Raw genomic sequence first — 219441 nt, forward strand, 5'->3', positions numbered from 1 at the left:
CTACAAATTACTTGTTTTTTTCCCAACATCCTACCAAAAAAATTTCATGCTTAGTGAGCAAAATCAACAAGTAACTAATAAAGATTTACGCCAGGCACTGTTTTGAAGATATGCTCTGCCCAAAGACTTGTCCTTGACACAGACTTATGCCCATTCAGGTTATTTAAGTCTTGTTGCCGTTTACAATTCTACTAATTTATTTTTGTTTCATGGAAAACAACGAAAAATCCAGGGGAAATAGTAACATTATTACACGTTATAACAGGATATGCGGCTAACATTACAGAGCTTTCTTCACTAAACAGTAACAAGTAGGCAAAAATGAAAAATACAAGCACAAATATTGTACAGCGGACACTTTCACATCTTTCTGTTTTTAGAACTATCGTCCTCTTTAACAAACTGGTGTCTGTACTAAACTAACAATACGCGTGACTGTTTAATCTCAATCATTCTTGCCAGATAACAAAATACGAAGTTTTTGTAAAACTGATTATCACTTAAAATTAGTCATTTTCTCAGTTAGCAGTTTCACATGCATCAATCCAGTCGTTATAAACGTCTATGGGTTCTGATAAGCAATTTATCGACGTCTGAAAATCCTCGAGGCAAACACGACACGTTATTCGCGCCGTATTTCTTCCTTTGTCCCTGTAAATGACAAAAAAAGCTTCGTGTTAAAATAAACATTTTCTTCGAAGTTATTTCACTGTATGTGCCACATAGTAGAGTTTATTATTCACAAGCCCGAGCGAGACTACGGAATAAAACCCATTACGGGGCACTGGTGGAACAATGTTTGTTTCTGTGACGCAACATCAAAAAAACTTTACCTTGATGAATTTCGTTTACCCAAGTACATACATAATAAATAAATTCTAAAAACAAAAAGAAGACGTTTATGAAAAAGAATGCAGTTACATACATTTTAACGTCGCATGACTTTTCATGATTACAGAAAGGGCAATTAAATTGCAGATCCAAAGGTTCGATCGCCTTTCTCTTCGGCGGAGGTTTCCTTTTGCTTTTTCGTCGGCCCATGTTCCTTTAAATACAACAATGACAATTACAGCAGAATAATTTTTAATAGGTACGGGGACACTTTCCACGGTATCACTCCATTACTCTTCGCGGCAGAGTTTACTCACTCACTGTGTTGCGTTGTATACAAACAGTCAGTTCAGATAATCGAACTAAATTGTATATTTGGAGAGGTGAAGATATTCCATAATAATGACTGTCATTGGATGGGCGACGCTTTACAGTAATAATTCCGATGTACGAATCTACGGAAAATATTAGTTATGTTGTAGAAGCAGTAAAATCGGAAAAATGTCTCAGAAAATAAAGATTTTTGTTAAAATAAAGTGAAAAAGTTAATATATATTAAGTGTATGATGAATTCTAATTCTGATTACGAAATTAAAAATTGCAATTGTTGTCCACAATATAAATATATATTTGTAAGAAAATGATTCTTTCTTCACTGTAGCTGTGTTAGCTATTTGATCTTTCGATAAATGTCAGTGACATGACATGTGTTGTCGCGTGGGCGTGTGGTGATTACGTGTTGGTGAATAGAACAATATTATGACAGAAATCTGTTAATGTATAGTAAGTACCGTGCCACTAATTAACCATTCAGAAAATCACTGTGTAATTTGGTGTAAATGCCGTTGAAAAGGCAGTCTGTTCCCGACGTTTTTGGATTATTATGAAATACACAAGCGGAACGGATATGTTATTGTGTTAAAAACTCGTATTTACATACAGCATACAGCATGAGAGACTGTCGTCGTACTTGCGGTAGGTCTCTTGAAAAAAAGATGTGTGCGTACAGTTCAAAATGTAATACTTGTGATTACTATATACTGGCATTCAAACTATTTTGAAATGTTAGCTTTTGTGGAGCATTTGATACTAAAAGTTTTAAAGTGACATTCCACAAAATAATATCCTCTTCCAAAATGACGTGAGTTAGATCGCTCATCGTTTGTGTAATCGCATAGGACGAGTTTATCAATCCAGTCAGTAACTTCCCAACTTGCCAATGCAGTTGCTTTTGCAGTTGCAAATTCCACCATATATTTCTGTCTAATATAGGCCATAAGTTGCCTGTAGATCACATAACAGCGTTCAGTAATAATCCACACTGATAATTGATTGGAATAAGTTTTTCCAGTAAGTATGTGTATCAACAATTGTGTGCAGTTGTGGTTGACAGTGAACAGCACATACCAACGAATTCTGTGGTGAGTAAAGTTGGTGATTTCAGTGATGACAACCCACTTCCATGACAAGCAAACGCTTCAATTATGTTGCATTTATATAGCATAAATTTCCAAAAAGTTAGTACCGGTATTAAAAACTACTGTTGCTATGCTCCTGATGACCATTAGAAGTGTCAGACATTACAAAATGATTAACTGTATGTCTATTGCAGCCATGATTTGTTTTGCAGTGGCTCAAATTATTGACTTTTGCCTATTTAATGCTGTAGGTTAAAACTATTTGCTAGACCAAAACTCAAGCTCAGAACCTTCCCTTCGTCAGGTTATACTGTTACAGGTGAGCTACTCAGGCACAACTGAGAACCAATTCTCACAACTTCGCATCTGCCAGTACCTCTTCCCTGCTTTCCAAAATCACAAAAGCTCTCCTCCATATTTTACTGGACTAGCACCCATGAATGAAAGAATAATGTGAAGCTTCACAAACTAGGGAATGCATGAAATCCATAGTATATTCAGTGTAAACCATAGTAAGAATTGCTATGTCATCCTCTGTTGATCTTTGAGATGCCATATACAGGTGCACAGTTCATCACACATTTCTCCTGGCCATTGTTAGGTTAGCGGACTTTGTGCGACTACTTTTCAGCCAGTCAGCTCCTCAGTTGGTTTCATGAGGCTCAGCAGCGTGCTCCAGTCATCCCACCATGGAAAAATCTGTGAAAGTGTTGGGAATTGAACCTGAGTATCTCACATGAGAGTCAGCTGTAAGGACCACTCAGCTGTGTAGGTGGACACAGATGGTCATTATAGTTTTTAATTATTCAATTTACTTATAACAGTGTGTCTCATTTCTATGTCAGTCAAACATTGGGGTGCTTGTACACTGATGTTTAAATACATTTTAAAACATGGAATTTAATATTTCTGCTCTATGTGTGGGTGTTGTCAGTTTTAACATCAAACTGACCCATGAAAGACTGAGTGGAAGTTGTCTCTCTTCATCTTTTTGGTGACCTTTCTGCCTTGGTGACATCGCTCCTGAAAAAGCATCATGATAGCTAATCCCATGAAACCCAAAAAAACATCAGGTTTGTTTGTTGACAAGAGGCCTACAACATTTATTTTGTGTATGAGCTGTTACAGTAATTGTTTGAGGCACTTGCCTGACAATGTATACAATCAAAATACGAGACATAATTGTTGGTCAATACTCACTGTCACGAGGCAAAATATTTAGTACTTCCAGCAGACATATAAAACAGTACTCTCTGATAGATTATGATACTATTAGTTACTTCCTCATGCTGTGGAAAGGGATAGGGTAGGGAGGATTGAAAAGGAAGGGCGGATCACTCGGATCCCAAGATGAGAGTAACCCATCTGTAGTGAAGATGAGGATAGACAAGACTCCTGGGAACAAAGCAGCTGGGGAGTACCCCATTGTAGTGGAATTGAATCAGCCCATTAGTTATAGTAAATGTATGGTAACATGCAGAGAGAACACACATTGACACTGCAGAGCTTCAGGAAGATCAGGCAGGTGAAGGGATGACAGGTAAATGGTTCTTTGGGAAAAAGAGCTAGCGTAACATTTCACTCGCCAGTTTTCCTAGATAATATTAAACTTGGATTTAATAGGTCTAAAATAGGACTTTACAAGTCCCAAGAAGTATTTAAGAGAGAAATTTGGACACAAGACTGTTGGGTCTAAAGGTTTGGAGTTTGAAGGAAATGCATTATGCCAAATTTGTGTAAGTAATGCATGATCCTATTTTGTTGTCTGTGATAATTTTTTGAGAAGTCATGTAATGTGGACCTGGAAGAAAAGAAAATCTGAGATCTTTAGGTGGCATTAGTCACAGGCATCAGCATTCTATCCCATTTCTTGCCCCTGCTGAGGTGAAAATATTCGTAAATCAACTGTGAAAAGACTATTTCTGCTGAGCAGGTCATAGACCCGCTAGATACTGACTATATTACATAAAAATCACATTTTCTCCCTGTGGAGAGCATGATACTTCTCTTTATTTTAGACACAATCACAGGATGTGGTTCTAATCATTACTGGATTTGACTATGTTTGAACATCCTCAGAATATATATGTCATTGGTGGCACTTGCCAAAGAAAGCATTTGCAACACGCCATTGACACTTTGTCCACTATATGCTGCCTACGACTTATTGAGTCTCCAAATGGCCATTGTATGGTTGAGACCACTTACCTTTCCCTTACTGCAGATGGTTGTCACGACAGCAGGCATTACGAGATCTGACAATATCTCGTTCACATGATACACTGGGCTAATCCATTTCCAAGTCAAAGTATGACCTCTGCAATATAGAAGCTATTCATAATTCAGTTGCTCATGAGTCTAGTTTTGCTACTATTGAGAAGAACTTATCAAATTTAGTGGCCATTGATTTGAGTATTTGATCTGTGACGTAACTGCTGCCATCTGGAATTTGAATATCATTTGCTGTACAGTGTTAATTTGTGATAAAATTCTCTCAAGCTTCCAGCTGCATCAGATGGATTAAAAGTCTATGAACTCTCGGCTGAGTACTCCTTGGTCATTGTCAAGTGGTGACTGCCTGCTATAGTCCTTATGCAGCCGCACTTGCTTCTGTGACATCACTGGTGATCATTCCAGTGTCATATAAGGTAATGTTTTTGTTCTATACCTGATTCAATCTCCCAATGGCAGGATTCCAAACCTTGCTTAGCTGCAGGGCACCATTTTTGTTGAGGGTGTTGTCACAAATTTTTATTAAGACAAAAATGGAATTACAGATTTGCTGAAAGTGGGAAATGATAGAAATTTATAGGGAAAGTTGAAAATTTGTACCAGATCAGTATTTGGACCCGGGTCTCCTGCTTACTAGGCAGATGCTATGATCACTGAGCTATCCAGACTCAGTGGCCATTGCAACTGCATGGACCCCCCTAGCACGACTCCCATCAGACCCAAATTCTCAACTTCTTTTTTGAGTCATCAGTCTTCTGACTAGTTTGATGCAGCCTGCCGCGAATTCCTCTCCTGTGCCAAACTCTTCTACTCAGAATAGCACACACAACCTATGTCAGTTATTACTTATTCCAACCTTTGTCTCCCTCTACAGTTTGTATCCTGTACAGCTCCCTCTAGTACCATGGATGTTATTCTCTGATGTCTTAACACATGTCCTATCACCATTTCCCTTTTCCTTGTCAGTGTTTTTCTCATGTCCCTTTCCTCTCCAATTCTGTGCACAACCTCCTCGTTCTTACCTCATCAGACCACTTAAGTTCAACATTCGCCTGCAGCACCACATGCGTCAAATGCTTCAAATCTCTTCTGTTAAGATTTTCCACTGCCATACAATGCTGTGCTCCAAACGTACATTCTCAGAAATTTCTTCCTCAAATTAAGGCCTATGTTTGATACTAGCAGACTTCTCTTGGCCAGAAATGCCCTTTTTGCCATTGCTAGTTTGCTTTTTATATCACCCTTGCTCCATCCATCATTGGTTATTTTGCTGCCTAACTAGAATTCTGTAACTTCATATAATTCATGACCATCAATCCTGATGTTAAGTTTCTCACTGTTCTTATTTCCGCTGCTTCTCCTTAGTATTGTCTTTCTTCAATTTACTCTTCTTCACTTTCACTGGGGATAGCAGTGTCACCAGTTAATTGTATCATTGATATCCTTTCACCCTGAATTTTAATTCCATTCTTGAACCTTCCTTTTATTTTCATCATTGCTTCTTCAACGTTTAGATTGACAGTAGAGACGAAAGACTACACCCCTGTCTTACACCCTTTTTAAGACGAGCACTTCATTCTTGGTCTTCTATTCTTATTATTCCCTCCAGGCTCATGTACATGTTGTATGTTACCCATCTCTCCCTGCAGCTTACCCCTATTTTCCTCGGAATTTCGAACATCTTGCACCATTTGACATTGCCAAATGCTTTTTGTAGGATGACAAATCCTGTGAACATGTCTTGATTTTCCTTTTGTCTTGCTTCCATTATCAACTGCAACATCAGAATTGCCTCTCTGGTGTCTTTACCTTTCCAAAAGCCAGACTGATTGCTATCCAACAATCTCCAATTTTTTCTTCCATTCATCTGTGTACTATTCATGTTAGCAACTAATGCACGCATGTTAAGCTGATCATGCAATGATTCCTGCACTTGTTAGCTCTTGCAGTCTTTGGAATTGTGTAGATGATTTTCCATAAGTCAGATTGCCTGTCCCATACATTCTACAAACCAATGTGAAAAGTATTAGTATTCACTAATACTAACTGAAATTTATTATCCTTTTGTTGGTTATTCAGTCTTTTTCTTGGCAGTCCCTTTCTGGAGATCCAAATGGGGGTCTGTTCTGGAATCTTTTGCCAATGGAGAGATCATCGTGACACTTCCTCAATTACAGGCCACATATCCTGTGGATACACATTATGTGTCTTTAATGCTATGGTTTTCATTGTCTTCTGCATCCTCATTCTGTTGATCATTATGATTCTTTCACCTTTAGAGACAGTTTCCCACCTCAAGGTCAAGAGAGTGCCATGAACCTCTGTCCGCGCCTCTGCCCTCTTTGACAAGGCCGTTGGCAGAGTGAGGGTGGCTTCTTATGCCGGAAGTCTTCGGCCACCAATGCTGATTACTATTCAAAATTTGAGAGGCAGGTTCGAACCTGCGACCAAAGACATTTTGCTTACTAAACAAGGACACTACCTCTAGACCACTGGTGCATATTATGCACACATTATCCTACTATTGTCCATTATCCTCATTTCTTGCAGCATTATGCCACGTCCCATAAGAGTTTGAGCCTGATGTGCATCTGCAGAGAAGATATCGTTGGCCACCTTGCCTGCAGTTGCAGTGACCACTGTATTGATGACTCAGTGGTCAGAGCATCTGTCAAGTAAACAGGAGAACTTTTCCCATTGATTTCACACAGTGCCTGCTCGTAGACCAAAAGCAGTAATTTCTTTGTGTCTGCTGGATCAAAATGATAAACAAATAAAAACACACACACACACACACACACACACACACACACAATTTTATATTTATCATTTCTTTTATGATGCTATCCCATAAACTACTAGTCTGTGTAATAACAGATGCCAGTTTTCTGGAGGATGCTCTGATATTACTGATTTCTCAGGGTACTGTAGGCAAAAACATCTCTTGTGTTCTACACAGTGCTGTTCAGTAGTATGCACAGTCTGTCCTACATAAAACTGTCTACACCCACATGGTATATAATATACTCATGGCATTCTGAGTTCATTTTGGATTTGTACTTGAATATATACAAATTTTTGAAAATGGGTCCATCATTTAGAATAACCCTGTATACTGTCCAATTGTAAACTTCCTTGAGGATTAAAAAATAAATTAATGAATACCTCATTTTCTCAGTAGTGTTACACCACAATGGCAAAATGGGTCTAATAGTTGCAAAGCCATTGGAGCTACCCATCCATATATCTGGACTTAAAATGGCATAGGTGGGTGTCGTGATCAATACCCTAAAAGTTATGATGCATGAAGGTTCCGCTTACAGCTTGTTTTTAAACTGATTTGTGTGGGTGAACTATGTCAGTTTACTGTCAGAGAGGTGGCCCAAATACTGGGACAGTGCAACTACCTACGTCTACATCTACGCTAATACTCTAATCAGTGTGAAATGCATGGTAAAGGGCACATCCCTTTGAACCAGTTATTAGGGTTTCTTCCTGTTTCATTCATGTATGATTATTTGAATGCCTCTGTGTGTGTGTGCAGCAATTATTCTGATCTTATCCTCACAATCCCTGTATGAGTGATACATACGGGATTGTAATATATCCTTAGAGTAATCATTTAAAGCTGATTTGTGAAACTTTGTTAATTGACTTTTTCAGGATAGTTTACATCTATCTTCAAGAGTCTGGCTCTTCACTTCTTTCAACATCTGAGACACACTATACCACAGGTCAAACAAATTTGTGACCATTCACGCTGTTAAGTCCCATAGTGCTCAGAGCCATTTGAACCAGCCACTATTCACGCTACCCTTCTCTATACATGTTCAGTATCCCTTGTTAGTCCTATTTGGTATGGGTACCACACACTTCGGAGCAGTATATTAGAATCTGCCAAACAAGTGATTTGTAAGCTGTCTCCTTTGTAGACTGATTGCATTTCCCTAGTATTCTAACAATAAACCAACATTTACTACCTACTTTACCCACAACTAAGCCTATGTGTCCATTCTATTTCATATCCATACAATTTACTGCACCCAGGTAATTTTATGAGTTTGCTGATTGCACTTGTGACTCATTGGTAGTATAGTCATAGGATACTGCATTTTTCCATTTTCCAAAATGTACAATTTTACTTTTCTGAACATTTAAAGCAAGTTGTTGAACTTTGCACTATGTTGAAACCTTATCGAGATTTGACATAATATTTATGCTGCCGCTTTTCGATGATACTTCATTATAGATAACTGCATTATCTGCAAAACGTCAGAGGTTACTATTAATATTGTATGCAAGGTCATTAATATACAACATGGAACAGTAAGGATCCCAACACTCTTCCCTGTTGCACACCTGAAGTTACTTCTACATCTGACAATGACTCTCCATCCAAGGTAACATGCTACCTAAAAATTCTCTGTAGAGTCAAAAATTTCACGTGATACACCGTATGATCATACTTTTGACAATAAGTGTAGGTGCGGTACTGAGTCAAATGCTTTTATGGAAATAAAGAAATAATGCATCTTCCTGTCCGTCTGGATCCAAAGCTTTTGTTATGTCATGTGTGGATTTTGCACGATTTATGTATTCAGAATCTGCACTGGTTTTCATGGAGGAAGTCATTCTGTTCAAGATACCTCATTATGTTTGACCTCAGACTATGTTCTAAGATTCTACAAGACATCAATGCCAAGGATACTGGGCAGTGCTTTTGTGGATCACTACTACGACCCTTCTTGTGAATGGGTGTGACCTGTGCATTCTTCTAACTACTGGGCGCAATTTTTTGTTTGAGGGATCTTTGATATATTGTCATTAGAAGAGAGGTTAAATCAGCTGTAAATTCAGTATAAAATCTGTTAGGGCCCTGGAGCTTTATTCAATTTTAATAATTTTAGCTGTTTCTCACATCACTGACACTAACGCTTATTTTGCTGATCTTTTCAGTGGAATGGGGATTAAATTCTTGTGCATATTCCTTTGCAAAGGAACATTTGAAAACTGAGTTACACATTGTTGTTTCTGCTTTGCTATCCTCAATTTTAATCCCTGTCTCATTCATGAATGACTGACCTCTAACCTTGGTGCCGCTAGCAGCCTTTACATATGACCAGAATTGGTTTGGGTTTTGTGAAAGATCATTTGATGATATTTTGGTGCGGTACTCGTTAAAAGCTTCATGCATTGCTCTCTTGACAGTCAAACACATCCCATTTAGCATCTCTAAATTTTTTATAGCCCTATGCTTTGTTTTACACCTGTTATGCTGTAGTCTCTGTTTTTTTAGAAGTTTCTTTAAAGTGACTGTACCTCATGGAGGGTCCCTCCCATTATGAATTGTTGTACTGGGTATCTATCTATCCAGTGCATGGTCAGCTTTTCTTTTAAACTTGAGCCAAAGTTCCTCTACATACTTTTGCCCAGTGTTGAAAGTTCCAGATTTCTCATTTGGATGCGACATTACTGTCTTTTTATCTAGTTTACTGAACATGTGTACATTTCTACTTGTTTCAGTTGCCCTTTTTTGCTTTGGTAATTGTTGTTGCCACAACCACATCTTGGTCACTGAACCCAAGAGGTCAGGTCTATTTGTTGGCATTAAATCCAATATATTTCCTTCATGAGTGGGTTTCCTAACTATCTGTTCTAGGTAGTTTTCAGAGAAGGCATTTAGTGGTGTTTCACAGGATATCTTGTCATGCTTGCTGCTAACAAAACAAAAAACATTTGTTTCCCATATACGACTCTGGGAGTGGACTGATTGTGGTGGGGTGACAAAACTGCATGACTCTTGAAGAAAATTGGAAGCCATGGTAGGGGGCTCAGGAAGGGGCTGTCTGTATAGCTATTTGGAATTGAGACTCAGATAAGATCACAGACTATAACCTACACCAAATGAAAGTCATCACCATAAAGCAGCACTTAACACTGAGCCCTGAGGGGAGCTATCCTCGTGGACCTACGCGAATTGAATGATGCACTGACTCTAACCTGAAACAGTTAAAATGACAAGAAGTTAAAAACAAAAACCAGTAAAGTATCTCAATAACCTTAATCATGGAGTTTGTTCAAGACTTGGTGACACCAGGTGCTATAAACTTTGTTGTTGTTGTTGTTGTTGTTGTGGTCTTCAGTCCTGAGACTGGTTTGATGCAGCTCTCCATGATACTATATCCTGTGCAAGCTTTTTCATCTCCCAGTACCTACTGCAACCTACATCCCTTTGAATCTGCTTAGTGTATTCATCTCTTGGTCTCCCTCTACGATTTTTACCCTCCACACTGCCCTCCAATACTAAATTGGTGATCCCTTGATGCCTCAGAACATGTCCTACCAACAGATCCCTTCTTCTAGTCAAGTTGTGCCACAAACTTCTCTTCTCCCCAATCCTATTCAATACCTCCTCATTAGTAATGTGATCTACCCATCTAATCTTCAGCATTCTTCTGTAGCACCACATTTTGAAAGCTTCTATTCTCTTCTTGTCCAACCTATTTATCGTCCATGATTCACTTCCATACATGGCTACACTCCATACAAATACTTTCAGAAACGACTTCCTGACACTATAAACTTTATGCTTTGAAATGTACTACGAATAGGTGTTTGGGATTGGTGAATACCTGCCAGATGGCTCTTTCTCGTGACTTGACGATCAGTTGTGGACATGCCCTCCTGGAAGCTGGAAGTAACATGGCCACTTGGGCAAAAGGCCTTGTTGGTTCAAGGTTCCAGCACAACTGATTGGTTACCATCCTTAAAATAATTTGCATAGCACATTTTTGAGAATGATTGGTCTGTAGATGTGAACCAAAAGTGTATATTTGCTATGGTTAGGGATTGAGATTGTGGTACTGTCCTGCCACCATGAGGATAATTTGCCCCTAAGCCAGGTGCATTGGAATATCTTGAGCAGGTAGTGCTTTGATCCCGATTCAGTTGTTGAATCATTTGATTCCGAATCAAGTCAGGCCCTGGGACTGTGTTTGCAGGTTGTGTCAAGGACTTTAAGAAAATACCTTTCATTAAATGGCTGTGTGAACTGGGTCAGTTTACAGTAAAAGGTAGACAACTGTTTGTGTGCTTGGAAGGTGGGAGAATAAGAAGTAGATTATGGCACTTCTGCAAAACGGACTGCAAAGCATTTGACAGTGTTACATGGTTTAAGCAAGAGATTAGTAAGATGGTTTAAGCAAGAGATTAGTAACTATTGTCGGGTACCTGTGGCGTTATAGTTTGTGCAGCAACCCACACCTGAATGGAAGATATATGGCTTGCTAAGGAGGAGACACAGTGTTCCCTGTCTCCTTCCTTTCTTTTCATAATTAAAAAACTAACACTTCCTGATTGAAGTCACAATTTATTGAGATCACCATGAGACCAACTGATAGTGGCGAGAGATTGTAGAAATCAGAACCATTGTTTCAGCAGCCTGTATTATCACAGCAGAGATGTCTCTGAGTATAGCAACGTGCTTTTTGGTGGAAAGGCTGTAGAGTGATGTTGGAGGTGCAGGTCTGCCAGATCAGCCTCTGATATGCCCAGCATGGCCAGTCTGATGAATGGTGGCATGGAAGTGATGGGACAGCTGGAAACATGTCATTGTCACAGAATTGTTGTGTACAGATTAATTTATTGAGGTAACAAGTTTGGAATAGGAATTTATGAAGTAATGATTCCACTGTAGAGATAACATAAGTCAAAATCAAAAAGTAGCTGGTATATCATGAGAGCTGTTCCAGACTGCTTGAAGCACATTGAATTCTCTGAGCAGGAGGAAGGGATTATCTTGGAATACAATATATACCTGTCACATGATGGATAAAAATTATAGATGGGATGTCAGTGGTGTGGTGTTTATTTGGCTGTTGTTTTTCTTACTGCTAATGTTCTTGACCATGACATCTTGTAAGGCTTTTTTCAGACTATAATAAGTCAGTTTGTATTAATAACCCATATATTGACATGACATTTATACATCATAAAGAGCTTCCATTTCTGTTAACTGCAATCTCGGATTCCCAACATTAAATGGACATTCCATTTGTTCTTTACCCTCATTGTCAAAAGTATCTATATATCAAACAACGCTAGGAATTTTGCAATTCTTCAAAGCATGTCAGTGATCCCCAGAACTTCTGTTGTCTTGTACAAGCAGGTATTTTCTTGTGCAGAGTTTCTGCAGTCGCTGCCCAACCTTGGAGATGCATACTGCCCCTTGAGATTATTAACTACCTGCAAATAAAATAATAATATTGCGCACTGCCTGTACTTTTACCTATGGCACCTCATTTTATATTTTTCATTCGCAAATATCGTTCATCGGTAAGAAGAAGTAAAGATATGCATAATTCCTCTGGAATTGTATCTATCACCACAGTGGTCATCTGACTCAGCTCACCAGTCACTCTAATGCAGTGTGAAATGCTCCTGTTCGCTATGAAATGTGTGGGAGTGTGTGTACAGATACCTCCTGATACCCTCTCACAGTTGGCACTGTTTTTAATGTTTGAGGATTAGAAAATGATTGCCAGAGAATAATCTAAGTATAGGGCTAAGCAGACTGCCGAGTGAGATGACAATAATTGTTACAGTTCAGAGAGGTTGCAGCAATATCCATTCCATTCCATTGGATGATCAGTCTGTGAGTGCCTTACAGGGGAATGATGGGTCTAGAATGTTAGGTCATGTCCGAGATTCGCCCTTTGGTACAGGTCTTTCCATCTGTGTACTTTAGTTTGTGCCAAGGAGTGTCGGAACTGGAATCTGGAACTGATAAGGGGCATATCACTTTGCATACCTTTGGCTCTTCACACTGCGCCTCATCATTAGATGTGTGTCTTGTTTTGTTTAGAGTCACAGTGCTTTTCTATGTCAAATGGGGAATGGGTGGTCTGCTTCAGATAGTTGATTTTCTGTCCTTATATTTTCAGCTATAGTTGGGGAGAATTCAATGATTTTACTGTCCAGTGATTTCAATTTAAAATAATATATAATATATCTCACAGATACTACTCAGGGAACTGAATATCATTTGCCTTACCAAATTTTGTTGTTTTCAAGTCTATAAATGCATTCAGAAATGCTCATTTGTGCACAGTGCATGGTTTCTGCTTTTTTGTTGTCATTGAGAAGTATTTACAAATGTGGCATAGTACACAAGAAGTCTTGATGAAACTGAATCATATGCATTGAGCAAAGTTCTGTCTTTCTGGTGCAAGATGTTCTGATCCCAGATGTTAGTCAACATTCATCTTGTTTCTTTTTTTGTCAGTGGTGCCTGATCCATTCCATCCTTTTCATCTGACAGTAATATAAAACAGGTGCACCTGCCAATCATTTAAATAAGGATTAAATTAAAAAGAAGATGTAACACAAATTTTCAGCTTCCAGAACTTAAAATAGTTCCTTTACTGGACGGAAAAACATGCAAGAGGCAGGAAAAGGTAACTGAGGTAAAGTGTACAGGAGGAGACAGAAATCACTTGAAAACTACAGTTATTGAGGTGGAAGCCATCATAAATATCAAATGAGGATGAGGAAGCGGAAGCGGAGGAGGAGGATGAACAGCAGTTGTTCAGGGAAATGGAAATAACAAATTGCTTAAGCTGGTCAAGCAGGTGTAACATTTCAGTTTTACCGTTTTTCAAAATGAAGAAAATGTTAAATTTTTCAAAACCAACTGAATATTCTCCCCAGATAATGCACTTTCTCTTACCCTTTTTTATATTTCTATTCCTTTCAGTGACTTTATTCAGCCTCTCACACAGCTCTAACTTGTCAACTGTTCCTTTAATCAGTTCAAAATGTCACTCCTCATGAGGAAATGCTGATTACATTTTTCGGACAGGCAGAAAGGAAGAAACAGAGATGTACGTAAGGCGTGGCAACATGGCCATTATCATGAAATAGTCTGTGAATGTATGTGGTATGTGCAATGTGCGGAGAAGACTAAATCTCTAATAAGAAATACTACTACTACTACTACTACTACTACTACTAATAATAATAATAATAATAATAATAATAATAATAATAATAATATGAACACGCATAAATATCACATTTGTGGAAGTTGTTTTCCTTCAAAGTTCTGTCAAATGTGTAAATATAGAGTGTCAGGAGTAGCTCAGCAGAGGGGGGTCATCATACGTGTGTATGACTGATGTGTCACCGTTCAAACAGTCACACTAGATACAGCGTGGTCTACATCTGAATGTTTCAGAGAGAGGATACTTGCACAGCCACTGTCTGTCCAACCTCTTTGACTTGCAGTATTCTTACTTTTTTTTAGGGCTATTTTTCTGAAATACAGAGCTGCCAAATAACTACCCACTTGCTACAGTGGAGAAATAAGAAATGGTTGCTGTAAGCAGTACTTCATTAGCAGATTTGGAAACAAAGTATCACTACTTTTACACTACTTATAGTCTGCAGGACATAAACAACAAATATTTTTAACTTCAGTAAGCATTTAATGAGTGTACTGATAAGAGTCAATAAAAATAAATAAAATGTAAATGTATGTCGAGATTTCAGTATTGATTTTATCTTGGCTATTACTGATTGAGGGCACGCAGCGTTACAGATGTCCAGCTTTGATTTGTTCCTCATTGTAACATTGCCAAAAAGAATAGATGACATAGTGTTTAACTGCTGCTTATGGTACTATTTGGAAGGAGGGCCTTCTGTACAAGCTGATTATTGTAGTTTTGTGCTGCATAATAGTGAGGTTAATCAGCAGCATAATACCAGACAAGTGTACAAAACAACGAGATAAATAAACAGAGAAAGCTGGGCAATGGGTTACTGCATGGAGATATTCTGGCTCCCAGTTTATTCAGTCTTTATATCTCTTTATATGTCTTAACCAAGCTGCAAAGAAACTAGGTTTGCTGATTGAAATTACTTGTTAGTTGAAGTGTGTTACTTGCTGCCACGGTTCTGCTGCATCGGCTTCTGCTAGTTTGAAGGTGACACACAATCACAGCTGGTCACTTTACAGGTGCGGGGTGCTGTTACATGTAATACAAAACAGTGTTGAAAGTGGCTGCTGTGGGTATTATGGGAACACTGTCCACAGCTGATTTTCAGTGACCGATGACTGAACTGCAGTAGGTGACACATCACATTTTGTAGCCCTGAATTTATACTCATGTCCTAACTTAACTACAACCTCATGCTGTGCAGTGAATCTGAGAAAATGGCAATCAACAACTGGCAGCAGACCTATTAATCATGCTCTCTATGTTCATTGATATTAAAGATGACTTCTGAAAACAAACTCAAGACAGCTATATGGTTCCATAGATGTTTTCAAGACCCAAATATCTATGATGAATATATGCAGATTGAAATTATGGATGAAACTTTGTACCAAGGCTGAGATTTGAACCAGGTTCTCCTGCTCACTAGACAGGTACGCTCATCACTGTACCACCCTGGCACAGTAGCTTTGCACTACTGCATGGAGTACCCTAGCATGCATCCCTCATCAGTCCAAATTCTAATTCATGCCTCAATCCACTTAGTATTCCCCCTAAACTCAAACAAGATAGCAGAGGTTCTCCAACTGTGTTGAACAACTGTAATGATTTTGGAGGGAGGTGCACTAGGATATTCCATGCAGTTGTGAAAAAGCCACTGTGACAGAGTGGCATAGTGCTGAGCACATCTGCCTATTGAGCAGGAGACAAGTGTTGGGACAACCGACAGTTTTTAACAATCTATTGGTCGGTCGATTGTTTTTTTGTTCAGTCTCTGCGGCTGTGTCAGTGTTTTCACTCATTCATTGGGTTTAAGTGGTTTCACTCTATGCGAGACAACTGACTGAAGCAAATCTCCGCCGGTTGCGGCCGTTATATGAACGTTTCACTCACTCACTGGGTTTGAGTAGTTTCATTCAATGTGGGAGAACCGAGTAACACAAGTCTCTGTTGACTCCAGCTGTTATGTGAGAGTTTCGACTCAGTCTCTGGGTTTCAGTGGTTTTATTTACACGCTTTTTCAGCTATACATGAACCACGTGTAGGGTTGACAACTTTTTTTTACAAACAAATGACGTATGAGTATTTTATCTCAAGGAGATGTGAATAAAATGTATATTTCTAAAAATAAGTATTTTCAAAATGTAAGCTGTGCAACCGTGGCCAAGGGTAGCGTTTTTGATTAATCAAAATGTCCTTGGTCCCGGGTTTGAAACCTGCCACAGCGTAATTGTTGATTAATAATCAGCCTTGGCAGCCAAAGACTTCTGGCATAAGAAGTCACCCTCATTCTGCCAACAGCCTTGTCAAAGTGGGCGGAGGAGCGGACAGAGGTTCAGGGCACTCTGTTGTTCTTGGGGTGGGAAACTGCCCCTATAGGCGGAAGAATCAGCAATTAGCAATGAGCAATGGCATGAGGATGCAGAAGGCGCTGGAAATCACGTCATTAGAGACACATACTGTGGACCCAAAGGACATGTGGCCTGTAACTGAAAACGTGTCGTGATAATCTCTCCATTGGCAAAAGATTCCAGAATAGTCCTCCATTTGGATCTCCAGGAGGGGACTGCTAGGGGGGAGGTGATCATGAGAAAAAGATTGAATAATGAATGAAAGGATTATATTCTATGCTAAGCCATAAGCTTGAATGTGGTAGGGAAGCTAGAAAAATCTGAAAAGGGAAATGCAAAGGCTCAATCTAGCTAGATATAGTAGGTGTCAGTGAAGTTAAAATTGAAAGAAGACAAGGATTTTTGTTCAGATGAGTGTACGGTAATATCAAAAGCACCAGAATATAGTAAAATGGGAGTAGCATTTGTTATGAATATGAAGGTAGGGTGGAGAGTGTGTTACAGTGAACAGTTCAGTGATAGGGTTGTTCTTATCAGAATCGACAGCAAACTAACGGTGACAACGATAGTTCAGTTATACATGCCGATGTCACAACCTGAAGATGAAGAGATAGAGAAAGAATACGAGGATATTGAAAGGATCATTTAGTATGTAAAGGGAGATGAAAATCTAATAGTCATGGGGGACTGGAATGCAGTTGTAGGGGAAGGAGCAGAAGAAAAGGTTCATGATAATATAGGCTTGGGACAAGGAATGAACAAGGAGAAAGACTAATTAAGTTCTGTAATAAATTTTAGCTAGTAATAGCGAATACTCTTTCAAGAATCACAAGAGGAGAAGGTATACTTGGAAAAGATCAGGTGATATGGAATGATTTCTGTTAGATTACATCATCCTCATGTAGAGATTCTGAAATCAGATACTGGATTGTAAGGCATGTCCAGGAGCAGATATAGACTCAGATCACAATGTGGTAATGTTGAAGAGTAGGCTGAACTTAGAGATTAGTCTGGCAGAATCAATATGCAATGAAGTGGGATACGGAAGTACTATGGAAAGACGAGATACACCTGAAGTCCTCTAAGGCTATAGATACAGCAATAAGGAATAACTCTATATGCAGTTCAGTATGGACATCTCTAAGAAGGGCAATCACAGAAGCTGAAAAGAAAAACATAGACACAAAGCAGGTAACTACGAAGAAACCATAGATAACAGGAGAAATACTTCAGCTGATCGACAAAAGAAAAAAGTACAAAAATGTTCTGGGAAATTCAAGAAAACAGACATACAAGTTGCTGAGTAATGAAATAAATACGAAGGAGAACTAAGACAAAATGGCTGCATGAAAAAGGCGGTGAAATCGAAAAAGAAATGATTTTCAGGAGGACTAACTCAGCATATAGGAAAGTTAACCTTCAGTGGAATTAAAAGCAAGAGTGGTTACATTGGGAGTGCAATGGGAATTTCAATATTAACTGCAGAGAAGAGAGCAAATAGGTGGAAAGAGTACATTAAGGGCCTTTATGAAGGGAAAATTTTGTCTGATGATGTGACATAAGAAGAAACAGGAGTCGATTTAGAAGAGATAGGGTATCCAGGATTAGAATCAGAATTTAAGAGAGCTTTGGAGGACTTAAGATCAAATAAGGCAGAAGGGATAGATAACATTCCATCAGAATCTCTAAAATTGTTGGGGGAAGTCGCAACAAAACAACTTTTAACGTTGGTGTGTAGAATGTATGAGTTTGGCGACATACCATGCGTCTTTTGGAAAAATGTCATCCACACAATTCCAAAGACTGCAAGAGCTGACAAGTGCGAGAATTATCACACAGACAGCTTAACAGCTCATGCATCCAAGTTGCTGACAATAATAGTATACAGAAGAATGGAAAAAAATTGAGAATGTGTTAGATGATCAGTTTGGCTTTAGGAAAGGTAAGGGCACCAGAGAGGCAAATCTGATGTTGCGGTTGATGATGGAAGCAAGACTAAAGAAAAATCAAGATAGTTTCATAGGATTTCTGAAAAAAAGTGTTCAACAATGTAAAATGCTGCAAGATGTTTGAAATTAGGAGAAAAATGGGAGTAAGTTACAGGGGAAGACGACTAATATACAATATGTACAAGAGCCAAGAGGGAATAAGAAGAGTGAACAACCAAGAACGAAGTGCTTGAATTAAAAAGGGTGTAAGACAGGGATGTAGTCTTTCACCCCTACTCCTCAATCTGTACATTGGAGAAGCAATGATGGAAATAAAAGAAAGATTCAGGAGTGGAATTAAAATTCAAGGTGAAAGGATATCGATATGATTCGCTGATGATATTGCTATCCTGAGTGAAAGGGAAGAAGAATTACATGATCTGAATGGAGTAAGCAGTCTAATGAGCACAGAATACAGACTGAAAATAAATTGAAAGAAGATGAAAGTAATGAGAAGTAGCATAAATGAGAAAAATGTGAAACTTAATATCAGGATTATTGGCCACAAAGTAGATGAATTCTACTACCTAGGCATTACAATAACCAATGATGGACAGAGCAAGGAGGATGTCAAAAGCAGACCAGTACTGGCAAAAAGTGCATTCCTTGCCAAGAGAAGTCTACTAGTATCAAAACTAGGCCTTGATTTGAGGAAGAAATTTCTGAGAATGTACATTTGGAGTGCAGCATCGTATGGTAGTGAAACATGAACTGTGGGAAAACCAGAAAGAAGATAATCAAAGCATTTAAGATGTGGTTCTATAGATGAATGTTGAAAACTAGGTGGACTGATAAGTTAAGGAATGAGAAAGTTCTGCAAAGAGTCAGAGATGAAAGAAATACGTGGGAAACACTGATAAGGAGAAAGGACAAGATGATATGACATCTGCTAAGACATCAGGGAATGACTTCCATGGTACTAGTGGGAGCTGTAGAGGGCAAAAACTGATGAAGGATGGGAGACATCAAAGACACCAACCACTTTCTCAAACGCCTGGAATCCTTACCCAGTCTGTTACCCCCGGAAACCATCCTCGTAACCATTGACGCCTCTTCCTTATACACAAATATTCCGCACGTCCAGGGCCTCGCTGCGATGGAGCACTTCCTTTCACGCCGATCACCTGCCACCCTATCTAAAACCTCTTTCCTCATTACCTTAGCCAGCTTCATCCTGTCCCACAACTTCTTCACATTTGAAGGCCAGACATACCAACAATTGAAGGGAACAGCCATGGGTACCAGGATGGCCCCCTCATACGCCAACCTATTCATGGGTCGCTTAGAGGAAGCCTTCTTGGTTACCCAGGCCTGCCAACCCAAAGTTTGGTACAGATTTATTGATGACATCTTCATGATCTGGACTCACAGTGAAGAAGAACTCCAGTATTTCCTCTCCAACCTCAACTCCTTTGGTTCCATCAGATTCACCTGATCCTACTCCAAATCCCATGCCACTTTCCTTGACGTTGATCTCCATCTGTCCAATGGCCAGCTTCACACGTCCATCCACATCAAACCCACCAACAAGCAACAGTACCTCCATTATGATAGCTGCCACCCATTCCACATCAAACGGTCCCTTCCCTACAGCCATGGTATTTGTGGCAAACGAATCTGCTCCAGTCCAGAATCCCTGAACCATTACACCAACAATCTGAAAACAGCTTTCGCATCCCGCAACTACCCTCCCGACCTGGTACAGAAGCAAATAACCAGAGCCACTTCCTCATCCCCTCAAACCCAGAACCTCCCACAGAAGAACTCCAAAAGTGCCCCACTTGTGACAGGATACTTTCCGGGACTGGATCAGACTCTGAATGTGGCTCTCCAGCAGGGATACGACTTCCTCAAATCCTGCCCTGAAATGCGATCCATCCTTCATGAAATCCTCCCCACTCCACCAAGAGTGTCCTTCCGCCGTCCACCTAACCTTCGTAACCTCTTAGTTCATCACTATGAAATCCCCAAACCACCTTCCCTACCCTCTGGCTCCTACCCTTGTAACTGCCCCCAGTGTAAAACCTGTCCCATGCACCCTCCCACCACCACCTACTCCAGTCCTGCAACCCGGAAGGTGTACACGATCAAAGGCAGAGCCACGTGTGAAAGCACCCACGTGATTTACCAACTGACCTGCCTACACTGTGAAGCTTTCTATGTGGGAATGACCAGCAACGAACTGTCCATTCGTCAGTTCGTTGCTGGTCATTCCCACATAGAAAGCTTCACAGTGTAGGCAGGTCAGTTGGTAAATCACGTGGGTGCTCTCACACGTGGCTCTGCCTTTGATCGTGTACACCTTCCGGGTTGCAGGACTGGAGTAGGTGGTGGTGGGAGGGACACAGGCAGACAGTGTTTGTTGGTAATGAGGATCACCCTGTGGCTAAACATGCCTTGGTGCACGGCCAGCACATCTTGGCACAGTGTTACACCATCCGGGTTATCTGGATACTTCCCACTAACACCAACCTGTCAGAACTCCAGAGATGGGAACTTGCCCTTTAGTATATCCTCTCTTCTCGTTACCCGCCAGGCCTCAATCTCTGCTAATTTCAATTTTCCGCCGCTCATACCACACCTGTCTTTCAACAACATCTTTGCCTCTGTACTTCTGCCTCGACTGACATCTCTGCCTAACCTCTTTGCCTTTACAAATGTCTGCTTGTGTCTGTGTATGTGCGGTTGGATATGGGTGTGTGTGCGAGTGTATACCTGTCCTTTTTCCCCCCCTAAGGTAAGTATTGGAATGACTCCTTACCCTCTCCCTTAAAACCCACATCCTTTCGTCTTTCCCTCTCCTTTCCTCTTTCCTGATGAAGCAACCGTTTGTTGCGAAAGCTTGAATTTTGTGTGTATGTTTGTGTGTCTATCGACCTGCCAGCATTTTCGTTTGGTAAGTCACATCATCTTGTGTGTGTGTGTGTGTGTGTGTGTGTGTGTGTGTGAACAATCATGTGTGAACAATCACTTTCTTATTCGGTCGGTTTCCTGTCTGTTCGTTCAGTAAAAATTTTGCAGTTGGTTTTAAGCTAACTTCCCAATAAGCTACACACTTGAATCTTTCAACATAGCCAGTAAAGGAATGACACTGCAATATTAACTAACTTTTGAGTCTGCTGTGTGACAGATGGTACTTTATTTTTGAATCTGCCTGTCTGCTTGGTACAGATTTTGCAACTGTTTTTAAATTGACTTCCCAATAAGCTAAAGACTTGAAACTTTTAGCTTAGATTAGATTAGATTAATACTAGTTCCATGGATCGTGAATACGATATTTCGTAATGATGTGGAACGAGTCGAATTTTCCAATACATGACATAATTAGGTTAATTTAACAACATACTTAAGTTAATAAAACAATTTTTTTTGTTTTTCTTTATTTTTTATTTTTATTTTTTTAAATTTTTTTTAATAGTTTTGTTTTTTTCTTTTTTTTCTTAATTTATATCTAAAAATTCCTCTATGGAGTAGGAGGAGTTGTCATTCAGAAATTCTTTTAATTTCTTCTTAAATACTTGTTGGTTATCTGTCAGACTTTTGATACTATTTGGTAAGTGACCAAAGACTTTAGTGCCAGTATAATTCACCCCTTTCTGTGCCAAAGTTAGATTTAATCTTGAATAGTGAAGATCGTCCTTTCTCCTAGTATTGTAGTTATGCACACTGCTATTACTTTTGAATTGGGTTTGGTTGTTAATAACAAATTTCATAAGAGAGTATATATACTGAGAAGCTACTGTGAATATCCCTAGATCCTTAAATAAATGTCTGCAGGATGATCTTGGGTGGACTCCAGCTATTATTCTGATTACACGCTTTTGTGCAATAAATACTTTATTCCTCAGTGATGAATTACCCCAAAATATGATGCCATATGAAAGCAATGACTGAAAATAGGCGTAGTAAGCTAATGTACTAAGATGTTTATCACCAAAATTTGCAATTACCCTTATTGCATAAGTAGCTGAACTCAAACGTTTCAGCAGATCATCAATGTGTTTCTTCCAATTTAATCTCTCATCAATGGACATACCTAAAAATTTGGAATATTCTACCTTAGCTATATGCTTCTGATTAAGGTCTATATTTATTAATGGCATCATACCATTCACTGTACGGAACTGTATGTGCTGTGTCTTATCAAAATTCAGTGAGAGTCCGTTTACAAGGAACCACTTAGTAATTTTCTGAAAGACAGTATTGACAATTTCATCAGTTAATTCTTGTTTCTCAGGTGTGATTACTATACTTGTATCATCAGCGAAGAGAACTAACTTTGCCTCTTCATGAATATAGAATGGCAAGTCATTAATATATAATAAGAACAACAAAGGACCCAAGACTGACCCTAGTGGAATCCCATTCTTGATAGTTCCCCAGTTTGAGGAATGTGCTGATCTTTGCATGTTACGAGAACTACTTATTTCAACTTTCTGCACTCTTCCAGTTAGGTACGAATTAAACCATTTGTGCACTGTCCCACTCATGCCACAATACTTGAGCTTGTCTAGCAGAATTTCATGATTTACACAATCAAAAGCCTTTGAGAGATCACAAAAAATCCCAATGGGTGTGTTCGGTTATTCAGATCATTCAGAATTTGACTGGTGAAAGCATATATGGCATTTTCTGTTGAAAAACCTTTCTGGAAACCAAACTGACATTTTGTTAGTACTTCATTTTTACAGATATGTGAAGCTACTCTTGAATACATTACTTTCTCAAAAATTTTGGATAAAGCTGTTAGAAGGGAGATTGGACGGTAATTGTTGACATCAGATCTATCCCCCTTTTTATGCAAAGGTATAACAATAGCATATTTCAGTCTATCAGGGAAAATGCCCTGTTCCAGAGAGCTATTACACAGGTGGCTGAGAATCTTACTTATCTGTTGAGAACAAGCTTTTAGTAGCTCAGACTTGGATGACAATGCAACATTAGCCCGCTCTCTTTCTTGTGTGTGATGGGAGAGTACTTGGTGTACCATTGCTATTTTCCTGTTTTCCTATTCCAGTCACAGATATTTCGCAGTTGAGAATGATTGCTTCAAATGATATGAACTGTTCTGCAAAAAAATACTTCCCACAAGTGGCAGTACATGTCACAAAATTTTCAGGACTACTTGTATGGTGTTAGTAATCTGAGCTGTGTGAGCTCGATTATCTGTAATTTTTACATTTGCGGCCTTTTCGTGGGATATAATATGCAGGATGAAGCAATAAATCACTTGACCCAGTTGAAGAAAAAGAAGTAAACAAGAAATTTGCTACATCTCTCTGCTGTAATCTCATCAGAATGTTTGAAATCAATTGAAGAATAGCACACACACAAGACTAAAAAGCAGAAAATAACTATATAAATAAAAAAACTCTTTAATGTAACACTTTCTGAAAGTGGAATAAAAAGTATTAACTAGTCTCTCCTAGCCACATACAGATTACTAACACCATACAAGTAGTCCTGAAAATTTTGTGACATGTACTGCCACTTGTGGGAAGTATTTTTTTGCAGAACAGTTCATATCATTTGAAGCAATAAACTTTTTAGTGACGTAGGTGAACTATTCATACGTCAGTTCCTATTGCATGCATCACGTATTTTTCATTTTAAATTTTGCAAGTATTTTCATAACTATTAAAAATTCACAAGCACCAATTTTCAGGACTATCTGTATGGTGTCAGGAATCTGTATGTGGCTAGGAGAAATTATTTGATACATTTTAGTCCATTTTAAAAATGTGTGATATGAAAAAGTTTTTTCACTTAAGTAATTATATTTAATTAAATTTATTGTAGTTCTATTTACATCTACATATGTACTCTACAAACCAGTGTGAGGAGGGTACATCCTATTGTACCAGTTATTAGGGTTTCTTCCTGTTCCATTCATGTATGAAGTGTGGGAAGAGTGATTGTTTGAATGTCTCTGTGTGTGCAGCAATTATTCTAATCTTATCCTAACAATCCCCATGTGAGCGATATGTAGGTGGTTGTAGTATATCCCCAGAATAATCATTTAAAGGCAGTTCTTGAAACTTTGTTAATACACTTTTTTGGGATAGTTTATGCCTATCTTCAAGAGTCTTATAGTTCAGTTCCGTCAGTATCTCTATGACACTCTCCCATGGGTTAAACAAACCTGTGGCCATTCCTGCTGTATCATTCAGTATTCCCTGTTAGTCCTATCTGGTATGGATCCCACACACTTGAGCAACATTTAATAGGATGGTTTGGATGAGTGGTTTGTAAGCAGTCTCTTTTGTAGACTTATTGCATGTCCTCAGTGTTCTGCCAGTTAACCAAAATTTGCTACCTACTTTACCCATGAAGGAGTCTATGTGATCATTTTATTTCCTATACATACAATGTGTTACACTCAGGTTGATTTCAACTGTGAGTCATTGATAGTATAGTCATATGATACTACATTTTTTTGTTTTCTGAAGTGCACAGTTTTACATTTCTGTACATTTAAAGCAAATTGGCAATCTTTGCACCACTTCGAAATCTTATCAAGATATGATTGAATATTTATGCAGCTTCTTTTCAACAGTACTTCATTATAGATAACTGCATCATCTGCAAAACATCGGAGGTTTCTGTTAATATTTTATGCAAGGTCATTAATATACAACATGAACAGCAAGGGTCCCAACACATTTCCATGTGGCACACCTGAAGTTACTTCTACCTCTGATGATGGCTCTCCACCCAAGATAACATGCCGTGTCCTACCCTACCAAAAATTCCTCAATCCAGTGATAAATTTCACTTGATACCCCCATATGATCATTCTTTTGACAAGCGTAAGTGCGGTATTGAGTCAAAAGCTTTTCAGAAATCAAGAAATACTGCATCTACCTGGTTGCCTTGATCCAAAACTTCCAGTATGTCATAAGAGAAAAGTGCAAATTGGGTTCCACATGATTGATGTTTTCGAAATCCATGCTGGTTGTCATTGAGAAAGTCATTCTGTTCAAGATACCTCATTACATTTGAGTTCAGAATATGTACAAAAATTCTACAACAAATCGATGTCAAGGGTGTCTGAAAGTAGTTTTGTGGATCACTTCTACTACCCTTCTTATAGACGGAAGTGACCTGTGCCTTTTTCCAATAACTATGCTGGGTTCTTTATTTGTGGTATTTACGATAGGTTATGGTTGGAAGAGGGCCTGACTCAGCCAAAAATTCAGTATAGAATCCGACAGGGATTCCATCCGGGCCCTGAGCTTTATTTAATTTTAACGATTTCAGCTGTTTCTCAACCCCACTGACACTAACACATATTTCATTCATCTTTTCAGAGGCACAAGGATTAAATTGGGGTGGTTCTTCTGGGTTTTCCTTTGTAAAGGAACATTTGAGAATGGAGTTGAGAATTTCAGCTTTTACTTTGCTACCCTTCATTTCAGCTCCAGTCTTATTCGCTAGGGACAGAACTAACTTTGGTGCCACTAACAGACTGTACGTACAACGAGAAGTTCTTTTGGTTCTGTGAAATATCACTTAACAATATTCTGTTACGGTAGTCATTGAAGGCATCGCTCATTGTTCTCATGAGTGCCAAACGTGTTTCATTCAGCATCTGTCTGTCTATAGCCCTACACTTTGTTTTACACCTGTAATGCAGTAATCTCTGTTTCCTAAGATGTTTCTTTATAGTGACTGTATACCATGGAGGGTCCCTCTTGTTATGAACTGTTCTACTGGGTACATATCTATCCAGTGCATGGTCAACTATTCTTTTAAACTTGAGCCCGAGCTCCTCTACATACTTCTGACCTGTACTGAAAGTTTCAAGTTCCTCATTGAGATATGACACTACTGATATTTTATCTAGGTTACTGAACATATATATCTTTGTGCTTGTTTTAATTGTCATTTGTACTTTGGTTATCATTGTTTCCACAGCCGCATTGTGGTCACTGATACCAGTTTCAATGTGGACAGCCTCAAAGAGCTTAGGTCTGTTTGTTGCCATTAGATCCAATATATTTCCATCATAAGTGGGGTTCCTAACCATCTGTTGTAGGTAGTTTTCAGAGAAGGCATTTAGTACAGTTTCAAAGGATGTCATATCACACCTACCACTAACAAGACTGTAATTTTCCCAGTTGACTGTTGGATGATTAAAGTCCCCACTGTTGTTTGCAGTGTGATTGGTGAACTTACGTACAAGTGAAATGAGGTTTTCTCTGAAGTTTTTTGGTTATATCAGGAGATGAGTCTGGTGTGCGATAGAAGGATCCAATAATCATTTTATGCCCACCCATGATACTGAGTCTTGCCCAAACAGTCTCACATGCAACTTCAGTTTCTGCCCTGGTGGATTTGAGTTTCTTGTCTCCTGCGACAAATCCACCATTCCATTTCCCATTTGCCTAGATTTCTTCGACATACACTTAAATTTTCACCAAAAATCTCGCTGCCATCAATTTCAAGTTTCAACAAGCTTTCTGTACCTAGTATTATGTCAGTTTCACTGTTTTTCATGAGCGCTTCAAACTCTGGCACTTTGTTGCGATTGTTTCAGCAGTTTATCATTAGGATTTTGATACCTACACCTGTGGGAGGCACTTCTTTCGATCTTGCACTGATACTTCTGGGTTTCCTGCAACTATTGTTATCTGAATTGGATGGAGAGTCGCCTAATCTAAAAAGACCATTATGTGCACCACACACACACACACACACACACACACACACACACACACAAAAATCAGTTTTTGAGGGACTCTACAGTTCCCAAACCTATGGCGCAAGTACAGGAAGTCGCAGCCTAGCCTGTCACAGACCTGTCTAAGTTTCTGGTTCAATCCCTCTGCTTGATTCAGAACCATAGGGCCACGATCAGTTTTTGGGGCAATGCTGTGAAGCGAGAGTTTCGTTGAAACTCGAAATGCGAGGCTGGTTTTCTCAATCTTCTCTGCCCGTCGCTGGAGCGACCCAAGAATGACTTCAGAACCCAGACAACAGGCATCATCCTTTTGCGTTGCCTCTTCCTGACACTGGACAAAACAGATTTCCTCACAACAGGTGAAGTGAGTCTAACTGGGTGATTTTCAGTTTCAGTGAAAGACAGCACCTCAAACTTGGTGGTTAGGGTGTGTGGTACAGCACCCTGAGACCTCCCTGGTCCCCGTCCACAATGTACAGGATCGCTAGATCTACCATTGACACGCCACTTGCAGTCAGGAGGATGGTTAATGATAGATCCTCTATTTTCTGCAGAGGAGACAGGATCCACAGGAAAAGATAGTACTCAAGGTACGTCTGGATTCAGGTATCACAGGTATATGACTCTCCGGAGCTCTTCCTACACACCAGTTCACAACAAATGTCAATCTTTTGACAGTAGTCATGACGATCTGCTTACAAACATCAACCAACTCATCCCGGGTTTGAGAACAGCATTCACAGTGGGTCTGTATTTTGACTGGTGCAATATATTACAAGGCAGTGAACAAAGGACTTTAAATTAAATCTGCTGGTTGTTTTAATCTGTAGAGCTAAAGAGTTGCTAATTCCCTATAAGAATTGAAGCAGATAAACAAAATATGATTTCTATGAAGGCAACACAAAAATCTGTGATAAAAATTGCGAGTTTCCTAATACGTTTTGACGTTAATTATAGTTGTTAGCAAACTCCAAAACTGAGTTAACGTATGATAAATGCATATAATGCATACAATTAATGGAAAACAAGATATAACACAAAATGTTAGTTCGAAAATCTGTTAAGTAACTAAACCACAAACCCTGATTTGTTACAAATTGCTCGTAGATTATACAAAGATCTCAAAAATGCATGTTGATTTGCGTTGATATACAATGGAATTCAGGGGTGATGTATACTTTGGCTGAACTGTGATTTGCTACAAATTAAATTGTTGTTGTTGTTGTGGTCTTCAGTCCTGAGACTGGTTTGATGCAGCTCTCCATGCTACTCTATCCTGTGCAAGCTTTTTCATCTCCCAGTACCTACTGCAACCTACATCCTTCTGAATCTGCTTAGTGTATTCATCTCTTGGTCTCCCTCTACGATTTTTACCCTCCATGCTGCCCTCCAGTATTAAATTGGTGATCCCTTGATGCCTCAGAACATGTCCTACCAACCGATCCCTTCTTCTGGTCAAGTTGTGCCACAACCTTCTCTTCTCCCCAATCCTATTCAGTACTTCCTCATTAGTAATGTGATCTACCCATCTAATCTTCAGCATTCTTCTGTAGCACCACATTTCGATAGCTTCTATTCTCTTCTTGTCCAAACTATTTGTCGTCCATGTTTCACTTCCATACATGGCTACACTCCATACAAATACTTTCAGAAATGACTTCCTAACACTTAAATCTATACTCGATGTTAACAAATTTCTCTTCTTCAGAAACGCTTTCCTTGCCATTGCCAGTCTACATTTTATACCCTCTCTACTTTGACCATATCAGTTATTTTGCTCCCCAAATAGCAAAACTCATTTACTACTTTAAGTGTCTCATTTCCTAATCTAATTCCCTCAGCATCACCCGACTTAATCCGACGACATTCCATTATCCTCGTTTTGCTTTTGTTGGTGTTCATCTTATATCCTCCTTTCAAGACACTGTCCATTCCATTCAACTGCTCTTCCAAGTCCTTTGCTGTCTCTGACAGAATTACAATGTCATCGGTGAACCTCAAAGTTTTTATTTCTTCTCCATGAATTTTAATACCTACTCCGAATTTTTCTTTTGTTTCCTTTACTGCCTGCTCAATATACAGATTGAATAACATCAGGGAGAGGCCCTGTCTTACTCCCCTCCCAACCACTGCTTCCCTTTCATGTCCCTCCACTCTCATAACTGCCATCTGGTCTCCGTACAAATTGTAAATAGCCTTTTGCTCCCTGTATTTTACCCCTGCCACCTTTAGAATTTGAAAGAGAGCATTCCAGTCAACACTGTCAAAAGCTTTCTCTAAGTCTACATATGCTAGAAACGTAGGTTTGCCTTTCCTTAATCTTTCTTCTAAGATAAGTCGTAAGGTCAGTATTGCCTCACGTGTTGCAGAATTTCTACGGAATCCAAACTGATCTTTACCGAGGTCGGCCTCTACTAGTCCTTCCATTCGTCTGTAAAGAATTCGTGTTAATATTTTGCAGCTGTGGCTTATTAAACTGATTGTTCGGTAATTTTCACATCTGTCAACACCTTCTTTCTTTGGGATTGGAATTATTATATTCTTCTTGAAGTCTGAGGGTATTTCGCCTGTTTCGTACATCTTGCTCAGCAGATGGTAGAGTTTTGCCAGGACTGGCTCTCCCAAGGCAGTCAGCAGTTCCAATGGAATGTTGTCTACTCCGGGGGCCTTGTTTCGACTCAGGTCTTTCTATGCTCTGTCAAACTCTTCACGCAGTATCGTATCTCCCATTTCATCTTCATCTACATCCTCTTCCATTTCCATAATATTGTCCTCAAGTACATCGCCCTTGTATAGACCCTCTATATACTCCTTCCACCTTTCTGCTTTCCCTTCTTTGCTTAGAACTGGGTTTCCATCTGAGCTCTTGATGTTCATAAAAGTGGTTCTCTTATCTCCAAAGGTATCTTTAATTTTCCTGTAGGCTGTATCTATCTTACCCCTCGTGAGATAAGCCTCTACATCCTTACGTTTGTCCTCTAGCCATCCCTGCTTAGCCATTTTGCACTTCCTGTCGATCTCATTTTTGAGATGTTTGTATTCCTTTTTGCCTGCTTCATTTACTGCATTTTTATATTTTCTCCTTTCATCAATTAAGTTCAATATTTCTTCTGTTACCCAAGGATTTCTGCTAGCCCTCATCTTTTTACCTACTTGATCCTCTGCTGCCTTCACTACTTCATCCCTCAAAGCTACCCATTCTTCTTCTACTGTATTTCTTTCCCCCATTCCTGTCAATTGTTCCCTTATGCTCTCCCTGAAACTCTGTACAACCTCTGGTTCTTTCAGTTTATCCAGGTCCCATCTCCTTAAATTCCCACCTTTTTGCAGTTTCTTCAGTTTTAATCTACAGGTCATAACCAATAGATTGTGGTCAGAGTCCACATCTGCCCCTGGAAATGTCTTACAATTTAAAACCTGGTTCCTAAATCTCTGTCTTACCATTATATAATCTATCTGATACCTTTTAGTATCTCCAGGGTTCTTCCATGTATACAACCTTCTTTCATGATTCTTAAACCAAGTGTTAGCTATGATTAAGTTGTGCTCTGTGCAAAATTCTACCAGGCGGCTTCCTCTTTCATTTCTTAGCCCCAAACCATATTCACCTACTATGTTTCCTTCTCTCCATTTTCCTACTACCGAATTCCAGTCACCCATGACTATTAAATTTTTGTCACCCTTCACTATCTGAATAATTTCTTTTATTTCATCATACATTTCTTCAATTTCTTCGTCATCTGCAGAGCTAGTTGGCATATAAACTTGTACTACTGTAGTAGGTGTGGGCTTCGTATCTATCTTGGCCACAATAATGCGTTCACTATGCTGTTTGTAGTAGCTTACCCGCATTCCTATTTTCCTATTCATTATTAAACCTACTTCTGCATTACCCCTATTTGATTTTGTGTTTATAACCCTGTAGTCACCTGACCAGAAGTGTTGTTCCTCCTGCCACCGAACTTCACTAATTCCCACTATATCTAACTTTAACCTATCCATTTCCCTTTTTAAATTTTCTAACCTACCTGCCCGATTAAGTGATCTGACATTCCACGCTCCGATCCGTAGAATGCCAGTTTTCTTTCTCCCGATAATGACATCCTCTTGAGTAGGCCCCGCCCGGAGATCCGAATGGGGGACTACTTTACCTCCGAAATATTTTACCCAAGAGGACGCCATCATCATTTAATCATACAGTAAAGCTGCATGCCCTCGGGAAAAATTACGGCCGTAGTTTCCCCTTGCTTTCAGCCGTTCGCAGTACCAGCACAGCAAGGCCGTTTTGGGTATTGTTACAAGGCCAGATCAGTCAATCATCCAGACTGTTGCTCTTGCAACTACTGAAAAGGCTGCTGCCCCTCTTCAGGAACCACACGTTTGTCTGGCCTCTCAACAGATACCCCTCCGTTGTTGTTGCACCTACGGTACAGCTATCTGTATCACTGAGGCACGCAAGCCTCCCCACCAACGGCAAGGTCCATGGTTCATGGGGGGGGGGGAATTAAATTACGTATCCAAAATACTCATACCAGTAGCTTATGAAAATATAGTGTTGTGAGTGTCCAAAAATTCTGAAACTAACCTATTTATCTTGTAATTGTACAGTAAAATTAGAGAAAGATTGTTCCGACAAGGATTGGCCTACTGTCCTTAAAAATGTATGTGTCTGGGAAAATAATCCAATTTGACCCAGATGGCCGGGGTCTTTGAAGTTTTTGTGTGAGGTCAGTAATTTAAATGTCAGGCCTACTCCAGCAATATGTGAGCTTAATTAATTACATGTTAATGGCACTTGGAACAACTAAATCCAAAACCATACATGAATCAGTTTTAAATGATGAAAAGAAAAATTACTCCATTCAGTATATAATTAAATCAACATGTATAATGATTATTTTAATTTTGACGTACCTCCAAAGATGTCTTCACTTACCCTTGAGGGTAGGGCTACCCTTTGGCGATATAATGTAGCACTGCTTTACTGCAGCCAATGAAAGTCTGCAGGCGAATTTCAACTCAGAAGACTTAATGGATAGCTCAGTCAACTAATAAAACACTAAATAATGGTTTCAGCTGAAAGAATGAAACATAGTTCAACCAATAGAAAAACTACTGACTGTTTTCACTTGAAAAGAAAGAATGAATTCTTCAGTCATCACGTAAAGCAAACAATGGTATCAAATGTTTTCATTCGACTGCGCTCACAGACTGCTTTCACAAGAAAAAAATTAATGAGTAATAATACAACCAATGTGTAAAACTACATCTGACTGAAACAACTGTTTGTGTTCAGTTGTTTCCATGGACTGTGATTTCATTAAAAAGAGTGAATCAATTATTTTCATTCGGTTGTTCCCATCACTACAAGAGACCCTGGTTCGAAACTGGGCCTTGTTACAAATTTTCATTCGTTGCCTCAGCCTGCAGATATACATCATAGCTGTTTGAAACTGGAAAACGTCTCTGGAACCATATAATTTCAATTGCTTAAAGCAGTTACCCTGGGTTTCAGGCAGGATCCCTCATTTAGTTCGATGCTGAGGTGCTATCTCAATACAATTGGAGAGCATCTACAATACTGTTCAAGTTTAGGGGGAATAGTAAGTGGGTCGAGGTATTAATGGGAATTTGGATTGAGAAGGCAGGCTAGGGTAATTAATGCAGTTATGCAAAATCACTTTGCCAGGGTGGCCTAGTGGTGAGCACATATATGTTGTGAGGAGAAATAAATTCAGTTTCAGCATTTAAAGTGAACTGTAATTTCTCACTTTCATACATCACCTGAAATACTCTTTACATGGGCTACATGAGCTGTTACAATACCAACCACTGACCAGTCCTGATTGGCTTTCAATTACAGTTTATGGGCAACACTGGTAGATTCCAAACAAAAAAGAGTGACAGGAAGAAGAAACAAGCAAATAAAAATTTCAGTATGATGATGGAAATGATGTGGCAAAGGATTAAAAATTAAAATTACATTTAAAGCAATTAAATAAAGGAAAAAAATAATCAAAGTCATTCTGGTAAAGATTTGAAAATTAAAAAAATTATCACCTGTTCAGATTCGAACCATGACTTTCTGTGTGTCAGGACTGTAACTTAATTGCTATGCTACACCACTATTTGTTGTTATTGCATTATACATATTCCTATACAGAACCAGTCACAACAATGATTAGCTTCCCTCAAAAAGTTTGGTCTCGTGTAATGTTGTATGAAGCTTATCTACTGTAGGCCAATCTCTGTAGCAAGAACAAGTGTATACTTGACGCTGACTCCCGTCTTGTGTGAAAGGACCCAGAAGTGATTGGCTAGTGCTGTGTGTGAAACCATCATTGTGCATGTGTGTCGATTTTGATGGGGTAGCATGTCTGTGAAATGAGAAATAAAAAAGGCCAGAAACATAATTCAAGATCCAAACACAGCAAGAATGGAAGCCATACAAGGAATTGGAAATGAACTGACCACTTTTTGCGGCAGTTTGGTAATGGTGAACAATTCAGGCATGATTTTGAGCACTCTGATTAAAGGAAACCAGTAAGCCAGCTTCAGTGCATGAAGTGTCTACTAATAAGTAACTTTAATCCGACTACAGTTACTTTCACTTGAGTAACAGAGATGTAGATTGCCAACTGATAATCTTTTTGGCAATAACACAGTGTTTTGTAAATAACACATTGTGTCAATAACACACCCTAAATATATAGGCGTGACTTTATACAGAATCTTATCATTCAGACAACATATTAAACATGCTACCTCCAATGTAAGGATGTTTAACATTATCAAGAGCTCAGTTGCTTTAAATGGGGTGCTTAGGCAAACATATTATGAACCACTGCACTAAGATGGGTATACTCTGTATCTGAGTACTGTGCACCAGTGTGGTTGAATAGTGCTCTGTCCAAAATGATAGAAGTCTGTTTACACACAACAATGAAGATGGTTACTGGGTGCATCAAGTCTACTCTTCTAAATTGGCTTCCAGTATTCAGCCATATAGTTCACCCCATCTGCAGAGAAAAGAAGCAATCATAAAGAATTGAAGAAAAATCATTAAGTATCCATCTACGAAGATACACGCTGGCTGGCAAGAAATCGCCTATGTCCTTAAATCCAGTCTTTCTTTTTGTTTGACAGACCATTGGTGACAGCTTCAATCCCAATGCCAAATGGTTGGAATTGTGAAATGAAAATACTTCCTAGTATCTATGTGGCATAAAAGATCAACCAGAAGTGACCAATGTTTCTGATCTACCTCGGCACAGGGGGGAAAATTTAAACATAATTCACACAGCTCATGGTATTTGTACAGAAAACAACATATTATAAATACTGCCTCCAATATAAGGATGTGTAACAACATTATCAAGAGATTATTTGCACTAAATGGGGTGCTTAAGCAAACATATTATGAACTTCTGCACTAAGACTGGTATACTCTGTAGCTGATTACTGTGCATCAGTCTGGCTGAATAGGCACTAACACCAAACTGTGACTGGGGAGCACCAAGACAATCAGTCTGCCACCTTGTGAAAACCGAGCGAGATGGAGCAGTGGTTAGCACATTGGACTCGCATTTGGGAGGACGTTGGTTCAATCCCGCGTCCGGCCATCCTGATTTAGGTGTTCTGTGATATCCCTGAATTGCTCCAGGCAAATGCTTGGATGGTTCCTTTGAAAGGGCACAGCCGACATCCTTCCCCATCCTTCGCTAATCTGATGAGACCGATGATCTCACTGTTTGGTCTCTTTCCCCAAACAACCCAACCTTGTGAAAGGATGTGAGATGAGGTCATACCCTGGTGATTCATTTTCATCTTCATGTAAACACCCATGTGCTTCGAGTGGATAGCTGGAACTAATCTTTGTGTATAAAATTTATATTTTGTGTGTTTATCTTTCTTTAAATGTCTTGTAATACCATGTGTGCCATACACTACATAAATAAATAAATAAGCAATCGAAAATTTATTTCTTAATTCAACTGTCTATCATGAAAAAGATGAGAGTCCTATAATAAATGGCAGCAATAAAGAGTTTTAACTAAGGTAAATGAACAGTTTCACATAGTCATAAATGCTGACTCAGTTACACTATTAGTGGAAAATTTACAGGATGAAATTGTGGAGAAATTTACCAAGGACATATTGTAAGTGAGAAATTTAATTCTTTACTAAAAATATTCTTTGAACACTATGAATCTAATTTGTCTCAACAATGGAGCAGGAAAAATTATAGTGACAGTGAAAAGAAAGTGTGATTAACATTTGGGATCAGAGTATCTTGTCCCAAGGAGAGAGCTTAATTTAATCTAGAGGACCAGCTCTAACTGTGAGAAAGGGAGAGTGCAAAACTGTATTGGAAAATTCTCCAGGGTGCATATACTATGCAGCAAAAAAACTCATGATTTTTAAAAACAAACAAATGCTATTTGAAAAATTATTAGGCTTGAAATGAGTAATCACAGCAAAAGATAGTCAATTCCATGATGAAAATAGCAGTGGGCCAAATCATATTAAACTCAAGTCAGTAGCGACTGCATTCAATGAACTTTACATACAGTAACTGAAAAAACAAGGAGAAAGTTGGACCATTGAAAGTAACCAAAATACACACCGCCAAACGACAGTTTTCCCAAATAATCTGTTAGAAACATCACAAAAATTTTTAGTTAACAGAAAAACACAGTGGTATCGTTTTGGTTTTTAACTAAGCAAAGGAAGAAAGAATGCTGGGAACACAATTGTATCTGCTCTTTGGGAAGACATGCATCTTCTCCCAACTGTCATCTACAGAAGTTCCTGGTTCCTTACTTAATGTCAGTCCTCTCACATTTTAAAAAAGTAAATGGCAAGTGGAAGATGGCTGCCATATAAACTGCCCTAGTTTATACAACTAGCCCCTTAACACTATGAGGTCCAGCCAGTCAGAAAAATTTCAGGTCTAGAAAACCAGTCATTTATGCCTTTATTTAAAATATTACTGGCACATTTGTGTTTAATATACCTTAGAAAAAACTCCAAGCTTCAAGATTTATTTTTCATATTTATTTTACTTCTTTGATAGATCATAAATTTTAAAATAATGAAGACTAATTATAATTATTCTTTTAAAAAAGGGGAGGTGAGTTCTTGAGCAATTCCACATGACGTCTTTATGGAAAAGTCTGAAGTGTTTTGGCAAGGAGAGGGGTATGTTGCAATCAGGACAATACCAGTTTGTTTCTTTCCTGCTTGTTTTACGAGTAAATTCTCTCATCTTTTCCAAACAAAACTTGGAAACCTCTGTTGGTCGCTGCTTCAACATGAGATTCATCTGTGAAATTATAGTACGGTAAATGAAACAGTAAATTATAATTGCAGCAGCAGTATCTGTAGCAACAACATCAGTGATGAAAAAATTGTAACAGACTGTAGTTTATCTGAATATGAATCTTCTTCAGACTGTTTCCTCTCAGATATTCCTCCCTGTGATGCATTATCATTTAATTCTTTCTCTTGAGCATCCAGAATTTTTTGCTCACCCAACAAATATGGCATATTTGTAGCAGAATTACAGCAAACTGTGAAACTACAACATTGACTCAGACAGTCACAACATCTGCTCTTATGTATGTGTATCTAGGGTTGGTGGGAGGATGAGTGGCTGGAAGGGACAGACAATAAGCTCTGCCGCGTAAAGCCCACAATGCGGCTGTGGCATACCTTCATCCAGCCATGTCGACAGGACAAGGTCCTCCTTACTCATCTTTGCATAGCCCACAGCCCTATGACGTTTGGCTTCTTGCTCCTGTGAGAGGCTCCTCCAGTGCGTGGTGCTTGTAGCGTACAGATCACTGTGCACCACATTTTATTGGACTGTGTTTTATTTTCTGACCAGTGGGCCACGGAGGATTTGCCGATGGATCTGCCCTCTATTTTAGGTAACATTCAAACCAAAATAGAGCTTTAAAATTTTTTGAGTTGTCCAGCATTTTTCCCAAGATTTTAGGGAGATGATTTTAATGTGCTGATGGAGTCACTGGCTCACCCATGTTTTTTATAAATGGTCAGCCAGTGATGTTTCCTTATGTCTTTCTGTTACCTCCTTTACTTCTATTTTAATTTTCTTCATTTATACTTTTACTCTTTCTCCATTGGTTTAGCAAATGTTATATACAGTTACCCATGAACCATGGACCTTGCCGTTCGTGGGGAGGCTTGCATGCCTCAGTGATACAGTTACCCGTACCGTAGGTGCAACAACAACGGAGGGGTATCTGTTGAGAGGCCAGGCAAACGTGTGGTTCCTGAAGAGGGGCAGCAACCTTTTCAGTAGTTGCAGGAGCAACGGTCTGGATGATCGAATGATCTGGCCTTGTAACACTAACCAAAACAGCCTTGCTGTGCTGGTACTGCGAACGGCTGAAAGCAAGGGGAAACAACAGCTGTAATTTTTCCGTAGGGCATGCAGCTTTACTGTATGGTTAAATGATGATGGTGTCCTCTTGGGTAAAATATTCCAGAGATAAAATAGTCCTCCATTCTGATCTCTGGGCAGGGAATACTCAGGAGGACGTTGTTATCAGGAGAAAGAAAACTGGCATTCTACAGATCGGAGTGTGGAATGTCAGATCCCTTAATCGGGCAGGTAGGTTAGAAAATTTAAAAAGGGAAATAGATAGGTTAAAGTTAGATATAGTGTGAATGAGTGAAGTTCGGTGGCAGGAGGAACAAGACTTCTGGTCAGGTGAATACAGGGCTATAAATACAAAATCAAATAGGGGTAATGCAGGAGTAGGTTTAATAATGAATAGGAAAATAGGAATGCGGGTAAGCTACTACAAACAGCATAGTGAACGCATTATTGTGGCCAAGATAGATAAGAAGCCCACGCATACCACAGGAGTACAAGTTTATATGCCAACTAGCTCTGCAGGTGACGAAGAGATTGATGAAATGTATGATGAAATAAAAGAAATTATTCAGATAGTGAAGGGAGATGAAAATTTAATAGTCATGGGTGACTGGAACTCGATAATAGGAAAAGGAAGAGCAGGAAAGTAATAGGTGAATATGGAATGGGAGTAAGGAATGAAAGAGGAAGCCGCCTGGTAGAATTTTGCACAGAGCGTAACTTAATCATAGCTAACGCTTGGTTCAAGAATCATAAAAGAAGGTTGTATACATGGAAGAATCCTGGAGATACTGGAAGGTCTCAGATAAATTATATTATGGTAAGACAGAGATTCAGGAACCAGGTTTTAAATTGTAAGACATTTCAAGGGGCAGATGTGGACTCTGACCACAATATGTTGCTTATGAACTGTAGATTAAAGCTGAAGAAACTGCAAAAAGGTGGGAATTTAAGGAGATGGTACCTGGATAAACTGCCTGAACCAGAGGTTGTAGAGAGCTTCATGGAGAGCATTAGGGATCAATCGACAAGAATGGGGGAAAGAAATACAGTAGAAGAAGAATGGGTAGCTTTGAGAGACTAAATAGTGAAGGTAGCAGAGGATCAAGGTGAAAAGACAAGGGCTAAGAGAAATCATTGGCTAACAGAAGAGATATTGAATTTAACTGATGAAGGGAGGAAATATAAAAATGCAGTAAATGAAGCAGGCAAAAAGGAATACAAATGTGTCAAAAATGAGATTGACAGGAAGTGCAAAATGGCTAAGCGGGGATGGATAGAGGAAAAATGTAAGAATGTGGAGGTGCATATCACTAGGGGGTAAGATAGATACTGCCTACAGGAAAATTAAAGAGATCTTTGGATAAAAGAGAACCACTTGCATGAATATCAAGAGTTCAGAGGGAAACCCAGTTCTAAGCAAAGAAGGGAAAGCAGAAAGGTGGAAGGAGTATACAGAGGGTCTAAACAAGGGTGATGTTCTTGAGGACAATATTATAGAAATAGAAGAGAATGAAGATGAAGATGAAATAGGAGATATGATCATGTGTGAAGAGTTTGACAGAGCACTGAAAGACTTTAGTCAAAACAAGGCCCCGGGAGTAGACAACATTCCATTAGAACTATTGACAGCCTTGGGGGAGCCAGGCTTATTCAAACTCTACCATCTAGTGAGCAAGATGTATGACACAGGCGAAATACCCTCAAACTTCAAGAAGAATATAATAATTCCAAACCCAAAGAAAGCAAGTGAACGGAGTGGACAGTGTCTTGAAAGGAGGATATAAGATGAACATCAACAAAAGCAAAACGAGGATAATGGAATGTATTCGAATTAAATTGGGTGACGCTGCAGAGTTAGATTAGGATATGAGACACTTAAAGTAGTAAATGAGTTTTGCTATTAGGGGAGCAAAATAACTGATGATGGTCAAAGTAGAGAGGATATAAAATGTAGACTGGCAATGGCAAGGAAAGCGTTTCTGAAGAAGAGAAATTTGTTAACATCGAGTATTGATTTAAGTGTCAGGAAGTCGTTTCTGAAAGTATTTGTATGGAGTGTAGCCATGTATGGAAGTGAAACGTGGATGATAAATAGTTTAGACAAGAAGAGAAAAGAAGCTTTTGAAATGTGGTGCTCCAGGAGAATGCTGAAGATTAAATGGGTAGATCACATAACTAATGAGGAGGTATAGAATAGAATCGGAGAGAAGAGAAATTTGTGGCACACCTTGACTAGAAGAAGGGATCGGTTGGTAGGACATATTCTGAGCCCTCAAGGGATCACCAATTTAGTATTGGAGGGCAGTGTGGAGGGTAAAAATCATAGAAGGAGACCAAGAGATGAATACATTAAGCAGATTCAGAAGGATGTATGTTGCAGTAGGTACTGGGAGATGAAGAACCTTGCACAGGATAAAGCAGCATGGAGAGCTGCATCAAACCAGTCTCTGGACTGAAGACCACAATAACAAGAACAACAACATATAGAGTGATTGTGTGGTCAGTTTGAGTGCATGTGTGTGCAACAATTTTAGAGATTTTTATTCACATTCGTTTGTTTTAATGAGTGTAAGGCTGCTAATAATGTCACCGTTGAGCATCCACAAGCTCCAGACATGCACACACCTCTTATGTTTGCTTCTGTTTCTTTCAAAGTAATACTAGAAATTGGCAACAGAACGCAGCACCGGTCAGTGGACTGGTAGTGAGAGTCTGTACATGGTTCTCGTATAAATTGAGTCCATTTTTCGAGTGATAGGTAGATTACATGTAAAGAAGTTATGGCCCGAGATATTCTTGGGTGTGGTCTTAAGAATAAAACATTGTGGCCCAAGTTATTCACCATCTTGGTTACCAAAGTGTTAAGGAATGGTATTTGCCTAGAACTCTTGGGCTGTCACACAACATGAGTACAGGGCCTGACTTGATTCAAAATCAAATGATTCAACACGTGATCCTCTCGGGGGCTAAAATCCTTTTCGTGAATAAGTGCATGGTGAGACTGATACCCCAAACCACTGCAATTCACCCTCTCTCTGTATGATTGCATCAGTGACATTGTGTAAGACATCTCTAACATGTTCATCCACTCTGCTGGAAATAATGCTCCCTTTTCTACAGGCCCTCCTCCATCACCAGCCAATGCCATTGTGGACCAAAGACATTGAAACACCTGTTCTGAACAGTTGAGAGGCCTTATAATTTCTCAAATTACACCCTTCACAGACCACCCTTCCCTCTTTTGATCAGCTTTGTGCTAAGGCTCGCTGTCTGATTAAATGCAGTAAGAAGGAATGTTTGGAGCTCTACATTTCCTCTTTGGGAACTTATGCTCCTTCATCCCAGTTATGAACTGAATTCCTTAGTCTTCTGGACTGCCAAAGATCAACGACTGTTTTGGGGTCTCCTCCTTCATGGTGGCATTTCTACTGAAATGTTGGTTCTCACTGAATGCCTTGCGATCCTCTTTGCGACAGTTTTGGCCACCTCTTGCCTGCAGCTTTTGAAAACATGAAAGACAAATTGAAGATTTATCCCTATCCTTTATCCCCCATTATGATGATATATAATGGCCCTTTCACTGATTGGAAAGTGCTTTAGGCTCTTGACTCGTCACATGATAGGGCCTCAGGCCATAATGCCATTCTTAATCAGATGATCCAACAGCTGAATGTTACTCAAAGTGTCCATCTATTCATGGTGTTGAAATGTATTTTCCTTCCATAATGGTGAGATAATATCTTCATTTTAATCCTTAAACCTGACAAAATCATAATGTCATCAACACCTATTAACCAGTTAGTCTCACCAATGTGCTCTGCAAACTGCTTGGAAGGATACTAGCCTGAGGATTATGGTATGCTCTTGAATCGCAGGGCGTTTTGACCGTCCTGTCAGTGTGGTTTCCAGGAGGCACAATCCACAATTGGGTTGGAAACAGCAATCCAACAGCATTTTTGTGAAGACCAGCACCTAATGACCATGTTTTTTGATCTATGTAAGGCATAAAACGCCACTTGGTGGTACCATATTTTATTCGTTCTCCAGGACTGGGGCTTTTGAGACTGCCAAACAATTTTTTGTGTCAGTTTTTATCCAATCACTTGTTAAGCTGCAGAGTTGCTACACCCCTCAGCTCCCCACAGATCCAAGAAAATGACATCCTGTAGGGCTCTGTGCTGAGTGTTCCACTTTTCCTTATCATCATAAGTGAGCTAGTGACTTTTGTTGGACCAACAGTCTCTGGTGCACTGTTTGTCAATGACTGTTGCATTTGGTAGAACCCCCAATTTGTTGCCTGGGCTGAATGCCAGCACCAGGCCATCATCTGAAAGACCTATACTTGGATCGTTTCCCTGGCTTCTAATTCTCTCCCACAAAAATGTGAGTCATGCGTTACTGTCATACTTCACTCTATCCTAACCCAGAACTCTAACTTGAGTTCCCAGCACTTGGGCATTGTTGCACAATCTCAATTTTTGGGACTTAATGATAAAAAGCTGACACAGCTGCCCATATATGTCAACTTAGGACTAGCTGCAAGAAAGTTGAATACACTCTGCTTCCTTTCCTAACCTCTTGAAGGGGTGGATTCTTCTTCTTCTTCTTCTTCTCCTCTCTGCCTGTATTAGACATTTGCCTGTTTCACCCTTTGTGTTGAAATTATTGATTTTTACGCATTTTCCTCAGCCTTCCTAAAGATCTTCTACCCACTGGGTAATGATTCATCATTAATTTTAGTATTCTATCATTTTTGTTCTTGTGACATTGCCCTTCTAGTTGTTCATCTATACCAAAATCTGCTCTTTTAAGCTTTTCACTCCCAGTACTTCTCTGATGTCAGCATTCTTCCTCCTATCAGGTTATGTGTACCCAGCTACTCTTCTTAAGAATCACATGTCCAGCACTTGATTTCTTTGTTCCTTTTGTTGTTACATTTCTTGACTCACTACTGTATGCCATGTTTGATACTGATAGTTTTGTGGACCTTAAGTACATTTTACTACCAAAGTTTAGTTCTGAGACACTTTTCTGTGAGGAAAGTGCCCCCCCCCCTCCCTCCCCCAAATTGTAAAGCATTGAAATATGTCATAAAGTCCTTCACCTGTCTCCTCTTGAGTGTACTCACAGAATGACTGGACATGATTTCTGCCGGGCTATACCCAGATTACTGGTACAGGTAATCCAATTCCAAGAACCTTTTTTGCAACAGCTTCCTCTCATTTCTCTGAGAATGCCAATGTATGGAAGTATTTTGTACTGATGGCTTTAAAGATGCAGGAAAGATGGGATATGCGTTTATGCCTGCTGAAGCACAGGAATGCCACACTTCACCACAGGCCTGCAATGCCTTGATGGAGAAAATGGCGACTATTGTCACAGTCCTTGATTCATCAAGAAGAAAACTCACTCTTTCCTGCTATGCTGTGTGACACTGAGTAGTCTGGAAGTATCCACCCATGCTACTCTAACAGCCCCCCCATTCCCCTTCCTCCCTCCCTCTCTCTCTCTCTCTCTCTCTCTCTCTCTCTCTCTCTCCATTGTGTCTGCTATCAGTTGCTTTCTTTATGATCCCAGCTGTACTGCATTTACACCATCTAGGAGACTGGTGCTGTGTACATTTACTCTGTCCATTTGTCACAGAAAGACACTACTGTTTTATGCTAGCTTTGTATTCATCATACCAGTCTGACTCACGGTGTTTTCCTGTGCAGTGAGACACTTCCCAAAGTGACTGTGGCACTTCACTGATGGTGTCTCACATTCTTATAGCATTCCATCCTTACTGCTCTTTGATGAACACGAGTTTTAAAGTGTCTTACCCAAAATATTGACAATGCCACAAAAATATAGTCACAAAAGCTTCACACTTTTTCTGGGGGGTGGGGGGGGGGGGGGGGCGTGAGCAGTTGTGAGAAGGGTGTTTCTCACAGCAAGCAAGCACATGGGAGCCTGCCTCATTTGCTGGTCAGATTGTTGCCTTGTGCCGTGCTTTTATCATCTGACATGTCTCTTTTTGTTATTTGCTTCACTCTTAGTTCCAAAAGTCTTTTTACTTACATTTGTCTCCATCAAAAGGAGTTGTTTGCTTTATATGGTACTCACATTTATTGACAGTCACATGTTTGCAGGGAGAGGGTCAGAGTAGCAGCCACTTGCTGTGGAGGATGAGTCCGAGGTCCACTCCCCCCCAAACCCCTCCCCCGACATCTGCATCTGCGACACACATACATGTTTGCCTGAATTTGTGCATCTTTTTGTATTATTTGAAATCACTGTTAACTCCTAACATTGCCTTTGTTGTCAATATATTGTCCTTATTTTTCCTTTCATCTTTTTAAAAATTGTTATTTGCCATATCATGGTCTCACTCATATTTAAGGTTGACGGTGGGTTGCGGGTTGTAACAGTGTGTGTATTTAGGTGAGCTAATCAGCTGCTCAGAACTGCTGAACACTAGTGTACCCATGGCTCAGGACAGACCACCGCAGCTGTTCTAGGAAAGCCAGGTACTTCAGCAAAAGACCTGATGTGAGTTAATCCCACTACGGGAAATTTTGGCACCAGATGGTCTCTTAGGAAGACAGACAATGCTCTAAGAAATGCCAGAGTGCTAGACAATCTTAAAGGTGGCTAAGTTACAGCTCTCTAAACTTTGACAATGAATCACAGTTACATATTAACGCAAATCTGAATACATCGGCGATCTCAGTTAAATGAGATGCATCCAGTGACACAACAATACTTCAGTATCTTTAAAACTACAGAAGTTAATATTTCACAGTGAATAAACATTTACTCAGTGCACCTCCAAATCAACAATTTTTAACTGATTCCTGCGATTTCAGCAAACGGTATCTCAGGTGATAGCATTCCACTATAGCTATGCCCTCAAAGCTATTATATGTATCTATTTTACTTTTTGATTGATGATGTCTTTTATATCTTTTACATTATACAAATGTTTGTCAGAACATCGTATTCTCCACATTTACACAGCTAATGAATACAGCAGGAATACCTCACATACTGTCACAGTTGTATATTTACTTAATGAATAGTTTACGAATTTGCAAGTAACTTTATTTAAGTGTTGAATGTAAGCGCTATTAAAAAACTTTTGTTATATAAAAGTGTGTCAGTCACATTTGTTAGTGAATGACACAATTGAAAAGAGAACCAAAAGATGCTTCTGTCAGAAGGGCATAAACAACTGTTTAAACTAAATTTATCAAAGATTTATTGTCACTTGACATGAGTACACTTCCACAAGAATAATAGCTTATTTATTTATGAACAAATCTTTATTTGTAATTCTTGTGAATGATTTGAGTGTGACTGTATATTTATAACATTTCTGTATTTAAATATTGTTGTAATATATTAGTTTAGTCTGGAAAGTGGTCATGATGAGTCATATCATGTTTGTAGAATATAAGAATGATGAATTTTTGGTGGGGATGGCCTTCAGCCAGTGGAAAAGCAGACAGTAGTGAAACACTAGCGGAGTCAACTGGAGACTGGGACTTAAGAGTGAAAAGCGATTGTGGACACTTTTACACGAATTCTGGAAGGAGGCAGACCTGCCCATGGTAATGACTAGTATTCAATTGTGGAGATGTTTGATTCTGGGCAGTGAACGGCTGCTACCATACTTTATCTTCAGAAAGAATGTTATGTCTGGAGAGGTCTGAAAGTGCTCCAGATAGGACTCCAACTATTTCTCCTTGATTTACGGAACTGAGTATGAGTTACTATTCTTTGTATTGTGTGTATTAATTTGTGAATCATCATGTTGAACTCTGAAATATTTTGTGCTGGTGAATAATTTGTGTATTGTGTTCACAAAATGGACTTCGTTTTCTCATATCTTTGATGGCTATTTAGTCTGGGGAATTTGCTACCACTCTCGTAATGCTCTCAACGTGACATTTCTGCATTTCATAAGGGGGTATTTGTCTGTTTTTTAACTAAATATTGTAGGACCACCACTCATTTATTTGAGATGTCCTTTCTTGAATAAACAAAATATTCAACATAATTCTCTGTCGTTTCCATCGGTTCCAGACATTAGACTAGAACTATTATTATTAGATTATTCATTTAACTTATATTTTGTATTTATGTGTATTTTATTAATTGCAATTCTTGCCAGTGGATAGACAATTTGACTGCAGGATCACAGCGATTGGTTATTATTTGCAGCAAATTAGCTGCGGGGCATGAAAGCAAGACATATGCAGCTCGACCCTGTGACTACATCGAGCTATTCTTTTTAAACAGAGCGAAGCATAGCCCACATATGTAAGGTATGAGCAATATTAGGCAAGTCACAACTGGTTTGCTCATATGGGATGCTGTTTGGGCACTGTCACAGGATAGAGAAAAGGGTGGGGTGCCTCTCAACACAAATATGTCCTGAGGGATCTCAATTTGCCTCAGGCATACACACCTACCCAATTTTTGGCCCCTTTATACATTTCATAGTGTTGATTTTATTTCTTAACACTGTCATTGTTCTGTATGTGTCTTTCTTGCTATTTTCCATATGGCATGGTACACACTTGTATGAATGGAGTTTCATCTTACAGCAGAGAACAAAGGTTCATCTTAACAGCAGAGAACAAAGGTTCGCATTAACACGGCGGTGATAATACTAAATATGGAGTGGGTAACCATTAAATTTGGTGCCCAGCAAGTTTTGGCACTTGACCCACTTACTCATTCATACCAGGCACAGCCAGAAGAATGAGGAACAGGTTTACACAGAATCACAACAAACAGCTGAACCCAATCATGCAACACATAAGAATGACTTGCAGGTCTCAGAAGTAGAGGTCAGTGGGCACACACTGAATGGGGCATCCAGTTGGATAACAAACTAGTTACTCTATGATGTTGATGAGTCAACCAAAAAGCTCAGTTCTGCCAGTGTTGCATTTAAAAGTCTTCCCACTGTGTTGACTTGCAGATAGGATTTCAAGCATACATTGTATACTTTCACTCAAAACTGTCCTGTAACAAAACATTCTCAGAAAATCTGGCCAAGGTCAAAAAATTATTTATTCTACAGAAATTTATAGTAAGAATATTGTGAAATATTGATAACCAAACCTCTTCAGGTGCCTACGGATTCTTGCTATTGCATGCCAATAAATTGACTCCCACGTGATGAATTTACTATGCACTGTGTAACTACGTAATCCTTTTGGCCAACGGATTTTGGCCATCATCATTTCAAGTCCATTTATGTAGCCATAAAACATATGAGCTGACCATCTTTAGTGAGAAGCAGGTTATTGCCAAGTATGCCAATAATGTTGCCAGAACCTTTACTGCCCAGTCATTGACCAGTATTTGTGTCATCATGTAACATCATCTGCACTTTGAAAAACTCAAACCACATCCTTCATCAACACTTTGGCTGCCTCTCATTTTGCCTTATGGTTAGAGATATCCTACCCAAAATCCTGCCACCATCACCCAAATATTGTTCCATTGTCCACAAAATCTTTGAAGTTGGCCCTATCCTAGTTCATCCTTAGGCTAACATTGTAACCCAGGTGCAAGATCAGTCTTGTAGATCCAGTCAGTCACAAGCATTGCCTGTTCTATAGAACATAGGGCCATGTATGAAAACAGCCATGTTACATATCGGCTGTGCTGCAAACGTTGCAGAATTGTGTATTGGGATGTCTGCCAATTGCCCAACAGCAAACTGTGGTGACCCATAAACTTAACCACCAAGTTTTACTACAACACACGCCAAGTCATGGCGGCATTACGACTCTTCCTTCCAGTCATGATGGCATTACAACTCTTCCTTCCAGTACCAGCTCATCTTAACTACATGAATGAGATCAAACAATGGAAAATCCAGGATGGACTGTAACAATATAGTGAAAAGGATAGTTGTCACTCACCATATAGTGGAGATGATGAGTCACATATAGGCACAACAAAAAGTCCGTCAGAAAGTGAGCTTTTGGCCAACAAGGCCTTCGTCAGAAATAGTCAACACAGCCAGAGACTGTGGTCATGTGTGTATGAGTTGCATTTGCGTTCGCATGTGTGTGTGTTTCTTTTTTTTTGTCTGTTTCTTTTTGTTGTACCTATCTACGACTCAGCATCTCCACTATATGGTGAGTAGCTACATGGGTGAGACCTATTCCACCATCATATCCTATGTCTTGCAGTTCCCCTCTCCATCTGTTAGTCGCCTTCCCGTGCATTCACTTTTACTTTTCTGTCATTTTTCACACCACTCATCCCATATCCAGACACTGCACCTACTTTTCTGCCCCCCCCCCCCCCCCCACAACCAACCTTTTCTACCCATAACATCCACTTTCTCAGTCTGTCTCCTCTCTCTGCTTAGTGAATATCTAAATCCAAAAAGAATAAGTACGTTACTATATGCCTTTATCAATCATCAACCTATGAGCAATTTTGCTCTTCACATTTTTGTTTATATTAAATTCTTAAATATAATAATGGAAAAAATGGGAACTGTCTAAATTAAAAATTTCTTTTATTATGTTGGTGGCAACTGGTTTTGGTTGTCACAACTATAATCTGACTGAATGGTGGCCAATATCATATATTGATCTGGTGCTTGGATCAACAGTATGCTCCCAAAAGATGGCCACCCAGCAGTGATGGCTGTCTTTTGGTAGTACATATTTGTTCATAGCACTGGCTCATAATTTGGTCTGTGGAAATCAATTTTGTTCAGATAATGGTTACGATAACCAGGACCAGTCACCACCAGTAGAAAGAAAAGAAATTGTGACTGACCATTATTGTTTATTCTTACACAAGAAAAAAATTGCTAAAATTCCAATATGATGACAATATTTCTTAAATATAATGGTTATATTGATAGTAACTAGTTACAGTAAAAACACAAAAAAATACCTGGGTGTAGAGGGAAAAGAGCAGCAACAGACCCTGTGGGAGAGAACATGGAAATGAGGAAAGAGATTGGTTAGTGTAAGTTGAGACCAAATAAAAATGGGTACGTATTGGAGAGCCAGTCCCACTTTCAAAATTTAGAAGCACTTATTTTGGGAAACGAGACTTAAACAACTCAAGCTGTGAGACAGGTTCTTGCAGTTATTCCTTCAGTGTCATAAAAACAATGTCTGCAACTGGGTATGTCCTCTTTAAGGACCTTCAACATATTTCCATTTGTAGTTGCAGTGTATGGCGGGTCGTGGCCCATCGAACACAAGCCGGTGTGAGGTGGAGGTTACACCATTAAGTTAAGTAACGGTTTAGACTTTGTACATATGTACTGTTTGTGTTTCCCTTTTTTCGTTTATAAATGTATAGCCATGATGTTCTTTTAATAATTGACAAAGGTCTTTTTAGGCACTTGTGGGTTTTATTGTTCTGAAGAAGGTGTAGTTATCTACTCCGAAACCTAGGTAAACACTAGGTGCTTTTTTCGCAGTCGAGGCGGGTTTCTAGTTTTTTAATATATGTCCTCTTTTGTCTTGAATAGAATCAATAATTTTTTCTTTCATTTTTTAATATAATCTTTTTTCACATTTTCTTTCTATTAGTGTATTTAAATGACAAATATTTCCATTGTATATGATGTATCATAAGTCTGAACTAATATGTATATCACATATCATGTTGTAGCAAAATTTTGGTAGATTGTAAATACTTTTTAATTAAAGGAGACCACTCACTGAAAAGCAGAAGCATTGAGTTGTTGAAATACAAAGAGAAAGAAAACTTGCTAGCTTTTAGAGTAATCCCGTTATGAGCTAGAGTAAAACAAATGTGCACGCACAACCCCCCCCCCCCCCCCCCCCCCCCCTCCGACACACACACACACACACACATATATATATCTATGATGCCCCTACATGGTGCTGTGTGTGTGTGTTTTCTGGGTGTATTTTACTCTCACTTGTGAAAGATATTAGTGAAAGCTAGCAGGTTTTCTTTCTTTTTGTGTGTGCTCATCAACAATTCAACATTCTGCTTTTTGGTGAGTGATCTCTTTTATTCCAGAAGTATTTACACATCATATATTACTCATTTATGCATATGAATTGTCTACAACTTTCAAATCTGCTTTTTTACAGTGGAAATATATCTCTTTCTAGGAAGATGACATAAACTCAGCCAGTAACAAGTCCTTGAAACATGGTGTCAACTGAAGTAAACACTGAACAGAATACTATAAATGTTGACTGGGAAAGATTTGGTTTGGGAGATAACACACAGAGAAATAATGCTACTGAAAGAAGCAGAGGTCAAGGGACTAGTCAAAGAACATATGATACAGAATATCAGTTTGGTCCAGGAGGTCATCAAGCATCTAATGCAAATGAGCTGTTTGCTGAAGAACAAGTAATTCATATTAATGTTTGAAAATATAATGTAACTGGATAGATAAAAAATCTACTAACCAAGTGGAAAACGTATTAAGTTTGCAAGCTTTCACAGCCAGTGGCTCCTTCTTCTGGCAGGAGGGTTGAAGGGGAAGGAAGAAGGATGAAGGGAAAGGACTGGTGAGGTTTAGGAAAAGGGGTAGAATTCAGAAAAGTCACCAAGAAGACTGGGTCAGGGGAGACTTACTGGATGGGATTGGAAGGAAAGACTGATTGTTGGGGGCTGCACTGGATGAGATTTGAAATATTTATCCAGTAAGTCTCCCCTGACCTGGGGCTCTGGGTGACATTTTCAGATTCCACCCCTTTTCCTAAATCTTGTCAGTCCTTTTCCTTCACTTCTTCTAAGAAGAATCACCAGCTGATTACCCACCTGCACAGGAAGTGCCCAGTGGATTGAGCACAAACTGGAAGACATGGAGGATGCTGAATAGATTAAGGACAGGGGTGGTCTCAGTGAAGACAAATATGATTAGGTGGAGTCTTGGAACCATGGATGATAAGTGTGACTGTGGCACTGTGCAGGATATGGAGCATCTGCTCGCCTGCCAAAACTGCCCTTACAGGTGCAATCCTGATGATTTATAGCTGGTAGTTTCTGGACATGAATAAGTAAAGCAAGTTCATTCACCCCTCTTCCTTCCCCTTCGACCCTTCTGCTGGAAGAAGGAGTCACTGGTTATGGAAGCTTGCAAACTTTAATACCTTTTATATGTGTATTTTTTTGCTGTTGCTTGGTGAGTAGATGTCCTATCCATTCTACTACAATATATTTTCAAAAACTGATTATTTTCATATTAATGTTTGTTATTTTATTTATTTTGTGTTTAATCTTGATGTAGACTCCCTCATAAAGAAAACAAGTAGCTGTAAAAATAAAGTGAAAAAAATGTGTTATATTCTTTGAATTGATTATGATAATATAATGTTTAATTTTGTAATAAACTTACTGAAACAGCATTGCGCTTATGAGGCACAGTTATGTCTGAAAATCACTTGTAACAGTATTATGAAAAGGAAAGTTGCCATTCACCATATAGCAGATATGCTGAGTTGCAGATTTCACAAATAAAGCATTCGGCCAGTAAGGCCTTCGTCAAAAATAGACGAAACACACACACACACACACACACACACACACACACACACACACACACACACACACACACACAAAATGTGTGTGTGAGCTGCGTTTGTATGAGTGTGTGTCTGTGTGTCGTCTATTTTTGATGAAGCCCGAAAGCTTTATTTGTGACAGTTCCTTTTGTTGTCCTATATGGTGAGTGGCAACTTTCCTTTACATGATAATGTTTCATTCTATCCTGAATTTTCCATTGTTTGATCTTTTTAGTTGTGATATATTGGTCTTGCTTTCCTTCATACTGCATTGGAAGATGATGATAGGAAAATAAAGACTAATGTTACACTTCCCCTCTGATAAAATTGTGTTCAGTATCTATTAATAAAAAAGCAAAAACTGGTTTTGTGGTTGTAAACCACTTTCCAAACATCAAGGATCTGATTCATTAAGATAACTTTGCTGTTATTAGTAGGCACTTTAAAAGTGCTTCTGATGGTGATTTTAGCTCACATATCTTCCACCTGTTTTTAAATTTTGTTGTTTTTATACTTTCCTTCACAGATTAATTATGTGGTAGCTCTTTCCTTCTCACTGTATGTAAATTCTGTGTTATTCTTCTTTCATGGTTGCTTTTAAAACTGTCTTCAGGTATGACCAATATGTTTTCATAATGTCTTTTACAGATTGACAGATACATTTAAATACAGTTTATTTAGCCCCATAAAATGATTTCATCACCAAGAAGTAACTTATTTGACAGCATAGCATGCAATATATCAAGTGTTACATACTGGTAGGACTCTGAGAACGTAATATCTTGATGGCATTCCGTTTGTGGATATTACAGTGGCCTCTCATTCATTTGGAATAAAGTTATAAAGTTTTCCTCTTCATTCCAAAGTGTTTATTCATTGTAATTTACACTTTTGTCCAGCCTCACAGTCACAATGTGACAGGTGCAACTTACCATTAAAAGACTAGATGAATGTGCATAAAATACAGTTTCTATTTTCTTCTTAATAAATGATACTTAAATTTGGACCTTTCATGACATTATTTTAACCAATCAGAGCTCTAAATAGGGGCACTATTTTACATTTAAATGAATCTACATAATTTCTGGGACTTGTTTTGTGAGAAATTAAATTGGTTACCTCATCTGAAACACACAATAACAAGTTGCATATAATCACCAAGCATTTGTAAAATATTACTTTGTTGATAGTCTGTGTAGACCAGCATAGGTCTCCTGTCACAAGATGATAGTTACTACACATCTGGGCAACAGGTGGTCAACAGACACGTATAGGACCAGCCCAGTTCTAATCGTAATTAACCAGGACCCAGGGAACCATTGTTTAATGAACATGGTGGTACCTCCTGATGGAGTTAAAACCCTGAAACACTAGCAGCATTGCTACATTTATTGACTTGTGATGTATTTGAGTGATTGACCTTATAAATTTTGATATGTTCAGAAATAGGGCAGGTGTGACCATAGCATTCAGTATGGAGGCTACACAATATATCATGGAACTGTATCTTCAGAGATCCAAAGTTATTTTGAGCTTGAAGATTATGCAAGAAACTTGGGTGTCCCTTTCTTTTGTGTGTGTTTATGTGTATGTCAACTTGACTGTAACCCTGTGAGTAGGAAACACTGTGTCAGATCAGTCAGTGCGATGTGATCTAAGATACCTTTGATTATTCTTCTTCCAGTATGTTCGCTGTTTTGTTTTGTTCTTGTTGTCGGGCTATTCCTTATCCTGGCTGTATGTGCACTTATTCCCTTTGACTTTGTCTCCAGGAAGGGTGATGCTGCAAGGGAGTGTGTCACTTCTTCCACCTACTGAATGACGAAAATGTTGTCAATGATAATCTTCTGTGGTACATCAATTGTGAAGACATATCAAATTATCAATAACTCATAAATTCGGATACCTTGATCAATATGTCTGGCCCATCTAACTCGACTTAAGATCTAAGATTTACAGTGATCTAAGATTTACAGTCTTCATTTGTCTTGATAATCTACATTCTAGTATGTCTGTTCCCTCTGAGATGTTTGACACTCTCAAGGGGTGTCACAGAGGCATAAATGTCCACACCCAGCAAGTGCCACTGTGCTCACCATTCCGCGACTTGCCCCTGCTGTGTTATGTCACTGCATATGCACCATTTGTACAAATCACTGATCACGGCGCACACCATGTATGTTTCATGCTACATAAAATGTTTATAAGAGATACAACCATCTTTCGCCAGCATGAGTGTCCTCAGGGGAACAAAGGTCATTATCATGAATAATCCATGTTACACTACAAAACACTCCAGACTATATGTTTAGAAGTGTGCTCATATTCTGCAAGGCCACTTGTAACTGTGCTATTACGCTGTAATACCACCATCACCATTTGTGGTTTATTGATTTACAAGGGCTTTGTAGGAAGATAAATTGGTGAGTGCAAACCAGGAATGCATATGTGCCTATGCAGACTCATTGATCTGAGATCTTGTGCAAATAATTGGCTCCCAGTTGGGAAATTTGAGATAGGGTTTTGAAACTCAGTGATCCACTTCTTGTTGCAATTCCAGACGTTTCAGATAGTTCAAGCAGCTAGTCAACATTTTTAGGAAAGAGCACACACAGCAATAACAAAAACACTGCCCTACATTGAGCAGCTCAGATTTCTAAGCCAGTTTATGACTGTCCTTGACATTTTGTACCACCATCATCCTCTTCACTAGGGTCTACTCGCCTAATAAGATCAGCATGGCATGTTTGATATGTGTTACTGTTGTGTGCAAATAGTCTGAGATATTGAGCACATTGCTAAGATACAGGTGCATCTTTAAGAAGTGCATGTTGCAAGGGTTTGTCTTAACCAAACTAATTGACCGTATAACTTTTTATGGTATCAGCCCGTTCTTCTCTCCTCACTGTGGAAAGAACTAGCAGTTCTGAAAACTAGGAATGTGTTGTGTACTTCTGTATGGTTTTATTGGTGGTACAAAATATTTTCTCTCACGTCCAGCAATTCTGTCACATAATTTTATGGTTTTCTTAAGCGAGTTTGCCTTTTGACACAATTATTATTAACTTTCTGAGTTTCTGATTCCTGTATTGCCCTATACAGACATCTAAAGAAACTTCTGAGTGCCTGTACAATTTTCTCTCGTGCTCAAAAGGTTGAGAAACTGCTGTAGTAATTGGTGAACAAAATAATAAAGAAGAAAATTTTTTCTGTTGCTTCATATAAATATGGTCAGTGTCTGTTCATGCATATGTTCTTCATACTATCAGTGATGTTAATGTACATAAATCATGTAAATCCAAAGTGAGAAAGATATATGAGCCATTTACATAGTATAGGGTATGTATGATAAATGTTAACTGGTGTATTGAATTACTCTTTCATTCCTTGTGTTTCAGGGTGATAAACCATGGTGGAAATCAAACTTTTTCATATCTGAGCCTGTGCTGTTTGGTCAGTGGGATGGAGTTTTCACTTCGTGCCTAATAAATATATTTGGTGTCATTGTATTTTTACGATCAGGATGGATTGTAGCACAAGCTGGCGTTCTGAATGCAGTCCTTATTGTCTTAGCTACTGGTATGTAATCTAATGAATGACCACCCATTCCAAAAATTGATATTTTCGTAATGTGCAAAGAAAATATATTAAAAGCAATAATGTAAAAGATTAGAAATGCAATCCAATCATTTCAGTCAAGTTGTTACTTGAAAATTTGTATTGAACATCATCACCAAAAATGAATTGTGCAGGTCTTTATTGGTGTTTGACGCAGTGTCTGACTACAGACTGTTAACAAATGTCTGAGCATATGGAATAGGTTCTCGGAAATATCAGTGGCTGGAAGACTTCTTAAGTAATAGAACCAAGTGCTTTGTTGTGTACATCACATCAGAGATGAGGCTACTGTCGGGAACACTCCAGGGAAGCGTGACAGGACTGCTATTGTTATATATATATACATAAATGATCTGACAGATAGGATGAACTTCAGTCTGCAGTTTTTTGTTGATGACATTGTAGTGTATAGGACAGTTTTGTCATTGAGTGATTGTAGGATGATGCAGGATGACGTACAAGGAGGCAACCGAGCAGTTGGATTTTATGTAATTCTTTGTACTTATGGTACATGAAGTACATGAATGCAAATATCATTCCCAGAGCAGTTTGACGTAACTCTCAAAAATTCTTGAGAAAATTGACTTCAAAGATTTTCAAGAAACTGTAATTCACTAAGATTAGGTGATTTTTGTGCCTGCCCGGATGTTTCACACAGTAGCTTTGGAGATTACAATCAGATAATCGACAGAGTGCTGGTTTGGATCTTATTTTTTTGTGCTTTTTTCAGTTCTAATACCTGTATCAATTAAATATAAAATTCATCATATACAGGGTGGACCATTTTAATCCATAATGGAGAATAACACAGGATAGAGATGAAATACAGCAAAATGTTTTAGATAAAAGTAGTAGGTGGCAAAGAGATTCATGTGTTATTACTAATGTCCGTGACATTGAATGTGATTTTCAGAGTGATTTGTAGGTTAAAGTTTATTTTATTTTATTTTATTTTATTTTATTTTTTAAATGCGAACCCTAATATTTGATTTAAAATTTGAAAAGAGTGGCAAATTTTATGTATAAAACACAGTATTATTCAAGGTTGTGGCAAGGTTCAGTGAAGGTTAATTAAGCAAATACGTTTTTAGTTCTTGTAGTGATTAACTCAGAATAGAGGACGGATACAGCAAAATGCAATGTTAGATACAAATTGGAATGGCACCCAGAGGAATGAGAAATGAGGGCCTCACTTAGTGACTTGTAAATCAATGATCTACATTTTATTTATGTTTGTTCTGTCTTGCAAATGTCAAAATAGCATTTATATGTTGTAATGTTTTATTTTTGCCAAAAAATACGTTAATTAAAACAAAGCTCGAATCTCTCTTCGCTCTTTTCAAATCCGTCATCAAAAATAGGTGTTTGCATGAAACAAAACTCAGTCTTCGAATGATGTTTGATAACTAACTTAAAGATCATGGTTATTGGTAATGATACATGACCCATTATGCCCCTTCCAATTTGTATATAACATTGTATATTGCTGTATCCCTTCTTTGTGCCAGGTTAATCACTACTAGAACTAAAAGCATATTTGCTTATTGAACCTTGCCATGACCTTGAATATAGCATCATTTTACATGTAAAATTTGCTGCTCTTTTCAAATCTTCAATCAAATATTAAGGTTCACATCTAAAAAAACTCATTTTAACCTCCAAAGCACCTTGAAAATCATGTTCAAAGTCACGGCCATTAGTTGCAATGTATGCCCCTCTTTACCACCTACCACTTTTGCTTAAAACTTTACACTGTATCTCACCTCTGTGCTGAGGTATTCCCCATTATGGATTAAAATTGTCCACCCTATATATAATGTGAGAGTTTGATCAACATGTGTGTTATGAATAACCTATATGTGTGCTCTGTATTCATCATCAAACTTCCGACTAGATGAAATATTCTTAAATCTTGGTTCAATGTTTACAACATCAGTAATCCTACAACTTTGGAGTTGAAATCAGAATTTATGATACATTGACTATACATTAGACAAGAGATTAGTCATTATCATGTATATTTATGTGAAGCTGATATTCAGTTCAGAGTCAGATATTCAACCAACTGCACTAAATGCTATTTCAGAAAGATTCAGTATACATTGGCATTGTTTCAGTATATCATGTTAGAGTCATTGGTAGTCCTTGGAGCCAAATTCAGTGCAGGAATTCTTTGCTGTTCTTTTTATAATGTCAAGCACAGTCCTACAGCTCTCATCACCACACAAAGCCCATAAGCAATATATCAGACAAATAAATTGAACAACTGCAATAGACTGTGCTCTGTAATAAATTTTCATAGATGATAAACCCTCGAAATTTTGCCGAATCACACAGCTATGTACACATGTTCATTTTTACATCAACCTAATGTGGGATTTTTTTTTATTAATCAAACAGTGTTTTTAAATTGGAGTTCTTACCAATAAAACAGCGAAAAATCTCATACCCTCTCACCTGCCACCCCATATAAATGAACAAGCATCAGACTACTTAACCAAATTTAATACTTCAATTATTTACATTACCACTGTTAGCTTGTTATCCAGAATATCTTTTTTTAACTTTATGACTTTTAATTACACTAGCGTACACCACATTTTTTTTCCAAACCAGCATAAGGCAATACGTTTTACATACAAAAATTTGTATGTGTGTAAGTTGCTTTATCATCACAGCATGTTGCAAAAGGGACCAAGTAGATAGTTAAGAAAGCAAGTAAAACAGATAGCTTGTCTGTCTCATATAGCAATTTGATATGGTATTTTAGAATATGCTTGTCATATTTGTTTTTGAGAGATTTATAATCATTGTTAAAGTGTTTTGCGCCAGTCTGAGAATTCTTGCATTTAAAACTAATACAATAAATCAATGTGTTCTTTCCAATCTTATTACAGTATGGACTCGTACCCATAGTAGTTAGCAATTAAAAATTACACTACTAGGGTCTGAAACCTTCTAGGACTGCCCTACCTTATGCTTGTCTTGTTATAACACGTTATATTGAATGGATATAAGGAAGGGTTCGTGCGATGGAACTTTAGCATATGGACAGAGGGAGGAAAGACCTTGTACCCCAATAGGGGAAGAAAGAAAGGAAAAGGAAGAACTAAGAGTGAAGGTCCTAAGAAAGACAGAAGATAGATGCCCTAAGAAAGACAGAAGATAGATGCCCTAAGAAAGACAGAAGATACATGCCCTAAGAAAGACAGAAGATACATGCAAAAGGCTGGTATCCTCCCCAACCCCCACCCCGATCTCCCTTCTTGGGGGGGAATCTTTGTCAATCCTACAGAATAGACACCACCAGCTTCACCCCCTTTAGGCCCATCAAGTGGTTCTTACCCCCTACTATGGAATTGCAACAGAAACTTTAGTGCAGTTTCCTAGCTTGACTTCTGAAGAGAAACAGAAGAAAAGGAAACTTAAGACTATGGTAACTTACTATGATCATATACCCAATTATTCAAAGGTTTCAGAGATAATTGGCCCTTTCTATAAAATTGGAATGATTTCTACTTAACAGCTAAGTACAACTATTCTCCCTTAAAAAATTCATACAACTTGTGCCATTCCATTCCAGCATACCAACGAAAAGACAAGGCACAATATCTTTCCCTATATAACATATTCAAACTACAGTTTCCTTCTCACAGAAAAGATAGAAGCCCTTCCCAGGCATGTTTAGGAGATCCCCTGTAAAACACAATTTCATGATTTAAAAATAACTGAATCAATAAATAAAATCGAGGGTTGACTGAAAAGTAATGCTTCCATCTTTGAAGCTCTTCAACAGTTGGCAGCATTGGTATGTGGCAGGTGTGGGCTTGTTCCATAGCCTCTTCTCTACAGCTCCAGTTTTCCGGAAGCTTTAGCTTTGAACAGTTGTGTTGTTACAGTGTAAAGTATGGAACCCTGCACAGACAGTCGGTCAGTGCAATTTAAGGAACGTGCAGTCATTGAATTCTTGGCAGCAGAAGGTGTCAGCCCAAAGAAGATTCATCAGAAAATGAAAGCAGTTTATGGTGATTGTGTTGATGTGAGTACTGTGCGTCTTCATTCTCATAACGTGAGAGGAGTTCCTGGCAAATTTTAAGTCTGTGTGCTTTCATTTCAGGAGTCAGCATCCAGGGTACCCATCATGCACAGATCTTCCGATAACCAAGCAAAGCAATAATGTGACCCACACATTCTTGTGAAATGCCAACTGTTAGCAGTTTCTCTTCGAGTGATACGACAATCGTCTTGAATCAGTCTGTCAACATTTTGCTTGTGAAACTGGGTAATGCTGTCGCAGGACATCCAACTCTTTGTTTGTCACGCAGGTCAGATGTTCCTGCCTCAACATCTTTAAACTTACTTGCCCAATGACGCACTGTACTCACATCAACGCAATCACCATAAACTGCTTTCATTCTCTGATGAATCTCCTTTGGGGTGACATCTTCTGCTGTCAAGAATTCAATGACTGCACGTTACTTAAATTGCCTCGACTTAACACTGTAACAACACAATTGTTCAATGCTAAGGCTTCCCACCAAGTGGAGCTGTAGAGAAGAGGCTACAGAACAAGCCAGTACCTGCTGCATACCAATGCTGCCAGCTGTTGAAGAGTTACAAAGGTGGAGGTATTACTTTTCAGTCAACCCTCGTAGTATGAGTGCATATAGGACTCGTACACTGAGGGTTCTGTAAGGGCTTCATTATGCAAATAGACAGTTCACTCATTCCAGGAATCGAGGACCTCTACTATTTTTACTTGCTATTAACATTGATATTGGCAAGGTATCAGTCTCAGGGACTCCAAGACCTTCGAGAATGTTTTAATTTCAAGTCTGGAATTGCATAACAAATGACAAAAGAATTTTTTTTTTTCATGTTGATATATTACAAATTAACAATTTTCTGAATTTTTCCCTTTACTTGTACAGTGAACTCTTTCTTCTTGCCAAATTTAATGAATCTACATCAAAGGGAAGTGCCCTATAGGTTTTAATGAGTGAGTTAGTATCAAAATATATGACGTAAATGGCCATATCTGATTGCATTGAATTAGAAACTTCAGGAACTTTGTCCACAAAATTTTTCTGGCTTACCTTTTACCTATTGTGCGTGGTTTTATTTGAAATACTCACCTCCACAAGTGATACACCGTTCCCAATGCCATTTCAGCTTCCAGAGCAGTCTTGATACACCTCTTGCTGGATCGCGCGAAGTGCTGTCTGTGAATTTTCTTTTATCTCATCTATCATTGCAAATATCCATCCTTTCAACAGGGTTTTCAACTTTAGTACGAAGGAAGAAGCAGCACAGTGATTTCATTTTTTGTGCAACAGTCATACACCAACAGAGATGAATGTAGTGGGGCATTATCATGATGCACGAGCTGCAAATTGTCTCGCCACATTTCAGGTCATTTCCTTCTCACATTTTTTTGCATGCATCGCAACACATCCCAAAAGGACCATCAATTAACAGACCATCCCTGTGTCACGAATTCATGATGAATTAATCCTTCAAAGTCAAAGAAGACTGTCAGCATGGCTTTGACATTTGGCCTGACCTGACCTTGTGGCAAAGCAAGCTGGGATAATTTTAATTCCCCTCTTGTTTTGCCATCTGCCTCCTTATAATTCATTTTTTTTTCAATTTTAACTAATTGCCATTAACACATGTGAATATTATCTGCATTTTATAAAAGAGAAAGATTGGCCCTCAGTTTAAAAGAAATGCCTACTGAGATTTCATTATTACAGTATCTATAGCGTCGGAGAACTTCAAGCATATCTCATCATTTTGTAGTACTTCCCTCTCTCGCTTATTTGCAAATTGATTCTTCCTTACTAGTCTCTTAAACTTGAACTTACTCTTCATCATTACTCAGGTGTGATCTGAATCTATATCTACATCTGGGTATGGCTTACAATCCAGTGTTTTATTTCAGAATCTCTGTCTGACCACAATGCAATCTAACTGAAATCTTCCCCCTGGCCTTGTCCAAGTATATCTCCATGTCTTGTGATTCTGGAACAGAGTATACACTATTACAAGCTGAAATTTATTGCAGAACTCAGTTAATCTATCTCCTCTCTCATTCCTATTACCAAGCCTATGTTATGCAGTAACCCTTTTGTCTGTTCCTTCTCCTCAAATGATATTCCAGTCCCACATGACTGTTAGACCTTTAAGTACCGAATATCCCATTCAGCATCTTTATATACTTTCTCTATCGCTTCATCTTCTGCTTGCAATGCTGTCATGTACAGTTAAACTATCATTGTTGGTGTTGGTTTGCTGTTGATTCTATTGATGACAGACCTATTACTGAACTGCTCAAAGTAACTCACTCCCCACCCTATCTTCCGATTCATAACAAATTCTACTCCCATTATAACATTTTCAGCTGCTGCTGATACTGTCCAGTACTCATCTCAGCAGAAGTGCTTGTCTTTCTTGCATTTCACTTCATGGACCCCCACTATATCTAGATCAAACCATAGCATTTACTTTTGAGATTTTCTAGCTTCCCAGCCATGTTCAGACTTCTAACAGTCCGTGCCCCGACTCATTTTGTTTGTTATTCAGTCTTTTTCTCATGGTCATTTTCACCTTGGTAATCCCCTCCCGGAGATGCGATTGGGGGACTAGTCAGAAATATTTTGCCAGGGAGAGATCATCATGACACTTTTTCAGTTACAGGACAAATGTCCTATGGATACATATTATCTGTCTTTAATGCGGGGGTCCATTGCTTTCTGCATCTTCATGCCATTGGTCATTACTGTTTCTGTCACCTTTTAGAGAAAGTTTCACACAACGAGGGCAAGAGAGTGCCCTGAACCTCTGTTCACTTCTCCACCTGCTTTGACAAGGCTTTTGCCAGAATGGTAGTGATTTCTTATGGCGGAAGTCTTCAGCCGCCGTTTCTGATGATTGTTATTTAAAATTTAAGCAGTGGTGAGGTTTGAATCAGGGACTGCGGACTGTTTGATTACCAGTCAAAGACAGTGCTATTAGGCCACAAATATGAGTTACAATCCCAATACATGTGCAAAAGTACGTGAATCGTACCATTGCTGTGGCTGTTTGCTGGGGGGCATCAATAATTTTGACTTGACTGCCCACTGTTGTTTGATAGACCAAATACCACATGAAATTCACTGAAATTATGGTAACTATCAGCTACTCCCATGCTCCACATATGTTTCAAATTGCTCACACAGTTATCTATTTTTTGTTTTGTTTTTTGGAATGCAATGTTGAGAAAACATGTTTGAATTGGCAATAAAAACAATGGGATGCAATGCTCAGGTTGCTCTAAAGTCCTGAAACTTACGTGTACCAATACTGGTATGTTTGTTGTTGGACTTAGCATGTTGTTGTTGTCTTCAGTCCTGAGACTGGTTTGATGCAGCCCTCCATGTTACTCTATCCTGTGCAAGCTTCTTCATCTCCCAGTACTTACTACAACCTACATCCTTCTGAATCTGCTTAGTGTATTCATCTCTTGGTCTCCCTCTACGATTTTTACCCACCACGCTGCCCTCCGATGCTAAATTTGTGATCCCTTGATGCATCAGAACATGTCCTACCAACCAGTCCCTTCTTCTAGTGAAGTTGTGCCACAAACTCCTCTTCTCCCGAATTCTATTCAATACGTCCTCATTAGTTACGTGATCTACCCATCTAATCTTGTGACATATCTCTGGTACCGTATTACTTAGTTTTTCTTCTAGCATACATTCATCTAAAGCTGGTTTCTGCATTTATTCAGATTTAGCCACCAGGTCCATGCATTGTTCGTGTATACCAGCTACCATTTTATGATGTGAACAATCACTATTTATTGCTGTGATCTCCACTCTGTATTGATTGATTTTACCTTCAACCTGATTAAGTGTAGTTTTATTGTGTATACCATCTTCGTCTTTTGTAGATTATAATATGTCAACTTCTGATTTGAGCTGGGATTGTTCCATCATAATTTTGTTACATAATTCATTCTGTTTCGCTGCGAACATATCATGAATGACTTTTATTATGGTTAATGAATTTTTTTTGCATTCTTTTTGACATGATCCCCCAGTTAATTGCATTTAACACCATTAGTTTGCCATTTAATATCATTATTCATTGCCTTGATAATCTCAAAGAAGTGACTTAGTCCAACCATTACCGGTTCATGACTAACTGTTGGTATAGTAACCTTCACTGTTATAAACTGAATACCAGTTTCCCGAATTTGTTATTATCACAATGTATGTTATTTAACGAAATTCACAAATAATTTTCAGAAACATCATTCACAGTTAAATTGTTCTGCATACTTGTGTCTCTTACAGTTACGGTAATATCTTCAGTGTTAGCGCTCATTGTTAAGGGTAGCATCTGGCCTGTTGTTTCCTAAAGATACATGTATTCACAGCGTATAGTTCACGTAGTAGCACTCGTTTCTGACACCGTTTTTAGCAAAAACATATGAATTCACCATTTAGTGTAGTTCTGCTGCATTTGCCATTTCCTAAGATTGTGATGAAGTCATTGTCTGACACACGTATTGCCAGTTGTGAGATTCCTCTTTGTTAATGGTTACTCCTCTCCATGTTCATGATGGATTGTTCCATCATTAGTATTATTTGATAATCGTTTAGATGGAGTTGATTGAGCACAGTAGTTTGAGATGTCACTATTAATTTATTATACCCTATTTCAAAATGTCTTGTTTAATTATTGTGGCAAAATTATGGCAGAACATTTGAAGGAAGAAGGAAGGAAGATTGGGTTTACCATCCCATCGACATCGAGGTCATTAGAAGAGGAGCACAAGTTCGCTTTTGTGTCGAGGATGGGGAGGGAAATAGGCCCTGCCCTTTTCAAAGGAACCATTCCAACATTTCCCTGGAGCAATTTAGGGAAACCGAAACCTGAATGGCCAGATGCAAGTTTGAACCATTGGCCTCCCGAATGCACTGCACAACTCACTCAGTCACAAGATTCAAATAAAACTTAAACGTCCATGAATGCTTCGGTCTTGGATGACATTCCTATTTATGAATTGTCTGACATGACTCTAACATTCAGTACACTAGTTGGCTTTTTCTTTTAATACTTTATCCAGCAGAGTGTTCAAAACTCACCACATCTGTAGACTCCGCATAATTATTGCTGCAATGGCATGACCAATCATAAAACTCATTATTGATCACAGAGACACTTAACTACACTTTGTTGCATCTCACAGAGGTTGTATTTGTTCTCATATCAATCAAGATGCAGAAACATCAGGTAACTATGGAAAATACAAAAAGATCAATGAATTGTAAGCAGCATTTAAAGTCTACAGTAAGATTATTGGTAAGAGGCTCAAGATAATAACTGATGTCATTTAATCATGGTTTTAGAAAAGTACAATTCTGTGCTTTCTTGTACAATCTGAAAGGCTGTAGCCTATTTACAGCTGAAAAAATGAAATCATCACGTAGGTGCTAACTATATGTCTATATTACCAACTGGTTCATGATTCACGTTGCATGACACCATTTGCATGTTGCCTATTTAATGGCTAAGGGCAACAAAAATTTGATTTTCAATGTTTCATATGATTATTGTTCAAATTTTAAAATTTAAAATGCTGTTCTTGAGGCAGCATAATTCTTGGCACACAAATACCCAGACTGTATGTATCCATTATTTGAGAATGAGAGCAGTTTGTGAGTTGCAACCAACTTTATTCATAATTTCTAGCTGTTAAAAAACTTTTCTTGGTGCAGTGTCACACAAAATGATAAAAGGAAAAAATTTAACTTATTAAATGTTCACTGTTCATGTAGTTAAATTGATCAACATGCGTGACATTTTAATTTGTTGCTTCTTTAGGACTAATTTATTCACAATACATTTTGCTGACAGTGTTCACATATACTGTTGAATGTACCAGCAAAATTGTCACATGTGACACGTGGGGTATATGACATCATAAACATGGAGATGCTTGGAAAACTAATTTTCACTTAAAATGGAGCACTCATCCAGTGTTTCATAATGACAGCACATAGTGACTTCTAACAAATTTTAAACATAATTTCAGAACTTTTCTAAACTTTTTCTTAGTTACTTGCTTAATGTGAAATATGCAACACATTAACTCATTTGTAAAGTAATTAAAAGTTTGAAGCTGTTTTGTACATGGGAGTTTGATTCTTTACAGAATCAAGGGTTTACCGTTACTTTGGTTGTTAAAATACAGTAGTGTAGAAAAAACTGAAACATGATGGCCTCCCTAAACAAAGCTAATGCAATATTATCCAATGGGGAAGAAAATCTGATGAGACCACATACAAGATGTACGAGGGAAGAACAAATAGTGGTTAAGGGACCTCAAATGCTGTCTATTCTTTCTTTTTCTTAACATGTGACTGGTAGTTTATCCAGACCTGATAACTTTTAATTTTTTTTATCTTTATTTTGTCTTCTTGACATAACACACTTTTGATACACAACATCATTGTACTCATAGCATAATTTTTTTTCTCTGTTGTCTCCTCCTCCTCCTCCCTCCCCCCTCAATAAAAATGTTTGATCCATTTTGGGGAGTTATTTTTCAAATACTCTGCAGTGTGGGATGTGGAAAAGGTAGTTAAACGTAGCTGTTTGCATAATCAGGTAGTTGGGTATGTATTTCTTTATAAGCCCACTTTTAAACTAACTCAGTCATCTCTTCTCTTTAACACATCTTGCTTAGTCTGTAGTGTTGGTTACCTTACAATTACAGATTTACAGCTAGCGGTGTAATCTATTTTACTGTGTTTGTTCCAGTGGCTGTTGCACTTGTGTCAGTTCTCTCTGCTGTTGGAATTTGTGAACGATGTCGCATGGAAAGTGGTGGAGTGTATTTTCTGGTTGCACATGTCCTTGGTTCACAGTATGGAGGAGCTCTGGGGCTACTGTATGTCTTTGGCCAGGTTTGTTCATTTCACCAAAATGGTTTTAGTATCAATAGTAAGATGGTGATGGTTAAGTAAACCACACATGTAATTGGTAACCATGTGTAGAAATTGCAAAAAATATATACAGTAGGAAAAAAGAGCACAGTATAACAAAATAAACTGTAAATATAGAGAAGTGAGAGTTTGCTTTTATTCTGTTATACAAATGATCCACTAAATATTATTCATAAAATTGCCAACAAGTCTTTTTTTTTTTTATAGGCAGTGGGATGTGCCTTGAATGTGTTGGGATTTGGTGAATCCATAGCTGGCCTATTTAGTCTGACAGATACACCTTGGGCTACTCGAGGTTTTGCTAGTGCCGCTGTTCTTCTCTTAGGAATCATTAATGTAGCAGGTGTCAAGTGGGTCGTGAAACTACAATTCCTACTACTCATTATTCTTCTCCTCGCTGGTCTGGACTTTGCTGTGGGCAGCTTTGTACATACAGATGCTGGTGAGTGCAAGTTTCACTTACAGGTGAATTTGTGATAGAAATATCTGTTCTGGAGGAACTTATACAGTTAAGTGGTCGATTCTCTTACAACTAAAATATATTGAAAACTAATAACTCATTTGTTTTTGTTGCTTTCAACTTTTTTTAGGCCTCTTGTTTTTCTGTACTTTTTATTATTTTGTATCTGATAAAATCTATTCTGAAGAATAGTACAAATTCTACACAAGAACTTGTTGAATAACAGTGAACGAACTGAGTTCCGCCATCCCTTGCTCATCTCAGTCCTGTCTCTCTTTCTCCTCTTACCTATATCCCTCACTCTATTTACAGTTTCAAGGTAGCCTATTTTAGCCATGTATAGTTTTTTAACCCAGACAAACCTAACCAACTGAACCAGGTATTGGTCTGATGTTACTAGTACCTGAACTGTAAAACCTGTGAATGTTTCTGTTTCTGCAGTTACCATAGTGTGCAGTAATGGAACATTGTGGTTTTTGATGAGAGCATGTTTCATTCAACTTCAGGTTGAGTAACCTCCAGAGAAAATGCACTACTTGGACACTCTACCTGCTGTTGCAATCACACTAAACCACTCTCAACTAAATACCACTTCCAACTAAATGAAAGGCTGTGTGATAGAGGTAGCAAATTTGATGTATATCATAACTGTTTTCACAAATGGTCATGCTTCTAAGGAAGGGGTGGGGGGGTGGGGGGTGTTAAGAGTGGCAATTATAAGATTATAATAGGATGTGCTGCATGGATATACCAGTTCTTGCATGCTTTTTGTGCTCGCTAGTATGTGGCCCTGGTGCAGTGGCATAGGAATTGACCAAGTTATTCCATAGGTTGTTCAGGTGTTGGAAAACCACATTCAGATATTTGAGATGGAATCTGGGTAGGATATTTCTCATCTCAGAACATTATGAAACTATAAGACAGAACCCAAACTGAGGATGTGGTGCAGCTTGTTCATTACGGGTGATGCTGTGTGATGAGGTGGTGCTCCTTTGTGGCTAATATGTAGGTGTGGATGCAGTTCTTGGATTGCGAACGAGGTTTTAGGGGTACTTCTTATCTGTTACGAGCTTCATAAGACACTCAGCATGTTGGTGAACAAATTTCTTATCCCTGCAAAATCTGCAACCTGCAGGTGCAGGTGACAACACGTTACAAGAGAGTCTTATGTTTCAGTGTTGGAAAATATGATCAGAACGCCAAAATCAACAAAAGGTATGTGAAAGGGTATGATTGTTAATAGACTAGCAGCATAACACTAGGTCTAAAGTTTATGAAAATTTATATATTCCTGACATGGTCAGTCTGGGGGCAACCTGCAGTGTATGGTAACAAAACTTCAAAAGTCAAGATCTCTAAAAAAAGTGTTTCATTGATGTCCAATTGTGACAGAGCTATGCTGTCATTATCGGATCCTATGCTTGTAAATTTTTTACCGCATATTATACTTCAGTGTTACAAGTCGCTTCACATTGAATATGTACATATGAAGATCACTACATATTGGTATTTAAGATTTAAGAGTATTATGTACAGATACAACTATATTGTGCCAATTACAAGTATTGTAGGGTGTACATATGCAGTGTGAAGTGACTCGTAACACTAGTGCATAATATGTGGTAAAAATTCAAAAGCATAATATGCGCCGATAAAAATGTAGCACTGTCGAAACCAGTAATCCAATAAAATGCTTTTTAGCAATCTTGGATTGTGAAGTTTTCTTCAGTTCCCATTTATGAAAATATACAGGACAAAGAAGTACATAATGATTTTTTAGGCTGCTGCAACTGTAATTACAGTAAGGATGTTATAACATACCATGACAGGCTGAAGGGTAAAGTTTGTCTCGTTTGATTATCCACTGCTGATACAGTGATGTGGAAGTGAATTTATTAGTATCTCTGATATGCCAGTCATTCATTATCACTTCAGTGTTCTGCTAGTGCCAGGCAAATTTTGGAGATGGCAACTGAACTGCCTAAGTAGATGTAAGAACGTGCTCATTCTTGGATGTTTTTGTACATTGCTTTAGGAGCAAACAGTTCAAGGTACTCAATCTTGTTCATTGAATGAACAAACATTCAAATACTTAAGGCCATAAAATGTGTATGTAATAATGTGTATTTAATACAAACCCAAAAAATGCTGCAGACGTTAAAATTGTCTGCTTCTTCAGTTTTATATTCCATTGCTGTTAATACTATTAAAAAAGCTGCTTCGAAAATTGATGCTTCAACATAAAACTCACTGTGAGAATATGCGTCATAGATGCCTGAATACCACAATAATTCTTGCTCTTGTCAGTAGTGTCTACAATTCCCAAAGAAAATTGTTTCCAGAGAGTACTTGATTGAGGATTTATTGTTGGTTTCCATTTTTGGCTCTACTTGGCTTGGAGCTAATAGTAAATACAGTTATGTGGGAGTATTAAATTGCATTCTCTGCTGCTGTTTTACCACTAGTGTGTTGTTCCAAATCACACCCCACTTTCAAAATTAATAACTCCTGTATGAATTATGTAAAGTTTTACTTTCGTTGCATATATATTGTACTACTTCTGAGAGTATTATCCTATTTATTGCTGTATTTGTTAACACTGAGTAAGTGCAAAGGGGATGTAAAGTGCCCATAGGCATGGTAACCTTGTCCAACAAAGCACATAATTCATGTAAACTATTTGCTCATTGTCACAGTGCATACTATTTCTTGTTGCACTTTGTTGTTGTGAAATAGTCATTGATGGTGCATATGATACCTCATGTACCTGGTCATGAAAGTAGTTAAACATCACATTGTTATTGTGCTACCACTGAGTGAAGTGCCACGATTTTAAGACAATAGACTTGTGTTTGGGAGGGATGACTGTTCAAATCTTATCTAGTGATCCAGAAATAGTGTTTCCGTAGTGTCCCTGAATCAATTAAAGTGAATGCTGGGATGGCTGATTTCTTTTCCTGTCTTTTCACAACCTCAGCTTGTGCATTGTCTCGAATGATATCGTCATTGACAGGACATTAAACACTAATATTCCTTCATTCATATTATTATGCTTCAAGTGTTATTTAGTACACTTAATGATTTCATTAAACATGTGCAGTTTCAGAGTAGCCATTGGCATACTTTTACTCATTTAGTCAAATGTCTCCAAAATGAATACTGAACATATTGGATGAATTTTCCATGGAACAAGGAGACACAGACAATAGAGAATCTGGTCAAGAGAAAGAAATAGTTAATGAGATATATCCACCACTGCAGGTGTGGGAAGCCATTCTTTTGTTCAGTGTTATGCAGGCATTCCAGATTTGCTGGTGGTTGAGGAGGACAGTATCCAGTTATCAAATTGTGAGTAGCTGTGTTAAACTCTTTTGTTAATAAAAGGACATTCAGTACGTACCCCATGTCCTGCGACAACAGTCTGGCATTGACCATAGTCCACACAAAAGGAATGGTGATCATGTCAATACAGCTTGAGAACCCAGGTAGCAGTGCTAGACTGTTGTCCTACACAGCATTACATCAGATGCAACTGCTATTGACTTGGCAGCATGTGGTCATCGCCACAGTTTGTACACTGTATTGCAATCTGTGATCATAGTGCCGGAATCATCTGTGAGCTGGGGTGGCAGGACTTTGATGTACAAGTGGTACTAGATGATCATAAGATGGCTGTCCAATGCGTGCCAAATGGATGAATGATGCAAGTTCTGGTTGCTGGATGGGAGCGAATAAATAGCACCTTCATGACTGTTTCGGGATTGTTGGGGACAAATTCATGTACTGGTGATTTTCACAGTTGATTCAGTGCCGTGTGATGGTTTGTTGCAGTGCCATTGCGATACTGGTGGTGTCAGTAGCTGAGAGGAAAAGATTTCAAAAGTATATTGTTCTTTTGCACTGCTACAAGAAAGATCTACATGACGCTGATTCACGACTACATTGTTCAACTGATGAAAATGAGATGTCATTAGATCAGAATTTTTATGAGTACTTTTTTGGAAGGGGTAATGTATGTACTTTAGTTAGCACACCACTATTTTTTAAGAACCAAAAAGCATGGTTACAGACATAAACATTGTGAAACTAACAACTGGTTTGTAATGTACTGTTACGGACAACAGTAATGAAAGTTAGTGAATATTGTTTTGGAGAGGAACCATTTGCTTCAGGTACTAAATCACGTATTCATTGTTATATTATATTCATTGTTATATTAAAACGGATGAAGCAAAGTCTTTAGATGACATTAAAAGTGGTTTGAAGTTTATGTTTGGATCAATGGTGTATTTAATGTACAGAAGTGTCAGAGTTGTAAGATGGCTTTTGTATACACTGTGTGATCAAAAGTATCTGGACACCCCCAGAAACATACATATTTCATATTAGGTGCATTGTCCTGCCACCTACTGCCAGATACTCCACATCAGTGACCTCAATAGTCATTAGACATCGTGAGAGCGCAGAATGGGGCGCTCTGTGGAACTCACGGACTTCAAAAGTTGTCAGGTGATCCTAAACATCCCTAGGTCCAGTTTTTCCGACGTGACAGTGAATTGGAAACGTGAAGGGACACGTACAGCGCAAAAGTGTACAGGCCGATCTCATGTGTTGACTGACAGAGACTGCCGACAGTTGAAGAGGTAATGTGTAATAGGCATACATATCCAGACCATCACACAGGAATTCCAAACAGCATCAGGATCCGCTGCAAGTGCTACGACAGTTAGGCAGAAGGTGAGAAAACATGTATTTCGTGGTCGAGCAGCTGCTCATAAGCCACACATCATGTTGGTAAATGCCAAATGACGACTCACTTGGTGTAAGGAGCGCAAATGTCGGAAGATCGAACAGTAAAAATGTTGTGTGGAGCGACAAATCTCGGTACATAATGTGGCGTACCGATGGCAGGGTGTGGGTATGGCGAATGTCATCTGCCAGTGTGTGTAGTGCAAACAGTAAAATTCGGAGGTGGAGGTATTATGGTGTGGTCGTGTTTTTCATGAAGGGAGCTTGCACCCCCTGCCCTTGTTGTTTTGCGTGGCACTATTGCAGCACAGACCTACATTGATGTTTTAAGTACCTTCTTGCGTTTCACTGTTGAAGAGCAATATGGGGATGGCAATTGCATCTTTCAACAAGATCAAGCATCTGTTCATAATGCATGGCCTGTGACGGAGAGGTTACATGGCAATAATATCCCTGTAATGGACTGACTTGCACAAAGTCCTGACCTGAATCCTATCGAACACTTTGGGATGTTTTGGAACACCGACTTCGTGCCAGGCCTCACCGACCGACATCAGTACCTCTCCTCAGTGCAGCACTCCATGAAGAATGGGCTGTCATTCCCCAAGAAACCTTCCAGCACCTGATTGAACATATGCCTATGAGAGGGGAAGCTGCCATCAAGACTAAGGGTGGGCCAACACCATATTGAATTCCAGCATTACCGATGGAGGGCGCCACGTACTTGTAAGTAATTTTCAGCCAGGTGTCTGGATATTTTTTTTAATCCCATAGTGGATGTAACTAGAAGTGACACGTTGTATATAATGAATTATAATGAGTCGTCATTATCATTTAATGTTAGATTACGAAGGGGAGCTACTAGTTGGTCTGTAGTGTATTGTTAGGTACCACAGTAACGAAATTCCTATCCTTCATATAATACTAGATAATGGTGTAGTGGATGACATTCTTGCACGTACTAACAGCTATCCTTGAAAAGGACGTGTTGTAATGCAATATTCCCATGATATTCGTGCCAAAGAACCATCAGAAACAGAAATACATTCCCTTACTTGGTTACTTGTATCATACATGCACAAAGAAAGGTACTTGAACAAATATAATTGAACTATGGAATTCAGATGAGGCAAGTATAGGTATTTTCAGAATGTATTTGAGCTACTAGTGTTTCATGTTTTTGCATTGAGCTTTACACTTTGACCAAAGAATTAAGAGCAGTGAGAACAAAAACTGATAAGTTATTGGCTGTGCATCTATTTTTAGGACATCTTACCCAGTTAACTGTGGTGATATGTATCATTTAGGTACTTCTGTTACCTTCAGTGAACAAAACCGATATTTTCAGAGGAATATTTTATGTTCATACTGTTTATGTCAAGCAAGGTTGTGAAGTATAGGTTAATTTGTTTGTGTTATGTGATGTCAAGACCTTTTATACAAGAAATATTTAAATGTTCCATAGAAAGCAGGACAACAGGTCTAACTATCAAACTGAGCAAAGAGAGCGGTTCTGGCAGAAGTGAAGCTGTTGGAATGTGTCATGAATCATGCCTGGATAGCTTCATTCATAAGTGCATTTCTCACAAAAGGTAGAAAATAGTTTTAACTGGTCAGAAGCTTTAAACCATGGTACATTGCATTGCAGAGTGAAAAATTCATTCTTGAAACCAAGCAACAGTATAAAACGTGATTTGTGATGTAAGTACTTTAAGATTAAACGATACTATTTGTCAGAAAAGAATAAGTGTTGAGTCATCCATAGGCAGTCCGCGACCATAGCTGAGTGGTCAGTGCACCTGAATGCCACCCAAGGAGTCCAGGTTCAATTTCTGGCTGGGTTGAAGATTTTCTCCACTCGGGAACTGCATGTTTTGTTTGTCTTCATCATCATTTCATCCTCCTTGACATGCAAGTCACCAAAAAGGCATCAAATAAAAAGGCTTGCACCAGTTGTTTGGTCTACCAGATGGGAGGCCCTAGTCACATGCACATTCCATTTCATCAATAGGCACACACAAAATGAAAGAAAACTTGCTAGCTTTCAGAGTAACCCAACACACACACACACACACACACACACACACACACACACACACACACACACCTATGTCCCTATATGGTGCCGGCTGACGCACAGTGCCAGTGCTGTATTTCGACAGGTAGACTAAATTGTGGAGGTAGAGTGGGATGGGCAAAGGGAGAGAGAGGTGGGAGGTAGGGAGACAGATTGGGGGTGGTTGGCTAGCAGCTTGGAGGGAGGCAATTGGTTTGTTGGCTAGGAATGCAGGAGGGAAGGATGGCAGTTGTACAGGCTGGGCATGTGATACATGGTTGTCAGAGCCAGTGGGCATCAGTGGCATGCTGAAAGTAACGGGGGTGTGGTGTGTCAATTGGGAGGGGTTGACAGGATGGAGGAAGGGGAAACTTGGATGAACTTGGATGGAGGGTGTGAGGACAGTAAGTTAATGGAGATTGAGGCCAGAATTATTATGGGAGTGAAACATGTGGTGCAAGGATCACTCCCATCTGTGTAGTTGAGAGAAGCTGGTGATGGATGGAAGAATCCAAATGTCCCAGGTTGTGAAGCAGTCTGTAATGTTGAGCATGTTATGGTCAGCTGTGTGTTGTGTCATTGCATGGTCAATTTTGTTCTTGGCAACAGTTTAGTGGTGGCCATTCATCCTGGTTGATACCTGCTTAGTAGACATAACAACATAAAAAGCTGTGCAGTGTTGCAACAGAGTTGGTATGTGACTTGGCTACTTTCACAGGTGGCCTAGCATCTGATATGGTAGATATGCCTGTGACAACAGAACTGGTGTAGGAAGTGCTGGGTAAGTGAATTGGGAAGGTCTTGCACATTGGTCTTCCACAGGGATAGATCCCTGTGGAAAGTGGTTCGGAGTGGGAGTGGCATAGGGGTAAATTAGGATGTTGTGTAGGTTGGATGGGTGGCGCAAAACCACTTTAGGTGAGGTGGGAAGGATATTGAGTAAGGTGTGAAGAGAGATCACCAAAGCTGTGATGAAGATATGGTTCAGTTGTTCCAGTCTAGGGTGATATTGGGTGACAAGGTGGGGCCCTGCTTTGTAGTTGATTCTTGGTGGTGGTTGGAGGATCGGAGGTGTGCGAGAATACAGCATGGGAAATCTGTTTGTGGACTTGGTTTGGATTGGTGTGTGTGTGTGTGGGGGGGGGGGGGGGGGGGAAGTTAGCTCATCTCTATGAAGGCCTTCATGAGAGCTTAAGCATACTAGGCAAGGGAGTTCTCATCACTGCAAATACATCATTCACGGGTGGCTAGGCTGTATGGGAGGGTTTTTTTGCTATGGAAGGTATGGCAACTGTCAAAATGCAGATACTGTTGATGGTTGTGGGTTTAATGTGGGCAGAGGTGTGGATGGTGCCTTCAGAGAGGTGGACATCAGCATGCAGAAAAGTGGGTTGGGAGCTTTGGGAAGGTTTCCTCTAGATGGCCCATAAACAGGTTGGCATAGGAAGGTCCTCTGCAGCTGCCCATGGATGTGCGACAGATTTGTTTGTATACCTTCCTTTCAGAGGAAATACAGTTGTATGTCGGGATATGTCAGTAAGATGCATAAGAAATGAGGTAGAGGTTTTGGAGTCTGAAAGACATTGGGGGAGGTAGTGTTCCATAGAGGCAAGGCTGTGGGAATGAGCGGTGTTGGTGTATAGGGAGGCGGCATCAACAGTGATGAGTAGGTAAAATGGTGGGGATGGTGGAGGGTTGATGAAGGAAGTGGCTAGTAGCTAGTAGCTTCCATGTGGGAGTCTAGCTTTTGAGCAATTGGTTGGAGCTGTTGGTCAACAAGAGCAGACAGTCTGTCAGTGGGATCACAGTAGATAGCTACAATGAAGTGTCCACAATTGTTGGATTTGTGGGAGCATATAGAAGGTAAGTGTGCAAGTGTCATTGGGGAGAGGAGATAGATGGACTGCGGGGTGGGGTGGGGGGTGGGTGGGTGGGTGGCGGGGGGGGGAGGAGGACAAGGAAGGGCCTATGGATTTCAGTTGGGTTTGGAGGTTATGTTGGACTTCTGAGTTGAGATCACTATGGTGGAGCTCGTAAATGGAGGAGTCTGACAGTTGACGGATGCCTTCTGTCAGGTGGAAATGGTGACTCATCATAACAGTGGTGGAGCCTTTGTCTGCAGGGACATGGTTAGATCAGGATCTGTTTTCAGGTTGTGTATGGCTGTCTTGTCTTCTGATGAAAGGTTAGTGTTCTTTGGAAGGATCCTAAGGAAGTATGGTGGGGCCATGTTGGAGGTAAGGAATTCCTGGAAGGTGACCATGGTGTGGTTAGATGGGAGTGGGTGGGTCACGGTTCGGTTTGGACTGGGAGGGCAGGGTTCAGTGGTTGGATTTTGGTGGCAAAGAAGTGTTTCTTCTGTAGGAATCGGGAGAAGGAGAGTAGGTCTTTGACGAGTCCAACATGGCTAAACTTGGGTGTGTGGCTGAAGGTGAGGTCTTTGGATAGAACAAAAATTTCTGTGGGACTTATGTTTTTGGTGGGAAGGTTAACAACAGTATTTTGGGTTTGCTTGGGTTCTGGATTTTCTGGACTGGTGAGAGTGAGTTTTGGAGGATGTGGTGAACTGAAAAGATCAGCGAGGCAGGGTGTGACTGCTATGAGGGGTCGACAAAGGGGTTCACTGTGAGTAGGTAGGTTAGGTATTTATGGAGTATGGAGTAGGATGTTAACAGATCAAAAAATTCATGGTGGTGATGTCTGGAATGCTCTTCCAGGTGTTGGAGTGCAAGGGTTTCAATTTCAGAAATGTAGTGTACGTAGTAAGGATTGCACAGCAACAGTATTTTGTGGAGGGAGCAAAGGTGCTTGTGCCATGGAGAACTGTTTCTGCAGTACTATCTTTGTGAGGGATAGGGACTGATGGAATCTTAGAAGGTGAAGATTGTTTTGAAAGGCAGGGTGGGATCCAGGTACTGTATTTTTTTGGTTATGCCATTGAAGGAATTTCATAGCTTAGGCAGTATTCAAGAAACAGAATGTGGGACTGGGTTTTAGCCAGTGAAAGGGATACTTTTCTGTACTGATGCACATAGATGAAGCAGGGGTACACTGTAGCAGGGGTGCTTTTAGGGGAGCAGGAAGTGATGCAGGAAGTGGCTGACTGAAAGCGTTAGGTGGTTATAACGGGAATAACAGAGTGTGAGTTCACGCATTGAAACGGACAGAAGAAATTGTGCTGAGGGTAACAGGATAGTTTTGTCACATGAGGTGTGCAGGAAAGAAGAAGGAAGTTGTAAAATTCTGATATAGGAGCAATTAGTAAGCAGGGATGGGTGGATACGGAAGTGAAAGTTAGTGCTTGGATGCTGGAAAGTGCTATAACTGTGCTCCCGTGGATGGGTAGTATGTAGAACAGCGTGTGTTTTTGTCATTGTGGCCACAACCTATGCTACAGTGTGTCACAAAAGTTGTGCTTCTCAAAGGTGTGATGTGTGTGAGGGAATACGTAGGAAAAGATACGGATAGACAATACCCGAGAGACAAAGTAGTTGTAGATTACAAAACAGTAACAATGGATGGGCTACTGTCATGTAATCCCCACTGCACTCCCCTTTTTACTTTATATGCAGTTTGTTGTTGTGGTCTTCAGTCCAGAGACTGGTTTGATGCAGCTCTCCATGCTACTCTATCCTGTGCAAGCTTCTTCATCTCCCAGTACCTACTGCAACCTATGCAGTTTATATGGCATAACATTTTAATTAATTTTATATTGCTTATTGTTGCGAGCACGACTGATAAAATACAATTCTCACTATTAGTTTCTGCAGTTGAAAATATTTCAACTTTATGCACTTTGACCTATTACGTGGGGATACGCACAACACTAAAAGATTCCCTGCTGTGGACATACAATCTATAATTTGCAAACTATTTTTTTATATCACTGATCTGGCTTGTTAGATACGGAACATGGTATCATTACTGTAACTAATTATGGAATAAAAAAATGCCCTTCAGTACTTTCATCTCTTGACTGCACAGAAAATTACCCTTATTACCTGTACAGAAGTTACAGTATGTTATGTAACTAACAGTATGTTATTATGTTATGTTTTTAAATATGTGAACATTATTAACTGTCATAACTAACATGAGAGCATGAAATTAAAAAAAAAAATGAAATTTGATTATTATGTTATTAGCCAGAACAGGTTTTCCACAGCAGTCTTTGATCACACACAAGTAAAATTATATCACTCATGAATTATTTACGTAACTGATAACATAATAGCAGCTGCCCATGTCCACCTGAAAATGACGTAATAAAATCCACAATTTCCCTCTGAAGTCTCCAGGAAGCTGAAAGAGATAATTTTAATGTACTGTTACCTGCCCACTATATTGCGGGAAAACTGCTTTCATTCAGTTCAATTTGAATTTGTCGCGTCAGCGGCTTCCGCGATTGCTGCACGGCTCTGCGTCATGAAAAATTCTTTATATGCTGAAAACTGCTAAGAATATGGAATGAAATCTTGGGCAAGCTAGCAATAAATTATTACAGGTAATAATTTTAACAATTTCTATATTCAAAAATCAACATAAATTCAAAGTACACACCTTTTACAAATATCAACCTCCAGTGGCGTCTTTCTCAATCAAAGGACAAACGAAGGCTACCTACGCATTCAAGCGAGCGTCACAGGCTCTTACAACTTTAACAGCTACAAGAAGACAGAGAGAGTAATGTTTTAACCTACACTATTTATAGGCAATTTAATAAGCATCTTTGTAATTATTTTACATTATCTGCTATGATACATACATTCGCTGACCACAGACATTATTTGTGAAATACAGATAATAAATATTGCACAAACATAAAAATGAAAAATTGTTGTTTCCTTTTATACATAATCTACAACCATTCATCCAGTAATGAAATAATGATAATAATAATAATAATAATAATAATAATAATAATACAGATAAATATTTATTTTTATTATTTTTTTATATATTATAAAGATTTTATAAATGTCTTGCCAGGAGACATCACACTACACGAGGTTTAAGATGAATTTGTAATGTTGGAGGTTCAAACAGAAAAAGCACATTTGCCAATTAGTATGCTAGTTATCCTCTAGCAGTGGATCTCCTTGAGAAGAATCTTGCCTACACCGGCACTATGAGAAAAAGATAAGTGAACATGCTGTGGAAATTTCAGGCTAATGGAAGCCAGCAAGTGGACCCCATAGTATTTGGATTCCATTGTCCTATGTTCCGAAGAACAATTAATCAGCAATGAAAAGTGAATTGGTGATATTCTTGTCTGCAGTGCATGACACCCCATAATACATTGAAAAAACTCAAATTATTACTGATTACAGGATGACTAAAGGAGAAGATCATGCTGTGGATCAGATATGTACAGTGTACAGTGTCACTCATCGTACAAGACACTGACTATGTTTTATGCAATGTTGAACATAGCAGGCATTAATGCTTGAGTACCATGTTTGTCAGAGAAACTTAATACAAATCAGCCTTGAGATCTGTTTTTGAAAAATTTGACATTGTCCTTAATATCTTTAAGAAAGGGCGAAATATAAAGTCCCTCCCATCTGATTTTCAGGCATGTCTGTCCAAGTTCCGTTGCTCCTCGCAGATATATGGCAAACCTACAAACATATTCAAGAGCATGAAGCGTAACAGTTGGCTTTTTCTCCCTCTCCTGTGCCAAGAGGTCCCTTCTATAGTGACTTGCTCTTCATTTAACAAGGTTGCCTCTAAACAATATTAAAGGGTGTTAGAGATATTTCAGTGTGTGTGTGTGTGGGGGGGGGGGGGGGGGGGGGGGGAGGGGAAGGGATTAAGAAAGAGACATGGGGCAGTGAGGGAGAGGGATAGCAGAGAAGGGGTGAGGGAATTTGCTGGTGCTGCCTGCAGGAATCCGGTGGGACAGGGACGCCAGCTTTTCTGAATTTTGCTTGTGGGGGCTCTCCCTACAACGTATTCTTCATTCCCATAACCCACTGGCTTCAACGTTTGCTAGTCACTGCCCTCCACCTACTTATCCCCTTATGTGCTCCCACTCCAGTACACATACATACTATCCCACCAATACACCAACATAGTCTGTTGCACCTAGCAGCTCTATCCCTGTCCGTACAACATCCATCCATGCTCCCACAGGCAGCACTATCCTCCCCCCCCCCCCCCCCCCCTAACATTCTGGCCCTCCCCCTCCCCAATTCATACATCTTTTGTACCACCCCTACTCACCCTAGCTATTTTGGTGCTCACCTGAGGTCCATTCCCAGTCGGACCTTAATACCCATAGAAAATAGCCATGCGTGTGAACTGTTGTTGTGTGAATGTGTGTATGTTTTCTAAAGGATTTCGCCCAAAAGCTGGAATATTTGTAGCATTCTTTTTCATTGCACCTGTCTGCTACTCAATTCCTCCTCTAGATGGTGAGTGTAGTCTCTTCTTTCCATATTGTTGTCATTTCATCCTGGACTTCCCATTCTTTGATTTTACCTACATGTGGAGTACATATGGCAACAGTAGATAAACTTCATCAGTGCATGGATTTGAATGTCCTTTGAATTTCAGAATTTTATTTGTACACTGAGTTGTATCTATGAATAGTCTCCTCACAGAATGCAGGAAGATGGTAATTGAATAACGTTAATGGAAAACTACATGTGTGTATTCATTTCTTGGTATCATGCAATTCATAACCAACAATTTACCTGCCGTTGTTGTAAGCTTTAGCTATTATTAGAGACAATAATTTAATTGTAATCCCATGAAAGTTGAATGGGTCATGGAACACCCTGTGTGCCTACGTTAAGAAATTTGGCACAACTCCTATGGAATTAAATCTTATCATTTGAAATGGATTGGATTCTACACAGTGTGTTTGAAAACTTTACAACATAAAAGTTGCTTCATTATCTCAAACAACTTAACAGGAAACAGCACTTTTAAAACTAAAAATGATAAGAACTGATAAATCAAAAACTAAACCTGATAACAAAGAGTGTAATACCCTATGAATAGAAAACAAAAGAAAAAGCTAACTTACAGATTTCCTATACCAGCCTGTTGTTTGTATGAGTGCCCCAGAAAAGACTTCAGGTCTGTTTACACACCAGTGGGGGCTTACTCCTCTTGATAGTAACAGAGATCACATCTGTCATTCCACCAAATCAGTGCAATTCCAGAGTAATTTCTATCACACCACCAAGATTCAGAATATCCTGCACTCAACAGAACTTGTATTTTGCAAGTAAACTAAGCTGCTATAACACACGAAAAATATTACATTGCAGTCCACCGCTTAGCATTCATGCAAACAGTAAACATAGAAATGGTCATGTTATTGTGGATGAGTTGGTGAATGTGAGACTCTAATGCAATGTATTGCAACTTCCAGTCTTGCTACAAGTAGGCCTTCGCTAATACCACCACCACTTGCATAACTCTCACTTTCACTGACACCTATTCCATTAGTGTAGGATGCACAGTCATATTTTGTGAATTTCTGTGATAGCTACAAAGTACAAGATATTTTACATATGACACAACAGTTACATCTATCTTTTGTGGCAATCAATACAGGTGAGGCAGGTGCCAATCTTCATATATGCTCTGGTCCATTCCTGGGACTATGTCAGGTTGTATAACAGTTTTGGACAAACTAAATGATTTGGAATTGGCCGTGGAAAAATATTTGCAGAAATTTTTGTGCCAGACTGCTGTGTCAGTAGCATCCAATTTCAGAGCTGTGCAGAAACTCAAACTGAAACTTACAAAGCAACGGTAGTGCAATGATTGACCAATTCATGTACTCTTGCACAGCATCGGTGCTGCAATAGTTTATTACAGTCTCTGGTGGATGGCGAGATTGATCATAAAAGCCTTTCTTTGTGACCTAGCATGGCCAGGTTACATGAACTTGCTGAACAATTGGCAGTGGAGTTTTCAAAATCCTTACAGTTACGTCAAGAGTTTCTCCATGTTGTGAGAAGTGGAATGTGGTGTACAGCTAGAGCAAAATGAGTTATTGGGCCAATATTTTTCCATAAAACCATCATTCCACGTAGGAAAAATATATCTAAAAACAAAGATGATGTGACTTACCAAATGAAAGTGCTGGCAGGTCGACAGACACACAAACAAACACAAACATACACACAAAATTCAAGCTTTCGCAACAAACTGTTGCCTCATCAGGAAAGAGGGAAGGAGAGGGAAAGACGGAAGGAAGTGGGTTTTAAGGGTGAGGGTAAGGAGTCATTCCAATCCCGGGAGCGGAAAGACTTACCTTAGGGGGAAAAAAGGACAGGTATACACTCGCACACACACACATATCCATCCACACATACAGACACAAGCCACATATATATATATATATATATATATATATGAATATAATAGAGGGAAACATTCCACGTGGGAAAAATATATCTAAAAAGAAAGATGATGAAACTTACCAAACAAAAGCGCTGGCAGGTCGATAGACACACAAACAAACACAAACATACACACAAAATTCTAGCTTTCGCAACCAATGGTTGCCTCGTCAGGAAAGAGGGAAGGAGAAGGAAAGACAAAAGGATATGGGTTTTAAAGGAGAGGGTAAGGAGTCATTCCAATCCCGGGAGCGGAAAGACTTACCTTAGGGGGAAAAAAAGGACAGGTATACACTCGCACACACACACATATCCATCCACACATACACAGACACAAGCAGACATTTGTAAAGGCAAAGAGTTTGGGCAGAGATGTCCAAACTCTTTGCCTTTACAAATGTCTGCTTGTGTCTGTGTATGTGTGGATGGATATGTGTGTGTGTGCGAGTGTATACCTGTCCTTTTTTTCCCCCTAAGGTAAGTCTTTCCGCTCCCGGGATTGGAATGACTCCTTACCCTCTCCCTTAAAACCCATATCCTTTTGTCTTTCCTTCTCCTTCCCTCTTTCCTGACGAGGCAACCATTGGTTGCGAAAGCTAGAATTTTGTGTGTATGTTTGTGTTTGTTTGTGTGTCTATCGACCTGCCAGCGCTTTTGTTTGGTAAGTTTCATCATCTTTCCTTTTATATATATATATATATATATATATATATATATATATATATATATATATATATGTGTGTGTGTGTGTGTGTGTGTGTGTGTGTGAGCAACACACTGTAACTCTTCTCAGGGAATTAACTGCTAACAAAAGACATACAGTTATTTCATGCAGAAGAATGAAAAAGAACACTCAGCCAATGAGTCCATGACAGAATTACAAGGATAGTTTCTATCATCAAAAACATCTCCTGAGTAAAATTTGTGGGAAACAATTGGAGTAAAGTATTAAAGAGCAGTAATATCTTGTCCCCAGGTTCAGAAATCAAACTACCATACTGATGTACCGTTTCAGGACTTGTGATGTGACTTGACTTTTTCTTTCAATTTTTCTGTAAAATTCAAGAAAAATGTCTTCCTGCTTGGTTTAAGTGTTTATACTGTAGTGTTAGTAAGCCATTTGTTGGGTATCTGTTCTTGTAGCTTTTGAGTCACTTTACTTTGTACACACTGTAGGCTACTTACCTTTTCCCAATTTTCTCTTGCAATTCATTTTTCCAAATGTTTCTTGCATTCATTGTGATAATTTATTAGGATTTTTTAGGTATTAATGATATTAATGCAGCAGCCAAAATTGTGGAGGTTCTTTTTAAACGTCTCTTGGTTTTTGATTAGACAAATAATGGCGCATAATAATAAATGGTTGATTAATATCCTGTGCTACATAATCTAGATTTTGACACAGTGTATTGAAGTAGCACGTGTATTTTTACTTTTCTCTTTGAACATCACTCCACTCACAATAAGTTGCCAGTTCATATATGAGTGATAGCATTATTCTACTTAATATGCAATACATTTATTAATTTCTTGTTTCAAAACTGATTAATTGATTTTATGCAAACATAATGACTTCACTGTTTAAATACACTCCAATACAGTCTATCCATAAGTGTCTTTTTTTCACTACTGTAACACTATGTAATAGCTGTAGTGAATTGATGTCATTAAAATTGTATCACTATTAAGAGTTTAACATGTTTCCTTGTTGCCAAAATACAACAGTGAACCAGTTACATAATTCGTTTTTGTGTTGCAACAAATTGAAAAATAATAATAGTTGGCTTAAAAGCTGAGCTGCTGCAAATCTATGACTGTATGGTAGCATAACATTTCCTGGGAAATTCTGTAGATTACTCAATTTCCTGTCTGTTGTCCCCATTAATTACTTTCATATGATAGACCCGTAATAAAAATTATTTGGTTCTGCTTAACATGTTATACAAAATGAATACATATTTGGACCAAAATATTTGTTTATTCTGTGCAGTAACACAATAAAAATAGGCAAATGTGTTGCATTCTTTAGTGGAAGCAATGATAAAATTAGTAATAATAAACTGTTTTCTTTCACTTTCTCTTTTTTTCCATGCATTCTCCTATTGCAATCAGGAGGCCAGGTATTTACTTAGGTTTTTTCTTTGTTATTATGATAGTCTTTTGTTACTTTTCTGTGTGTTTTAGCCACAGAAAATTTAAACTATCTCCCTGATGAAAGAACACCCATATCAAATATCCAGGTTAAATTACATGACATATTTAAGTGGTTTAGTGCGACTTTCTCTCACTTATATTCCGCATGTAATACTGAAGTCCGTAGCTGGTGTTCTTCTGATTGTTTACCGATTTTCATTTATATGTGCTTTTTCCATTTTTTCTTTAATTTTATTTGTGTAAGATATAACTGGCATAAATAGAAACCTAAATTCATGTTCTATAATGTACAATACTTTTTCTTAATTTATAACATGAAGTGTACTTAATCATTGAATTGTTCAGACTGTAATAAGAATGTTATTGGTCCTTAGCGTCTTTCATGGTGGCATACTTCAATAAAATCTTCTTGGGTTACAGGCTATGTTGCTTTGAATAAAAGACTTGAGCTTTCATTAGCTGTCTCTGCCATTATCATTAGGAGTTAAAATCACTACCTGCTTGGGCTGGCACAGTGTTCTGCTTATATAGATGTAACGCCAGTGTATAGAACCTTCCAGAGGGGGCCAGAGCAACACGTATACATGGAAGGCAAGTTAGGCAGCTCCTAGCAGGTTAGTCTCACCATGGGACTGAGTGATACCAGGTGGCACTAGGGGCCGATGCCACGTTTGAATTGTTGCTGTATACTCTAATTTCAGTCACTTCTTTTATAACAGAATCCCAGTATGATGGTGTTTGAGCCAAAACTCTAGTCTTTCTGAATTTTATTTTATGCCCAGTTTCTAGGCAGTGTTTGGCCATGGCCGACTTCTAAAGTTTCCTTTGTTTGATATGTCATAAAATGTTCTGCACAGTGCTCAGGAGCAGGGAAAATAGTTTGACCTATATAAATGTTATTCACAGGGGTTGCCCTACACACTAGGAACATGAAGACCTAAGTTGTCTTTAACAGGATGTAACATATCTCTTATCTTGGAGGCTGGTTGGAACACGAGTCTCAGTCCATGTCTCTTAAGGAAGCATCTCATCTTGCTAGTAGTTACTCCACAGTGTGGAAGGAATGAAACTGTCTTGGACTCTTCTACCGATTCATGAGGCATCTTTCGTCATTAGCACACGAAAGCTTTTGCAATTTTTCCGTACTATAACCATTTTTTCTGAACATGCATTTCAAATGCTGATATTCAGACTCTAGATAGTTGTCATCAGATATAACTTTGCCCTCAGTACTAACTTTCTTGTGTACAGAATGGTAAAAACTGTTGGCGTACAAGTACTGGTCACTGTGTGTAGATTTCCTGTACACTGTATGACCAACCGAGCATTGTGGTTTCCGTTTTACTAAAACATCCAAGAACTGAATGTTGCTATCCCTCTCCAGCTCGACAGTTAATTGAATGTTGGGATGTAGGAGCAGCCCGACTTGACTTCCATGCATGTGTCTGGAGCCCTCTTTGGAAGGCTCCAGACACTCATATTACATCTACACAAGCAGAACACTTCTAGCCCTGGCAGTCAGTGATTTTTAACTCCTGATGATGATGGCAGAGATGGTCGTTGAAAGCTCGTGTGTTTTATTCAAAGTGACGTGGCTTGTAAACCGAGAAGATTTTATTGAAGAATATTGTGTATTAAATATTTAGTGATAGGTATCTTCTTTTGCTGCTGTGATGTGTGCCCTTTGATAATTGGATTAGTCATTGCGTGACTTATGAGTGTTGCACATTTCTCAAATTGAATATTCTAATGAAATACAGATGTCTCAAATTTGTCCATATAGTACAGTCCATTGAGCCTGTTATGAAATTTTTCTATCTCATAATGTTTATTGCTTTTTGTCACAATAATTTTTAGTGAATTATATCGTACCTGGCCATTGCAGGAACTAACTTGGTCACATGACTGAGTGCAGTCATGTTCCAGTTCAAAGTCAAACATGTTGTTACCTTGTAGTGCGAGAATGAAAAGTGATTATCTCAAATACCTTCGTGGGCAGCTATGACAGTTTGCTGTTAATCTCAGTAAAATTACTGGCAGTGGCAACAGGAGAGGTATGATAGTGTTGACAGACAGTAAGTGCTAGCGATTGTTGACAACCAAGTGTTGACAAGCAAAACTGAACTAAATCAATGGTGTGTGAACTGTGAACAGAGGGACATGATGCTGAGTGGAGCAGTATTCAAGTTTCTCGCCCACAAGCAGAATAACTAAAGTGTACTCTACAATTATTTCATTAAGAAATAGATGAATGTGTTATTAGACTGCAATTTCTGTGATATTATGAAGAAAAGAAGGCAATACCATCTTTCCCAATATAAATATCGTGGGTTTCCTGCCTCATAAGATTGCAATGTGTGCACAACATTTCAGAAAAGCTATTGTCTCTTTTCGTCTTCTTGTGAAGTGCAGGTGTAACACAGTCTGTCTTCTTATGTAAGTATCAGCAGCAGGCATTTAAATCTCACAGTGGCTACTCCACAACTGTTTAACATAGCTTGCAACTCATGTGCACCATTGCCTGTGTGTGCAGAATGATGCATCCCATATTATTGCTTGAAAGGCTGGTTTCTGAGCTGTGCTGGGGGCAAAACCCGTATCTCAGATAACACAATTTATCAACGCTCATATCTCAATTGCATCTATAATTTTGCTGTACCTGAAACCATTAACTGAGAAGATGACAGTCTTTGACCAGAAGCTAATGTAAAATGTCTTTTTGTTGTGTCTGTCTGCAACTCAAGTATGTCACCTTTATGAGAGAGTAGCAATCTATCTTTTTCATGTATTGTTGAAATTCCAACCTGGGGTTACCATTGTTTGATTTAGTTTTATAATTCCCTGCTTCCAGGCTTTTGGGAAGGTGCTGGAGGTTAGGGACTGGGTTAAGATGTCTGTTACTTTAGGCAGTAGTGATCAACAATCAATTTGATCATTTGAACTATAACATCATGTGCTGCAGTGCTGAATAAATCAACAAAATTCATTTCCTGTGAGTATAATACTCACCTGTAATATACCTATAATAGGTTTCTTTTGGGGAATTAATTGTTTGTGACCTTATATGTTGGTCAGAAAAGACATTGGCATGGTGAATTACTTATTTAGATCCTAAGTAGAAACTGGAGATTCAGCCGTAGATTTGGGTTTGCCTGTTACTAAACCTCATAGATTTTCCCACAAGATGGCAGGCCTGTGGATGTCCTCAGTTAATAAGTGAGTGTACCTGAGTTTTACATACCTCACTGACTGACCAACTTGTTTGCATAGCTGCTTGTAGACAAAATGGTAATCAGAGTCAGTTGTCTTTCATATGTCTTGTGTGCTGCATCTTTGATACTCATAAGCTGTTCAAAGAGATCTGTAAGCCATTGGAAGATTTTCTTTTTACTCTTACAGTTTTTAGATGATTGTGTTTATCATATAAATTATTGATTCTCTTAGTAAAATTTAATATTTTTTGATATATATTGATGTTATTCTCTACTGTTGCCTGCCAGGAAATTTCATAAGGATCAGATATAAGCTCAGGCTTAATTATATGTGTAACATCTATGAAAGTTACCATTTGTGGCTTGTTCTTGTGGTCTTGGGAACGAGTAAGTCATAAATGTTACATCATGAGCAGATGTGACAGGTACAAAAATCTGATCAGTATTATTTATTCTGTTTGGAGACTTCATTACAAAATTTAGTGCTAAACATTCATTGCATGATGTGTTGGCCGAAATGAAAGCAGTAAAATATATGGCAGGAAAGTATATGCATGAATTTCCGTTGGTTACAAAATTTATTTAATCTTCAGCCAAAATTATGTGTGTGTGTGTGTGTGTGTGTGTGTTTTTTTTTTTTTTTTTTTTTTTTTTTTTTTTTTTTTTACGAAGGTTCAAGACCTGAGATTGTAGATTTTAAAGCTAGACACATGTCTATATTTGGGTGGTTTGTATATGTCACAGATAGTGCCTAAGGCACTTCCTGTTGAGGGCTTTAATTGTCTTCACTGTTGGACATAAACACAGCATTGGGGAACAAGTTTGAGTGTATATATGCTGCCACATTGTCTACCATGTATCAGAGAAACTTAGCCATCAAGATCTAACAGAGCTGCAAAGGGTGCTTGGCTTCAGCCATATCTCTGACAATAGTAGTACTTGAAAACTGCAGCGCTGGCAAGGACTGTACATTGGTGTTACAAGGTTTTATTGTAAAGCTATCACAGTTTACTTCTGAAAAAAGCTAGCAGATATAAGAGAGAAAGTTGGCCATAGGTCACTTGCTTCTCCCAAAACAAGCATAGTCTGGCGATGTAGACGGTGGTCGTGTAGGTGATGGACAGATGCACGAAGTTGAAACAGGCTCACGGAATGGTGGAGAAAAGAGATGAGCATTCAGGTACATATGCTGTAAGAGAGAGTGGGTCATAGCTGAAGGTAGACTAGTTATGCAGAGAGCATTTTGATGATAACAATGAATACACCTTTGTTTTTTTTAGTGGATAGTTTAACAAAAGTGTAACAATGTGCTAATAACAATAATAATTATCTGGCAACAACAAAAATAGCATTGTAAAAAGAAAACAGTAAGAACAATAGAGAAACAGTATATCTAATACTATGTAACTTTTCAGTTATTGGAGCCATGAGCAAGAATTACACAAATGCATAGCAGCTTTCACACTTGGACTAAAGTAGCATCCATAGTGCCCCCTGCCGAAAGCTGTAGAGAGGTCTTCCATGTATGCTCAAAGAGCAAGTACAATGCTGCTGGATAACACTGTGGTTAAAAGCAGAATTGAGTCTGCAGTGCTCAGTGTCCAGTCAGAAATATGAAGTTGTAGTTTCCTCCCATTATAATTCAATGGCAGTCAGTGCTAGATGCAGGCAGTGTTTAGCTAAAATGCCACATCGCTGTTGATAAGATTGCCTGCGATATGGATGTGTATGGACTGCTTAATATAATACATTACCATAAGGATAATGCTTGCCATTAAAATTTAAAGAACCCTAATGAGACATGCCATTAACTGCATTTACATCCACTAACAAAAACTGAGGAATTTGTTATGTTCGGTCACAGATGGTCGTGGCCTTAGAAAACATGGTGTTTATGGGATAGCATGCCAGTGTGTGAAATTGTATGTTAAGCGGACATGCTGCCCCATGTGAGAGCATTATGTTGAGCTCCATCAACACACATTCCTGTGCCAAGCACTGCTTGACTGTGGGGCATTGCACATCATATGGCATCATTCTGAGATGTATTATGTAGGAGGCTATACTCACCCTTACAACAGACAGTGTTGTCAACAGAAATGTGAGATTTCAATGAAGCTCTTGCATGGAATCCAGTACTGGCACTGTTAAATTAAAAAGAGAGAAACAAGAACTTCAAGAACTTCTGATTTCCAATCTGATGCAGCACATTGCATGGAGTTAATTCAGCTTTTAACCACAGCAGCATTTGCAGTACAGTCACTGCTCTCTGCGCATGCAAGGGAGGCCTTTCTTTGGCTCATGGCAAGGGGAAACTATGAACACTACTTTCATTCAACTTTTAGTGCTTCTCCAAGCATGCCTAAAGGCCAATTCACACTGGCCATCATGGCACCATCCCATCATGGCACCATAAGGTCAAGGGATATTCACACTGTCCGGCACGTCAAGTCAATTCAAGTCACGTAATCTCAACTCATATGGCTGCCCTCAACTTTTTTTTCGTGGGAATTGCAATCTGCAAAAGATGATATCCAACTGTTTTTACTTGCAAAGTGCATATATGCAGTGTGGTAGCTTATATATGTGAATGCTGGAGTACGAAACTGACATTTATTGTACTCAAATGGTTAGTAGCTTGCAGGGATAGCTTGTATATTAGAGAAAGAAGACAGAAGTGCAAAACAACTCAAAAAAGAGTGTAGGTTCAAAAAAGTCATGTCATGGCATGAATGGGAATTTCACATACTATACGAGGAGTTTGAGGAAAAGTAATCTGCATTTTATATTTTCGGAAGTCAAAGTACCAATTTTTTCATTTGTTAAGTTAAGTTGCACTCAGAAGTACTAAATTAGGAAACACAGTGTTACAAGCTGCTATCACATCTGATGAAAAATTGGTTTAAAGTTAAGTTTAGTTGTTAGCTCTAAGCATTTTTGTGCAATAGTAATCTCTCTCTCGATACCTTTCCCTTCAAGATTTACAGGTTTTCTTTAAATCTTGTATTTGGCCTCAACTGTCTCAATTGTACAGGGGTTACATCTACATCTACATTTATATTCCGCAAGCCACCCAACGGTGTGTGGTGGAGGGCACTTTACATGCCACTATCATTACCTTCCTTTCCTGTTCCAGTCGCGTATGGTTCGCGGGAAGAACGACTGCCGGAAAGCCTCCGTGCACGCTCGAATCTCTCTAATTTTACATTTGTGATCTCCTTGGGAGGTATAAGTAGGGGGAAGCAATATATTCGATACCTCATCCAGAAACGCACCCTCTCGGAACCTGGACAGCAAGCTACACCGCGATGCAGAGCGCCTCTCTTACAGAGTCTGCAACTTGAGTTTGCTAAACATCTCTGTAACGCTGTCACGCTTACCAAATAACCCTGTGACGAAACGCGCCACTCTTCTTTGGAGATCCTCTCTGTCTCCTCCATCAACCCGACCTGGTATGGATCCCACACTGATGAGCAATACTTGAGTATAGGTCAAACAAGTGTTTTGTAAGCCACCTCCTTTGTTGATGGACTACATTTTCTAAGGACTCTCCAATGAATCTCAACCTGGTACCCGCCTTACCAACAATTAATTTTATGTGATCATTCCACTTCAAATCGTTCCGCACGTACACTCCCAGATATTTTACAGAAGTAACTGCTACCAGTGTTTGTTCCGCTATCATATAACCATACAATAAAGGATCCTTCTTTCTATGTATTCACAATACAGTACATTTGTGTATGTTAAGGGTCAGTTGCCACTCCCTGCACCAAGTGCCTGTCCGCTGCAGATCTTCCTGCATTTCACTGCAATTTTCTAATGCTGCAACTTCTCTTTGTACTACAGCATCATCCGCGAAAAGCCGCATGGAACTTCCGACACTATCTACCAGGTCATTTATATATATTGTGAAAAGCAATGGTCCCATAACACTCCCCTGTGACCCGCCAGAGGTTACTTTAACGTCTGTAGATATCTCTCCATTGAGGACAACATGCTGTGTTCTGTTTGCTAAAAACTCTTCAATCCAGCCAGTCTGATATTCCGTAGGCTCTTACTTTATCAGGCGACAGTGCGGAACTGTATCGAACGCCTTCCGGAAGTCAAGGAAAATAGCATCTACCTGGGAGCCTGTATCTAATATTTTCTGGGTCTCATGAACAAATAAAGCGAGTTTGGTCTCTCACAATCGCTGTTTCCGGAATCCATGTTGATTCATACAGAGTAGGTTCTGGGTTTCCAGAAACGACATGATACGCGAGCAAAAAACATGTTCACAAATTCTACAACAGATCGACGTCAAAGATGTAGGTCTATAGTTTTGCGTATTGGGAGGAAATGAGGTTGGGGGTCATGTGATCAACAATGGGCGGATGACGTCAGCTGTCAATCTTTTTCCCTGCGAAACCTTGATGGTGCCGTGATGGGATGGGACGGGATGAGACGGGATGGACAAAGTGGACACTGCCATTTGAAATGCACTGCAGAATGTTTTGACGGGACGGGATGTGACATGTGATGGCCAGTGTGGATTGGCCTTAATAACTGCTTATGGTGCCAATATGTTTTGACGCCATTACGTGAACATCACCCATCTTGTCTTGCAGCAGTGGTGATAGCAAGTACCACCACTGAAATATTGTGGGACTTGGAAAATGTTATAAAGTTGAAAATCCTAGAAGTTTATTTCTATTTAAGACCTATGTGTCTTGAAGAGCCGGCCGCGGTGATCTAGCGGTTGTAGGCGCTCAGTCCGGAGCCGTGCGACTGCTACGGTCTCAGGTTCGAATCCTGCCTCGGGCATGGATGTGTGTGATGTCCTTAGGTTAGTTAGGTTTAAGTAGTTCTAAGTCCATGAACCATGGACCTTGCCGTTGGTGGGGAGGCTTGCGTGCCTCAGCGATACAGATAGCCGTACCGTAGGTGCAACCACAACCGAGGGGTATCTGTTGAGAGGCCAGACAAACGTGTGGTTCCTGAAGAGGGGCAGCAGCCTTTTCAGTAGTTGCAAGGGCAACAGTCTGGATGATTGACTGATCTGGCCTTGTAACAATAACCAAAACGGCCTTGCTGTGCTGGTACTGCGAACGGCTGAAAGCAAGGGGAAACTACGGCCGTAATTTTTCCCGAGGGCATGCAGCTTTATTGTATGATTAAATGATGATGGTGTCCTCTTGGGTAAAATATTCCGGAGGTAAAATAGTCCCCCATTCGGATCTCCGGGCGGGGACTACTCAAGAGGATGTCGTTATCAGGAGAAAGAAAACTGGCGTTCTACAGATCGGAGCGTGGAATGTCAGATCCCTTAATTGGGCAGGTAGGTTAGAAAATTTAAAAAGGGAAATGGATAGGTTGAAGTTAGATATAGTGGGAATTAGTGAAGTTCGGTGGCAGGAGGAACAAGACTTCTGGTCAGGTGACTACAGGGTTATAAACACAAAATCAAATAGGGGTAATGCAGGAGTAGGTTTAATAATAAATAGGAAAATAGGAATGCGGGTAAGCTACTACAAACAGCATAGTGAACGCATTATTGTGGCCAGGATAGATACGAAGCCCACACCTACTACAGTAGTACAAGTTTATATGCCAACTAGCTCTGCAGATGACGAAGAAATTGAAGAAATGTATGATGAAATAAAAGAAATTATTCAGGTAGTGAAGGGAGACGAAAATTTAATAGTCATGGGTGACTGGAATTCGAGTGTAGGAAAAGGGAGAGAAGGAAACATAGTAGGTGAATATGGATTGGGGCTAAGAAATGAAAGAGGAAGCCGCCTGGTAGAATTTTGCACAGAGCACAACATAATCATAACTAACACTTGGTTTAAGAATCATGAAAGAAGGTTGTATACATGGAAGAACCCTGGAGATACTAAAAGGTATCAGATAGATTATATAATGGTAAGACAGAGATTTAGGAACCAGGTTTTAAATTGTAAGACATTTCCAGGGGCAGATGTGGACTCTGACCACAATCTATTGGTTATGACCTGTAGATTAAAACTGAACAAACTGCAAAAAGGTGGGAATTTAAGGAGATGGGACCTGGATAAACTGAAAGAACCAGAGGTTGTACAGAGTTTCAGGGAGAGCATAAGGGAACAATTGACAGGAATGGGGGAAAGAAATACAGTAGAAGAAGAATGGGTAGCTTTGAGGGATGAAGTAGCGAAGGCAGCAGAGGATCAAGTAGGTAAAAAGACGAGGGCTAGTAGAAATCCTTGGGTAACAGAAGAAATATTGAATTTAATTGATGAAAGGAGAAAATATAAAAATGCAGTAAATGAAGCAGGCAAAAAGGAATACAAACGTCTCAAAAATGATATTGACAGGAAGTGCAAAATGGCTAAGCAGGGATGGCTAGAGGACAAATGTAAGGATGTAGAGGCCTATCTCACTAGGGGTAAGATAGATACTGCCTACAGGAAAATTAAAGAGACCTTTGGAGATAAGAGAACGACTTGTATGAATATCAAGAGCTCAGATGGAAACCCAGTTCTAAGCAAAGAAGGGAAAGCAGAGAGGTGGAAGGAGTATATAGAGGGTCTATACAAGGGCGATGTACTTGAGGACAATATTATGGAAATGGAAGAGGATGTAGATGAAGATGAAATGGGAGATACGATACTGCGTGAAGAGTTTGACAGAGCACTGAAAGACCTGAGTCGAAACAAGGCCCCCGGAGTAGACAACATTCCATTGGAACTACTGATAGCCTTGGGGGAGCCAGTCCGGACAAAACTCTACCATCTGGTGAGCAAGATGTATGAAACAGGCGAAATACCCACAGACTTCAAGAAGAATATAATAATTCCAATGCCAAAGAAAGCAGGTGTTGACAGATGTGAAAATTACCGAACAATCAGTTTAATAAGCCACAGCTGCAAAATATTAACACGAATTCTTTACAGACGAATGGAAGGACTAGTAGAGGCCGACCTCGGGGAAGATCAGTTTGGATTCCATAGAAATGTTGGAACACTTGAGGCAATACTGACCCTACAACTTGTCTTAGAAGAAAGATTAATGAAAGGCAAACCTACGTTTCTAGCATTTGTAGACTTAGAGAAAGCTTTTGACAATGTTGACTGGAATACTCTCTTTCAAATTCTGAACGTGGCAGGGGTAAAATACAGGGAGCGAAAGGCTATTTACAATTTGTACAGAAACCAGATGGCAGTTATAAGAGTCGAGGGACATGAAAGGGAAGCAGTGGTTGGGAAGGGAGTAAGACAGGGTTGTAGCCTCTCCCCGATGTTGTTCAATCTGTATATTGAGCAAGCAGTAAAGGAAACAAAAGAAAAATTCGGAGTAGGTATTAAAATTCATGGAGAAGAAATAAAAACTTTGAGATTCACCGATGACATTGTAATTCTGTCAGAGACAGCAAAGGACTTGGAAGAGCAGTTGAATGGAATGGACAGTGTCTTGAAAGGAGGATATAAGATGAACATCAACAAAAGCAAAACAAGGATAATGGAATGTAGTCTAATTAAGTCGGGTGATGCTGAGGGAATTAGATTAGGAAATGAGGCACTTAAAGTAGTAAAGGAGTTTTGCTATTTGGGGAGCAAAATAACTGATGATGGTCGAAGTAGAGAGGATATAAAATGTAGGCTGGCAATGGCAATTAAAGCGTTTCTGAAGAAGAGAAATTTGTTAACATCCAGTATTGATTTAAGTGTCAGGAAGTCATTTCTGAAAGTATTCGTATTGAGTGTAGCCATGTATGGAAGTGAAAATGGACGATAAATAGTTTGGACAAGAAGAGAATAGAAGCTTTCGAAATGTGGTGCTACAGAAGAATGCTGAAGATTAGATGGGTAGATCACATAACTAATGAGGAGGTACTGAATAGGATTGGGGAGAAGAGGAGTTTGTGGCACAACTTGACCAGAGGAAGGGATCGGTTGGTAGGACATGTTCTGAGGCATTAAGGGATCACCAATTTAGTATTGGAGGGCAGCGTGGAGGGTAAAAATCGTAGAGGGAGACCAAGAGATGAATACACTAAGCAGATTCAGAAGGATGTAGGTTGCAGTAGGTACTGGGAGATGAAAAAGCTTGCACAGGATAGAGTAGCATGGAGAGCTGCATCAAACCAGTCTCAGGACTGAAGACCACAACAACAACAACAACAACAACAACAACAAGTTCTAGGGGACTGATGACCATAGATTTTAAGTCCCATAGTGCTCAGAGCCATTTGAGCCATTTTTTGTCTTGAAGACTGTATTAGTAATAAATAAAACAAAAACTAACTGTAAATTAATAATTAGGAGGTAAATATAGAAGAAATGATGAGAAAATAGTGAATTTAAGACAATATTAACATTGAAAGTCCGATTGTTGAATGCCATGTTAATAATGAGGAGTAAAAGTAATTCCAGACAATAAGACGATAAACAAAAGAAAAGCTTTTAGGAAAAATGATACAAAATAAAAGAACATCAACATCATTTTGAACTCACTGACCTTATTTTTTTAAGTTCGGTGTCACTGCTGACTGATTTCTTTTCTCCTGCTATCTTTGGAATTGTGTTATTTCACTGGTCCCTACATTTTGCTCCCCAAACAGGGAGATGACACTGTTCAATATTTTTGCCCTTTCATATGTAAGATCCTGTCATGTAGTGACTTCTTCTTTTTGTACTTCTGGCTGGCCCTATTTAAGCCTCTCCATTTTTTCGTATCCTCTCACCATTTTGCCCTCTCCGTCCCATCCCTGCCTTGTCTCTTCTTCTTCTTCTTCTTCTTCTTCTTCTTCTTCTTCTTCACACATTTCTTCACTCCAATGATACATCTGTGTCTTGGTCTTTCTCTAGGTCTCTTGCCTGCTGTTGTCATTTCATGAGATTGACTTGGTATTTAGCTGATACTTGTTCTTTTAACAAGCCCATACCATATCAATCTTGATTTTTTTCTATGGACTTTTGCATGAGCTTCTCTTTCACTATATCTCTCATGGTGTCATTCCTCATTCTTCCCATTCCAGGATCTCCTATCCTACTTCGCTGAAATTTCATCTTGCATGCCTAAGTCCTGCTCATATGCTTTTTCTTCATTACCATTGTTTCCAATGCAAACATGAATACTGGAGCATAATATGCTCACAATAATGCTTGTTTGCTTTCTGGTGGTACATCCTTACTCCAGCCGAGGCTCCTTACTCTCTGCAAGAATCCATATGTTTCGCTTCCCCTGTCACTATTATCCTTCCCACAGTCTTCAATTCTGCTCCCCACATAGTTGAAGCTTTCCACTTTCTTTAGTACTTGACCTCTAGTACTTATATCCATTGCTGCTCATATCTAATTCCATCTTGTTGTCATCATTTCATACTCTTTTACATAAAATTTTGATCAATACTGTACCGCCAGAGTGTACCATAAATTTAGCCTTTTGTACAAACAACTTGTCCTTCCTTGATACATATCCTTTATTTCTTCTCATAGTCAGTCTTCCAATTCCCCTTTTCTGAAGTGTTTCCCAGATCTGGTTTCTTTTCACGCAGCCATGTGCCTTCTCAGTGTCCAGGAACACTGTTACTAAATCCTTACAGTACTTGTGGTGTCACTCATGATTTTGTGAAATAATTCTTCTCCCAAAAAACTGAATGTTTTCAAAATCTACTGATTTTAGATCTAGGTTGTGGAATTTAGCTTTCTGGGTCTCATTTTTGGTTCCTGTCTGTATCACATTCCAAAACTTTTATGCCTAACTTTTTACAGGCAAGTTTGATGAACATTCACATTCTTCCAAGTAGTCCAAACACTCTTAGACCATTATGTTTTTGGTGGTGTTCTAGTTCATGTGATCTCAAAATTATCTCTTGTTTCAGTGCATATTGTACTCCCTCATTGATTTCAGCAAAGGATTTCTATAGCGTGGTAACGATGTGGTTTATAGAGATTAAAAAAACAATGGCACTACTTCAGACTTGGTATAAACTAGCTAGCTGCACAGAGTGCAGTCACTTGCTAACTGCCACAATGCTTCTCCAAATTATTTTCATTTATCTTGATTTAGTTGTTTAATCAACTACAACCAGTATCCACCATCCACATTTTTTCTTAAACCTTTCTGTTTCCTCCTTGACCACTGTTGTTGTTGTTGTTGTGGTCTTCAGTCCTGAGACTGGTTTGATGCAGCTCTCCATGCTACTCTATCCTGTGCAAGCTTTTTCATCTCCCAGTACCTACTGCAACCTACATCCTTCTGAATCTGCTTAGTGTATTCATCTCTTGGTCTCCCTCTACGATTTTTACCCTCCACGCTGCCCTCCAATACTAAATTGGTGATCCCTTGATGCCTCAGCCTTTTGCTCCCTGTATTTTACCCCTGCCACCTATGTGTTCCTATTTTCCATTCTGATCCTCATATTTATACCCTACCTCCAATCCTTAATTGCTCTTCCACCTCTCTGGCAGCCGTAAAAATGGCCATGTGTGTTCTGCCTGCCCCTCTGATTTTGAAAAGAAAGCAATTATCGTAATACTAAAACTCAAGTCCAACTTTTCATTTTCTCCAGTTCAGAGGACCTTAGTTTATCTTGAGTTGTACCTAGAAACGAAACCACCCACAGTGTGTCTTCTGTTGGTTAGCAATCAAACTGTTTGTCAGCAGTTGTGCCTAGGTGGTCCTAGCTTAAACACCCTTTTTTTGGAAACCAGCCCTGAGAAATCTTGTAGTATCAGACACTCAAGAGAGAAAAAACTTCACCAATTCCCAGTGGTGAAAGCATCAGAATCTCATTAAGGTGATGCCAGTGAAGTATCCACACAGTGAACATGGATCCAAGATCCAAGTTGGTCCACTCTGCCCACTGTCAAATGCACCTTCTCAACCATTTTCATAGCATTTGATGAGTCACTAACATTGACATTTATGCATTACCACACATTCAAACCACCAATGCATGTTTTTTAAGCAGTCAGTAAGCCACAAAACAACTTTGAGAGTATATGCCATGTGGTATGCCAGAGCCTTAGGCATAGCCTCGAAGTGACCTCTGACACTAGCAAAAGCTGACACCAAAAAGGGGTGCCCCATAGTATACCGGTGCCTCTGTTATGATCGTTTTTGTGAGATTTCTCTTACCACGTTTCATGAGTCACTAATGAGGATGCATGCACATTACCTCTAGCACATAGCTCTTCTGGACTGCATGCCAGTTGTACATATGAATGGCATGAGGAAGATCAAAGACAGTTTCAGTGCTGAATGCCTTTAGGTCTGACCAGGGGATTCATTATGGCCCAGAGAGTGTATCAGGTTCTAGAAAGTCCCACATCATGTGTGGCGTAGCTTGTCAAATGGTGACTGCAGTATGCAACTCAATACCAACACTCATTCTGCTTAAATTGTATAATTCAGCATTCATGATTTCCTTTGAGCTGAGTGATGAATAAGTACTTTTTGATATTGTTGTGAGGCCATATTTGTGCATGCTTGCATGTGTATGTGTGTGTGTGTGTGTGTGTGGATCCATTGCATATGTGCTCTTATGAAGCATAAAAGAATAATAGCAGAGCTGTGATACTAAACTTTTTTTCATGTGCCTATCTGTTGCTCTTCAACTTGTCTCTGCAGTGAGTTGGTGTCTTTCCAAATACTATTGTTTTTTCATCAAGTTTTTACATTAATTTAAATTCTGTAATTATTTTGCTTTTTTCTGCAGTTTTAATAACATATCTCTCCTTAAACCAAAACTCTTGGGGAGGAGATTGTGATGACACAATTACTTGACCGCTCCCCTACAGCCTGATTGCTTACCACCTTCAACTGGGTAATGTGTGAATGTGTTCCTTTTTCGGTTTACCACCAGATTTTTTACAAACCAGGAACATAACTGGGGAAAGGCCCTTTGTCACTTTGTAGGAACACAAAAAATGTAGCATCAGTTTAGATGTGAATTTATCAATGCCCTTACTCTGTGCCCAAAAATTTTTCCAGGAAACCTGACTGCCAACGTGCAGAGTGATGGGACACCTACACTTGTTGTAGCACACAGCCTCCCTTCTATGTGCACGCAGGATATTATTCCTGGTGGCTTGCCAGTTCTTCCTTACAGTTTCAGGGCTGCCAGCAGTGGGCAATATATCGTTGATAGACAATATATTAGATAATGGTGAATTAACAGGTAAGTCAAACAGGAGACTAGCATGTATAGATTGATGGACCTCCTGCTGCACAGTATTCAATGCTAAGGTCAACCACCCTATTGACTGGTCCCACCAAGTCTGAGCATCCAAATGAAATATGATAAGGGCAGATTTCAAATTGAGATTCATGCATTCTGCAAGTGATGGCTGTGGTTAGTATGGTATAGTAGTTACATTGCAAATGGCATTGCCAAAACAAGACTTCTTAAACTCTCTAAAAAGGCATGAGCATCATCACTTACTTGCACCCTAGGTGCCCCAAAAACAGAGAAAACCGTATACAAATGTTGAATCATGGCTCGAGCTGTACTTGGAGACAAACAAACAAATTGAGAGAACGCATTTACCAAACCAATAAGTAATTATTTCCCTGTTGAGTGTGTGGGAAGGGGCCCTATGTAGCCAATAAAAAACTTTCCCATGGTATGTTCTGCCCTGTAAGAACTTAATGCACCTTTCTTGAAATTAGGATTAGGATTAGCTCTAAGTCACCCGTGGCATTGGCTAACCAACTGCCTTACCTCCTTATTTAGGTTCAGCCACATCAAGTTCTTCTTAGTTTTCATTAGAGTCTTAAAGATGCTTATGAGCCGCCCCCCCCCCCCCCCCCCCCCTGCCCCCGCCACAAGGGGATTCATGAGAACACTCAAATATGGCAGGATACAAATCATGTTGCAGAAAAATCTTGGGTTTTCAGTTGTGATGGGTAATATAACATATGATCTCCTTCTTCAGTACATACCTGGGAACCACCTCTCGTGCTTTTCAGTGGCCCTTAATTGCACCTGACTGTGGGTCATTGACTTGTTAGTGCCCAGATCATTAAATAGGTCAGGTACTTCACCCAGTACAACACACATTTCATTAGATTCTTCAGGCCCCAACTTTGCCGGTTCCTGCTCAGGTTGAAACATCTGGCTCAGTCATCAGCTACCTGACTATAAGTTCCCCTCATGTGTCAGACCTCAAAACAGAAAGCCAATATTCACACTGCCCACGTAGCAAGCCTTCGCATCTTACATGGATGAGCCAACACCCAGGACAATGCTTGGTTGTCAGTTTCCAATAAAAATTGTCTATGTTAGAGACAGAATTAAAAATTTTCAAGGCCAAACAATACAGCCAATTGTAATTTGTAAGCAGTGCCCCCCCCCCCCCCCCTCCCCCCTCCCATTAATGCCTGGGAGGCATAAGTTGTAGGCTTCCGTTCTCCACTAACTTCCTGAAGCAGAATAGCAGCAATACCAGTCTGCAGTGTAAATTGGCAATTAAAATCAGGTACCCCCAAAACAGATGCAATGACTAAACCCATTTTTACGTGTCCAAAGTTGTCTGCTGGGATGTTGCCCGAATAAAAGGTCCCCCTTTCTGCTTTAACCAGTTAAGAAGTGCAGCCAGTTGTGCAAAATGAGATCAACTTACGAAAAAATTCACCATACCAATGAACTTGTTGATGTCCTTCTTGCTCTCGGGCCTTGGAAATTTCTGTACCACTAGAGTACATTGCTGATCAGTATGATTGATATGGACTCTTTCAGCAGGAAGTGTGTGCCCAAAAAGGAGATCTCCTTATGCCCTAAATTGACCTTAGAAGGTGTAACTGAGAGATCAGCCTCACGCAACCTTTCCAGGGCCTGGGCAGTATGCAAGAAATGTTGTAGTGTCCTGTGGTCAGCAGAAAGAACTATAATTAAAGAAGACACCTTCTTGGCAAACACTAACTGTCAAATGCAAGAACAACAAGAAAACCCCACAATTCTTGTGGTGACAAAACCTGATAAGAAAACAAGACAATGAAATAAAATAATGACCAAAATCTACTCTACCACTCCTTTTGCTTGTGGTGTCAACTATTTTCCCTTCTTCTCCGATTCTTGTTACAGTCACATACAAAATTACCCTTGTTCATTACACCGAAAACACTTATAACTGTTTCCTAAAAAGACGTGTTTCTTCCTCTGAGCCTCAGCGCAGTCATGTGCAAAATGTCCTTTTCAATGACATCAGAAACACTATATCACTTTTAAATTAAAAAATAGGCTGAGTTTGCTCACTTGTGAGAGCTTGCATGTGGTTGTTATGGAGCTATATTTCCCCATCCTTACATTTCACATCACTAAAACAAAACTGCTTACTGTGCAATACTAATTGATCTAATTCAGCAAATATCTATGGATTAGTGCAAAATGTTGCCCTTGATCTGTCTTCCACCTGAAAGCTCTCAGTTATACTTTCGACTGCATTATTCTCTGGGATTTCTATACACAGACCTGACAATGCTTCTAGGGTTTCCTCAATATATTGAGCCAAATTGTCTGAAATACATTGCACACAATATATACACATAAGCATTTATAAGCTCATTTTGTGCTCACTCCAGGAGCTGATTTTGCAAGACTCTTTTTCCTAAAATTACTTAACAATAGATTTTCATTAGTGGCTTCAGTAATTACTATTTTAAGTTTTCCTACAGCATGGGGAAACATCATATGTAACCCTTCTGCGTCAGGCACTTGCGGTGTTTCAGTCAAATTTTGTAACCACCCTGTGATCCATAGTAACCACACAACTTGTTCATTAGTATCTATTTCAAAGCCTGATGCATTTCGAAAAAGATAAAAAAAGGCTTGGGTACTTTACTATGCATCTTCCAACCCACTGTACCATTGCCCACTCTACTGCAATCACTGACTATTTCAGTTGCCTGACCAAAATCATGCATGCCTTCCCTCCCTTCATTACATTGCCAGCTTAGCAAACTACTTTGCAACTGTACTTTTATTATTTTATTACGTAAATCCTGAATAACCACTTTCTGTGTAGAATCAGCAAATAAATGTTCAATATCCCGAATATTTGGAATACCTGCATGTGGATAGGAACACTACCCTTCAGTAAGTCTGTACTAGCTTGCACACTTTCCGAGAGACTACTATAACCCCAAAGGGGACACTCACCTAACCTACTGTTTCTGTATTGACAACAAGGCAGTGTCCCAGCACTCCACACAGTCACTGCCCTAATTCCGCCATGCTACCATCAACCTTGTGTGCTCATATCCCAACTCAGATTTGGTTAGATAAGATATCCGCAGCACATTCCTCGCTTCCATAGTAAGTCCAGGGTAACCTGCAATGTAAGGAGAAATATCTTAAGGGCATTCACAAGTAGTTTAATGGGAAACAAAGTCCTAAGAAGTGCAGACTCAGAACCCCATCACCTTCTCATTGTGCTCTGCTACCATTGTGGTAAGTTGCTGGGCTAACATTAATTCAGACATGTTTTTAAAGCAAATTTATTAACAAAGTATTCCTACTCAACATTTACCAAAAAACACATATTGCCAAAAGTTTCAGCAGAAACTAAGTAACTGCTTGACATTAAAATTTAAATCCCCCAACCTATCATAAAAATGCATATAGTAAACCCTTAAACAAAATTTATGATGATAAACTGACATCAATTTCAAAACCATCTTTAGGTAAAATCAGTTTAGCAACAGAACTTAAAATACCTAATAACAATTACAGTGGCACCCCTACCCACAAGTTCACACCCACCAGTTCCATTCATGGCACAATTTAAGATTTACTCAAGTACTGTACAGAAGTACCAGACAATTTCCAAGCAAGCTTAGGTGCAGAGCACCTTCAAATGAACACTAAATATGGAGATGCGAATTGTTCAGTTACAGAAGATGATTACTTAACCAAAGATTGATCTGCAGCATTAGAACCTGTACAAAGTGCTCAATACATTGCAGGTGTCAGTCGTGGTCAGAACAGTTTTCTGTGTAATAAAATTCAAAATGAGAAACTTTGAGTGTTCTGTGTAGTTGTGAGTGCATTAAGCCACAGATTAGTACCTTCAAATGTAGGCATGTTGTTTGTGATTAAATGGTGGATGCTTCTGTAACCAGAGTAACTAAAGTGCTTGGTGTTTCAAGAGGCACCGTATCAAAGATTTATGTTGCGTACAGAAAAACAACATCTGTTATGTCACAAAATGGACCAAAGGCATCACCTGTCATATGACAAAATGGATGAAACGGTGTGTTGAGTGATTGTGACAGACAGTTGTTGAAAAGGATTGTGACGAAAAATAAGAGAATGACAGGTGAAAATCTCGTCACAGAACTGAATGTCACAGTTGCGGACCATGTCAGCACCAAAAGAACCCAAAGGGAGCTCCTTAAGCGGGGAATTGCCAGGCTAGCTGATATTGCAAAATCACTCCTCAGTGATGCGAAAGTCTTAACAGGAAAACATGGTGCTGAAGCCTTAAAACCTGGACTATGGAACAATGCAAGAAAGTCATTTGGTTGGATAAGTGTTTTTTCACACTGTTTCCAACTTTTGGCTGAGGTTACGTCCAAAGAATAAAACATGGTGTGGCTCAGTGGTGTTTGAACAGCCATGTTATGCTATTCCGTGATTTGTTCCTCACAAGTGATGCTGTGTTCCAAAACAACAGGGCCCCTGTTCAAATAGCCCATGTCATCCTGGACTGGATGGCAATGAATTGTGTTTTTGGTGATTCCATATTTTTGTACATTCCCTGCAGCAACAGCATACACTTATGTATGGTTTGTGGATGTTTTCCAGAGCTATGACGAGGATTTCCAGAACTATGACCAGCCCTGAATTATCACAGCAGTCAGCCTTGTAAACACAAATTGCTTTTGACTAAATACCTGTTGCTGCCATTGGGTGGATGGAGATTCACAAAATATGGCATGCAGCTGAATAGGAGGGGACAGATTAACTGAGTATCTTCTAGAAAGTGTAAGGGGGGCCCACAAGCACACAGGGCAAATCCCTGTGCTTACTGGAGTTAGAGAGACTCATATTTTAGGCTAGTCATGCTAGAGGCAGAGAGTATTGAAAGAAATTATATCACAAAAGGGCCATTTTGTGTAGATCAGAACTTAGGAGCATGCGGTGTGTGTTGTTAGTGCAGATTACTTTCCTTGTAGTTTGTAACAGTCTACAGATTACCTCTAAGAAACTTCCACCTATTTATGAGAAATCTAGATGTGTTGTTGGGCTACCTTTCATTCACACAAGGAGAAACAGTTGTTTTTGGAGATTTCAGTGTAATTTCTTAAAATATATGAACAGCAAAAATGAACTGGAATCATTGTTTGGATGTTTCAGTCTCTTTTCAGTGGTTGATTTTCCAGTTCATGTGCAGGAAAGCATTAGGACCATTCTTACAGACAGTGCTCAGGTTGAAATAGTTATTGTGTAACCAGTAGTTAATGGACTCTCTGATCATGGTGCACAAGTAATGGAAATAAACAATACACCTTCACACCTGAAGCAGGACATAGACAGAAGTGTGGTTTATTAATGAGAACAAGATGCAGTATTTTAAGAATAAATTAAAAGAGGTGGTATGGGATGAGATGTATATAGAAAGAGATGCTAATGTCAAAAGCAATTTATTCCATAGCAGATTTATGTCAGTATTTGAAAGCAACTTTCCTGAAAGGATATCCAGAAAATTCATTAAAAAAAAAAAGCAAGAAAGCCATGACTAACCAAGGAAATTAAAATCTTATGTGCGAGGAAGAGGGAAACTTATACAAAGACTAGAATAAGTCAGTCTTTAATTTTGTCATCTCAGCATCCCTACTTAGCATTTTGCACTTCTGTCAGTCTCATTTTTAAATGTTTTGTTCTCTTTAGCCTGCTTTATTTACTATTTTTTTATGTTTTCTCCTTTCGTCAGTTAACTTCGATATTTACTGTGATATCCAAGGATTTCTCTTAGAGCTTGTCTTTTTAATTATTTGATCTTCTGCTGCTTTCACCATTTCATGTCTCGAAGCTATCCATCCATCTCCTACTGTATTCCTTTCCCTGTTGTAATCAGTCATTGCCTAGTGCTCCCTCTCAGCAACCTCCTTGTCCAGGTCCCATCTCCTTAATTTCCTACCTTTTTGGAATTTATTGAGTTTTGATCTACAACTCATAACCAATAAATTATGGTTGGAGTCCAAATCTGCCCCTGGAAATATCTTATAATTTAAAACCTGGTTCCAAAATATCTGTCTTACCATTACATAATCAATCTGAAATCTTTCAGAGTCTCCAGTTCTCTTTCATGTATACAGATTTCATTCATGATTCTCAAATCAAGTGTTACCGATGATCAGATTGTGCTTTGTGCAAAATTTTTCCAGGTGGCTTCCCGTTTCATTCCTTCTCCGCAGTCCATGTTCACCTACTATTTTTCCTTCTCTTCTTTTCCCTACTACCAAATTCCAGTCCCCCATCACAGTTAAATTTTCGTCTTCCTTAACTACCTGAGTATTTATACATTTCTTCAGTCCCTTCATCATCTGTGGAGCTATGAGTAGTTGATATACAAACTTTTACAACTGTGATGGATGTTGACTTCGAGTCTGTCTTGGCTATGATAATGCTTTCGGTATGCTGTTTGTAGCAGCCTACCCATGATCATATTTTCTTATTCATTATTAGATCTAATCCTGCATTATCCCTATTTGATTTTGTATTTATAACTCTGTAATTACCTAATGAGGAATGCCATTCATCCTGCGACCTATCCATTTCTCTTTTTAAATTTTCTAACCTACCTGCCTGATTAAGGGATCTAACATACCACGCTCTAATCCCATCCTCTTCCCCACCCCCCACCCCTCCTGCCCTCCTCTTCTGATGACAACGTTTTGCTGAGAAGTCCCCACCTAGAGATCTGATTGGGGGGCTGTTTTACCTCTGGAATATTTTACCCAAAAGGATGCTCTCAACATTTAATAATCTAATAGAGCTGCATGCCATCAGGAAAAAGTATGACTATTCCTTTCAGCTGTTAGTAGTACCAGCACAGCAAGCCTGTGTTTGCTAATGTTACAACACCATATCAGTCAGTCATAGAGACTGTTGCCCCTGCAACTACTGAAAAGGCTGCTGCCCCACTTCAGGAACCACACATCTGTCTGGCCTCCCAACAGATACCCGTCCAGTATGGCTGTCTGTATTGTTGAGGCATTCAAGCCAATCCACCACGGTTAATATTCACTTCAAAATGAATTTTTGTCTATAATGCAGAACATATTAAAATATATCCACTTGCATCTTTTCTGTAGGAGCATTTTGGGGTTAAACAATTCATAGCTAGTAAATATCCTAAAAAAACTGTCACGAGATTGAGGTAGATGTCTTCTGTGAAAATGCCAATGTTCTTTCGTACCAGTGGAACAGATGTTTCATTAAGTATGATAGCTGTTTTGAAAAGTAAAGTGTACCACAGTGTGTCACATTACCTAAAAATAAATTGCCCTTAAAAGATTGTGTTGGCGTACTTTTGGAATTACCATCATACATCTATAATTATTTCCAGACAAGCATTGAATATTTGAAACCAATAGTAATTAAGTAATTTTAGCGTTCTTCCAGCATATGTCAATGGTTGTTGGCAGTTTGAAATGAACTATTTAAAGGTAATATATCAGTTTATTTATGTTATTTTTAAATTGTGTTTAATTTATTTCTGTATTCTTTTTTGTCTCTTTAAATGAATTTTGATCGTTTTTAAGATGTTTGTATGCTTTTCAACACAGAATTGTTACCTTTGAGATTGCTAAAATATTTTTTTTCTATTTCTTCAAGCTGATATTAGTGTGCTTATAGCTTAAATGTAAGTGTAGACTTCTGCACCCATTATCACTGTCAATAAAATTCTTCAGGATATTTGACCACGTTGTGTATGTGTAATGTTCTTTGAAGTTTTCGCCACTGTTGCAAATTTTCTTCCTTGAGCTGTTTTGCTGATTGCTTATAGCTTGTTATGAGGATTTATGAGTTGCCTGGCTATTGATGGTGTTTTTATGATGTCTGTTGACAACTGTTACACATATTAATTAAGAAAATAGTAATGTGTACTACTATATTTCACATATTTTCATGAATAAAACCAATCATTTCACTGTTATTGTATTCTGAAATTTTTACTACTGGCAGTTAACATTGCTCTGTACTGTGTATAGCCCCCATTTCATAACTGATCCATTATTACCCCCTTTCACACCTTTCTATTAGGTCTCATAGACTTCAAATTATCAAGTAAAAAAAATTAATATTGATTTTTTTTTAGGTACTGGAAACACTTGTGGCAGCAGAATATATAATATTTGTACATATAAATACATCAAAGAAGAACATTTTTAAATGTTTTCATATTTCTTTCTTCTTGCAGCAAGTGGTTTTACTGGTTGGATGACAGGGCGACTGACAGATAATACGTTTCCTGATTACCATGATGGCTACAGCTGGTTCACAGTGTTTGGCGTTTTCTTTCCCACTGTAACTGGGGTAATGGCAGGCATCAATATGAGTGGAGATCTTCGTTACCCTTCACGGGATATCCCAAATGGAACTCTTGCTGCAATGGGTACTGGGTGAGTGTAGTTGCATAGATAAGTATGCATGAGAGGACTGCTGCTGACTCAGTTAATCTCAGTATATACCAGTAGGGGACGTGTTCTTTTGAACACAAAAATGGAAAATAAAATAGAACTGGTTAAAAAACTCCCACACTGTACTTCACAAACCTATCTAGATGATGTATCACCATTAGTAGCAGCAACAGCTACAAGAAGCACTTTACATCCACTGCTGGAGAAAGCCACCTCTAGGTTTCTTCATAGATTGCTGTAAACACTCATCTTGCTTGTGCACTTTTTCTTATGCAACTGTTCATGCATTAGGTTGCCATTTCTTATCTCTTAAGTAGTTAGTGAAACTGTCATCAGTCTGAAGATTTATTTGAACACCACAGAGCTTTAATAGGCATGATCCTGTTGGAGGTCATAGGCTGTACCTTCCTCCAATCTTTGAACCGACTCACCCAGTCAGTTATTGGGTGACCTACAGTTTAACATAGACTCCAAAACTTGGCACAATTTGGCATTCTTCACGTTAACAGACATTACCAGAGGTGAGAGAAGTGATGGGCGACGGATAAAAATCCTAGGTAGTCCCTTAAAGGACTTCTTCCTTGGTCCATACAACGTTGACACATCTGGTGCATGTCTTGTACATCATCATTTTTTTTTTATTACTGTTGTAATTATGTCTTCCACTCTAGTCTATTCTGCAATCCATTTTGTTTATCTGGTAATTCTGAAAATGTATCTCTTGGTTTGCTCACTGTGTAGGTCACAGTTTTTGAATGGTTTTCACATTAAAAGTCCTTGTTCCACTGTTGTAAGACAAAAGTGTTAACTCTGCTATTTAACAGAAAAACAAATATTCCAGGTAATTTTTATTCTTACATTTACCTTTCATAATTGAGGTGTTTCCACAAGAGTGGCAAAGACCTTACACAGAGATAGTGAATACCTGACAACGTTCTGTCTGCTGTCTGAAAATCCTGTACAAGATCTAAGACAAGCAGAAACTCAGCAGCTGAACTAACTGTGTCCTCATCAGCTTAACTGAGTGTCTGTTTCAGATTTGTGGTTCAACAGATAATTTGACACAACCACTTTGCAGCTCAGTATAATAACTCTATAATTCTTTCAATGGATCCACTGTCCTTGAGTTCTGTGCCCTCAGTCCCCCAGACCCCTTACTCTATGGAACTACAGGCTACCATAGCTACATAATAGTATAAATTTAGTCTCTCTTAAATCTTAAATATAAGATTAAAAATAATCACAATATAAAGTTTCTTACAGAGGAAAGTCTTCTCAGAGTGGAAACCAGTAAAAAATGAAATAGTTTCAGGTGTAAGTCACTTAAATGTCCACAAGAAGCAGATCTACATCTACATCTACATTGATACTCTGCAAGCCACCCAACGGTGTGTGGCGGAGGGCACTTTACGTGCCACTGTCATTACTTCCCTTTCCTGTTCCAGTCGCGTATGGTTCGCAGGAAGAACAGCTGTCTGAAAGCCTCCGTGCGCGCTCTAATCTCTCTAATTTTACATTCGTGATCTCCTCGGGAGGTATAAGTAGGGGGAAGCAATATATTCGATACCTCATCCAGAAACGCACCCTCTCGAAACCTGGCGAGCAAGCTACACCGCGGTGCAGAGCGCCTCTCTTACAGAGTCTGCCACTTGAGTTTATTAAACATCTCCGTAACGCTATCACGGTTACCAAATAACCCTGTGACGAAACGCGCCTTTGTTGATGGACTACATTTTCTAAGCACTCTCCCAATGAATCTCAACCTGGTACCCGCCTTACCAACAATTAATTTTATATGATCATTCCACTTCAAATCGTTCCGCACGTATACTCCCAGATATTTTACAGAAGTAACTGCTACCAGTGTTTGTTCCACTATCATATAATCATACAATAAAGGATCCTTCTTTCTGTGTATTTGCATTACATTACATTTGTCTATGTTAAGGGTCAGTTGCCACTCCCTGCACCAAGTGCCTATCCGCTGCAGATCTTCCTGCATTTCGCTACAATTTTCTAATGCTGCAACTTCTCTGTATACTACAGCATCATCCACAAAAAGCCGCATGGAACTTCCGACACTATCTACTAGGTCATTTATATATATTGTGAAAAGCAATGGTCCCATAACACTCCCCTGTGACACGCCAGAGGTTACTTTAACGTCTGTAGACGTCTCTCCATTGATAACAACATGCTGTGTTCTGTTTGCTAAAAACTCTTCAATCCAGCCACACAGCTGGTCTGATATTCCGTAGGCTCTTACTTTGTTTATCAGGCGACAGTGCGGAACTGTATCGAACGCCTTCCGGAAGTCAAGAAAAATAGCATCTACCTGGGAGCCGGTATCTAATATTTTCTGGGTCTCATGAACAAATAAAGCGAGTTGGGTCTCACACAATCACTGTTTCCGGAATCCATGTTGATTCCTACATAGTAGATTCTGGGTTTCCAGAAATGACATGATACGCGAGCAAAAAACATGTTCTAAAATTCTACAAGAGATCGACGTCAGAGATATAGGTCTATAGTTTTGCGCATCTGCTCGACGATCCTTCTTGAAGACTGGGACTACCTGTGCTCTTTTCCAATCATTTGGAACCCTCCGTTCCTCTAGAGACTTGCGGTACACGGCTGTTAGAAGGGGGGTAAGTTCTTTCGCGTACTCTGTGTAGAATCGAATTGGTATCCCATCAGGTCCAGTGGACTTTCCTCTATTGAGTGATTCCAGTTGCTTTTCTATTTTTTGGACACTTATTTCGATGTCAGCCATTTTTTCGTTTGTGCGAGGATTTAGAGAAGGAATTGCAGTGCGGTCTTCCTCTGTGAAACAGCTTTGGAAAAAGGTGTTTAGTATTTCAGCTTTGCGCGTGTCATCCTCTGTTTCAATGCCATCATCATCCCGGAGTGTCTGGATATGCTGTTTCGAGCCACTTACTGATTTAACGTAAGACCAGAACTTCCTAGGATTTTCTGTCAAGTCGGTACATAGAATTTTACTTTCGAATTCAATGAACGCTTCACGTATAGCCTTCCTTACGCTAAATTTGACATCGTTTGGCTTCTGTTTGTCTGAGAGGTTTTGGCTGCGTTTAAACTTGGAGTGGAGCTCTCTTTGCTTTCGCAGTAGTTTCCTAACTTTGTTGTTGTACCACGGTGGGTTTTTCCCGTCCCTCACAGTTTTACTCGGCACGTACCTGTCTAAAACGCATTTTACGATTGCCTTGAACTTTTTCCATAAACACTCAACATTGTCAGTGTCGGAACAGAAATTTTCGTTTTGATCTGTTAGGTAGTCTGAAATCTGCCTTCCATTACTCTTGCTAAACAGATAAACCTTCCTCCCTTTTTTTATATTCCTATTAACTTCCATATTCAGGGATGCTGCAACGGCCTTATGATCACTGATTCCCTGTTCTGTACATACAGAGTCGAAAAGTTCTGGTCTGTTTGTTATCAGTAGGTCCAAGATGTTATCTCCACGAGTCAGTTCTCTGTTTAATTGCTCGAGGTAATTTTCGGATAGTGCACTCAGTATAACGTCACTCGATGCTCTGTCGCTACCACCCGTCCTAAACATCTGAGTGTCCCAGTCTATATCTGGTAAATTGGAATCTCCACCTAAGACTATAACATGCTGAGAAAATTTATGTGAAATGTATTCCAAATTTTCTCTCAGTTGTTCTGCCACTAATGTTGCTGAGTCGGGAGGTCGGTAAAAGGAGCCAATTATTAACCTAGTTCGGTTGTTTAGTGTAACCTCCACCCATAATAATTCACAGGAACTATCCACTTCTACTTCACTACAGGATAACTTACTACTAACAGCGATGAACACTCCACCACCGGTTGCATGCACTCTATCCTTTCTAAACACCGTCTGTACCTTTGTAAAAATTTCGGCAGAATTTATCTCTGGCTTAAGCCAGCTTTCTGTACCTATAACGATTTCAGCTTCGGTGCTTTCTATCAGTGCTTGAAGTTCCGGTACTTTACCAACGCAGCTTCGACAGTTGACAATTACAATACCGATTGCTGCTTGGTCCCCGCATGTCCTGACTTTGCCCCGCACCCGTTGAGGCTGTTGCCCTTTCTGTACTTGCCCAAGGCCATCTAACCTAAAAAACCGCCCAGCCCACGCCACACAACCCCTGCTACTCGTGTAGCCGCTTGTTGCGTGTAGTGGACTCCTGACCTATCCAGCGGAACCCGAAACCCCACCACCCTATGGCGCAAGTCGAGGAATCTGCAGCCCACACGGTCGCAGAACCGTCTCAGCCTCTGATTCAGACCCTCCACTCGGCTCTGTACCAAAGGTCCGCAGTCAGTCCTGTCGACGATGCTGCAGATGGTGAGCTCTGCTTTCATCCCGTTAGCGAGACTGGCAGTCTTCACCAAATCAGATAGCCGCCGGAAGCCAGAGAGGATTTCCTCCGATCCATAGCGACACACATCATTGGTGCCGACATGAGCGACCACCTGCAGATGGGTGCACCCTGTACCCTTCATGGCATCCGGAAGGACCCTTTCCACATCTGGAATGACTCCCCCCGGTATGCACACGGAGTGCACATTGGTTTTCTTCCCCTCTCTTGCTGCCATTTCCCTAAGGGGCCCCATTACGCGCCTGACGTTGGAGCTCCCAACTACCAGTAAGCCCACCCTCTGCAACTGCCCGGATCTTGCAGACTAAGGGGCAACCTCTGGAACAGGACAAGCAGCCATGTCAGGCCGAAGATCAGTATCAGCCTGAGACAGAGCCTGAAACCGGTTCGTCAGACAAACTGGAGAGGCTTTCCGTTCAGCCCTCCGGAATGTCTTTCGCCCCCTGCCACCCTTGAAACGACCTCCCACTCTACCACAGGTGAGGGATTAGCCTCAATGCGGGCAGTATCCCGGGCAACCACAGTCGTAGTCCGATCAGGGGATGCGTGGGACGAGCTGGCCGTCCCCGACAAACCCCCATCCGGACCCCCACAGTGATGCCCATTGGCAACAGCCTCAAGCTGTGTGACCGAAGCCAACACTGCCTGAAGCTGGGAGCGAAGGGATGCCAACTCAGCCTGCATCCGAACACAGCAGTTGCAGTCCCTATCCATGCTAAAAACTGTTTTGCAAAAAACGTCTGAACTAATCTACAGAGAGCGCAAACAAATCGACAAAATTTAAACGGTTATTAAAATACAAGATTGCCTAGTAAATGCAGTAATGCTGCTACTTGCGCACTGCTGACACTGCTCGGCGGCGGAAGGAGACTAAGCGAAATCACACTATTCAGGTACTAAAACGCGATGCTACACTCTCAAATACTATAATACGCCCGAAATTTATGAATTAAACAATGCAAGTACCAAAAACAGGCAAAGAAATTAAGAGTTAAACTATGTAACAAACGAGTGAGCTAGGAGTATACGACTTGCTGCTCAGCTGCTTATCCAACGGCGGCAGGGAGCACACTGACTGTGACCAACCGACACTGGCCGTTCAAAAACAAAAACAGTAGACAAACGACTACGCGAATTTACACTATTCAGGCACTAAAACGCGATGCTACAACTCTCAAATACTATAATACGCCCGAAATTTATGAATTAAACAATGCAAGTACCAAAAACACGCAAAGAAATTAAGAATTAAACTATGTAACAAACGAGTGAGCTAGGAGTATACGACTTGCTGCTCAGCTGCTTATCCAACGGCGGCAGGGAGCACACTGACTGTGACCAACCGACACTGGCCGTTCAAAAACAAAAACAGTAGACAAACGACTACGCGAATTTACACTATTCAGGCACTAAAACGCGATGCTACAACTCTCAAATACTATAATACGCCCGAAATTTATGAATTAATATTGAATTGGTGATGGTCATCTGCAGACGTGATCCACAAGTAGCAAACTCATCACTTTCAATTGCAAGTGTATGCTAAACTGCTGAAACATATGGAGAAAAGATATCATAACAGTATAGAAAATACTTTTTTCAAGCTCTTAAAGTGTACCTAAATGGCATCTCTTAAGAGGATAATGAGAGATATCAAGATATTGATCTGTGTGTCTGAGCATACGTCCAAATTTTTAAATGCACACCAGAACTGTTTTATTACTAGCTACATTACAATACAGGATTTTCATTACAAGGCAGCCACTGTGTTTCAGTTAGGCAATATGCCTAGTCTCTATAAATCGAGAAACTTTTTGAAAAGTCTGTAGCCCTGAGCAGATGACATATTGCCTGCAGTGTTTTATAGTGCAACTCTACAATGCCACAACTAATGTTATTTCTGCTATGTCTTGTATTATGATGGTGTGTTAAAAAGTAAGGTCTCCAAATTATTTTGTTCTGTTCTCGGTAACAGTTGACCAAGCGAGGTTGTGCAGTGGTTAGCACACCAGACTTGCATTCAGGAGGATGACATTTCAAACTCGCGTCCGTCCATCATGAATTAGGTTTTCCGTGATTTCCCGAAATCGCTTTCAAAGGATGTTTCCTTTGAAAGTGCAGGGCTGACTTCCTTTCCAATCCTTCTCTACTCTGATGGGACTGATGACCTCACTGTTTGGTCCCCTTCCCCCAACCAACCAACTAATAACTGTCGAGGTATTACATGTCATGCATATTATTCAGTTGACTTTTCTGCTTCACTGATGCACGTAGCAACCCTCTATTACTAGAGGGCTCCAAATTGTAGTGTGTAACATGATGGTGTGTAATGTAGCTATGTCACTGCATGAGAAACAACATGCTGTAATCGAAATCATGAAATTGAAGAGTTCATCCACACATGGAGCACCCTGTCCTTCAGCATGACAATTGTTGCAGCACATGTGTGCTGCAACAATTAAACGCCTTGTGTTCACTGCCATTGACCATCTTCCATACACGCCCAACTTGGTCCCATCCAATTTTCGTCTGTTTCCAAAACTTAAAGAACACCTTTGAGGACTTCACTCTGATAGACATGAAGCAGTGCCAGCAGAGGTGGGAGTGTGGCTCCATCAACAAAGTTAGACATTTTACAGTGCCAGTATCAACAAACTGTTCTCTCATTGGGTGAAATGTGTTCACCACTAGGGTGACTATGTTGAGAAATAAATAAAACAATGGAAAATCCAGGATGGAATGTAACGATACCAGAGAAGGAAAGTTGCTACTCACCTTATAGCGGAGACGCTGAGTCGCGATAGGCACAACAAAAAGTTTCACACAAGTATAGCTTTCAGCCATTAAGGCCTTTGTCAGCAGTAGACACACACACACACACACACACACACACACACACACACTTTGCGCAGTGTGTGCAGTCTTAGAGAACTGAAACCACACTGCGAGCAGCAGCACCAATGCATGATGGGAGTGGCGACTGGGTGGGGGTAAGGAGTAGGCTGGGGCAGGGAGGGAGAGGGATAGTATGGTGGGAGTGGCAGACAGTGAAGTGTTGCAGTTTAGACGGAGGACATGGGAGAAGGTGTGGAGGGGGGAGGGGGGCAAGTAGCTGAAAGGAAAGAACTAAAAAGAAATTGCTATGGCCCAGTCACTAGTATAAGCAAATTTCTTACAAACTGTTTCTGACATATCAGCAATGTAAAGCTTAAAGAGCAGTAGGGCTAATACTGAGTCTTGATGTACGTAATTTTGGAGGAATTGTTTGAGATGAATTGTCATTCTTTGAAATGGCACCATTCAATAGAATGGTGAGGTAGCCAGTGTATATTGTGTTACACTGACACTATTACAATCTTGGATTTGATGCAAGTTATGGGATAATCTTATTTTTGTCAGCAACTAAATGCATTAGTGAACACAACTGAAAATAATGGAGAAGATCACTGAATTTAGGTTAGAAGCCGATGTATGACTACAGACTTAGCATATGAAACTAGTATATTGCTGAATGTTAGTGGCATAAATTTCCCCTTAAATTCTACTATGGCAGATGTCATTTCTGAATAATGATCACGGTACAAGAACAGTTTATGTTTTCAGTGTTTCTATCATGATTATCACTGTAAAAATTTTAAATTGTAGCATAATAAATAAATTTGTTTTTCATCCCTTAGTCATATGCTTTTTAACCAACGTAATGAAGGTGGTTATCAGTTGTTAGTCAAATGTTAAAACAGAGAAAGAATAAAGAAAAATGTGTAAAAAAAATTGCTTTATCCAGGTAGCAACCCCATGTCTCTCAACATACTAGTGTGGCCCCATACTCACTGTGGTATCATTCTGTTTTGAAAACTGAGGCCATTTTAATGGATGGTAAGTAAATCCACCTCATGCATTTTCTGAAGAGCCACTAGAGTGAACAGCTGTTGGGTAAGATAGGTTGCATTTTAAACTATGTCATCATTCTGTTTGTTCTCAGATACTCATCCCCATCCTCGATGCCCACACCCTCTCCTTGTTAGAGTTTATTTGATTGTTTTAAAGTCCAATTCTGTACAATGTATACTGCAAAGTTGTTTTGAAGTTGGTATTTCCTAATATTGTTCGAACAGTATCTCAGAAATCACTGCCTAATAGCACATCCACCTTGCACCATTTCTCTTTGGGGTATCAATGTTCCTTATATGTTTGAATTACTGGTGATTAGTAGACTCCTCCCCTTCTGCATCTGTTTTGACCTTATGTGGATTGTACATGGCTTTTCAACAGTAGAGGTGAATCACACTGTCTCTTGGCTCAGGTTCACTGTTAGTTTCAAATGAACAGTATATCTGTTGATAAAAGGCAGAGATGCTATCCCCTAGGTACTCCCCTTACATAATTTCCCCTCTAGAGATTATATAGTTCCATCAGTGACAGCCTAGTGAATACTTGCAATGGTTCCCATTTCTTCAACCACAGTTAAAGGAGCCTGCCATGTAATTTATTTCCAGACTGAATACAAGATTTCATTTATATGCGCTTTGGGTTTCTGTCAGCATTATGTTCCTAATTACATGGGCATTATTGCTGATGACACATTAGACTGATTTTGACCACTGTAAGTACCTTCAGGTAACTAATACTGTACTAACATTTCCCGCTTGTGCCTTAAGAGGATGAATGTTCATATTTGTACTTAATGTGGCTGATCTACCTCTCTCTCTGAATACATCTTGAATTGATCACTGGATCTATGGAGGGGATTTCCTTAATGCAGAACAACCATATTTCTGTGCCACATATACTCTGGTAATGTACATCTGACATATTAAGGTGGGGCCCCTACAATTTTCAACTCACCAGGATAGTACAAAAAACCACATTTAAGATTGCTTTTGAATGTTCTGAGAATCTGGTTTAAGCCATCCATTTGGCTCCAAACTGTTAGTAATGGGAACAATGCTCCAAGTCCAGAAGCATATTTCTGCATTACTTGAGGGGATAGCTGTCTTAACTTATTTAGCTAGCCATTGAAAGGAGCCGAGGATAACCTTTGAACCCATGTGCCAAGCATCTTTTATACCAACATGAGCTGCAATTTTTCAGCCATCAGCATTCATCGTGCTCAGGAGCTGCTGGCAGAACATCCTCCACATTGAGGACAAGACCTTTCCAAGCAAACATACTGATTGCTCACTGGCCTTATTTTGTAAATTTCCAGCTATTTTCTTGAGGGGCTTCATTACAAGTGTAGTGTTGGAGCTCCCAGTGACCAACATAACCAAACTCTCTGACAACCTGGATTTTTAAGGAAATTAGATCCAGTTCTAAGAGGCGTAGTTACCCAAGCTGTATCCCATGTAATCTCAGCAATGAGCGGCACCTTGTGCTAAGGTGCAAGACTGCCTTGCAGCATGTACTCACATCCATCTCCTGCCATAGTATTACAAGCCTGCCATTGTCTGCCATTCATCCTCAGGTGAGAAGGAACCACCAGTTCTGCGGCATTGGATGGGTCTGACTGCAAAAGTAAGCACTTGAGAAAAACATGCTTCTGTGGAAGATAAGAGCAAGGAGTCTACTAGGGGGTCGAGCTTGTATGATAAAAGAAAAGTAAAATGCTTTGGCCCAGATAAACAGATTATGGATCCATTGAAACTGATACTGCTATTAATTAAGCAGGAGATCATTCTGTTCAAATGTTTGATGATACTGCATTTCTTGCTCTTTCTGGTGCTTGTCCTGCTGTGGCATAAGTTGATATTGTGGCAGCTGTCACAATTTGTAATACTACTGCCAGCACTAGATCCATTTCTTTGTGTCACACACAGAGAGAATGTGAGGCCTTATTGTCAGTTTCATAACTGTGTCTGCAGACATTTATTTGACACACACAAATAATAGAACAGATCACAGGAAATTAGTTTGTGGGGCTATTTTTCACTCTACACATTCCCAACTCCACTCACACTCTCCAGTTACTTATCTGTATAAATCCATGTGACATCCAGCAATATCTTGTAAAAGTGTAAATACCATTGCTTGCACTACTTGTACTCTAAAGAGTGTTTGCAAAAAGTTTCTAAAGAGTAAGATCTGCCGTATTGAGTTTCAGCCAGCTTAGCACTGAATATATCATAGGCAATATAGCAACAAAACTATGGCTGATGTACCATATGCTGTATCCTTTATGTGAAGTAAGTTGTAAGGGGTTAACTTGCATAACCACTGTTATTTAGTCCTATTAGCAGTGAAGTGTATGTTGCAGAAGTGCCCAGTGGATTTGTGCAGCTTCTGTGGGCTCTTCTTCTGCCTAATTATCCTTCTCCAAAGGTGTAGCACATTGGACAGTGTTAACATTGTGACCTGATATGGAACATTTCATCCCATTAATGGGCTAGTAATTAAACATGCAGTAAATTCTCCTAGTGGGTGCAGGGAATATACCACATGATGTGTGAATGTACAACATGATGGTGTAGCAATAATACTTCATTTGCACAGCATCATAAAACACACCCATATGGTCACAAGTTCTAAACCAAACTGTCTTGTCTCTCATCCACACAATTATTCCCTTCTGTCCCTTGAGTTTTCTGAGCAGAGACTTTGATGATGCTGGTGTGCCCACAAATATTAAATATATTGAATAAACACACACACAAACACACACACACACACACACACACACACACACACACACACACACACACAGCATTCCGTAGCCTAAATTCACAGATATTGAAATACAATCTGATTACATACCGGTAGTTCCAGTTAGCAGATCACCTGCAAACAGTAGAGCAGATATCATTCTAGTCACCAAAAACCAAAGCCAGTGTATTACTAGCCTCCACAGGCTGCTTGCGCCACATTGGTCTCTTAGAATGATGGCAGGAGTACACACATCACATGGGATTTTAAGTTTTATTTATATTGGTTTTATGCACCTGGTGTCTATCAGATCTTACAATATGCCCTTTGGTATGTTATCTGGCCTGGCTGGTTCAAAATTCATGCTACATTTTGACAAGCATCTTTCAGTTGTACTCAATGTTATTATGACAGTCCACCAATGTGGTTTGACTCTTAAATTGGACAACTTCCCCAAAGCTGGAGCTCTGTAACTGTCCATCTGCAGTATGGAAATGTAGCTATTATAAAGCTCAAGATTCGTCTATATTGATGTGAAACCAATGGTTATGAATAAAGCTCCTTCATGCAGCTATGTGGCTTTTGGATTTTTATAATTGTCATAATTTTTATGATAATTTGAATGGTTATCGAGTGTTGTGTGCTATTACTGTTATTTACGATGTCTCTGAGTTATGGTTGGCCTCCTCACAAAGTTGCTTGTAAAACTGGAATGCTGGAATATAACATTTATGCAGGTCCCTACTGAAGCTAATAAACCTATAACAGGAAGTTGTATACATGCATTCAAGGACAGCAATGGGCTTTGCAAAAGGGCAGAAAATGTTTGACACACACAGCATTCTGACAACATTTGTTTTCTGTGTGAAATTTTTCGTAATGTGGTCTGCAAACAATTACTTTCATAAGGCTGTAAATTATTTTTTAATTTCATAGTTGTTTCAGTTTGTAACAGTGTCACGAGATCTTATTTCAGAGTTGGTCATATTAGTTCACCTGGTTTTTTGTTACATTGTGGAGTATAATAGTAAATGGAATTAACATTGTCATTCTGAAATTAGCTGTATTGCATAATTAAAAATTTGTTAACTTGATGAATGACAATATGTGAATGGTAGTAATACGACATTACAGTACTCGCATCCGTGTATCATATAGTACATTAAAAATGGGTATTGTATTCTATATTGTGTGTTTATTGTCTGTTATATTACAGTACACACACTGTAATGTTGCAGTTGATGCACCGTATCTAACTTGTTAAATAATTATTTAGAAGGCAGTCATATAAATGAATACCTGTCTTATTATTATATCCTTTTGCGCTATGAAAGTGTTCTTCCCTAAAGTTGAGATATTCCAGGATTTAATTCCATAAGCTGTTATTTAATGGAAAGAAGCAAAGTATTTAACTTGCTGATTTGTTTCTGTCAATGCTCGCAATTGCACAGAGTGCAAGAGTGGCAGAACAGAGTTGTGTAACAAGCTCCAGTTTTTCCCCCAGTTTAAACTCCCGTCGACATTCACACCCATAATTTTGAAACTGTTGCTTTACTTATTAATTATTTTTCCATACTTTAATAATCGTTCATTTGTGTTGTACACTTTCATGTTCAGAATTGAATATACCTGTTTTATGGAAACTTGCATGTATTTTTTATTTATTTAAATTGTAGATGATAATGTGTCCATTATTAACTAATATTTTTCATTTGCCTACAGGACACTTCTCTATCTGATTTTTGTGCTGTTCCTGGGATCAACATGTCAACGCTATGTTTTACTCACAGACTTCATGATTGCCTCTAAAGTTTCTGTTGTTAGTAAGTAAAATTTTTAAGCCCAGTTCATTTCTTAAATATTATTTCTAAATCCTTGCTGCAAATTTCTACATCTACAGCCCCTATAACTATGTTGGTATGAGATTGTGCACTGTGGAACTTTTGCTTAGGGGTACTATGATTCTCTGCTTCAACTAACCAATGGAGCTGGCCACTACAGACTCGTAAGCTACTGACTTGATTCTTTCTATGCAAGCGAATGTCTGTTATTTTAATATAATTGTAACTGGTTGTTTCAAAAATATAAAGTTTCACTTTGATACAGATGCTGGAATAATGAAAAGTGTGTAAACATATAATGAACATGTCTTAAGGATGGAATTAATGATTTCTTGTGTGCTAAAGGGTAATGGAAAGCAGCATGTGTCAGGTGCCTCATCAATTTCCTGTAATACTTAAGTGAGAAAGTAATTCTCGCATACACCAAACCATTATTTTTGCCCCCTTGTTGTTGTTGTTATTGTTGTTGTGGTCTTCAGTTGACAAACTAGTTCAATGGAGCCCTCCATGCTACTCTACCCTATGCAAGTTCCTTCATCTCTGAGTAATTGCTGCAACTTAAATTCTTCTGAATCTGCTTAGTGTATTCATCTCTTGGTCGCCCTCAACGATTTTTACTCTTCACGCTTCCCTCCAGTACTAAATTGGTGATCCCTTGATGCCTCAGAACGCGTCCTACCATCCGATTCCTTCTTCTGGTCAAGTTGTACCATAAATTCCTCTTCTCCCCAATTCTATTCAGTACCAACTCTTTAGTTATGTAATGTATCCATCTAATCATCAGCATTCTTCTGTAGCACCAAATTTCAAAAGTTTGTATTCTCTTCTTATCTAAACTATTTATCGCCCATGTTTCACATCCATACATGGCTGCATTCCATACAGACACTTTCAGAAAGGACTTCCTGACACTTAAGTGTATACTCAATGTTAGCAAATTTTTCTCCTTCAGAAACGCTTTCCTTGCCATAGCCAGTCTACATTTTATATCCTCTCTACTTCTACCATCATCACTTATTTTGCTCCTCAAATATCAAAACGCATTTATTACTTTAAGTGTCTCATTTCCCCGTCTAATTCTGTCAGCATCACCTTGTTTAATTTGACTACATTCCATTATCATCATTTTATTCCTGTTGATATTCATCTTATATTCTCCTTTCAAGACACTGTCCATTCTGTTCAACTGCTCTTCCAAGTCCTTTGCTGTCTCTGACAGAATTACAATGTCATTGGCAAACCTCAAAGTTTTTATTTCTTCTCCATTGACTTTAATCCCTACTCCAAACTTTTCTTTTGTTTTCTTTACTGCTTGCTCAATGTACAGATTGAATAACACCAGGGATAGACTACTCACTGCCTTTCCAACCACTGCTTCCCTTTCCTGCACCTCGACTCTTATAACTGCCATCCGGTTTCTGTACAAATTGTAAATAGCTTTTCACTCCCTGTATTTTACCCATACCACTTTCAGAATTTGAAAGAGAGTATTTCAGTCAACATTGTCAAAAGCTTTCTCTAAATCTACAAATGCTAGAAATGTAGATTTGTCTTTCCTTAATCTGGCTTCTAAGATAAGTTGTAGGGTCAGTATTGCCTCGCATATTTCAACATTTCTATGGAATCCAAACTGATCTTCCCGGAGGTCGGCTTCTACCAGTTTTTCCATTCATCTGTAAAGAATTTGTGTTAGTATTTTGCAGCCATGACTTACTAAACTGATAGTTCAGTAATTTTCACACCTGTCAACACCTGCTTTTTTTAGGATTGGAATTATTATATTATTCTGGAAGTCTGAGGGTACTTTGCCTGTCTCATACATCTTTCTCACCAGATGGTAGAGGTCTGTCATGACTGGCTCTCCCAAGGCTATCAGCAGTTGTAATGGAATGTTGTTTACTCCTGGGGCCTTGTTTCAACTTGAGTCTTAGGTGGACCTCACTCACTATTGCTCACCATAATTGTTTGTTTTGTTATTAAATTATTTTTGCCAAATAGAAGAGTTTGACTGAAGAATGAAGAAATACTGGGCCCTAAGAAAAGAACAACACCCAAAGAAATGATTGATCCAGCTTACCCCAAAGAGGGTGAAATGAAAGAAGAAGAAAGAAGAGTTTGACTATGGATGCTAGCAGCTACAGCAACTCGCTGATATTTGGCAGTAATTGCCAGTGTAAGGGTGTTACATAAGCTAAGAACCCTTTGACCTTAAAGCCTGTGAAGCCATTCTTTGGATTGTAGTATTGGTTAAATTGCATGCCTGTGAAGTATCGTCTCAGTTGTGCAACTGGATTCATGATTTCCTGTTAGAAAGCTCACAGTTCACAGTAATTTATGGAAAGTCATCAAGTCAAACAGAAGTGATATTTGGTGTTACCGAGGGAAGTGTTACAGGCCCTCTGCTGTTTGTAATTATATAAATGAAAAGGAAAGATTGCTACTCACCATATAGAGAAGATGTTGAGTCGCAGACAGACACAACAAAAAGGCTGCCATACATGTCGAACTTTTGGCCAAAAGGCCTTTTTCTAAAATAGACAATACACATACCTTCACAAGGACAACTCACCCACACATAATCATTGTCTCTGCCTGCAACTAAACAGTAACTGGATGTACACATCATGATACAAGCTCACATTACAGATGTAATAAAAGGCAGAAACATGGATTAAAAAAAAAAAAAAATCAAATCCAAGCCATAGCTTTAATAAATACTATCTTAAACAACATTGATTGATTTTGGAAGCACATAACAATGCTGGCACAACCAATCTTAAAACTGTTCATATTATCACTTTTTCATAACTCTTTTGAGTGAATTAGACAGTAAAGTAATGGTAAATACACTGGTGCCCAAAATTAAAGCAACAAACTGCTATTTCTCCATCCTGTGTCCTCATGATATAATCATACAAACTATCAACAGATGTCGTGACAGTCATGTTCTACATGGTAGATGGCATTGCAATCAACGGACAACCACTCCAGCAATGATGTTAGGGCACATATCAAACAGGGTAGTGTTTGCAGGGTAGTCTCAAATAAACAATCACTGTGTATACAGTCACAGATGGTGCATTATGGCACAGAGAAGAAGCCTACATACTCTCTGCTGTGGAGGGCCATATGAAGATGGAAGCAGGAGAATTGCAAACTGATGGGACCCGATGGCTTAATGTGAATTATTCTGTCGTTTCTCCAATGAGTTGACAGTTTATAGAGACCGAAACTGTATCTGAGGACCAAGACAGGGCATGACGGTACCACCTTATTACTGCACTACAACTGGCATCTGACCTCGCAACATCGCGTGGACGTGTTGTATGGAGACAAATGGTGTACAGAAGGCTCCTGCAGAGTGGCCTGTATTGTTAGAGAGCTGCTGTATGTTTCTCTCTGGCATGACTTCACAGAAGGGAACATCTAGAGTGGAGCTGTCAACATGCCACCTGAACGGTCGAGCAGTGGGCCAATGTTCTTTTCACAGATGAGTCCCGATTTGGTCTGGAGAGTGATTCTCAACAGATTCTCATTTGGAGCGCATGTGGAACATGATTTCGGGACACAAATATTGTGCAAAGGGACCGATACCGAGGAGGATCCCTAATGGTGTGGCCAGGGATTATGTTGACCACTCAGACACTTCTTCATGAAATTGTATGGGTAAATCAGCAAGATTTAACTGCTGTGAGATACCTTGAGGAGATCTTGGGATCCCATGTGATTGATTTTTTTTGGGAAACATGGCATGGCCTGCTCACTCTACCAATTTGAATACTGTAGAGCGTGTCTGGGATGCACTAGGGAGGCATATTGCATCACGTCAGCATCCACCAACCACTCTCCAAGACTTGGGAGTTGGTCTGCAGGAAGAATGGGCAGTATTGCATCAACATGAGACTGATGACATCATTCACAGCATGTCCCATCGTTGTCAGGTCTGTATTGATGCCAGAGGTGGTCACACCCCATACTGAACACATTAACCAGTTGTCAGAATGTTTGTGCAAATCCATTAAGTTGAAAAAAAATAAAATAAGTAAATAAAAATAAAAACGAAGAACATTTTTGTCTACCGTTATGCATGTTGCAGTTGATGACATTCTGTGTTCTTTACATTGTTTCTACTTTATTATCTCCTGTTTACACTGTTTTGTTCTAAAATTTCCATTTGTTACTCTAATTTCGGACACTAGCATAGTTTGTCTGTCCCCCCCCAAACAGTAAGAAGTAACCATGCATAGTTAGGTTTAGGGTGTTTTTAATTCTGTTGGAGAATTCCTATATGATACACAAGAGCAACTTATGTGTCAAAATTAGACTCACAAGAAAGAGGTGACAATCATTTTTTATTATGTTTTTATTAGGTAGCTTTCTTGTCTGTTTCTCTGCTCAGTACAAATTTTGCAGTTGATTTTAAACTAACTTACCAATGCACTAGTAGAGCCTTGAAACTTTCACCATAGCTCATAACTGTATGACAGTGCTATATCAACTCGCTTTCTTGTCTGGTGTGTGGTAGAGAGTATTGTGTGTACCACTGCCATTTCCCCCTTTTTCTGTTCCAGTTGTGAATGGTTCACAGTATGACTGATTACTGGTAGTCCTACATGTGAGCTCAACTCTCTAATTTTTACTTTCACAGTCTTTTTACAAGATTAACCTGGGAGGAAGCAGTATAATGGTTGACACAGATGAAGAGAAAAAACCTGAAATTTACCTCATGTCTTAGATGTAAAATCATCAAAATGTTTTACTTTAAATTGATTGAAAAATTTCTTATACACAAGATTAGAAATCAGAAAATAATTACTTAAATAAAAATGAATTTTTAGTATATCACATTTTTAAATTGGACTAATAAATATAAAGGAATTTCTTCTAGCCCCATTCAGATTCCTGACCCAATCCAGATAGTTCTGAAAATTTGTGAATTTTCAATAACTATGAAAATACTTGTAAGATTTAAAATTAAAGTTGTGGAGCGCAAGCATTATGTAATTGATGCATGAGTACTTCACCTCCCTACTGTTATCTATTACATGTGCCCCACATTTTTCATTTTAAAACCTACAAGTTATTTCATAGCTATTAAAAATGCACAGTCCCATATATTCAGGACTTTTTTTATATGGTTAGGAATCATGGGGCTAGGATAAACTGTTTTGTACTTCTTAGACCAATTTAAAAACATATACGAGGGCGGTTCAGAAAGTAACCTCCGATTGGTCACAGTGCGGGTTGTGGGGGGAGTAGCGACGCCATCTGTGCGTTCACGCACTCAACAGGTCAGCCGGCATCAAGCCGTGGTCGAGTGAACGTCGTACCTGCGCTAGTTTAGTTTTTGTGGCAGTTTGAAATGTGTGCTGCAATAGAAAACCCCGCCAAATGTGAAGTGCGTGCTGTCATAAGGTTTTTTACAGCCAAAGGATATTCTGCAGCAGCTATTCATCGTGAGCTTTGTGCCGTGTACGGACCAAGAGTTATGAGTGAAGGAGTTGTCCGTGAATGGGTACGTTTATTTAAAAGTGGACAAGAAAACGTTCATGATGAAGAGAGGAGTGGTAGACCATCATTGGTGACTGACGAACTCGTTCAGACAGTTGATGCAAAAGTTCGTGAAAATCGACGTTTCTCAATGTCAGAGTTGTCTACTGGTTTTCCACAGATTTCTAAGACTCTCTTGTATGAGATAGTGACAGCAAGATTGGGTTACCGTAAGTTCTGTGCACGATGGGTGCCCAAAATTCTTACCGACCACCACAAAACTCAAAGAATGGCCTCTGCATTAGACTTTCTGTCACGTTATGAGGACGAAGGAGAACCATTGTTAAACAGAATCGTGACCGGTGACGAAACCTGGATTAAGTACGTGAACCCTGAGACAAAAGAACAATCAAAGATGTGGGCACATTCAAATTCGCCTACCAAACCAAGAAAAGCCTCGCAAGATTTTTCTGCCAGAAAACTGATGTCAACGGTGTTTTGGGATGCCAAAGGGGTGTTGTTGGTTGAATTCATGGAACGTGGTACGACCATTAATCAAGACGTGTACTGTGAAACAATAAAAAAGTTACGACGGGCTATACAGAACAAACGCCGTGGTATGCTGACTTCCGGTATCGTTTTTTTGCACGATAACGCCCGTCCTCACTCTGCTCGCAGAACAACGGCCCTTCTTGAGTCCTTCAAGTGGGACGTTATCAACCATCCACCTTACAGCCCAGACCTGGCACCAAGTGATCATCACCTCTTCATGCATTTGAAGAAATGGCTCGGGTCACAGCGGTTTGATGACGACGAAGAGCTCAAAGATGCGGTCACAGGCTGGCTCCAGGCACAAGCGGGTGATTTTTATGCAGAAGGAATTTCAAAGCTTGTGAAGAGATACGATAAGTGCCTCAATCGCTATGGAGACCATGTAGAAAAATAGTGCAAAGATGTAGTTGTAAGATGTATATATTAAAATATTTTTATTTAACTTGGTGTATTTTTTTAAATCAACCGGAGGTTACTTTCTGAACGGCCCTCGTATATTAAAAAGAATTTTTATTTAACTAATAATTCCCCTTTTAGTATTGCATTTATGATATTTCTATAACTCTCAAATCACAAATCATCCAAAAGCTATGTCAAGCAACCTGGGGAACATTGCCATGCACTCTACATTCTTCTACTCTGGGTCTTGGCTTCTCAACCAATGAATGGTCATCCTCAGTGTGGTTAAACAGCCCACACATACAAAAAAATAGATGCAGCTAAATAACATCATGAGAATGATTGCTGATGTCATCAAATCAACCCTTAGGGAACAGTTAATAGTACTGAATCCATCCCCTCAACTACAACACACGAATACTGTCATGAATGAGTACAAACAGATTATGGATGGTAAAAATCTTATAACTCAGCAAGATATCGGTGATGCAAATCATAACTGATTCTGCTCATGTAACGACCAACAAAAATAGTAGGGGCACTGTGGATGATGATGAGACATACAAGCACACTGACTCAAGAATGAACAGAACAACAGAATAATAATATGCCATGCGACACTCAAAAATCACTGTGATTTGACTTGCCCTGCAAAACTTGGTCACAGCTAAACAGAGGAGGGGCAGTGTCTTGGGCTGGTAAACCTCCCTGATGTAGTGTAGCTGTTCAGAATGCCCTGAAAAAGTAGGAGGTGAGATCACGTGTTATAGGCAATGTTGCATCAAACCATCGCACTTCACTTGGCATTTGTCTGCTATGCTGCTCAACAATACAGTGTGCTGACTGTTTTCACCATGGCGTTGTTAAATACATATGCAGCCATCACTGTAGGACAAGTTGAAGCCACTCAGCATGCCATGTCGGTGTTCACACACCCATTGCACTCTGCGGCATTGGTGGGTTCTGGTCAATGGAAGCCAAAGCAATGACATGCTTGCCACAATTTCAGCCTGCAGAAGATGCCATTGAACCATCGACGCCGACAGGTTGCAGTGCTCCAATGTTGCGCCAACACTGTGGTGGAAGATGTTCTGTCCATTACAGTCAAGCAGACAAGATGGCAGTCATCTTATGCTGTGGTCACATTGTGTCATCCAGTAGCCTGTTGATGCAGTGCTGTCTTCTTCTCTCCATTGGTTCCAGATACGCCGTGCTATTGAAGCAGCATGTTGTGCATGAGCTGCAGTGTCACAGAATGACAGACATGTCTCCCAGATGACAATCATTCTGCCCTCTTCAAAAGCTCTCACATGCCGAGATTCAAACCTGTGATGGATGTGAGGCATAGTGGCACTTGGTTACTCATTTCCATTTTGTATGATAACTCCACACTGACTGAGCATTGCATGACACAGACCCGTCTGGTCACACAAAAAAGGGCACTATTGGACCTACATGCACATCACCAATCTGCTAGTTAAATCACTTATTATGGTTTGCCGTTCTACACATCCTCTTATCATGGCATGTTGCAGACCATTGATTCTGAGTGTTTCACTTTTTACAAACAGTAATGTACTGAATTCATTGCGCTCCTATGGTCTAGGGATAGCCTCTTTGATTGGTAATCAAAATGTCCTCTGTCCTGGGTTCAAACCCCATCACTGCTTAAATTTTGAATAAAGATCATCAGCAATGACAGCCGAAGACTTCCGACATGAGAAGTCGCACTCAGTCTGCCAGCCACCATGTCAAAGAGGGCTGAGGAGTAGACAGAGGTTCAGGCACTCCCTTGCCCTTGGCGTGGGAAACTGGCCTAAAAAGTGGAAGAATCAGCGATGATCAAAGGCATGAGGATGCAGAAGGCAATGGAAACCACTGAATTAAAGAGAAATATAGCGTATATCCACAGGATGTGGCCCGTAATTGAAAGTGTCATGATAATCTCCCCATCAGCAAAAGATTTCAGTCCAGTCCTCCGTTGCGTTTGCAGGAGAGGGCTGCCAGGGGGGAGGTGACCATGAGTAAAAGATTGAATAACCAATGAAAGGATAATGTTCTAAAAGTCGGGGCATGGAATGGCAGAATTTAAACATGGTAGGGAATCAAGAAAATCTGTAATGATTATTCACATTGGTGTGTAGAATTTATGAGACGGGCGATATACCATCACACTTTCAGAAAAACATCATCCAAACAATTCTCAAGATAGCAAGAGCCGAGAAGCGCAAGAATTATCGCACATTCTGCTTAACAGCTCATTCAGCCATGTTGCTGACAAGAATAATATTCAAAAGAATGTAAAAGAAAATTGAGGATCTGTTAGACGAAGATCAGTTTGCCTTTAGGAAAGGTAAAGGCACCAGAGAGGCAGTTTGATATTGCGGTTCATACTGGAAGCAAGACTGAAGAAGAATCAAGACACTTTCGTAAGATTTGTTGGCATGGAAAAAGTGTTAGACATTGAATGATGCAAGATGTTTGAAATCCTGTGAAAAAGAAGTGTAAGCTATAGAGAAAGACAAGAGATATACATGTACAAGAACCAAGTGGGAATATTAGAAGTGGAAGACCAAGAATGGAGAGCACAGATTAAAAAAGGTGTGAGACAGGGATGTAGTTTTTCACCCCTGCCGTTCAATCCATACTTCGAAGAAGCTATGATGGAAATAAAAGAGTGGGATTAAATTCAAGGTGAAAGTATATCATTGTTAATATAAACTGATGACATTCCTGTCCTCAGTAAAAGTGAAGAATTACAGGACTTGTTGAATGGAATGAACAGTCTAATGTGTACAGAATATGGGGCTGAGAGTAAACTGTAGAAAGATGAAGGTTACGAAAAGTAGCAGAAATGAGAACAGGGACATAACGTTATATTTGATGATCACGAAGTGTGTGAAGTTGAGGAATTCTGCTACCTAGATGACAAAATAACACATGATGGATGGAGCAAGGAGGACATGAAAAGCAGACTAGCACTGGCAGAAAATGTTATTTCTGGCCATTAGAATTCTACTACTATCAAACATAGGTCTTAGAGGAAGAAATTTCTCAGAAAGTATGTTTGGAGCACAGAATTGTATAGCAGTGAGACATAGACTGTGGGAAAGCTGAAACAGAAAAGAATAGATGTGTTTGAGATGTGATTCTACTGGAGAATGTTGAAAATTAGGTGTACTGATTAGATGAGTAATGAGGAGGTACTGCACAGAATTGATGAGGAAAGGAATATGTGGAAAACACTTACAAGAAGGGACATGATGATTGGACATCTGTTAAGACATAGAGATTGGGATGTATCCAGCAAATAATTGCGAACATAGGTTGCAAGTGCTACTCTGAGGTAAAAAAGCTGGCACAGGAGAGGAATTCATGGTAGGCCACATAAAACCAGTGATAATACTTACGACAAAAACTTTTCTAGAGTCTACGTATTTTTTTCCAATGTGTCAGACAGCTGTGCAGTGAGTAAATGCAGTGGATTTTGATGACAAATTTCCTAAGTAACTGAATGTACTGTGGAGCTATGGTTAATATTCCCAGGTGCCTATACAGACGCCTGAAAAATCTAAATTTATGAACATCAAATGTAAGTCTGTTTAGTTTAATTACTGAAGTTTTGTCTGTAAACACTGCTACTGCTAGAACTTCAAAACCAAATCAGTTTACTTTCTTTTGTGGAATGAATGCTTTTTGCCTTACTGAAGAGTCCAGGTATTATCTTGTAGGACAGTAATGAATGAAAATACGTGAAGCATGAGTAATACTTAATTTCTGTTTCCATATAGTTGGCAATTATTCTGATGGCAAAAGTAGCTGATCCTAAACTCTGTGTTAAGAGGAGACAACATATTTGTGACATTATTAAACTGAATGAGCTATGTTTTTTGAAGTTTAAAGCTATTTCATTTGTGCAATACCAATTAATGAATTAGAAATAAATAAATAACAAATTTCAGTGATTGCCATGTTCTCCTTTACAAAAAATTGTATTACATACTGTTGTATGGTGGTAGATCAACAATTTTCTGCCATATTTCTTTAAAGTGCTTTGCATTTGTGCCTGACACAGCATTTCAGATGTTCAGCATTCATTAGCACAGAAGGTACATTGTCAGGCATTTCTGTATTGTTCTGTTTATTTAGTTTTTCTTTCTTTTAAAATGGCTTGGTCTTCTTTGATCAGTATTTGCTAGTATGTGTTACATTTGTGTGCTTGACCATAAGGTATTATCATTTACACTTCTGACAATGAATGAAATTGTTACAGGTGTTTTATTGCTAGCTGGTTTGTACGTGTCTTCAATGTCCAGCTGCCTGGGGGCAATGTACGGTACACCACGTGTCCTACAGTCAGTTGCCAATGAGAATGTTATACCTATCATACAAATATTAGGACGAGGGGTAAGTGGAAACAGCTATGTGAAATTTTTATTATATCAGTGACAGCTACAAAGTTGGCCAAAAGTCATGAAGTGTAATTAACATTTTTATTTATCAATAATTTCCATGTATATTTCATAGACTCAAGGATGGTCAATCATCTTCTGCCATACTTTGAAAGATAAGGAAGGAGAAAAGAATGAATAAAAAAGTTACGTGCAGTTATAACTCTTTTGCCCCTTTGTGACTTTCGGCCAATCCTGTATATTCAAGCATGTTTGTTTCTGTACGTCACTTCTACTCTGTTGTTGGAAATTATCTATGCATTTCACAAACTTTTGGTATGGTCTCTTCACTGAATATTGTGGAGAACTTCTGAAAATATATATCTCACACTTCTGTGCTGAAATGGAGAAAAAAACGGCTTTGTTATGTTGATGAGGTGCAGTTTCCTTCATGGACAAAGAAATTGAAGAAAAAGTGGTAGGTGGCTATCATATAATTTAATCTACAAATTATGTTGTAAATTTTGGGTTTGTCAAATAAGACATGCAAAGCAGTCAGCAGGCAGCTAAAGAAAAAGTAGATAATTGCTGAACTCCAGGTCAAAGCCCTTTATCAGAGTTAACAAACATGCACAATCGCCTTTGTCTCCCAATGCTGTTACCTCACTCAGAGTGGTGAATATGGTTCTATTGTTAACTACACTCCGTGCAAATCTCATGATGCACATGAATTCCCATTTCAGAAGTTGTTCTTATTGTCTACCTGCCATCTGAACAAATAGTAATTCCTCCCAAATCCACAACCAGTGATACAAAAACCTACATGTGTGTGAGAGCAACGTCTGCTGTGCATGGTCTATGAGGACAACATTCAGTAGGTAAGTTGCTAATGGTCAGGTTTCTTGCATGTGCTTTTGAGGCCATTGTGTTCTGTGAACTCCTTATCTTGCAAAGGCACAGGCTCCCATATGTTATGGTGGAAATTTAGTGTGGATACTTGAGGGCAACTATTTGATGTTGATATAGGAATAAAACACACAGAGAAATATTGTGGTTATGTTGTTACAAAATTATATGGGAACATAATAACAGTTTCTCTACCTTTCATTTAATTAAATCTCATTGAGAATCTAATCAGAGCTCTTAATATGATGAAGCGGTGAATGTTCTCTCCAGGTATGTCATGATCTGGAATCATGTTTGCACAATCCCATAAGTAGGACAGCATAACCTTCCCCGCATGTGATTATATTTGAAACTTGTTCATTTTTGACAAAGATAGGTACTTCCATTCCTCACTTTCTGTTGCTTCCCAGTTGGTGGTAGCAGACCCAGCTGCCATCCTAGTTTAAGAATTATGCAAGCTCCAAACAAAAGTTGTTCATGAATATCCATAGCAATCATTTAATTTCAGGAATCACCTGGGATGGTAGTGACTTAACGAATTCTTGTGAGCCTGTTAGATAAAGCATATGTCATCTGCTGAAACATGACCATCAAAATGTCTTACACAAGACATCAGTCACTTTGATGCCAATTCCTATCCAGGTACAATATTGCAGTGCCTGTGTATGATATTGCAGTGCTTATGTTATTCTGATTACGATTTAAAGTTCCTTTGGACATGCATGTGTATCCAAAGGAGTAGGCACTGCTGTGACTACACTCACTATGCAGTAAGCGTATGGTTGATGACATGTGGAAGTTTGGGTGTGGCTGTGAGTCGTTCACAGATAACCAAATGGTAAGGCGACCACTCATGATAAGCGGGAAATCTGGGTTCGAGTCCTGGTCTGCCACAAATTTTTGTAGTCGTCATTCCATAGTCGTCATTCCATTCTACAGCTGATGTTTGTCCTTATTTGCAATTTTGAATACATTTGATGTATCCTGTTTGGATACAAACAAATTTTCTATTGGTCATATGTCAGCTGTATTGAAATGTGGGCAATTAAGTGGATCAATAAATATATGTGGAGAAAGTAGGATCCAAGTGTTCATTAGAAAATGAAAAGCTGTACATAGAAGAGGAAATACCTATCCAATCTGATAAAGTTGAAATTCTACCCATCTCTCCTTTTGAAGGAAAATAATAAACTCACTCAAAAGTAAAAGCCCACATTTAATTTTTGGCATCTCTGACAAAGTACTGAAAGCTTGTTCCCAAGAGACAAGTCGGAGGCTCAGCCAAATTCGTAAAAACTCACTGAAACAGGGCATTTTTCCTGATAGATTGAAATATGATGTCATTAAACCATTGCATAAAAAGGGGGATAGGTCTGATGCCGACAACTACTGCCCAGTCTCACTTCTGACGGCTTTCTTTAAATTTCGTGGCAGAGTAATGTATTCAAAGTAACTTCATATATTTGTAAAAATAAAATACTAACAAAATACCAGTTTGGTTTTCAGAAAGGCTTTTAAGCAGAAAATACTATGCAGGGTGAAAAGTATTTAAACCAACAAACTCTGGGAAGTTGTAGGGGACATCAAAACAAACATTTTTCCCTAATGTCATTTTTTCTTATGAGGATTATTTAAACCGGTGGAGGCTGTATTACGCTCTTCAATTGTAGGCAACTGCTGTCCACCAGTATAATAGTGCATTGTCTGTTTAGTAATGGAGCGATACAACTGGAGTGAGCACGCCGATATGGTTGGCGCGAACTACGTAGCGCACCACAACAGACGAGCTGCACAGCGGCTTTATCAACAACAATACCCTAATCGCCATATCCTGCATCATACGATCTTTGCCGCTGTGTACCAACGTCTGCGTGAGACCGGGTCATGTAGCAGATTACCTGGAAAGGTAGGCCTTCGCACATTAAGAACGCTGCAATTTGAGGAAGCTGTCTTGCAGCATGTGGAGCGGGATCCTTCAATCAGCACTTGTGCAATTGCACATAACATGGGACAACAAATGTAAGAACAGTCCTTCGAGAGCAATTGTTACGTCCATTTCACTTACAGCGTGTCCACAACCTGGAACCAGTTGATTATCCATCCAGAGCACAGTTTTCGCAGTGGTACCTGGAACAGTGTGAAATGCGTCCTACATCTCCATCCTCTGTGTTGTTTACCAATGAAGCAATGTTTGGGCATGATGGAGTCTTCAACACACACATTTCGCATGTTTGGAGTAAGGCTAGTCCACATGCCACAGTTACTAGCGCTCATCAAGTGCGGTTCTTCGTTAATGTGTGGGTTGGTGTTGGGGACTGTTTAATTTGGCCGTTTCTGCTACCTAGGCCATTAAATGGCAGGTACTATTACAATTTTCTCGCCAGAGAATTGCCAGAATTGCTGGAAGACGTCTCACTCCCTACAAGACAACGCATATGGTTCCAACATGATGGGGCGCCGGTACATTTCAGTCGTTGTGTGCGTCGATTCCTGGACCGACGGTTCCCAGAAACGTGGATTGGCAGAGGTGGTCCTGTACCATGGCCTGCTCGATCCCCAGATATGTCCCCTCTGGACTTTTTTGTGTGGGGGGAGACACGCAACCTTGTTTACGCAACTCCTGTTGCATCAGAAGAGGATCTGGTTCCCCGGATAGTAGCAGCAACAGGAACAATTCAGGATACTCCTGGGGTTGTTGCCCATGTCAGAGAGAACATGATCCGACGGTGTAACCTTTGTTTATGTGTCAACGGAGGCATTTTTGAAAATCTACTGTAACTGAAATTGGGTTGTGTTAATGTGATGTCTCTTGGTCATAAAAAAATGGAAAAGTGTTTGTTGGTTTAATTAATTTGCCGCCAGAGAAATCTTCCTCTACCGGTTTAAATACTCCTCATAGGAAAAAAATGACATTAGGGAAAAATATTTGTTTTGATGTCCCCTACAACTCTGTAAAGTTTGGAAGGTAGGAGACGAGATACTGGCAGAAGTAAAGCTGTGGGTACCGGGCATGAGTCGTGCTTTGGTAGCTCAGACGGTAGAGCACTTGCCTGCGAAAGGCAAAGGTCCTGAGTTCGAGTCTCGGTCGGGCACACAGTTTTAATCCGCCAGGAAGTTCCCAGAGTTTGTCGGTTTAAATACTTTTCACCCTGTATATGCATTCACTGATCAAATATTAAATTCTCTGAATAACTGAACGTCATCAATTGAAATTTTCTGTGACCTCTAATATGCTTCTGATTGTGCAAATCATGGAATTCTTCTAGATAAGCTTAAGTATGAGTAGGTATGAGTGGGACAGCGCACAAATTGTTTAATTCATATTTATCTGGAGGAGTACAGAAGTTTGAAATGAATAGTTCACATAATGTGAAAAAATCAGCAGAGTCCTCTAACTGGGGAGGTATCAAGAATGGTGTCCCACAGGGTTCAACCTTGGGTCTCTTATTGTTCTTAATATATATTAATGATTGCCACTCTATATTCACGAAGATGTGAAGTTAGTTCTTTTTGCTGATGATACAGGTATAGTAATCACACCCAGCAAACAAGAATTAGCTGAGAAAATTGTAAATAATGTCTTTCAGAAAATTATTAAGTGTTTCCTGCAAATGGATTCTCATTAAATTTTGATAAAACACAGTATATACAGTTCTGTACAGGAAATGAAACAACACCATTAATAAACGTAGAGTTTGATCAGAAGTCTGTAGCTAAGGCAGAGTATTCCAAATTTTTGGGTTGTGCATTGATGAGAGATTAAGCTGAAGGAAAGACATTGCCGATCTGCTGAAATGTTTGAGTTTAGCTATCTATGCTAGTAGTGTTATTGCAAGTTTTGGCAGTAAACATGTAAGTACATTAGCTTACTAAGCCTACTTTCATTCACTGCTTTCATTGTTGTTGTTGTTGTTGTTGTGGTCTTCAGTCCTGAGACTGGTTTGATGCAGCTCTCCATGCTACTCTATCCTGTGCAAGCTTCTTCATCTCCAAGTACCTACTGCAGCCTACGTCCTTCTGAATCTGCTTAGTGTATTCATCTCTTGGTCTCCCTCTACGATTTTTACCCTCCACGCTGCCCTCCAATGCTAAATTTGTGATCCCTTGATGCCTCAGAATATGTCCTACCAACCGGTCCCTTCTTTTTGTCATGTTGTGCCACAAACTTCTCTTCTCCCCAATCCTATTCAATACCTCCTCATTAGTTATGTGATCTACCCATCTAATCTTCAGTATTCTTCTGTAGCACCACATTTCGAAAGCTTCTATTCTCTTCTTGTCTAAACTATTTATCGTCTATGTTTCACTTCCATACATGGCTACACTCTAAACGAACACTTTCAGAAACAACTTCCTGACACTTAATTCAATACTCGACGTTAACAAATTTATCTTCTCCAGAAACGCTTTCCTTGCCATTGTCAGTCTACATTTTATATCCCCTCTACTTCGACCATCATCAGTTATTTTGCTCCCCAAATAGCAAAACTCCTTTACTACTTTAAGTGTCTCATTTCCTAATCTAATTCCCTCAGCATCACCTGACTTAATTCGACTACATTCCATTATCCTTGTTTTGCCTTTGTTGATGTTCATCTTATACCCTCCTTTCAAGACACTGTCCATTCCGTTCAACTGCTCTTCCAAGTCCTTTGCTGTCTCTGACAGAATTACAATGTCATCGGCAAACCTCAAAGTTTTTATTTCTTCTCCATGGATTTTAATACCTACTCCGAACTTTTCTTTTGTTTCCTTTATTGCTTGCTCAATATACAGATTGAACAGCATCGGGGAGAGGCTACAACCCTGTCTCACTCCCTTCCCAACCACTGCTTCCCTTTCATGTCCCTCGACTCTTATAACTGCCATCTGGTTTCTGTACAAATTGTAAATAGCCTTTGCTCCCTGTATTTTACCCCTGCCACGTTCAGAATTTGAAAGAGAGTATTCCAGTCAACATTGTCAAAAGCTTTCTCTAAGTCTACAAATGCTAGAAACGTAGGTTTGCCTTTTCTTAATCTTTCTTCTGAGACAAGTCGTAGGGTCAGTATTGCCTCACGTGTTCCAACATTTCTATGGAATCCAAACTGATCTTCCCCGAGGTCGGCTTCTACCAGTTTTTCCATTCGTCTCTAAAGAATTCGAGTTAGTATTTTGCAGCCGTGACTTATTAAACTGATAGTTCGGTAATTTTCACATCTGTCAACACCTGCTTTCTTTGGGATTGGAATGATTATATTCTTCTTGAAGTCTGAGGGAATTTCACCTGTCTCATACATCTTGCTCACCAGATGGTAGAGTTTTGTCAGGACTGGCTCTTCCAAGGCTATCAGTAGTTCTAATGGAATGTTGTCTACTCCCGGGGCCTTGTTTCGACTTAGGTCCTTCAATGCTCTGTCTAACTCTTCATGCAGTATCATATCTCCCATTTCATCTTCATCTACATCCTCTTCCATTTCCATAATATTGTCCTCAAGAACATCGCCCCTGTATAGACCCTCTATATACTCCTTCCACCTTTCTGCTTTCCCTTCTTCGCTTAGAACTGGGTTTCCATCTGAGCTCTTGATATTCATGCAAGTGGTTCTCTTTTCTCCAAAGGTCTCTTTAATTTTCCTGTAGGCAGTATCTATCTTACACCTCATGAGATAAGCCTCTACATCCTTACATTTGTCCTCTAGCCATCCCTGCTTAGCCATTTTGTACTTCCTGTCGATCTCATTTTTGAGACGTTTGTATACCTTTTTGCCTGCTTCATTTACTGCATTTTTATATTTTCTCCTTTCATCAATTAAATTCGGTACCTCTTCTGTTACCCATGGATTTCTACTAGCCCTCGTATTTTTACGTAGTTGATCCTCTGCTGCCTTCACTATTTCATCCCTCAAAGCTACCCATTCTTCTTCTACTGTATTTCTTACCCCCATTCCTGTCATTTGTTCCCTTATGTTCACCGAGCGAGGTGGCGCAGTGGTTAGACACTGGACTCACATTCGGGAGGACGACGGTTCAATCCCGCGTCCGGCCATCCTGATTTAGGTTTTCCGTGATTTCCCTAAATCACTCCAGGCAAATGCCGTGATGGTTCCTCTGAAAGGGCACGGCCGACTTCCTTCCCCATCCTTCCCTAATCCGATGAGACCGATGACCACGCTGTCTGGTCTCCTTCCCCAAAACAACCAACCATCCCTTATGTTCTTTTAGTTTACCCAGGTCCCATCTCCTTAAATTCCCACCTTTTTGTAGTTTCTTCAGTTTTAATCTACAGTTCATAACCAATAGATTGTGGCCAGAGTCCACATCTGCCCCTGGAAATGTCTTACAATTTAAAACCTGGTTCCTAAATCTTTTTCTTACCATAATATAAACTATCTGAAACCTTCTAATATCTCCAGGATTCTTCCATGTATACAACCTTCTTTCATGATTCTTGAACCAACTGTTAGCTATGATTAAGTTATACTCTGTGCAAAATTCTACCAGGCGGCTTCCTCTTTCATTTCTTAGCCCCAATCCGTATTCACCTACTACATTTCCTTCTCTTCCTTTTCCTACTGTCGAATTCCAGTCATCCATGACTATTAAATTTTCGTCTCCCTTCACTAGCTGAACAATTTCTTTTATCTCATCATACATTTCATCAATTTCTTCATCATCTGCAGAGCTAGTTGGCATATAAACTTGTACTACTGTAGTAGGTGTGGGCTTTGTGTCTATCTTGGCCACAATAATGCGTTTACTATGCTGTTTGTAGTAGCTTACCCGCACTCTTATTTTCGTATTCATCATTAAAGTTACCCCTGCATTACCCCTATTTGATTTTGCTTTCATATGGCATCATATTTTCATGTAATCTATCATCAAGGAAAAAGTATTCAGTGCACGAGACTGTATAATCAAAGTAATAGCTGGTACCCAGCCAAGATCACCTTTTGGACATTTATTTAAGGAACAAGGGATATTAATAGTAGTTTTGCTATATATGTATATATTATGAGAAGGAAAGTAGAGATGTTGAGTCACAGATAGGCGCAACCAAAAAAACTCTCACAATTTAAGCTTTTGGCCATATGGCAACACCGGTGACACCAGTCGTGCTTCCATATCAACCTCAGGCATCAGCTCTGGTGATGGTGCTCGTGGTGTTGATGATACTGGTATCAGCGGGTGCTCAGTAATGGGTGATGGAATCCCTGATGATTGTGTCAGAAGCAGTTGAGGAACTGCTGGTTTGGCCAACAAGGAGGGATGCCCTCACGTGTATGGAAGGGGAGAACTGGCAGCAGCAGATGATGTGACACCTGATGTGGGCAGGCTTGGAGGTGATGGTGTGATAGTAGGCCCCAGCCATCCACGCAAAGATGAAGCTGATCACAATGCCTCAAGCAGAGGCCTTCCACCATGCAGATGTCACAGAGACGCTGCCTCTGGCATCTGGCAGTGAAAGCTGGAATGCATTTAGGCTGATGTCCAAAACCGTGCACACAGTCAACCACACCTGGCAAAAAGAGGCATGGCAGCTGTTCGGGTTGATGTTCAAGTGGAGGATGCAGGAGGCGTAGCAGTGTCCTTGGCTAGCACCCACAAAGTAGCTCCGGTGGGCTCTTCTCGCTGAATGGCATGAAATATTACAAGGAGAAAAACTGATCTAAGGCAACAGCGGGCGAAGAGTTGGCAATTTTTTTTTTTTTTTTTTTTTCATGCGAGTTTTGAATATTCGCGCTAGCTGTTCCATTTCACCATTAGATTGTGGATGGAACAGTGGGGCAAGGATGTGACAGGTACCATGGGCATCTCAAATGCTGCAAACTCTTGCAATGAAAATTATGGACCATTATCAAACACTAACATCATGTGCAAGCCTTCAGGTGAAAAATTTTGGGCAAGGCTGCAACAGTGGCAGTTGTGGATGTTAAAACGCAATGAACGACATCCAGAAAACAAGAATATGCGTCAGTGACCAATAGCCAATAAGCACTGAGAAAGAGGCCAGTGAAATCCACATGTATACGGTCCCGTGCATGTGATAGTGGTTTCAATCTTGATAAATCATGGAATCCGGCACTTGCTGCAGTAAACTCACAAAGACGTTGTCACAGTGCAGCTCGCAATGATACATCGATATGTCAACGCAGATCGACTGCAGAGTCATAGATACAACCCGCGCATTATGCACGTCTCTGCCGCCGACCTACGTCTCTGGCGCATTTGCATCTGTGGCCGCATGTGCAGTCGCGTGGTACACGAGTATAAAGGGACGAAGCGAGCACTGGAGCGGCTGTCCTGCGGCTCACTCTGAAGATGGCTCAATGTTATACGGCCAAAATATTAGAAGAAGAAGGAGGTTTCTTGCGGCTGCACACCCGAAGCGTAATGGAACAATCTGTAACACTGATTACAAAATTTCAGGTGTGATCATGTTAGTGGATTTATTGCATCATTTGTATGCCTTGACCAAATATTAACCAAATATGTTTTTGAAAATATGTTTATTGTGGAGGTTCTGCAAAAGGAATTATTCAACTAGACTTACAGCACTGGCTCTTTATTTAAAAGCTTGTGACTGAACCAAAACCATCTTCGCCTCTTCAGGTTGATAACTTATTTTGCAGTGATGCTAACTGAGATGCGAAATTTATAACTCTTTGACTGCATGTTGTGCTATGTTGCACCCTATAGGCGTCAAAAAGGTTTCAATTTATGGGGAGACTTTGAAATTTCACATCATATTTCTCTTTTCTAGTGCAGAACATGACAATTTTTTCTTTCCAAATTTGCATTTGGATCCACAGATGAGAACACCTGTCTTATAATATGGCCATTTTTTCCTTCCAGGGACTGCTTTAGTTCTTCTGCCATAATGGAAATTCTTGGATGGAGCAATACGTAAAATAAGAGGAAGGCAAGCACTCACGTATAGTGGATTGGTGCCTAGAGTAGAGAAACAAATAATAGAAAACAGCATTCATGCTAGCTTTCAGGTACTAGTTTTTTTCTAGCAAAACACACACACACATACACACACACACACACACACACACACACACACACACACACACACACAAATATGCTCACTCCTATGGCCCTGAACAGACTTGCTGAACTTGGATTAGACATCTGACCAGCACTTTTCTGTAACTATGTAAGAGCTGTATGGGTGGACAAATTGGCGACTCTATTTTGGCAATGTTTCATAAAGTTTTGCATTCTCTTTGACTGTATGGTAGTGCCAAAAGTGCTGTTGTGCCAAGGAAATGGAATATTTCCAGTAATCTGTATGACAACTTAATAAACTTAAATTGTGTAGAGACTGCATTTTCCTTGATGCTCAGCAGTGCCAAACGTTAATTTGTCATTATTCTGAAGTGAATAGAAACTCTGTACCCTATAGCCCAACAGTGCCCCCTCCTGTCCCACGTTGCATACACCTATCCCTTAGAGAGGTTGGCCAGTCTTGGCTGAGTACGTATGGTTCCTGATCTGTGATGTTAAGGTAGCCTGAAGCGAGTTATGGACAGAAGGTGTTGGTCAAGATAGAAAGAAAAATAAAACAGGCATTTTCTCTCTCTCTCTCTCTCTCTCTCTCTCTCTAACTAGCCCACATTTTGAAGTCAAAACATTGAGTCAGCACATTTTTGGAATTATTAATACTTCATTATCAGTTTGGCTCTCAATTGGATGTGTGTTCATTGTGGTGCAGGAGGTAGTATTATTATTTTTACGTTTCCCATTATGTTCATAACTGTATCCTTCATGAATAATGTGAAAATGAGAATAATTACTTTTGTGTAGTGATTAAATTTAACATTTTGCAGCGGGGTCCCAATAAAGTGCCACTGTATTCATTGGCAGTGGTTGCAGTCGTTACGCTGACTTTCATCCTAGTTGGACAGATAAATACACTTGCACCTGTTGTCACCATGCCTTTCCTGATTACATATGCCTCTATTGATTACGCATACTTTGCATTGGCACAGACACATGATATTCACCAGAGACGTGAAGACAGATTTAGGTGAGTAACCTGCATAGTTTTTTGTGACTAAAAAGTAATGTTACGCAGACAAGCATTTACATATTAATTTTATACACTCTTAGACTGTACTATATACAGGTTGTGCCAGGAGGAATGATCAGTATACGAGGGTATGACAGGAATCATCATTCAAAGTGAAAAAGTTGAGTAAACATGGGCTCGAACATACATACTTAAGGGGTTTGAGCAGATCATCATCTTCGAGGCTGTGAAACAAATCTTTTCTGCTGCTTACTCTTTTAATTCCATATTTTTGGAGAAAGCAGTATGGGCCAAAACCAATTGTTTAGTAGACAAGGGCTCTAACATGCATACCTTAAGAGCTAAGAGCACTTGTTCAGTAGACGTACTTATTTTACATTAATAAAGATAAACAAGTTCTCATAACTCTTAATGTTTGGAATTTACAGTTCATGTGTACTATACTGTCTTGCTTTGAATTATTCTTCCCGTCAAATCCTGAATATTGACCATTCCTGCTGGGACACCCCATTTACGGAACAATCTTCAGCAGTTCTGGAAATTATTTTGTCACATGCATGAGTACTTAATATGGGAGCATAATGGTTTTATGGATGTATTGAACCTAAATGAGAATTACACTAGAATAATGCTAAACAGGGAGGGTATATTAAAAATGCTGTAAGAACCAAAAATTTATGGAGAAAAAATTTTAAAATTTGAATGGTGTAGACAAAATAACAAATCAATGAAATAATCCCCAATGAGATATTCAGTAGCATCAAAAATGCAAAAGAAAATTCTTCACAGCTAGGAAGGAATACTTGTCATCCAGCCATAACATGGAAAAAAGTAACTAAGCCTGATACAAATTACTCTAAAAGTGTCCAGGCCTTAAAATCATATCCAAACAGTTGTTAAAGATGCACCCGTATACTGAGCAAGAGGAGAAAACCCAGAGAGTCTTTCCTGCAGAGTAACCTTGTGTTGCTCAAATTTCCAAGTTGAAGCAGAGCTTTAGAAACAAGATAATAAGAGTGACAGAAGACAGGGAATGTTTCACCACTATTGAGAAAGGCTATGACTTAATGTGAGCCAAAGTTGAGGTAGCAGATATTCACCTTCTCTTTGCTTCCTCACATTAGCGTCCTCGTGCATTATCTCTGATCTACATAGAATATTCAGCAATGGGAAATCAAGGGTCTGACAACATTATAAAAAGGATAGTTGGTACTCACCATATAGCAGAGATGCTAAGCCGCATACAGGCGCAACAAAAAGACCGCTAAACAAGTAAGCTTTAGGCCAAAAGGCCTTCTTCTGTATTAGACAAAACACACACACTATATATATAATAGAGGGAAACATTCCACATGGGAAAAATATATCTAAAAACACAGATGATGTGACTTACCGAACGAAAGTGCTGGCAGGTCGATAGACACACAAATAAGCACAAACATACACATGAAATTCAAGCTTTCACAACAAACGGTTGCCTCATCAGGAAAGAGGGAAGGAGAGGGAAAGACGAAAGGATGTGGGTTTTAAGGGAGAGGGTAAGGAGTCATTCCAATCCCGGGAGCGGAAAGACTTACCTTAGGGGGAAAAAAGGACAGGTATACACTCGCGCACACACACACATATCCATCCGCACATACACAGACACGAGCAGAAATTTGTAAAGGCAAAGAGTTTGGGCAGAGATGTCAGTTGAGGCAGAAGTACAGAGGCAAAGATGTTGTTGAGTGACAAGTGATGTACGAGTGGCGGCAGTTTGAAATTAGCGGAGATTGAGGCCTGGTGGGTAACGGGAAGAGAGGATATATTGAAGGGCAAGTTCCCATCACCGGAGTTCTGATAGGTTGGTGTCAGTGGGAAGTATCCAGATAACCCGGACGGTGCAACATTGTGCCAAGATGTGCTGGCCGTGCACCAAGGCATGTTTAGCCAGAGGGTGATCCTCATTACCAACAAACACTGACTGCCTGTGTCCGTTCATGCGAATGTACAGTTCGTTGCTGGTCATTCGAACATAGAAGGCTTCACAGTGTAGGCAGGTCAGTTGGTAAATCATGTGGGTGCTTTCACACGTGGCTCTGCCTCTGAATCACATCCCCTGCCAGGACTACCTCTCATTTTGCCCTGATATGAGGAATGTCCTACCCACTATCCTTCCCACACCTCCAGCAGTGGTATTTCAGTGTCCACCGAATCTACACAATATCCTCATCTGCCCCTACACAACCCCTGCTCCCAACTCCTTGCCTCTTGGCTTATATTCCTGTAGTAGACTGTCCCATACATACTCCCACCACCACCTACTTCAGTCCAGTTACAAGCATCACCTATCCCATCAAAGGCAGGGCTACCTGTGAAACCAGTCATGTAATCTACCAGCTAAGCTGCAACCACTGTGCTGCATTCTGTGTGAGCATCACAACCAACAAGCTGTCTGTCTATGTGAATGGCCACTGACAAACTGTTGCCAACAAACAGCTGGATCACCTAGTTGCTGAGCACACTACCCAATGCAACAATCTTCATTTCAGTGACTGCTTCCCAGCCTATGCCACCTGAATCCTTCCTACCAATTCCAGCTTTTCTGCATTGTGCAACTGGGAACTCTTCCTGCAATATATCCTGTGTCCTCAGAACCCCCCTGGCCTCAGCCTTCGTTAGACACAGCCCTTCACCCACCTATCCCTTTCCCTGTTCCCACACCGGTACTACACAGCCCTCTGTTCCACCAATGCTCCCACTGTTTTATCACTTCTCCCTCCCCCCCCCCCCCCTCCCCCCTTTTCTCCCGCCAAATCTCCACTCGAAACTATCAACTGCACCTAGCTGGCAACTTTCTTCCCACCTCGTCTCTGTATACTGCTACAAGCAGCACTTTATCATCCCCCAGCCCTACCTTGCTATCCCTCCCCCTCCTTGCCCCAGCCTGCTCTTTACTCCACCATGCAGATTGCTTCTCCCATCTTATACTGTTGCACACAGTCTGGGCTGTGCAGCCAGAGACAGTGGCCAAGTGTGTGCGAATTCCATTTGTATTAATGTGTATGTATGTTGTGTAACTCAGATTGAGGCCTATTGGCTGAAAGCTTACTTGTTTAACAGTCTTTTTGTTATGCCTGTCTGTTACTCAACATCTCTACTATGTCGTGAATGACAATCTATTGTTTTCATAATATTGTCATCAAATAGATAACTATTGTGTTGATAGATATGGCCAACTAATTGATCTCTTTATTTTTGTGCTGTTGATAGAGAAGATTTTTCTTTACCTATACTACTAAGACCTTATCGTTTGTGAGCATTGATATCCACAAGACCTCTTCCATCTTCTTTCAGTGCGACACATCTCTTTTTGCATGCACCAATATTTCAGATTTATGAAACATACAAGCTTCACTGCAGTCAAAGATAATAATAATTCTCTTTTTGGTCATCACATTTAGTTTCCTTAATGTAAGCAAAACTTTTTTCTTTTATTAGTCTGAACTTAGGCCATCTGAGGTGCTTTTACCTCCTTGTCTGAGTGGTATATCAGAAAGCACAATGAATACTGTAATATTTTGACAATTGTGTAGCCCAATTTGGTCTTATTCATGTTAATTTTTATGTTTTACTTCTCTTTCAACATCTTTCTGTTTTCTTTCTAAAATTTCTTATGTTTTTCTCATTGATTCTGTGGTATCAGCAAATCTAATCTTTTGAGACTCCACACCATTAAATTTTACTCCTTCCACATCCTCTTTACATTCTTCAGTGCTTCCCTCCATATATGTTTGAAAAATATTGGTCGCAAGTTACTGCCAAGCAATAGTTCTTTCTGTGTCTAAGCCCCTTGTACTTGACTGCTTTTGTGTATGATATCTTCTCGGTTTTTATACGATTCACTGACTGTTCATCTTCCTCTGAAATCTTGACTAACGCTAGACAATCTTCATTAACTTATTCCATCTTACACTATTTGTAGCATTTTCTAGATCTATGAATGCAATAATGGTTGTCTTGTGTCCATAATTTTGTCTATAAACTGTTGTAATGTTATTGTAAGTATGCTGGACAAGACAGGATGCTAATACCTAGTATCACCACCTCTAGCATTGATGGTGTCTTCAATTTGGTGAGAGGAAGACAGTCCACAAGTTTCTTCAGTTCCCAGCTGAAGCAAATACAAATGATGATTAGATCCTGTAGTGCCACCATATGTGGTGCAAGAGATATTGATTGCTAAATTTCACCTACTGTCCCAAATAGTCCCAGACATTTTCAGTGGGGTTAAGATTGGGATGACTTAGCGGGCCATTCGAGGTGTGATAGGTTGCTTGTGTGTTTATCAAAGTAGCAGCTCAGTGAACACGCTGTTGTTAGCTTGGAAGACCAAGTTGGTTTTCGGAGAGTAAAGTGACTAAAGAAGATGCAAGTGTCTGTTGAGTAGTCATCAGGAGCATGTAGAGGGAAGGGCAACACTTGGGTCACCAAGAATTTTGAAATAAACATACTTGTTCATGTTCACGGAGATGTGAATGAGTGGACTCAGGACATAGTATGAAAAGCACCCCCAAAACGCAACAGAACCAACTCGAGCCGCAACTACATCCTTCACCACATACTGTGAGTTATATGCCATATTGGGCCATCAGTACACTCAGCACCTTGCATCATTTAAGAAAAGGCAGAATTGTGACTCATCAGACCACCCTACACCTCTCCAGTCAGTTACTGTCCACTATTCCTTAAAGACGCTTGAGATGGTCCTCATTGATACATCAGTAAATAGGATAATTTATTCTATGGTGTGATTATGGGCAAGTCCAAACACAACAGCTTTTCTTTGCCATTCTATCATGTCTTTGCATTGTCGTATCTTACTACACTGATTCCATATGATTTATTGGCTTAGGCATATGAATTAACTGCCACGACATCAGTGGTGGGGGGCCACATGGCCGCCTATTACAAGTTCTTCACCTTGTACAGTGTTCCAGAGCGAGAAGTGTGCCCTTTAGGGGGTGGTGTATGTACAGGGTGTTCCAAGATTAATGGTCATAATCAGGAATGTGACAGGAATGCTCATTTGAAGCAAAGAACTGCTTATGGTTATATGCTGTATTCTGAATGGTTTCTTAGATAGAACACATTTCATGTACAGTGCTATTTATTTTGTGTGTTATTCAAAACATTGTCAGGTTTACACATGTACAACAGTTAATAATCATCAACAAGTGTTTCGTAAAGCATCACTTGAAAAATACATATTTTCAACACAGTCACCTCTAAGCATTAACGTACACATCTCATTAGAGCTGTTGTACAGTTCACAATAAATGTTTGATTAACCAACAGTCAACTTCAGTGTTGGGTGAGTGCTTCTGCAAGTTCCCTAATGAGGGCAGCAACATCCATGATGTGACCAAGCACTTCATCTGGTGTACTCACATTTTGTTTGTATGCTTTGGACTTCATCCAAACCTATAAATGAGAATCTAATGGTGGAAGGTCTGGCAGTCTTGTTGACAAGTTAATTATACTACCATGACCAAGCCAATGATTAGGGTAAGTGCAGCTGAAATGTTACCTCACACAACTGGTAAAATGTGGAGGGGCTCTGTCAAGTTGGAAGTACACTGCAGTCCACATGCCCAAAGGACTCATTCATTCTTCTAAAATGATTGAACCTATCAATGTGTTACCAATCAAGCCACGTCAAACAATGATTGAATAATGAACTTGGAAATTGGTTTCCATTGTAGCATGTGGATTTTCTTGTGACCATTAATGACTGTTATGTGTGTTGTTGATTCCACTCTGTGTGAACATGGCTTCATCAGTGAAAAATGTTAATGGAAGCACATAATGATTATCACTTAACCAGTAACAAAATTCAAGTTGTGTGTCATTAACACTTGTGTGAAGATTCTGGGTACACCATAAGTAAAATGGGTACAAACTTTTTGCATGTCATGTTCATCATACACATGCTCATGGGACACTGGTATGTATAAAAAGACACCATGTGCTGGTAGTACGGATCCACTGCACCATTTCAGCAGTGTGTTACTGTTCTTGGAGAGGCTGTTGAACTACACATTCAGGAGAAAAATGATTACTTATAAGAGTACATATTTCATGCAATATGCTGAAAAGTCTAGTAAACTCATTATGATCAGGAATTCAATATGTCAAAAAGAACTGACGGTATTCTTTTGATAGCAACTGGTGAATACCATCGCAGCAGCTGTAGACAAACACTATATCTGCATATTCTTCATTACTGTAAATGGGTGGCATTATAGCCAGTGCATACACAAACGCAGTTAACTGCTGCTTCTGTCGGGCACACTCTCAGTTCCTCACACGACTTCGCTCATAACACACTATGGACAGCTGTGTTTTCTGTGGTTAAGTTTAATGGAAGAATGACATCCTGAGCTAAGAGGTTGCAAGCAATGAGGTGGGTTGGGCTAGAATAAAGGTTAAAGAAACTGGGTGGGTAAGGCGCATGTGTACGTGCCACTGACCCAAAAACAAATGTAAATTAAATCTGATTTATCTGGGAAACCATTGGGAAGAAAACACATATCCACATGAAGCTTATTCAATTGAGCATTCCTGTGATATCCCAGAATACTGATCTTTTTATCCTGGGACACCTTGCATTATCTGGTGAGCATAGTTTCCCTTATACTTCCATTCTGTTTAAATTCAAACTGGTGGTCACCTAAATTTGGTTCATTTTTATTCTTAATGGGAGAAATCATGAAGGGAGTCACACAGTAATAAGATATCTCGGGCAAATTATCTCATCCATGCAGTCCAGCACAAGTTTCAAAAATTTAGTCATACAAACCCCAATTTGTGCTTTTCTCACATGATGTTCTGAAAGCCATCGATTCAGACAATCAGGTAAATGCATTATTTCTTTACTTCCAAAAAAACATTTGTCTTGGTAAGACATTAACACTTATTGATGAAAATTCTGCCATGCAGCGTCTCGTATGAAATGTGTGACTGTCTTGAGGATTTCTTGGTAGGGAGGAGGCAGCATATTATCTTGGATGGAGAGTCATTGACAGATGTAGAAGTAACTCCAGGAGTAACCCAGGAAAATCTGTTGGGATCCTTACTGTTCATGAAGAATTTTGATAATCTAACAGAAAAGATTAATAAACCATAGATGTTTTGTAGATAACCAGTTACTTGCATTATGTGCTATACTAAATATGCTACTGGAATAGTCAGTCAGACCTTGATAAGATTTCTAAACTGTGATAACATTAGTAATATGCTTTAAATGTTCAGAAATGTAAAATGGTGTACTTCATAGAACACAAAATATAATATGGTATGTGTTCTGTTCTACTCAGTGTATGACACAGTGAATGACGGAACAACTGTCTGTTCTGAGTGGTTGTTAGCAACTAAGATTGCAAAGTGAGCAGCTGATTGGAGACAGTGTCCAAAACACACGGAGATCGCCATAAGCATATATGAGCAATCCTGAGTGAATGCCAAAAGAGAGAAAGCCTTAAAAGAAGCGGTAGTCAAACTTTTTAATAAAAGAATCAGTCTGAAGGCTTCAGATGATAACAGGCAAGTGGCAGTATGTGACTGTGCATCCTTATTTAAGTACAGAACTCTGCCTGTTGTACTGTCTGCTTTTGTCAGCTGTGGAACTAGAAGGAGCTGTCTCTGCTTGCCACAGTAGCTCAGACTCCACATTGGTATTGCAGCTCAGCAGGGAATCCAAATGTTTGCTGGATACAAGAATATGAAAATAATATCAATGAGCTACAATTGGAATCAACAAATCATACAAACATCTGAGTATAACAGTTTGTAGGGATATGAAATGATGACATAGGCTCATTGTAGATAAAGCAGATGTTAGACATGGTTTCATTTGTAGTATACTGAGAAAATGCAATTGTCTACAGATGAGATTGTTTATAAATACTTACATTCTAGAAATTTTTCACAACCAGTGTTAAGTGGGTAATGTGGGAATATACTACAACCCACTACATATTGCTCTGAAAGGAGCTGTAAAGACGATGCTAGATTTATTACAGTACACACAGAGATAGTTAAACTGACAATCTCCGTGTGTTCCATATGCAAACAGATTGGGAAGAAACCCAGATATGTGTGGTGCCACACGAAGTACTCTCTCCTGTATTCTTGGGAGTGATTTGCAGAGTACAGATGTAAATATAGCACCTCTCCCTTATGCATGGCTATGACCTTCTGTTGAACATTCATAGTTAGAATTAGTAGTGATATGTAGTTAACAGTACAGGTAGCATGTCCAAGAACAAGAGCAAAATGGAAATTAAATAAATATTTTACAAAATCAGAGAATCTAGGTAAGAACATTGTACAAACACAGTATCAGAATTCCCACCAATGAAACTTTATTCTGCTTTCGCATGAAGGGATACACTGAAACACTGAATGAATGAATGAAGTAGGAATCAGTGTAATAACTCTTAACCATTAAAGAACAGTCTAACAGGGGAGCATACAATCTTCTCGTAAACATTTATCTACCCAAGAGCCCTGCACACCGTCTCACACGAGACTGCTTTGTACACATTGCAATGCTTTCTGCGCCATCCGTGCCCATGCAAGGTTACCTCTTTAGGCTAGCCATGGAGGTGCATGCTGTTTGTTTATGTGCAGTCACTCTATGGAGTTATAAAACTCCTTCTGCCATGAATAAAAGTTTTCACTTTGGAGGTGGCCTTGCCTTCATTGGATAGGGATGACTACTGGAGCAGCTGTCATGCTGTCACAGGAGAATATGGTTTGAAGTGACACAGGTGTGGACAGGCATGGTGCCCACTCCCCTGTGAGAGATCATAAAGGAGCACTGGTAATGGAAGTGCTGCATCAGTGTTCATATTTGGGCAGGCACTTGGCGATGGAGGCAGCAGAGGAGACAGCAGCAGCCAGGGCAACGGGCTGCAGAGTTGGTTGTGGCATGACCCAGACTACTCCCCCCATTGATGGCGGCAGCCAGAATGAGGAGGGCACAGGAACTGGAGGGGGCGAGGACCGCACTGTGGGGGCCAGTGCAGATGGTGGAGGCAGCTACTGGGGCAGAGCTCCGGCACTTGTTCAGTCATGCGTGGGGAGAGGTGGTCATAGTGTCATGACATCAAGGCATTGGAGTTGCACATGATAGAGACGGTGGCCTTGGTGGTGGTGGACTGCCACTTGTATCCACTTAGAGTGCCAGCCAAACATTTGGACTGATATGGCTGAGTCTGGCTGGAATCATTGCAAGGTGGGCACCAGTACATGGCCGGATGCCTACCGGAGCAGTTGGAACAGTGTATGGCGCTGACACTGTGAAGCAGCTCCGGGGGTCTATGGTCACTGACGGGAGTGAACCACTATGAACTCAAGGCCCTATCAAAGACTCCCCAGGAGAAGACTGAGTGATATATTTTTTCATCTACATTTTGAATGTATGGACCAGCCACTCCACTCCACCATCAGACTGGGGATGAAAGGGAGGGGCTGTAACATGCTGAATGTGCAAAAATTTTCAAAATCTTGAGACACAAATTGTGGGCCATGACTGTAGCTGCCGTGAATGTGGACAGGCAACAAACTACATAAGGAAATTTTGAGAAAGCATAAACTACTACAAGCCAAAATGAGTTGAGGAACTGACTCGCAAAATCAGCATGAGTACTCTCCCAGGGGCACTGGTGGTCGAGCCACAGCGAAAGAGAGTCCCAAGGTACCACTCAATGGGCAGTGCAGTGGGTGCAGGCTGTCGTAGTGTGCTTGATCTCAATGTCAATATCCTGCCAAAACATGTGGCAGTGGGGCCAGCAGTTTTGTACAGGAAACACCCCAATGGTCCAAGTGGAGAAGGTGCATGATGTCCCGCCGCAATGTGGGGGGGCATGAAAACTGTGGGTGCCGACTGTTCAGTGGCCAACAGTAACGTGCCATAAAGTACTGAGAGATGGTGGTGGAGATCAAAATAATCACGCAAAGGATTTGATGACACTTGGCCCAGTGTTCTATCGTGACAGGTGTGGTGGACAAATTGAACAACCCAACATAAAACACGATTGGCCATGACAGCTGCCAAAATCCAAGAACTGTTAATGAGAAAACCATCCACAGTGTTTTGAACTTCCACGTCTAAATAGGAACACAACAGTTCATCCTGAAAACATGCTGGATTGGGGATAATGAGCAATTGAGAAAGAGCATCCTCATTAGTGTGTTGCATTTTGGGTTGGAAATGAATCTCATAACATAGCGTGACAAAAACAGAGCCCAGCATTGCAGTGGATGTTCTGCTTTGTCTGGTAAAGATGCTTAAGGGGTGAAAAGAGAAACCATAGGTTTATGATCAGTAATCGAATGGAAGTCAGAGCCGTATAGGAAAAAATGAAATTTTTTGAATGTGTACACAATAGCAAGATCTTCTTTTTCTATGCGCAAGTAGTACTGTTGTGCCTGATTCAGAGTTTTGGAAGAGCATGCAATTGGGCATTCGGAACCGTCTGCATATTTGTGCATGAGAATGACCCCAAGACCATATTGGGAGATGTTTGTAGCCAAAACAATATGTAGCCTTGTTGGAAGGTAACCAAGCAAGGTGCTGAGTGTAACTGTGACTTTAATAGGGTAAAACCATACTGGTAGGTGGGTGACCAATGAACAGGAACATCTTTATGTAAGAGAGCATGAAGTGGCTGTGTCAGTGTGGCTGCAACAGCAATAAATTTACGGTAGTATGCAATCTTTACAAGAAAGACTTGCAACTCTTTGATGTTGGTAGGGTGCAAAAAAGCTGTAAGATCCTCGGTTATTGAGGCCAGCATGCAAGACTTCAAAACCGAAATAGACAATAGATGGATGAAAAAATTGTGATTTGTTCATGTTTCATTTCAAACTTGCAGCCTGTAGCACTTTGAGAGAGGCATGAAGGTGCCGCAAATGTTAATCTGATGAAGAACCTGAGACAACAGTATCATGCAGATAGTTAATGCACATGAGTTGGTCCAAAAACTGTTGGAAAATGTTAGTAGGAGTGCTAGCCACACCGAATGGCAGGTGCTGGTATTGGTATTAAACCAAAGGGGTTATTCATTATGAGCAAATGCTTGGAATCATCATCCAGAGCCAGCAGCAAGTTAGTTTCTGATGAGTCTATTTCGGAAAAATACTTGCCCCTGGATAGCCGTGCTAATAGGTCATTCTGACAGGGTAAGGGACAGGTGTCAATAATAGACTGTAAATTTACCAGCTTTTTAAAATAGCCACAGGGCTGAAGGTTGTTGTTAGGTTTTGCTACAGTTACTGGAGTAGACCATTCACTAGAGGAGATAGGTGTGATAACAACAAAGACATAACTTGATGTAGTTCCAGGCTGACGTGCTCCTGTAAAGCTATTGGGATTGGGCAGGCATGAAAAACACTGGGACAGACCGTTAGTTGCATTGCGAAGTAAGGCTTGAAATCAGTTGCCCACCCTAAACCTTTTGAACACAGGGAGAATTCTCTGCAGAGTGCATTTTGTTGGTATGGAACTTGATCCGATACCATATGCACTTCATCAGAAACAAAGGACCCAAAAATTTTGAAGGTGTCTAACCCAAATAAGTTACTAGAAAGGTCAAGACCTGAACAACTATTTTGTATGCTATGGAAGTAGGAAACTGTCCAAATATAGGTATTTGTTGTTTGTTGTAGCTCACCAACTGAGGAGAGACAGGAGACAATGCCTGTGATCCAGACAATGCCTGTGATCCATAACCCTTGTAGATTTGGGAATTTAAGATCACTGCTGCACTCATGTCCACTTGCATTTTTAACATCTTGTCCATCACAAGTACTTCTTGGTAGAGCTCGTTTGGGGCTAGTGTCACTTGGGAAACACTGTTCACTTCCTTGTTCATGCCTGGTGAAGGAGGTTGTGAGTTGCACACAGACACAATATGCCACTCCCCCCCTCCCCCCCCTTTTTTTTTTACAATGGTTGCTCATCATCCAATGCCATGGGCACGTGGCCTGCTCCTGTTGAACAAAACAGTAATGTTACGACAGGAGAGGAGCACATGGCAACTGGTGTGATGCCAGCTGTTGCTGCTGCTGAGCACAGTGCTGCCCCATGTGGCGTGCAGACCATAGTTGCGCAGTCACCCTATCCTCCCTTTTTCCCTCCCATGAACGGACTGACAGTGGCTGAGAACGAGAAGAAGCAACATCGGCTACTTCACACCTTGTTTCTATCTGATTTCCTGCTGCCCTAGATACTTTAGAGGATTTGGAAATGTTCAAAATACCTGTGAGAGAGGGTTTTTCACATTGTAAAGCATGTTCATGAGCTTCCCCATCAGGGGCCAGCCGTATTACAGCATCATGAACCGTTGAATTGGCATATGAGTCCCACTGAGCTTCAGTAACAAACTGGCAATGATGGCTGAGCATGTCAAGTTCTGCTGCCTAAGCTGTGCACAACTGTTGCTGCTTTTGACAATAGTAGAACTCAGTGCAAATAACAACAACATGAGTATGTTTGCCATGATAATTAGAGAGCAACTGACACATTTCATCAAACTGGCAGGTTCCTGAAGAGGAGCTAGCTGACACAAAAGGTGAGGAGAAATCCATTACAGAAAGAGAGGCTTGCACCTGTTGGGGTCAGTGACTTTAAAAGGTTGAATATGTTTCCAAAGGTGTTTTTCATACGTATCCCATTTTGGCACAGAATCATCATGTAGAAGAGATAGTGGGGGTTACGTCAACAGCAGTGAACCCTGTCATGAATTGTGATGGTGCCAAATTGTTTAGAGAGAGCCTGCTGCTACTTGGTGAAAGCTCACTGCTGTTCAGCAAGAGATTGTAAAGAATTTCTTCTACTATCGTACTGGTCATAGCAAACTAAGAAATGAAACACCCAGAGCAAAATATGCATCCACCACCAAAAAATGTGGTAATGTTTTACAAACACAATATCAGAATTCCACTAACCAAACTTTATTCCACTGCCATATGAAGGGATACATCAAGACACTGAATGAAGTAGGATTCGGTATAACAACTCTTAACCATTAAAGCACAGTCTAACATGTGACGTACATTCATCATGTAAACATTAGTCTGCCCAAGGGTCTGGCGCACTGGTTTATATAACACTGTTTTGCACATGGTGCAAGAATTTCTTCTACTATCGTATTGGCCATAGCAAACTAAGAAATGAAACACCCAGAGCAAAATATGCATTCACCACCAAAAAATGTGGTAATGTTTTACAAACACAATATCAGAATTCCACTAACCAAACTTTATTCCACTGCCATATGTAGGGATACATCAAGACACTGAATGAAGTAGGATTCGGTATAACAACTCTTAACCATTAAAGCACAGTCTAACATGTGACGTACATTCATCATGTAAACGTTAGTCTGCCCAAGGGTCTGGCGCACTGGTTTATATAACACTGTTTTGCACATGGTGCAACACTTGCTGTGCCATCTGTGCTGATGCGAGATGACCTGTTCAGGTCGGTGATGGAGGTACGTGCTGTTTGATTATGTGCGTTACAACAAGAACATTTTGTGTAACTTTGCACGTGGTTGGTGCTCAAATGTGACAGATTGACTGGTTGTTTGGGTTATTGATCCGGAGAGTGGACCAAGAATGTGCAGTACAAACTGTAACACTATGTATTTGAATCATAAGAAAATGCAACAAAAATGAGTAGAAGGGAACTGAAATAGAACCATAACCTTTACATGGTGAACATATTGAAACTCACAGCTTTTCCACCACTTCATTGAATTTGATGCAAGTGCCACAATTGGATTAATTGGTAGTGGGGAGGGAGTACAGCCAGTAAAAATGAAACAAAAGGATGTCTCCTAGCTGTAATGATTTTCCATTGCTCTCTAAAATTTTGTGAAATTTGAGAGACTAATAAAAGAAATGTACCAATGACGTACCATGACATAAGAAACCATACAATGGCAGTCTGTCTGCTGCTTTGGACATATTACATATGAATCTTTTTATTATACAGGGTGTTTCAAAAATGACTTTACAACTTTTAAAGTTCATATACATTAATTCATAATGTCTACAGAGGTGATTGTAGTGACAATTTGTAGGGAAATACATCAAGTTTTGTCTCACATAGTTTGCTTGTGCCGAACCACACCGTAAGGAGGCGCTAGTAGCAGTTATGTTAAAGATGGCTGCCTTCACTGGACCAGAGCGTGCTAGCTGTGTGTTTTGGTTTGAAGAATCCAAGTTGGCGACAACAGTTCAGCGTAATTTCCATACCAAGTGTGCTAAAGATCCTCCTAGTAGGCCTACAATTTATGAGTGGCCTAAATGTTTTGTAGAAATGGGGTGCTCAGTAAGACATGGGAAATCATCAGGTCATCCAAGCAATTCTGATGTCATTGAGCAAGTGAGACAATGTTTTGTCAACAGTCCTACAAAATTGACCCAGCGTGCATCTTGGAAACTGCGAGTCCCACATGGGACTGTTTGGCGTGTGTAGAGAAACTGTTTGCATTTGAAACCTCACAGATCGACATTTGTACAAGCAATAAAAGACAATGATAAAATCTGATGGGATGTGTACAAGATAACCAAAGGAGTCTACATACATCTCTAGTTTAAGGTAAAAAAAAATTGATGTGTTTCCCTACAAAATAACACTAAACTTATCTCTACATCTTCTTTCAATAAATTTATATTAATTTTTAAAGTTGTAAAGTCCTTTTTCTAACACCCTGTATTATATACAACTGATGACTATGGAGCATGGTATAAGACTTGTTGTTGTTGTTGTTGTTGTTGTTGTTGTTGTTGCTGTTGTTGTCGTTGTGGTCTTCAGTCCAGAGACTGGTTTGATGCACCTCTCCATGCTACTCTATCCTTTGCAAGCTTCTTCATCTCCAAGTACCTACTGCAAACTACATCCTTCTGAAACTGCTTAGTGTATTCATCTCTTTGTCTCCCTCTACAATTTTTATATTCCACACTGCCCTCCAATACTAAATTGGTGATCCCTTGATGCCTCAGAATATGTCCTACCAAGCGATCCCCAAGTTGGAGTAAAACAACAAAATATCTGATGTGTTTGAACACTGGTCAACTGAAACAGTAATTATGAATCTGACTTTGACACAGACGCTGGAATAATGAAAAGTGTGTAAACATATAATGAACATGTCTTAAGGATGGAATTAATGATTTCTTGTGAGCTAAAGGGTAATGGAAAGCAGCATGTGTCAGGTGCCTCATCAATTTCCTGTAATACTTAATTGAGAAAGTAATTCTCACGTACACCAAACCATTATTTTTGCCCACTTGTTGTTGTTGTGGTGGTCTTCAGTTGACAAACTAGTTCGATGCAGCTCTCCATGCTACTCTACCCTATGCAAGCTTCTTCATCTCTGAGTAATTGCTGCAACCTACATTCTTCTGAATCTGCTTAGTGTATTCGTCTCTTGGTCTCCCTCTATGATTTTTACCCTTCACACTTCCCTCCAGTACTGAATTGGTGATCCGTTGATCCCTCAGAACGCATCCTACCAACCGATCCCTTCTTTTTATCAAGTTTGCCACAAATTCCTCTTCTCCCCAATTGCAATCAGTACCACCTCATTAGTTGCGTGATGTACCCATCTAATCTTCAGAATTCCTCTGTAACACCACATTTCGGAAGCTTGTATTATCTTCTTATCTGAACTATTTATTGTCCATGTTTCACTTCCATACATTGCTACACTCCATACAAATACTTTCAGAAAAGACTTCCTAACACTTAAATCTATACTTGATATTGACAAACTTCTCTTCTTCAGAAACGCTTTCCTTGCCGTTTCCAGTCTACATTTTAAATCCTCTCTACTTTGACCATCATCAGTTATTTTGCTCCCCAAATGGCAAAACTAATTTATACTTTAAGTGTCTCATTTCCTAACCTAATTCTGTTCGCATCACCTGATTTAATTCGACTACATTCCATTATCCTTGTTTTGCTTCTGTTGATGTTCATCTTATACTGTCCTTTCAAGGCACTGTCCATTCTGTTCAGCTGCTCTTCCAGGTCCTTTGCTGTATCTGACAGAATTACAATGTCATCGGCAAACCTCAAAGTTTTTATTTTTTCTCCATGGATTTTAATACCTACTCCAAATTTTTCTTTTGTTTCCTTTACTGCTTGCGCAATATAAAGATTGAATAACATTGGGGATAGGCTGCAACCCTGTCTTACTCCCTTCCTAACCACTGATTCCATTTCATGCCTCTGAACTCTTATAACTGCCATCTGGTTTCTGTACAAGTTATAAATAGCCTTTAGCTCCCTGTATTTGACCCCTGCCACCATCAGAATTTGAAAGAGAGTATTTCAGTCAACTTTGTCAAAAGCTTTCTCTAAGTCTACAAATGCTAGAAATGTAGATTTGCCTTTCCTTAATCTATCTTCTAGGATAAGTTGTAGGGTCAGTATTGCTTCACGTGTTCCCACATTTCTACGGAATCCAAACTGATCTTCCCAGAGGTCAGCTTCTAAAAGTTCCTCCATTCGTCTGTAAAGAATTTGTGTTAGTATTTTGCAGCCATGACTTATTAAACTGATAGTTCAGTAATTTTCACACCTGTCAACACCTGCTTTCTTTGGGATTGGAATTATTATATTCTTCTTGAAGTTTGAGGGTATTTACCTGTCTCATACATCTTGCTCAACAGATGGTAGAGTTCTGTTGTGGCTGGCTCTCACTAGGCTATCAGTAGTTCTAATGGAATGTTGTCTACTCCCGGGGCCTTGTTTCGACTTAGGTGTTTCAGTGCTCTGTCAGACACTTCACACAGTATCATATCTCCCATTTCATCTTCATCTACAAGCTGTTCCATCTCCATAATATTGCGCTCAAGTATATCACCCTTGTATAGACCCTCCATATACTCCTTCCACCTTTCTGCCTTGCCTTCTTTGCTTAGAACTGGTTTTCCATCTGAGCTCTTGATATTCATACAAGCAGTTCTCTTTTCTCCATAGGTATCTTTAATTATCCTGTAGGCAGTATCTACACTCGTTCTCATAAATTAAGGATAATGTTGATACATGGTGAGACAATGCTCTGGTGGGCGGTTTGCGGGTTTAAATCACTTCGGGGTAAGACCGTGCAGTGCTTTTGACCTGCGGCCGTCGCATGGGGGTCTGGCATCAGTCCAGATACGCAGAGGTGTGTTGATGCATGTCAGAGTACGGTGCAGCGAGTAAGTGTGCAGACATTTTCAGACATACTAATGGTGACTGTGTGTTGAAAATGGCTCAAAGAACACATATTGATGACGTTATGAGGGGTAGGATAGTAAGGTGACTGGAGGCTGGTCAAACACAGCAGGTCGTAGCACGGGCCCTCCGTGTTCCACAAAGTGTGATCTCAAGATTATGGCAACAATTCCAGCAGACAGGAAACGTGTCCAGGCACTACAGCATGGGACATCCGCAGTGTACAACACCACAAGAAGACCGATATCTCCCCATCAGTGCCCACAGATGGCCACGGACTACTGCAGGTAGCCTTGCTCGGGACCTTACCACAGCCACTGGAACAGTTATATCGAGACACACAGTCTACAAACGACTGAACAGACATGGTTTATTCGCCCGGAGACCTGCAAGGTGCATTCCACTGATCACTGGTCCCAGGTTATGTTCATGGACGAGTCCAGGTAAAGTCTGAACAGTGATTCTTTGGGAACCAGATACCAACCCCTTAATGTCCTTGAAAGGGACCTGTATGGAGGTCGTGATTTGATGTTGTGGGGTGGCATTATTATTGGTGCACGTACACCCCTGCATGTCTTTGACAGAGGAACCGTAACAGGTCAGGTGTATCGGGACGTCATTTTGCACCCCCTTCAGGGGTGCAGTGGGTCCACCTTCCCCCTGATGGATAATAACACACGGCTCCACTGAGCTGCCATCGTGGAGGAGTACCTTGAAACAGATGATATCTGGCAAATGGAGTGGCCTGCCTGTTTTCCAGGCCTAAACCCCATTGAGCAGGTCTGGGAATCTCTCGGTCGACATATCGCTGCACATCTTCAAACCCCTATGACACTTCAGGAGCTCCAACAGGCACTGGTGCAAGAATGAGAGGCTATACCCCAGCAGCTGCTCAACCACCTCATCCAGAGTATGCCAACCAGTTGTGTGGCTTGTGTACACGTGCATGGTGATCATATCCCATATTGATGTCGGGGTACATGCGCAGGAAACAGTGGCGTTTTGTAGCACATGTGTTTCGGGATTGTTTTTCTCAACTTATCACCAATACTGTGCACTTCCAGATCTGTGTCGCGTGTGTTCACTACATGCCTATGCTTAGCGCCAGTTTTGTGTAGTGCCACGTTGTGTGGCACCACGAGTGTATCTTACATTTGTCCTCTAGCCATCCCTGCTTAGCTATTGTGCAGTTTCTATATATCTCATATTTGAGACATTTGTATTCCTTTTTGCCTGCTTCATTTACTACATTTTTATATTTTCTCCTTTCATCAATCACATTCACTATATCTTCTGTTACCCAAGGATTTCCACTAGCCCTCACCTTTTTACCTATTTGATCCTCTGGTACCATCACTATTTCATCTCTCAAAGCTACCCATTCTTCTTCTGCTGTATTTCTTTCCCCCATTCTTGTCATTCGTTCCCTAATGCTTTATATGAAACACTCTAAAACCTCTGGTTCTTTCAGTTTATCCAGGTCCCATCCCCTTAAATTCCCACATTTTCGCAGTTTCTTCAGTTTTAATCTACAGTTCATAACCAATAGATTGTGGTCAGAGTGCACATCTGCCCCTGGAAATATCTTACAAAGACCATAATATCCAATATTAAGGGCTCACTTTTCTTGCAGAGAAGTCTGTTCATCTTTTGGTTTCTAATACCTATTGTGAGAACTTTCCTGATTCTAGCTTTGAACACAACAACCCTTTATATTCAAATATGCACACATTTATTTATTTATTTATTCATTTATTTAGCATACTCTCTCCAAAGTGCAGTACTGTATAAAGAACTCTCTGTAACATTAGTTTAACGAAAAGAGACCTATTATAGATTGTTGTATATTTAAGTTTATAATCTTACTCAAACTCAGTTTGAAACAGCAACAACAAACAAACTAAAGAAGAACATATTTTGTTTGGATCTTCACAGAGCACAAGAATTTATTACTGGTTCGTCTGATGGTGTAAGACATTATGGAGGTACTATAGAACGATCCGAAGATCAGTTTTCATCTGGCGATCTGGACACTTTGTTCCCTGAAAGGCTGCAACATAGGAAGGAAATGGTATTGTATAATTATTAAATATGTTCTGTTAACTGTTTTTATGGTGAAAAAGAAATCAGCTTCTTTATCAGTGTAGACATTTATGAAATTTCACTGTGTAGTGCTGTTATTGTGAAAGTTTAAGTGTAACTTGTATAAGCAATAAGTTAATGGCTCCAACCAGGTGTTGTATGTGTGAGGTATTGCTGAATTAAGGGGGGGGGGGGGGGGGGGAAAAAAACAGTGTTAATTTGGTACATGATATAGTGGTTGAGGAAGAATCAATTTATGCAGAATGATATTTCTCTTTCAGAGCTACATTATTTTGTGCTGCCTTGTTGCAGAATAGAATAAAATTGTTGAGGCCTTTAATTACTGTTGAATTGCCAAGAATCACTGATCAGAAATGAAATATCATATCACTTATTTAACTTTCACTGCAAATCAGTTTATTGTTAGCATGATACAAAAAGGTGACTACAACAAAATATTGTTATATATCAAGAGGCCACTTGCAATTTTTACTACAGTGGAGTAGCCTCTAATCTCTGTGTTGTTGCTTTGATATTTCACATCTCATGAAAAGAACTGAATCGTTCATAGAATGATTCTTAAATAGTTTCCTGTTTTGATCTGCCAAGAAAGATAACAGACTATAACTCTAAGCAAGAAAGTTATTCAAAGATATATTTTTAAAATTTTAATAATCTCAAGATCAATATGTAGCACTGAATCAGCACTCCGCCTCTCAATCATGTAAGTGTTTCAACTCCTCCTAGACTCTACAATCTTCTAGGTGTTCCTCTTGATATGCTGAACAGTAACATTCGTATATTGTTGAGATAACTTACTCTTTGCAACATCATAAGGTGAACCACTTTACTGAACTGGAAAAGCATATTATATGATCAGTTTTGTTCTTTTCTGTGAATAGTAAGATAAGTATTGAATAAATTCACACATAATATGCAGTCTCAGTGCTTATGGGTTGTAAATAACTTAGGACCAATACAAGAAGAAGTTGCAGTTTTTGAATGCACAGTGTTCAGAATGCTTTAATGTGAACACAGTTCCGATAGCCTATACAGGTCCAACGTATGAAGCAAGGCCAAGTCCAAGATTCAAACACAATTCATCCTGAACGTTACCACAAATAAATACGATAGTGAAGTGAGAGAGAGCCCACTCTGCTACAAGGCTATATAAAGTTCCTTTGTTGCTTATTGTCTTGAAATGGTGTTGCCCAACATTGGTATGCAAAGGCCCTGATGTGATGCTGCCTTCTGACATGCGACCATGCCTTAGCGATGGTCTGCACCTGCACCTGCACCTGCACCTCACTAAATGTTGTGGTAGCCATGGCAATTTTGCCAGTACAAAACAAGAGGTAACATGGTGGGTTACCACAGAACTCTTCTGTGGGGGAGAGAGGGGTTGAGTTGGTGAAACCCTGGCATCTCTACTTGGGCTGCCCTGTGATATAGAAGAAGACAACACCCATGGTCTCCTGGGCATTGGGGACCACTGCCCGTGGTGTGGATAACAGCTTCCTGTCATCCGCTACTGCAGCAGTGAGCCTGGTGATGCTGAGGCTGCTGTGGGTGGATGCTATGTGGTGTGATGCTAGCTGCTGGGGATGCTGATGCAGGGTCAGGAGTTCTGTGGACTTCCGGCTCCCAGAGGGTTGTAGGCAAGGGGGAGCACAGTGCAAGAGGATGGACCAAGAAAAGAAGAGGCACCTGGAGAGGTGGCAGTGAGAACGGAAAACTAAGTTCTGATAGATGGATTGATACAGGGAGTGAACATGGGGGCAGCAGAGGCCAGCCCCACACATAATCATAATTGATTGTGATTGTGCACCACCAGCATGTCACCTATCTGCTGCTTGAAGAGTCTCCAACCAGGCTGATAGTGGACAACCACTGGAATCCAATGATCAAAGTGACCAAACACATATGGCCAGGGGGAGTCAGAGGCCCATAATATGGCTACTAACAGTGTATGTAAAATGGGAGCAAGCTGCAATGACGAGCAATCAAAATTCGTTCAAGATGGGGCCCATGAAGTCCAGGTGTATGCATTCCCAATGCAGCATGGGTGCCAGCCACATAGGTAACATTGGCACAGTGTGGTCTGGTGACCTTTACACTTGGGATAGGCGGCAACTGAGTAATCAATTTCCCAGTTGCCACTGGGTCAGTAGACGTAGTGGCGAGCAGGCATTTTCACCCTTGATGACCCCAGGTGGCTGTGACATGAGAGTCAAAGGATGTCCACTGAAGGGAAGCTGGAATAACCACCCGGAATACAGTGTGTTCTAGCGTCAACAAGATAGTCCTATTGACGAAAGTCAGTCTGTGGTGCAGCATAAAACAATCAAAGAAAGGGTCCAATACATGGGCCAAAGTTCAGTCAGGCCACCCCCTTTAGACATGTTGCCGCACCTGGCAGAGAACATTTGGGACATGCACCAACAAAGTATTCTGTTTTCCCATTGATACCTAGCTAGTAGACATAGTGGCAAACAAGCATCTTCACCTTCGATGACCCCCCAGTGGCTAATAGTGTGAACAATACAACAGCTTGTAATAGGAAAGCCTTCTGCTACCTTCCGAGCTTCCACATCAAGATAAAAGCAAGATTTCCTCCTGGTCAAAACTGGTGTGGGGCGTTATAGGCAGAAGCAAGAAAGTGTCCACAATGGAGTGCTGAGCTGTCATGCAAAAGTGAATCTCTAATGGTGGTGACTGAGAACAGACTCCACTGCTCCGGTCTGTTGGCAGTGTTGCATCTGTGCTGCTGGGACAAAGACAGAGACTAAAGGTTTGTAATCCCTGACATGATGAAACTTAGCACCATATAAAAACACATGAAACTTCCTTATTGCATGAATAATAGCGAGGGTCTCCTCCTCGTTTTGGAAATAATTCTGTGGACCACATCAAGCAACTTTGAAGCAATTGCAGTTGGCTGCTCCGAATTGTCAGGGTTGCACAGGGCCAGCAATGAAGGCTATTCTTCAATGCCAGAAATGCTTCATCACATGCAGTCGTTCAGAAAAACTGTGCCCCTTTTTTCAGTAATGGTTAGGAGGATGCACAGTGGTAGCCACTCTTAGGGTGAATTTATGATAACGCCTAACTTTACCTAAAAAAAAGAATTGAGCTCCTCGTTAGTGGGTCAAGGAAGAGCGTCAATAGCAGCAATGTGACTGTTCTGCCTGGAGATAATGTGTTGGAGGTATTTAATAGAAAGTTGTCAAAAGTGAAATTTATCCAGAGTGCACTTGAGGCCCCTGCATCTTGCTCAGTTTGAAACGGAAGCTGAAGGTTTCACAGATGCTCCTCAGTGGAGGTAACCATGACCACAATATTGTCAAGATAGTTGATACAATGGGGAATACATTATGTGAGTTACTCCAACTAATGTTGAAAAAGTACCAGAGCACTTGCTATCCCCAATCTTTTATACGTGTGGAGACCAGGGGTGTTGTTGATGGCAAATAAGTTCTGTAGTTTTTTGTTGAGTGGCAGCCTGCAGATATACCTCCAATAACTCCACCTTTAAAAACAATGTCCTCTCACCTGTTTTGTCACAAATTCCTCTGGACATGGGATGGAATATGTGTCAGCCACAGCCTGTGTATTGATCATCACCTTAAAATCAATACATAGACAGAGTTTGCTGGGTGATTTCTTTATGATTACAAGCATTGTAGCTTACTGGCTGAACAAAATAGGTTCGGTTACCTCTAAAGCTGCCCACCTGTCAAGTTACTTCTTATCTTGATCACAAAATGACAGTGGCACCAGCCGCGTCTGAAAAAAAAATGAGGTTGTGCCATCGCTTTAATCCTGCAAAGCCCCGGAAAAAAATATCCAAACAACTGTTGTAAAGTTCATCAAGTTCCTGGTACAGTGCATGCTCAGATACCTGATTAATCAAATCGATAACTGTGAATCGAAATGCAGTGAAAGCATCCAAGCCAAACAAGTTTTCCAATATGTCCACCATCAATTGTCTGATAATGGGGATATTTTGTCTGTTGTAGGTAATAAGATGATGTGTTGCTGGAGACAATACGTGAGAATTGATAAGAAATGCTGAGACACATTGATTTGCAACTGAAACAACTTTCCATTGATTTGCACATTGATGAACATCTTGTTAGGAATCACCACAGTGTTATCACATGTAGGTCTGATGACATTAATATCCATTGATTGGTGGTGATGAGTGTGCAGCACCAGCAGACAACACTTGACATACTGCTGCAATGTGTCCTTTCTTCTGACAGTGGTGGCAGGAACACAAACACTTGAGGTAGTCTGGCCAGTCATGGTGAACAAAACAATCAAGGCACAACAGAAGGGGGTTGCAATAATCAGCATGCCATGGACATATTTGTGCGGCATGTGGTGTACAAGTGGGCTGCATTGCTATGCTTCCTGCCTCAGAGCATGCACCCAAACCTGAGTGCCTGCTGCTGTCCAATTTGACAGTGGCCATTTCTGCCCAGGAATCCACTTGGCAGCCAGCCACATGAGCAAATTAAAATGATTGAACAGTAGAAATGACCTTGTCCAAGGAGGGATCTTCAAACTGTAGTGGCCCCTGGTGGACCTCTTTATCATGGACCGACCTAATGAGTGCATCTTGGACCATAATGTCAGTGTACAACTCCTTATGTGGAGAGATAACAAAGCAGCTTTTCCGACTGACACCCTGCAATTCTGCAGACCAAGTGCGATATGATTGATGAGGTTGTTTCCTTCACTGATATTTATTCCAGTCTCACGGAAATAACATACATATATAATAAGATGACAAGTGACAAATTTTGTCAAAAGAGAGGGAAGCAGGTTCCTGAAGCGAGGCCAACTTTCCTAACAAGTGACACGTTGGGAGGGGGGCGATCCAAGAGAGAAAACAAGCCTTAATGCTAGTGGCATCCATTACCTGGAAGACAGTGAAGTGTTGCCATAAGGGCTTCTCATATGCCTCCCAGTAGCTTACAGATTCATCATAGGTGGGGAAGAGAGGTTGATGGTCTGGCAGTTGCTGTGGCTTTGCCAATAATTTTGAGTTAACACCCTGTTCAACAATACTGTGTGTTTCTGCTGTTGCAATTCCAATTGTTGTTGGCTTTCCAGCTGCTGCTGCAGCAAGCTTTGAAGCACCACCTTAAAGGACATGCTGGACATCATCGTCAAATGAATAAGAGACACACATGAAAAGTGCAGTCGCTCTTGTCAACTGAAACTGTAGTCACCCTTGTCAACAATCATGTTGCAATTCCACACACAAATAAGAATCTTGCACAAAATGATTCAAAAGAAAGCCTTTTAGAAATAAAATGTAATATATAAAGTGAATGTGAAAGCAGTAATGTTATATACATGGTGGTCCGTTGATCGTGACCAGGCCAAATATCTCATGAAATAAGTGTCAGATGATAGACCTATAAAGAACGAGCGTCAAACGAAAGAACTATAAAGAACGAAACTTGTCTAGCTCGAAGGAGGAAACCAGATGGCGCTATGGTTGGCCCACTAGATGGCGCTGTCATAGGTCAAACGGATATCAACTGCATTTTTAAAATAGGAACCCCCATTTTTTATTACATATTCATGTAGTAGGTAAAGAAATATGAATGTTTTAGTTGGACCATTTTTTTCACTTCGTGATAGATGGTGCTGTAATAGTCACAAACATATGGCTCACATTTTTAGACAAACAATTGGTAACAGGTAGGTTTTTTAAATTAAAATACAGAATGTAGGTACATTTGAACATTGTATTTCGATTGTTCCAATGTGATACATGTACCTTTGAGAACTTGTCATTTCTGAGAACGCATGGTGTTACAGTGTGATTACCTGTAAATACCACATTAATGCAATAAATGCTCAAAATGATGTCCGTCAACCTCAATGCATTTGGCAATACATGTAACGACATTCCTCTCAACATCAAGTAGTTCGCCATCTGTGATGTTCGTACATGCATTGACAATGTGCTGACGCATGTTGTCAGGTGTTGTAAGTGGATCAAGATAGCAAATATCCTTCAACTTTCCCCACGTAAAGAAATCTGGGGACATCAGATCCAGTGAACGTGCGGGCCATGGTATGGTGCTTCGACGACCAATCCACCTGTCATGAAATATGCTATTCAGTACCACTTCAACTGCACGCGAGCTATGTGCCACACATCCATCATGTTGGAAGTACATCGCCATTCTGTCATGCAGTGAAACATCTTGTAGTAACATCAGTAGAACATTACGTAGGAAATCAGCATGCATTGCACCATTTATACTGCCATCAATAAAATGGGGGCCAATTATCCTTCCTCCCACAATGCTGCACCATACATTAACCTGCCAATGTCGCTGATGTTCCACTTGTTGCAGCCATTGTGGATTTTCCGTTGCCCAATAGTGCATATTATGCCAGTTTATGTTACTGCTGTTGGTGAATGATGCTTCGTCGCTAAATAGAACGCGTGAAAAAAATCTGTCATCATCCCGTAATTTCTCTTGTGCCCAGTGATAGAACTGTACACGACATTCAAAGTCATCACCATGCAATTCCTGGTGCATAGAAATATGGTATGGGTGCAATCTATGTTGATGTAGCATTCGCAACAACGACGTTTTTGAGATTCCCGATTCTCATGCAATTTTTTTGCTACTGATGTGCGGATTTGCCGTGACAGCAGCTAAAACACCTACTTGGGCATCATCATTTGTTGCAGGTCGTGGTTGACGTTTCATATGTGGCTGAACACTTCCTGTTTTCTTAAATAATGTAACTATCCGGCGAACGGTCCAGACGCGTGGATGATGTCATCCAGGATACTGAGCAGCATACATAGCACACTCCCGTTGGGCATTTTGACCACAATAGCCATACATCAACACGATATCGACCTTTTCCGCAATTGGTAAACGGTCCATTTTAACAGGGGCAATGTATCACGAAGCAAATACCATCTGCACTGGTGGAATGTTACGTGATACCACGTACTTATACGTTTGTGACTATTACAGCGCCATTTATCACAAAGTGAAAAAAGTGGCCCAACTAAAACATTCATATTTCTTAATGTACTATACGAATATGTAATAAAAAATGGTGGTTCCTATTTTAAAAAACGCTGTTGATATCTGTTTGACCTAAGGCAGCCATCTGGTTTCCCCCTTCAGTCTAGACGAGTTTCGTTCTTTGTAGTTTTTTCATTTGATGCTTATTTCATGAGATATTTGGCCCGGTCACTATCAATGGACCACCCTGTATACAAAAAATGATGTATGTAACACTAATGGAAATTCCTGGATGGAGTGATACATAAAATAAGGGGAAGGCAGCCACTCACGTGTAGTGGATTGATGAGCACTAGCTCTTTTTCCAGCAACAGTAAAATCACACACACACACACACACACACACACACACACACACACACACACACATTCCCATGGCCACAGTCCACTTGCCATGGCCACAGAAATGTGCATTTGGGTGTCTGCAATGATAAATGTGAATGTGTGTATGTTTGCTGGAAAAAGAGCTAGTGCTCGTTTCCATTAAGCGTTACTGAGTCCCTTTTATTAGACAAACAATAAAAAATTCTTCTCTTTCTTTAAAGGTGACCGTTTCTGTTGCAGCAAGAGGGCAGACACAGAGTGCTGTTTAAGACTTTCCTGACATGGTAACTGCTTCATTGGTTCATGGGATCACATCAAATAATGTTGTGGAAGCTGCACAATATTTTGACAAGACAGCTACCTGTCATCTTCAGTAAGCACCTGAAGATGACAAGCAACTGCCTCATCAAAATACTGTGCAGCTTCCCCATCATTAACCGATGCTGCGCCTGTGAACCAATGGAGAAACAGTGTAATTATAAATAAACAGTAGTTTATTCCTGACTGTTTATACTATGCAGTACAAACTCCAGTTTCTTTCCACGCTACGATGAACTGCAGGTATCGGTTTCACTCTTCTGTGGCCAGGATATTTTTTTTTTTATTTTTCCATCTCCTGTGAGTACGCTGCTCTACAGTTTACTTTCTCCAAATGACACCATAAATCCTACACACGAATTTTTTTATGAAATTGTTGACCAACATTTTTGCCTAGTTCTCATATCATCAGTTAACCAATAGTCATAAAAGAAGAGTTACATAATGCAATTGGCAGAGAACAAATGCTGTTGGCTTTCCAGCTGCTGCTGCAGCAAGCTTTGAAGCACCACCTTACAGCACACACTTGACATCACCGTCAAATCAACAAGAATAATTATGTCTCCTTACACATATTCTTCATATTGGTTATAGAGTATTTTGCTGTGTTATAGTCAACATGCAGTCACAAATATTTGATTTTTTTGTTCTCTGTTTGTTTGTTTATTTATGTACTGTGTCAGCCCTTTGGACACTGACTGAGTCAGTACTTGCGTAGGTCACAACTGCTTTGTATTAGAAGAGTGGTATGGGGAGGGGGGGATGGACTCTGCATGTTTGTACTCCAAAACATCAATTCAATTCCTTCAATTTTTTTTCAAAATTTGTCAGAAATGAAATATATGTTGCTCAAGTGTATGTACTAGAAAAGCTTTTCAGTCATATGCTGTATTCAAATCATCCAGTCCTCTTTTATCTATGCTGTGGGGTGATGCAGTGTATTGTTAAACTTAAGATAATACTTATTTTTTTATGTAAGTTTCACCTCTCGCACTTAACTGTACCTAACTGTGATCTCCATGGTGTCTCCCAGCTTATAATACTGGAACCTGGTAAAAAAACCTCATGTTGTGATTGTACAATCTTTCTCCCAACTAGTAAGCACTCCATTTGCAAACACGTCTTGATTCTTAACTTCAGCGTTTGTTGCATTACTGTAAATTATACAGGCATCTGAAAATGCTCCTGGTTATTTGTTACAACTAGACTCAGCATCACTTCATTCACTATAGAAGTATAGAAAAGCTTAAAAAGAAACTCGCAGAGTCACTAATACTCTCCATTCTTTATAATGGTGAACCTATTTTCCAGGGACTTTCTTATGAGTGCTCGCATTGGTCGGAACTGGCGATGAATGCTTGAGTGCAATATATGTGCGATATCTGTTATTTCGACCATATCGCTCCTGCCTTTGAACAATTATCATGACTATGTGGCAATAAATGTAGAGATTATCATACCCGGTGTTTGCTGTATTGTCTTCTCAACCAGTGCATTTCTTCCTATTTGTCTTCAACCCTTCACAATTATTGGAACAACACGGCTGAAATACTCATTCTCAACAAAGTAAAATCCCCTCTGCACCACTGCACAACACTGCCATGTTCTCTAAATCATTCTCTGTCTCAGGCATCAAACTTTAGAATGATATTTCTAAAAATATTAGAGGAATTAAAATCCTTTCAAACTTCAGAAGACAGCTGATGACCCACCTTCTATCACAATAACTATGTCTTCTGCAGCTCACTCCCAATAACCCACCCTCCACCACTACTTTCCCCTCCCCTTGTCTACAGAGCACTCTATTGAAAGTCACTTCTTTCCTAACAGCCATTGTCAATTTCGTTTCAATCTTCTCCTCTTTCATTATCCTTTCCACTAGTAATACCAAACAAGGCCTCAAAAGTGTTAAACTAACCAACATTATTCTTAATGCTTCCATTATTATTGTTGTTATTGCCAGTTATTATTTTTCATTGATAATGCTAATTATCATTATTGCAAATTATTTGTAATTTGACTCTGATGTAATATTTTTTGTATGTGTTGTTCCTGGTCAGACATAAGAGAGGGCCTTAAGGTTCTAATATGGTCAGGCTAAATAAGCAGTAAATAAATAAGCAGTAAATATGTGAACAGAAAGGGACTTCAGAAAGGCTTCATCGTACCACCTAGCCCAACATACGAGGGGGGACCCAAAAGTAACCGGAATCATAATCCTGCACATCGTGTACTTGTAGTAGCAGGTTGTGCCGCCAGAGGGTTGTAGTAGGAGCTCTGCTGAGTCATTCTGCCACGCGGCATCACCAACAGTGAGAAGTGTGGTTTCTGTGAGTGTGCGTACAGTGCAGACGTGACACCAGGAAATGGCTAGTTCTTACGAACAACGTGCGGGCAGTGAAGTTTTGTTTCTTGCTCGGCAAGAACGCAGCAGAAACTGTTGTGATGATTCAGACAGCCTACAAAGACCATGCTCTTAGTAAAACACAAGTGTTCGAATGTTTTTCTCGGTTTAAAAAGGGAGAAATGGTGGTTGAAGATCAGCCCTGTTCCGTTTGACCTTCAACTGCTTGAAGCGAAGACAGTATCGACAAAATCCGTAATCTCCTCAGTAAAGATTGACGCAGGACAATCAACCAACTTGAGAACTTGTTCGGGTTGTCCTGGAGCTCAATTCAGCGCATCTTGACCATCGATTTGGGGATGCGAAGAGTGGCAGCAAAATTCGTGCCGAAGCTTCTTACCGGAGATCAAAGGGATCGTCGCGTTCAAGCCTGTCACAAAATGAAGGATGTTGTCAAAGATGATCCACATTTTTTCAAGAAAATCATTACAGGTGATGAGTCATGGGACTATGAGTACAATCCAGAAAGTAAACAACAGTCATCACAATGGATGTCACCTGGCTCACCTCGACCAGAAAAAGCTTGACAAGTGAAATCGAATGTGAAAACGATGTTGATTTGTTTTTTTACATCAAAGGGATCATACACTCTGAATTTGTCCTTGAAAACCAGACAGTAAACCAGGAATTCTATTTGGAGGTTATGAAACGGCTTCGCAGAAGTTCGTCCCGAAAACGTTCGGCTTTGTGGGATTCTGATGTGTGGTTCCTGCATCACGACAACGCTCCCGTGCACACAGGTCTCAGCATTCGCCAGTTTTTGGCCTCAACGAAGACAACTACCTTGACTCACGCGCCCTATTCGCCGGATTTAGCACACTTGGACTTCTTCCTATTCCCGAGGGTGAAAAGAGACTTGAGAGGGAAGCGTTTTGTGGATGTGGAAGATGTAAAACGCAATGTCATTAAAGTGCTAGCAGGTATCAAAGAGGATGAATTTAAAAGGTGCTTCGAACACTGGAATGAACATTTGGACAAGTGTATTAATGCTAATGGAGAGTACTTGGAAGGAGATTAAGGTTGTATTTGAAAACAATAAAGTATATGCTTTCTAGAAAGAAATTCTGGTTATTTTTGTGTCCCCCCTCGTACACACTTATTACTAAAGAACTTACATACATCTGAAAACAACAGAAACCTAGAAAACTCAATGGAACTAGTGGAGAGAATCAAGAATGTAGACATATGAGACACAGCAAGCCTCATATCATTTGATGTCACGCAATGTACACTAGTCTAATATTCCAATAAATGAAACAACATCACCATACAAAGACTAAAACAACAAGGAAACATCCCAGTTTCACACATTAATGAAATAGCAACAATACTCAAGACCATAACAGCACAAAATTACTTTATGTTAAATAAATAATTTTGTTCCCAACATGAAGTGCTGCCAATGGGATCAACAATTAGGGGTATCGGGACAGACATGTCAGCACAGAAAAACCTCAGAACACAGGAAACACTCACAGATAAATTCAACAGATCAGGATCATATGCTCCCATGTGCAACACTTGTCAATCACTATACATAGGACAAACATGGAGGGACTTTAAGGTACTGAGAACAGCTCAGAGGCCTAAAAAGTAACAGCACCCATAGCACATTTGCTGACCACCTAATAGCCATAATCACAACCAAACTATAATAGCAACAGATTTAAAAATACTGAACACTGATGGTGTGAAGAAACACAACAACATAGTGCTCACCATGCTTTGCAAAGTAAAAAGACATTTATAAAAAATTAAATTAACAAAGTATATTAATATGTGTGTGCAGTGTCCTCAGAATACAAGGGGAGGAGAATTAATCACAACGAAACAGAGTGGTAACAAATATGTATGCAAAACATTTTGACACGTCAAAACCACGTTTTTCAAAAATCAAGGAAAGTATTAACTCACCTATGACATCCACATTTACGTAATTTGGTTTGCAGATGACAAGCTATCAGCACAGGACACCATACAGTTGGTCCTGCAAAACCATGTAATGTAAAATCACAGTAAGAAGTGAAGCTTTCTTTAAGCCTCACTTTGTTAGTTCAGTTACAATCTAAAATATGTTCACTTTTTGCAGTTTTCAGTAAACAAAAACCCACTTATGATGGCACAGAGGTGCTGAAACATGTTTGAGTAAGAAGATAAAACAGTGTCTTTGCAAAAAGGCAGAACCTGTATCTTATTACTTCTGCTTGTTATATATTATTTCATAAGATCATTAACATATATGAGAAATAATAGTTGGCCTAGGTTGAGTCCTTTGGAACCCCAAAAGTGATTTCTACCCAGTTAAAAGAATTTCCCCTGCTTATGTTGTTTGAATTACTAAATACAACTGTCTGCCATCTTTTGGTCAGATATGACATTATTCTTTTGTTGGCTGTACCATCAGTACCATAAAACCTCAGTTTACCTTGAAGAATATTGTGATTCACACAGTAAAATTCATCAGATAAGTAACAGCAAATACAGTCTGGTACATCTTTTATTTAATGTTTGTAAACTTTGGTGAGTGAACATGTAACTGACATTCTCAGTAGAGCAACTCTTCTGAAATCCAAACTTTGATTTACTAAGGAAATGTTGTTGTTCAGGTAGGATACAAACCTAGAGGACATCACCTCCTCAAAAACTTTGGAAAATGATGTCACCAGTGAAACCGGTTAATAGCTATTAATGTATCTCCTATCCTCTCTCTTGTGGAGGAGTTTAACACCAGCATATTTCAATCTCTCTGGAAAAATGCTCCAAGTCAATGATGCAATATGCATTTCAGAAAAGACAATAGGTCAATTTATTACATTGGAACAATTCATTAGTACTTTGTTGAAATCACTATCAAATTCAAATTAGCTTTTATATTTGAGATAATATGTAATTTTTTTTTTTTTAATTTTAGGGGGAGAAATGGGTGAAACATCCATATGACTGAATTTCAAGTGAGTTTCTTTTTCAGCATGCTGCTCCAATTTTTCACCCTGAATTGCTTGTCCCTATATTTTCTACTGTATTTCAGAGATGATACCTGCTGCACTGTGACCAATCATTGATAGTCTACAGCTACATTTATCACACCTTGCTACACAGATTTAATGCTTAAAAATGTAACTAAACCACTTAACACAGTTCACATGACACAAATTATCACTGTTTAGGAGCTACAAAAATGTGGTCTGCAGATTGGCACTTTTTAAGTGTATGTTAGAATGCAAAAATTTAGCTATTTCTCTGTAAAAGCGAGAACTTAGCACTCACTGAACTGCAGTAAATGTTACTTAACTTATTCACAGTTATATGCAACTTTTAAACACTCCTTATCATGAATATTACTTGATATTTGACAGAGTTTACTATTGACAAAATACATCCTACTTTTCATCATACGTTAAATGCTAAACCTCAGAACACGAAATATTCAATTACCCATGTAAAGGAGATATATATAAAGGAACATACTTACATTTGCAGTATTAAGATAGGCACATATCATGTAGCAGAGATGCAGAGTCACAGATAGGTGCTACAAAAAGACCATCACAAAATAAGCTTTCGGCCAACACACAAAACTCGCACACACGACCACAGAATCCGGTGTGTGTGTGTGTGTGTGTGTGTGTGTGTGTGTGTGTGTGTTTTTGTCTACTTTCAACGAAGGCTTTGTTGGCCAAAAGCTCATTTTGTGACAGTCTTTTTGTTGTGCCTATTTCTGACCCAGCATCTCTGCTGTCTGGTGAATAGCAACTATCCTTTTCATAATATTGTTACATTCCATCCTGGATATCTGTTGTTTGATACATATTAAATGTGCTTCACTTTTCCCTGCAAAAATTGCCTCTTCTTCACTAGTATCACAGATGCCGCTACAGAGGTATCAGTTCTACGAACAAAAGAATAATGTTATGTTATGGGTTCACCATTGAGAGTATTCAGAACCTCATCACTTTCCACATTTCCAGTATTTACTTTGTGTCATACATCTCCATACACTTCTACTGCAACCATTTTATATACTGCAAAACCTTTAAGATGATGATCATGTGTAGTTCACACATATATTTATTTTTACTGCTTTCTAGTGTAGTCATTCTAGGCATGGTCATAGTTCCAACCATATTGTGATCATATTATTAATGTATGTATTTTACATGCCATATTTTATTTTTGCATTATTAGTTTGGATGTTAAAGAAAGATGACATTTTAAAACTATGGAATGGAAATAACTGAGCAGGCTGATTATCAAAGACGGACAAATTTTTTTTTTTACTTAACTTAGATTTTAACTAACTCCAGTAGTTCTCGAAGTTAAATGTAATCATAATCTTTTCAAGTTTGAAAAAAACTGATTGAAAGCTGTTCAAAATGAATGCAAATTGTGACCTGCAGAACAAAATTTGGACAACCCTATTACATTGCTACTTCATATGTGGCCAACTTCAGCAGCAGCCAATAAGATGACAGGAACGGTTCTTTGGTGCTCCTATACCACAAAGCACTTCCAGTGTGATGGAACCTCTTCTGCTGTAAGAAATAATGGATGGTTTATTAACTCTTTCGTTAAATGTGCAGAAAAATTTCTATCTACCCAGACTGCCTATTACAGCTACCAGCTCTACTGTTATAATTTGTCAGTTATGACTGGGTCTTCATAATAACAAAACAGTACCCCTCAATTCATGGTGTTGGTGTGAACATGAAATGCAGAAACCTTCAAATCAGTTACTGCTGTACGTGATAATCTTTGTGAACAATTTCAAAATGAGGAATTTCATTTCACAGATACTATTCATCTTATTTACAGATGATTCAAATGGCTCTGAGCACTATGGGACTCAACATCTGAGGTCATCAGTCCCCTAGAACTTAGAACTACTTAAACCTAACTAACCTAAGGACATCACACACATCCATGCCCGAGGCAGGATTCGAACCTGCGACTGTAGCAGTCACGCAGTTCCGGACTGAAGCGCCCAGAACAGCACGGCCACCTCGGCCGGCTACAGATGATTCCTCAGAACAGAACAAATATCAGTGCTTTCATGATGCATTGTTTCTGGCTCATTAAATGTTGTTGTTGTTGTTGTTGTTGTGGTCTTCAGTCCTGAGACTGGTATGATGCAGCTCTCCATGCCACTCTATCCTGTGCAAGCTTCTTCATCTCCCAGTACCTACTGCAGCCTACATCCTTCTGAATCTGCTTAGTGTATTCATCTCTTGGTCTCCCTCTATGATTTTAATCTCCACGCTGCCCTCCTGTACTAAATTGGTGATCCTCAGAACATGTCCTACCAACCGATCCCTTCTTCTAGTCAAGTTGTGCCACAAACTCCTCTTCTCCCCAATTCTATTTAATACCTCCTCATAGTTATATGATCTACCCATCTAATCTTCATCATTCTTCTGTAGCACCACATTTCGAAAGCTTCTATTCTCTTCTTGTCCAAACTAGTTATCGTCCATGTTTCACTTCTCTACGTGGCTACACTCCATACAAATACTTTCAGAAACGACTTCCTGACACTTAAATCAATACTTGATGTTAACAAATTTCTCTTCTTCAATAACGCTTTCCTTGCCATTGCCAGTCTACATTTTATATCCTCTCTACTTCGACCATCATCAGTTATTTTGCTCCTCAAATAGCAAAACTCCTTTACTACTTTAAGTGTCTCATTTCCTAATCTGATTCCCTTAGCATCACCTGACTTAATTCGTTTACATTCCATTATCCTCGTTTTGCTTTTGTTTATGTTTATCTTATATCCTCCTTTCAAGACACTGTCCATTCTTTTCAGCTGCTCTTCCAAGTCCCTTGCTGTCTCTGACAGAATTACAATGTCATCAGCGAACCTCAAAGTTTTTATTTCTTCTCCATGGATTTTAATACCTACTCCGAACTTTTCCTTTATTGCTTGCTCAATATACAGATTGAATAGCATCGGGGAGAGATACAAACCTGTCTCACTCCCTTCCCAACCACTGCTTCCCTTTCATGCCCCTCGACTCTTATAACTGCCATCAGGTTTCTGTACAAATTGTAAATAGCCTTTCACTCCCTGTATTTTACCCCTGCCACCTTCAGAATTCGAAAGAGAGTATTCCAGTCAACATTGTCAAAAGCTTTCTCTAAGTCTACAAATGCTAGAAACATAGGTTTGCCTTTCCTTAATTTTTCTTCGAAGATTAGTCGTAGGGTCAATATTGCCTCACGTGTTCCAACATTTCTATGGAATCCAAACTGATCTTCCCCGAGGTCAGCTTCTACCAGTTTTTCCATTCGTCTGTAAAGAATTCGCGTTAGTATTTTGCAGCTGTGACTTATTAAACTGATAGTTCGGTAATTTTCACATCTGTCAACACCTGCTTTCTTTGGGATTGGAATGATTATATTCTTCTTGAAGTCTGAGGGAATTTCGCCTGTCTCATGCATCTTGCTCACCAAATGGTAGAGTTTTGTCAGGACTGGCTCTCCCAAGGCTGTCAGTAGTTCTAATGGAAAGTTGTCTACTCCAGGGGCCTTGTTTCGACTTAGGTCTTTCAGTGCTCTGTCAAACTCTTCATGCAGTATCATATCTCCCATTTCATCTTCATCTACCTCCTCTTCCATTTCCATAATATTGTCCTCAAGAACATCGCCCCTGTGTAGACCCTCTATATACTCCTTCCACTTTTCTGCTTTCCCTTCTTTGCTTAGAACTTTAAACGTGCTCCAAGGAATATAAAATCTCTCAAACTAATTTTTCCTCTTAATGGCCACTCTTTCCTTACCTGAGACAGAATATTTGACATACTGGTAAAAAATATTAGAAGGAAAAATATAATTTTTAACATAAGATTACCATGAAATATATGCCAAACATGGGACATTGAAGATATATGGAAAAGACTGGATTGCATGTAATTGGAGAGAGCAAGCAAAAGCAGCAGTAATATCACCCCAAACTTGAATTTTTGGCTGTCAGAGTTTGAACCATTGCTTCATAATGTGGTCAAAAACCAGAAGAAATATTCTTGTCAAAGGAGAGCTGAATTACTTCAATGACTTTAGAACTTCTCTTTCTATAATAGGATGTTTAAATCATTTCTGCATGATAACCACATACTGGTTCCAGAGTGCAGCAAAATCAACCCTCAGAAAGTTAACATTATCAAAAAGCTGTTGATCAAACTCTATGTAGCAAAGTGGCTAGACATTCAGATGTTACAGTGACATGAAACATACTTAGGAAAAATTCAGCAGAATGTCAGAATGAAGTTGAATTTGATGTCCATATTGAAAGTTAGGTACTGATCATTAAGAAATTGTAATTGTGAACATTAAGTAGTTAATCAGCGTCACAAGAATATTTATTTTTGCAAACTTGTTTTATGTTTGTGAAAAGTTTATGTGTAATAGAAGAAGATTAAGAATATAATATCTCACTGTGTCTTTGCTCTATGTAATTAGAGGTTTGGTACTATGGGCTATTTACTTATACTGATTGAGTTTTATTACTATCAAGGAAGGTGATAAAATCAATTTTCTTTATACAGTGTCAACCTCACAAATTTCAAAATTGCATAGAGAAGTTAAAAATGTCTGCCATCAGAATCAAACTTGAACAAATCCTCACACCTGTAAAAAGGAGGAGGGGAAAAAAAAAAAACCTCCAGAGGGCTCCTAAATTTATTCACAAATTTCTTCTTTTTTATTCATTCTACATCAAAAAGTGAACTGAAATTTATTTTTCAGGGGTCATAAGTCACCTGAAAAATATTCAGTACTCTATGCAATGCAGATCTCTGTATATTAGGTTTTGGCCGCTCCTGTAAAAAGTTGAAAAGTGGAGTTGTCCATCTTACAATGATCTCATCAATTAAGTATTTTGAGTACTTCCATTTTGCGGCATGATTGGTTTGGAAGGAAATAGGTACATTTTAAATATATAATTCATGTAAACATACTGTGGAGGATCATTGTTAGCTACATGGCATCAGAATCTGTGATGTCTGTTGGTATACAACTATTGCCTTTATTTCTAATAAAAATCTGAATTTGTATTTATTTAAAAAATTTCCTCTTTCAGATTTTACAACGTTCTTCAAGTCTGGTGTCATCTCCAGAAGAACAGACTACATCTCAAGCAGGAAATCATCAACCAGCTGTCCAGAATGCACACATTCATTCGAAACTGAAAAACTGGTACTCACCATTCTGCAACAGGTGGCTGTCACTTGGAGGTGTTAGTATTCCCAAACTTAATGATGTTAATGTGGCAGATGATAGTTAATTCAGAGGAGGTTATGTTTCAGTACAGCAAAGAAAGGCCTTTTATCAATATTAACATAAAGTCATTACATTACCTTACGAGTATTTCAACCTTCCACGTTTCAACAAAAAGATTCACACAATTATAGCTTTCGGCCATTAAGGCCTTTGTCAGCAGTAGACACACATACACACACGCTCACACACACACACACACACACACACACACACACACACACACACACACACACACACACACACTCATGCATACGCAACTTGCACACTCATCTGCAGTCTGAGCTGAAACTACATTGTGGGTAGCAGCACCAGTGCATGATGGGAGTGGCAACTGGGTGGGGGTAAGGAGGAGGCTGGGGCGGGGAGGGGGAGGGATAGTATGGTGGGAGTGCTGGACAGTGAAGTGTTGCAGGTGAGGGGACAGGTTCAGATTCATTGACAACATCTTTGCTATCTGGATTGAAGGTGAGGACACCTTATTCACATTTGTCCAGAGCCTCAACAACTTCTCCACCATTTGCTTCACCTGGTCCTACTCAACCCAACAAGCCACCTTCCTACATGTTGACCTTCACCTCAGAGACGGCTACATTAGTACCTCCATCCATGTCAGACCTACTAACCACCAGCAATACCTCCACTTTGACAGCTACCACCCATTCCATACCAAGAAGTCCCTTCCATACAGCTTAGCCACCCGTGGTCGTCACATCTGCAGTGACGAGCAGTCCCTCTCAAAATATACTGAGGGTCTCACTGAAGCCTTCACTGACTGTATTTATCCTCCCATCCTTGCACAAAAACAAATCTCCCATGCCTTATCTTTCCAGTCTCCCACCACCTCCTAAAGTCTCACAGTCCGGCCAGAGAGGAGCATTCCCCTCGTAACCCAGTACCATCCAGGACTGGAGCAACTGAATTACAGTCTCTGACAGGGTTTCAATTACCTCTTGTTGTGCCCTGAAATGAGAAATGTCCTGCCCTCTATCCTTCCCACCCCTCCTACAATGGTATTCCGCCATCCACTGAACCTACACAATATACTCGTCCATCCTTACACAACACCTGCTCCCAATCCCTTACCTCATGGCTCATACCTCTGTAATATACCTAGATGCAGCATCTGTCCCATACATCCTCCTACCACCACCTACTCCAGTCCAGTCACTAACATCACCTATCTCATCAAAGGCAGGGCTATCTGTGAAACCAGTCATGTGATTTACAAGCTAAGCTGCAACCACTCTGCTGCATTCTATGTAGGCATGACAACCAACAAGCTGTCTGTCCACATGAACGGCCACCGACAAACTGTGGCCAAAAAACAAGTGGACCACCCTGTTGGTGAACATGCTGCAAAACATGATATCCCTCATCTCAATGACTGCTTCACAGCCTGTGCCATATGGATTCTTCCCACCAACACCAGCTTTTCTGAATTGCACAGGTAGAAACTTTCCCTGAAATACATCCTACGTTCCTGTTACCCTCCTGGCCTCAACCTTCGTTAGTCACTGTCCTCACCTATCCAGCCCCCACCCTGTTCCCATTCCAGCACTGCACAGCCGTCATTTCACTGCTAAACCCAGACTTTTAATTTATTTTTATTTTATTTCTCTCCTTTCCACTACTTATCCCCCCCTCTGCACCTTCTCTCCTGCTCTCCGTCTAAACTGCAACACTTCACTGTCCACCACTCCCAACATACTATCCCTTCCCCTCCCTGCCCCAGCCTCCTCCTTACCCCCACCCAGTCGCCACTCCCATCATGCACTGGTGCTGCTGCTCACAGTGTGGTTTCAGTTCTCTGAGACTGCAGACATGTGTGCAAGTTGTGTGTGTGTGTGTGTGTGTGTGTGTGTGTGTCTACTGCTGACAAAGGCCTTAATGGCCGAAAGCTATAATTGTGTGAATCTTTTTGTTTTGCCTATCACGACTCAGCATCTTTGTTATATGGTGAGCGGTGACTTTCCTTCTCTGGCATTGTTACATTCCATCATGGAATTTCCATTGTTTGATTTTAACCTTCCATGTTTCCTACACATGACTGACAACATTGTGCCACTTGTCAAGTTTCAATGTGTGTGTGTGTGTGTGTGTGTTAGAGATAGATAGATAGAGAGAGAGAGAGAGAGAGAGAGAGAGAGAGAGAAGAGATTGGGAAACCAACATCACAACATGTCATTATACCATGGGTCATAGTAAGTCTTTAAAATTATTATAGATCTCTGGGTTTAAAGTAATGTGCTGCTAATGACTAATTACCCTTCCAGTAAGTAGCCAAGAAAAGTTAATCTGTTTTGCCTAATATAATGCTAAAAGGATGGCAGTGTTTACTTGTAATATCAATAATTTTGATATAATTTTCATATAAATAAATTTGTGACTATTAATGGGTCTTCTGTAATTTAACTTAATGACACAAGTACTGGTAAGCCTCAGTATGTGTGCTTTCATTATCTGCATTTTTGCTTACAAATGAGTCAGTTTATTCATAATTTGAATTTGTTGCTCTTGTGTAATCCATGTTTGTAGTTAAAATTATTGGATATATGGTCTTTCTGTTGTGCAAAAAACACTGTTTTGCATGACAGGCAGAACTTATATCCAAAGATTCATGTTTTAATGTATAACATAGCATCACAATCACGTCATTAGCTGTCATTAAGCAAAGGCAATAACATTGTACATTTACACATTTTGCACTCCCATATCACTGCAGTAAACCTGTAACAGTGAATGTGTGAGGTGTTTTGGTTTTTTAAGTAACAGAGAATAAAATGTAAGTGGGTCTGCAGGAGATGAAGATGCAGATATGAAAATTATGTTTATTAGAAAAGAGGTCAAAAGTTTTGGATCACTATGAGAAAGGTTGCCATATTGTTCATATTCAGTGCATTGTGGGTCTTGATGAATCCACAGTGAGAACTAAATGTGAACTGTGAAAATTTAAACAATGGCTTAATCTTCAGCGGAACTTATGATAATGAATGTAAGGATGGAAAAGATGTTAAACCATTGGTTTCAGCTTGGCAGTAACTACCATATGCCTGTTCTGCAGTTATATCTAGAGTTAAAGCTGAGTCTATTTGCAGGTCTCACTAGAGAATAGACCCTTCTTTACCTGTTTGAATTGGTTCAGTTGTAAAACTGATTGAGCACACCATTATGACAAATGAAATCTCAGCATGTAAGATTGAAGCAAATTATGACAGACAAATATAATCCACTAAGACTGACTTGTAATCTTTATGAAATGAGTATGCTGTAGGAATGAATAAGTGGCCATAAATTCATTTTTATGTAATAATAGACTGTTCCTGGTTTTAAGACTGCGAAGGATTGATGTGCCCAAGGCAGGGAGACGGACTGGGACTGGGATGGGTGGCTAGTGGTTTAGAGGAAAAGAGCCAGTTTGTCAGCTAGGAATGTGGGAGGGAGGTGTGGAAAGTATATGGACTGGCACGTTTGTAGCAGTTGGTGCGAAGCGTAATGTGCTGAATGGGACATGGGGACATGAAATGGGAGAGGGTGATAGGAGAGAGGAAGAGAAACTGTTGGGTGGAAGGTGTGCTGGTAGTGGATTACCTGAGATTGCAACCAAGACAATTATGGGAGCAGGGGTTGTCTCCACCCCCGTCCCCACCCCAATAACATCCTGCACATCCATATTCTACAAGCTCCCCAAAATCCACAAATCCAACAATCCTGGATGCCCCAATGTAGCTGGCTACTGTGCTCCCACTGAAAGAATTTCTGCTCTTGTTGACAAACCATTTGCTCGAAACCTAGCCTCCCACATCGAAGGTACTAATCATTTCCATCACTGACTTTCTACCATTCCCACTCCTTTACCTCTGGATTCCTACTCATCACTGTTGATGGCACCTTCCTTTACAGTTATGTCCGTCATGCCTGAGGTTTACAAACAAATATCTGTCACAACTACAGGCACCTGCAAGGCACACTCCTATGCCAACCTGTTTATGGGCCATCTAGAGGAAACTTTCTTAGCCTCCCAAAACTCCAACCTTTAGTCTGGTTCAGGTTCACTGATAATATCTTCATGATGTGGACTCAGGGCCAAGACACCCTACCCTAATTCCTTCACAGCCTCAACACCTTTTCTCCCATCGACTTCACATTTTACTCTTCTACCCAGTGCACAATATTCTTCTACCCTGCCCTCCACCTTGCTGATGGCTCCATCCACACCTCTGTCCACATTAAACACACTAACCTCCAACAGTACCTGCATTTCAACAGCTGACATCCTTCCACACCAAAAAACTCCTCCCATATAGCCTAGCCCTAGCCACCCGTGGATGATGTATCTCTATAGTGACGAGAATTCACTTGCCTGTTATAGTGAAGACCTCACAAAGACCTTCACAGGCAGGCAATACCCCCCAAATCTAGTTCCAAATGGATTTCCAGTACCATATGCTCACACACTTCCAATCCTTCCACCACCCAAGAGTCAGCTTCAAGGGGGTGCCTTGTCACCCAGTATCACCTTGGACTGGAACAACTGAATCATATCCTCTGTCAGGACTGTATGTCTTGTCTTGCCCTGAAATGAGGGACATCATATCAAGATCCTTCCTATCCCTCCAAAACTGGTTTTCTGTCACCCACCTAACCTTCATACCATTCTAGTTCATCCCTATTCCACTCCCACTCCCAACCCTTTGCTACAGGGCTCATATCTCTGTGGCAGACCAAGGTGCTGGACTGTGCAATCCACCCAACCAGCACCTCGTACTCCAACCTTGTCACAGGCTTATCTTATCACATCAGAGGCTGCACCACCTGTGGAAGAAGCCTTGTCATATACCAACTCTGCTGCAGACACTGCCCAGCCTTTTATGTTGGTATGACTACCAATCAGCTGTCCATCAAGATTAATGGCCACTGCTAATCTGTTGTCAAGAACAAAGTTGACCACCTGGTGGTACAACATGCAGCTGAGGAAACTATGCTCTATTTCGATGGTCACAACCTGAGCCATCAGGGTATTTTCCTCCACCAACAACTTCTGTGAACTACACAAATTACAGATAAACTGTAATTGAGAAGTGTAATAAAAAGTGATAGAATTAAAATTACTTTTAGACCTTACTCCATGCATAATGAGAATAGGGAGAAGAGAGAGGTGAGTTAACAATATTGAATGTGGAAGAAGCAGAGGCTCCTGTAAGCATATTTTCCTTTTTGGGTTTTCTTCAAAATATTGTTTGTTTATTCAGGACAGTACTACTACATGGTTGAAATTTTAATAATTACTCAAGTATATCTTTTTGAGGTATTATATATAAAAACAAAGATGAGGTGACTTACCGAACAAAAGCGCTGGCAGGTCGATAGACACACAAACAAACACAAGCATACACACAAAATTCAAGCTTTCGCAACAAACTGTTGCCTCATCAGGAAAGAGGGAAGGAGAGGGGAAGACGAAAGGAAGTGGGTTTTAAGGGAGAGGGTAAGGAGTCATTCCAATCCCGGGAGCGGAAAGACTTACCTTAGGGGGAAAAAAGGACAGGTATACACTCGCACACACGCACATATCCATCCACACATACAGACACAAGCAGACATATTTAGAGATGGTCTCTAAATATGTCTGCTTGTGTCTGTATGTGTGGATGGATATGTGCGTGTGTGCGAGTGTATACCTGTCCTTTTTTCCCCCTAAGGTAAGTCTTTCCGCTCCCGGGATTGGAATGACTCCTTACCCTCTCCCTTAAAACCCACTTCCTTTCGTCTTCCCCTCTCCTTCCCTCTTTCCTGATGAGGCAACAGTTTGTTGCGAAAGCTTGAATTTTGTGTGTATGCTTGTGTTTGTTTGTGTGTCTATCGACCTGCCAGCGCTTTTGTTCGGTAAGTCACCTCATCTTTGTTTTTATATATAATTTTTCCCACGTGGAATGTTTCCTTCCATTATATTGATATCATTTTTTGAGATATTAGATTCTTTGCCAAAAGACTGAGAAACTTGTGTATGGAGACAGCTCAGGGTTATCCATAAGTATCTCTAGGGTTTTAAAAGACAGCATTCTGAAAACTACAAGACATACAGAAGAGTATCAGTTGAAAGAGCATCTCTCCAGATTTGTAACTTGCATTACAAATTTTCTATATGGGCACTGTTTGTAATGTGGCAAACATAGTCCTGTATGCACACACCGACACAAATTGCCCAGTAGGGTGTGACAGCAGTCCACTTCGAAAATCTGTTTGTTGGGCTACCTATATGCAGGCACAAATGAAATCAATGTGATAGTATGTTCTGACATGCCTGTCCCTTACTTAGTGCTACTATGTCATGACAAGTATTACAAATCCAAACTTGATTTTTTTTTTTGGGGGGGGGGGGGGGGTTGCTCTGTCCACTACATGTGTCATTTTTCTATATGTCTTGTGTTTTTCATGCAGTCTTCTTTGGAAACCCCAGAGGTGCTTTTTAATAACCCAGTATGTATTACTGTGTAAAAGTATTCATGTAAGCATTCTGTTCTTCTTCAGCTGCATGCTGAACTGAATATTAAAGAAGCAAACTACTTTGAGCCATTTTCTTCTTATGGTTTGCTCAGCAATTAAATTTCTTGACCATCTTTCATCTATTTATCTTACTACTTGTCAACCCTACCTTCAGTTCAGTTTCATAATGATCAGTACAACATCCTTAAATCCTGCAGCCCCCTGCCCCCCTGTTTTTTTGTTATCCTATTCGTAATTATTGTTTTGAAATTCTGCTCTGTTTTACAACAGTTTGCACTTGTAAGGTTTGTATTTCACTGCTGTAGACTAATACTGGTTGGACAGCACGTACACACCAGATACAGGCCTCTGTTTCTGGATAGATGCCCCCCCCCCCTCCCCACCACATTTCCGATTATTCCCCCAAATGGCTGCAAGGCCCTTTTTTCTCTTGTTTCATTCTTTCAGTGTCCATTACTCTCTTGTTTTCAATTGCTATAAGCATATAAATTCAGCAACTGATCCAATAATGTGATTATCAGTCTTTAATTTCCCTGTGGGATACTTACTATAAACCATTCTGATCTTTAAATTCACCATTTTTGAGTTTTTTGTGTAGCTGAAGTAAACAAAGCAGTACAACCTGCCAATTTTTATTGGTTTTCACAATCTATCTACATTATATTTTAGTGTATTAGAAGAACCTCTCCTAAGGCAACAGAGATGTGTTTGGCCATTTTCACAGATTCATTTTCTCCTGAACTTCCACTCTGTTGATATAATCTGAGTGAGGTTGTTTTTGCACTGCATATATTTCGTCTGAGTTATCTGTAGGTACTATTCCTTGTTCCTTGTCACACAAGTTCCATCTGAACAGTGTCAAGAGCTTTATGGAAACCCCAAACACAGTTTGTTTCTTCCACATCATTTATGCTTGACAGCTTGCAAGTGTATCATACTATATACACTTCTCAAAGATCTTGTCGTGTGTCCATAAATGATGTGCCAACCCCCAACTCTCTCTCTCTCTCTCTCTCTCTCTCTTTCTCTCTCTCTCTCTCTCTCTCTGTGTGTGTGTGTGTGTGTGTGTGTGTTGAAAGTATGTTGTAAAAATCTTGTATACCACTAATTGAAGGCCAATATAAAAAAAGTTTTTCAATTGCATGCCACTTCGGTGAATTGTGTGCTCTTAACCATCCCCAGTAATCCTAACAGGGAAAGGAGATCCACTGTTTAATGCGGAATTCAAATCATGTGTCATTCCTGGAAAATATTCAAATCATTGAGAAGTGAAGGCTAGGTAAAATGCAGATGAAAAATTCTGTGGTCTGACTGGGATTCAATCCCGCAACATTGCAGTTTTTTAGAGATTTGCTTTAAGACTAGACTGCCAGGCTTGGTGGAAGCCAGTGGTCCCCTATGTATATAAATTATCTCATTCCTCCTCCTTGTTCTTTTAGCAATAGTATTATTGCTCCAAATATTGGCTACATAGTCCTGTAGAGATCTTCTTTCAGTATTTTCTGTTTTACCACATATCCCATTGTTTTTGTAATGCCCCTTCTTTTCCTCTTCTTCCCAGCGATTTTTGCCTTTTTCTGTGTGTTGAATGCCTTTATCTACCACTTGCTGGTTTCAGGGGGGGGGAAAAAAAATTGCTCACGTCATGTGAAACCTATGAGTGTAAAAGCTCCTTTTTTTCAAACTGTTGATCGCTCTCCTGGTAACATTCATGTCACACTAAACATTTCTCTCAACACCCCCCCCCCCCCTTTTTTCAGTCCCCCCTCCCCTCCAGTTAATAAAAAATGCTTGTGTTAGCTGTTAGTGTCTATAGTATTTTTCCAACAGCGTAATTTACCCATTAAATATGAAATTCCCTGATACTAACAGTTATTGCATTCTCTAGAGGCATGTACTTGAGTGTTTATTTTATGTGGTATTATTCCTCATTATACTCAAATTTTCTGAATTGGTGAATCTGGATATATCTTTTAAAATTTTTGCTTTTCCTAAAAAAAATTGTGTATATTTTAGTTGTATTTTGTGTTATACTAAGTTTCTACGTTTAAAACTGACCGATCCATTTCAGTTTATTTTTTGATTATTCAATGTATATGTCACTGAATTATTGAATATTTTTCCAAAATTATTAATATTGAACTCCATTCTTGTCCATTTCACAGGTTGCTGTAAAAATTTTGATTATGTTTCTTGTGCATTGGGGATATGCCCTAGCAAATATCATTGCTGTTTTCCTTGTGTGGTTCTATATTGGGCATGCAAATCCAGCTGTTAAACCTGGAATATCTTCAGAATTTAAATTCTTCCGTTGGCTGAAGAATGTCCTCCTCAGATGCATGGGGTAAGTAGAAGTCCAACTATTAATATATTTATTGAAGTACTAAATCGAACAATGGAAAGTCCAGAACGGAATAAAAACAATATTATGGAAAGTATATATTGATATTCACCATGTAGAGGAGACATTGAGTTACAGACAGGCACAATGAAAAGACTGCTATACATTGGCCGAAAGGCTTTCTGAAGTATCTATGCTAGCGGAATAGAAATGTGGAAAACACAAGTCTGAAAACAATTTATTTGACCCACCAAAATGAAACAATAATACAATCCCCAAAAGAACAACAGACTGGATCCCAACTGTGGATCAACACAAATATAAAATAACAAATAATAATAATAGAAAAGATCCTACTCTGCACGGGGAGTGATAACAAAAACAATTCTACAATGTAAAGAGGTTCGTTGACTATACCAAGTCCATCTACAAGAGATTGGCCAGCTAGAAGAGGCATCTGGCTGTGGCTGCCCGGGTGGCAGCTCTGTACACTTCCAAGCGGTGCGTTGAACTACTTTTTGCCAGCAGTGCGCCGCCTTATAAAGCCCATTTGGTGGACCCATCTACCGAAACTATTTACAATCACGTGCCTGGCATATCAAAGTAGTTCCTGTGCTAGCTGCGACCTCTGGTGAAGCTGTTATACAGGCTCTGCAAATGGGTAGCGGTCCCTGGCAGCCACTGGTGGAGACCTGGTGTTGTGTTGTGGCCGCAGGTAAATATTTGTTAACAACACAGACAATGTAGGTTTTCTTGGCGAATATACGCCCTGTGATGCAGGCATTATGTGTTGGTTGGACAAGAAGTCTGATGCCGATGCAGTAGGAACTATGCTGTATGAAGTGGGCGTCCACAGCAGACTTCCCTCACCCCACCCCATGTTGCAAAGTAATATGAAATGGAATGAGCATATCAGGTTCATACAGCTCGACTTTGTTTTATTGGGAGAATTTAGGAAAGTGTGGCATATAGAATGCTAGTGCAGCCCATTCTGGAGTGTTTGGGATACCGACCAGGTCACATTAAAGGAAGACATCAAAGAAATTCAGAGGCATGCTGCTAGATTTGTTACCAGTAAGTCCGATCAGTACACAAGTATTATGGAGAAGCTCCACGAAATCAAATGAGAATCCATGGAGGGAAGACAATGCACTTTTTGTGAGGCCCTAGTGCAGAAATTTAGAGAACCAGCATCTGAGGTGAACTTTACTTAAGGACCATGACGATAAAATGAGAGAAATTAGGGCTTGTGCAGAGGCGTATAGATAGTCATTTTTCCTGTGCTCTGTTTGTGAGTGGAATGAAATGATGTGTAGTGGTACACAGTACCTTCCACCGTGCAGTATTTGATGGATTGTAAGTATGTATGTAGATATGAAACTTATTGGCAGATTAAAACTGTGTGCTGGATTGATACTCAAACTTGAGACCTTTACCTTACATAGGCAAGTGCTACCAAAGCAAAATTCGCGATCCATGCCCACAGCTTTATTTCCACCAGTCCTCATCTCTTACCTTCCAAACCTCTCAGAAGTTCTCCTGTGAAACTGGCAGGACTAGCATTCCTGGAAAATTGATTCTGGAAAAATCCTCTGGGTTGTGGCTAAGCCATGTCTTTGCTGTATCCTTTCTTCCAGGAGTACTAGTCTCGCAAGTTTTCCAATAGAACTTGTTTGATGCTTGGGATGTAGGAGATGAGGTATTGGCAGAAGTAAAACTGTGAGGATGGACCATGAGTCATGTTTGGGTAACTTAGCAAGTAAAGCACTTGCCCACGAAAGGCAAAGGTCCTGATTTCAAGTTCTGGTCCAGGACATGGTTTTAAGCTGCCAAGAAGTTTGATATCAATGCACACTTCACTGCATAATGAAAAATTCATTCTGGATGTAATCAGTTGTAGATATAAAAAAACAAAACTGCATAGAATTACGAAAAAGTACAGTCAAGCCCTTGTACACTTGAGGAAACAAACAAAAAAACAATGATGCAATAAAGCATTCAGTCAAGTAGGTAAGACATCTTAGAGACTAATAAGTAAACATCGTAAAACCACCAACAAAGCGCAAAGTGAACCTGTCAGTAATAGATGAAGGCCACATAGTCAAAGATCCAAATGTGATAAGTAATTTGGTCAATAAGCACTTTATCTCTCCTTTTGCCCAACTGGCACCAGTTATAGATTTACAGACTGATATACTAAATAATATTATATGCAATATAGGGCTCAAATTTGTAGAGGTGACTCAACAAGAAATATTTAATGCAATGCGAAAACTAAATAACACTCTTCTGGCTGGGATGCTACGTCGAGTGTAGTGTTAAAGAAATGTGCCAATGAAATCACTGAATCCCTTACCTAACTTATTAATTATAGTATTAGTGAAAATATATATCTATGTGCCTTACAAATAAGTATTATTTAGCCAATACGTAAGAAGAGAAGTAAGGAAGAAGTTTAAAATTGTAGACCAAATTCACTTTACCTTCAGTAAAATATTTGTAACAGTTGTTCCACACTCCAAAACATTTTTCTCGAGACACAAAATGCTTAGTTTTCTGCAACTAATGAGGTATTAGAATTAAGTACATATTCCCATGCTGAAGGACTAAAAGCCAACGTAAGTAAATCTCAGCTGCTAATACTTACAACTGGCAGCTTGCAGCACTCAGGCATAAATACCATGTGGGATAATTACAGCAGAAGTAAACAGCTGTAAATTCCTGTGTGTTTATCTGGACTCAAACCTGCAGTGCCTGGACTCAAACTTGCAGTGAATTAACCATATTAATGCAATCTGTACTAAAGTCAGGAATGACGTGTATCTTCTTAGCCAGTTGTCCAAAACAGTGCTCACCCACACCCTAAAACTATATGTTATGGGACAGTCTAACCCTATGTTACACACTGCATTAAGATGTGAGACTGTGCTGTCGATATGCATCTTAACAGAGTACTGTTGCTACAAAAAAGAGGTTTATGGGTTACACATGCACTGGGCTATAAAGATTCTTTCTGTGCAGTTTTCATACAATACAGTCCCGTCATCATTTACTCTCTGTATCTCTATGAATTAATCATTTCTTTGTCTTCTAAAGAACTGAAGTAATTACATGTAAGTATATGCATGACCATGACACCCCCAGGTCCAAAGGCAACTACTTCAGACAAAGAACTGAATTAAAAATGATAGACCAGAGCCCATACATTAATGGGGTGAGATGGTATAATAAGCTGATACAGCCCCTGAAAACAAGTAATAAAGAACAGTTCAAATCAAAACTAAAAGATTTTTATTGATATGTGTCTATATTGATGTAACAAATGTTAGAGCAGTCATTTAGCACCCACTGATGCGCAACATAGTTTATATGTAAGTTAGACATAAGATATTGAAAGATTTTTTTTTAAAAAGAAATCAACATATTTTATAAAATGTAGAATTTATAGTTTGTGTACTAATATGTGTACAGATTGTAATATAATTTGACAAGTATTATTTATTTTTATAATTGCTCCTATAATACTAAGACCTGTATGTATTTGATGTTTGCAAAAGCCACCATATTAATGACTCCAGGAAAAAAAAATAAATAAATAAAAAATAATGATAATAATAATAATTTGTGTTGCTCAAGCAAGCTGATTTCTTGACTGAAGGTACATGGTATTGCACATGATCCTTCACAGCTGAGGAAACAGTATGTCTGTCGTCTCGGTCGCTACTTCTGTGTGGTCATGATATCCTACATAGCATTGAATATGTCCATTGAAGGCATTGTTTCCATATTCACATGATGTGTCAAATTCCAAGCAATATGAGCAGCTGTATCACGGAATGATAAATAGCAGTCATGGTAAGCCATGATTGTGCCATTCTTGAATTTCGACTCATGCTGCTAGATGTTTCTCGTTCTTACGCGAGCCATACCATGATCTTACAAGCAAACAATGTTCTAATTTGATTTCTGAATGAGAAACCTGTTCTGTAATGTTTCTTGATATCCAGCATGCAGTAGATGTTACTCCTACCTTATAATTATTTGCTTGTGTAGTAAACTTCATGCCAGTGTGACATTTGTTCCTGCCGTCCTCCTTGATGAATCCCCATTTTTTTAAAAAAATTGAGTGGTGTCGGGACTGGGGAATGTGGGGGCCATGCAATTGGAGCATCACAGCCAATCCATTGACCTGGAAAGCAGTCACTGAGAAAATCCCAGACGTCAGCTAGGTAGTGGGGTGGTGCACCATCTTGCATGAAGTAAACATTTTGTTCTTTGTCATTCTCATCAATCTGTGGTATCAAAAATTGTTGTAACATATCCAGGTACACTATCCTGTTGATGGTTATCTCGCAGAAAAAATACGGGCCGTACCCTTTGTTCTTGCTCAGTGAACAAAAAATGGTCAGTTTAGGGCTATCACAAACATGTTTTATGTGGATTTTCACTGTCCCAGATCCTTCAGTTGTGTGCATTAACCTTTCCACTGAAGTGAAAATTGACTAGTCAGAAAATATGATTTTGTCCAAGAAATTTTCATCCTCATGCAATCGATTTAACATATCTGCACAGAAGTTCTTGTGAGCAATTTTATCAGTGTCTTTTATTACGATCGTCAATCTGTACAGTTTCAAATGCAAACGGTTTCTCAACACATGCCAAGCAGTAATATGTGAGATTTGCAGCTCACGAGATGCACGCTGGGTTGATTTCGTAGGGCTGTTGACAAAGTGTTGTCAGATGTGCTTGGACATGATTTCCCATGTCTTACCGAGCACCCTGTTTCTACAAAACATTTATACCACTCATAAATTGTAGGCATACTAGGAGGATCTTTAGCATACTTAGTACGGAAATTACGCCGAACTGTTGTCACCGACTTCAGTTCTTCAAACCAAAACACACAGCTAGCACGCTTGGGTCCATTGAAGGCAGCCATCGTTAACGCAACTGCCACTAGTGCTGTTTATGGTTCGATTTGGCACTAGCGAACTATGTGATACAAAACTTGATGTATTTCCCTACAAATTGACACTAAAATCACGTTTGTGGGTACTACGAATAAATTTATATGAATTTTTGAAGTTATTAAGTCCTTTTTGAAACACACTGTATTGTAAGCACTCAGACCAGTCGGTACAAATTTACCCTATCTTCACTAAAACAAAGTCGGTTTACTTCCTTGAACACTGCTAGTGCCTATGCCACACCATGCCTCGAGACCCTCTCCTCTTTTCCTCGTTCCACCTGAGATGGATTGATTTGGAGTCCATGTACTAACTGACCGAATGCATATTATACATGACCAAATATAATGAGTGAGCCATCTTGTTGCATTAGTCTGCTCTTCCGGTTTTTCCAGATGTGTTATATTTATTCCTTCCTCTCCTTTATATGTTACAGTTTTACACACTTGAAGATGGGGTTTTAACATCCCAAGACATGTCATGGATAGAATAAATCATTAGTACAACTGAAGTGAATCTCTTCAAATTAATTAATCATGCCTTTCAGTTCTGGGGGTCCCCGACACCAAATCTATGCATTTTAGAATAACTTTAAAAAATATACATTTTATTGTAGTTTTGTAATATATCGGATGAGAGAAGGTAATACAGTAGAAACATATTATTTATTTCATTTTGCTTTTATCCCTCAACAGGAGAAGAGTGCAAGAATATGAGCAGATTATTGTTACACCTGTACACCCAGGAATGGAGACACTCTCATCACAAATTAATGAAGATAATGAAGATTTTGCCAATAGGAGAAGGTATCACCAGACATCAACTGTGCAAGGGCGCTTTGTTGAGATTGATGATGATGATTAAAAGTTTAATAAATAGATCATATGTAAAACAGATTCATATTAGCAAGAACATGACAAGCTTGTTGCTAGGTTGTGTGTGTCCTGGTAATACAAGCTTTATTTATTATTATTATTATTATTATTATTATTATTATTATTATTATATTTAATCCAGTAAAAACTATGATGGGATAGGAAGACACGCTCCTCAGAAAATGTTGGACATTAGGGGAATTAGTGTTTCAAGGAAAGATTATGCTGAGAGAAGGCCAAAATATACAGGTATAATGCTGTATGGCAACAATCCCAGCAAAATTATCCTTAGTTTGGCTTCATGTTTCTGGCATGTAAATAATAATCTTCATTAGCAGCAAGAGTTAAAGGTTCCCTTTTAAATTAATAACAGGAAGGCATTGGGCTGATACACTTGTTTTAGGTTTGAATTTACCCGGTTCTTTGAATACTGTTTCTCATAATTGCAGAATAATCACCTGAATACACAAAAAACAAATATCAGTTTGTCACTTGCAAGTAGCGCTTCTAAACTCGGACTTAAAATGCATCACTTGGTTCGGGGAAATATTTTAAAGTTTACTTCACCCACTGTTATTTGCCAGTGTGAATGTTCACAATGTTTTATTGTAAAGCCTTTATTCACAAAGTAACAGATTTTATAATATACATTTGTCACTTTCGGGTATGATATTCTGAACAAATTTGAGACATACTTCTTATAACAATAAGATTGGTTGTAAATATAACACACTAGACGTGTCCTAAATAATTGATGAAAACTAACCACAATAAGTACAATTTCTATTACAACTAAGATTGTAATTCAAACAAAACAAGGGTTAGTATCACTGTGATTTTTTTAATGAGAATTTTTAATTACTGTGCCATGAAACTATAAACAGGTTGTACTGTTTTGTTTGATAATCTAAATATCTTGTAGCATGTCGTGCAGGAAAACTTATTTTAACACATTTTATGGGTGTTGGTTCAGGTATGATTTTTAGAAGTATATGCTCATAGAGTGTATGTCTAGCATTTATGCCATATGATCATATATGGTAAATGCACATTATCACACATTATCACATAATTAAGTCTCGTATTCTGTACTTTTTGTAATCATATCTTTATTGAAGAAGCATGTAGGAATGGTTCTTGACTCACTTGCTTCAGGAACAGTCATTTTCCTATAGCTTCTAATTTATTCAGCTTTATTATATTACGGAGATGATAATATTGTTTTACTCTCTAATGTCTGTGATATACAATTTGCAGTTTACTTACCACATTATATTTAAGTGCACCTACTAGTTTGCAGAGATGTGCATTTTTATTAAACTGTACTGTAATTTATCTTGCTTGGTTCTAATTTATTTTGCAAATTATGTTAAATCTTGTCTCATCATGTGCATCTCTGTGTTATTTATAAATGATTGATAAATTTCAGGTAAATTGCATGCTGCCAGTATTATAACTGTTTAGTTTTTATGCCTACTGTACAAATCTTGAAAGAGTTGTGATTAATTTAATTGTGATATCTTAGTGTATGTAAGTGTATTTGTATACACAGTAACATGGCAATATTAATATTTTCTGTATTACTTCATATTTATGTACATACAGTATTCTCAGGTTTGAGAAACATTAACACTGCAATGTAGTTAAGGCTATGACATGCAACGTAGTAAAAGATTCACATGTAATTTTTGAAGATATACTGTGAGGCAGCTATTGAACAATTACTGAAATCAGAAAGTTATTTTACTAGCATATGATTAGTAATCATTCCTTGCATCATATGTATGACCTTACTGTGGCCTATAGTAAGACGCTCACAAACATTTGTGTAAATGTTGATGAACATTTTTTGTGAACAATTTCTATTCAGACCAAATCATTATAATTCATCTGCATAGTCAGAAAAACAATAGTAATTTTATTGTTGTATGGTTGTCAGTTGTTGCTTACTATGAGTCGAATGGCTATGCAAAAATAAGTTACCAACCACTGCATTATTATGTGTAAAAATATTATTAATGAAAAAATATAACAGGTAATTTTTGTACCCCATAGCGAGTTTTCTTTTGTGTGTTACACCGACAGCATCTTCATTTATTTATTTTTTCCCTTGTAGTAAGACGTGCATTATTATTTTTACTAAATTTTCTTCTGTTATCATTTGTATTAAATTTGACAGACTGCCTTTTGAGAACTGTTTTTGTTATATAATGGTTTCTGCAGTTGTGTAAGCTGTATGACTTTAAAAGATTGAAAATGCGGATGTTCTAGTGAAGATTCTATGACCTGCCGCTAAAACAGGTGTCAGCACTTCTGAAAAAGTACTAACCAGTGGTGAATACTCAGTTAGTCAATATTTCAAAACTGCTTATTGTCAGCATTTGTCCAATAATTTTCTTTTAACAATGTTTGCCACCCACATCCTTCATTAACTTTCAGTACTACTACGTGAAATGACTCAGTGCGTCTGCTGTTCAGTGTGTAGTCTCCTTTACTTGTATGTATTGTATTGTATATTAACCGGGGATCTAGAAATGACAAGGAGGCTCTGTCCTCGCCGCAGCCGCAGTGGTCCACAACCCCACGATGACTACCGCAGTCCACTTCATCCCTCCGTCGCCCCACACCGAACCCAGGGTTATTGTACGGTTCGGCCCCCGGTGGTCACCCCCAGGGAACGTCTCACACCAGACGAGTGTAACCCCTATGTTTACGTGGTAGAGTAATGGTGGTGTGCGCGTATGTGGAGAACTTGTTTGCGCAGCAATCACCGACATAGTGTAACTGAGGTGAATTACGGTAACCAGCCCGCATTCGCCGAGGCAGATGGAAAACTGCCTAAAAACCATCCACAGACTGACCGGTTCACCGGACCTCGACACAAATCTGCCGGGTGGATTCGTGCCGGGAACCAGGCGCTCCTTCCCACCTGGAAAGCCGTATGTTAGACCGCACGGCTAACCGGGCGGGCGGTCTCCTTTACTTACTCATATATTTACATTTTACCAGAACTTATCTACTATATCTTTGCTCATTTTCTTCATTTGGCTCTATTTACCCTTTTAACAAATAATAGTTTCTCTTAAGAAGCAGCATTTTCCAAGTGGTGAACGGAGTGCTTCTCTGAGTTAAGATGTTTCACAACATTATTTTTTTTCTTTTACCACCCCAATTCGATAATTACAAAATCTGCAGAACATTGATTTCAACCTTTCGTGGGCATTCATAGCTGTGTGACTCTCACTTGACAGTGCTGTAAGTAGAACAGAAAATGTAATTAATATAGAAGTAGAAACGAAAATAACTCTATTCACACATTAGGAGGAGACTTCCATTGTGTTGAAAATAAGTTGACTGGTTTTGTTTTCTGCCTGCTACAGCGTAGCGTGCAAACATGACAGTCAGCCACAGGCTGTGATCACATTGTTATGCCATTATCTTTCCAAAGTTAGCTTCGCTAATGAATTGCAATACCAGTAACTGAAAATTGGTTGCATTTTCGATATTTATGTATAGAAAATAAAATTGTTTCAAACTTAACTCTGACAAAATAGCACAGTAATTCATTTGGTTACAATTTGGAAAGAAATAGCATTTATTAGCTAATTTTGTGTTTTCGCATTTTGATGCCGAATTCGCATCTATATTCATATCTATATTATCATAAATACAAATTTTTAGCTGCATAGTTATCATTTATTTAGACATTTAAGCCAAACAGCCAATGAAAGTTCTCTTCTATTGAATTTATTTTATTGTCGGTAATTGTGTTATCTTCTTTTGAAAATATAAAATTTAAAAAAAGAAGACAATGAAGAACTGTGTTATATGATTTGTATAACAGACATTTAAGTTCAGTAAGACTTTAATCTTCATTATCTGGGAATATGTGATTGTGTGGTACCTCTCTGTTCACACATGATTAATGTTTCAAAGGAACTGTAAGCTCCTATAACTGCAACTGTGTATTGTCAATAGTTGTTGATCATGGTCCGTATATTATGTGAGGTGGAAAGATTTTTATTGTTTTGCAGATTTGTTTCTTCCATCATACAAGACGTAGAAAGCATAGTGCCTTGGTAAAAACTTAAAAAAGCACAAAAGATAAATGAAACAGAAATATCACGTTTCGTGCTGTAGTCTTCATGCTCAGTTTCCTTGTGTGATGTTTAGGATATCAGGAACCATTTTTGAACAAATTTTGCAGCCACAAGGTTACAAAATTTCTTAATTTTGTATACTGTCCAATTTTTTAGATACTCGTGTTGTCTTAGTGCTTTATATACCATTATAGTTTTGTTCAGTTCTGCTTTTTCTCAAAATTTTTGAAAGTTTTAGAGTAGTTAATGTATAAACTGAATTCTTAGCTGTATACCACAAATAAATATCATTTTGATGAGGTCACAGTTTGGAGTTTGAAAGCGTTCTGCAATTCAGGAAGCTGTTTACATACTGTGAGAATGTACTTAATAAGATTTGACTGTAAATTATTGGCTACTGATACATTCTGTGATCGCCAGACTGCACTTATCACAACAAACTTCCACTGTAACAAATATGTATGAGACGGACATGTGGAGATTTTTAATTTTTTTATTTATTTATTTATTTTTTTTTTTTGGGGGGGGGGGGGCGGTTTACTTGGTTTTTGGTTCCTATTTGAGCTAGGAACATAGGGTAAGAAGTTTTTGGTTTAGCCCAGACCAGTGGCCATTTGTGTAGCCATTTGAACATCTGTCCTACTGTAGCTATGTTCCAGTATATTAAGCAAGGTCTGAATGACAAACCAGAGATTGTGTCCAGGCAAATTGTGTGAATTGATTAGTTCCTTTTGCAGCAGATTTTCATTGGATTGAAATTAATGCTGAGCTAATGTGCACTACTTGGATTTTATGTTCAAAAACGGCCATTCTTAAATAAACCAGGAGCACAGCGAGACTGATGGTTGGAATTTATAGTCCACTGATGTATGGGACCATGGTATAAGGTAAGTTTTAGCCATTAGGAAGAATCTTGCTTTGTTTGGCTTTTACATGCAAAAAGCACATTGTTCTGGGAACTTTTTGAAGCTCATCACTTCTGTACTTTAAAATTGTATGAATCAGTTCAAACTTTACATGAAGGTAGATAAATGGATGAAGTCAAAACAATTTTTTTTTTATCCATTAATCTTTGTTGTCACGATATGATGGTTTAAAGTCAAGCTAAATGTAGTGCATAAAATTCATTCTTACATGAATTGAATGTGTGGAAACAGTTTAAAGTGAATTGTGTAAATAAAAAAAATGTTTTTTTTTATGATAAAATTGACAGCTAACTTTAAAAAATCTAGCTTCATCTGAATTTCATGTGCAAAAAAACTTATTTATTGTGATTTTTTTTTACACATGCCACTTACATATTTAAGAATTGTGCAAATTGGTTCAGTTTTTGTAAGTATGACAAATACATGTAATTAACAGGCATCCTGTTGTTTTGTGAAAGCATTATCCATTGCCACGATATAGTGGATAGTGGTTTAAAGTCACACATAAAATCTGGTTTTATGTGAATCGAAAGTGCTGAGATGGTTTAAAGTGAAACAGATAATAATAAAAAATTTATTCATATGGTAATTCAGACAACGGAAAATCCAGGATGGAATGTAACAATATTATGAAAAGGAAAGTTGCTACTCACCATGTAGCGTAGATGCTGAGTTGCAGATAGGCACAACAAAAAGCCTGTCACAAATAAAGCTTTTGACCAGTAAGGCCTTTGTCAAAAATAGACCACACGCACACACATTCACGCAACTCACACACACATGACTGCAGTCTCAGGCAATTGTAGCCACATTGCAAGCAGAAGTGTTTGCAAAAATCTTTCATCACACAAGTTTTATGTGCGAAAAATCATGTGTTTGCATATGAAACATTTTTTGTAGGAATGCTCTGCATTTTAAGTGCTGCATTTGGATACAAATAAAAAACTGGTTATTACAGTTGATTATCATTTTGTTGTGTATATGTCAAAAATTTTATTCACCAGTGCCTTAAAATCATGCAGAAATCTTCAGAAGTGCGAAACAATGCATGTACGAATAATAATAATAATAATAATAATACTTTATTCAACATCAAAAGATTCATTGCATATTCATAAAAACAGGTTACAATTCATGATAAACACAATAATACATTCTTCTGAATACATCCATTGGTTAACAGAATGATTAGATTGCAGATAAAATGGTTTGCTTGTCATTATTTACATATTTTTAAAATACACTTCTTATTCTGCATGTAAGTATGATATTATTCTGATGTGTAAAAGGGATTTTATAAGAGGAATTTCTGTAGCTGAAATTTAAGCTTCGTTGTGGGAAGGGTCATAATTGTACTGAGCAGTCGCATTGATGAATTTTAAACTTGCATATTGTGGACCCTCTTTATAGAGCGCTGTTCTGTGGTTGCTGATGTAAAATTTTTCTTTATTTATAGTATTGTACTGAAGCGAGTTAGAACAAATGTTGGGCTGCAGTCTTGTAACAAGTAATATGGCTTTTAGAATGTGCATGTTTCCTATGATTAGCACACCAGATTTTGGAAGTAGTCCACAGCATGATCCTTTTTTATTTTACCCCACAGATGATTCCTTTGATCAAGCATTTAAAGCTTTACCAATGACCACTGTAATGTAATTAACTGTCGGAGATAAAGTTTATCTCATGCGTAAACTATGATGCCCACAGTAAAGAGTTTACGTAATTTCATCATGCTGCCAGAAAATGTGTTTAATTTATTTAATTATGAATATTTTCTTTTATGATAAATAATGGACTCGTTTAAGATGTTAAATGCTGTATATTTGTATATATTTATTTATATGTATATTTGGAGTTTATTAAGGCCAGTTGACCAAAGAATCTAGAATGCAGGAATGTCTGTGCCCGCATCTCGTGGTCGTGCGGTAGCGTTCTCGCTTCCCACGCCCGGGTTCCCGGGTTCGATTCCCGGCGGGGTCAGGGATTTTCTCTGCCTCGTGATGGCTGGGTGTTGTGTGTTGTCCTTAGGTTAGTTAGGTTTAAGTAGTTCTAAGTTCTAGGGGACTTATGACCACAGCAGTTGAGTCCCATAGTGCTCAGAGCCAGAGCAGGAATGTCTGTAACTTCCGGGCACATGTTGGCTTGCCCGCCACTTCTTTGTCTGTATTGGAGGGAGATGGACGTGTTTATATGACAAGTGCAGTATAATGCATATAGAGTATCAATGTTCATAGTGAAAATGGTGTAGTTACTAACAAAAAGTACGAATAAATAGAATTTTTAGCTGAAAGTATTTCAGATCCGATAGTGTTTATTTCAAACAGGAAGAAAACCCAGGCCATGCTTGTTGGAATGATTATTTTGCAGACAAAACTTTGAGAACCCCTAGACAAATGAGATCTGCAGTGTGTAATCTTTCAGCAACTACTAATAAATAACTCTTGCTGAAATTGTGCTGGAACTACTTGTATTATTCTCATTCAGAAACACATGGTGAGTGTGTGGTCCTACCACAATATACTGCATAAGAGTCCACAATTTTTCAGTTATCTAAGAAATGAGATAGGTAACAACCAGTACACCACTCACAAAATTAAACTAACCTGAAAATTGATATAAAAATAATTGTCATAAAATGGGTCACCTTATTTCTAACCAGTAGAAAATGTTTTAGTATGCTACAGGATGGTAACAGGAAGGACATACTGCACACCATAAAATTAACCTTGCCACATCCAAAATTAATCACACCGACCCCCCATATATACAGGACAAAGATGAGAGATAAAGAAGATGATGTGCAATTTTATTTATAGCACATATATGCAATATCTCCTGCCCGCACTCCACACCACATGCGTACGCAGCGACAATGGTTTTATATCTTGTAAACAGCTAAATGAATTGATATTTTCACTCCATTTAAATTGAGCAAAGAATGTTTTAGTATTGAGTACATGATATGAAGGTATGTGCAGTAATGAAAGGGTTATGCAGTTTAACAATAAAATGCAACATGATAGTGTATAGTGGACTTAATTTTGTAAGAATTTAAAATTATTGTGAAAAGAAATATAACACATTACTAGCATACATTTAGTATCCTTGCAGAAGCAGGAAGTGACAAGCCCATTACCTTACGTATGTCTGAATTACCATCAGTCAGGTTCAACGTATTCCAAATGTATGGTTGCTACTGTGCTACAGAAAGATAGCTAAAAGATGTTTTTAGATATACAAAATAATTATACACTCCTGGAAATTGAAATAAGAACACCGTGAATTCATTGTCCCAGGAAGGGGAAACTTTATTGACACATTCCTGGGGTCAGATACATCACATGATCACACTGACAGAACCACAGGCACATAGACACAGGCAACAGAGCATGCACAATGTCGGCACTAGTACAGTGTATATCCACCTTTCGCAGCAATGCAGGCTGCTATTCTCCCATGGAGACGATCGTAGAGATGCTGGATGTAGTCCTGTGGAACGGCTTGCCATGCCATTTCCACCTGGCGCCTCAGTTGGACCAGCGTTCGTGCTGGACGTGCAGACCGCGTGAGACGACGCTTCATCCAGTCCCAAACATGCTCAATGGGGGACAGATCCGGAGATCTTGCTGGCCAGGGTAGTTGACTTACACCTTCTGGAGCACGTTGGGTGCCACGGGATACATGCGGACGTGCATTGTCCTGTTGGAACAGCAAGTTCCCTTGCCGGTCTAGGAATGGTAGAACGATGGGTTCGATGACGGTTTGGATGTACCGTGCACTATTCAGTGTCCCCTCGACGATCACCAGTGGTGTACGGCCAGTGTAGGAGATCGCTCCCCACACCATGATGCCGGGTGTTGGCCCTGTGTGCCTCGGTCGTATGCAGTCCTGATTGTGGCGCTCACCTGCACGGCGCCAAACACGCATACGACCATCATTGGCACCAAGGCAGAAGCGACTCTCATCGCTGAAGACGACACGTCTCCATTCGTTCCTCCATTCACGCCTGTCGCGACACCACTGGAGGCGGGCTGCACGATGTTGGGGCGTGAGCGGAAGACGGCCTAACGGTGTGCGGGACCGTAGCCCAGCTTCATGGAGACGGTTGCGAATGGTCCTCGCCGATACCCCAGGAGCAACAGTGTCCCTAATTTGCTGGGAAGTGGCGGTGCGGTCTCCTACGGCACTGCGTAGGATCCTACGGTCTTGGCGTGCATCCGTGCGTCGCTGCGGTCCGGTCCCAGGTCGACGGGCACGTGCACCTTCCGCCGACCACTGGCGACAACATCGATGTACTGTGGAGACCTCACGCCCCACGTGTTGAGCAATTCGGCGGTACGTCCACCCGGCCTCCCGCATGCCCACTATACGCCCTCGCTCAAAGTCCGTCAACTGCACATACGGTTCACGTCCACGCTGTCGCGGCATGCTACCAGTGTTAAAGACTGCGATGGAGCTCCGTATGCCACGGCAAACTGGCTGACACTGACGGCGGCGGTGCACAAATGCTGCGCAGCTAGCGCCATTCGACGGCCAACACCGCGGTTCCTGGTGTGTCCGCTGTGCCGTGCGTGTGATCATTGCTTGTACAGCCCTCTCGCAGTGTCCGGAGCAAGTATGGTGGGTCTGACACACCGGTGTCAATGTGTTCTTTTTTCCATTTCCAGGAGTGTATTTAATGAACAGGTGCCACATATAATGTAAAAATTGTATTAAAACTGTATGTGATTGTAATTCATTGTGTTCTTTCTGTGCTTTGCTAACCCAGTCAAAAATCATCAAGTTTTAAAAAAATATAAACTTTCTTTTTTTCCTTGATTCAATCATCATTCAATTATAAATAGCAGAGAACTTAAGGTGAAATATGTGGGTGACACTCTTGAGACAGGATGAAAGATAGACCAGCAATTAAATTACAGAAAGACTGAATATAGATAAATATGGTCTTCTATTGACATTAAAGTTGGAATTAACCACAAAGGCTTTTAAAAAAATGAACATTTTACACAAGTATGACTCTTCCATATGTAAAATATGAAGTTGAAGAAGCAGAGGTGTCTCAAGACCAGATCACATATGAAATGAAACAGTGTGAAAAGAGCTATAAATTGATCTAGTTTAATGCATAATAAATATCTTAATGTCTTGTACAAATATTTACAGAGTATAGACAACACATAATTACCTGAACTAGTAGTAGTTGATAAACTGGCAGACAGAAGAGATACAGGAAGTCTTTTACTTAAAGTTGCAAAAATTAAAAATAATTAATTTTATTCAAGCTTGTGGGACCTGAAAAGCATAGTGGATTTTTCAAAATAAGATTACATGTGAGAGTGACTCACGTTTCTAACCAAAAGGAACAAACTGTAAGTGGAATTGATAATTAAATGCAACAGACATGATCCACAACAACTGAGAATGTAAAACACCTTTAAGAAAGAGATTTAGATGATAAATCAGAGAGAAGAAAATGATACACACAGAAGCAGAAACTACAGTTTAACAGAAGTGTTAACAGGAACACAGCATGCGAGGATAGTAAGTAGGAGAAAAATCTGAGAGTAAAAAAACAATAAGCAGATAAAAAATTAAACAGCCTGAATATGATCAAGAAATGGTAACTGAGGATTACACAAAGAGATTAGGAATGCCAGGTGAAAAATTGTAGGAACAAGTAAGCAACAATAAAATATGGTATCCTGTGTTATGGATTCCACAAATGGAACAAATCTAGATGTGAGACTCCAGCTGAGAAACTCTAAGAACTGCTTGTACTAATTTGGTGTGTCAAGGGTCCCTGTGTGATTAATGGGACACCATAGATGCATCTATTTTGCAGAGTTTACCTGCAAGATGGCGACGTAGTTTTCTTTATTCTTGCAAATAGTTTTGTGGCTTCTGTGCTGATTCAAAAAATGTGGAAACACCATGAGAAATGCTTGCTTGAACATAAACGCAGAAGCTAACCAAGCCTGCAGGTTATGCTGTTATATTTGACTACTAATGGTACCTGTGCAATGTCCTCAGTACATAGCCAGTGTCAGTTGTGGTTAGAACAATGTTCTGTGTAGTCTGGGTTCATTATTTCAGAGTCAAGTGAATTTGAATGTCGGCAAGTTATTGGTGTTCGTATGGTGGATGCTTCCATAATCAAGGTAGCAAAGTGTACGGTATTCTCAAGGTAGCCGAAGTGTATGGTGTTTCAAGAGCCACAGCATTGAAGATTTATACCACATACAATGCAGGTGGAAAAGCATCTTCTGCTAAGTCACAATGCAGAAAAAAGTATGTATAGAATGATGATAATGGACGGACATTGAAGAGGATTGTGATGAAAAATATGGGAATGACAGCTGCAAAGTCACTAAAGAATTGAATGTCACACTTGCGAACCCTGTCAGCACCGAAGCAACATGAAGGGAACTCCATAAGCTGGGAACTGCAGTGCTTGCTGGAATTCCAAAACAGTCATCAGTAACACAAATGCCTGTAACAGGAAAACATTGAACCAAAGCCATAAAACCTGGATATGGACCAATGGAAGAATCTCTTTTGGTCAGGTGAATCTTGTTTTCAAGTTTTCATCTCAAATAGTGAAACCTAAAGGATGTTTGGTGATGATTTGGGCAATGGTATTGTGGTATTCCTTTGGTGCAATGGTTACTCTGCAATTTCACGTTACTGCCAAGAATTGCCACCTTTTTGGCTGATTTGGCTGATCTGGTCCATCCCATGGTAAACTGTATGTTCCCCAATGGTGATGCTGTTGACACGGCTCACACGATCCAGGACTGGTTTTGTGATCACAAGAGTGAATTGTTACATCTCCCATGGCCACCACAGTCACCAGATCTCAATATTATTGTGCCTTTGTTGCCAACTTTGCAGAGACAGGTGCATGATCAGTATCCACTTCTGTCATCAGTAACTGAACTTGACAGTTTTGCAGAAAGAATGGTATAAGATTCCCTGGAAAACCATGCAGGACCCGTATTTTCTATTCCAAGACAGCTGAAAGCTGTTTTGAATGCCATCAGTTTTCCTACACCATATTAGGCATGGAAGTGTGTTGTATTTGTGATGTTTCCATATTTTTGTCCATCCCCTGTATGTAATATAGTACTCTCCTGTGTGACTTTCTCTTTGGTCAGGTTGGCGCTACTTTCTCATCACTCCCCATTGCTGTTTGATTTTATTTATGTTTTACATGCTCATTCCTTTTTATTAATAGCTTTTGCTTTTACTCTATCTTTCATTTCTTCTATCCTTTTATTTGTACCATTGCATTTTTCCTTCTGTCATTATCAATTATCACATAGTTTTTCTGCTCAGATTTATCCTTCAAATTTATTCATGTTGCATCTATTGTATTTTGCTCACTTGTCTAATATAGGGTGCCTATGGAAGCCATTTTATTGGATTACTAGACAACAATTCTAGCAAATCGTATTACTGGAGTTTATTACAGTCAGTTAAATGGACAATACTTAACTTTGCATATTCACAAAGGTGTGTCACAAGCTGATGGTGACATGCAAATAATCAGTATATTTTCAATTTCAATGCAAGCAAAACAATACAGTTCATAAGTCACTACTGTAGGTGGCACAGCACTTATATTATCTTCGTGTAGAGGCTGCTCCTGTTGCGGTGTTGCCCTAGAGATGGTTTCGTCAGCGTACTATTGGCTGAGATCGTCACGCAGCCCTCCCTGCTCTTTCGTTCTTGATCATCATACCAGCACTTGTTATTATGCCAGAACAGTATCACTAATGCATTCATTACCCTCAACTCCATTTTAAAGTCTTTTAATTTTTAAATTCATTTGTTGCACTCCATTGCCATCTTTCATTTCATCCACATGGCTGTCTTGTACTTGCCTTTGACTCTGATGTACTCTTCCATCACATTTAATTTTATGGATGTCTCCACATTTTTCTGTACATGCGTTTCCCCTGCTTCTCTGGAAGAAGTAATAGTCTGGTGCTGCTACCACTACTGGTGGTACATACATCCCCCCCCCCCCCCCCCCCGACCCATGATATCACTTCCACTCTCTTGTCTTGTAATTTCTAACCATTTCCTCTTTTCTTCCAAATGAAGGTATCTTTGATTTTAAGTGCTACCATTCGGTGACCATCTTTGTCCTTCTCTCTCCTTTGCTTGGTCAATAATTTTGTCCTGTATCTTATAAACAGAATATAAACTTGCAAGGTTTGAGACCAATAAGTTACTTTTGAAGAGAAGAGAACCACTTGTATGAATATCAAGAGCTCAGATGGCAACCCAGTTCTAAGCAAAGAAGGGAAGGCAGAAAGGTGGAAGGAGTATATAGAGGGTTTATACAAGGGCGATGTACTTGAGGACAATATTATGGAAATGGAAGAGGATGTAGATGAAGATAAAATGGGAGATAAGAGTTTGACAGAGCACTGAAAGACCTGAGTCGAAACAAGGCCCCGGGAGTAGACAACATCCCATTAGAACTACTGATGGTCTTGGGAGAGCCAGTCATGACAAAACTCTACCATTTGGTGAGCAAGATGTATGAGACAGGCGAAATTCCCTCAGACTTCAAGAAGAATATAATCATTCCAATCCCAAAGAAAGCAGGTGTTGACAGATGTGAAAATTACCGAACTATCAGTTTAATAAGTCACAGCTGCAAAATACTAACGCGAATTCTTTACAGACGAATGGAAAAACTGGTAGAAGCGGACCTCGGGGAAGATCAGTTTGGATTCCGTAGAAATATTGGAACACGTGAGGCAATACTAACCTTACGACTTATCTTAGAAGAAAGATTAAGAAATGGCAAACCTACGTTTCTAGCATTTGTAGACTTAGAGAAAGCTTTTGACAATGTTAACTGGAATACTCTCTTTCAAATTCTGAAGGTGGCAGGGGTAAAATACAGGGAGCGAAAGGCTATTTACAATTTGTACAGAAACCAGATGGCAGTTACAAGAGTCGAGGGGCATGAAAGGGAAGCAGTGGTTGGGAAAGAAGTGAGACAGGGTTGTAGCCTCTCCCCGATGTTATTCAATCTGTATATTGAGCAAGCAGTAAAGGAAACAAAAGAAAAATTCGGAGTAGGTATTAAAATCCATGGAGAAGAAATAAAAACTTTGAGGTTCGCCGATGACATTGTAATTCTGTCAGAGACAGCAAAGGACTTGGAAGAGCAGTTGAACGGAATGGACAGTGTCTTCAAAGGAGGGTATAAGATGAACATCAACAAAAGCAAAACGAGGATAATGGAATGTAGTAAAATTAAATCGGGTGATGCTGAGGGGATTAGATTAGGAAATGGGACACTTAAAGTAGTAAAGGAGTTTTGCTATTTAGGGAGTAAAATAACTGATGATGGTCGAAGTAGAGAGGATATAAAATGTAGACTGGCAGTGGCAAGGAAATCGTTTCTGAAGAAGAGAAATTTGTTAACATCGAGTATAGATTTAAGTGTCAGGAAGTCGTTTCTGAAAGTATTTGTATGGAGTGTAGCCATGTATGGAAGTGAAACATGGACGATAACCAGTTTGGACAAGAAGAGAATAGAAGCTTTCGAAATGTGGTGCTACAGAAGAATGCTGAAGATAAGGTGGGTAGATCACGTAACTAATGAGGAGGTATTGAATAGGATTGGGGAGAAGAGAAGTTTGTGGCACAACTTGAGTAGAAGGAGGGATCGGTTGGTAGGACATGTCTTGACGCATCAAGGGATCACAAATTTAGCATTGGAGGGCAGCGTGGAGGGTAAAAATCGTAGAGGGAGACCAAGCGATGAATACACTAAGCAGATTCAGAAGGATGTAGGTTGCAGTAGGTACTGGGAGATAAAGAAGCTTGCACAGGATAGAGCAGCATGGAGAGCTGCATCAAACCAGTCTCAGGACTGAAGACCACAACAACAACAACAACAAGAAGTTACTTGTTTGAAATTGTCTTCTTTTCAAGCAAATTCAATGTTTAATTCACATCTATATAATTTCAGGTGCTTGTATCATAACAGAAATTGATTTTTTTAACCTTTGAAAAGTCTGGGGAGCCTACTTATATGAACTCTGGGTTTCAGAAGTAAAAGTTAGCTAAGCTGTTTGTCACATATTCTGTGGGTTACCTGCATGATGTATTGTAATATCTTGGGATAAGTTGACTTCAATTTTCAGTTTATTAACTGAGTCTGTATTTAAATATAGGTAACTGCTGATTGTTTACAGGTAAGTTCATATACCAGAAAAAAATATTTACATTAACAACAGAAGCAACTATGTTAAGCTTTTGCCCCATAGAACCTGTGAGTTCATACATAAAAATTATTTGTTTAGCTTGCTTACAGATTTAGTTTTGCCATCTGCCTGGCACTTAATGTTATTAAGTAAGTGACAAGAGATTTGGGTAGCAGCACTATTCACCTCTTTCTGAGCTAAACTCAGTTTCAGGAAATGATAATGAAGATCAGTTTTTGTTGTAGAATTGTAATTATGTCTGTTTTTATTCTTCTTGTAGGCCTACATATTATTTACAACAAATATCATGAGACAAAATATATACTGCCAGGTTGTAGTTGAAATACAGAACTTAGAACTGTCTGCAAACTTTCTGGCAGATTAAAACTGTGTGCCCGACCAAGACTCGAACTTGGGACCTTTGCCTTTCGCGGGCAAGTGCTCTACAATCTGAGCTACCGATGCACGACTCACGCCCGGTCCTCACAGCTTTACTTCTGCCAGTATCTCGTCTCCTACCTTCCAAACTTTACAGAAGCTCTCCTGCGAACCTTGCAGAACTAGTACTCCTGAAAGAAAGGATACTGCGGAGCCATGGCTTAACCACAGCCTCGGGGTGTTTCCAGAATGAGATTTTCACTTTGCAGCGGAGTGTGCGCTAGTATGAAACTTCCTGGCAGATTAAAACTGTGTGCCTGACTGAGACTCGAACTCGGGACCTTTGCTTTCACGGGCAAGTGCTCTACCATCTGAGCTACCGAATCTCGACTCACGCCTGGTCCTCACAGCTTTACTTCTGCCAGTATCTCGTCTCCTACCTTCCAAACTTTACAGAAGCTCTCCTGTGAACCTTGCAGAACTAGCACTCCTGAAAGAAAGCATACTGCGGAGACATGGCTTAGCCACAGCCTGGGGGATGTTTCCAGAATGAGATTTTCACTCATGTCTCCGCAGTATCCTTTCTTTCAGGAGTGCTAGTTCTGCAAGGTTCACAGAAGAGCTTCTGTAAAGTTTGGAAGGTAGGAGACGAGATACTGGCAGAAGTAAAGCCGTGAGGACCGGGTGTGAGTCGTGGTTCAGTAGCTCAGATGATAGAGCACTTGCCCGCGAAAGGCAAAGGTCCCGAGTTCGAGTCTCGGTCAGGCACACAGGTTTAATCTGCGAGAGAGTTTCATATCAGTGCACACGCCGCTGCAGAGTAAAAATCTCATTCTGTCTGCAAACTGATCATGAGGGAGCACACAATTTTGTAAGGACACATTATCCAAGAATATAATTCTATATAACATTATTAAATGTTGGTGGAAAAAATATGTTAACTTATAGATATCTTAATTTCATATATTCGCAAAAGTTGCTGAATTGAGTTCTTTAAGATACTAGAAAACATCTTGCAAAAAAATGCTCTCCAGTATGTAGACCCAAAAATTTTGAAAACCCTGCTTTTTTTTCTTACAGGCTTTAAATTTGTTGTTGGTGTTGCATTCTTTGATAGACAGAACTGAATTGCTGTTCTTTTCATTTTGCGCTTTGCTTTTCTCTTCTCCTCCTCCTCCTCCTCCTGAGACAGAATCTGCAAATCACCCAATAAAAAGAGATAGATGGGTAGAGAAGCTGAAATCTTTTTTAAAATTTTTTTAAGAATTGAAAAAATTGGTAATATATTATTCATCCTGACCTTAATTTTTCAGAAGTCATGATGAGTTACAGTGACAACTGCAGGAGTTAAATCTGAAAAATCATAACTGAGCTGAGCAATAATGATGTATTACAATTTCTAGTGTGAAAGGTCTGTTATTAATTTGGTTACTTGCTTTTCTGGTTATCAGGCTCTGAATCATTGGTGAGCAAGTAAGTTTAGTGGTGGTGGACCACCTTAGTATTAAATACCAAGCAACAAATAATTTTGCATTATATTATATAACATCAATTGGACTTCGTATAATAAATTTAGATTGCTGAGGTTTGACTTCTTGTAGTGTGCAAATCTGCACATAAAGCCATGTAGTTGGCATTCAGATCAACATGTCACCAAACTGATCCACTCTCAACTTCAGTTACTTTTTATAGCATTAGTGACAAAATGTAACAACAGTGATACACAAATGAAACACAAAATCAGTGATTACTAATATTATTACCAGACCTCTTAGGTATAATTAAAAGGATGCTTTCATGCTGCAAGACAGAGAACTAAAAGAGAACTGGCAAAAGATAGAATGTAAATTATGCCCCTCTTATGTGTAAAAGAATGTTGTAATTCATATACATGACTGTTGCAGGAATGTAATAGCAACAACATAGATCAAACTGATATCTGACACTGCGCCCTTGACTGGCAGTGACATTGTTGGCAACAAAACTGGAACTTCCATTCAGTTGTAATCTCTCAAGGATTTATTTTCACATAACATGCTACATACGAGTCACAGTAGGTATTACATAGTTACATTTCATTAAGTGTGAAGCTACAATATCTGAAAAGTCCAAAAAATTGGTACAGATAATAGCTTTCAAGACAGTCATTACTATGTTCAGTTTAGTATTTCCATCAGACACACATCTTGACCAGAATTCATTATGGTCCAGATAGTTGAAAGAAGAAGTTGCCAGAGAATCGTAGTTTTAGAAATAAGTTGTGATTTAAGTAAATTCCTTTAGTTTTAACAGTTCTTGTAAATGTTGTATCATTGCATTGGCAATTACAAAGGTTATATAGCATGAATTTTATTCTTATTTTACAGAATTGAGGTGGAGCTATTATATTGGGTATGCTTTGGTTGGAGGTTGAATGTTGCAGCAGGAAGATCAGGTATGACAGACTGAGGATTTAGTTGAGATGCATTATCAGGTGATATCAGACTCAGGTGAATGATTAGATTTTGAGCAGGGAAGTTTATCATCGAACAGTGGGATTATAACTCACCCTGAGTTTCCTGTCTCTCATGTTTGCTTCATACAGTATCATACCGTCAGTTCATTTGAAACAATTGTATAGTGTGCGCAAAGTACTCTGGCCAGTAGATGTGCCGCAGATGGCAGGGCACATGTAGGGAGAGCGATAGTGATGTGGGTTACGGGTGTGCACTGTAAGGAAAATGCCGAGTGCTGGAGTGGAAGCACTATTGTAAACTGAAGCCTACGATCACATTTTCTGTAAATATTAAGTGTGGGTCCTCCATAGCCACACTTACATGGCAGCCATTCAAAAAGATCTACTGTCATCTCTGCTTTGGTTAATACCTAAAACCAACAATTTACTTTTGCTTGGCTTATCATCCATCAATACAAAGTCTGATTCCACAGCACCTCGCAACAGCTACACATGAGATCCCAAGAACTGTTCATTGTACTTGACAGCAATTAAATCTTGCTGATTCACCTGTACAATTTCATAAAGAGATGTTCGAGTGGTCAACATAATCCCTGCCAACACCATTAGGGATCCTCCTCGATATTGGTCTCTTTCCACAACATTCGCAAAATCATGTCCCACGTGTCCTCCGGATGCAAATCCACCGAGAATCACTCTCCAGACCAAATCGGGACTCATCTGTGAAAAGAACATTGGCTCACAGTTTGACCATCCAAGTGGAATTTTTTGATGGCTCCACTCTAGATTTTCCCTTCTGTGAAGACACGTCAGAGTAAGGAGACAGCAGGTCTCCAACAATAAAGGGCACTCCGCTGAAGCCTTTTGTACATGACATCCAAGAGATGCTGCGAGGTCAGATGTCAGTTGCAATGCAGTAATAAAGTGGTACTCTTGTGCACTTACAGCCAAATGACAGTCTACTCTTTCTGATTTCACATGTGGTTGGCCCTGTTCTGGTCTCTGGGACACAGTTTCAGTCTCTGTAAACTGTCGTCTCATCCGAGAAACAACAGAACGATTCACATTAAGCCATGAGGCCACATCAGTTTGCGACTCTCCTGCTTCCATTCTTCCTATGGTCCTCCGTAGCAGAGAGTCTGTAGTCATCTTCTCTGTGTCATATTGCACCGTCTGTAACTGTGTACACAATGATTGTGGATGTGGGACTACCCTGCAAACACTACCCACTTGATAGGTGCCCCGACATCATTGCTGGCATAGTTGTCTGTTGATCAGAATGCCATCTTCCATGGAGAACACAATCGTAATGACACCTGTTGACATTTTGTATGATTATATCATGAATTAGACAGAGGACAGGGAAATAGCAGTTTTCTGCATTAATTATGGACGCCAGTGTGTATATGTGTCTGCTTGTTTTAGTTGTCCTTTGCACTTTGGTAATCATTGTTGCCACAACTACAGCGTGGTCACTGATACCAGTTATGATGTGGACATCCTCAAAGATGTCAAGTCTGTTTGTCATGATTGGATGCAATATATTTCCATCATTAGTGAGGATCCCAATTAATTGCTGGGTGACTAAAGTCTCCACTGATGATTACAATTTGACTGGGGACTTGCGTGCAAGTGAACTGAGGTTTTCTCTAAAGTTTTCATTTGTACATCAGAAGATGTGTCTGGTGATCAATTGAAGGATCCAGTTATCATTTTATGCCCACCCATGATACTGAATCTTGCCCAAACAAGCTTACATGCAGCTTCAGTTTCTATCTCGGTGGATTTGAATTTCTTGTCTACTGTGGCAAATACACCACCTCCATTTGCCATTTGCCTACCCTTTCAATGTACACTTAAATTTTCCCCAAAAATATCACTGCTATCAGTTTCAAGTTTCAACCAAACAATGAAAAATCCAGGATGGAATGTGACATTGTTGTGAAAGGGAAAGTTGCTACTCACCATACAATGGAGATGATGACTCACAGATAGGCACAAAAAAAAGTACTGTCACAAACAACAGCTTTCAGCCAGTAAGGCCTTTGTCAGATTTAGACAGCAAACACTCACTCACAAAAATGCATTTCACACACACATGATTGCAGTCTCAGGCAACTGCAGTGTCGCCTCAGTTCACTGAGACTGCATTCGTATGTGTGAGTTGTGTTTCCATGAGTCTTTTTGTTGTGCCTATCTGCAACTCAGCATCTCTACTATATAGTGAGTAGTAACTTTCCTTTTCACAGTATTGTCAGGTTTCAACCAGCTTTCTGTACCTAGTATTATGTGAGCTTCACTGCTTTTTATGAGCACTTCAAACTCTGGCACTTGAGTTGTGAATGCTTCAGCAGTTTACATCTACATCTACATCCATACTCTGCAAGCCACCTGACAGTGTGTGGCGGAGGGTACCTTGAGTACCTCTATCGGTTCTCCCTTCTATTCCAGTCTTGTATTGTTCATGGAAAGAAAGATTGTCAATATGTCTCTGTGTGGGCTTTAATCTCTCTGATTTTATCCTCATGGTCTCTTCGCGAGATATACATAGGAGGGAGCAATATACTGCTTGACTCCTCGGTGAAGGTATGTTCTTGAAACTTCAACAAAAGAACGTAACAAACTACTGAGCATCTCCCTTGCAGAGTCTTCCACTGGAGATTATCTATTTTCTCCGTAACGCTTTCGTGATTACTAAATGATCATGAAACGGAGCGCTGCTGTCTGTTGGATCTTCTCTATCTCTTCTACCAACCCTATCTGGTACAGATCCCACACCGGTGAGCAGTATTCAACAAGTGTACTGTAACCTACTTCCTTTGTTTTTGGACTGCATTTCCTTAGGATTCTTCCAATGAATCTCAGTCTGGCATCTGCTTTACCGACGATTAATTTTATATGGTCATTCCATTTTAAATCACTCCTAATGCCTACTCCCAGATAATTTATGGAAGTAACTGCTTCCAGTTGCTGACCTGCTGTATTGTAGTTAAATGATAAAGGATTTTTCTTTCTATGTATTCGCAGCACATTACACTTGTCTACATTGAGATTCAATTGCCATTCCCTGCACCATGTGTCAATTCGTTGCAGATCCTCCTGCATTTCAGTACAATTTTCCATTGTTACAACCTCTCGACATACTACAGCATCATCTGCAAAAAGCCACAGTAAACTTCCGATATAATATCCACAAGGTCATTTATATATATTGTGAATAGCAATGGTCCTACAACACTCCCCTGCGGCACACCTGAAATCACTCTTACTTCGGAAGACTTCTCTCCACTGAGAATGACATGCTGCATTCTGCTATCTAGGAACTCTTCAATCCAATCACACAGTTGGTCCGATAATCCATATGCTCTTACTTTGTTCATTAAACGACTGTGGGGAACTATATCAAATGCCTTGCAGAAGTCAAGAAACACGGCATCTACCTGCGGATCCGTGTCTATGGCCCTCTGAGACTCGTGGACGAATAGCGCGAGCTGGGTTTCACACAAATGTTTTTTTCAAAACCCATGCTGGTTCCTACAGAGTAGATTTCTAGTCTCCAGAAAATCCATTATACTCAAACATAATACATGTTCCAAAATTCTACAACTGATGTACGTTACAGATATAGGTCTATTGATCTGCACATCTGTTCGATGTCCCTTCTTGAAACCGGGGATGACCTGTGCCCTTTTCCAATATTTTGGAATGCTACGCTCTGCTAGAGACCTACAGTACACCGCTGCAAGAAGGGGGGCAAGTTCATTCGTGTACCCTGCGTAAAATCAAACTGCTATCCCATCAGGTCCAGCGGCCTTTTCTCTTTGGAGGGATTTTAATTGTTTTTCTATCCCTTTGTCATTTATTTTGGTATCTACCATTTTGTCATCTGTGCGACAATCTAGAGAAGGAACTACAGTGCAGTCTTCCTCTGTGAAACAGCTTTGGAAAAAGATATTTAGTATTTCGGCCTTTAGTCTGTCATCCTCTGTTTCAGTACCATTTTGGTCACAGAGTGTCTGGACATTCTGTTTTGACCCACCTACTGCTTTGACATAAGACCAAAATTTCTTAGGATTTTCTGTCAAGTCAGTACATAGAACTTTACTTTCAAATTTGTTGAATGCCTCTCGCATTTCGCTTCATCTAATTTTTGTTTATCTGCAAGGCTTTGGCTACTTTTATGTTTGCTGTGAAGTTCCCTTTGCTTCTGTAGCCGTTTTCTAACTTGGTTGTTGTACCACAGTGGTTCTTTTCCACCTCTTATGATCTTGCTTGGCACATACTCATCTTTCCATATTGTACGATGGTTTTGAACTTTGACCACTGATCCTCAACAATATCTGTGCTTGAGATAAAACTTTTGTGTTGAGCTGTCAAGTACTCTGAAATCTGCTTTTTGTCACTTTTGCTAAACAGAAAAATCTTCCTACCTTTTTTAATATTTCTATTTATGGCGGAAATCACTGATGCTGTAACCGCTTTATGATCACTGATTCCCTGTTCTGCATTAACTGTTGCAAATAGTTCAGGTCTGTATGTCACCAGAAGGTCTAATATGTTATCGCCACCAGTCGATTCTCTGTTTAACTGCTCAAGGTAGTTTGCAGATAATTCACTTAAGTTTCCTTCAGGTGTTCTGCCACAATAGCTGCTGAGCCAGGGAGCCTATAGAGACATCCAATTACCATGAAACTTCCTGGCAGATCATTCTAGATCCAATTACCATGTTTGAGCCTGCTTTAACCATGACCTTCACCTAAATTATTTCACATTTCAGATCTCCGTCAATTTCCTTTGATACTATTGCACTTTTTATCGCTATAAACACGCCTCCCCCTTCACTGCCCAGCCTGTCTCTGCAGTATACATTCCAATCTGAGTTTAGAATTTCATTACTATTTACATCTGGTTTCAGCCAACTTTACGTCCTTCATACTATGTGGGCATTGTGACCGTTTATCAATGAGAGCAGTTCTGGGACCTTTCTATAGACGCTCCTGCAGTTTACTATTACCACATAAATATTGTCATTCCCTGTTGCGTTTTGCCTACTGCTACCTTGTCGGATCTCAGAAGGCATCTTGTCGGATCTAGGGAGGGAATTCTCTAGCCTAAAAAACCCACATGTGCACTCCACATGTACTCCGCTACCCTTGTAGCCACTTCCTGCGTGTAATGCACACTTGACCTATGCAGCAGGACCCTACATTTCTCCACCCGATAGTGGAGGTCAAGAAATTTGCACCCCATATCTCCGCAGAATTGTCTGAGCCTCTGGTTTAAGCCTTCCACTCGGCTCCAAACCAGAGGACCACGATCGGTTCTGGGAACGACACTACAAATAGTTAGCTCAGATTACACCCTGCGAGTGAGGCTTTCCGCTTTCACTAACTCCACCAGCTACCCGTATGAACTGAGGATGACCTCTGAACCCAGATGACAGGAGTCATTGGTGCCGACATGAGCAACAATTTGCAGTCGGGTGCACCCAGTGCTCTCTGTTGCCGCCAGCAGGGGCTCTTCCACATCTCGGATGAGACCCCCCGGCAAGCAGACAGAGTGAACACTGGCCTTATTACCTGACCTTTCCACTATTTCCCTAAGGGGCAAAACCACCAGCCTAACGTTGGAGCTCCCAATCACTCATAAACCGCTCCCTCTAGTGCCTGCTCGGACCTTGCTGAAGGAGCGGCCACATGTCCACTCACAGGCAGAGCAGCCAATGCCACACGGCCAGCCTTCACATTGACCCTCCGCCTTTTGCAACGTGAATGCCGTTGAGGCCGCCACTCCCCTTGGGGAGAGGGTGGCCCAACCACGCCCAGTACTCGCGAAGATGTCTCGACAGCAGGGACTGTGGGTGAAGCATGTAACACCTGAGCTGAACTATGCAACACACCAGACTCCCCACTGCCACTACACTCTGAGGCAGCAGCCTGAAGACGGCTGACCATGGCCATCAGCACATTCAGCTGTTCGCGAACAGTGGCCAGCTCCTCCTGTGTCCATACACAGGAGTCACACATCCTATACGTCCTAAGAAATCAACAATTTACTGTAGAGAGTTAAGTAATCAACTTCTAACTACACTGCTAATTCACTAAAGGTGGCTGATAGCTGACTAAACTGTGGTTACTAGACACTTCTTGTTGGAAACAATGAAAATAAGCTCTAACTGTCTCTGGACTGTATTCAAAACAAATGCAAAATCTATGGAACACTATTACTAGTACTAGAAAATTAAAACTTCCTGAAAGCAAAAACACACGGGGAAAAAGGTGACAAGTAAGAAAAACACAGATAATACTTAAATTTATGTAGCTTGCTGCACAGGAGATGTGAAGCAGACAGCAGTTACCATTAGGAATTTAATACTCTCACCTGTGGGAGGCACTTTTTTTTTTCGATCTTACAATGATACTTCTGGGTTTACTACAGCTATCATTATTTGGATTGGATGGAGAGTTGCCTAATCCAAAAAACCCTTGTGTGCACCCAACACACCTGAGTAGCGGTCTCTTATGTGTAGATGTGTAGTAGACACCTGACCCATGTAGGGGGACCCTACAGTTCTTCACCCTATGGTCTATGTCCAGAAAGTCGCAGCCTAGCTTCTACAGA

At 39.6% G+C, this 219441-nt stretch overlaps 1 protein-coding gene across 5 annotated transcripts; it reads left to right on the forward strand.

Annotated features, from left to right (window-relative positions):
• The first annotated feature begins 1259 nt into the window (after positions 1 to 1259).
• On the forward strand, positions 1260 to 196783 carry LOC124717142 (solute carrier family 12 member 8). Of its 5 annotated transcripts, none has more exons than XM_047243930.1 (13): positions 1260 to 1278; positions 50029 to 50275; positions 54831 to 55011; positions 65866 to 66011; positions 66258 to 66492; positions 107441 to 107642; positions 120407 to 120507; positions 131240 to 131373; positions 142079 to 142278; positions 161498 to 161633; positions 179843 to 179998; positions 188712 to 188890; positions 194550 to 196783. In XM_047243930.1, the coding sequence occupies exons 2-13, from the start codon at positions 50069 to 50071 to the stop codon at positions 194716 to 194718; spliced, it is 2046 nt and encodes a 681-aa protein (XP_047099886.1). In that variant the 5' UTR covers positions 1260 to 1278; positions 50029 to 50068; the 3' UTR covers positions 194719 to 196783. The 5 variants fall into 5 exon arrangements, with proteins under 5 accessions (XP_047099886.1, XP_047099861.1, XP_047099852.1 ...); XM_047243905.1 differs by lacking the exon at positions 1260 to 1278 and adding an exon at positions 1525 to 1614 and having other exon boundaries at positions 50008 to 50275; XM_047243896.1 differs by lacking the exon at positions 1260 to 1278 and adding an exon at positions 1534 to 1614.
• Positions 196784 to 219441: the final 22658 nt, after the last annotated feature.

This window comes from Schistocerca piceifrons, chromosome 1, assembly GCF_021461385.2.
Source record: "Schistocerca piceifrons isolate TAMUIC-IGC-003096 chromosome 1, iqSchPice1.1, whole genome shotgun sequence".
Taxonomy (NCBI): domain Eukaryota; kingdom Metazoa; phylum Arthropoda; class Insecta; order Orthoptera; family Acrididae; genus Schistocerca; species Schistocerca piceifrons.

Coding starts and splice junctions, on each gene's coding strand:
- LOC124717142 (XM_047243930.1), top strand. CDS start 50,069: ATGGTGTCAACTGAAGTAAACACTGAACAGAATACTATAAATGTTGAC. Junction 50,276..54,830: donor AGCTGTTTGCTGAAGAACAA/GTAATTCATATT, acceptor CTTGTGTTTCAG/GGTGATAAACCATGGTGGAA. Junction 188,891..194,549: donor GTCCTCCTCAGATGCATGGG/GTAAGTAGAAGT, acceptor ATCCCTCAACAG/GAGAAGAGTGCAAGAATATG.